This window comes from Eurosta solidaginis, chromosome 4 (assembly GCF_040869045.1).
Source record: "Eurosta solidaginis isolate ZX-2024a chromosome 4, ASM4086904v1, whole genome shotgun sequence".
Classification (NCBI taxonomy): Eukaryota; Metazoa; Arthropoda; class Insecta; order Diptera; family Tephritidae; genus Eurosta; species Eurosta solidaginis.
In genome coordinates, this window is record NC_090322.1 from 69,337,831 (window position 1) to 69,626,188 (window position 288,358).

Sequence of the window (288,358 nt, forward strand, 5' to 3'; positions counted from 1 at the left end):
TAAGGCGAACATTTCAGCGAGGTAGTCACCATTCATTTTAACTACATATACACACATACTTTCCTTTAAAGCATTCCCTGTTGTTCTAGCAGTGGCAAGACGCATGCATTTTTTCATGGCGCTGTTAGCATGCCTAGTGGCTTACCTGCAGAGCTACAGAATTATTCCTGGCTAGTACTTCACTGCATACTTTTAATATTTGCCTATGTATCCCTGCGGACTATGGGGACTTAGCATATACCCGCGGTAGGTATGCCTGTCCTGAAAGGCGACTAAAGTCCAAACCCCTTTCCTTGGCTGTGCGCTAGGCTTTAGGCCTGCAACATAAACATATTTTGCAGCATCTGAACAACATATGAACAAGATGAAAAGTGTTTTTATTTGATGACGACTACGACAAACGTTTAACGGACTATGATATTAAAGACCATGAATTGAGGGTATGTACCTGGAATTATTTCATATGCTTTAACGTGAGTGTCAATGGAAGACTCAACCTCACGATGTCAAACACGGATCTAATTGTGTGATCAACGGCACAACTATCGGCCTCATGTTGCCAACCTCAATACTTCGTAGCCGAATCTTTGGTACCAAATTTTTTTTTTTTTTTATTTATTTATTTATTGTCTAAAGAATAGTTCTAACAGAATCATTAATTAAAAAGTATAAAGAGACTAGCCTTAAAGCTACTTATCTCTAAGCTGAAATTCAAATTTTTAGCATATGTATTACATATTCGAACGCATCTTGTGAGTGGCTCATTGAAACCATAATTGGTTGCATGAAAATTACATCGAATAAACGAGTTGTCCTTAAATTAAGAATCGATGAGTGAGGGAAAGAAAAATAACGTAAATACATATTATTTTCCTTTTTTCAATGACCGGTATAACATAACCTCCATGGACAAAACTCCCTAAATTTTTGTTTGAGAACTGCGCCCAAAATCTTCATGACAAATGAGTTCTTGGAGGTTATATTCCATAATTTTTAATGTATCATTAATAAACAGGAGTATGCATTTTTTAGTATGAACTTTTATCGTGCTATGGAAGTGACAGAACATTGCCAAACACTGTAACGGATTGGTTATCGTCATCTTCGTCTCCGTTGCAGCAAAGATCAGGATACGAGAAATTAAAGATCGGAGCAATTCTTTCGAAAACGGTAGCTGGAAAAGACATATAAGCTGAGGAACATATTGGATGAATCCGGTCAGACGGCTTTAGTGCGGATCGCGTGGATCACTTTTCGTTTAATAAATAAAAATGGATCCGAAAGTTATAGTAAAAGTGTCTGAAGCAATAGCTGAGCTATTTCCAACAGGGAGTGCATCAACATACTATATACCGAGAAGCAGTAAACGAAATCCCTCCAGAAAAATATATGATCGGTATTTTAATACACTTTGCAAACGAAAAGGATTTAAAAATTCTGCCACTTCATCAAAAAAAATTAAGCCTTGAGAGAAAAATATAAGCCCTATTGCCGATGTTTCCCAAAATAATTCTGAATTTGTTACAACAATAAATGGCTAGCGCACAACATACCTAGCGGCAAAATAACACCGTGGAGGAAGACCTCAGTTTTACGAATGAAAGAAAACAAAAACTCACTTGACGAAACTCTAGAGGCTTGGCCTAGGTACAAAGACACAGATGGATATGAATTCATTGATATTGATTTTGAGGCACTTCATCTTGGAAAAACCAATTTGATGTTTGAAAAAGTCGAAGAACTGGAACAAAAATTAACTGCGGTGTTTTTCCCATCCTTTAATGTATTGTAACGAATTTAGTGCAATTCTGCTTATTTGCAACCTTCTACTAACGTTCGAATCACTAAACTGTTGAATGAATAACTCCACTATTCAATAATGCAAAATGGCCTTTATTAAAGTACTTCACATAAACACTTATACTTCGCAACTGATAGCTTGCTTAAATCAAACTGATTGCCCAGATTGCGCTATTTTATACTCTTCGATTGCCTCGTTCCATACTTTTAGGCGTTTCCAGAATTAACTTAGTTACTGCTATAAAATTATAACTAAAGATGCACGTGTATAGCTTCTCATATGCGCGTGTATATGTGAGTGACACTTCCACAGATAATTGACTACTTTTGGGAGCATCACAGATAAGATATATGCATGTGTTTGATGACATCACTGATCCTCTTCACAACTCTGTACGGGCCTTCACAACTGCACCAAAATTCGGATGGAACACTTTTCCGCCGGTGAGGGTTGTATAGCATTACCAAATCTCCCTCCCGGAAACCTTCAGAATTATTTTTCTTGTCGTACCTGTGTTTCATCTTACTACTCATTACCCTGGGCCGTTCCCTCACACTCTATAGTTTGGCCAGTGAACTGCTTTGTAGAGCTTGCTCTTCATGGATTTGCTTCACATAATCAGTATCGTTCCGACGTTTCCCAACGTTAGTGCGCCCTGGCTTCAAACCACCCTTGCATTCTTTCTGGGGAATTCTTTCCTTAGTTTTAGTGCGTCCATTGAGGGTTTTCAATGCCAGTGTATCTCTCGCAGGTACCTTCGGTTTTGATTTGTTTGGCCCATTCCTTCCATCAACCTTTGCCCGATCTACTTTCCTTGACTTTTGCGGTCTCTGTCGGATCTCATCCACCAGCACTCGCTTACTGCTGAACCCTTTCTCCAAACTGAAGTTAAGTGGCACATCCTTGTTTTTATAGCGCATAATCGTCGTTCGCATATCGATCCTGATGTCATGGTCAACTAAGAAGTCCACTCCCAATATGACTTCATCAACGATCTCCGCCACAACGAATTTGTGTAGAACCATGGCCTTCCCTATTAAAACTTCACAGATCACTTCCCCAGGACTTGGTTATAATCGCCAGTGACCGTACGCGACCTTGCTCCAGGTAATGGCTTTACTCTCCTGCAGACCAAATCAGATCGAATCAAGGAATGAGATGCGCCCGTATCTACAGTCAGTACATGTTCTTTGCCATCCACATTCCATCTGACGGTAAGACTGCTTGATTTCCTTCCAATATGCGACACATATATCACAGGACATTCAATAGCTGGGGCAAGTTTTCAATCTTTACATCTGACTCGCTCTTGTTTATCTCCTCCAGCTTTGCGTTTACGGCCACCCAAGTTGGAACTGCCAGGACCGGTGCTGCAATGATGAGCAATGTGACTTGGGTTACCCCACTTGAAACATTTGATTGCACCATTATTCTTCTGTTGCGTTCCTTTTAAAGCTTCTAAAATTGCGTCTACCCACTCTGGCCTTTCTACTTCCACACGGCGTGCTTTGAAAACTTGCTTACACAGAAGCGACGCTGTTTCGTGAATCAGAGCAGGTGATACCGTTTCTGCGAATGTTGGCTTTGGGTTTGCGTATGTAGCTCGCTTTGTTTCGACGTCCCGTATGCCATTTATAAAGCTCTGAATCTTTACCCTTTTAGTGTATTCCACGGGTGCCTCCGCATTTGCTAAATGTGCCAGGCTTTCAACATCCGACGCAAACTCTTGCAATGTTTCTCCAAGCCTCTGGAAGCGGTTCAGTAAATCCATTTTGGTATATCTGTCTCCTATGCTCAGTTCCGTATCATCTCTATGGAGCGCCCATCAATGCTTCATAACAGTTCCGTTCACCCTCTGGAATGGTTTGTAAAATTTCAGCTGCAGGCCCTTTCAATGCCATGAACAGTGCAGCAACTTTATCTTCAACATTCCAGTTGTTCACTGCTGCGGTCTTCTCTAACTGTAGCTTAAAGACCTGGAAAGGAACAGAACCGTCAAAAGATGGAACTTTTACCTTCGTATTACTCGCTGAAGCAGCCGGGCGATTAAGTTGCAATCCCTGTATACGACCTCTCAAAACATCCAGGTCGTCGGACCTTTATGTCGGGAATTGCCCGGTGAATCCAGTACTTGAAGAAAAATATCCAGAACTCGCAGAAGAGGAACGCATACTCCCCAGGGAAACGCGTGTCACTCTTGCTCAACTTCGTTCTGGATACTGTAACAGGTTAAACTCTTACCTATCCAGAATCAACCCCGACATACAAAATGTATGCCCTGCTTGCAATGTGTCCCCACATGACACCAACCATCTCTTTAATTGTAATGTGGAACCAACGCCTCTAACACCCCTTTCCTTATGGTCCACCCCTGTTGAAACGGCAAGTTTCCTTGGACTCCCGTTAGAGGATATTGATGACAATTTGTGATCGGTCGCGGCTATTAGGTGGGGCGAGCATTGCTACAACAACAACAACAACAACTTATGATGGTTCAGTATCTATACCTGGCTTCTCTAAATCCTGAAATGTTGCATCATATTTTCCTTCCATAATTCCTCCAATTTGTTTATTTGTGCTGCTGATACTTGTCGTGCACGCAACTGCTCTTGCTCGGTAGGCACCTTAACCAACCACGACAAAAACGATCAGTTATAAGTGGCTTCCATTGTTCTTGATCTCAATTCATATCTTTTCAAAGAGTTTTGCGCTGCACATGGTTGACTAAAATTTAAATTTATTCGTTTAAATAGATATAGTTTTTAATATTTACTCAATTTTCAGCTTACCGGTATAACAACACTACAACAGAATCAGCCTGTGCTGGAATGAATCCTAATACAAATAAATTACGTACGCCACACGAGTAACATTTTAGGACTGTATCTCCAAGTGGACCTTCAGAATGTAGGGTGAATTTCCTCTGTTTAGCCCTACCGAATGATTAACAATTTGGGATCCAGATGTGCTTCCACGCCCATTGCAAAACCATTTTTTGCAATTATTGCACATCACTTCGTCGTCGAAATTGTTGTTTCACAAGTTTGCTTTGTTCCATTCGCCGTTCCCACAATTTCTCTGCATAAAAAGCAGCCCTTATTTACCACCCTCTGTAGACGTGAATTTTTTTTTCGTTGTGCAGTTCTTAAGACAACTATCCCGATTTTTCGATAATAGCTGGTCAACTTTTGTAAAGGTATATTCTTTCCAATTTTCGAGAAAATTATTCCTTTTTGTATCTAATAAACTTTTTTACTCAGTCGGAAAGTAAAGCACACAGATGAGTAGTGATGGACGATATTTCACTATCGATGATTGCATCGCCGCTATCACTATAGTATTAGAATTTCATGCTGAAGGAAAATCGCCAATCGCTATAATCGCTATTGGCGATATTCTGCCAGAGGTGATTGTCATTCAAAAGAATCGAATAAAGGAAAATCGCCAATCACTGATATATTTGGATTGCAATAGCTATAGCTATTAGCGATTTGTCAATAGCGGCGATGCAATCACCAATCACCAATATCGAAATTTAAACAGAATTTTACGCTCACTGCGCTCTCTACTTTGTACTTATGTATGCTGTGTACTACATGTATGCACATGTTTACGTATGTATATGGCGGCCGCCGTGGTGTGATGGTAGCGTGCTCCGCCTACCACACCGAAGACCCTGGGTTCACACCCCGGGCAAAGCAACATAAAAATTTTAGAAATACAGTTTTTCTATTAGAAGAAAATTTTCCTAAGCGGGGTCGTCGCTCGGCACTGTTCGGCAAGCACTCCGATTGTATTTATGCCATGAAAAGGTCTCAGTGCAAACTCATCTGCCTTGCAAATGCCGCAACAAAGGTACTTTCGTACAAAGCTGTCGCAACAACTTTTTTTGTTCATTTGACTACTAAAACGGTCAATTACGAATCAACGGTTTGTGCGCAGTTGATTCAACATCTTGTTGCGATGGGTAAAAATTGACAGAAATTTCGGTTGAACTGATCCGTATTTCGGTTGATTTTACCAGTCTTTTTCTTTCAGTGTATTCACATTCAAAACGTTTAAATAAAAAGCCATTTTAATCGAAAAATAATAATTTTTTTTATTTAATTATTTAAAGTCACCTAACAAGCGTGGTCGACTAACAAAATACAAAGGAAAGTAACATAAAAAAAATATCTTAAAAATATATACAAGTATAGAATTGAAAATGGAATTAATTAAAAATTACAATTTTGTTTAAAGTTTAACAAGAACTAAAATTAAACTATCGTTACAAATTAAACAACTAAACTTTAAGATATCAGTTGAGACTGAAAAGTATAGCATTGCGTAAGGCAACAAACGAACATTCGAAACTAATGCAATTATACAAGTCGTTATAGTACGAGCACGAAACACGTATAGGATCATTTTTGCCAAAATGTATACGACACAGGGGTAAATGGAAGGGCACGTAGTGTCTGGACGCCCTAGGAGGAACTGCAAAGTTCAATCGGCTTAGCAGCTCAGAGGAGTCAACCTCACCTAGAATTAGCTTATGCAGGAACATACCCCCGAGTAATATTCTACGATTTTCGAGAGCTGGCAAATCAATGAGAAGAAGTCTACTTCTATAAGACGGAAGATGAAGATTTGAGTCCCAGTTAAGGACCCGTAGAGCAAAAATTAAAAATTGTTTCTGCACAGACTCAATACGCTGTATATTAGTAATATATAATGGACACCAAACACACGAGCAATACTCAAGTATTGGGCGGACCAGCGAAGTGTAGTGGACTTTGGTCAGATACGGATCATTGAACTCCTTAGCCCAGCGTTTAACAAAACCAAGAGTACGCATTGCTTTATTAGTAATAGCTGAAATATGTGAATTGAAGCTCAGTTTCGAGTCAAGCAGAACACCTAAATCGTTAATCGAAGATATACGCTCCCTAAGAGTGCCATAAAGTGCATAAGACGACAGGACAGGCTTCACGCGATGAAATGTCATGAACTTACATTTGGAACAGTTTAGAACTAATGCATTTATTGTACATCAACGTTGAAATGAGTCCAAATCAACCTGAAGTAAATTTGAGCGAGTTAAATGTATAGCAAATTTTTACATCATCGGCATACATTAGAGCTCGTGAATGATTCAAAATCTGTGGCAGATCATTAATGAAAAGAGTAAAAAGCAATGGGCCTAAATGACTGCCCTGAGGTACACCAGAGGTAGCATTAATTGATTTTGAAATAATATTTTTATAAAGCACCTTTTGGGTTCTATTAGAAAGATAGCTTGAGAGCCATAAAGTCAGATTCTTCGGAAAGCCCAGTAAATCAAGCTTCAGAATCAGAAGTTCGTGATTCACTGAATCAAAAGCTTTACTAAATCCGTATAAATCACATCTGTTTGCTTGCTAGCCAAAAAAACCATCCCGAACTAAAGAGGTAAACTCAAGTAGGTTTGTGGTGGTTGATCTACATCTCACAAACCCATGCTGAAAGGGTGATAATATAGAAGTACAGAACGTTGAAGCTGACAGGTAATTATTTGTTCAAAGGTTTTAGGAATAGCTGAAATCTTAGCAATTCATTCTCAATATTAGATCTACTATCTTTTATGTGCAGTGGTATGATAAATGACTGTTTCCAAATTGATGGAAATGACTCCGATTGCAAAGATAAATTGAACAATTTTACGATCGGTTCTGTTAAGTTCACAGCACAGAACTTAAGCACACAACCAGGAATACCATCGGGCCCTGGAGAAAAAATCGGTTTCAGAGCTAAAAAGCTCTGAAGTACAGTGGAACTCTCAATGACTGCATTGAGAATATAGTTAGAACTAACTATTTCGAACGGATAACTACCGGTTTGTGTACAGGTTGACGAATAGGTCGATTTGAAAAGTGTGCGAATAAGTCGGCAATATCATGGTCAAGGCTAGCATTCTTGCCATCCAAAGACAAAGATGATGGAAATCCCGAAGATTTGCGTTTTGAATTAACAAACCCGTAAAATTGTTTAGGATTGTTAAAAAACTCAATTTTGCATCTTGTTAAATACGACTTGAAGCAGTTTTGATTCAGGCGTTGGAAATTAGAACGGGCATCTAAATATTTATGAAAATCTTAAGAAGAACCAGATCTTTTAAAACGCTTATAGAGCCTCGATTTAATATTGTTCAGGTTAGCAAGTTGCCTCGAGAACCAAGGTGGTTTACTACTTTTAGCTTTAACAAAATGAACCGGAACACAACGATTAAGAAAGTCACTTAGGTAACTATAAAAAATAGACGTGGCAGCCTCAACATCGGTACAAGCATAAAGGTTAGACCAATCGTGGGAAGCTAGCAGTTGATTAAGTAAATCAAACTTAGCCTTATTAAAACATCTCGAACGAGAACGACATGACACTCCCATGAAATTAATCGTAGGGAGTAAATTGTCGAGTGTAACCTCAAGTGTGGGGTGCAAGGGATCTTCAGGCAGGGATTCCACTGAGACCAGTACCCATTGAACTATCAACAAAAACTAAATCTAACAACTTATTTTTAGAGTTTACCACATTATTGATCTGAACTACCGGCAATTCAATAAGCGAGCCAATAAAATCATGCTGAGTGACAGGAGTCAAAAAGTTTGAATCATCGTTACCAATCCAACTAACGTATGGTAAGTTAAAGTCCCCAAGAACAACTAGGCGATCGTTATCACGCAAACGAGAATGTACGCTGTGGATAACTGCTTTATGGCAATCATAAACGTACATATCTGACCGAGGCGGTATGTAGGAACAAGAAATATATATCGTATTGGCAGGGCTGGTAATCAAGTTTTTTGAAACTATACGTGCGAGAGGCTCAACCTTCGACTTTGTGGTGTACAAATGTACCACCGAATGTATAGGCCAAAAAGATTTGTCAAGAACCATATCAAAATATTCATCTGGAGCTGATATTTTAAATGAAGAAAAATCCCTCACATACTTAAAAACAAATTTACGTGCACTAATGTTAATAGAACCTGTACTATTAATCTTAGCTAAGATATAATTAACCACATCACACTCCGTCAGAGATGGATGCAATCTTGATACGAAAATTGCCCGTCGGGGCGGTCACCAACCGAGGACCAGCCGGATCTAAATTAGTATCACCCAAATTACCAGCAACATCAACAATGTTGTCGTCATTCGCTATAGTGTCTTACCATTTAAATTACGCGCAATGTAGCTATCATTTACAAAATTTTGGTTATTAACAGCATGAGAAAAGGCAGTGTTCATAGAAATGTTAGCGCCGGCATTAGCAGTGTTAGTAGCGCAAGGCACTTCGGCAGAGCTAACAGCATCATTGAAATTGCTTTGGACATTAGCAGCAGAAACGGGGCAGAACTCTTTTCAATGTTAGCGTCGGCAGATTGTGCCTTTGGCTTTGTTTCGTTTTTTTTTTTGCCAGCACTACCACGCAGTACACCAAACACCGCTTCATCATAGAGCTTACGTAAATTACTAAGCTCAGATCGTAAAATTTCTATTTCGCCTAATAACCGGTTTTTGTCCGCTTGCAGAGAGTGTATACCGGCAACCGTGCTTGCTTGCTGTGCTCGCAAACTTTTCACTTCAGCAAGAATAGACGATAACATAAAGTTTAGATTATTAGATGTGTGTTTTTTTATACACGCATATACGTTTACGTTTGCGCGTGAAAAAAAAACGCCTATCCTCGCTCAGATAATGCTTAGGAGACCCATCTAGCGGCAGTGGTTAAATAACTAGCTGCAGCCACAGGGTGTACCGAAAAGCGGAGACACAACCCTCTGATGGCCATAGGGTATAACATATAGCTAAATCAGTTGCGATGAATTGTGGACACACATAGAATACATAGAATTTGTGTAGAGGGTGAAACAAAAACACATATTTCAGTTACATGTGGGTATAATGCGTATTGAAATTTAGTAGTACACATTTAATGCGCAGCAATGTCAGAGGTGTATTTAATGTTTGACGCGTAGCAGTCCATATAAAGTTTAAGCGTATAGACGTTTACGTGTAAAAAAAAAGCACTGCTATTATCATTTACATGTTGTTGCTGTTGTTTTCGTACAGCAATAGCATTGTCATCAACAGCACAATCGCCACAAATATACATTTCGTCCGAATTTTTAAAGTGATCCAAATCGGCAGGTAAGGTACCAACAACACACTGCAGGTGATAAACTTTTTTAAATTTTTCACACTGCACACTTCTTTGAGCGCGTTCAACTCTGCGTCCACAGAAACAGGGCATATTGTTTGTGTAAAATAGTTATAAGACAAAAAGAATACACGAAGTAGACAACTGTCAATAGCTCAAATTAATATATATTTGTATTGCTTTATAATTTATATTGTTTTATATATATAATGAATTGCACGGAATTGATTTATATCTGCTTTGCACAAATTTTTAATATTTGTTTAGCACAAAATATATTTGTATTACACAAATAGAAAAATATCGTGAAACGAAAGACACAGGGCTCTAGTGAAACTCGTCCGTACACGGCAGAGACTTGATTAGATTAGATTACATTAAAATTTTTCTCACTGTAGACCAGAATATTGCGCCTTATTTCTAACAATTTTCACTTTTATCGCAACAAATTAAGTATTTGAATCAAAGATGTAACTTCTTTCCGTCAAAGGTGTTCGTTGTTGAGACCTCAAAAGCTAAGTATTTAATTCAAAAGTTTCACATTTTTGTAGCAACGAAGTCCACTGTTAGCTCAAATGAAAAGGTTTGAAACAACAGGGTATACAATTTTAATATAAATGCGAAAGTTATTGTGTGAAGAACAGATTTTGTTAAAAAATCAATAGTCTTTTCGTTCTTGCATCAAATGCGTATAGTTGTTAGGCACATTTTAACCAATAAAAGTTGTTGCAAATACGACCAAAATTGTTGGATCTACAGTAGTTTTTTCTTGGTGTAAGATTTTGATAGTAAGGGTTCCAAATTATACAGCGATAGTCCAATTGACTACGCACTAAAGATACAATGCTTTGAGAGTAAGTGGGTCAACAAAATCGACAGTGTTTCTGCGTATAAAACCAATCATAGAAAATACTTCGACACCACATAGTCTACATGGTTGGAAAAGGACAGCGTAGAGTCGAAAATAACCCCTGGATACTTAATAGTGTCTTTATGGAACAATTTTTGTCCATTTAGTACATAGTCGCAAGTCACTGCCTTAGACTTTTTAGCAAAAGTGATGACGCAACATTTATTAACATCTATATGGAGATGGTTTGATATACACGAATTAGAAAAATTATTTAGATCAGACTGAAGACTAATCAATAGACTGAAGACAAGAACAGTCAATTGTATTTGGAATTTCTAGGAATAGTTTAACATCATCCGCAAACATAAGGCAATCCGCAGTTGAAAATTGATCAGAAAGGTCATTAATAAATAGTAAAAAGAGAGGAGGCCCAAGATGTGTACCTTGGGGGATACCTGACAAAGCATGTATGTAAGTTGGAGATCTAGCAGATTCCATTTGGACGAAAAGTTTTCATCCCATAAGAAAACTTGAGAAAAAATCTAAAAGGTTTCCATTAATACCGAATGCTTTGAGTTTTATCAAGAGAATTGAGTGATCTACCTTGTCGAATGCCTTAGAAAGGTCAGTGTAAACTGCATCTAACTGTGCTTGGCTCTCAAAGGCGTCAACTATTTTGTTTGTAATTAATACAAAATTTGAGCAAGTTGATCTAGAGGGTACAAATCCGTGTTTATGTATAGAGATATATGATTGCATGTGATCGTATAGATTAACTTTGACCACGTTTGTTTGTAATCGGACGTTTCAATCATATGTAGTCCAACCAAGTTTCGACATTTTTGATAAAGGCATCCCGTTGCAAGGCAACTCCACCTTGATTCCATAACTATTCTATTCCAAGCATAAATATTTCGCTGTAACATGTTTTAATGCTAGGGCTCATCAGATACAATTCCACAAATTTAATACAAGTATTAAGGGATGTGAACAACCTGTTCTGAGCACCAGAAATACTAATAAACCTACATCACAATTGAGGGCCTATAATTACAACCTTGAAAATATATCATTATTGAAATGTCCGTTCACTGTAAATAAGTATTTCGAATAATCTGTCCAAATCCTCGGTCCCTTGACAAAGCGATAAGATACAGATACACCTTCTTTAAGTACAGCTACTGATCACATTTACTCTAAATCAGATGTCATCGGTCTGCTAGCCTAACGCAGTTTCAAACATTTCAAAAAGAAGAGTGAGCACAAACCCACTCTTTCGTTTATCAGTTGTTATCCACAAACGATAGGCATCTGCTTTATCTTCAATCTGCTTAGAAGGAAAAAACATGAGGCAGCACTACTTGATTGGGAGGAGCTTTAGATGCCGACTGACAGGAATAATGCTCGAATATTTTATCAGCAAATGCGGCAGATGATCTTAAAAAAATTTATTTTCCGAACTGCCATGACCTCAAATGCCTTTTTGAACTTTTAGATTTGAATATCTAAAAAGACGCGAAGTGTTGGCCTGTGATAAACAGGAAATAGGCGTTCCTAGCAATTTTAGCCACGAATATCTCCAAAACTGATCCAATTTTGCAAAATCTGAGCTCAGATTTAGGTTGTGTGCATAAGAAACCTATAGAAACCATTCGCAAAAATCTTGCCACATACATATTTAAAATTTTTTTTTGTTCCCCAGTGCGTGTTTTTTGGGACCAAAAGAAGACCGGATTCCTGAAATCGTCATATCTTGTATGTACATACACTAGGGCGGGTCGATTTAAAAATCGCTCATTGCTCTGTGAAAGCGTATCCTAGGGATCGAAATAAGAAACTTTGCCGAAGGAACCATACCTCCAAAACGAATTCTGGTGTCCCTCAATTTGGGTCGAACTTTTGGGTAGGGGCAAATTTTGAAAAATCCCACTTTGACCCATTTAGAGTGTTCCAATCGAGTCCAAATGTATGACCGACCCCCACTAACTTTGGAGGCCGGACCCACCGATGCCAGTGGCACATCCGCTGGAACCCCCTGAGGGTTCATCATACAAACATTTCAAAAAATCGCCGGTTTTGCACTTTACATGAAAAAATCAGCTAAATGGCTATGTTTTTTCTTTATTTTTATTTATTTATTTATAATAATATTTATTATTTATTTATAATAATATCTATTTTTTCTCTTAAGACATTTATTTAGTCAGAACATATGTAAATGAAAAAATTAATTTAAGTGAGTTATAGAAAAGAAACTAAAAAAAATAATTGTTTGAAGTCTTTTTTACTTTCAAGTCTGAGCAATTTCGCACGACTGTCTAATGTCGTCGCCATAACAGCCTCTACATTTTCCGGTATAACCCGTTTGGAAACGCTAGCTAGCAATTGAACATGTCGTTCCGTCCCTTGTATGTGTGATGGAATTTTTGGATCATTAAACGGTGGATCATCTTGATTTAAATATTCTTTCAATGTATCGTACGGAATGCTTCGCGTGAATGGTGGTTCAAATACGATATTTATATCATTCAAATTGATCATTTCCGTATAACTTGTGCAATTAAAGTTTATATCTGGTTTTTTATAAACTCTAAGTTCCATTGGCTCGTCAACATCGGTTCGATAGCGTTTTAGCACGTTCGCTTAAGTAAAAATAATATCTCAAGATATCCAGATGGGTTGGTAAATTAATATCCGTTAAATCAGTAGGCACACCAAAAACAGTAACATCATGCTTGGATATATGACTCATTGGGTTTTCGATAGTTATTGATGTAGTTGCTTCATCTTGCGGTGTAGAGGATGGTGGATTCATTGTAAACTTTTTGATTTGGAATGGTCACTTCACTTATTATTTTTTTTTGAAATATTTTTTTATCTGAAATTAGCACTTCATACTTTGAGTTCTTCACAACGACTTAATGCATTCACAAAAACTGTTGCGTTATATATGGTCTACGAGACGAGGTAATAAGAATGAAATGGTAATTTCAATTCTACATGCTGTGTCTTGTGGTGGGTTAAAAAAAACAACACAAGCAATTTTACGATCTGCAATTGTGTCACAGTTATACCTTCATTTTTTAAAACGGTTGAATAAAAAACCACCCAACACAGTGATGCCTTGGTTTTAAAAGGGTTGTAAAAACGCTAATTTCTAATAATTTTTTTTAATTTCTTTTCTATTACTAAGTTAAATTCATTTTTTCATTTACTTATGTTCTGACTAAATAAATTTCTAAAGAGAAAAATAAACTCCAAAAAGAAAAAACATAGGAATTTCGCTGATTTTTTCATGTAAAGTGCAAAACCGGCGATTTTTTGAAATGTTTGTATGGTGAACCCCCAGGGGGGCTCCAGGGGGTATGCCACTGGCATCGGTGGGTCGGGCCTCCAAAGTAAGTGGGGGTCGGTCATACATTTGGACTCGATTGGACCACTCTAAATGGGTCAAAGTGGGATTTTTCAAAATTTGCCCCTACCCAAAAGTTCGACCCAAATTGGGGGACACCAGAATTCGATTTAGAGGTATGGTTCCTTCGGCAAAGTTTCTTATTTTGATCCCTAGAATATTATTTTCACAGATCAATGGGCGATTTTTTTGCTTCCCCACAAATCGACCCGGCCTAACATACACATAGGCATATACATATGGGCGCATGTGCTCAAGACTTCTAGATTGTTATTGAATTCTCGAATGAAAGCTCTGTGGTCATCATTCAAAAGAAATTACACGAACAAGTTTAACTTTTCAGCATCCCTCCTATCTATAAACGCATGCAAGTGTATACGTATGTACATATATTTCCTAGTCCTTATCAATGTTTGTTGTAAGCTTATGTAAATTTTTGGATTTCAAATATGTATAGGGTATTGTCTTGGGGACACAACCAATACCCATTCATTTGTATATTTTATGTAGGCAGTTGCTATCTACCAGTACATTAGAATGAAAACACGAGCATATCGGAGCTCAACAATCGTACGTGTTTTTTTGGATGTTACGTTCGACAATCGCGCCTTCTCTGTTGCACATCATGCCACCAATTTTACTCAATATTCGAAACTTTGAATGCTATTCGTTTGGTCGTAGTGCTAGAGTTGAGGGAATCCTTTGCATACGTGATGTTCTCTGGACAGCATAGACCCTTTCCCCTAACTTCGTATGAGGTTTCTACAAAACATCTTTCTCCTGCTCAGGATGGACGACTGCGGTAACTGCTAAACAACGACAGCATCGTTGACAATGGCAACGGTTAACAATAACAATATTTTTGACTACATCTCCATACATTTATTACACACATGCATATTTGTACATGCATATGTATTTGCACCGATTCAATCACGAGCCTAACAACATATGCGATCACTGCGGCGGCGATACAGTAGAAGATGTTTACCATGTATTTTTCGAGTGTCCTAGGTTCTATAGCTCGAGATGCAAACTGTGCAGAATATTTGGAGAGGATTACACTCCTGAAACAATTGTTGGATGCATGCTACAAAGCAAGGTAAAATGGTCAGCGGCGTGCGATGTAATAGCGGAAATAATGAAGTGTCTACGAAGTCTTTAAAGGCTACGGCGCAGCAGCGAACATTGAACAGTCGAGTTGTGTGGGTGGATAACAAATTGCTAAGGTGGGGGGATCGAGCTGAGCACGTATTGGATGCAAGGCCTCCGTACAATTAGCGGCGTGAGAATGATAAAATAAGAATATACCGTAACGAAAATACGACAAACCTACGGATTGGAGACAAGGCCTCTCCAACCGTAGAAACAACGAGTATGAGGGTAAACGTCTCACATGTAATCAGAGTTTATACTCGGATTGGAGAGAAGACCTCTCCAACCGGTGGAAGTACGAGGAAAACCCCGTTACGTATTGTGGAAAAAAAAAAATGAAATGAAAAACGGAAAAACCGAAAAAAAATTAAAAAAAAAAAAAAAAAATTTATAATTTATTTACACATATATACATATATAAAAAACAAAACCCTACAATACAAGTAGTCGAACGCACAAGCATGCCACAAGCACTATATGCACAGTGTTTAAGGTAGGCTTGCTAATATTCGTAGAAGAGGTGTGCGTCAAGCACATTCAGGTAGTAGGCAGGGCGTGTCAGTCCCAGCGTTAACCATACCGCGGCACTATCTAAGTACAGCAACGTGACCCCGACAGACGTAGAGCTTAGTGCTCAACCTACCTCCCGACGGAATACTTGGCGGTAGTACCGGGGGGTAAATGGTACTCAGACGGTAGGAGGTTTCGTGCGGTTAAAGTCCCACACTGACTATGAGGCTTTCGATGCTTCCTTTCATGCATATGTATGTATGTACATATGTATGGCTTCAATTATATACATACGTAGATCTCTATATACTAAGAGTAGGTACAAACGTATATAAAAAGAGGATATTTACAAAAACATATTCATTCATATATATTGTATATCCCTCTATACTTTGGACAGATATATGTGTGTATATGTATGCATATATGTATAAACATTTCTACATTTGTACTATGCAGAGATGTTAATAACTAGTGACAAAAAACTCTGGTTCGGAGTTAGAACTATGTTGAGCAAGTTGGGGGAAAACTATTCGACCTCACTTACATGTCGTCGTCTGAGCGCAGCGACCGAGATTCAGCAAAGCAAGTAGTGAAATATCTCATGAGTAAATTTTATGCTCACATTTTTTCGCCATACGTCTTGTGCATACATACATGTTACTATTACATGTTACTATATTGTAACGAATTTAGGGAAATCCTGGTTATTTTGTACTTTCTGCTAACGTTCGTATCGCTGAACTATCGAATAAGTAACTCCAATATTCAGTATTGCAATATAGTCTTTATTTAGTCTACTTTGGGAGTAGTAAAATTATACTCTCGGTTTTCTCGTTCACTCATTTCTCCTAAGATCTAGTCATTTCGCGAATGTTGTATCTCATGCTATATCCATGTATATTTGTAGTTTATGCTTTTCTTATAGCTATATGCGTGTGTATGTGTGCACAGTGATGTCAGCATTCGCTACGACATAAATTTTGCGTTCGTATTCGAAGTTCTGCTAGAGTTATGCAACTATGTTCTAAATACGCTAGAAGCCAAGTAGTTCAGAACTAGATATTTTTCCTACAGGGTGTCTTTGAACTAACAAATGATCGTTCGTTCCCGTCCGTAAAAGCTGCCTATTGCATTCAACAACATTTTACAGCTGAACGAAAAAGCTTTAATTACACTACTCAACAAATTTTTATCAACTTTAGTCTCCAAGAATAAAATAGGCCTTTCCTAAAGTGAAATTTTCTCCTGATTCCGAGTATGACTTCCATTTTCCTGTGGCAGATGCAGTTTCCGAGATATCGGCGAAAATTCCCATTTTTGTAGAACACTACTTCATATAGGTACGGCAAAAATTTGTATTTTTCATTTTTCCGTTTTAAACTGTTGAACTTTGCATTATACTAATTCCCGTAAAAATTTCTTGCCATTTACCTCCCTTAAGTATCTTCAGTAGTTTGGCCACTATGGCAAAAAACGTTCAAAAAATGTTGAAAAAAATACGAAATTTTTTACAAAATTTCAGATTTAACCACTTTAAATTCGAAAAAATTCTGTTGACGAAAAAAAGTTAGCCCTCCTATGTTGTAGGTAATTTAATTACGAAAATTTTAAGTATACCAGTACAACAATCAGACGTGCCGTTGAGATTATAGCCCCGTTAACTTGCAAGCGTCTATCCTACAATTTTTTATAGAGAAAATTTTTATTCAAACTACGTTTTTATTTTTTTATAACGTTTTATTATAGACATATGTTTGCACGTTAAACTGTATTCAATTGAGTAATATGAGTATAAGTCAGCAATTCAGTAAAAGACAACAACGACAACAACATTAAAAACATACATATCTACATCTAAAGAAAAGTCAAATTGAGTGATTTTACCGTGGTGGTCAATAGTGAGGGACGTGGGTACTTTTAGCTACCCGTTTATAATTTTCTGGATTTGTCTCCCGTATTATTGTCCAGCAATAATCTCCCATCATTTCTTCATTCCAAAAACCTTGGTAACGCTTTTCAAAAATCATGAGGTCTTGGTGAAACCTTTCACCCTGTTCATCACTTTCAGGACCTTGGTTTGCGGGAAAATTATCCAAATGTGAATGCAAAAAATGCATTTTGAGGGACATGTTGGATTTCAAAGCACTGTAGTTTTTCAACAAGATTTTGTCCATCTCTCTATAGTTGGGATCTTTGTTGTTGCCAAGAAATCCACTAACGACTTGCTTAAAGCTGTCCCAAGCCGCTGCTTCTACTGATGATAAATGATTCGCAAAATTTCCGTCTTTCAGAGGCATATTCCAGTTTTGAACGCTCCAGTGAATTATATAATGTTTTTCTTGTGTATGGATCTGTAAAATCCTTGCCATAGCGCCGTATGAAGGCCAGATTGGAATATGCCTTGGGCAAGATGTAGCTGATTAGCAAAAGTAAAGCCCGAATCGAACATTACACCAAGATCAACAAATTTGCTTACGGTAGAAAAGCTGTCACCAAAAAGGGTGTACGTGGACTCAATTGTATAAAGGTTTTTCGAAAGTTTCATATGAAAGCACTTCTTTATATTCAGTCGTAGGTTGTTTTTAATGCTCCAACTTGTTAAATTATTGAGATCATTTTGTAAAATAATTACATAAGACACACTCGCAATGGTTTTGAAAACTTTCAAATCATCTGCGTAAAGCAGATACTGTGAGTTCCAGAAACAGGTACCTATATAATTAATAAAAAAAAAGAAAGAGAATCGGTCCAAGAATACTTCCTTTTGGAACGCCAGAAGTGGCTTCAAAGGAATAAGACTTGACATTCTCAATTTCTACAAAAGAAATTCTATTAGAGAGATATGATCTAATCCAGCACAAAAATTTAGAATGGAAACACATCAATTCTAGCTTATGAGAAACAGTGTCAAACGCTTTTGCGATATCAGTGTAAACAACGTCTACTTGATTACCAATCTTAAATGCACTGACGCAAAATTGGGAGAATGAGGCAAGGTTCGTAACAGTGGAGCGCCCACTGAGAAAACCATGTTGGTATTCATCAATGGTGACCTTTATTGCAAAGGCAAGTTTTTCTTTAATGACTTTCTCAAAGAGTTTCGAGAAAGTAGACAGTTTAGAGATGGGTCTATAGTTTGTCACATCATTTTTATTGCCTGACTTAAATATTGGGGAAATGGAAGCTATTTTCCATTTGTCAATAAACTCACCACTTGATAGGGAAAGATTGAAAATATAGTTTAATGGAATACAGAGAGACGAACTGCATTTCTTTAAAATAAATGAGGACAGACCATCAATGTCACTTTTTGAAGAAGATTGTAGAGCGGTGATGCCTTTAATTACATCCAATTCAGTAATGAACAAAGATCCAAAGTCCACCGTTTGGGCAATATCAGCGTAATTATAGCTACACGTGGAGCTAGTGTCAGTTAAAAAATTTGATTTGAAGTAATCAGCGAAAAGGTTAAGAGAATCCAATAAGCAATCCGAGGCTTTATCAAGAAACGACATACAAGTAGGAATATTTGAGCAACATTTTGTGGAGCGTATATAAGTCCAAAAAGCTTTTGGGTATACTTTCAACTCATCTTCATATCGAGTAATATACTGCTTATATAAAAATTTATCTAGCGTATTGAAGTTTGTCATATAATAAGTATATTTACCTTTATGAAAGCTATCTTTGGACGCCTTATACAATTATAATGTTTATTCCTAAGATTTTTTAGCCTTTTTAAATTTTTTGTATACCATGGGAGTTTATGTATACGCGCTGGAAGTAAAGAAAGGTTATGAGAAAATATGTCATGCGTGCTATACAGAAAGGCATCATAGCACCCACCAACACTTTTTGAGTTAAAAATTGACTCCCAATCCAACTTGGAAAATTGCGAGTTTAGGGAGTCAAAGTCAGCTTCGCGAAAATAAAACTCACATTGGAGCTATCACTTTCACCAGGAATAAAATCAAGGAATTCTAGGGAAAGAGAAAGCGGGACATGGTGTTTATCAGACTTTGAGATCGGGAAAGTGGATTCCGATATTTTAAATATTAAATTTTCGTCAACGAAAACAAGATCTAAAATATTATATAACAGATTAAAAAGCGAATTGATTTGAGTAAGATTAATACTAAAGAGGCTATCTATGAAGTTTATTTCATGGGAACTATTAACATTAGTTGGAGTTAGGATACCATTCTTAAGAAAATCTGACCACGTTATTTTACTCAAATTAAAGTCACCCAAGATACAAAAATGACATTCATCATTGCTTTCATATAAATTGGTAATATTATTCATATGAGCAGCGTATAAAGAATCAGGGCTGGCAGGTGGTATGTAAGAAGCACAAACAAATAATTTGCTGGAATTTCCGTATATGCACACACACAGTTGATCAAGAAGAGAATCTGGGCTCAGGAAAAAAAGTTCCACTACGCATACCTAAAAAAAATGGCGAAGGGGTAAATTTTTGGACCAAAACACTCCCCAAAACCCAAAAAATATTTTTTTTTCAACAAACTGTTGTAAAAACTTTAGCGATAACGGTTTTTTGACAAAAAAAAAAATATTTTTTAGGTTTTGGGGAGTGTTTTGGTCGAAAAATTGACCCTTTCGCCATTTTTTCTTCGCACGCTCGAAAATATTTTTTTTTTTTGGTATGCGTAGTGGAACTTTTTTTCCTGAGCCCAAATCCTATCGAAAAATCGATGGCGCGATATCGGTTAATTTTTGCCCATACAAATCGACCCAGGTTAGTATCTATACATACATACATATGTTTGTATGTCCAACTCAAAATGTGGCAACCCTAATGGGATATACACATGTGTTTAGTTTCGAACACTTATACATTTGTATGTATTTTATATGTATTTCCATTACTCTTATTTATTGGCATAATACGTTTTAGCATAATTTTATAACATTCCCTGTATGGCCATGCACAGGTGTACAGTTTCTTAGGTAAACATTGTAAATGTTGGCCGGTGTCAACATTGATATACAAACACAACTGCGCTCTTAAAAAAAGGACCAAATTAACATAAAATCAGCATCACATTTTTACATGCGAATCATCAGTGCCAGTGGCCTTTCCCTGTTCAATACGAATAAATACGATATACATATAGGTATAAATATACTTATGTATGTATAAATATTTATAGATATATATGCATATGGTCGTGTGAATACTTCGATAAGCCTTTCATATACTCAAAAACATAAGCGCACAAATTTCTATAAGTATGTTTTTACCTAACAAAAAAATGGCACTCGAGGTTGTAAGCGGTAAGATATATCTATTAACCTTATAATGACGTATTTTTTTTAGCCGTATAGATACTTATTTAATAGAAGTTTAAGTCTGTGAAAATATTGAACGGTTGATTTGGCAAGTTTTATCATAGAAATTAATATCTCGAAACGAAGTAGATTTGAGTTAAATCTTCATCAAATCTTCAATCAGAAGACATTTTTAAAATTGTCAGTCGATAATACATGTCCATATGTCCCTGATGATGACTTCAGATTGAAGTCGAAATATCGACCGAAATTAAAATATATGAATATAAAACAAACCAAAAGAAAGTTTTATTCAATAACCGCGGGCTTTCAGCTCAACAAATCTAATTAGTTGTCCATGACATTTTTAAAGCATTTTCAAATATACATAGAAGCCTTGTAGTTCTGCAGGTCTACCATTAGGTATGACTATACACTTCGGCTTTAGATCCTATATGTAACCTGCTTCCGATAGACATGCACATACTGTGTACGTCGGCAAAAACCGCACTGAGATTCGGGAAAACTGGCTGCCGGGAGGATACTCAGAAAGGGCATAGCAGTAGCATTACTTAATTCAGTTGGGAACATTTAATTCCGAAAAAGATTATTATAATTCCCGAAAATTGTAGTTCGAGGGCAGCGTTAATACTAATTCAAAGCAGGAATGATTGCAAGAGGAGTTGCGGGTCTAGCTAATAAAGGTATGAAAATCTACATCGATGGTTCCAAAATTAACTCAGGTGTGGCGGGTGAAATCTATTCGCATTCTCTATATGTATATATGTAATTCAAACTGCCGTCATACTGTATTTTGTTTCAGGCGGAAGTTCTTGCGATTTGGCAAGCCTGTAAATCACTCGAGCTCCTGAACATAACTGGAAAGAAATAAGTTATATTTTTTCTGACAGCCAAACTGTAATAAAGGCTACATCATGTGCTAGCTCAAACCAAATAGGAGCATGCAATCCACTTATAGCTGCATTGATGGACACTCTCGAAATACCCGTTAACTGGATTTTGGGTCATAAGGGAATCGAAGGAAATGAAGTGGCGGATGACTTAGCGCGTATGGGCTCAGCTGAAGATAATAAGGTAATAACCAGCGTCGAGGTAAGCATACCCCTAGGGACAGCCAAGCTAAAAATACGAACATTGTATTTGTACACATACATATGAAAGAGCACTTCGAGCTTTGCAATTTCAAGAGCTACATGGCCAGACTACTATGACAGGACAAAGGAATCTACTGAGTAGATCTAGAGCCGACATCCATAAATTTTTAGCTTTCTGCACCGGTCATTTGTCTTAAGATATGCATGCGGAAAATATTTACTGCAGAAGTTGTAAAGGCCAAAGAGACTGTTGCACACTTTCTGTTTACATGCCTGGCTCTAGCTATAAAACGTATGAAATCTTTCGGAAGCCCCTTTCTGAAAAATCTGGTTAGATTATCAGAAATATGTAGGTCTGTCAAATATTTTTGATTTATTTAACAGCCCGGCTGGCTGAAGTACATATCCGATGTAACACTTAGTAGGTTCAGACGAGCTTTATGGCATTAAAACGGCGTTTCATTTGCTACTTGGCCGACTTGGGTAATTATATCTAATTACCTACCTACGCCAATTTTTTTGGTAGGTATTTATTTATACATACATTGGATTGGTGTACGATTGGATTCCATATGTATTAGTGCGGTTGTTTATTTACATGCATCCGTATACGTGTAGATACGAGTATGTGACATAAAATTCGCATATGTACGTACAACCCTTAATATGTGAATGTGTGCAAAATGGTATTTGCATATGGATGAGTGTGAAAGCAGCACCATCCACCCACATTCGTGGTGGTAAATTGATGGTGGTGGTAGAATTGAAGGTAATGATGGCATTGCTTATAAATACCTACTTGATACAACAAATACTTATATTAAAGGGTGCAAATATGTATATAAACGCTGGCATGTATGAATGTATGTACGGTGACGTATGTATTTAGGTACGTGCAAGCATACATTAAGGCGCATATGCATGTATTTATTTACACGCTAAGTTGTAGCAGGATGAACGCAATAGAAGATATTTGAGTCGTTTATGTACTCGTACGTGGCGCAGCGAGAGTTTAGATAAATTGATGCTCTAATGGTGGCAGAGTTACACAATGGTTGTCGAAAGGATGTATGAACAGAGATACATACATACATACGTACAAACATGTCCAAATATGCGGGTGTACGAAATTTTCCGAATAATAGTATTTACGCATAGTATTTTTTTGTTGTGGATAAAGGGTGTTTTGTTAGAGGTGTTGGAAACAGATTTAATCCAAAGCGTTTGCAAAAAAATGAAGAACAAGTAAGGAAGGCTAAGTTCGGGTGTAACCGAACATTACATACTCAGTTGAGAACTGTGGAGACAAAGTAAGGGAAAATCACCATGTTGTAAAAAGAACCTAGGGTAACCCTGGAATGTGTTTGTATGACATGTGTATCAAATGGAAGGTACTAAGGAGTATTTTAAGAGGAAGTGGGCCATAGTTCTATAGATGGACGCCATTTAGGGATAGGACCGGGCTTGACTCTAGAATTTGTTTGAACTATATGGGTATCAAATGAAATGTGTTAATGATAATTTTAAAAGGAAGTGGGCCTAAGTTCTATAGGTGGACGCCTTTTCGAGATATCGCCATAAAGGCGGACAAGGGGTGATTCTGGAATTTATTTTATACGATATGGGTATCAAATGAAAAGCGTTAATGAGTATTTTAAAAGGGCGTGGGCCTTAGTTCTATAGGTGGATGCCTTTTTGAGATATCGCCATAAAGGTGGACCAGGGGTGACTCTAGAATTTGTTTGTTCGATATGGGTATCAAATGAAAGGTGTTAATGAGTATTTTAAAAGGGAGTGGGCCTTAGTTCTATAGGTGTATGCCTTTTCGAGATATCGCCATAAAGGTGGGCCAGGGGTGACTCTAGAATTTTTTTGTACGATATGGATATCAAATGAAAGGTGTTAATGAGTATTTTAAAATGGCGTGGGCCTTAGTTCTATAGGTGGACGCCTTTCGAGATATCGCCATAAAGGTGGACCAGGGGTGACTCTAGAATTTGTTTGTACGATATGGGTATCAAATGAAAGGTGTTAATGAGTATTTTAAAAGGGCGTGGGCCTTAGTTCTATAGGTGGACGCCTTTCGAGATATCGCCATAAAGGTGGACCAGGGGTGACTCTAGAATTTTTTTGTACGATATGGGTATCAGATGAAAGGTGTTAATGAGTATTTTAAAAGGGCGTGGGCCTTAGTTCTATAGGTGGATGCCTTTTTGAGATATCGCCATAAAGGTGGACCAGGGGTGACTCTAGAATTTGTTTGTACGATATGGGTATCAAATGAAAGGTGTTAATGAGTATTTTAAAAGGGAGTGGGCCTTAGTTCTATAGGTGTATGCCTTTTCGAGATATCGCCATAAAGGTGGGCCAGGGGTGACTCTAGAATTTTTTTGTACGATATGGATATCAAATGAAAGGTGTTAATGAGTATTTTAAAATGGCGTGGGCCTTAGTTCTATAGGTGGACGCCTTTTCGAGATATCGCCATAAAGGTGGAACAGGGGTGACTCTAGAATTTGTTTGTACGATATGGGTATCAAATTAAAGGTATTAATGAGGGTTTTAAAAGGGAGTGGCCCTTAGTTGTATATGTGAAGGCGTTTTCGAGATATCGACCAAAATGTGGACCAGGGGTGATCTAGAATTTGTTTGTACGATATGGGTATCAAATGAAAGGTGTTAATGAGTATTTTAAAAAGGAGGGGGCCTTAGTTCCATATGTGGACGCCTTTTCGAGATATCGCCATAAAGATGAACCACGGGTGACTCTAGAATTTGTTTGTACGATATGGGTATCAAATGAAAGGTGTTAATGAGTATTTTAAAAGGGCGTGGGCCTTAGTTCTATAGGTGGACGCCTTTTCGAGATATCGCCATAAAGGTGGACCAGGGGTGACTCTAGAATTTGTTTGTACGATATGGGTATCAAATTAAAGGTATTAATGAGGGTTTTAAAAGGGAGTGGCCCTTAGTTGTATATGTGAAGGCGTTTTCGAGATATCGACCAAAATGTGGACCAGGGGTGATCTAGAATTTGTTTGTACGATATGGGTATCAAATGAAAGGTGTTAATGAGTATTTTAAAAAGGAGGGGGCCTTAGTTCCATATGTGGACGCCTTTTCGAGATATCGCCATAAACGTGGACCAGGGGTGACTCTAGAATGTGTTTGTACGATATGGGTATCAAATTAAAGGTATTAATGAGTGTTTTAAAAGGGAGTGGCCCTTAGTTGTATATGTGAAGGCGTTTTCGAGATATCGACCAAAATGAAGACCAGGGTGATCCAGAACATCATCTGTCGGGTACCGCTAATTTATTTATATATGTAATACCACGAAGAGTATTCCTTCCAAAATTCCAAGGGCTTTTGATTTCGCCCTGCAAAACTTTTTCATTTTCTTCTACTTAATATGGTAGGTGTCACACCCATTTTACCAAGTTTTTTTCTAAAGTTATATTTTGCGTCAATAGACCAATACAATTACCATGTTTCATCCCTTTTTTCGTATTTGGTATATAATTATGGCATTTTTTTCATTTTTCGTAATATTCGATATCGAAAAAGTGGGCGTGGTCATAGTCGGATTTCGGCCATTTTTTACACCAATACAAAGTGAGTTCAGATAAGTACGGTGAACTTAGTTTAGTAAAGATATATCGATTTTTGCTCAAGTTATCGTGTTAACGGCCGAGCGGGAGGACAGACGGTCGACTGTGTATAAAAACTGGGCGTGGCTTCAACCGATTTCGCCCTTTTTCACAGAAAACAGTTACCGTCCTAGAATCTAAGCCTCTACCAAATTTCACAAGGATTGGTAAATTTTTGTTCGATTTATGGCATTAAAAGCATCCTAGACAAATTAAATGAAAAGGGGCGGAGCCACGCCCATTTTGAAATTTTCTTTTATTTTTGTATTTTGTTGCACCATATCATTACTGTAGTTGAATGTTGACATAATTTACTTATATACTCTAAAGATATTAACTTTTCTTTTAAAATTTGAATTAAAAAAAAAAAAATGTTTAAAGTGGGCGTGGTCGTTCTCCGATTTTACTAATTTTTATTAAGCATACATATAGTAATAAGAGTAGCGCTCCTGCCAAATTTCATCATGATATCTTCAACGACTGCCAAATTACAGCTTGCAAAACTTCTAAATTAAAAAAAAAAAAAAATAAATGTAAGGCGCGATAACCTCCGAAGAGATCTAAGGCCGAGCTTCTCTTCCAATTTGCGTCGTGCTCCTCTTGATTTTTCCCTACAAATTGGCCGGACGGGACCTACATGTTTTATGCCGACTCCGAACGGCATCTGCAAGGCAGATGAGTTTTCACTGAGAGCTTTTCATGGCAGAAATACAATCGGAGCGCTTGCCAGACACTGCCGAGGGGCGACCCCGCTTAGAAAAATTTTCTTCTAATTGAAAAATCTTATTTCTAAAATTTTGATGTTGCTTTGCCCGGGAGTTGAACCCAGGGCATACGGTGTGATAGGCGGAGCACGCTACCATCACACCACGGTGGCCGCCAAACTTCTAAATTACCTTCTTTTAAAAGTGGGCGGTGCCACGCCCATTGTCCAAAATTTTACTAGTTTTCTATTCTGCGTCATAAATACAACTCACCTGCCAAGTTTCATCGCTTAAACCGTATTTGGTAATGAATTATCGCACTTTTTCGATTTTTCGAAATTTTCGATATCGAAAAAGTGGGCGTGGTTATAGTCCGATATCGTTCATTTTAAATAGCGATCTGAGATGAGTGCCCAGGAACCAACATACCAAATTTCATCAAGATACCTCAAAATTTACTCAACTTATCGCGTTAACGGACAGACGGACGGACGGACGCACATGGCTCAATCGAATTTTTTTTCGATACTGATTTTGATATTGGAAGTCTATATCTATCTCGATTCCTTTATACCTGTACAACCAACCGTTATCAAATCAAAGTTAATATACTCTGTGAGCTCTGCTCAACTGAGTATAAAAACAAAGGCTTATGCGGCAATTACCCACCGACGTGTGCCGTACGTACGGCCGTTTGTCGTACGAAGCACGTTTGACCGAACTCTCAAGCCCGTAGGAATCATTGTGTGCGTCTGTGTACATGTACATAACATATTTGTGTGTGTATTGTTTACAGATAAGCACTATTGCCATTGACAATTTTGCATGCATGTTTATGGAAACATCAACTTTTTCCAATTTAATTTTTGATGTTGTAAAAGGCTGGAATTAATATTAATTATATATAAATAGATTACATATTTCTAATCTGCACTTTTACATAATTATTTCGAATTATTTTTACAATTTTTCAAACTTTAATTAGGTGTTTTTGTATAAGACTGCAAACGGTCAAAAATTAGCGCACAAAAGTTTACTGGGCAACTCTGTCTAGTGAGAAAGCGATCAGCTGACACGTTCTTACGGAAAAAATCAAAATTGTTTTGATTTCTACGTTCCGGGCTACGTACGTACGGGCGTTGCACGTCGGTGAGTTTTCGTTTACAATGCACACTCATAAGATAGGTCGTGTCAGCTGACACGTTTTTTCTACGTACGTTCGTGAGTAACGACGGCTTTATGCGGCAGGTACTCACGAACGTACGTACCAAAAACGTGTCAGCTGCCACGACCTCTCTTATGAGTGTGCAATGTAAACGAAAACTCACCGACGTGCAACGCCCGTACGTACGTAGCCAGGAACGTAGAAATCAAAACAATTTTGATTTTTTCCATAAGAACGTGTCAGCGGATCGCTCTCTCACTAGACAGAGTTGCCTAGTAAACTTTTGTGGGCTAATTTTTGACCGTTTGCAGTTTTATGCAAAACACCTAATTAAAGTTTGAAAAATTGTGAAAATAATTCGAAATAATTATGTAAAAGTGCAGATTATAAATATGTAATCTATTTATATTTATTTAATATTAATTCCAGCCTTTTACAACATCAAAAATTAAATTGGAAAACGTTGATGTTTCCATAAGCATGCATGCAAAATGGTCAATGGCAACAGTGCTTATCTGTAAACAATACACACACAAATATGATATGTACATGTACACAGACGCACACACTGATTCCTACGAGCTTGAAGGTTCGGTCAAACGTGTTTCGTACGACAAACGTCCGTACGTACGGCACACGTCGGTGGGTAATTGTCGCTTTAGAGATAAGCTTGGTTGTAAACGAACATTCCGTTGCAATCGATATAGTACATACGTTTGCGTACACACATATTTTAGAGTATTAAGAAAAACCTTTGAGTTTTCCTCGGAACCACGCTCAAATGTCCTTTGGGGCAAAATGTTTTCATAAAATAACATTTTTATTAAGCTACTAGCTTATTCCCGTGGGTTCCACCCCACGTTTCTATAAAAATATGCAAAATAAATAACACACATTTTAAAGTTATTTTAAGGATGTGTATTTGCGAATTTAGGTACTGCTGAAACCATAGGATATGCAATATTTCTTGTAAATTATTTGGAGTATAAATAAAAAGATTTTTTGATGAGCCAACTCTGGAGTAGGGTACCTATGTATAATTGGCCATGGGTGAAACATGAGTTGGTAAGGTTGACTCCTACTACAGCTAATGGCTGTCCTTGAGCTTTATTGATATAAAAAGTGCGAAAGCCAACCTAATAGCAAATTTGAGGCGTTTGAAATTTAAAGGCATATCTGTCGGTATTAATTGAATCCTTGGTATGAAAACTTTGTTGTTTTCGAAATTTCCCGATCAAATCATTGCTTCAATGCCATTGGAAGTTTTGTGATGATAAGCCTTGTGGCATTACATAAGCGCGGAGGATCCAAATTACGAAGCATAATATTATGGACCCTTTTTTAAGGATCAATCGATGAGGAGGAATTCCTGGTGGCTCCAAGGAGTTAAAAAACCCAACCGGACAATGCACAGCTTACGATTCTTCCACGACTGTGTAAATGGATTGATAAGTAGTATCGTTTGTTTGAATTTAAATAGATATAGAAGATGTAGACAGACTGAAATTAACAAACAATTTTAACGGCGGTAGATTACTAAACGTTCAAACGGAATGACAGCCAAACTCAAGTCTGTTGTTAAACTTTAGCTGTTAAAATAACCTAAGTTTGTACGGCAGCCATAGTTCTCAAAAATCCCATTTGCAGGGAAGGTGCCACGCCTGCTTTTCTCCAATTCCACATTTTACTGGAGGTGTTAGGACTTAACGTCATATAGCTCCTTACCAATTTTTATTATCCTACCATTACTACATTCAGAGATATAAGGTATGATATATTCCATTTGTATTGGAAATGTCACGCCCCCTTCTCCCTCACCCCACATTTTCTTGGTGGTGTTAGGGATTGACCTCATATAACTCCTTACTGAATTTCAATGTTCTAGCATGAATACCTTGAGTTATGCAGCATCGAAGATTCCATTTCTATGGCAGGTGCCACGCCCCTTTTATATATCGAAATTATTTTTAGCCTATGACCATCCCTGAAACGTTTCAAGTGGTTTGTGCAAATTTGGTTGTGATCGGTCGATCCGTTTAGGACGCAACCACATATATACCTACATACATACATACATACCAGTGGCGTAACGTGCCTTGGCGGGGCACCGTATAAAAACTTATGAGTGGGCCCTCAGGAAGGGTACAGATTTCCCAACAAAAAAATCATAAAATTACAAGAAATATTTATTCAACATATATAATAGGCGTGTTTCCTTACCTAAAATACTGACATAAATGCGAAAACATCTTTCATAATTTGTCAAAATCATTTATTTTTATTAAAATCGGGTGTAAAATAAAAAAGTTAGTTATAGCCTTACAAAGTTTACTTTTATTAGTTTTCTATCCCTTTCTGGAAAAAAGGATTGAGGCGTCACGATCACAAATCCTCATACAAAACATTTGAAAAATGTGCAAGATTTATATGGATTTATATGATAGTGACGTCATCACTCTCTTTCTAACAGTGATTTAAAATATCCATATCTTCGCTGTCTTTATAGATATTAAAAAAAAAAAAATACTGTCTCATTTTAGTTATGCAAAATAGCTTTACATTTTGGTAATAAAAAAAGTAGTCATCCTCTATCAGCCTATTCCCTGCAAAAATTGTTGGATCATGTGGTCCACTGGAGTACTTACCAGTATAATCCACTGTAATGCAGCAATGGACCAACTCATGTTTCTACACGAACATATTGTAAGCCGATCATTGCTCGTTTTTAACGATTGTAATCCACTACACGATGTTTATTGGACTGTGGGTACTCCATGGATTACTCTGATGTAATGTGGAGCTGGAGTATATGGTCCAGTCCTAGGACATCGCAATGTTAATTGGACCATATTTTTTGTATGAATTGTGGCTAATTTTGGAGCACTCAGTTGGTCCATAGCGAGTACTCCATACATGCATGCATGGAGTACTCGCGATTTTTGCGGGGTTATGCTATTTATCACTATTTAACAAAAACATAAGAAACAATTCAAATTAAATGTTCACTGCCCTTGTCTTTTTTCAGGAAACGGATTTATTAAATCATTTATATTTGATGATGACTTATGTATGTACCTCCACAAGGTGTCTGAAAAAATTAAGAAATTTTGGACAATTTTTTATGACCTCCTCCCTTTTCTATTTATTTTTTCTTTTCGTAGCTCCGCTGGGATAATCTCTTTTCCTTTCACTCATTTTTTTTACAAATCTCTACTAACACCATTTAATCAGGAGAACAAATTGTTTTTATAGTATTACAATGTAATGCACAATTAAATTAAACACTGCTCTCCTTAGTTCGTATGCAGATTAGACGTATTATTTTACGGGTGCATCCCCGTTTAAGTATATGACTGAAACGGGGAAATCCCGCAGCCAACGATAATAACCATGGTTCAACTATATACAGGTTGGCTCATCTGTAAAGCAACAAAATATGTCTGTTCAAATTGTCAAAATCTGTGTATTGGTGTTGGTGCGAATGGTATGGAATGGAAACATAAAACTTAGCAGTTTTTGTATGTGTAAGTAAAATGTTGCCAATGTGTTGGTTTCATTTTGAGTTTGCCATCTCCTTTTGACAATCCCTTCGACCATGCAATGACATAAATAAAATCAGCTGATGAGATGGGCCAACCTGTACATAATTGAACCATGGATAATAACCGATGTAGTGTAGGGTGTTGCCAACTTTGAACGGGAAAAGGCAATTTGTTTGTTTTCAATCTTGTCATTTCAGAAGTAAAATAAAATTGGGAAGTTTTTATTAATTTTTGCACGCACGTTGGGGCCCTCGTAGTTTGGGGGCCCCGTATAATAGATACGGCTAATACGGCGGGAGCTACGCCCCTGATACATACATAATTAGAATTTTATATATATAGATAGATAGATGTAGACTGACTGAAATTAACAAAAAATTTTAACGGCAGAAAATCACGAAACGTCCGAACGGAATAACAGCCAAACTCCAGTCTGTAGTTAAACTTTAGCTGTTAAAATAATCTAAATTTGTACGGCAGCCATAGTTCTCAAAAATCTCATTTGTAGGGAAAGTGCCACGCCTGCTTTCCCCAATTCCACATTTTACTGGAGGTTAGGGCTTAACGTCATAAAGCTCCTTACCATTTTATATTATCCTACCATTACTACATCCAGAGATATAAGGTATGATATATTCCATTTGTATGGGGGTGCCACGCCCCCTTCTCCCTCACCCCACATTTTCTTGGTGGTGTTATGGATTGATCTCATATAACTCCTTACTGAATTTCAATGTTCTAGCATTAATACCTTCAGAGTTATGCAGTATCAAAGATTCCATTATATATCGAAATTATTTTAGCCTATGACCATCCCTGGAAAGTTTCAAGTGGGTTGTGCAAATTTGGTTGTGATCGGTCGATCCGTTTAGGACGCAACCCGATCTATACCTACATACATACATACATAATTTGAATTTTATATATATAGATTTTGAAAACCGGTACATTCTGTACAAATTATATCGAAAGAATTTTGATAAAGCTCGAATAACGTCATAAGAGCCAATCATTATTGTAAAAGACGTTGAAACTCTTATTATAGAATAAGTCAGAGCTTTTTTTCCAGCTTATCACTAACCATGATGTGCAGTGATAATAAGTCATTGGAAGAATTGTACAAATTACCGTTTACAATGCTTCTCGCTTCAACCCTTCAATTTGTGTGGGAAATGAAAAATTGAGATATTATTAGCAGTGTTTTTTTACATGTACATATATACATATGCGTTTAAACTTTTTGCTAAGGACATAACTTTATCAATAGTTATGAAATTGTTGCGCAAAAAATTAGTAGTGTTAAGTTTCAGTATGCATTATACTCAGTCGCAACTGCAATGTGTCTCTCCATTTTATCTCTACACTATTCTCCACTTCCATGACCGAAAATTATGTCTATCCACGATTCATCGCAACCGATTCAGCTAGAGATTATACACTATGAGCAACAGAGGTGCGTGTCTCACTTATTAAGCACAATCCTTTTTGTACCGACTTATTTCTGCGGCAAATCTTCAATAATTCCCGCTAGATGGGTCTCCTAAACTTTATCTGAGTGATAATAATTTTTAATAAGCTTATTTTTCTCAACACCAACCTAAAAATAAAATTTACGAAATAGTCGGGAGATAATCCCAAAATAGCACTGATATAGTCCCGAAATAGTATCCGAAAACATTGTAAAAACAAACCCGGAATAGTTCCGAAATCTTTCTGAGATAATTCTCAAATTATTCCGAAAACTTGTCCAAAATGTATCTCAAAACTTTCTATAAATTGAGCCGAATTTATGCCGCAAGCAATCCCGAAATTATAAGTAAGTTGTTCGCAAATGCTCCCAAAACATGACTAGAAACAAGTTCCGTAATGATTCCAAGCAGGCAAGAAGAGATCACAAAAAGTTTCGAAAACAGTCCGCTTGAGGAGACCTGGCACTGCCCTTTTTTCACAATCCTCAGACCTCAATATATGTATATGACATAAATGGCAAACACTATTGGTCCAGCTCAAATAGACTCAAATCTGAGAATAAATTTTAAAGGGTTCGTATCTAAAAAATGTTTATTAATTAATAAAAAAATAATGTAATTTAAGTTGAAAAAAATATTGTTTCCCAACTTGGACTCAAGTATGGTTCTCTCATTGATCTTAAATGTATAATTTATTTGTAACTGATAACGCTTCATGACTGCTACCAACCATGTGTTTATTTCTCACAAAAAAACAAATGTTGGCTTTAGTGGTTCAACCTTGGATAATATTTTTTTTTTCAAATCCACCTCAACTCGATATTCAACGTAGGATATCAACTGTAGAAATATGGTAGATATTTTTGAACTATATATTTGAGAACTAAGGAGTTTCAGATTGATACCGTTTTCTAAACAGCCAATGAATTTCTGCTACTTTTACAGTTCTTAACAAGTGATACTGACAATTATTCATCCCAGAGAAGTAGAACTTTACCGCTAAATGTTGCCAAAACTAAACGTCCCATAGGGGTAGTTAACACATACAAATATTTATGCCACTGCATATGGCAGGCCGGTATGGGAATGCCCGAAGGACTTTAATAATTTTGTTTGTGGAGCAGTTTAAAAAAAAAAAAAAACAACTTTGATTTCATCTTGTCCAACATAAACTGTGGAGTAACTACTTCTAAATCTCTCTGATAAATTTCCTGAAACCTGTTGACAGTACGCCATATGCTCCCCCTCCAGTGAAACGAAGATCAACATATAAATCATTTAAAATCAGTTTTCAAAAGACTTGAAGAATATAATTTAAATATTAAACCCTCAAAATGTACTCTCGGTGTAAATAAATTAAATTTCTTCAGTTACGAAATTTCACGCGAAGGTATTAAACCATCTTTAGATAGAATTGAAATCATAACAAATTTTGAAAAGCCAATTTCTATAAATAAATTACAAAAATTTTTAGGTATGATAAATTACTATCACAGATATATTAAAATGTTAGCAGCAGAACTTAGTCCTCTGCATGATATGTTAACACATGCAATTAAAAACAAACTCAAACAATTAAATTGGACAAATGAAAGCACAACAGCTTTCGAAAATGTTAAAACCCGTTTTGCTAAAAATACTTTACTTACACATTTCGACAAAAATGGTACTTTATCATTAGCAGTAGATGCATCAAATGTTGCTATTGGAGCAGTTCTTCAACAAATTAGCAATAATATACTAGAACCCTTAGCTTATTTTTCAAGAAAATTAACTACACCTGCCTATCAAAATCATACAATCCGAACATATAATCCGTATAACTATTATGTCATTATAGATGGATACAAAGTCCGCTTGAGCGTCTTCTAAAGATTGGTACGTCTTGGTTCACTCTGAATAAGAAAAGGTAATGCTCGCCTGCATTATTTAATTTCATTTCAATAAATTGATCACCCTGTATACTTACAATAACGACTTACACAACGACCTACAATTCCACCCGCTCAATGCGGTCACAATCTCCATGGGGTGGACACATGCGAGTGCGAATATAAAGAAAATCAATGAGTGTAGTTCCAATTGCAATATTTCACTCTTTTCCCTTATATTCAGATATAAACACAATGCTCGTACGAGTAAATGTCCATACATGTGAGAGCGCATACGCTCTCGCGTATTTATAAGTGTCCACACGAGATATTACTAAACTCCTTACGTATATATCCAAATTTTATATATAGTGTAGTTAGATACATGCACTTGATAAGCTCACATGACCACACAACCACCCACCCTAAACTGTTCCCCTTCCACTATGTATTTATTATATACGGTAGCTCTTATGTAGCACAATATATATGCACGCATATGTGTGTGTATGAATGTATGTACATATCTATATACACATAATTGGGTTGTTGTGCAAATGTGTTCAATTCGTGTGCATGTAACCTAAAAGTTAGTAATCAATTGAACATAGAGTTTTTCATTCTACGAAGTACTCTTGGCAATGAGTTATTTGAAATACAACAAGTAACTGTAAATAAGTCTTCAACTTTGAATAAATCCATGTTTACGATTACTTGAAATATCGCTTGGTTAAACATGTAACGTAATTATTTTTAAGATTTTAATATTTTATGTTTTTAATCTTCATACCACACTGTTTTTGTTTGCTAGGCAGTGACTGATTGAATATGTTCAGAATTATTATTTTGTAAACGTTAATTATAATAATTTAATGCGTTAATATTAGTAGTTTTCAAAAGCTTTAAGTATTTTCTATGCGAAATTATTTTTTTTATTGTATTTTCCGCCTTTGAAAATCTATAAATGAAATCAGACCTGTTAAATTTGAATTAGCATTAGTAATCAATAAATTAGAAGCCTATTTTAATGGCCAATAATTATTTCAATTGTTTTCCGAAAAGTGCAATTACTAATTGATTACCATTACCAAAAAATTAAAAAAATCTAAAATAATCAAAAGTAATCAAAAAAGGCCTTTTTTATAGATATATATATAGATATATTGGCTGTAGAGAAAAACTAATACCGGCATCGTGTTCAGCGACCTCGAAAACATACAGTTAGCCTATTATCGGATAAATTCTTTTTCATCAATTATCCCCTCCTTCTCTGCAAGGAAGCTCTAAAATGGAGTGGCCAAATTCGTAAAAAACTGACACTTGCATCGGGTAAATTTTCGACATTCGCCTCCAAACTCTGGGATATGGCTTCTGAGACCTATTCGAAGGTTCTTAGCATTCAGCATCAAAAATATAAAGATATGATGCAAAATCGGGTCAGTCTAATGTGCATTAGATTGATATTTCTTTTTATTTCATTATGATTTCGTCTAGGATATTTCCTATAAAATTTTATGTTTTGCATATTTTTAGTATTAACAATGTAAATTACAGCAAGGTGAGGTATCGTCCCGTTTTTTATTGATTTTTTTACAATATTATATGTATTTTTGTAAACATAAAAATGCACAAGTAGAGGATCGTTATTACTTTATATAATGAGTGTAGTAAGATATGCACATTAGATATTAGATATTTTTTTTTTTCAAAAAACTGTTATCGCCAAAGTTTTTACAACAGTTTTGAAAAAAAAATATATATATTTTTTGGGTTTTGGGGAGTGTTCTGGCCGAAAAATTTACTCTTTCGCCGTTTTTTTTTTCGCAGGCTAAAAATTATTTTTTTGGGTATGCGTAGTGGAACTTTTTTTCCTGAGCCCAAATCCTATCGAAAAATCGATGGCGCGATATCGGCTAACTTTCACAAATCGACCCAGGTTAATGCACATGTATATATACTTACCTGAGAATACATATGTATGTTTGAATGATCGCTCATATACCATTCGCCCTATATGTTGCAAGTATTTATACGCCTACGCTTACGATTTACTATTGCATCCTAAAATTTACTTGTATGTAGAGATTATTCCGTACATGCAATAAAAGAGAATTTTTCTTTCAACAAAGCGAAAAAATTATAAAAAATAATCAAAAAAAAATTATTAAAAAAAAAATAAAAAATAAAAATCGAAAAAATCAAATGATCTTTTTATACTCAGCTGAGCAGAGCTCACAGAGTATATTAACTTTGTTCGCATAACGGTAATCCGTAACGGCATAAACTAATCGAGATAGATATAGACTTCTATATATCGAAATGATCCGGGCGAAAAAAGAAATTCATTTAGCCGTGTCCGTCCGTAAACACGATAACTTGAGTAAATTTTGAGGTATCTTGATGAAATTTGGTATGGAGGTTCCTGAGCGCTCATCTCAGATCGGTATTTAAAATGAGCGAAATGGGACTACTACGCCCACTTTTTCGATATGGAAAATTTCGAAAAACCGAAAAAGTGCGATAATTCATTACCAAAGACGGATAAAGCGATGAAACTTGGTAGGTGCGTTGATCTTATGACGCAAAATAGAAAATTAGTAAAACTTTGGACAATGGGCGTGGCACCGCCCAATTTTAAAAGAAGGTATTTCAAAAGTTTTGCAAGCTGTAATTTGACAGTCGTTGAAGATATCATGACGAAGTTTGGCACGCACGTTACTCCTATTACTACATCTGTGCTAAATAAAAACTAGCAAAATCGGAAGACGAACACGCCCACTTCAAAAAAAAAAAAGTTTAAGGTCAAATTTTAACAAAAAATTTAATATCTTTACAGTATATAAGTAAATTATGTCAACATTCAATTCCAGTAATGATATGGTACAACAAAAAACAAAAATAAAAGAAAATTTCAAAATGGGCGTGGCTCCGCCCTTTTTAATTTAACTCGTCTAGAATGCTTTTAATGCCATAAGTCGAACAAAAATTTACCAATCCTTGTGAAATTTGGTAGGAACATAGATTCTATGACGATAACTGCTTTCTGTGAAAATGGGCGAAATCGGTTGAAGCCACGGCCAGTTTGTATACACAGTCGACCTTCTGTACTTCCTCTCGGCCGTTAACACGGTAACTTGAGCAAAAATCGACATATCTTTACTAAACTTAGTTCACGTACTTATCTGAACTCACTTTATATAAAAAATGGCCGAAATCGGTCTATGACCACGCCCACTTTTCCGATATCGAAAATTACGAAAAATGAAAAAATTCCATAATTCTATACCAAATATGAAAAAAGAGGTGAAATATGGTAATTGGATTGGTTTATTGAACCAAAATATAACTTTAGAAAAAACTTTGTAAAATGGGTGTGACACCTGCTATATTAACTAGAAGAAAATGAAAAAGTTCTGCAGGGCGAAATCAAAAGCCCTTGGAATCTTGGCCGGAATACTGTTCGTGGTATTACATATATAAATAAATTAGCGGTACCCGACAGATGATGTTCTGGTTTACCCTGGTCCACATTTTCATCGATATCTCGAAAACGTCTTCACATATACAACTAAGGGCCACTCCCTTTTAAAACCCTCATTAATAGCTTTAATTTGATACCCATATCGTACAAACACATTCTAGAGTCACCCCTGGTCCACCTTTATAGCGATATCCCGAAATGGCGTCCACCTATAGAACTATGGCCCACTCCCTTTTAAAATGATCTGTAATACCTTCCACTTGAAACCCATGTCATACAAACACATTCCAGAGTTACCCTAGGTTCATTTTGCTAAATGGTGATTTTCCCTTATTTTGTCTCCAAAGTTCTCAGCTGAGTATGTAATGTTCGGTTACACCCGAACTTAGCCTTCCTTACTTGTTTTGATTATTTTTTTATCTAATTGGAAAGTAATCATTAAAAACAAATAATAATGGCAAATAATGATTAATTGACTTTTAAAGAAAATGGTCAATTGAACGGGTAATCATTACCATTAGTAATCATTATTTAACAGGTCTGATTTAAATTACACAAAATTCAGATAAATCAATCTACTTCTCTTTGAAGCTTCTAAATGACAAAAGTAACTATATATTTTTATTTTTTCGATCACTTTTTTAAACGGTTTTTGAATAAATTTGATGATTAAATTTGCAGATCTCATAATTTTAACAAAAAGTATAATCAAGCTTTTTACTTTTGATAATTAAAAACTGAAAATAATTTTACAATCACATTTTGGAATCATTTTTGAATCAAATATGTCATTAAATTAAATGATTAAAATAAGTTTGTCTAAGCGAGGTCGCCCCGCGGCAGTGGTTTGGCACTCTCAAGGAAAAATCATCATGATGCCCGTCACTTTGTGGGAAAAATTAAAAACCAGCGCAAAGCAAAATGCAAGTGAAGCTCGGCCCAAATCTCCTCTAGTATCGCACCAAGTTAATATTTTTATAGTTATTATTCGAAATTTTGAAAGTGTTCGAGTTAAACGGACTTCAGATTCCGATTCAGCACATTAAAGTTCATATATTTACATACATACATATTTACATACATACACAGCACGTCAATACATCGAAATGTTTAGCACCTGGAGATGTAATGCTTAGAATAAAGCAAGTTATAATTTACTCTCATTTCAAAAAATAGTTTTGTTTTGGAATTTCCGAACTGTAAGGGTGACAAACGAAAGGATTAGAATTACATCTACATGCACACACACACATGCATAATAAATGAATGCCCATACGAATAACACTGTTACAATATAAGATATTTGCGTTACTAGCAATATGTAAAATTATTGAATTCTACAAAGGGGATAAAAGAAAATAAGCAACATTCAAACATAACAAATTTCAAGTCACGGGCATGTAATTTGAATATTCAAATTACAAATTCTATTTGTGCAGCATTAGAAATCTAAAATTTGCATTGGACTCATTATATTTAGAAGTAGCACAAAAAAAATACGAATATAAGTATGTATATGTACATGTCACAGGCGTGTGAAGGGGTCATACAAAATTGCATTTGCTATATCTTCCTTATGCAGTCCGCTTGCGTTTTTTATTCAACACAACTTTTTCAAGCACAGTTACAATTCAAAAGACATATTAGAGGGGTGATGGATTTTCCATAATCCCGCAACCGAATTTAGAAATTTGCATAACAAGCAAAATAGAGCAAACACTTTTTGGGTTCGCGAATAAAGTGGCAGATGCAAATTTTTATACATAATATGCTTATATAACATACAAATGATGAAGCAAGCAAATATGTTTCAATGAAGTTCTATTTAATAACATATAAAGAAAATACATAATAAAACATTGTGCATATCCGTTCTCAAAGGGATCAACAACCTGGCTGACCCTCACACAAAAAAAAAAGGAATATTGTGAGAGGAAATAAATGACGCTGGTGAAAATCTTATCCTCAGCTTTAAAGAGGAAGGTATATACATCGAAAGGCGACATTAACCCGAGGCGCACGTTACGCGACTCTAAGCAGAGATTTTTTCTCCGCACTTGCTTGCCAAATCATGGATAAAGGCGATGAGAAGCGTATTGATACGCATAACCACTGCGAAACTGATAGGACTGTGCAAAATTAACGAGCTCTCGAAAAGAGCGATCATGGATAGTCTCAACTGGATTGAAGTTAATCCAGCTTTACCAAATTGTATCGGCTCCATTAAGCTGAAGAATGATCACATCGCAATGGGAGGAACGCCACAGGGTGGGTTTTTATCAATTTCTTAGGCGGTTCGACGGAGGAACAGCATATGCGTATGGCATATGCAGATGGCGTTTCAGTCATCATAAGTGCCAGATGCCTAACAACAATCAACTCTCAGATGGATCAGGAACTTCGGGATGTTCATGCCAGGGCATCTGGTGTCGGGTTAACTGCCAACGCGGAAAAAACCGATCTAGAATGATTTGCTAGGAAATCTAAAATTCCTAATTGGACTAAGACTAAGCTTTGAGGGGTAACCCTACAAGCAAAATATAGTAAAAAGTATCTATGAGTTGTACTAGATACTAATTTAATGTGGAAGAGATACCGAAAAAATCCTCTGCGGCACTGTATGCATGCGAAAGGATGCTTCTACACATCCCGCTTGCAGGACTAATGGTCAAAACCATAGCGTTAGCAAAGCAACTGCAACAAGGCCTCTGGGCAGCTTCCCGTATTTGAGCTTCGAAGGACTTCTGGGGGCCACAACAGATCCGGAGGGTTGGCTCTGTTTACTGCGTCGTTCCAGAATTAAGTAGATTCGAAAGGCTGCCAGATAACTGCAGCGCCTTTTAGGCGGAAATTATAGGCATGAATAAAGAAGCAGTAATTCTGGAGAAAGCGTACTTAAGGTGCAGTCGCGACAATATATATATTGCTAGTCAAACTGCGATTAAGGCAATAATCTTACACAGCACTTCATCAAGAAGTGTTCTAGATTGCATAGAAGCATGGGAATAACTCCGCTTAGGTCGGACTATGCGTCTGTACTGGCTTCCCGGTCAGGAGGGTACAACATTCGCTGAATCGACGAAAGGCGTCCCAATCTGTTTGGGAGAAATCAAAAAGAAACAGTCGTACATATGGTTCATCAGGAAAGGCATGGACAACAGAGCGGGGCTTATATCTATGAAGAGAGAAGAGTTTAGGCTTACGATGGTCATACTAACTGGACACTGCCTTCTGATGTCACATGCTTATAAGTTAGGCCTCGTCAGTTACAGCAGGTACAGCAAGAAACGGTTGAGCAGGTTCTGTGTTCGTGTCCTGCGTTCGCAAGTTCAAGGCTCCAGCTATTGCGGGTGACAGAGTTGCCAGATCTCGAGGCAGCAACTAAGCTTGGTCCTTTAAAACATCTAGTATTTGCCAAGAGGACGGAGTTGTTCTATAACATTAGTTCTGGCGCCGTTTGGTCGTCGAACAAATTTTGGTAACACTATGGACACATTCAGTCTATGTGAGGACTTTATTGACCGGCCAGTTCAACCTAACCTAATTCGAGTAGCATTAATCAAATGAATTCAAAGTATGCAGCTCAAATGTTTTTAAATGGTAAATACAACAACAAAGGCCCAATCGTAATAAGGATTCAAATTCGATTCATTGGATTATTTTTGTTATTTCAAATTATGTGATTACTTGTACTCACCTAAAAATTGTAAAAATATTTTGGCCCGAGGTTTTCTGTAGATTAAGGCCGAGGTTAAGTTTTCCTGCGAACGCCATCTGTTAAGACAGATGAATTTTTCTTAGCAGCCTTTTTTTGCAGAAATGCAATGGGCAGAATCGGCAAGCCATGAAAGTAGAGAAGTCTTCAACAAAGAAAAAGGAAAGGTTTGCGGTCGGCAGGTTCGAGTCGGAGTGCTCTGGATCAGAGTCGTGAGCTATTCCTTCTGTATAACAAACCATATGACATCTCATAATATGTATAACAAAATGTTGTAACTTACAGCACTTTTCTGACAAGAAATTTTTTATTTTAAGATTTTCAACAATAAGTTCAAACTTTATGGTTTTGTTTTAAAACTAGAGGCGTTAACACGTTTTAATTCTATTTTTTTTAATTTATTGGTTTAATCCGAATAAAATTAAAACAGGAAGTCATAAATTAAGAGCTTCCCAGTTTAGTACAATCAAATTTGAAAAATTGCTTAAGCCAATGAATGGCTTACAATTTGAACTCATTTTTTTAGCCATTTAGGCCAACACACAGCCACTAAGACACGGTTGTATAAATGATCATCTAATTTATTATATTATTAGTCTACAAAATTGAACAATTCATAGACTTAATGTGATATTATACTAAAATTATTTGAGATGTTCCAATGAGTAAATTAAACAAAATTTTGCAAAAAAACGAGCTGTTCGCTATCTCTCTTATAGATTTTACTGAAAATAAGATGCCAATTATCTCTCTATGAATCTTTAACAAATGCAGCAGTAAAAGTTTAATCAAGGATTCCTAGAAAAGATGAGAGAACCCTCGGACTGTTTGAGACCAAAGTTCTCCTGAAAATTAAGGCCCTGCAAGTGATGCCGACGTCAAGTAGCTTCAGTAGCTACGTCATGTTGTGCTAGATCAGTTATCGCTGGAGTGACATGTTAAGAATCGGCCAAAATCACCTAGGCGGTAAGGATGAGTGATGACGGGAAGACCCCTAATAAACACTTTTTTTTGCGGGGAGGGTGGGTAGGGGGTGAAAAATGCGTAATGCACCATAATTGCTGCCGTCGCAGCAAGCGTGTGTCCGTAGACTAAAACACAGCCCCGTTTTGGGCACGTCGCCCACCCGGTACCACTTTCGCATTACTTCAGGGTGGCGTACCATATTTCTCATTTTTTAAGAGCCTACTGTTGTCCCTACGTCCAGGTTCCCGTTATTTGCTCTGAGTGTCGATTTAATCGCCATTGCTTCGCATGCGCATTTCTCTGCGCTCCCTCTCAGCATCCATCACTCGTGTCATAACTATAAATGATATTTTGCTCACTGCAGTCCAGCACTCTTTGCTGTTGCACATTTGTGATACTAAATTTCTCGTGGTAGGTTCTTCCCCAAAGACTCCATGCAAGGCGAGTCTTTCCTCGTGGAAACGGGGGCAGTGGAACATGACGTGTCCTGCGTTTTCTAACTCCGTGGCACATATTGGGCAATGAGGATCTTCCTCTATCCTACGCTTCCATAAATACTTTTTGAAACCGCCATGTCCACTCATTATCTGCCTGAGATGGTAGTTCAGTTCGCCGTGCTTCCGCTCATTCCATTGAACTACGTTCCAAACTAGCGTGAAGGTCCAACGCCCTTTACTCGATCCCTCCCACCGTTCTTGCACTTAGCTATTGTTTGTGTCCTTGCCCTTTTCTTGGCTTCGTAAGATGGTCGCTCGATATTAGTGTTATACAGATCGGCCATTTCGCTTGCCAGTAAGTCCACTGGGATTTTCCGGGTTAGAACCAGGATCGCGTCGTCGGACACCGCCCGATAAGCCCTTGCTATTCTTAAAGCAGCAAGCCGGTACGCTGCTAATATATATTTTTGATGGGTCCGTTTAGATCCATATCCATACCACACTGGTGCTGGGTATAGTATTATTGAGCTGGTTACTGTGGACAATAGCTGACGTGTAGCTTCGCTCGGACCACCAATGTTAAGCCTTATTCGCATAAGTGCTCCATTAACTGTGGTAACTTTCTCCCGCGCCGTTCTGAAGTGCTCTTTGAAAGTTAACTGAGAGTCAATGTGCACTCCTAAGTATTTTAGAGAATCCTTTGAAGTGATTTGATGATCCCCGACAGTTAAGACTAACTCGTTCGCCGACCGTTTGGAGCTTACTAATACCACTTCCGTCTTTTGGCTAGCCAACTCCAGTCCCATATTGGTCAGCCATTACTTTATTCTTGCTACGGCAAGACGGCACCCCGTCATACAACTTAACAAGGGGCAGACACACTTACTTATAAAAATGTGCGTGGACGCTTTAGCTACAAAAGCTAATGAACTTAATGAGGGCATCAATGCTCTCCTCGAGCAGATTAGGCGGCTTGAGACACGGCTTGGGGGTATCGAAAGCAACGGTGTTGCTCTGAACTCTAGGCTAGGGAAAATTGAATACAATAACACGAGTTCAGAACAAAATCTTGCCAGAATCGATGAGCGATTGGGAAGAGTAGAACAGGGTGGGGTAAGAACGCAGCCACAGTGGGTACTGGCAGCGGTGCGAAAACCACAGTCGGAGCAAGACCTAAAAGATATTGGCAGACTTCCCGACTGCGTAAAGGAGCTGCAAGTTTTTGAAGGCAGCCCTTCTCAATACATCTCATGGGTTCGCAGCGTTGAAGGAATTCTGTCGGACTACGATAGCGTCAAGGAAAGGCCCCTGTATCGTGCCATCCTGCAACATATTAGGCAGAAAATCCGTGGCGGTGCCGATGCAGCACTGGTAGCGTATAATGTTTTCGATAGCGATTGGGTAGAAATAAAAAAGGTATTATCGCTGCTTTACGCAGACAAAAGGGACATTAGGACTTTAGAGCACCAACTGAATCAGCTAGCCCAGAGAGGTTCAAGACTAGATGAGTTCTACGCAACGGTCAATCATCAGTTGTGTCTAATAGTGAACAAAATCAAGTGCGATGACTATAGCCAGGAAACCGTATCGGTACTTGTGGAAACGTACCGTAACAGGGCACTCGATGGTTTCATACGGGGTCTCAGTCCAGAATTGTCGCGTATGCTTATAGTGCAGAAGCCAAAAACACTGCCAGAAGCGTACTAGGCCTGCCTTGACATTCAGAACCTAACGTTAAGGAACACAATAGTCCATGCAAACACTCCAAATAGAGTAGTTGTCCCCACCAATACCGTGTCGCAAGTTATTCAGAGACCGCCGTTACCTCCTCGTTCACGGTCTACATACAACTGGACGAATCGGAACAATAATCAAGGGAATAGCCGGCCATCCTACAACAGAGTCCAAGGCAATCAAGGGACGAACACCGCACCTCCTGGTAGACCCGCAGCCCAAAACCTGCAGAAAGAATGGATGTCGATGACAGTGTTCAAACCAGATAGGTGAACTACATGAACCGACCGACGAATAACAACGCCTTCAAAAGGGGACCTACATCATCGATTGAAAAGATGCCCATACAGCAGAGGCTCTACAACATGGAAGCCAACAGCGCAGATGTAGAAAGTGGACCTTTGGCGTATGCCGAATCGCCAGAAGACAACTCCCAGCAGGTAAATTTTATGGCGGACGGGCCAGCCTATTTCATATGAGGACCACCGCGCAATCTAGTATACCCTATATCACTTGTTTGACACCAAACAAAGTAGCCCTAAAGTTCTTAGTTGACACAGGGGCAAACAAAAATTTTATAAGACCTGAATTGGCAACTCATACAGTCCCAGTCAATCCACCTTTCTCAGTAACCACCGAAGCAGGACCTGTAGTAATAAACAAAAAAATCAGTGGGAGATTTTTCCAAAATGCTGGTAACGAAGCTATGGTGACCTTTTACGCACTTCCTGGTTTAAGGTCGTTTGATGGGATAATAGGCGATGACCACCTCAAAGAACTGGGTGCTATCATAGATAGAAAAAAACATGTCCTTACAATAGATCCCAATATAAGAATTCCGCTCAAAAACAAAGTCGTAGGAAGCCTAAATTTTTTCGAAACTGACGATATACCCGACGCAATTCTCCCAAGCCTAAAAGCCATGATAGAAAAATATTCTCATTTGTTCGGTCCACTTAACATCAAAACAACTATTAAAACCACAGTTCGAGCTGAGATAAAGACTACCACGAATGAGCCCATATACACGAAAAGTTACCCATATTCTGCAAACATGAGGGAAGAGGTAGAAAGACAAATTACTGAGTTGCTTGAAGAAGGAATTATACGACCATCCAAAAGCCCGTACAATTCTCCTATTTGTGTATTTCCGAAAAAACCCAAACCCTCTGGTGAAGAGCAGTATAGAACAGTAGTGGACTTCAAATGTCTGAATGCGGTCACCGTGCCGGACGCCTATCCCATTCCAGATATTAATGCAACGCTGGCCAGTTTAGGAACGCAAAATATTTCACAACCATAGATCTGACCTCAGGCTTTCACCAAATCACAATGCAAGAAACAGATATACCTAAAACAGCGTTTTCAACCATGAATGGAAAGTACGAATTTCTGAGATTACCTTTTGGTTTAAAAACGCTCCGGCTATATTCCAGCGAATCATTGATGACGTCCTTAAAGAGTATATAGGGAGGATATGCTACGTGTATATCGACGACATTATTGTCTTTGGAAAAAGTACCGACGAACATTTAGTAAATTTAGAGATAGTGTTTAAACGGCTTGCGGATGCTAATTTGAGAGTGAATTTGGAAAAAGCTAAGTTTATGAGAACGGAAGTAGAATTTCTGGGATATGTAATCACATCCCACGGGATGATGGCAGATCCTTCAAAGGTCCAAGCTATAGAGAACCTCTCACCCCCAGAAACGCTTAAGGAAATAAAAAGCTTTTTGGGAATGACGTTGTATTACCGAAAGTTCATTCGAGATTACGCTAAGGTTGCTAAACCCTTGACCAATCTCACACGCGGTGAGAATTCGCAGGTCAAGGCAAACCAATCTCGAAGAGTGCGTATCAAAATGAATTCCGAGGCCCTTCAAGCCTTCGATACCCTAAAAAAACTACTCATTTCCTCAGATATTCTCGCATTTCCAGATTTCGAAAAATCATTCAACCTTACCACCGACGATTCAAACTATGCCATTGGTGGGGTGATATCCCAAGGAGAAACAGGGAAAGATCGACCCATTGCCTACATCTCAAGATCTTTAAGTAGAACAGAGGAAAACTATGCCACAAACGAGAATGAAATGTTGGCTATAGTTTGGGCTCTAGACAACTTGAGATCCTACCTCTATGGGGCGAAAAAAGTTAGAATTTTCACTGACCACCAGCCTCTCACTTTTGCGTTAGGAAGTCGAAACTATAACGCCAAGTTGAAGAGGTGGAAGGCTAGAATAGAAGAGTATAACCACGAATTGATTTACACTCCTGGTAAATCGAATGTCGTGGCGGATGCTCTCTCCAGAATTCCATGCCAGGCAAACCATTTGACAGTACCGTCGGAACCCAACGATGTACCAACAGAAGCTAGAAATGACGAGGGGACAGCCCACAGTGCTGAACAGGATTCTTCGGACCTTATTCCACACGTAGAAGGACCTTTGAACGTTTTCCGAAACCAAATAATTTTTACGGAGGGGAATGCAATGACTTGTGTTGAAACCCCACATCCAGGATTCACTCGTCATTATGTGAGACTAGATATAATTGAAAAGGCCAGCTTAACCGAAGCCTTGAAGGAACGTCTAAACCCGGCATTCATAAATGGAATAAAGATTCCAGAAAGTTACTTACAACTCCTACATGAAGTATATATAGAACATTTCCTTTTATACAAAATTAGGATAACTCAGAGGGTGGTCGAGGATGTGGCCAACGAGGATAGGATTTGCGGTATAATAGAGACAGAACATAGGAGGGCCCATAGAAACTCAAAAGAAAATAGGGAACAAATCTTGGAAAACTATTATTTTCCCAAAATGGCTAGTAAGATAAAAAATTTCACTTCTAATTGTGAAACCTGCCTTGCTAACAAGTATAATAGGCATCCGGCAGTACCACCGATAAAAGAGACTCCAGTGCCGAAATATCCATGTGAAATAGTGCATGTGGACATTTTTGAAATTCAAGGGGAGAAATTTGTATCTTGCATAGACAAATTTTCAAAATTTGCCAAGCTTTTTCACATTAAAAATAAAGCATCCGTCACTCTCCGCGCTAAGCTAGCCAAAGTACTACACTATTTCACAACTCCTAAAATGATAGTCACCAACAATGAGAGGGAATTTATGACTCCCTTGGTATGTAACTACATAAGAGGTTTGGGAATCGAACTATATCAGACTCCAATTCAAAGAAGTGAAGTAAACGGCCAGATCGAAAAATTCCACTCTACCATTATTGAAATTTATCGGTGCCTCCGGAAAGAAATTAATAACGCTAGACCAAAGGAATTAGTGTATATTGCCGTCGATCGTTACAACACAACAATACACTCTGTAACGAAGTGGAAGCCTAGCCACATATTTTTCAATAGAACCGAAAGAATTAACTACCAAGGCCTAACCAACTTCAAAAGCAGGGTCCACAAGGAGATCAGGGAACAAATCAAGAGAAACCAGGAGCTAAGAAATCTCCGATTGAATAAAAAAAGGAATAGAGCTAAGGAATTTGGGCCAGGAGATGAGGTTTACGTCAGAGATAAACAGATAAAATCAAAACAAAAGGCACTTTACAAAAGGAAACGGTTGGTAAGGACAATACAGTGACATTGCTCACAGAGACTGGCAAAAGGATTCATAAAGCACAGATAAAAGATACGCCAACATAAGGTAAAAAAAAAGGTGATGATAAAAAACAAAAAAATAAGGTCACCACGGGAAGTCAACAATAAAAAGATGTCCCAATAAGGGACCACAAAGATTTGAAATTCTATAGCACAGACGACGCAAAAAAGGCGTCCGCCAAATTTAAAGATCAAAGATCTTTTCCATAACAAACCACTTAAGCGATTAAAGAGGCAACATAAAATATTGCAAAAAAAAAAAAAACACAGAGGAAACAATTTTTCGTTTAAAAAATTTTAATGAAGCAATATCTGCCAACAAGAAATTAATACATGCTTAATAAAAGAGGTAAAATAAAAAATAAATTTTTTTTTTCTTAGCAGAAATCTGCCCACAACCAAAAAACTAATTATGCGCTGACTAAAAGAAACAAATTAGACAAACCACAAAAATAGAAAAAAAAAACATAAAAAATTTTAAAGAAGGGAGTACAGAAGAAACATTTCAGTAATTCTTATAAATATTGTCTTCTTTCCTCAACTTCTTTACCACGAGTTTTTGTAAGGCGGCAGGATCCAAGGGTAGTAACCTTTAACGCTACATTTCAACCAAAAGTAAAGAGTTACAAACTACCTCCCTTTCATATCCATGCTCTCGGATCCTGTGGACCTTCCAAGTACCACGATGGGTAGCCGGGGATGGTGGTAGGATATAGGAATACATTTAAACGCAACAAAAACACATAAATAAATTGCAGTTCAATTCAAAAAAACACCCAAAAAATTTAATTTTTTTTAATATTATTTCTTCCCTAAGTGTGGAAAGATTTTTTTTTTATACAATAGAATGTGCTTTAAATAATAGTAATAAAAGAAAAAAAACAAAAGAAAGCAAGATTTACATTATGTAACCATTTATTATTAGTTCAACGTCCCTGGGATAAATAATAAAAGTGCCAAAAAACAAAAAATGGTCAATACTAATCTTACCAACACTAATGAGTTTTTTTTCTCTCCATAAAGGAACACAGTTTATTTTTAATATCTGGCGTGTACGGCCTCAACATCTACAACTATGGCTCCCCGCTGGTAATTATTGAGCACGGGCGTGGTTGGATCCTGAACGGACACTTCAGTTTAGTCAATGTGGTCGACCTAAACTACTTCAACACGACTTTGGTCAAATTGATGGAGTCAACAGAGCACGACATTACAAGCAGGGCTGTGCGGACTGTGTTACAATTCCACCTAAATCAAGCTCAGCTGCGTCTCGACGAACTACAAATAAGCAAATCACGGAGGGTACGTTCCATTGGCTGGATTGGTTCTGCATGGAAGTGGATAGCTGGGTCTCCAGATGCAGCGGATTGGGACTATATTCTTCGAAGCATGAATGACGTGCGGGTCAACCGGGTACCTGGTCAACGAAAAACTGTTCAACGGTACCCGCGAGGAAATCGAGAAAGCAAACGAAGCGATGCTCCACATTAACGCTATAAGCAAAAATATTAGTGAGGAGAATATGGAACTTCTTGACCTAAGCAAAGTCCTTATCTTGAAGGAACAGGTGTCAGAAGTCGTCCAAGCGTGCCAAATGGCGAAATCTGGCGTAATTAACACAAATCTTCTTGATCGAGACGAGATTGGGAGGCTCATAATGGAGGAAGACTCCCTACCATATCAGAACACCATTGAAGCCATAGAGTACGGGTCGGCCTCCGTGTATTCAAACGGTAGCACACTTTTGTACGTACTCTCAATGCCAAAGGTAAAACCAGATGGCTACCGACTTCTAATAACACGGGCCGCTGTTATAAAAGGACAACACGTTGACCTCAGCTATAAAAAATGCTAATAAACGAAGTTGAAACGTTCGGGCTGAACGAGGATTGCCCTTCGATCAGCAATACAACAATTTGTTCTCCCAAATCCCTGACCAAACTTCGGGAAGACGGGTGCCAAGCTAGGCTAGTTAAAGGTGGCGATGCCAAATGCCACTTTGAACCAGACAACACCAAAACCGTCGAGATGATCACAGACTCAACAATGTTTGTTACAAACTTTGAAGGCCTATTACAAGGGAGGAACTACTCCACAACCCTAAATGGAACGTACGTCATTCTTTTGAACAACGAAACAGTCACGGTGGGAAATGAAACATTCACCCGCAGATCAGTACGCACAGCGCAGGCCCTGCCACCGCCCTTGGTAAACATCACGAGCGAAGCATAAAATTGAACCTTAACTACATTCATGGCCTCAGCATGGAAAATATTAATCAGCTTAAACAACTTGGCAATAATTTTCACTTTTCGCAAATTTTTGACGCTCTTGCCTTGGCCATTCTGGCAGCCGTATGCTACATTGTCTGGAGAAAACTCACTACTACAATCAACTTTCCTAGACTAAATCAGACCACAGATCAGGACCAGCCAAGCAATGCAAAGGATCCTTCTGAAAAAGGAGCTCATCTGCGCGACGCCGATGTTTAAAGGGGGGGGGGGGGGGGGGGGTACTTACTTGTAAGAATGTGCTGACACCACACTTCAACAAACACGAGCAAAGTCAACGCAGGTAATTGATCCGATATCATATTGCGTAAGCAGACAAAATGCAATTCATGGGAACTGCAGCGTAAGCAATATGATATGCGGACAAAATGCAAGTCGTGTGATTCGCCACGCAAGCGATAAAATATTATTTTGGCCAATCATGGGAAGTGAAGTGTCAGAAATTAAGAAATCACAATCTCCAATGATTTTCTACTCTTTTGCTCCTTGATCAGTGTCAAAAAGAAGTACTTTGTCTTTAAGGTAGCTACCTATTATTCTGCGTAAGAAAGCTGGTGTGCCGAAGCTTTGCAGCGCTGCCATTATCTGCATCCAGTTCGCAGTGTTAAAAGCATTCTTGATGTCCTACGTAATCAGTGCACAGAACTTCCTTTTATTTTGGCCTCCAGGGATAGCTTCTCTAGCTATATTGACGACTAATCTAATCTATTGCATCTACGGTGGATCTTGATTTGCGAAATCCATATTGATTATTCGATAAGCCACCTGGTCTTTCTAGAGTCAGCTGTAGGCGCTGACTAATTATACGCTCGAAAATCTTTCCTAGGGAATACAGCATAAAAAGTGGCCTATATGGGGATGGTTTCTCCGGCTGTTTACCACGTTTCAGCAATAGGACAAGTCTTTGTGGTTTCCACGGGCGAAGGAACACGCCTTCTTGCATACACGCATTAAAAAGATCAGTAAATAAAGTAGCCCTAGTTGTGATCGCGGCTTTAAAGCCTATGTTTGGTACTCCATCGGGTCCTGGGGATTTGTTTTCAACAACTCTTTTTTCAGGATCCAGCACCGCTTGCTCTGTAATTTTCGGAATTTCCGTACTTTCCAGATCCTCGCTTGGATAAGTCCAGCGATCTTGTGCCGGGAAAAGTGTTTCAACAATAGTATCCATCAGTATCGGAGACGTAGGTTGCTGTGATATCGGTGCTTTAACTTTGGCCATCACAGTTCTGTAGGCTGATCCCCAAGGATCTAGGTCGACATTATCCAGCAGTTCCCTAAAGCATAACTTCTTGCTCTTTTTTATGGCACTTTTAAGTGCCTTTCTTTGTGCGACATAGGTGCTGTGTAACTCCGCATATCGTGGTGATGAGCGTACCCTCTGCGCTATCCTTCGTGCTTTGTGACATTTTCTACGCTCTTCCGCAATTTCGTCATTCCACCAATATACCGGAGTGCGCTGGGCTTTTCCGCGACTTCTGGGCATGGCATAATTACATGCCATACATGGCGACTTAGTGATTTGAACCGACTGGTCTTCCGCATGCGATCCTCGTACTATGGCGTCCTTCCAGATAATATCAAATATTTGTGGGTCGAAAAGGTGATTTTTCCATTTGCTACTTTGTCGATGTTTTGCTGCTACCATTCGTGGAGTTTCGAGCAGCTCTACGCTAATAGCTCTATGGTCGCTGTGTGTGAAGACGTTGCTTATGGACCATTTTGCTCGTCTTGCTATTTCGCTGCTAGTGAAGGTGAGATCTATAATGGATCGCCTGGTACCTGTATCGAAGGTATATATCCCTGGTTCATTTAGGAGTTCTAGCCTCTAAGAAGTAAGGCTTTCGAGAAGAACTCTCCCTCTTTCGTTGGTTCGTTTACTTCCACACAACGATGACCATGCTTTGAAGTCTCCACACACTAAAAGCGGGTGTTTACCTCGTGCTTCAATGGTGATCCCGTATATCATGGCTTCGAACTTGGCGATGGTCATGCTCGGAGGGACATAGCAACTGAAAACGCATATACCGTTGATTTTTGCCCACGTGAATCCTGCTACCGTTGGCGTCATAATTTCCTGTGGGAGAAATTTCCCTGGTGCCCAAATTGAGGCTATCCCTGCCGAATCTGAGTGCCAACCCTGCTCCTGGGGATTTTTGTATTGTTCAGAAAGTACCACTATGTCATATCCTCCTTCATAGACTGTTTGGCATAATAGCCCTTGGGCTGCCTCGCAATGGTTTAAATTGAGCTGCAATACCCTCATGAGACAGTCATTTTGCTGCCCTCTCGTTGTGGGCATTTAAAACTGCCTGCTGAATGTTGTCCCCTACATAGCGCATTTCGGTGCGTTTTCGCAACTTGCAGCCTTATGACCTTCCTGACCGCATTTCCTACATAGGCTAGACCTATCTACAGTCTCCTTACATTTCAGGGCTATATTCCCGTAGCCCAGCACCTATAACAGAGTTTTTCTTCCTTCAGCTCTCTAATTCGGCAGGAAACCCATCCTACCCGGATTATTTGCGTATTAAGAACAGCCTTGGCATCATCCGCTGTAAGGCTTATAAGTGCCGATTTCGTGCCACTGTACCCTGTGCGTATGCTTTTTATGGCAGTCACATCTGGAAGTTTGATGTTGCATTGCTGGTGGAGGGCGTTGCAAATCTCCTCGGGCGTAGTAATCTCATTGAGGTCTCTGCACTGTAGTGTGACCATTTGGGACTTTGTTATAACTTTAGCCGAGTCCTTTAGTACGCTTCAATTTCTGCTTGGCACGCGCTTGTTTTTCCATGTTGCGATTTTTTCAGCTCTATTAACAGCTCTCCTTTCGCCGTTCATTCGTTTTGACGTCATCACCCAGGGGCTTTAATTGGTTGCATCTTCTCACTTTACGCAATATGTCGGCGTACGTCGCATCCCCCACCTTGGAAATGATGATTGCATCCGGCCTAGCCTTAAGTGCTTTTTTCTTGCTCTTCTTTTTAGCTAACTGCCACTCTCCCGTATTTTGGGCTGCAGTGTCCTCTTTCCGCTCCGTCTTCTCTTGCATTTCTTGCCGTCGTTTGTGACCACCCACGTGCCCTGGCAAGACGTCTTTTGGTGTAGAAGTGGGTTTTACCACGTTGTTCTCCTTGGTCGAGTACGAATTGTTCCTCGGTCGCTTTCTTGGGGTGATGGACTTCTATCCTTGGCACTTTCGCTTGCACGCAATTTATGTTCTAAGATCTTTACCTCTAGGGCCGTCTCTATGTACAGCACTTTTATTACGGAGGCCAAGCGCTTGATTTCAGCGTGTATATTATTACGCCCTATGAAGAACAGCATGAAGTCCTCAATCACCTTGCCTAGCTTGGTCATCTTTTTTTCCCCAGGGGGTCTTGCTGTTTTAAAGCAGCTGACGCCTGATGAATTAGATCACTTAATGTTGGTGTGCCTGTTTGAGCCTTGCTGTCGGAGCTCTTTTTGCAAAGCTTCGGTGTAGCACCCGGCGACAGCGCTCCTTGCTTGCTTTCGGCCTCCGCTCCTTTGGGATTCGTTACCACTTGCGACGAATTGTTAAGCCCCCCAGCCGATGGGCCACGCCCTTCTGGAGAGCGAGGTAGCTTCCTTCCTACGAATGGATTGAACGCCATTTCTTTCTCCTGTGTTTGGTTTTTTATTTTATTATTGTTGTTGCTCATCATTTATTTAATTGGGTCCCCACTTGAGGCCGCTATCTTGGTCCGAGTGTGCAGTTACCTATATAGATCCCGTGGTTGTCTATGAGAAGGCAGGGAGGCCACGTGAAGGTTGACGCAGTCCCCCATGAAGACTGCGTTCAGAGCCAGATCAGTATTAATCGGGAGGATCTCAACCGAACCTGCACCACCAACTTAATGATGACGGATTTTGAACGTACCCCAAGGCCTGCCAAGGTTTTAACGGGACGGAGACGAATGGGACATTAACCGGAAAGTCATATCGACGGTGTGTCGAGCCGTGTACTGAGATTTCCGAATGCCACAGTCGCCAGTCCTTAACAAACATATCCAAGTCGTTGATTCCAGTATACCTTAATTAAGACCTTACTGGGCTCAGTCTTAATGTGACAATCACCTTAAATTTACAAATAATTTAGCTCTTTACCTTCCTGAGTGTGTACCCCACGTCGTATAGCTGCCTCCCTATCTTGGGTAGATATTCCCTCGAAGCAACTCCGTACTAGGCTGTGGATGCTTAATTCAGAGCGGCATCTACTCGCCCTGTCACTGGAGGTTCTCAGGGTGCTTTAGGCCTTTTAAGCCAAACCCTCCTCACCAGCCGCTCTTGGTCGAGGGCTGCTTATTTGATATTCGCAGCTAACCTAATTAATAGGCCGTTCACAGTGACCCCCCTGGCCTGAGCTCAGCCTAATAAACACTAAAACACAGTATTCAGGTGACTGCCACCTGGATCACAAGAAGTTACATTAATAAAACTATTATACTATATAACTATTTTAACCGTCACCCAAAACAAGAGAGTAACAATGGCTGGAAACTCAAGTGAGCGAGTTTGATTAATATTTGGAATGCGGTACTTTATCTAATGCCTTACTGAAATATGTGTAAATGACAGTTAGTCTTAAAATTGTTGGATACTCTAGCTAGCCAGTCACACTAGACTTATTCTTGCAAAAATCACGTTGAGATAGTAAATCTGCCCTATTCTGCATTTCGACCTGGATTGAAATTTTTTCGATTTGGCAATTTTGGTATTCTGTGTTCCAATCTCTTTCGATCCAACTTCGAATCGTTCGATTTTGTGTATTCTACATTTCGATCGTAGTTCCGTTTTTCTAAGTTGCAAATTTGTTGGTGGAAAAATATATTCTTTTTATTTTTTTATTAATTTATAACAGAATTTTAACAAAAATGTAAGTACAATTTGTTAAGAAACGTAAAAGGCTTGATGATGACTGTTTTTTATATGTTTCCAGGTCAAAAATAACATGTCGATGTCGAAGTTTGCCCCGCAAACGTATCTAACACATATTTGAAAGCATCCTTATTAAGTCGAAAGTTTTTTTTGAACCTAAATAAGAAAATAAATCATTAAACTTTACCACTTTTCAGTTCAATTTCTTACAATTCGTCACTCATCTCAAATGGATTACACAAATCTCGCAATAATTGCCTTTCCATTCTCGTCTGGCCATTTTCGTATACGTTGCTTTCCAACTCCACAAATAATGCCGCGGCTATTGATTCCATTATAATAGACAGCTATAATTTGTGCCTGTTCGTTGGGTCCATTTATATACCAAAGCAAGCTGCCGGAGTAGAGGAAGGTGAAGCGAAAACGTAAACAATCCTTGCGGAAAGAATAAATAAATCTTTATAAAGTATTTTAGGCCAGTAGTGAAATTAGCATCCATAAAATTCAGAAAATGTCAACTATATTCGTGCAGGAATCCGTTTTAACAAAACTTGGTGGCCACGGCAGGGAATTGGCCAAAAGAACGACAAAAACACACATACAATTATGAAAGCACTTCACTCAAAAAAATATAACACTGCGGCAATATATTCTATTGTTTTTTTTTTTTTTTGTACAAAATGGCGTGGATAATAAATTATAAACGTTTTTCAGTGTTTTTACAAATTTTCTTTAATATATTTTGTTCCAATGTTCACACATTCCGTACAAACAGCTGATTTCGAAAAATCATTTGCTCTTCCTCTTCTCGTTACAATTCCGTCGTAATGCAGAATACCCAAACTCCATTAAAACGGAGCGTAGAACGGGAACGTAATCGAAGTGATTGTTTCGAAAAGCTTTAGTCATTATATAATTTGACAGATCAAAATCGCTTGATCTCTTTTGCATCTTCTAATAAACTTAATAATTTGATTATTTGTAATCCTCTGATTATTTTTATTATCTGGGGAATTTAAGTCGATTCATAATTTTAAGTCATGCCATAATTTCCATTGTTCAGCTAATGTCCAATCATCTGATAATTGTAAGTGCTTTGATAATCTTCAATTCTGTTTTAAGCTCTCTAGAGGGTTAACTTCAGAATATCGATTTAAATGCCTTTCATCGCCAATAGTTGTTTGTCGGTATATCTGGCGGCCGTCGTAGTGTGATGTTTGCGTCCTCCGCTTACCACACCGAAGATCCCTGGTTCATGCCCCGGGCAAGGCAACATCAAAATTTTAGAAACAAGTTATTAATATCAATTAGGGTCGCCCCTCGGCGAGCACTCCGAGTGTATTTCTACCATGAAAAGTTCTCAGTGAAAACTCATCTGCCTTACAGATGCCGTTCGGAATCGGCATAAATCAAGTAGGTCCCGTCCCTCAAATGTGTAGGAAAATCTAAAAGGAGCACGACGCAGATTGTAAGAGAAGCTTGGCCTAAAATCGGTTAGAGGTTATTCGCGCTTTAAAAATTTAAAATAAATGTAAGGCGCCTTCCATTTATTTTTATTTTTTAAAGCGCGATAACCTCCGCTTTAAATTTATTTATTAATTTACTTATTTGTGCTCTTCTATGCAGTGTTTACCTCGGTCTATTTTATTACATTACGGCTCAATAATTTATATTATTATAATTATTAATATGGCGCGGGTGTTCAGGCCGCTGATGTTAATGTCGTCAGCATAACTTTTAATCATCTGATAATTTTGGGTCATTTGATAAGCTTGAATAATTTGATAATTTGAATCAAGTGACTACCTTATCATAACTTTAGGAACCCTATAATTTTATTTCTAACATATTTTATAATTTTAGTCAGCGCATATTTTTTTAATAATTTAACGATTTTTAATAACCTAGTTATTTTGAATCATCCGAAACTTTTTAATAATTTCGGTAAATTTTGTATCACTTGAGAATTTTTAGTCATCTGATCATTTTTGATCACTCAATCTCAAAAATTAAGTTCATTTAAAATTTTAACCATTTCATATTTTTAAATTACTTGATAGTTTTCATTTGCTCAAAAATATTAATTTTTTTTTTCACCAATAGCAATACCAAAATTATCAAAATGACGAGCTGAGTTGATGTCGTGTCTGTCAATCAGTCCGTCTGTCTGTCTGTTTGAACGAAAACTTGTCACTCAACTTTTGAGATATCTTGACGAAACTTGGTGAACTGGTATACTTGGGTATCCGATTCATTATTTGTCAGAACCTACCGTATCCGACCACCTTAGCATATGTATATTCCCCATACAACGGATTTTTTGAAAAATATGGTTTTTGTTATTTATTCCACATTTTAACAGATAGAAAATTGATCTATCACGGGACGATTACATATAACGCATACATTCTCGTCTGAAAAAATTGTCAAGATCAGTCGCATGTATAATATATATCCCATACAATCGACTACTCAGATAAGAGGTTTAATGTAATTTCTTCCCAATTTTAACCGCTAGACGCTTCAAATTTTTCCAGATGCTCTCAAATACGGCATTTACTATTGTCTGAAAAAGTCGTTAAGATCAGTCACATATATCTTATATATGCGATACAACCCATATATTATTGATTTATAATCGAACGTTATCGATTATTCATGGAAAGGTTTTAAATTTGTTACAAAAAAGCTATCGGTTTATTATCGTAGTGCTAGCAATTTTTTATCGGCGTGTTGTCGATTTGTTCAGGAAATTTGTCGATTCGAAAAAGTTATCGATTTTCATACTGTTATATAAAATCGATAACATATCTGTATCTCGGCTACAACAAGCCGATAAGAAGCTAAAAACAAGCCGATGGCTCGACGATATCAAGCCTCTAACTCGATGATAGAAATTCACTTCGATAATAAGCAGATAATAATATAATAACTTATCGGTACAGGATGTTACAGATAAAAAACCAACAAAGCTGTCGTTAAAAAGCCCGAAACTATTTTACTATAATTTATGTTAAAGTTGCTTCTGTTGTGGTTGAATCAATGAGTATTTAACCTCATCCCCAGGCGAGCTATAGTTAAATTAAAAACATTAGTTTGGTAGACGCACACCTGTGTGTATACACATCGAACTTCAGGAGTACTTTCAAAATCAGGGACGGAAACTATTATTCTTTTATAATATAATTCCTTGCAAAACTATTAATTTTAGACTTTTAATTTATTTGGATCAAGATAAAAATTATTTTCCGATTTTTATTACCTGAGTCCGATAGAACTAGTTAAACTCGGACTTTTAAAAATAAAAGTCCGGAAATAAAAGTTAAAACCGGACTTTTATTCTTTAAGGCCAAAATAAAAGTCCGGCTTCATAACAAAGAAACGGCTTATCCGAATTAAAAAAATTTAACTTTTATTTCCGGACTTTTATTTTTAAAAGTCCGATTTAACTAGTTCTATCGGACTCAAAAAAAAAGAAACAGATTTTACTTTTATATGTGGACTTTTATGGAAAAAGTCCAAAAAATAAAAAGGATACATGATTCGACATGATATTGCTATAGGGATATCTGAGAACTCAAAGATTTTCACCTAGGACAATTTTTTGACCCGGAATTTTTCGACTCCGAAAAAGAAAATTATTATTTTCCGTCCCTGATTAAAATCAAACGTTAACCTTTAATACCTTTTGTTGTTGTTGGTTGCCAAAGAACACCTTTTTAAAAGGAACTTACAACTTCTAAATTTGATCGGAATGGATTAAATTTCGAATATATGACAAATTTTAACATCACTAAGCTTTTAGTAAATAATCACGCAACAACAAAAACACGAAGCAAGCCACAATTGTGTACATGATCATTGACACACATTACAGTCATCATTAACGCACATACATACAAGGCAATGAAGAGATATTTCACACACACACACACATATGTGGTCATCAGCCGAAGTAGTTACTCACACATACAAATGCATATGGCTATGCGAGAGGCATGGACTACAGATATACATGCATATAACTAATTACTAAGCAGGAGATACAAGAGTTCTAGAAGGTGAAATATCTAGACCTTGCAGAAATATGCGAACGAAACAACGGAGAGTGCAAACTGAACAATCAGTAATCAGTTTTGAGTTAAACACGCTATTGGTTGCGAAGTATAATTGTGAAGTACTCCCAAAGTAATCTAAATAAAGACCAGTTTGCAATACTGAATATTGGAGTGATTTATTCAACCGTTTAGCGATTCGAACGTTAGCAGAAGATTTCAAATAAGCGGAATTTCTCTTAATTCGTTACAATTGGTGTCAGAAGAGGAATTGTTGAATAAATTTCGAAGATTTCGAATACAACTTGGACATGGCAAAGTTAAGTGAATTAAAGATGCAGCAACTGAAAAAGGAGTTAGAGAACCGTGGATTGAATACAACCGGCAATAAAATGAACTTCAAGCACAGCTACGAGAGATAATGGAGTCGCAAGGAATTAATGTGGACGAGTATGTCTCTCATCCTGATGGGGATAAGACAACAACAAAAATGGAAGGGAAAACGAAACATCACAGACTGTTACGAGCACAGGATTGAACATGATATTTGTTCCAATATCTGCTCAAACATCGACAGTGGCATCTCAGCTGGGATCCCAGAAGACATATATGACATCCCAACTGGAATCACAGGAGACACGCATAACATCCAACATGGAAGCACAGGAGGCACGCGTTTCAGAAATGTCGTCCCAAATGTCATCCCAACTGGAATCGCAGGAGACACATATAACATCACAATTGGAAGAACAGAAGACATATATGGCACCTCAACTGGAAGCGCAAGAGGCACGTATATCTTAAATGTCGGCACAAATTTCGGAACAGGTATCATCGCGGCTCTTTGCGAAACTGCAAGAGCAGGATACAAAAATTTTACAACTCGAAGACAAAATCGATGGAGATTGAAACATTTAGAAGTCGTATACAGGAGTTGCAACGAAATCGCCCAGCAATTTCAGGGAGTAACCCAAGGTAAAAACGCCATCCTTTACGGTTCTGTTTCTTTCCAGATGTTGAAGATTCAGTTTGAGAAGACCGCAACAGTGAACAACTGGAATGCTGAAGATAAAGTTCCTGTACTATTCGTTGCATTGAAAGGACCAGCTGCCGAAATCTTACAGACTATTCCAGAGTACGAACGGAACAGCTATGAAGCATTGATGGCCGCTGTCGAGAGACGTTATGGAAGCGAACATAGGAAACAGATGTATCAAATTGAGTTGCAATACCGCTACCAAAAAGCGAATAAGACTTTGCAGGAGTTTGCATCAGATGTTGAAAGGCTGGCCCATCTAGAAATGCGGACGCACCCGTGGAATACACCGATAGGGTAAAAATCCAGAGCTTCACAGATGGCATACGAGACGTGGAAACGAAACGAGCTACATATGCGAATCCAAAACTAACATTTGCTGAAACGGTATCACATGCACTGACTCAGGAAACAGCCTCACTTTTGAGTAAGCCAGCGTACAAAGCCCAGAAGGAGATGAGAAAATCTCCAAATCAACTCAGTCGTTAAACTAAAGCGAGACAGCCGCAAGGGGCGACAGCTGGCTCCCTCAATTCAATGCCCCATAATCTCTATCTCGCAAATTGGAAGAAGGTCAAGCAATCTTACTGTCGGAGGACATGTGGATGGAAAAGAACGTTTACTGACTGTATGGCTACGAGAAAGGCTACAGCAGTAAACGAGTGCTGGTGGAAGAGAATCAGCAAATACCACCAAAGTCGGAGGCGATCATCTGGGCAAAGATTGATGGAGATTGTGGGTCAAACAAATTGTGGGTTGTCGAGGCAGCAAATAAATCAAACCCAAATGTAGTTGTAGGAAAATTCCTGGCTATGACAAAACAAGATGGACGTATTCCGGTAAGAGTACTCAATGAGTTCAAGTCACCCCTCAAATTGACCAGAGGAACTATATTGGGAAGACGCCAAGAGGCTGAAGTAGTAAACAATTGTGAACAGCTCCAGGAAAACGTTTTAACTAGCAAGATTGATCTTTCATATGGCATCATGGCATGGACGGAGGGACTAGAGGGAGACTATCACAGTAAGGCGGACCAACTGCTCTTAATAACGCAAACATATTTGATCAGGATGGTTCCAAACCAGGCCGCACCAATGTATTGAAACATCAAATTCACACTGGAGATGCTAGGCCGATCCGTCAAGCTCCTCGTAGTGTTCCACTGGTGAAGCGGGAAGTTGTGAGTCAAATCATACAAGAAATGAGCGACAGCGGCGTCATCGAACCATCAGCACATACACACGCATATGGCTATGCGAGAGGCATGGACTACAGATGTACATGCATATAACTAATTACCAAGCAGGAGATACAAGAGTTCTAAGGTGAAACTTATAGACCTTTGGAGAAGTATGCGAACGAAGCAACGGAGAGTATAAAAGCAGCGCAAGCTGAACAATCTGTAAACAGTTTTGATTTAAAGACGCTATTGGTGGCGAAATATAATTGTGAAGTACTCCCAAAGTAATTTAAATAAAGACCAGTTTTCAATACTGAATATTGGAGTGATTTATTCAACAGTTTAGCGATTCGAACGTTAGCAGAAGGTTTCAAATAAGCGGAATTTCCCTAAATTCGTTACAAGATATTATCTACATTATTCTCTTTATGTTACAAAAATATTTTCCCTGCTGGAGTTTTCCCCGGTCTTGGGAGATTCTGATATCTGACAAATTATCCGGTAACTCTCAATTAGGAGCTCAAGTTTATAAAACCCGGCAGAAGCATAAAAGCAAGTTTACAGTTTAACGATCTCAAGCCTAGTTTCGATTTTGCATTTGCTTAGTGCTAGGCACGTATAAATGTACTAACATATGTATGAATGTATGTATGTGTATGCAAAGTGTTAAAGTTCTGAATCGGAACAACTTGACAGGATCTGAAAGGAACAGAAAATTGAAGAAGCAACTTCCTGCCAAAAGGTTAGCTACTGATGCACATACATACATATTTACATACTTATGTATATACATAAATAATTTAATTACTCAAATTTGGTTTCATCCCAATTACAAAAAAACTGTAGGTATGCAGATTTGTACCCTTTCTTGGCAGAGCAGAATTTCCTTTCATGAGCGAGTGTCTTACTGCGTTACCCTTTCTTACCTTTCTCCCTTACTAATGCAGCTTATTCTAATTTGTTGCTATATGTTTTCGTGAAATGTCCGTTATACATCATCTTCATTGTGAGTGTAGAGTGAGCCGGGCGCTGAGAATGGTATAATTTTCCATAGTGTGGGAAAGGAAAATACATGCATTGATGTGCATTCGATTATTGATTGCGAAACCTTAATTCATAGTCACAGCGCACATATACATATACATACAAACATTCAGATGTGCATCACAACTTCGATATAGGACATATGCGCATGCATAATTTGAAATCTGCAACAAACCTTTAATTAACAACAGACATTCGTGCATATGCATATCCTTCGATTTCGGATTGACAGCTTGCTAAAAATTATTACCCATGCAAATCATTTGCAGCTAACATCAGTTTTTGCAATTAAAAATTTGTTTGAAACATTTACCCTTCCGTAGCATTGATGATATGCATACGCCTCAAGAAGCCGAAGGTTCAAAGGGTGGTATTCCGTACTATGTGTAATTTGAGACGTTCAAAGTGAAATTATTTTTACCTACGATACTTTTTATCGCGCTCGTGTGAAATATTGTTTCAATTACCACTTTTGTTATTGACGAAGAGTTTCGGAAAGAATGGAAGCCAAGACAGGTGGCCGAAGGCACATCTACAACATTGTCGTAACCGTTACATCATCATTTAAATGCAGATTTAAGAAATGTTTACAAACAGTTGCAACAATAATGTTTTATGAAAAAACAGCTCAGTTGACACTGATTACCATTTATTAAGTGAAACTCGTCGTGAACATAGCATTCCTGAGCTCTACTCCACCTCCCACTACAGCCACTTAATACTAAATAGCGCAATGGGCAAATGTCGGCAATATTTGACATCCACATCGATGTCATTATGCTACAGACTGTCCAACATCCGAAAATAATGGGTGTGATGTTCAACTAGGACCTACATTTTGGCCAGCATTCAGCCACAATTGTATCTGAAATTGGTGGCACCTGGGCTAAGACAACGAAACGCTCATAACCACCTATAAAGCAATTGGCCAGCCGCTTATATGCTGCGCATTTCCGGTGAAATAAACACTGGAGGAAACTGATCACCCGGCTCAGAAATGCCACGGGATGTCTTCCTACGTCACCAGAACATCATCGACACAATCAGGCGAGAATACTACCCATCAAGGATAGAAACTAAATGCTGAACAAACGGTTTCTCTTGAATACCAGAAGCTTGTGCATTCCAACAGACATCTGACTGAAGAGGCCTCACCTCCCGGAACTTAAGGGGTCATCTCCGTAAGAACTATTAAGAAATTCAGCACTTAGCAAATCAGTCGTAATAAGAGAAGAAGCAAAAAAGGCCTTCAGACACATAACGAGGAGTCGGGAAATTACTATGCCAACAAAATCTCGATGAACGCTGTTTTCAAGGACCAAAACCCTAGACTCGCTGTTGAGGAAAGCGATCTCCCCAGGGATACGCGCGCCACTCTAGCCCAACTTCGATCTAGATAGTGTAATAGGTTAAAATCTTACTTATCCACAATCAACCCCGACATACCCCATGTATGTCAAATACCCCAAAAATCTTTTCAATTGCAATATGGAACTAACGCCTTTAACACCCATATCTCTTTGGTCCAACCCTCTTGAAACTGCAAGTTTGGATGAGGCGAAGCACTACTACAACAACAACAACAACAAAATAGCGCTTTACATGTTCTTTTGGGTTGCTGGCTCCATGATTAAAAATTATTACGCGGATATGTATAATGAGCTTCAATTTGCTGTATGTTATCAGTCCGTAAATGTCCGCAATATGTTCGATGTCGTCAAAACATCTGTCGGCCTAAGTCCGTAACAATATAAAGAGTTCTGTAGGAATAGGACAAATGAGGTTTTTGATTTCTTTAAATAATGTCTGATTCGCGTTCTCAATATTGAACCATTAAATGCCATCGGCGACAGAGAAGGAATTGGCCTTCTTCATAGCTTTCTTAACTTCCGTTTTGGAAAATGTTTGATGTATCGATTACCAAAGGGATTAAAGTTGAAATTATGGGATCCCAGAAAGCGTGCTATCGAGATCGGTAACGACACTGCTTATTTTCAGTTAAATATAAGATTAATTGAAGCTCGTTTTTTGTCAAGAACACAAACTTGTTTATTTATTTCAACAGAGGAAAAACTGTTGGTCTCAATTTTACAATATTCTGTAAAAATTACATGTTCTTAATCAATCTAATGAATTTTCTGTTAAAGGAAGTGATTTCATTAGTCATTTTAACAATCAACAACTGTCAACATTGTAACGAGTTTAGGGAATTCCGCTTATTTGCAATCTTCTGCTAACCTTCGAATCACTAAACTGTTGAATAAATAACTCCAATATTCAATAATGCAAAATGGTCTTTATTAGACTACAATAACACTTCTACTTCTCAACAGATAGCGTGCTGATTGCCATGCCTCAGCTGGTGTTGCTTTTATACTCTTCGGTTTCCTCGTTTGCATATTTCTAGGCGTTTCTAGATTTTACTATTTGTTTACCAGCTATAAACTCACCAGCTATAACTACAGATGCACTATTATAGCAATATTCTCGCATAGCCATATGCGCGTGTATATGTGAGTGATACTTTCACCGATGATTGCCTACTTTTGGGAGTATCTCAGTTATATGCATGTGTTTGTGCATTTCTCTCCGCTGCTTGTATGGACATATGTGTAGACGTAATGATTAATTTGTTTATGTGCATACAAGTATGGCAGCTTGCTTTATTGTTGTTGTGGCTTTATTTACTTAGTTTCAGATTAGTGATTTGAGTATCACTTAGTGTCACTAATATTCATCACACTGCCCTCCACCTAAGTCTGATCGTCCCGATCAGACAAATCTCTCGATCTAACCGCTGCTAGCCTCTCCAAATGAACCACCCTTCTATTTCGTGGTTTCCCAATTGTTTGTATATGGTAGATGACATCACTGATCCTCTTCCCAACTCTGCAGGGCCTTCCCAACTGCACCAAAATTTGGATGGAACACCTTTCCGCCAGTGAGGGTTGTATAACAGTACCAAACCTCCCTCAAAGAAACCTTCCGATTTGTTTCATCTTACTACTCATTACCCTGGTTCGTTCCCTCACACTCTGTTTTTTGGCCAAGCTTGCGCTTGACGGATTGGCTTTGCATAATCAGTATCGTTCCGACGCTTCACAAGAGTAGTGTGCCCTGGCTTGAAACCATCCTTGCATTCTTTGTGCGAAATTCTTTCCTTTATTTTTGTGCGTCCATTTGGGTTTGTCAATGCCAGTGTTTCTGTCGCAGGTGTCTTTGATTTTGCTTTGTTTGGCCCATTCGTTCCATCAACCTTTACCTTTGACTTTCGTCGTCTTTGTCGACTCTCCTCCACCAGTACTCGATTATTGCTGAACGCTGTTTCCAAACTGAAATTAAGTGGAACGTCCTGGTTCTCATAGCGCATAATTCTTCTCATCCTGATGTCACGGTCAACTAAGAAGTCCACTCCAAATATGACTTCATCAACGATCTCCGCCACAACGAATTTGTGTAGAACCATGACCTTCCCAATTAAGACTTCACAGATCACTTCTCCCCGGACTTGGGTATACTCGCCAGTGACCGTACACAACCTTGCTCAAGGTTCTCCTGTTGACCAAATCAGATCGAATCAAGGAATGAGATGCGCCCGTATCTACAGTCAGTACACGTTCTTTGCCATCCACATTACCTCTGACGTTAAGACTGCTTGATTTCCTTCCAATTTACTTACTTACTTAATTGGCGCTTAAATGTCTAAACGGTTATGAACGTCCAACAAGGTGTGCCAGTCGCTCCTTCATTCCGCCAACCGGCGCTAATTGGTCACACCAAGGGAGTTTGAATCGTTTTCCACCTGGTCCTTCCAACGAAGTGGGGGCCGCCTTCTACCTCTGCTTCCATAGGCAGGTTCCGATAGAAACACTTTCTTGGCCGGAGCATCATCTTTCATTCGCATAACATGGCCTAGCCAGCGCAGCGGTTGCGTTTTAATTCGCTGGACTATGTTGATGTCTGTGTATAGCTCGTACAGCTCATCATTAAATCTTCTTCGGTACTCGCCATCGCCAACGCGTAGAGGTCCATAAATCTTTCGAAGAACTTTTCTCTCGAACACTCCCAAAGACGCTTCATCTGCTGTTGTCATGGTCCATACTTCTGCCCCATATAGAAGGACGGGTACGATAAGTGACTTGTAGAGTATAATTTTCGTTCGCCGAGAGAGGACTTTACTTTTCAATTGCCTACCTAGTCCAAAGTAGCATTTATTGGCAAGATTGCTTCTTCGCTGGATTTCAGTGCAAATGTTGTTGCTAGTGTTGATGCTGGTTCCCAAATAAACGAAGTATTTTACTGTTTCGGAATTATGGCTGACAACAGTAGCGTGGTTGCCAAGACGCGTATGCGCTGAATCTTTGCTCGATGACAGCAGGTACTTCGTTTTGTCCTCATTCACCATCAAACCCATATTTACCGCTTCTTTTTCCAATTTGCGACACAGATAACACAGGAAATTCAATAGCTGGAGCTAGCTCTCGATCTCTACAGTTTACTCGCTCTTGCTCATCCCCTCCAGCTTTGTTATTAAGACCACCCATGCTGTTGAAACCACTAGGATAAAGAACGCATTGACGTGCAATGTGACCGGGCTTCCAGCATTTGAAGCATTTGATAACTCTTTCACTCCGCTTTTGCGATCCTTTAAGCGCCTCCAATATTGTGTTCACCCAGTCTGGCCTTTCTACCTCCACACGGCGTGCTTTGAACGCTGGCTTACACAGAAGCGATGCTGTTTCCTGAATCAGAGCATGTGATACCGTTTCTGTGAATGTAGGTTTTGGGGTTGTGTATGTCGCTCGCTTCGTTTTCACGTCCCGTATGCTATTTATAAAGCTAAATGCTAAATGTGCCAGCCTTTCAACATCCGACGCAAACTCTTGCAATGTTTCACCAGGCCTCTGGAAGCGGTTCAATAACTCCATTTAGTATATCTGTATCCTATGCCCGGTTCCGTATCGTCTCTCTGGAGCGCCGATTAATGCTTCATAACAGTTCCGTTCGCCCCCTGGAATGGTTTGTAAGGTCTCAGCTGCAGGCCCTTTCAATGCCATGAAAAGTGCAGCTACTTTATCATCCGCATTTCAGTTGTTCACTGATGACATCTTCTCAAGTTGTAGCTTAAAGACGTGGAAAGGAACAGAACCGTCAAAGGATGGTGTTTTTACCTTTGGATTATTCGCTGAAACTGCTGGGCGATTTAGTTGCAACTCCTGTATACGACCTCTCAATGTTTCAATCTCGGCATCAATTTTGTCTTCGAGTTGTAAAATTTTTGTATCTTGCGCTTCCAACTTCGAGGAAATACGTCCTTCTTGCTCTCCTAGTTGAGCAGAGATATGCGATGATATCTGTGCTGAAATTTGCGCCGACATATCGGATATTCGTGCCCCTTCTGCTTCAATCTTAGATGTAATCTGTGTCGACATTTCTGAAATACGCGTTTCTTGTGCTTCAATATTTGATGTTATAGGTGTCTCCTGCGATTCCAGTTGAGATGACATTTGTCTTTCCTGGGCTTCAATCTTGGATGTTATACGTGTCTCCTGTGATTTCAGTTGGGATGCTATACTTGCCTTCTGTTCTTCCAATTGATATGACACTGCCGATGTTTGAGCAGATATTGCAGTCAAAATCGTGTTCAAGTCTGTGTTTGCCATTGTCTGCGGTGTTTCGTTTTTCTCCTCGAATTTTGTTGTCTCATCGCCATCAAGATGAAAGACATACTCTTCTACGTTATTAGTTTCTGATTCTATTGCCTCTCGTAGTCGTGCTTGAAGTTCGAGTTTATTGCCGGTTGTATTCAATACACGGCTCTCCAACCCGATTTTCAGTTGCTGGTTCTACAATTCACTCCACTTTGCCATGTCCTTGTTGTACCCAAAATCTTCGGAATTTATTCAACAATTCCTCTTCTGACACCAATTTTAACGAATTTAGGGAATTCTGCTTTATTGTAACCTTCTACTAACGTTCGAATCACTAAACTGTTGAATAAAAAACTCCAATATTCAATAATGCAAAATGGTCTTTATTAGACTACAATAACACTTCTACTTCTCAACAGATAGCGTGCTAAATCAAACTGATTGCCATGCCATGTTACTTTTATACTCTTCGGTTTCCTCGTTTGCATATTTCTAGGCGTTTCTAGAATTTACTATTTGTTTACCAGCTATAAACTCACCAGCTATAACTACAGATGCACTATTATTGCAATATTCTCGCATAGCCATATGCCCGTGTATATGTGAGTGATACTTCAACGCCTACTTTTGGGAGTACCTCAGAGATATGCATGTGTTTGTGCGTTTCTCTCCGCTGCTTGTATAGACATATGTGTAGACATAATGGTTAATTTGTTTACGTACATACAAGTGTGGCAGCTTGCTTTATTGTTGTTGTGGCTTTATTTACTTAGTTTCAGATTAGTTATGTGAGTATCACTTAGCGTCACTAATATTCGTCACAATATTATGCAAATATTAATAAATAAATGTTAGGCGCGATAACCTCTCTTCCAATTTACATCGTTCTCCTTTTTTAGTTTTTCCTACAAATTGGCGGAACAGGACCTACATGTTTTATGCCCACTCCGAATGGCATCTGCATGGCAGATTAATTTTTAGTGAGAAGCTTTTCATGGCAAAAATACAATAGGAGTGCTTGCCAAATCACTTCCGAGGGGCGACCCCGCTTAGAAAAACTTTATTCTAATTGAAAAAACTTTGTTTCTAAAAATTTGATGTTGCTTTGTCCGGGGCGTGAACCCAGGATCTTCGGTGTGGTAGGCGGAGCACGCTACCACCACACCACGGTGGCCTTTTTATGCAAAGGCAATAGCATATTGTGACGAATATTACCATCCCTAGTAATAAACTCCAACACAAAAACATTGAAGCGAGCCACACTGTGTACATAAACTCGTCATTTACACTCATATATATAAGGCAGCGAAGTATTACTCACATAAACACACGCATATGTATGCAAACTACAAATTTACGTGTATATGATAGCTAATTACAAGTAGTAGATATGTACAGCAGTTCCAGCAGGTGAAACGTCTAGACTGTAGTAGAAATATGCGAATGAAGCGGCAGGGAGTATAAAAGCAGCACAAGCTGAGGCATCACTAATCAGTTTGATTTAAGCACGCTATCAGTTGCGAATAAGTGTTATTGTGAAGTTTCTTCAAAGCAGTCTAATAAAGACCATTTTGCTTTATTGAATATTGGAGTTATTTATTCAACAGTTTAGTGATACGAACGTTAGTAGAAGGTTGCAAATAAGCGGAATTTCCCTAAAGTCGTTACAATATATTTAAATAGAAACTTACGCTCACCATGCTCACTACTTTGTTCTTAAGACTTCCGCTCCATAAAAATCTGTCAATTAACAGCCACTGGTATTCTAAAGTTGAAGGACATTTTTTATTTTAACACGTTTTAATTGGTATTCTTATGCCCGATTTTCAGTGCGAGTTTAAACTCCAAATAAAGTTTACAAGAGTTTATCCTTGCCACTTTGTTCGATAACATAAAATTTTTCTGCTCATCTCTGCTTAAGCGGCCGAAGTGGCAGAGTTAAACTCTAGTCAACTTTATCTGGAGTTTAAACTTACACTCCAAAAACCGAGCATTAGGTTGACATTAATAATTGTTAGTTAACACTTCAGAGCTGGGCGGCCACCTTGTTTAATGGTAACGTGCTACGCCTACTTCCCCGAAAATCCAGGCCTAAAAAAAGTGACATCAAAATCTTAAGAAAAGTTTTTTAACAAGAAAAAAGTTTTCTAGTAACTCCTGTTTTTGGTGATTTCGAAAATTTTAAATTCGAAAAAGTAATCGCAAGAGATAAGCGTCAAAGCACCCGCATTAACTTGGGTCGATTTGTATGGACGAAAGTTAACCGATATCGCGACATCGATTTTTCGGTAGGATTTGGGCTCAGGAAAAAAAGTTCCACTACGCCTACCCAAAAAAATAATTTTAGAGCCTGCAAAAAAAAATGACGAAAGGGTAAATTTTTCGACCAAAACACTCCCCAAAACCCAAAAAATATTTTTTTCTTCAAAAAACTGTTGTAAAAACGTTGGCGATTACAGCTTTTTGAAAATAATATTTTTTTGGGTTTTGGGGAGTGTTTTGGTCGAAAAATTTAATCTTTCGTCATTTTTTTTTTTGCAGGCTCTAAAATTATTTTTTTGGGTATGCGTAGTGGAACTTTTTTTCCTGAGCCCAAATCCTACCGAAAAATCGATGGCGCGATATCGGTTAATAAATTGACCCAGTCTAACCCGCAAAACAAATTTCTAGTAGTGGTAGGAAAGTAGCAAAATATTGCCAACAATTTTCCCTCATTATGTTTAAATAAGGATATCGTGACCTGAAATATCAAACTGATGTATATTTAATGAAATATTTTATAAGATATCTAATTGCCCCAATCGTTATTTCTGTGATCGAATCAGCAAGTTTGGTATTGCGACATTGTATATGGGGTATTCCATCCCATTTCGACCAATTTTGAACCCAACCCCTTTAGAATTGGCTGAAAGTTGTTCTTCTTTTTCTAGCTTACGAAAGATGTTTTTCAGAAGTTTTTCAAATTTTTTCATCCAACTCAAAAAAAGTTATGAATTTTAAAAAAAACACTGTTTTTGTTTACAAAATGCTATAACTTTTTCAAAAATTGACCGTTTGGGATCATTTTTTTTTTAAATATGTTTTTAATGTACTTTTCGGAAAAACTTCAAAAAAATTTTAAAGTTTTTTCTCAATTAAATTTCCGGGATTAGTGGGGATGATTGCAGAATTGGTTGAAGTTTTTTATCAGAAAAAAAGGGCGAAATTCGAAAAATCTCGAAAAACTGAAAAATTACAAAAAAAAAAACTTTAAACATTTTTTGAAGTTTTTCCGAAAAGTACATTTAAAAACATATTTAAAAAAAAAAAGATCTCAAACGGTCAATTTTTGTAAAAGTTATAGCATTTTGAAAACAAAAACGGTGTTTTTTTAAAAATTCATAACTTTTTTGAGTTTGTGAAAAAATTTGAAAAACTTCTGAAAAACGTCTTTCGTAAGCTAGAAAAAGAAGAAAAACTTTCAGCCAATTCTAAAGGGGTCGGGTTCAAAATTGGTCGAAATGGGATGGAATACCCCATATACATACGTTCACTATCGTATCGTAATTTTTGACATATTGTAATAGATTCAGAGAGCAAATATAATAGATTTATTTAAAACAAATATCTTTTACTTGTTTCCAAACCTCATCCTATACTAGTATCGGTTAGTGATGCTAATATTCGTCAAATTATATATTTTTTATATTTAGGGCTTCAAACTTTTTCTACTCGCTTAAAGACCGAACCCATAAGATTTTCGATCGTGCGCCAACAGATATGCAGGTAGATTGCGTGTGATTGTATGAGGAGCGACAATAGGCAATTTGCCGCTCCCCATGCAAGCGCATGCAATCTACTCAGCTGTCAACGTACGATGCTGCATCTAAAATTGTATGTGTTTGTGACTTTAGGCGCTGTTTACACACGATCAAGGCGAATTCAGTACCAGGTGGTGTTATCCCATCAGCTGATTGCTTCTTCTTGATAATTTTCCATACAAAGCCTTGTACAACAAAATGTCAGTTAATCGAAATCTATGAAAATTTTATTTTGTTTTGACATTCTTCTGCACGGCCTCCAATTTTTGTACCGACCAAGGCGAATTCAGTACCAGGTGTTGTTATCCCAATTCTTGATTATTTTCCATACAACGCCTTGTACAACAATATGTCAGTTAATCGAAATCAAGGCGAATTTAGTAATGGTGGTGTTATCCAAGGCGAATTCAGTATAGGTGGTGTTATCCCATCAGCTGATTGCTTCTTCTTGATAATTTTCCATACAAAGCCTTGTACAACAAAATGTCAGTTAATCGAAATCTATGAAAATTTTCTTTTGACTTGAAATTCATCTGCACGGCGAATTGATTGAATTCGCTTTGCCACCACCTGGTATAGATTCGCCTTGGGTGTTATCCAATCAACTGATTGCTTCTTCTTGATAATTTTCCATACAAAGCCTTGTACAACAAAATGTCAGTTAATCGAAATCTATGAAAATTTTCTTTTGACTTAACATTCAACTGCACGGCCAATTGATTGAATTCGCTTTGCCACCACCTGGTGTAGATTCGCCTTGATCGAAATCAATGAAAACTTTCTTTTGACTTGACGTTCTTTTTCACGGCGAATTGGTTGAATTCGCTTTACCACCACCCATGGTGGAATAACCAGGTGAAGTAAGCCGTCAATTGTCTAGCTCTAAACTCTTCTTTGTTCTGTCATTCGGCTATCTGAAAATTTTTCACCAATGTTGTCTCCGAAAAAGTGTTGCTTTTTGCATTTTTCAGGAGCAAAATATGCCACTTTTAGTACTTTTTGAACATAAACTATGAGGTGAATATCGATGGACCTTTACTGGATTTAATTACAGAAATTCATCAGTTAGGGTATCTTTGGTGTTCTCTTCCATAAGTAGGGCCGTGCTAAACTAATACTTCCATATTTTTGATATTATCATTATATGTGACCCGGTCTATGAAAACGTGGCTTATGACTCAAAAAAAAAAACAGCTGTTAACAACTGTTTCTCGCAATTTCTTTTTTGAGTCATAAGCCACCTTTTCATAGACCGGGTCACATACACATATGTTTAACTTGTTCCCAAAAAATTGAAAAAGGACAAACTGTTTGAATTCACGTCATATTCAACCAAGAATTTTCCCCTGTACAGTATTAGTGAAGACTTTCGAAGAATGTTTTTCTTATTCGTACAAGAACCCCAAAATTGTCGTATTATACCTTATTTTGAAAAAACTTCGGCTAAACAGTGGTATGTTAAATATACAAAAAATTGTAACTCACTGTTGCTGTTTGGCCCTAAAAATCAGAATAGTAAGATGAGAGGAATTTTACACTTAAGGATTATAATCTATATAAATAAAAATGAGTTTTGACATGTTTGTAAGCGAATCACTTTCGAACGGCTCTACGCATAAACTTCGTTCTACTGCTGTTTTCTTATCCTCTACTTGAGCTCGGTTTAAAAAAAATAAATAAATAAATTGGTGTTGCCATATGTTTGATTTTTTTTCGTTTTTTTTTTTAATTATTGGCAACGGCTGAATTTCTTAAAAAAAAACATGAATAAATTCTAAATGAATAGCCGAAACAATGGGTTTGCTATCTATCTTAGCGTACATTTTGAAGTATTAGCCGTGATTGCTACAAGTACTTTGCCTTATCTATATAAATAAAAATGAGTTTTGACATGTTTGTATCGAATCACTTTCGAACGGCTCTACGCACAAACTTCGTTCTACTGCTGTTTTATTATTGTTCTACTTGAACTTATTATTCTACTTGAACTCGGTTTTAGAAAAAAAAAATGGTGTTGCCAGATATCTGAATTTTTTTTTTAATGATTGGCTACGGCTGAATATCTTAAAAAAAACATAAATAAATTCTAAATGAATAGCCGAAACAATGGGGTTGCTATCTATCTTAGCGTACATTTTGAAGTATTAGCCGTGATTGCTACAAATACTTTGCCTTATCTATATAAATAAAAATGAGTTTTGACATGTTTGTATCGAATCACTTTCGAACGGCTCTACGCACAAACTTCGTTCTACTGCTGTTTTCTTATTGTTCTACTTGAACTTATTATTCTACTTGAACTCGGTTTTAGAAAAAAAAAATGGTGTTGCCAGATATCTGAATTTTTTTTTAATGATTGGCTACGGCTGAATATCTTAAAAAAAACATAAATAAATTCTAAATGAATAGCCGAAACAATGGGTTTGCTATCTATCTTAGCGTACATTTTGAAGTATTAGCCGTGATTGCTACAAATACTTTGCCTTATCTATATAAATAAAAATGAGTTTTGACATGTTTGTATCGAATCACTTTCGAACGGCTCTACGCACAAACTTCGTTCTACTGCTGTTTTCTTATGCTCTACTTGAACTCGGTGTTAGAAAAAAAAAAATGGTGTTGCCAGATATTTGAATTTTTTTTTTTAATGATTGGCTACGGCTGAATTTCTTAAAAAAAAACATAAATAAATTCTAAATGAATAGCCGAAACAATGGGGTTGCTATCTATCTTAGCGTACATTTTGTAGTATTAGCCGTGATTGCTACAAGTACTTTGCCTTATCTATATAAATAAAAATGAGTTTTGACATGTTTGTAAGCGAATAACTTTCGAACGGCTCTACGCATAAACTTCGTTCTACTGCTGTTTTCTTACGCTCTCTTTGAACTCAGGGTTAGAATAAAAAAAAAAAAAAAATTGGTGTAGCCAGAAGTCTGATTTTTTTTTTTAATGATTAGCTACGGCTGAATTTCTTAAAAAAAACATAAATAAATTCTAAATGAGCAGCCGAAACAATGGGGTTGCTATCTATCTTAGCGTACATTTTGTAGTATTAGCCGTGATTGCTACAAGTACTTTGCCTTATCTATATAAATAAAAATGAGTTCTGACATGTTTGTATCGAATCACTTTCGAACGGCTCTACGCACAAACTTCGTTCTACTGCTGTTTTCTTATTGTTCTACTTGAACTTATTATTCTACTTGAACTCGGTTTTAGAAAAAAAAAAATGGTGTTGCCAGATATCTGAATTTTTTTTTAATGATTGGCTACGGCTGAATATCTTAAAAAAACATAAATAAATTCTAAATGAATAGCCGAAACAATGGGGTTGCTATCTATCTTAGCGTACATTTTGAAGTATTAGCCGTGATTGCTACAAATACTTTGCCTTATCTATATAAATAAAAATGAGTTTTGACATGTTTGTATCGAATCACTTTCGAACGGCTCTACGCACAAACTTCGTTCTACTGCTGTTTTCTTATGCTCTACTTGAACTCGGTTTTAGAAAAAAAAAAATTGGTGTTGCCAGATATCTGAATTTTTTTTTTTAATTATTGGCTACGGCTGAATTTCTTAAAAAAACATAAATAAATTCTAAATGAATGTGCGAAACAATGGGGTTGCTATCTATCTTCGCGTACATTTTGTAGTATTAGCCGTGATTGCTCGATTTCGCTCATTTTAGTAGAAAACAGTTATCGTCATAAAATCTATGCCCCTACCAAATTTCAGAAGGATTGGTAAATTTTTGTTCGACTTATGGCATTAAAAGTATTCTAGAGAAATGAAATGAAAAAGGGCGGAGCCACGCCCATTTTGAAATTTTCTTTTATATTTATATTTTGTTGAACCATATCATTACTGGAGTTGAATGTTGACATAATTTACTTATATACTGTAAAGATATTAAATTTTTTGTTAAAATTTGACTTTAAAAAATTTTTTTTTTAAATTGGGCGTGTTCGTACACCGATTTTGCTAATTTTTATTTAGTACATATACGGTACTAGGAGTAACGTTCCTGCCAAATTTCTTCATGATATCTTCAACGACTGCCAAATTACAGCTTGCAAAACCTTGAAATTACCTTCTTTTAAAAGTGGGCCGTGCCACGCCCATTGTCCAACATTTTACTAATTTTCTATTCTGCGTCATAAATTCAACGCACCTTCCAAGTTTCGTCGCTTTATCCGTCTTTGGTAATGAATTATCGCACTTTTTCGGGTTTTCGAAATTTTCGATATCGAAAAAGTGGGCGTGGTTATGGTCCGATTTCGTTCATTTTAAATAGCCATCTGAGATGAGTGCCCAGGAACCTGCATACCAAATTTTATTAAGATACCTCAAAATTTACTCAAGTTATCGTGTTACAGATCGTGGACAGACGGACGGACGGACGGACGGACATGGCTCAATCAAATTTTTTTTCGATACTGATGATTTTTATATATGGAAGTCTATATCTATCTCGATTCCTTTATACCTGTACAAGCAACCGTTATCCAATCAAAGTTAATATACTCTGTGAGCTCTGTTCAACTGAGTATAAAAATGAGTTTTGACAAGTTTGTTAGCGAATCACTTTCGAACGGCTCTAGGCAAAAACTTCGTTCGACTGCTGCTTTCTTATGCTCTACATGAACTCGGTTTTAGAAAAAAAAAAAAAAATGGTGTTGCCAGATGTCTAAATTTTTTTTTTTTGTTTTAATACTTGGCAACGGCTGAATTTCTTAAAAAAAACATAAATAAATTCTAAATGAATAGCCGAAACATTGGGGTTGCTGTCTATCTATCTTAGCGTACATATTTTTGTAATAGCCGTGGTTGCTACAAGTACTTTGCCTTATATTTAATAAAATAAAATTCTTCGAGGACAAAACTCAAATTTTAGGGTCAGTTCAATACCATCGTATGTTTTTCTATCTGTATGGTTATTTTCAGCTTCTCTTTGAAAAGGTCTAGGGCAATTCAAGTCCCATTGTTCACGTAAAAGAACGAATTTTCGCAGTAATAGGCAGATGAATTATTGGTAAGAAGCTTTTTCATGGCAGATCATATATGTATATAACTACTTCAAAATCGGAATTAGAAAATGTCCATTTATAAAAATAATAACTAATAGTCAGATAATTGCTAACACTGAATACATGGAAAGTATATGTTTGTCTGTATGTATGTCGATCTGCTGCCATCTTACATATACTTTCGGCATGTTCTACATTTATGCGCCTTCAAAAAATAGCTATCTTGCAGCATACATTAAAAGCAGTATATTATTTTATCAAAATTGTAATTTACCAATTTAATTGTATAAAAAATTTCACATTTGCGTCATATATTGAGTGAAACCATGTGCCACAATTAATTATTCCTGAAGAAAAGCAGTGTTTTTGCTAAACTTTCACAAAAATGTTAATGTGCAAGTGATAAAATAGTTAAGTTGTGAATACTGCATTAAAATAAAAGAGTTTTAGTGTTAAATTTCGCGAATTTCAAGTTACATTTTCCCTATGGTGAATTACCTACCGTTGATTTGATGTATTAGTGTTTCGCACTATCGGTCAAATCGAAAAACGTCCTTGGTTTTCTGAAAGAGTGGTTAATAAAATATTTTTGATACTATTTAGCTTTTTACTGTTCTGTGAGTTCGCACTTCCTTATAATTTTTTATACTCCAATCATATTTTCTCCAAAAATTACGCTGTAAATGTATGACAACTTAGATGCAAAATATTACTTTTGCTCACCTTGAATGGTCATTCGTCCCACTGTATGATTTTTCATTCGTTTCACGAGAATTTGAATTTACCAAAAACTCAAAAGATCAAAGCAGCCATGTTTGATACCGTTATTAATTCTTGAAATGAAATTTTTAGTATACCAAAAATTTAAATGAACTTAGCAAGCCGTTGCGATAAGTACGTGTTTTTATTTTCGCATTTTAAGTCATTTGGTCGAAAGTGTCTACTTTAATAAATTGGTGCAATTTCAGAGGAAAACTATTATAAGCATTATAAGTGAATATTAGTTATTGGTGTTTGTCTTTAGTGTTAAAGTGTTTGTTAAAAAGTACACCCATACTTAATTGATTAATGCCTAGAGTACGACGTGTTGGAATCGCGCGGCGCAGTCGTAATGCCACTAATCAGGCTTATGGTAACCTCACAGGCAGAGTTAACGCATGAATTTTCTGTATACATCTATTTTATTGTTGTTTTGAAAATGGTTTTCTATGAAACGATGCAGTACTATTTCCACTTGGCTGTGAATTCCCTTTTAGGAAAAAATTTTGTTACTGGGGAACAGGGACCGGATCATGAATTGGGATAGGTGAAATATAAACAAATGAGGGAGAGTAAAATTCCAGGCAGGACAACGTCTGCCGGGTCTGCTAGATTAGAATATATGAATCCAGCTCGCTTCGGATCAACATCTTATCGTTCTAGGCCGAATGCCACTGGGCTAGTCTATTCCCTGATATATTTTGGTAAATAATAACTTGGTAATATTAGTAATATATTATGAACTCAACTGTCAAGAATTTTTGGGGGATCTTCTGATTAAGTTTGTTGTCATATATTAGAAGGGCATATTTTTTAATCCCGACTCTCAACGAGAAATCAATAAAGCAGATGAACATGTCAATGAATTTTAAGGAAGGAGACACATTTAAGACTATCACGATCACTTCCAAGTGTGACTGTAAAACTTTTCGTCGAACCCGAAACCTTTTTAAGTTCCGCCAAAGGCAGAAAAAATTAAATAACTGACGTACATATGTATACTTTATATGAATAACATATGTTTCTTTTATGTCCGGTTTTTCAATGAAAGTTTCAACTACAGTTGAAATTGAGGTCAGTTAAAGTGGCCAAATTGATGTTTTTTATTTTTATTCGATCCTAAAAGTAATGTTAACTCGCACTGGTCCTTTGTATTCAATTTTGCATTGGCGTTAGGTGGCACTGATATGCTGAAAACAGCAATTTCTGTAATGGCTTTCGTAGCAAGGTATTTATTTTTCTACTCCTATTTCTTCAAAGCGGGTAAAGATTTTACCCTCTTCTGACCGTCGAAAATACATCACTACCGTTTCAGATAGCGTACATCTTCCGCCTTTTTTTATTTACTTCACCTGGTGATTCCACCATGACCACCACCTGGTATGGATTCGCCTTGGTAACATATTTGCACACGGCGACTCTTTCTAAGCAATAATTTGACATTTAATTTAAATTCTTTCTAATAATGTTTTTTATTTATTGAAAATTTGAAAAATAATTGTGATTGTAATTGTAGAAATATCAAAAAATTATAAAAACTTGTGTTCAAAATCAGCAAAAAAATTTAAAAAAATTTAGAAAGCCAAAATTTCACAATAGAAGAAAGACAGCACAAATGAATTCGCCGAACACAAGAAGCTCGGTGCCCGTCCACATTCCTCATCAATCCCTCTTCCATTGCAAAGGTTTACAAGTAGGATATGTTTCAGCACACACACACAGCTACACTCCCTTGAACAAAATGCTTGTTCTGGTTGGTTTTTTTGTGGATTCTATTTGTACTTCTTAGGGTACGAACAGAGTGGGCGCTAAAAGCCGGGCCGAGATTGTCAGTGCGATAAAACTGATTACATACAAGTCAATACAAACAAGTAAGGAAGGCTAAGTTCGGGTGTAACCGAACATTACATACTCAGCTGAGAGGTTTGGAGACAAAATAAGGGAAAATCACCATTTAGCAAAATGAACCTAGGCTAACCCTGGAATGTGTTTGTATGACATGTGTATCAAATGAAAGGTGTTAATGATTATTTAAAACCTAGCGGCCTTAGTTATATAGGTGGACGCCTTTTCGAGATATCGCAATAAGGGTGGACCAGGGGTGACTCTAGAATTTGTTTATACGATATGGGTATCAAATTAAAAGTATTAATGAGGGTTTTAAAAGGGAGTAGCCTTAGTTGTATATGTGAAGGCGTTTTACAGATATCGACCAAAATGTGGACCAGGGTGACCCAGAACATCTTCTGTCGGGTACCGCTAATTTATTTATATATGTCATACCACGAACAGTATTCCTGCCAAGATTCCAAGGGCTTTTGATTTCGCCCTGCAGAACTTTTTCATTTTCTTCTGCTTAATATGGTAGGTGTCACACCCATTTTACAAAGCTTTTTCTAAAGTTATATTTTGCGTCAATAAACCAATCCAATTACCATGTTTCATCTCTTTTTTCATATTTGGAACAGAATTATGGCATTTCTTTCATTTTTCGTAATTTTCGATATCGGAAAAGTGGGCGTGGTCATAGTCGGATTTCGGCCATATTTTATACCAAGATAAAGTGACTTCAAATAAGTACGTGAACTAAGTTTAGTTAAGATATATCGTTTCTTGCGCAAGTTATCGTGTTAACGGCCGAGCGGAAGGACAGACGGTCGACTGTGTATAAAAACTGGGCGTGGCTTCAACCGATTTCGCGAATTTTCACATAAAACAGTTATCGTCATAGACTCCTATGTCCCTACCAAATTTCAAAAGGATTGGTAAATTTTTGTTCGACTTATGGCATTAAAAGTATTCTAGACGAATTAAATGAAAAAGGGCGGAGTGACGCTCATTTTGAAATTTTCTTTTATCTTTGTATTTTGTTGCACCATATCATTACTGGAGCCGAATGTTGATATAATTTACTTTTATACTGTAAAGATATTAAACTTTTTGTTAAAATTTGACTTGAAAAAAAATTTTTTTTTAAAAGTGGGCGTGTTCGTCATCCGATTTCGCAAATTTTTTTTTTTGCACATATATAGTAATAGGAGTAACGTGCCTACTAAATTTCATCATGATACCTTCAACGACTGCCAAATTACAGCTCGCAAAACTTTTAAATTACATAAATTATAAAAGTGGGCGGTGCCACGCCCATTGTCCAAAATTTTTCTAATTTTCTATTTTGCGTCATAAGGTCAACGTACCTACCAAGTTTCACCGCTTTATCCGTCTTTGGTAATGAATTATCGCACTTTTTCTGTTTTTAGAAATTTTCGATATCGAAAAAGTGGGAGTGGTTGTAGTCCGATTTCCTTCATTTTAAATAGCGATCTGAGATGAGCGCCCAGGAACCTACATACCAAATTTCATCAAGTAACCTCAAAATTTACTCAAGTTATCGTGTTAACGGACGGACGGACGGACATGGCTAAATTAATTTCTTTTTTCACCCAGATCATTTTGATATATAGAAGTCTATATATATCTCGATTAGTTTATGCCGTTACGGATTACCGTTATGCAAACAAAGTTAATATACTCTGTGAGCTCTGCTCGGCTGAGTGTAATAAGCTTGTGCATAACACAGTGAACGCCGACAAGAGCAGAGCGCAAAGCCGATGAGTGCTAGAAAACAGTTTCAAAGCATTTTGCGCGGTTGTTTGTATTGTTGCTGTTTGCTTATTAGCGTACAGTCGTGTTTTTTAATGGTTTAAAAATAAAAAAAAAAATGGATATCGATCAAATAATAAGTGACATTTTTCCCGGCCTGCTTTTTGGATGTTTTCCAAATTCTTTTGTGTTAATAATTGCATTAATCACACTAGGAGAAGCAAAGCACTCTTCATCGGATGAATCCATTACCGTGTACAGCAATTTTATAAACACAAATGAACAACAAGACTAAATGACATAAAAGCAAAACACATGGAATAAACAGAATTTCAGCGCTGATTCTCGCATTCACTGTGTTATATAGAAATTTTCTTCTCGCATGAAAATAAGCTCGGCTCGGCTCCGCTCGGCATCAGCGCTCACTCTGTTGGTACCCTTAGGTCCAATAAAAGTATATTAGCCGCTAACGAAAACTGAGTAAAAATTTAATTGTAAAATGAAAAAGGAAATGCCCTAATTTATTTTCAAACGAACACTTAATTACATCTCTCATTAAAATCCATATGTTTTGGACAATTTTAGTTAACAAATCATTACCGGAGCGATTGCTAAAACACGACAAAAACCGTCGGGGGAGGAATAATAGACGCGTTTTTGCCTCGCTTCCAATAATTCGTATACTTTTTCGCCTTGGGATTATTGATACCAGGACAAAACGCGTCTCTTCACACCTCTTTCCACATTTTTGGAAATTTTTTGGCAGTTGATCACGGTTTTAAACTGTTTTTTGCGGATAGCTGTTGAAGGGTAGAAAAATTTAGCACCCGTGCTTTTATTCTTAATGTTAGCATAACTACGCTTCTTCAGATACCCCAATCGAAGACTTTTGTATATATGTAATTTTCTGTAGGACCCAAAAAAAAAAGTTACCATAACAGCAACCCATATCTGGTATTCCGGACCTTTTTTGTTTCCCTGCGTCGCTTTCGAGGACAGCAACCACGGTAATTTTGACACTTCGTTCAGAGTTAGAAAGAGAAGAAAACAAACATATGTAAACCTGTACTATGCCCTCTTTTTCAAGTAACAAGTTTCATCAACAAAAATATTTGTGTGTAAACAGCGACTTTAAGCAACTCGCTTACTTGTTTTTGTTTTCCAATTTAAATTTCTTCTAAGTGAGCGTAACAAATTTTGAAGCTGAAGAAAAAACCCCTTTTTTCGCTTTGAATGTGGTAGACGCTCAAATAAATAAACAAGAGCAAGGCGCTATAACCTCCGAAGAGATTTTAGCCCGACCTTCTATTCCAATTTATATGGAAGGTAGATGAGTTTCCCTGAGAAGCTTTTCATGGCAGAAATACAATCGGAGTGTTTGACAAATTACTGCCGAGGGGCGAACCCGCTGGCGTTGCTTTGTCCGGGGCGTGAACCCAGGATCGTCGGTGCGGTAGGCGGGACACGCTACCATCACACCACGGCGGCCAATATATGTATATACATTTTTTCATCGCCAAATAAATGGGAAAAATAGGTATATGAAATATGATCTACAAGGATTAAAGAGGGGGTTTTACTTGAGTAAGACGAAAACGCACAACACAAGCAGACAACTGTTTGATGCAGCCCCATCCCGATACAGAGAATAGAGTATCTTCATAAAAACTATGGCGAGTTTCAACACCTTCGAACAGAATAGTTTAATTTAGAAAAACACGAAAAAGCCCTGTTGTTGTTGTTGTAGCAGTTCTTCGCCCCATCCAATAGGTGTGATCGATCACAAATTGTCATCAATATCCTCTAACGGGAGTCCAAAGAAACTTGCTGTTTCGACAGGGGTGGACTATAATAAGAGGGGTTTTAGAGACGTTGGTTCCACAATACAGTTGAAGAGATGGTTGGTGTCATTTTGGGACACGTTACAAGCAGGATATATGTTTTGTATGTCGGGGTTGATTCTGGATAGGTAAGAGTTTAACCTGTTACAGTATCCAGATCTAAGTTGAGCTAGAGTGACTCACGTTTCCCTAGGGAGTGCGCGTTCCTCTTCTATGGTATTGTTCTTTGAGTACAGGATTCATCGGGCAAATTCCGGGCATAGAGGTCCGACGCCTGTTTGTCGAAAAGACCCTCTGACTTATCAACACAAAGTACCTGATCTCCTATGCTGTTATTAAAATCATAAGATGGGCGTTACGTTGGCTTAACTTCTAGATTGAACTCTTACATATTCCCATATCACCCAAGGCACACACTGAAATGAATGAATATTCTAGGTATACAAAAGTTATCTCTTACATATAAGTTCGTATAAATTTAATTTTCGATAAGTTTTAGATAACTGATTTGGATTATTGCTACATTAAAAAATTGTCAATAAAAGGCTGAAATTTCTAATAGGTTTTTTTTTTTATTGTGAATGACGTTTAAACCCAAACTTCACCTTTTTCTTCTTGTAGCGATAAAGACACTCCCCGGAGGGTTTGACAGTGTTATCGATGTTGATGATACTTTGACGAATATTGACCAGCTTGGGAACGATTGATTGCTAAACTTCCTAGGTAATTCTAGCTCCTCGTTTTGTGAGAAACTTGGGGTCGCCAGAGCATCGCCTGCCAAATAGACAGGATTCGCCGCATATATGTGAGGTTGACAGATGGTTTGGGGAAGCCATAAATTACGCTAAAACACTTCATTCATCCCATTGAGTTATCACCACCAATGTCATTAAAATTTATTATTCACTGCAGTAAGAAAACAGAACAGTTTTTGGTGGTGATCAAGCTGGCAGTCCTTTTCAACACACTACTCAGTGTTGAAGAGGCAACATTTTTATTATACTCACTAAAGTAATATTTTGACTGCTTGGAAGTAAAAGCGTGTGATATTTTAATTAACCAAATGTAATGAGTAAACATACAGGTGTACGTCTGGAAACTTTACCATAGGAAACTTTACCAGAAACAAATAGTTTTGGGCGTTTTGAGAAGATAATTTTTCGATAATAAATCCACAACTTTTCGATAAGAAACGGATAGATTTTTAAATAACTGGTCTATTTATTTCAATTTATCTTAGCTTAATTTAATTTAATTTTCTTTTGATTTATTTAATTTTAACATAGTTTCATTTTATTTTATTTTATTTTATTTCATTTTACCTTAGGTTTTTTATTTTACTGTTATTTATATATGTATATAATATAATGTTAGTGACATTAATTCTAAACCCGAAGAAGAACTAATGTCAGAAGAATGTTGGATTTAACGTCATTGACACTTATACTGTTTTCACACAGACGGCTTATTAAATAATAAAGGCAGTTTTCTACATTAAGACGCTTATTGAGCTCAATCTTCCCTACAAAATTCGAATCTATAATTATTTCATTAGTAGCTAATCGAATGCCTAATGAAGTCAAAAGCACAATGCAACTCTGTTGGAAGAATTCAGTTTCTTTGTTTTTGGTGTGTTCAGTGCTTAAAAATGTAATTTGTCAAAGTAAATGTCCCTGTCTGCATGGCAGAACGATACAAGGTGGCCGCATCGAACAGCTGATTATAACCTTTTTTTATTTGATTTGATACATCAACTTCCGGCGCAGTACGATTTTGACATTTGTCCATCGAATTTACAAAAACAAAGTACATGGAATTCTTATTTATGTATGTAGGTATGTCACCATGCTGCCACCTTGTATCGTTCCGCCATGATTGTCTATCATATAGCATTGTCATTTTATTCACTTGACATTTCATCCTTCATACTAATCGAGTAGTTACTTCTGTGTGAAAGCACAAAATTTACGATTTCATTAGAAGGTGAAATGAGATCATTAAGTTTCTGTGTGAAAACAGTATTATTCTCTTTGCAAAAGCTTATGGAGTGCACCGAACTTTGGAAAAAAAAAGTCGCAGAAATTTGAATGCCAAATATGAATCGTGTATTACGATGCAATACGAATGCGCGCTCCGCTTACCATACCGAAGACCCTGTGTTCAAAGGGCAAAGGAACATCAATTTAGAGACAAGTTTTTGAATGCCGTTCGGAGGCGGCGTAAAAGATGTAGATAGATATTGTAACGAATTTACTGCAAATCCTCTTATTTGCAACCTTTTGCTAAGTTCGAATCACTAAACTGTTGAATAAATAACTCCAATATTTAATAATGCACAATGGCCTTTAATCAAGTACTTCACGATAAATAACTCGACTATTGCCCGACAGATAGCGTGCTTAATCGAAACTGATTCCAGCGCCTCTATCTTTCGCTGCCTTTTATACTCTTTGATTTCCTCGTTCGCATCTTATAGGCGCTTCCATTTCCAATCTACTAGTTGGCCATCAGCTATCGAATTTCTCAGCTGTAACTACAATTGCACGATTTTATAGCTTCTCTCATTGCATACTTTCGGGAGTATCTCAGATATATGCATGTGGTTGTGCGTTGCTTCTCAGCTGCGTATACATACATATGTGTAGACATAATGATTTATTCGTTTATGTAGATAAAAATGACTGTCTGCTTTATTGTTGTTGTGACTTTATTTACTTAGCATCAGACTAGGGATGTGAGTAGCACTTAGTGTCACTCATATTCGTCACAATATTGTAACGAATTCTGGGGATTTCTGATATTTGTGCACCTTCTGCTACCGTTCGAATCGCTAAACTGTTGAATAAATCACTCCAATATTTATTTCAATTACTTATTTCACAAGTATACTTCACAACAAATAGCGTGCTTAAATCAAAGCCTATTAGTTATTACTCAGCTTGCGCTCACCTTCTAGAACTGTTGTATCTCCTGCTTAGTAATTTAGTTATATGCGTGTGTATGTGTGAGTAAGAACTTCGGCTGATGACTACTTGTGTGTGTGTGATATATCTCTTCACTTCGAGCTGATGGTTATGTGTGTGCATGTGCTTTTCCTATCCATTTATGTGTGTAAATGATGATTGATGTGTTCATGTACACAAGTGTGGGTTGGTTTAATTTTTTTGTGTTGTGATTATTTACTAACAGCATAATGATGCTAATATTCGCCACAATATTTACGATACGATTTTAAAAGTTTTAAACAGCATTAATTAATAAAATTAAAAAAAGCGCCACGTGGAAAAATTTGGAATTAAAACTCACGCGATTTTTAGTTCCAAATTTTTTTCATATTATAACGCGATAGGTATTAAGATATTTTTTTAAAGTTGAAAAACAGCTCCGCAAGGGAAAATTTGGAGTAAAAAGTCGGGGGAATTATCTCAAAATCGTATCATAATATACATACGTACATCCGTCACAGTAATTGTTGTACGGTCCAACAACCGCAATCAGTCTTATTACTTCCTCCTCTTTACGTAGGTGGCGTAAGGTAGTCCCAAGACGTACTTAAGTCAATTGGCGTTACTTCTCTTTCGGGTTTAGAGTTAATGTCAACGAAATTAATACTCTTTCCAAAGACAAATAAGGTACATTGATGTTAGTTCCATTTACACTATTTCACCATTGTCCACCTACAATGTTCAATGGATATATATGACATCCACATCCCACATCTTTCCATCTAGTCCAACCCTATTGAAACTTCCAGTTTCCTTGGCTCTTCTTAGAGAATTTCGATGGAAATTCGTGATTTGCTGGATCGGGAGTTTGCTGGGTTTGGTATATAACAGCATACATATATATTTACATGTAACAAAACCGAGTTAACGATCGTTCTATTCCTGATTTTAAATATAAGTATAGGTACGTAACTACATACTTTAACGAATTTTTGGGAAATCCTGGTTATTGAACACCTTCTGCAAACGTTCGAATCGCTAAATTGTCGAATAAATCACTCCAATATTTAGTATTACAAATTGGTATTTATTAAGATTACTTTGAGAGTAGTACTTCACAATTATACTTCACAAACAATAGCGCGTTTAAATCAAAACTGATTAGTCATGCCTCAGCTTTTTATACTATCGGTTTCCTCGTTCACCTATTTATCCTAAGGTCTAGTAATTTCGATAACTTCATGCTTGGTTACCAGCTATCTACATGTATATTTGTAGTTTGTAGCCATATGCGTCTGTATATGTGAGTACTACTTCGGCTGATGGTATCTCCCTGTTGCCTTGTACGTACATGTGTAAATGATGATTGATTTGTTTACGTACATACGAGTGGCTGCTTATGCGGCAGTTACCCACCGACGTGTGCCGTACGTACGGACGTTTGTCGTACGAAGCACGTTTGACCGAACTCTCAAGCCCGTAGGAATCAATGTGTGCGTCTGTGTACATGTACATAACATATTTGTGTGTGTATTGTTTAGAGCAAAGCACTGTTGCCATTGACCAGTTTGCATGTATGCTTATGGAAACATCAACTTTTTCCAATTTAATTTTTGATATTGTAAAAGGCCGGAATACATATTAAATAAGTATAAATAGATTACATATTTATAATCAGCACTTTTACATAATTATTTCGAATTATTTTCACAATTTTTCAAACTTTAATTAGGTGTTTTTGCATAAAATTGCAAACGGTCAAAAATTAGCGCACAAAAGTTTACTAGGCAACTCTGTCTAGTGAGAGAGCGATCAGCTGACACGTTCTTACGGAAAAAATCAAAATTGTTTTGATTTCTACGTTCCGGGCTACGTACGTACGGGCGTTGCACGTCGGTGAGTTTTCGTTTATATTGCACACTCATAAGATAGGTCGTGCCAGCTGAAACGTTTTTTCTACGTACGTTCGTGAGTAACCACGGCTTTAGTATCGGATTAGGGTTGCTAGTACCACTTAGTGATGTGAATATTCGTCAAAATACATATCAAGCCCTGTGCGCAAAAAAGACGTAAGAGCCAAAATCAAAATTTTACTGCAGAAGGTTTTTTTTTTAATTTTCTTTGCGGCTAGTTTAAATACTGGCATATAATTTGGTACACAGCATTTATTTAACTCACTCTATAAGATGCAATAAATTCTATAATTATGTTATAACATATCGCTAGTTTTTGGCCCATACGTCTTTTCTGCCCTCAAAATATCAAGCTCCTGTTTAATAATTTGGCTGATACGTTAAAATTTTTCTTTTGGAAAAGTTTGATTTCCGATCTTATTTTTATTGTTTCGAATTATGTTTCAATTTTTATTATGTAAACAAACTGAAAAAAATAAAAAAATACTTATTTTCCATATTTTTCGATGAAATAACATAATTATATAACATAAATAAAGCAAAGTTAATATAAGAAACTAATTTTAAAATGCTATTTTTCTCAAAAAAGAAACAATCTTCTTGGTCTGTCTAAGCAAGGCAATTCTTTATGCGCTCATCGTGCTGCTAAGATAAATATTCGCTGTGAAATTTTTTAGGTATTGTATTATTTTCGCAAAGTTTTTTTTAAATCCATGTACTTCTTTATTGAAATTTTCAACTTATTTTTGTACAGAACAAGTGGTCCATTTCTTATCATATCCGTGTTCTGCCTAGATCGTGCAACCGAGTCTACATCATAATTTTGAATTTCAGAATCATCAAAGTATCCGTATTTTAGTTTCAGAATTGGGTTGTTTTTCTCAAATGATACCGAGCGCAAATTTTTAAAACGTATTTTTTATGAACTACGAAAAAGGGCTTGTGAATAGCGTTTCCAATCTTTGAAGTCTGAACGATTTATTACAATAAGTTCGTAGTGTACTGGTTTAGTTCTTGCGCCATGTATCATAGTGTACCTATCATTCACTTGGAGCCCAAACCGTCCTATCTCGAACAAATGATTCGATAGTACTATGAATTGTGTCAACGGGCATCATTCTATGTCCCGGTAATAAAAATGATATTCGTACATTATTTATAAAATTTGCGTTTTCAAGAAAAATAATATCGTAGCAAGCAAAGCTCGGTTGGGGTTTGGCCTGCACAACTACCGCAGTAAAGACTTATAGAAGAATGTGTCCTTTTTTCATCCACAAGTTTGAGGTAGTGATGTATAATGGTTGAAATTTCGTTACATCCACGTTTTCCATCAGCTTCTCCCCACAAAAAGCAGTAACCATTTCGGGATCCATTCTGATAAATACTTTCATTATAATAAGCATATTTTAGCGAATAAAATGAAGTTACACTTTTCCCATGTGGCGTGTTTAAATCCCTATGCAGGTCGAAGCTTGCACATAGAACGCTCGAACTCGCATTACTTCGTTTCTGGTCCTCCAAAATAACTTCTTTACTTTTATTTTTGTCTCTAATGTGGGACCGATATGTTTCTGTTTGCTCTAAAACATATCGCGCTTCACTATCCAAGTTGTTATAGTTTTCACAAGTAACGCATTTGTCTTTTTTAGGCAAATGAAAACCGATATGAAAACGCGTTTTGAAAATGTTTCGAAAAACATATTATTCGAACTACAAATATTGAATGAACATTTTTTATAAATGGATATCAAAAATATAACGCAAAAGGAATAAACACATGATAATAAAATATTGTTACGAATATTAGCAAAATTAAGAGGTGCTGCCATCTCTAAGCCGATGCTAAGCAGCGCCTTGCATGCACATCCATAAATCAATCATTATGTATCTACATAAACGAATCAATCATTATGTCTACACATATGTAGGTACACGCAGCTGAGAGCAACGCACAACCACATGCAGATATCTTATCTGAAATGCTCCTAAAGGTATGCAATTGTGATTGGGGAAGTGTCGCTCACACATACAAGCGCTTGGGGTATGAGAGAAGCTATAAAAATTATACATCTGTAGTTGTACCTGAGGAATTTATAACCAACTAGTAAGTTCTGGAATTAGAAAAGCCTAGAAATATGCAACGAGGAGGTCGGAGAGTATAAAAGGGCGACAACAGTGGAGGCGAGAAATCAGTTTCATTTAAGCAAGCTAGTTGCAAAGTATAAGTTTATTGTGAAGTACTTTAATAAAGGTCATTATTCAATATTGGAGTTATTTATTCAACAGTTTAGCGATACGAACGTTAGCAGAAGATTGCAAATAAGGGGAATTGCAGAAAATTCGTTACAATATTTTAGCACTAAAGTAACACTTTGGTACAGTATATCTAATATATATATATTATATTATAAATGGGAAAGTTTGGATGTTTGTCCAGACGTTTGTTTTTGTGACTCAATAACGCAAGAACGGATGGACCGATTTGGATGAAATTTTGCACACATATAGCCAATAGTCTAGAAGGATCTACTAGCTATATATTTTTCAAAAGGGGCGTGGTACCCGCCCCCTAGGAACAGTTATAATTTAATTATTATATTTTTTCGTCTTTGCGACTGAATCACGCCAGAATGGCTACACGGATTTTGATGAAATTTGGGACACAGACAGTAGTCTACTAGCGAAATTTTTTTCGAGCATGGAAAGAGGGGTGGGGGTCCCACGACCTCTTCGAGAAATTATTTTTCCTAATTTTTACACATTATAACTTTACTACAAAGTAAGCAGTGACACCCTCCGCCCGCCCCCCTTTATCTACCCCTCTGGTGTAAAATCCATAAATTGTTATAACTCAATCTAAATTTTCTCCTAAATCAATAGTTTTTGGTATCTGGTACATACAGAACGAGATCTAGACAATTTTGGAGGAACGATCAGTGGTCCTCTCCTCTACTCCCGCCATCCGCCCTCCATCAATTGTTTTTATTAGCACGCTTTTATTAGCTTTACCTGTATGTTTCTATCTAACTTTTTATTCGATCCAATGCGCCTGCTGCCTTATTAACATGGTTTTATAATTAGCTTCACGTTATTTGTAATCCCGTAAGGGTCATATCGAGACCCTTCCGGGATCATTTCTGGATGGTTTTCGGGATCGGTCCGGGATTACGCCGGGGTAATTTCGGGACTATTTCGGGATCATTTTTGGACCCTTCCGGGATCATTTCTGTATAGTTTACGGGATCCGTCCGGGATCCCGTCGGGGTTATTTTGGAACATTTTCGGGACTATTCCGGAATCATTTCGGGACTATTTCGCGATCATTTGGGGACCCTTCCGGCATCATTTCTGGATGGTTTTCGGGATCCGTGCGGGATCTCGTCGGGGTCATATGGGGACTTTTTCGGGATCATTTGGGGGCTCTTCCGGCATCATTTCTGGATGGTTTTCGGGATCCGTCCGGGATATCGTCGGGGTCATTTGGGGACTTTTTCGGGATCATTTGGGGGCTCTTCCGGCATCATTTCTGGATGGTTTTCGGGATCCGTCCGGGATCTCGTCGGGGTCATTTGGGGACTTTTTCGGGATAATTTTGGGGCTCATCCGGCATCATTTCTGGATGGTTTTCGGGATCCGTCCGGGAAACCGTCGGGGTCATTTCGGGACTTTTTCGCGACTAATACGGGATCATTTGGGAACCCTTTCGGCATCATTTCTGGATGGTTTTCGGGATCCGTTCGGGATCCCGTCGGGGTCATTTCGGGACTTTTTCGCGACTAATACGGTATCATTTGGGAACCCTTTCGGCATCATTTCTGGAGTGTTTTCGGGATCCGTCCGGGATCCCATTAGGGTAATTTCGGGACTATTAGGGGATCATTTGGGAACCTTTCCGGCATCATTTCTGGATAATTTTCGGGATCCGTCCGGGATGCCGACGAGGTCATTTCGGGACTATTTCGGGATCATTTGGGATACCTACCGGCATCATTTGTGGATGGTTTTTGGGATTCGTCCGGGATCCCGTCGTGGTCCTTTCGGGACTTTTTTTCGACTAATACGGGATCATTTGCGGACCCTTTCGGCATCATTTCTGGATAGTTGTCGGGATCCCGTCACGGTCATTTCGGGACTAGTAGGGGATCATTTGAGGACCTTTCCGGCATCATTTCTGTATTGTTTTCGGAATCCTTTCGGGATCCCGTCAGGGTCATTTTGGGACTTTTTCGGGGCTAATACGGGATCATTTGGGGATCCTCTAGGGGTCGTTTCGTGACTTTTTCTGTTTTATTTCGGGATCATTTGGGGACCCTTCCGGCATAATTTCTTGATGGTTTGCCGGATCCATCAGGGTCATTTCGGGACCATTTTGGGATCATTTGGGGACCCTTCCGAGATCATTTCTGGATCCGTCCGGGATGCCGTAGGAGCCATTTCGGGATTTTTTGTTACTTTTCCGGGATAGTTTTTGGACCCTTCCGGGATCATTTCTGGATCTGTGCGGGATCCCATCTGGGTCATTTCCGGACTATTTCGGGATCATTTTGGGATCCTTCCGGAATCATTTCTGTATGGTTTTCGCGATCCGTCGTTGATTCCCTCGGAGCCATTTCGAAACCTTTTCTGGAGTATGTCGGGGTCATTTGGGGACTTTTTCGGGATCATTTGGGCTCTTCCGGCATCATTTCTGGATGGTTTTCGGGATCCGTGCGGGATCTCGTCGGGGTCATTTGGAGACTTTTTCGGGATCATTTGGGGGCTCTTCCGGCATCATTTCTGGATGGTTTTCGGGATCCGTCCGGGATATCGTCGGGGTCATTTGGGGACTTTTTCGGGATCATTTGGGGGCTCTTCCGGCATCATTTCTGGATGGTTTTCGGGATCCGTCCGGGATCCCATCAGGGTAATTTCGGGACTATTAGGGGATCATTTGTGGACCTTTCTGGCATCATTTCTGGATAATTTTCGGTATCCGTCCGGGATGCCGACGAGGTCATTTCGGGATCATTTGGGATACCTACCGGCATCATTTCTGGATGGTTTTTGGGATTCGTCCGGGATCCCGTCGGGGTCATTTCGGGACTTTTTCTCGACTAATACGGGATCATTTGCGGACCCTTTCGGCATAATTTCTGGATAGTTGTCGGGATCCGTTCGGGATCCCGTCACGGTCATTTCGGAACTATTAGGGGATCATTTGAGGACCTTTCCGGCATCATTTCTGGATAGTTTTTGGAATCCTTTCGGGATCCCGTCAGGGTCATTTCTGTTTTTTTTTCGGGATCATTTAAGGATGGCTTTCAGGATTCGTCCAGGAGCCCGTCAGGGTAATTTCTGGACTTTCCGAGACTATTTCGGGATCATTTTGGGACCTTCCCAAGATCATTTCTGGATGGATTTCGGGATTTGTCCGGGATGCCCTCAGGGTCATTTTGGGACTATTAGGTGAGCATTTGAGGACCGTTCCGGCATCACTTCTGGATGGTTTTCGGTATCCGTTCAGATTCCCGTCGGAATAATTGCGGGACTTTTTCGGGATCATTGGGGTCCCTTCCGGTATCATTTCTGGATGGTTTTTGGGATTCGTCCGGCATCCCGTCGGGGTCATTTCGGGACTTTTTCTCGACTAATACGGGATCATTTGCGGGCCCTTTCGGTATCATTTCTGGATAGTTGTCGGGATCCGTTCGGGATCCCGTCAGGGTCTTTTCGGAACTATTGGGAGATCATTTGAGGACCTTTCCGGCATCATTTCTGGTTAGTTTTCGGGATCCTTTCCGGGTTCCATCAGGGTCATTTCGGGACTTTTTCGGCATGATTTAAGATTGGTTTTCAGGATTCGTCCGGGATCCGTCAGGGTAATTTCTGGACTTTTCCCAGACTATTTCGAGATAATTTTGGGACCCTCCCAATATCATTTCTGGATGGATTTCGGGATCTGTCCGGGATGCCGTCAGGGTCATTTTGGGACTATTAGGTGATCATTTGAGGACCTTTTCGGCATCACTTCTGGATGGTTTTCGGTATCCGCTTAGGATCCCCTCGGAATTATTGCGTGACTTTTTCGGGATCATTTGGTGTCCCTTCCGGCATCATTTCTGGATGGTTTTTGGGATTCGTCCGGCATCCCGTCGGGTTCATTTCGGGACTTTTTCTCGACTAATACGGGATCATTTGCGGGCCCTTTCGGCATCATTTCTAGATAGTTGTCGGGATCCGTTCGGGATCCCGTCAGGGTCTTTTCGGAACTATTAGGTGATCATTTGAGGACATTTCCGGCATCATTTCTGGATAGTTTTCGGGATCCTTTCGGGGTCCAGTCAGGGTCATTTCGGGACTTTTTCGGGATCGTTTAGAGATGGCTTTCAAGATTCGTCCGGGACCCGTCAGGGTAATTTCTGAACTTTTCCGAGACTATTTCGGGATAATTTTGGGACCTTCCCAAGATCATTTCTGGATGGATTTTGGGATCAGTCCGGGATGCCGTCAGGGTCATTTTGGTATTAGGTGATCATTTGAGGACCTTTCCGGCATCACTTCTGGATGGTTTTCGGTATCCGATCAGGATCCCCTCGGAATCATTGCGGGACTTTTTCGGGATCATTTGGGGTCCCTCCCAAGATCATTTCTGGATGGATTTCGGGATCTGTCCGGGATCCCGTCAGAGTCATTTAGGGGTGCGTTCGAGATCCCGTCAGGGTCATTTCGGGACTTCTTCGGGACTATATCGGGATCATTTCTGGATGGTTTATGGGATCCGTCCATGACCCCTTAAGGGTCATTTCGGAACTATTAGGTGATCATTTGAGGCCTTTCCGGCATCACTTCTGGATGATTTTCGGTATCCGTTCGGGATCCCGTCGGAATCAATGCGGGACTTTTACGGAATCATTTGGGATTCCTTCCGGCATCATTTCTGGATGGTTTTCGGGATTTGTCCGGGATCCCGTCGGGGTTATTTCGGGACCTTTTCGGGGCTAATACGGGATCATTTGGGGATCCTCTAGGGGTCGTTTCGTGACTTTTTCTGTATTATTTCGGGATCATTTTGGGACCCTTTCGGCATAATTTCTTAATGGTTTGCCGGATCCATCAGGGTCATTTCGGGACCATTTTGGGATCATTTGGGGACCCTTCCGAGATCATTTCTGGATCCGTCCGGGATGCCGTAGGAGCCATTTCGGGATTTTTTGTTACTTTTCCGGGATAGTTTTTGCACCCTTCCGGGATCATTTCTGGATCTGTGCGGGATCCCATCTGGGTCAATTCCGGACTATTTCGGGATCATTTTGGAATCCTTCCGGAATCATTTCTGTATGGTTTTCGCGATCCATCGTGGATCCCCTCGGAGCCATTTCGGAACTTTTTCTGGAGTTAGTCGGGATAATTTAGGGATCCTTCCTGGATATTTTCTGGATGGTTTTTGAGATCCGCCCGGGAGCCCGTCAGGGTCATTTCGGAACCTTTTCGGGATCATTTTGGAACACCTTCAGGGATCATTTCTGTGTGGTTCTCTGGATACGTCTAGAATCGTGTCGCTCTCATTTCGGGTTTTTTTGGGACTATTCGGGGAACTTTTGGAGACCCTTTCGGGGCATTTATGGATGGTTTTCGGGATCCGTCCGCGATAGCGTTGGGGTCATATCGTAGCTTTTTCTGGATAATTTCGGGATCATTTGGGATCCTATCAGGTTATCAGCTCATTTAGTTCTTTTTTTTACTCAATTACAAAAATAAAATGCATTAGACAGAAAACAAAATTTTAAACAGATAATAAGCAGGCTAACGCGAATAGCCCATATATTTAAAATTTTCCTTGCGGACGGGGCCGCGGGTAAAGGCTAGTTTGTATATAAAGTAACGTTACATGCACTAAGAGCAAATGTATTGGAGTTTAATCGCTTGAACTCATTTATTTCAAAAAGGAAAAAAGACGTATCAGCCACTTCGTGCTCAAGAAAAATGTAAACAAACAAAGCACATGCACTTACGCAAAAATTGCTTTTGCTCTAAATTTATAACGGTACATGTCACAGCTATGAAGCTTTGAGAAATTATACATTTGATGATAACGTATCGATTTCCATAAAAACCTAAAAATCGAAAAACATGGCTCTTACGTCCTTTTTGCGCACAGGGCTCGATATGTATGTGTGAATAAGAAATTGTAATTCTTGAAGATGCCGCGCTTAAACCGTAACAAGTAATAATTTCTAGTTATACAAAAATCTCAGGCATGAGCGAAAGCATTTTTATTAGAATTTCACGTTTCCGAATCACCACCTTTTCAATGGATTACAGTTAACAGCTGTATATGGTAAAGTCCGTTTTATTTACACACCCCAATTTTAACCCTAATAAAGTGTAATGAAATGCCCAAAATGTAAATTTTTTCAAGTACCATATTCGCATATCGCTTTGCGCCATCGCAGATTCAATAAAATTAGTATGGATGTATGAAAGTTTGTATAAATTTTGGCTTTAATCGCTTTACAAAAATTTATCTACCACCCATCGAGCGTCAAGAGTACACTTAAAGGTAAGTATGTAACACTTATCAATTCACATATGTATGTATGTATAATCATGTACAAAAGCTATATAAGAATATATGTACATATACTTTGATTAAAAAATTTATAATAAATGTTACTGACACTAACTTCTAATGCAAGTGCAATAACTTTGTCCATTGCTAAATTTTCTCTAGTGGGGAAGTTACAGAGCGATAACAAGGCTACAGGCAATTTTGGAATGTATCATTTAAGTTCGCACATAAAACCCGATTTAATGTAAACAAAAATATCCTCTACGAAAATGGGTTCTTCTTATACTCATGATTGGAATGTGCTGCTCTCGAGTATTGCCCAGTCACATCTAAATCCTAGGTGGGTCAGTAAGGTTGGTTCAATAATCAGAAAATTCGACATTCACTGTCGCAAATCTCTCCAAGTATTAACTCTTTAGCAGCCAATGACTTTGGTAAACACTGACTAATATCAAAATGATTAGCTTATCTTTCTCATAAAGCAAATTGGCCATCCACCATCATCATTATTAATTGGCGCTAGCCACTTAGTCGATTTTGGCGTTATGTTACAAGTCGCACCAGCTATCGCTGTCTCTCCAAAGGGAGATCAAGTTTTCCACCTACTTCTCCCAATTCAGTGGAGGTTTTTCCCTTCCTCTGCTTCCAAATGCAGATAACATGACCTAGGCAGCGAAGCCTTAGGGCATTTATTCGTTGCAATCATCTTCATATCTGCGTAAAACTCGTACAGCTCATCATAAGGAAGGAGGTATCTTCGATACCTGCCATTGGCATCACGGACAGGAACATACATTTTCCATCGTCCATGATTCCAAGCCTTACATCGGCACAAAGTCTTACGACGTGTGGTTTTTGTTCGACGAGAGAGGGTTTTAGTTTTCAATTGCCTACTCAGTCTAAAGTAGCACTGGTTGGCAATACTCATTCTCTGTTTGATGGTCAAGCTAACAATGCTTTCGCTGTGGATGCTGGTTTCCAGATAGACGAAGTCCTTAACAGTCTCAAATTTATATATGCCAACAGTGACGTAAGTGCCAAGGCGATTGTGGGTATCGGAATGCACCGATTCTTTCTTGAATGACGGCAAGTATTTCGTCTTCTCCTCATTCACTGTAAGGTCCACCAATTTTGTTTCTTTACCCAATCCAGAGAAGGCACAACTAACGGCGTCTTTGTAAAGGCAATTGTACGTGCTTATAATAGATTGTACCATCGTGGTTTAGATCTGCTGCTGGAATCACCTTCTCTTAAGACCAATCTATACATCTGTTACAAGGTCGTAATTTCCATTCCTGTAGAAAGCTGCCCGGAATTTATGTCATTCGCCGTAATTTCTGATGGAATTTCGGGTATTATTCCTATTAGTTAGCATCTAAAGCTCTTCGCGCTTACGCCGTTCGGCCTAATCCAGAATGTGTTTCGCAATGTTGGCTGCGTGCTCACCTTCGTCTAGTAGTAAGTAAATTATTTAAGTAAATTATGTAGGTACACGTTTTAAATAAAGTGGTGAAGCTTGTAGCCATAATTTTATTTTTCAAGGTTCGAATCGAGCTCAAGGCCAGAACAATAATTTTTTTCTAATGATAATTATTGTTATTTTTTAATTTTCCTAAATTTGAAAAATTGAATTTTGTTTTTGGAATAGTAAGTAGAAAATTTTTCAGACAACCTGCCATAGCTGCGCAGATAGATCCATTTCGAAGGGTGCTAAGCCTTCATCATCAGTACGCTTTAGGCATGCTGCGCTAACCATTTAGCTATACAGCGGTTGTTTGTTTGACTGGCAAATTTGCTACTTCTATTCCTTTTTACCAACTATATTTATTCAGTGTTGCGCCATCTGGTGCAAAGCACTGATAATGCTGGATTTTTGTTTATTGTCAATTACTTTGTTTGACATTCCCAAGTGCTCATGGTTTATTAACAATTGTTTTTGTTTTTATCGGCCTATTGATAAATCATTCAAGGTTCGAATCGAGCTCAAGGCCAGAACAATAATTTTTTTCTAATGATAATTATTGTTATTTTTTAATTTTCCTAAATTTGAAAAATTGAATTTTGTTTTTGGAATAGTAAGTAGAAAATTTTTCAGACAACCTGCCATAGCTGCGCAGATAGATCCATTTCGAAGGGTGCTAAGCCTTCATCATCAGTACGCTTTAGGCATGCTGCGCTAACCATTTAGCTATACAGCGGTTGTTTGTTTGACTGGCAAATAAAGCGTACTGATGATGAAGGCTTAGCACCCTTCGAAATGGATCTATCTGCGCAGCTATGGCAGGTTGTCTGAAAAATTTTCTACTTACTATTCCAAAAACAAAATTCAATTTTTCAAATTTAGGAAAATTAAAAAATAACAATAATTATCATTAGAAAAAAATTATTGTTCTGGCCTTGAGCTCGATTCGAACCTTGAATGATTTATCAATAGGCCGATAAAAACAAAAACAATTGTTAATAAACCATGAGCACTTGGGAATGTCAAACAAAGTAATTGACAATAAACAAAAATCCAGCATTATCAGTGCTTTGCACCAGATGGCGCAACACTGAATAAATATAGTTGGTAAAAAGGAATAGAAGTAGCAAATTTGCCAGTCAAACAAACAACCGCTGTATAGCTAAATGGTTAGCGCAGCATGCCTAAAGCGTACTGATGATGAAGGCTTAGCACCCTTCGAAATGGATCTATCTGCGCAGCTATGGCAGGTTGTCTGAAAAATTTTCTACTTACTATTCCAAAAACAAAATTCAATTTTTCAAATTTAGGAAAATTAAAAAATAACAATAATTATCATTAGAAAAAAATTATTGTTCTGGCCTTGAGCTCGATTCGAACCTTGAATGATTTATCAATAGGCCGATAAAAACAAAAATAATTTTATTTTATGAACATAACAACTATCAAAAGTGATTAAGTGCTGTTTACAATTGCGGACCTACATACAATAATGTAACGAATTTAGAGAAATTCCTCTTATTTGCAACCTTCTGCTAACGTTCATCTCGCTAAACTGTTGAATAAAATAATTCCAATGAAAAATGGTCTTTATTAGTCTATTTTGAAAATACTTCACAATAACACTTATACTTCGCAACCAATAGCGTGCTTAAATCAAACTGATTACTGACTACCCAGCTTCTGCTGCTTTTATACTCTCTGCCCAAAAGTCTAGACGTTTCTTCTTCTAGAATCCTCTACCTGGTCACTAGCCATACGCGCGTGTATTTGTAGGTTGTAACCATATGCGTGTGTATATGTGAACGAAGTAGTAGCTGATGAAGACATGCGTTTATGAGTATCTCTCTGCTGCTTGTATGTATGTGTGTACATGATGATTAATTTGTTTACGTCAGACATCGGCGTTTCAATTGATCAGACAAACAGGTTGCGCTCTTCCCACAGACTCTTGCGCTCTTTGCTTACCAAATGATTTAGTCGTCGCTGAACAAGTGGCGTAGCAACATCGTATGTGGCTATCGCATGTTTGCGCAGCGAATGTTAAAAATATGCATGAATGTACGTATAATTTTTTTGGTTAGCATAGAAAATTGTTCGCTTTGCATAATGCACATCATGTTAGTTGCTGTCTAACAAGTGACTGACATGAAAACCAATTGGTTCGCGCGATCAATGCGCTCTCACTTACCTATACACTTGCATTTACAAATCTGCCTACGCTTGGTTTACGTATATACAAGTGTGGCAACTTGCTTTATTGTTGTTGTGGCTTTATTTACTTAGTATCAGATTAGTGATGTGAGTATCACTTAGTGTTACTAATATTCGACACAATAAAAAAAAAAAAAAAAATAAATGTAAGGCGCGATAACCTCCGAAGAGATCTAAGGCCGAGCTTCTCTTCCAATTTGCGTCGTGCTCCTCTTGATTTTCCCTACAAATTGGCCGGACGGGACCTACATGTTTTATGCCGACTCCGAACGGCATCTGCAAAGCAGATGAGTTTTCACTGAGAGCTTTTCATGGCAGAAATACACCCGGAGTGCTTGCCAAACACTGCCGAGGGGCGACCCCGCTTAGAAAAATTTTCTTCTAATTGAAAAATCTTATTTCTAAAATATTGATGTTGCTTTGCCCGGCAGTTGAACCCAGGGCATACGGTGTGATAGGCGGAGCACGCTACCCATCACACCACGGTGGCCGCCGCAACATATATATATATATATACTAGCAGACCCAGCAGACGGTGTTCTGCACTAAATTTGGTCTATCTGCATACATTTTAATAAGCTTTTTCCGTCTAACTCTGCCCTCGCCCCTCTACACTTTTTTCTAATCTATGTATGCACTCCTCCCTCCGTATTTTTCGCTTCATCTATCACCATCTTCGTCTCATTCTATCTCTTTCTCAGTCTCCTTCTCTATTTTCTCTTCTCTCAAGTTTTTCTCATTCTTCTTCGTATTTTATTGCCAGTCCCAGAGGGTGGTATGTATTTTGTTCCAGTCCCATTCAGAGTCTCAGTCCTAGTCCTAATCCCAGTCCCAGTCCGTCTCTGGTCTACTTCCCGGAAAAAAGCATCGTAAATACTAATATAGGCAAATTTATATACCAAATTTCAGGCAAATCGAATAGGACGTATGTAAATAGGTATGTGGGTATTATTAATTCATAACTTTATTTCGGCTTCGCATGCATATTTATCAGTTTTGCCAGGTTGATGCGACTAAATCGAATATCACAATGAGCTTTAGAGCTCTCAGCAACAGCTTTCATTTGATATCCATAATACACAAACATTCTAGGTGTATCCGGGTCCACGTTTTGGCCTATATCTCGTGACCCTAGTCACCCAGCGGCATAAAACTTACCCTGTACTAAAGCACTCATCAACAGCTCCAATTTGATACCCATAATGTAAAAACACTATCTAGGCGTTCACGGGCCCACGTTTTGGCCTATATCTCGAGACCCTAGTCACCCAGGGGTATGAAAATTACCCTGTACTAAAGCACTCATCAACAGCTTTCATTTGTTATCCATATTCTATAAACACATTCTGAGGATACCCGGGTCCACGTTTTGGTCTATATCTCGAGACCCTGTGCGTCGATCCTGAATAACCATCATCTCTCCTTCCTGTATCTTTCCTAAAAATTTCATTGCAATCTTTCTATCCGTTCTCGAGTTATGGAGTGACAATCAAAATGTACACTTCTTTTTATATATATAGATTAGAACACCCACAGAATGTATGGGATTTGCAAAAGTATCAAATTATTTCGCTCCCCACGCATTTTCTGAAAGAATGGGATAAAAAATAAGATCTGTAAAAAAATCAGGCCATCTGTAGTGAAAAAATTCCATGGAAATTTGACCTAAAGGCTAAAAATGCACTAAAAAATTGTATATGTTTTTATTGGCTAATATCTCGTAAACCAGTAATTTTAGGATAAATAATGACATAAGGTTTTTTATTTAGATTGGAGTCAGGAGTAAATTGTCCATATAAATGTTGAACCTAACTGCGTGTGCCCTTTCAAGGACTTTTAATAAGTCGAAATTAATTTTATATTTTTTTGTAATGGTCAAATAAAATACATGCAAAATAATGGATTAGATAAAAGGTACACCGTTTGGTAGGATATTAACCACAGTTTCTTTTTTATATTGCATTTTAATTTTGTTAACATTTTTGCAATGGTGGGATGGCGTAAAACTAAGTAAAAACGGTTTTTAAATTTCGAAAAACATACATAATGAGATAATTCATGGGCACAGTTCTAATTTTATATGCTATGTTAAAGTAAAATGGTAAATAATAAGTAAAGAGTCAAATTAAATAATAATATGAAACGTTTTGAAGTCTATAAAACAATATTAAACATTTTCTTTTGAACAGTTTTTGTTTAAATAATCTATACATTTTTTCTTTGACATACAATTGCTGCAGCTGCAACATTGCTGATTTGGCACCGATCTAGTGTTAATGCGCCATCCACTACGGTTTTTACGTGGTTAGCCAATTTAATTTCATTGCATACATTTTTAAAACTTATAGCATTTTCTTTTCTGAAATAAATTGTCGCCTAAGTAAATGGTAAAGCCTTAATAGTGTTACTCCTACCCCAGAAAATTGTCAACATTTATAGTGCATGCAAAGAACATTTCATCTCACCATATTCACTCATATCACAATTCACACATGAAGATTGCGCATTGCGCATGTAAACTCTTTTTTATGGGCAATTCTTACGTCATCTTCCTTAAGCTCTTGTTTTTTCTCTTTCTTTCATTCGCTCAAACAGTCAACTGTGACGTAGCTGCGAGCGAAATATCGAACAGTTCTTCCAAAGAGTTGTTAAACTTTTTTATAGTCGCTAAACTACTATTTTTTTATTTTCTTATAGCTATTATAATTTAGTAGGATAATTCTTTCAATTCCGTCACGCCTTTTCACTGGAATTTCGAATTTTTCGTATAAATTGATTAGTTTTTCTGCCAAAAATAAAGCACTGTCTTTTTCACATTTTCTTTTGTTTTGCATTAAATAACAAAATACACTTAACACCTCTCTTCTGCTGGGAAGCGCATCTGCATTCAAGCATTTCTTTTTCTCTCCTATGTAGAACAATTTGTTTATTTATTTTCTTATATTTACTTAGTTTCGAAGACATACCAATTAAGAGCACGCTTCTAGATTTGTTTTCCATTGTGCTGCCTTGTCAGAATTATTTTTATTATAAATTTCTTGGCCTAGAGCTCACAATTACAATACTCGTTTATTATAAACATATTTCCAAGCGCTTTGCGACAATTTAGTACCGGTTTACTGGCAAAAATAGCTTATTTAATAAATTATTTTTTAAGAGTTCGTACAAAAAAATCTTTGACTTATGAAAAGTCCTTAAAAGGACACCCGTTGGTAAAAAATTTATATGAGCAATTTACTCCTGACTCCAATCTAAATAAAAGTCCTTATGTCATTAGTTCTCCTAAAATTGCTGGTTTGCGAGATATTAGCCAATAAACCGTATACAATTTTTTAGTGCATTTTCAGCCTTTAGGTCAAATTTCCATGGAATTTTTCACTATAGATGGCCAGATATTTTTACAGATCTTATTTTTTATCCCCATTCTTTCAGAAAATACGTGGGGAGCGAAGAAAATTAGCAATTTACTTCTGTGGGTGTTCTAATATAAATACATACATTCGTACAAATGTATTAATGAAGATAATTAAATTTCGTCGGCAAGAAGATAAATATGTGCTCCGCGCTTACACCCGTGCCCACCCTGTTTGAAATAAAAGAAAACAGTTTTTCCCATTTTATCACATTAAGTTGAGGAAAACCCATAACAGCATAAAACGTCAACGACTTTCTTTTTACTTTCTAAGATTTTTCCTACATTTTTTTGTTCTTATAATAAGTGGAAGAAAAAATTAAGTCTGGCCGCCGTCTACACTAAGAAGGTAATGAGTCTCTAATTGACGACAGTCGACGGTGTGGCACTACTATATTTAAGAACACATATACTTTATATATAGGTATATGTAGATATACAAACCATAAATATGTAACGTTTTACGTTGACTGCAGCTGCCTCAGTAGTAGCAACAAACGTACTAAGCGGCATCGCTGCGCTATGGTGGAGGATGTCAGTGGCACTTACTTGCGCAGGCGAATAAATTACTTCCTCATAATATTCCGCGTTCTCAGCAACTTGAATATAAATACTTATTCGCAAATGTTGTTTTTGTTGCCAAGATTGCCGCCAACGTTGAACATTTTTTTTCAAGGTCGTTGACGTTTTTTTCTTGCTCTTTGAATGGGAAAATAAAAAGTTTTTGTTTGGTAAGAAAAAATAAAGGAATGTCGGTTCTCCCTTTTGCCCTACATAACGCTGGGCTATGAATATAAAGCACGCGCGAATTTTTTAAATGAGATAATAAAACCAAGAAGCAACAAGTTATGGAAATTTTCAAACATTTCACTGCATAAACTTACATACATATATACAACCAAGTATATAATAATATTTCTCTCCACACAATTGTTATATAGCATTTATTATTTACATACAAATGTACATATCTACATAGTGAACAAAGTCTTACTCGAGTACTTGGCACAAAGTTTTTAAAAATGCGCTTACAAATAGATTTACTTAGTACATAACTGCGTCTATGTTTCTTTAAGAAGGCAATTAAGTTCTTTGCTCTCAAAGTGAATTAATATGTTTCACATTTTGTACATACATATATTAATTCTACGTCTAAGTAAGAAGGTGCATATCCAACAACAGTCGATTTGTAGGAATATAAACAAAGCCAATACAAGGTCAGTGTCCTGGAAAATATTTGTTCCTATTAAAAAAGGTAATTTTAGATACTTATTACCAAAATTTGCAGATTACCTAGCTGATGACAAAGTGGAACGGATTTTCCAATAGTAGGCGCTCTTAGCAGGCACAACTTTTTCCGAACCCACCCCTTGAGTTTGTGATTTTAAGCATGTGCGGATCCAGAGAGCTGTTTTGGAGGGGGCAACGTTACCAAAAAAAAACCGATTTTTTCGGTAGCTTCTATCGACTTGATCGGTGGTAGGGCCCAGCGTTTTTGTTTTGATATCCTACTTAAGTTATTTAAAAACAAGTAAGGAAGGTTAAGTTCGGGTGTAACCGAACATTACATACTCAGTTGAGAGCTATGGTGACAACATAAGGGAAAATAACCATGTAGGAAAATGAACCGAGGGAAACCCTGGAATGTGTTTGTATGACATGTGTATCAAATGAAAGGCATTAAAGAGTATTTTATGAGGGAGTGGGCCATAGTTCTATAGGTGGACGCCATTTAGGGATATAGCCATAAAGGTGGATCAGGGTTGACTCTAGAATGCGTTTGTACGATATGGGTATCAAATGAAAGGTATTAATGAGTATTTTAAAAGGGCGTGGACCTAAGTACTATAGATGGACGCCTTTTCGAGATATCGCCGTAAAGATGGACCAGGGGTGACTCTAGAATGCGTTTGTACGATATGGGTATCAAATGAAATGTGTTAATGAGCATTTTAAAAGGGAGTAATCCTTAGTTCCATAGGTGGACGCCGTTTCGAGATATCGCCATAAAGGTGGACCAGGGGTGACCCTAGAATTTGTTTGCACAATATGGGCATCAAACGAAAGGTGTTAATGAGTATTTTAAAAGGGAGTGGGCCTTAGTTCTATAGGTGGACGCCGTTTCGAGATATCGCCATAAAAGTGGGCCAGGGGTGACTCTAGAATTCGTTTGTGCAATATGGGTATCAAACGAAAGGAGTTAATGAGTATTTTAAGAGGGAGTGGGCCTTAGTTCTATAGGTGGACGCATTTTCGAGGTATCGCAATAAAGGTGGACCAGGGGTGACTCTAGACTTTGTTTGTACGATATGGGTATCAAATGAAAGGTGTTAATGAGTATTTTTAAAAGGGAGTGGGCCTTCGTTTTATAGGTGTTCGCCTTTTCGAGATATCGCCATAAAGGTGGACCAGGGGTGACTTTAGAATTTGTTTGTATGATATGGGTATCAAATGAAAGGTGTTAATGATTATTTTAAAAGGGCGTGGGGCTTAGTTCTATAGGTGGGCCCCTTTTCGAGATATCGCCATAAAGGTGGACCAGGGGTGACTCTAGAATTCGTTTGTGCAATATGGGTATCAAACGAAAGGAGTTAATGAGTATTTTAAGAGGGAGTGGGCCTTAGTGCTATAGGTGGACGCCTTTTCGAGATATCGCCATAAAGATGGACCAGGTGTGACTCTAGAATGCGTTTGTACGATATGGGTATCAAATGAAAGGTGTTAATGAGTATTTTAAAAGGGAGTAAACCTTAGTTCCATAGGTGGACGCCGTTTCGAGATATCGCCATAAAGGTCGACCAGGGGTGACCCTAGAATTCGTTTGTGCAATATGGGTATCAAACGAAAGGAGTTAATGAGTATTTTAAGAGGGAGTGGGCCTTTCTGGACCAGGGGTGACTCTAGACTTTGTTTGTACGATATGGGTATCAAATGAAAGGTGTTAATGAGTATTTTTAAAAGGGAGTAGGCCTTCGTTCTATAGGTGTTCGCCTTTTCGAAATATCGCCATAAAGGTGGACCAGAGGTGACTCTAGAATGAGTTTGTACGATATGGGTTTCAAATTAAAGGTATTAATGAGAGTTTTAAAAGGGAGTGGTGGTAGTTGTATATGTGAAGGCGTTTTCCAGATATCGACCAAAATGTGGACCAGGGTGACCCAGAACATCATCTGTTGGATACCGCTAATTTATTTATATATGTAATACCTGCCAAGATTTTAAGGGTTTTTTATTTCGCCCTGCAGAACTTTTTCATTTTCTTCTACTTAATATGGTAGGTGTCACAACCATTTTATAAAGTTTTTTCTAAAGTTATATTTCGCGTCAATAAAACAATCCAATTACCTTACCATATTTCATCCCTTTTTTCGTATTTGGTATAGAATTATGGCATTTTTTTCATTTTTCGTAATTTTCGATATGGAAAAAGTGGGCGTGGTCATAGTCGGATTTCGTTCATTTTTCATACCAAGATAAAGTGAGTTCAGATAAGTACGTGAACTGAGGTTAGTAAAGATATATCGATTTTTGCTCAAGTTATCGTGTTAACGGCCATGCGGAAGGACAGACGGACGACTGTGTATAAAAACTGGGCGTGGCATCAACCGATTTCGCCCATTTTCACAGAAAACAGTTAACGCCACAAAATCTATGTCCCTACTAAATTTCAAAAGGATTGGTTAATTTTTGTTCGACTTATGGCGTTAAAAGTATCCTAGACAAATTAAATGAAAAAGGGCGGAGCCACGCCCATTTTTAAATTTTCTTTTATTTTTGTATTTTGTTGCACCATATCATTACTGGAGTTGAATCTCTGACATAATTTACTTATATACTGTAAAGATATTAAATTTTTTGTTAAAATTTTACTTTTAAAAAAAATTTTTTTAAAAGTGGGCGTGGTCCTTCTCTGATTTTCCTAATTTTTATTAAGCGTACATATAGTAATAAGGGTAACGTTCCTGCCAAATTTCATCATGATATCTTCAACGACTGCCAAATTACAGCTTGCAAAATTTTAAATTACCTTCTTTTAAAAGTGGGCGGTGCCACGCCCATTGTCCAAAATTTTACTAATTTTCTATTTTCCGTCATAAGTTCAACTCATCTACCAAGTTTCGTCGCTTTATCGGTCTTTTGTAATGAATTATCGCACTTTCTCGGTTTTTCGAAATTTTCGATATCGAAAAAGTGGGCGTGGTTATAGTCCGATATCGTTCATTTTAAATAGCGATCTGAGATGAGTGCTCAGGAACCTACATACCAAATTTCATCAAGATACCTCAAAATTTACTCAAGTTATCGTGTTAACGGACGGACGGACGGACATGGCTCAATCAAATTTTTTTTCGATCCTGATTATTTTGATATATGGAAGTCTATATCTATCTCGATTCCTTTATATGTGTACAACCAACCGTTATCCAATCAAACTTAATATACTCTGTGAGCTCTGCTCAACTGAGTATAAAAATCGGTAGTCTCAACCGGTAGTCAAAAAGTTTATATTAGCATTGCTCATCTATTCATCGGCCTATCCGTTAGCCCATTTGTCCAAGGGGTCATCATCACATGCGTTTGTTTTTTTTTTTTTTGCAATAATTTTCATTTAAAGAAGTGTATCGTAATGCAATTCAATACACTATTTCTTCTGACCGCGTATAATACTCCTGTAAAAAATAAATATTATTTCAAAATGAAATATAATTTTGTGATAATTCAATACTTAACGGAATGTTTCCGTCATTTAAAAAGATATAATGCTAAAATTGTATATGATCAATTTCGTAAGGTTCACTTAAAAACTGTATTTGACTTTCTTAAAAAAACGCGTGGTGACGCCTACTATGGCCGCTAAAATCTTTGCATCGACTTCAAAAACGGCTGAAGATGTTGTGATATTATTTATAACCATCTTTTCTTTGCAGAATTGGACTCAAAGTTAAGCACGATAACAGTCGCCAATTGGGAGCACCAAGCGAGTTCAAATCTTCCTCCAACTGTCTCTCCCAACTTAGTGAAGGTCTTCTCTTTCCTCCGTTTACAAACTACCGAAGCGTATTCGTTCATCCGCATAACATGACCTAGCTAGCGAAGCTTTCTATTTTTATTCGATGCACTATCGTCATATCTGCGAAAAGCTCACCTCCTTCGATACTCGCCGTCGACATCGGAGAATTTTTCTCTCGAATACTCCAAGCTACCTCATCTTCTCGCGACACCTTTTATGATTCCGAGCCATACATTAGGACAGGTATGATGAGTGACTTGTACACTTAGACAAAAGATCGTTCTAAAACGAACGAAGCAAGTTCGTAATTAAGAACATTCGTTGACAAAAGTCTGTTAAATACGTTCTTTCTTAACTCGTAACCGATGGGCTTGTTTTAAAAACAGTTTTTCCAAGCACACCGTTCGTATTTTATGACCAGTTTGGTGTTGTGCTTGATTTTTCGTTCTCACGCTTCGAGAATGATTTGTGGTCGATTTAACAGTTTTCGTTCACAATTCAAGAACGGCTTGTGCTTGATCATTGGTGGGAGTGAAAAAGTAATTTTTTTAATAGGTGCCCATTTATTTATTTTTTTTTTATTAATAATAACTCCTGTAATTAATAAAAAATATTAATAACAAAAATTTATTATTAAGATCCAAAATTTTAAGAAAAAATGCATTTTTGTGCATTTGTCACTTACTGAGAAATTCTTATTTGATGATGTAATCTGCATATGTACTCAAAAAATTTCATAACAAGTTTGTGAATTTCCTGTGCTTAGGTGAATGGAAAATCGAATTGAACGAAAAATAAGAGTTAAAAAAAGAAGATACAGAATTTATTTTAAAAAATGTCAGAGCTTGACGGTGATCGAACTCGCGCCACGCGATCGCAACCCCAACCACTGGAGACCTGATACGAAACATTCATTCTCTCTCAATTCGTTTCCAGGAATGAGTTGAATATCAGATGGCTATAGAGTTGCCTAAAATTCGCCAAAAAAAAACTCCAACAAATCCATTCGGTTTCATTATTTTCAAATAAATCAGCAAGTAAGCTGATAAAAACTTGTTAAAGTTTATAAAATAGGCAAAGTTTTGTAGAAATATTTTGTGGTAAATATGTAAGTGAAAAAATATGAAATATATATACATCTGCTCAAAATAATAGTTACACAGCAATCCTTCAACTTAAAAGCAAGAAAAATCCATTTTATTAATCAATATTATGAAAATTAATGACAATTTTATCCTAGTCCTATTTATTAATGAAAATAAGCAAACTTCACATAAAGTAACGAAAAACATATTAGTTATTATTTAAAAACATTATTTGGGCGAAACTAACCTGCTCATAAAAATAGGTACAATTTTGATCAGATAGAAGGTATGAAAAAATATATGAAACAAAAGTTTTCTTTAACACATTTAACATTGCTTAGTTAACAACCAATATATCCACTTCCATTCTGAACTAATTTACCCATTATTTTGGGCATGCTATTAATTAAAGTCTGGCAAGTTTCTACGGATATCTCAAAGCAAGTTTTTTGAACACATAATAACCCATAATTGGTCTTTGTTGGAAAAAGTTTGACCTGCCAATTTCTTTTTTAAATCTCCCCACAGGTTTTCAAATGGATTTGAGTCCGGGGATTGACTAGGTCACTTCAAAACATTAAGATCATGGTCCTCAAAGGATTTATTTTAAGACATCAAAGATGATAGCAGCAGACATAGGCAACGCAGTTAGTGCACAAACGGTTAGCAGGCGCTTACCTAAGGCTAATCTACCCGGAAGAATAGCCAGAAAAGTTCCACTAATGCGAGCGAAAAATTAAAAAAAACAAGGTTAACTTTTGCAAACGAGCATTTGGATTGGTCAGGACCTGAGGGATCGAAAAATTTGAGAAATATGCTCTGGAGCAACGAAACAAAAATAAATTTGTTTGGAAATGATGCGAAAATAAATGTACGTCACCCAAAAGGAAAGCAGTTCCACTTTCGTTTCACAAGACAAACTGTGAAGCATGGAGGTGGAAATGTTATAGTATGGGGCGTTTTTCTTGGTATGGCGTAGGTTCTATATGCAGAACAATCAATAAAATGACAGCTGTGGAGTACAAGGCCATACTAGAAAATGTCATGCTACCCTATGCCGAGGAAAACATGCCATTACGTTGGGTGTATAAGCAAGACAGCGACCCAAAACATACATCTAAGCGGGTGAAGAAATCCTTTCAGGATCATGATGTTAATGTTTTGAAGTGGTCTAGTCAATCCCCGGACTCAAATCCGATTGAAAACTTGTGGGGGGATTTGAAAAAGAAATTGGCAGGTCAAACTTTCTCCAACTTGCTTTGAGATATCCGTAGAAATCTGCCAGACTTTAATTAATAGCATGCCCAAAATAATGGGTAAATTAGTTCAGAATGGAGGTGGATATATTGGTTGTTAACTAAGAAATATTAAATGTGTAAAAGAAAAGTTTTGTTTCATATATTTATTTCATATTACTATCTCATCAAAATTGTACCCATTTTTATGAGCAGGTTAGTTTCGCCCAAATAATGTTTTTAAATAATAACTAATATGTTTTTCGTTACTTTAATGTGAAGTTTGCTTATTTTCATTCTAAATAGGACAAGGATAAAAGTGCGTTTTATTTTCATAATATTGATTAATAAAACGGATTTTTCTTGTTTTCGAAATTGAAGGACTGCTGTGTAACTATTATTTTGAGCAGGTGTTATATATATTTCGATTGCGTTGCTTTGCTTTGTTGCTCTGGCACCGCCATAAGATAACAATGAACGGCTAGCCCCTTTTTTCTCTTTAATACCTCCAAAACAATTATGTACATTTATCCACATACAATAACAAACGTAAAAAATGTATAAGAAATTACGAAATTAGATCACTTGGTGAAGTGTCTGCGTTGTCATCCGCAAAAGGTTGTTAATTAAACATGTTGCGTTAACCTATACCTACAATTTATCTCAGCTGTCAAAAATGGAATATCGCAACACTCCACAAAAACACGACCTTTATGCACCCATTTACATCAATGCGAAGACTAAGAAGCTGACTTTTTCACCAATCGAAAGCTGCTACCAAAACCCGTTTCATGTGCAGCCCTTCGATGAAAGGTGTTGTCACTGATAAATTCGAGTTTTTTGATATCCCATTTGACAATTTTGAGTAAATTTTCGGTGAAAATCATAAATTAAACCTTTAACATGTAAAATAACCCAAAGTTATTCTGAAATGCCCAAATTTGATTTTGAGCATGATGGCATATCTGGCCAATATAAAAAAATGCACTTTTTCACGCGCTCTCAGAGAGCGAGAAGTTTCATATCAGGTCATCAGTGACCCCAACATCGTAGCCACTGGGCCACTACGACTGCTTGATAACTTGTGCCATATGTTGTACTTAACATTGTAGTGCACACGATATATACCGTTTCTTTGTTCTTTAACTTACTTTATGAACATTGTACTTAATTTAAGAGCATTGTTCTAATTAATAGAACCATTGTTCATATTTTAAGACAAGCCATTCTCTTTTCAAGAAAATGGTGTCAGTTCAAGCACAAGTTTGGTGTTTTAAGAACTGGTTGTTCGATTTTCAAGAACAAAAAGATAAGAATATGAAAAGCTTGAATGGAGTCCTGTGTTGCTGGATTTTAGAACGGCGTTTTTCTCTGAGTGTAGAGCGCGGATTTTTTTCGTCGAGAGAGGACTTAATTTTCAATTTCCTAAAGAAGCACTTGTTGGCAAGAGTTATTCTACGTTTGATTTCTAGGCGACCTTGTTTTTTCTTTTAATGCTGCTTCCCAAATAGACGAAATCCTTCACAGTCTCGAATTTATATCCGTCAACAGTGACGTGGCTACAAAGGCCACGATGACAGGAAGTACTTCGCCTTGTCCACATTTACTTCAAGACCCACTTTTTTTTGATTCTTTATCTTATACCAACTCTTTGCCTCCTTGTTTCAACAGCCCGCGGGTATCCCGCTATTACTTGGCACCTTGTGATTTTTAGCCGTGATAGTGCCATTCTCACTTCGCCATAGTTGGATGCCAGGGAGTGTTTTTCATCATCGGCGATCGGGGTGTCGGTTTCGTCTTCTCCCACACTCTGTACATCAGTTATCAGGTCACCATTATCGTTCCTACAGGAATCTTCCCCGGTCTTGAAACCTTCTGTCATTAAAAGAGCATATATATGGTAAACCGGAAATTATAATAATATTTAATATCCGGGGAGATAAAGCCCACTTTTCTTCCAGAATGTGGTGTGCTAATGGGAGTATTAATTGGTCATCCTACACGTTTTTGGCCGACTCCAAGTGCATCTGATAAGCCAGATAATTTTTTTGCTGAGAAACATGGCAAAAACATAATCGAAGGGTTTGCCAAGCCACCAAATTATTTTGATGTTAGATTTAGTTAGCCCGCTTTCAAAAAGGAAGAAAAATATACTCCGATTATTTAAATTTTACTCTGGCGTAGTCGTTTACACAGGTAACAGTTTTAACTACTCCGAACACTGGTAGCGAAATATGAGAGAAATGTAATAAAACGAAAAATTTCAAAAGCGCTAAGTCATCAAACTTTTTTTTCAAATTCGATTACAAATACAACAACTCCGAAATCCGTGATCTTGGCTCATTTGTTTATGGTTTTTGCGTAAACGTGTGAAATTCAGTTTTCAAATTCCGATTTTCCATTATATTATATAGCGTAGCGTGCACCGCCTACCACACCAAAAATCCTGGGTTCACGTGCCGGGGAAAGCAACATCAAAAAATTTAGAAACAAATTATCTCAATTAGTGTGTGCTGGGAGACATATGTACGTAATGTAAGTCCTTCATGCGATATGTCCCCACATCACAACAACCATCTTTTAATTTATTTAATAATTTGGGAAAAATTTAAACAACGTGACATCAGGACGGACAAGGCGACAGCTGTTTCGATTATACCTTGTAAATCTCTTCAAAGCCTTTTCTCCCGGGAGTGGGAGTCGAACTCGCACTCCTACGATAGTTGAAATGGTTATAAACGCATTCAGCTACGTCATGCCTGTTGTAAAGTTTTTCCCAATTGCCTTCTTTTTGCAGTATGCAATTATGTGTTAACTATGCCTGGTACGGCGGTTTTCAAAGAAACTTTGGTTTTGTTGCTGTTTTCGTTCTATTTATAAAACTACAACGAATTAACCAATTTTGTCTGTTTGTATGATTTTAATAATCGGGGATTGCCCATATTGCTTTTTTAAATGTATGAAAACATTTATTTGAAGGAATTTTTTTTAATTTTATAATTTATTTAATAATTTGGGAAAAATTTAAACAACGTGACATCAGGACGGACAAGGCGACAGCTGTTTCGATTATACCTTGTAAATCTCTTCAAAGCCTTTTCTCCCGGGAGTGGGAGTCGAACTCGCACTCCTACGATAGTTGAAATGGTTATAAACGCATGCTTCAAATAAATGTTTTCATACATTTAAAAAAGCAATATGGGCAATCCCCGATTATTAAAATCATACAAACAGACCATCTTTTCAATTGTAATCGTGGAACCTGCGCCTCTAACACCAACTTCCCTATGGGCCCCTTGTTGAAAATGCTACTTTCCTTATACTCCCGTTAGAGGACTTTGATGACTATTTGTGAGTGGTCGCATTCATTAACACAACAACAATGAAAAATACTCTGTACTTGAGCAACGTAGTCGAGTATGTAGTCATAGTTAGTCGTATGGGAGCAACACTAGTTCAGCGAAGCGAGTATCAAGTAGTCACGGTTAACACATCATGTTTTCATTTGGGACCAAAATTCATCGAAAAAAGGACCAAATCTCAAAGAAATGGATAAAATTTGTGTATTCTTTAATTGGCTTTACAAGCAATGTGGCAATTCACAAATGTTCGAATTCGTTGTAAAATCTTTAATTTCAGGCTGTGGTAAAGTACAAAGTCGCACACACTTTCATCAAGAACCTTAGAGGAAAACCCGTGCCACAAGCCAAAGTAGTTCAGTTTTATTTACATACAAGTGATTTATTTTGTTTTGCTGATTTTCCGATAGGGTGGATAAATGATCTATGTATATTGGAAAGATTTTCCGTCATCTCTTGGTTTCGAGACAAACCGTTTTCAGCGTTGTGCCATAATCAGTGTCGATTTTCGTTCTCTGCGTTTTGATTCAGTAAGTGCGAGCTTTGACATGTACACTTTTTCCATATAATTTGTTTTAGAGGAAAATGTAACATTTCAAAACTCATATTTATTGAATACAGCCACAGTCCTTATATTAACCATTGAAAAGTCTTAAAAGTACACAGTTCAAGGAAGTTTGATCACATTTAACTAGGTATTGCTCTAAAACGGGAATAATTTGGCACAAAGCGTTTATATCAGTTCTACATTGAGCATTTGTATACTTATCGCTTTCAAAAAATTTGTCTGCCTTACTTCCAATAAAATAATTCCTTGGGTTAAGATACTTATAGCGTTTTCTTTTCTGAAATAAATTGTTGCCTAATAGCGTTTTCTTTTCTGGCTAAAGTGTAACGCTTTTTGTATGCCGCGCAAAGGTTGTTGTTCTATTCTAAAAAACAGCAACGCCTTTACGGGGTATTTCGTTCTTTTGTGAAAATTGTTGCCTGCTCGTATAAAATGGCTGTGCGGCAGTGCAACTCTGTTAAACTCTCAATTCGCTCGTAAGTTCCACATATATTCTGTTAATATGAGTGAATATGGTGAGTTGAAATGTTCTTTGTATGCACTATAAATGTTGAAAATTTTATAGGAGTAACTCTATTAGGGCTTTACCATTTACTTAGGCAACAATTTACTTCAGAAAAGAAAACGCTATAAGTAAATGGTAAAGCCTTAATAGAGATACTCCTACCCCAGAAAGTGTTCAACATTTATAGTGCATACAACGAACATTTCAACTCACCATATTCACTCATATTAACAGAGTATATGTGGAACTTAAGAGCGAATTGAGAGTTTCACAGAGTTGCATTGCCACACCGCCATTTTATACAGGGTAAAAGTGTAACGCTTTTGCGTTGCGAGCAGGCAACAATTTTCCCAAAAGAATGAAATACCCCGTAAAGGCGTTGCCTGTTTTTTAGAATAGAACAACAACCCTTGCGCGGCGTACAAAAAGAGTAATACTTTAGCCAGAAAAGAAAACGCTATTATTATGCTAAATTATGTACCTAGCTGAATTTTTTTAAATATCAAATATTTTGATATAATACCTAAAATTACTCAAAATGTGCTTCTATTGATGGTATAATATCGGCAAACAAACTTTTTCTGATTGAAGCCTTTAGTGCAGGCCGGAAATATAAATACACTTTTAGTTCTGTAACTGATATTGAATTTTAAAGCTGTATAGCAGTTACGCCATTAACTTCCAGACACAAATATAGAAAATATAGCCGCATCGTAGTGTGAGGCGTACGCAAGAAGACGCTTTTCAGAGTGAACCAACGAGTTAAACAAATGCTTCGTGGCTTAACACCAAAGTAGTCTTGGAGTCCCTTAAATTAATTTGCTTTTGGCTGTGTGAGAAAAATTTAAATATCAAAGTTTCAAACGAAAAGTAACACTTTCAAAATGTTTATACCTATATGACATCTTTGTAAAATTTTTTTAAGGGTCACTTTTTGTTTGGCATGTCGATATATTGCTTCACAAACTCTTAATACCTATCGGTATGCTTGTGCGCTTACCTGGAACATAAATTAGGTAGTGGCAAGTGCACTTGATATAAAACAAGTCAGTCTCAAGCTTTAATTTAGTTTTAAATTCAGAATGGCTTCATCAGTGGCAAACTCTGTCAACGTCGACTTTCTTTGAGGAGCACGTGCATTTGCAACAACTTTTTTTAAGCGCAAATGGTGACAAAAACCTATCTCGAATAGTGTTTGATAACCGATCGAAATATCTAGCCACCAAAACCAGATATTGATTTCTGATTGGCCGCTTGGTTTGCTTCAAGATCCAACCGTTTTCTAAACTATCTTGTTTTGCTACATTTTATCATTGTTCTGCTACATTTTAATGACAGCAGTATTTTTTCATAAGAAATCCATTGAGGTAAATTAAAAATTATAAAAGGGTTAATGAAGGTGTGGAACATTTTTTTGGGCAGTGCTGTACATTTTTACCTCAGTGCAAAAAAAAGAAAAGCACCAAATTCTTGGTTACAGCATAAAAAGGATCAAAATTGAAAAAAAGGACCAGCGGATCAAATGGGATGGATGGCAACCATGAGTACCCTGTATACTCATTTTTGAGCACAAAATTCACCGCCCTGTTATGCAAACATTTGAGAATGCACAACCTTTGTGATCTTTGTTTTAGTTGTGGTGGCAATTTCAACGTTAGTGAAAATACATAAATGACCCTTGACCCTGTGCGGCTACGCATGAATTAGAACAAAAATATTGGAAAGTCATAAATTACAGTGCCACTAAAACCTCGCTATATGCTTTGCTCGATGTAATAAATTCGTGCAGCCTAAAAGTATGCAACTCCTTCAAACAAGCTTTTTTTATACTGAATAGCAAACACCAAAGTAGTGATCTCGTATACTTATGTACAGAGCGGGCCGAAATCTTGGTACACCGAGTACTACATTACCGGTTGATCATTTTACCAGCCGAATCACATACCGATTAACATAGAACCGAACGAAATTTTTCTATGTTTAAAATATGCAGATTCTATATAACATAACAGCTTTTTTCTTTGGTACACACAGCAGTTTTGCCATAGTAAATTTGCAGTAAATTAACGCAAGTTCCAGTTACTTATGTCATATCATAATAATATATTAGCCGTGTTTTTTAACACGCGTATATCCGTTTACGCTTAAACTTTATATTGACTGCTAAGAGACAAACTATAAATACACCTCTGAAATTGCTGCGCATAAATTTTGTCCTACTAAATTTCAATACGCATTATACTCAGATGTAACTGAAATATGTGTCTTTGTTTCACCCTGTACACTAATTCTATGTATTATATGTGTGTCCACAATTCATCGCAACTGATTCAGCTATATGTTATACCCTATGGCCATCAGAGCGTTGCGTCTCCGCTTTTCGGTACACCCTGTTGCTGTAGCTAGTTGTTTTACCACAGCCGCTAGATGGGTCTCCTAAGCATTATCTAAGCGAAGATAGGCGTTTTTTAACACGCGCAAACGAAACGTATACGCGCGTGTTAAAAAACACGGCTATTATAAGATAAAGAATATATGCCTTCTCTGGTACAACTTCGCTTAATTTAGCAAGTTCGTTGTATTCTAGAAAAATACGTAATCTCAGCCTGCATTGTAGATAAATCAAATACGTATGAATTTTGTTCCTACACTAACACTAATTTAAGAGCATTGTTCTAATTAATAGAACCATTGTTCATATTTTAAGACAAGCCATTCTCTTTTCAAGAAAATGGTGTCAGTTCAAGCACAAGGTTGGTGTTTTAAGAACTGGTTGTTCGATTTTCAAGAACAAAAAGATAAGAATATGAAAAGCTTGAATGGAGTCCTGTGTTGCTGGATTTTAGAACGGCGTTTTTCTCTGAGTGTAGAGCGCGGATTTTTTTCGTCGAGAGAGGACTTAATTTTCAATTTCCTAAAGAAGCACTTGTTGGCAAGAGTTATTCTACGTTTGATTTCTAGGCGACCTTGTTTTTTCTTTTAATGCTGCTTCCCAAATAGACGAAATCCTTCACAGTCTCGAATTTATATCCGTCAACAGTGACGTGGCTACAAAGGCCACGATGACAGGAAGTACTTCGCCTTGTCCACATTTACTTCAAGACCCACTTTTTTTTGATTCTTTATCTTATACCAACTCTTTGCCTCCTTGTTTCAACAGCCCGCGGGTATCCCGCTATTACTTGGCACCTTGTGATTTTTAGCCGTGATAGTGCCATTCTCACTTCGCCATAGTTGGATGCCAGGGAGTGTTTTTCATCATCGGCGATCGGGGTGTCGGTTTCGTCTTCTCCCACACTCTGTACATCAGTTATCAGGTCACCATTATCGTTCCTACAGGAATCTTCCCCGGTCTTGAAACCTTCTGTCATTAAAAGAGCATATATATGGTAAACCGGAAATTATAATAATATTTAATATCCGGGGAGATAAAGCCCACTTTTCTTCCAGAATGTGGTGTGCTAATGGGAGTATTAATTGGTCATCCTACACGTTTTTGGCCGACTCCAAGTGCATCTGATAAGCCAGATAATTTTTTTGCTGAGAAACATGGCAAAAACATAATCGAAGGGTTTGCCAAGCCACCAAATCATTTTGATGTTAGATTTAGTTAGCCCGCTTTCAAAAAGGAAGAAAAATATACTCCGATTATTTAAATTTTACTCTGGCGTAGTCGTTTACACAGGTAACAGTTTTAACTACTCCGAACACTGGTAGCGAAATATGAGAGAAATGTAATAAAACGAAAAATTTCAAAAGCGCTAAGTCATCAAACTTTTTTTTCAAATTCGATTACAAATACAACAACTCCGAAATCCGTGATCTTGGCTCATTTGTTTATGGTTTTTGCGTAAACGTGTGAAATTCAGTTTTCAAATTCCGATTTTCCATTATATTATATAGCGTAGCGTGCACCGCCTACCACACCAAAAATCCTGGGTTCACGTGCCGGGGAAAGCAACATCAAAAAATTTAGAAACAAATTATCTCAATTAGTGTGTGCTGGGAGACATATGTACGTAATGTAAGTCCTTCATGCGATATGTCCCCACATCACAACAACCATCTTTTAATTTATTTAATAATTTGGGAAAAATTTAAACAACGTGACATCAGGACGGACAAGGCGACAGCTGTTTCGATTATACCTTGTAAATCTCTTCAAAGCCTTTTCTCCCGGGAGTGGGAGTCGAACTCGCACTCCTACGATAGTTGAAATGGTTATAAACGCATTCAGCTACGTCATGCCTGTTGTAAAGTTTTTCCCAATTGCCTTCTTTTTGCAGTATGCAATTATGTGTTAACTATGCCTGGTACGGCGGTTTTCAAAGAAACTTTGGTTTTGTTGCTGTTTTCGTTCTATTTATAGAACTACAACGAATTAACCAATTTTGTCTGTTTGTATGATTTTAATAATCGGGGATTGCCCATATTGCTTTTTTAAATGTATGAAAACATTTATTTGAAGGATTTTTTTTAAATTTTATAATTTATTTAATAATTTGGGAAAAATTTAAACAACGTGACATCAGGACGGACAAGGCGACAGCTGTTTCGATTATACCTTGTAAATCTCTTCAAAGCCTTTTCTCCCGGGAGTGGGAGTCGAACTCGCACTCCTACGATAGTTGAAATGGTTATAAACGCATGCTTCAAATAAATGTTTTCATACATTTAAAAAAGCAATATGGGCAATCCCCGATTATTAAAATCATACAAACAGACCATCTTTTCAATTGTAATCGTGGAACCTGCGCCTCTAACACCAACTTCCCTATGGGCCCCTTGTTGAAAATGCTACTTTCCTTATACTCCCGTTAGAGGACTTTGATGACTATTTGTGAGTGGTCGCATTCATTAACACAACAACAATGAAAAATACTCTGTACTTGAGCAACGTAGTCGAGTATGTAGTCATAGTTAGTCGTATGGGAGCAACACTAGTTCAGCGAAGCGAGTATCAAGTAGTCACGGTTAACACATCATGTTTTCATTTGGGACCAAAATTCATCGAAAAAAGGACCAAATCTCAAAGAAATGGATAAAATTTGTGTATTCTTTAATTGGCTTTACAAGCAATGTGGCAATTCACAAATGTTCGAATTCGTTGTAAAATCTTTAATTTCAGGCTGTGGTAAAGTACAAAGTCGCACACACTTTCATCAAGAACCTTAGAGGAAAACCCGTGCCACAAGCCAAAGTAGTTCAGTTTTATTTACATACAAGTGATTTATTTTGTTTTGCTGATTTTCCGATAGGGTGGATAAATGATCTATGTATATTGGAAAGATTTTCCGTCATCTCTTGGTTTCGAGACAAACCGTTTTCAGCGTTGTGCCATAATCAGTGTCGATTTTCGTTCTCTGCGTCTTGATTCAGTAAGTGCGAGCTTTGACATGTACACTTTTTCGATATAATTTGTTTTAGAGGAAAATGTAACATTTCAAAACTCATATTTATTGAATACAGCCACAGTCCTTATATTAACCATTGAAAAGTCTTAAAAGTACACAGTTCAAGGAAGTTTGATCACATTTAACTAGGTATTGCTCTAAAACGGGAATAATTTGGCACAAAGCGTTTATATCAGTTCTACATTGAGCATTTGTATACTTATCGCTTTCAAAAAATTTGTCTGCCTTACTTCCAATAAAATAATTCCTTGGGTTAAGATACTTATAGCGTTTTCTTTTCTGAAATAAATTGTTGCCTAATAGCGTTTTCTTTTCTGGCTAAAGTGTAACGCTTTTTGTATGCCGCGCAAAGGTTGTTGTTCTATTCTAAAAAACAGCAACGCCTTTACGGGGTATTTCGTTCTTTTGTGAAAATTGTTGCCTGCTCGTATAAAATGGCGGTGTGGCAGTGCAACTCTGTTAAACTCTCAATTCGCTCGTAAGTTCCACATATATTCTGTTAATATGAGTGAATATGGTGAGTTGAAATGTTCTTTGTATGCACTATAAATGTTGAAAATTTTATAGGAGTAACTCTATTAGGGCTTTACCATTTACTTAGGCAACAATTTACTTCAGAAAAGAAAACGCTATAAGTAAATGGTAAAGCCTTAATAGAGATACTCCTACCCCAGAAAGTGTTCAACATTTATAGTGCATACAACGAACATTTCAACTCACCATATTCACTCATATTAACAGAGTATATGTGGAACTTAAGAGCGAATTGAGAGTTTCACAGAGTTGCATTGCCACACCGCCATTTTATACAGGGTAAAAGTGTAACGCTTTTGCGTTGCGAGCAGGCAACAATTTTCCCAAAAGAATGAAATACCCCGTAAAGGCGTTGCCTGTTTTTTAGAATAGAACAACAACCCTTGCGCGGCGTACAAAAAGAGTAATACTTTAGCCAGAAAAGAAAACGCTATTATTATGCTAAATTATGTACCTAGCTGAATTTTTTTAAATATCAAATATTTTGATATAATACCTAAAATTACTCAAAATGTGCTTCTATTGATGGTATAATATCGGCAAACAAACTTTTTCTGATTGAAGCCTTTAGTGCAGGCCGGAAATATAAATACACTTTTAGTTCTGTAACGCCATTAACTTCCAGACACAAATATAGAAAATATAGCCGCATCGTAGTGTGAGGCGTACGCAAGAAGACGCTTTTCAGTGTGAACCAACGAGTTAAACAAATGCTTCGTGGCTTAACACCAAAGTAGTCTTGGAGTCCCTTAAATTAATTTGCTTTTGGCTGTGTGAGAAAAATTTAAATATCAAAGTTTCAAACGAAAAGTAACACTTTCAAAATGTTTATACCTATATGACATCTTTGTAAAATTTTTTTAAGGGTCACTTTTTGTTTGGCATGTCGATATATTGCTTCACAAACTCTTAATACCTATTGGTATGCTTGTGCGCTTACCTGGAACATAAATTAGGTAGTGGCAAGTGCACTTGATATAAAACAAGTCAGTCTCAAGCTTTAATTTAGTTTTAAATTCAGAATGGCTTCATCAGTGGCAAACTCTGTCAACGTCGACTTTCTTTGAGGAGCACGTGCATTTGCAACAACTTTTTTTAAGCGCAAATGGTGACAAAAACCTATCTCGAATAGTGTTTGATAACCGATCGAAATATCTAGCCACCAAAACCAGATATTGATTTCTGATTGGCCGCTTGGTTTGCTTCAAGATCCAACCGTTTTCTAAACTATCTTGTTTTGCTACATTTTATCATTGTTCTGCTACATTTTAATGACAGCAGTATTTTTTCATAAGAAATCCATTGAGGTAAATTAAAAATTATAAAAGGGTTAATGAAGGTGTGGAACATTTTTTTGGGCAGTGCTGTACATTTTTACCTCAGTGCAAAAAAAAGAAAAGCACCAAATTCTTGGTTACAGCATAAAAAGGATCAAAATTGAAAAAAAGGACCAGCGGATCAAATGGGATGGATGGCAACCATGAGTACCCTGTATACTCATTTTTGAGCACAAAATTCACCGCCCTGTTATGCAAACTTTTGAGAATGCACAACCTTTGTGATCTTTGTTTTAGTTGTGGTGGCAATTTCAACGTTAGTGAAAATACATAAATGACCCTTGACCCTGTGCGGCTACGCATGAATTAGAACAAAAATATTGGAAAGTCATAAATTACAGTGCCACTAAAACCTCGCTATATGCTTTGCTCGATGTAATAAATTCGTGCAGCCTAAAAGTATGCAACTCCTTCAAACAAGCTTTTTTTATACTGAATAGCAAACACCAAAGTAGTGATCTCGTATACTTATGTACAGAGCGGGCCGAAATCTTGGTACACCGAGTACTACATTACCGGTTGATCATTTTACCAGCCGAATCACATACCGATTAACATAGAACCGAACGAAATTTTTCTATGTTTAAAATATGCAGATTCTATATAACATAACAGCTTTTTTCTTTGGTACACACAGCAGTTTTGCCATAGTAAATTTGCAGTAAATTAACGCAAGTTCCAGTTACTTATGTCATATCATAATAATATATTATAAGATAAAGAATATATGCCTTCTCTGGTACAACTTCGCTTAATTTAGCAAGTTCGTTGTATTCTAGAAAAATACGTAATCTCATCCTGCATTGTAGATAAATCAAATACGTATGAATTTTGTTCCTACACTAACACTAGTTCGCATTTCTGTGCCATCTAGTGTTTAATTCTTACATATATTAGCACTATTCACCGTTAGATGGCGCGCTTAGGCGAATAACAGTTACAATTCGTTCAATTCAACCCCTAAAGTATGTGATGCATTGTGTTTGTACTAAGGCACAGCCAAAGATTACAAAACTGCTTTTGGTCGAAATACGTACATGTGTATGTATGTATTTTGTATCATTTTGCTTTTTATACTCAGCGAGCTTTGCACACAGAGTATATTAACTTTGATTGGATATCGGTTGGTTGTAGAGGTATAAAGGAATCGAAATAGATATAGACTTCCATATATCAAATTCATCAGTATCGAAAAAAAATTTGATTGAGCCATGTCCGTCCGTCCGTACGTCTGTCCGTTAACACGATAACTTGAGTAAATTTTGAGGTATCTTGATGAAATTTGGTATGTAGGTTCCTGTGCACTCATCTCAGATCGGATTTTAAATGAACGATATGGAACTATAACCACGCCCACTTTTTCGATATCGAAAATTCGAAAAAGTGCGATAATTCATTACCAAAGACGGATAAAGCGATGAAACCTGGTAGGTGGGTTGGCCTAATGACGCGGAATAGAAAATTGGTAAAATTTTGGATATTTTTCAAAGAAGGTAATTTAAAATTTTTGCAAGCTGTAAATTGGCAGTCGTTGAATATATCATAATGAAATTTGGCAGGAACGTTACCACTATTACTGTATATGTGCTAAACAAAAATTAGCAAAATCGGATGAACAACACGCCCACTAAAAAAAAATTTTTTAAAAGACAAATTTTAACAAAAAATTGAATATCTTTACAGTATATAAGTAAATTATGTCAACATTCAACTCCAGTAATGCCATGGTGCAACAAAATTCAAAAATAAAAGAAATTTTCAAAATGGGTGTGCCTCCGCCCTTTTTCATTTAATTCGTTTAGAATACTTTTAATGCCATAAGTCGAACAAAACTTTACCAATCCGTGTGAAATTTGGTAGAGTCATAGATTCTATGACGATAACTGTTTTCTGTGAAAATGAGCCATTGCAGCCACGCCCAGTTTTTATACACAGTCGACCGTCTGTCCTTCCGCTCGGCCGTTAACACGATAACCTGAGCAAAAATCGATATATCTTTTCTAAACTTAGTCCACGTAGGTACTTATCTCAACTCACTTTATCTTGGTGTAAAAAATGGCCGAAATCCGACTATGACCACGCCCACTTTTTCGATATCGAAAATTACGAAAAATGAAAAAATTCCACAATTCTATACCAAATACGAAAGAAAGGATGAAACATGGTAATTGGATTGGTTTTTTGACGTAAAATATAACTTTAGAAAAAATTTTGTAAAATGGATGTGACACCTACCATATTAAGTAGAAGAAAATGAAAAAGTTCTGCCGGGCGAAATCAAAAGCCCTTGGAATCTGAGCAGGAATTCCATTCATGGTATTACAAATATAAATAAAAAAGCGGTACCCGACAAATGAAGTTCTGGGTCACCCTGGTTCACATTTTGGTCGATATCTCGAAAATGCCTTTTTATATACAACTAAATGCCATTTTAAAACCCTCATTAATACCTTTAATTTGATACCCATATCGTACAAACGCATTATAGAGTCACCCCTCGTCCACCCTTATGGCGATATCTCGAAATGGCGTCCACCTATAGAACTATGGCGCACTCCCTTTTAAAATACTCGTTAACACTATTCATTTCATACCGATATCGTACAAACACATTCCAGAGTCACTCCTGGTCCACCTTTATGGCGATATCTCGAAATGGCGTCCACCTATAGAGCTATGGCGCACTCCCTTTTAAAATACTCATTAACACCATTCATTTCATACCCATATGGTACAAACACATTCTAGGGCCACCCCTGGTACACCTTTATGGCAATATCTGGAAAAGCCGTCCACCTATAGAACTAAGACCCACTCCCTTTTAAAATACTCATTAACACCTTTCATTTGATACCCATATCGTAAAAACGCATTCTAGAGTCACCCCTTGTCCAGCTTTATGGCGATATCACAAAAAGGCGCCCACCTATAGAACTAAGGCCCACTCCCTTTTAAAATACTCATTAATACTATTCATTTCATACCCATATCGTACAAACACATTCTAGAGTCATCCCTGGTCCACCTTTAGGGCAATATCTGGAAAAGCTGTCCACCTATAAAACTAAGGCCCACTCCCTTTTAAAATACTCATTAACACCATTAATTTCATACCCATATCGTACAAACACATTCTAGAGTCACCCCTGGTCCACCTTTATGGCGATATCTCGAAATGGTGTCCACCTATAGAACTATGGCCCACTCCTTTAAAATACACTTTAATACCTTCCATTTGATACCCATGTGATACAAACACATTCCAGGGTTACCCTAGGTTCATTTTCCTGCATGGTGATTTTCCCTTATTTTGTCTCCAAAGCTCTCAGCTGAGTATGTAATGTTCGGTTACACCCGAACTTAACCTTCCTTACTTTTTTCGATATTTTGAACTGTTTTTCATTAACCTAATGGCCGATCAATTGGAGCCGGTTGGCAGAGAGAAGAAGCGACTAGCACGCCTTGTTGGACGGCGATAACCGTTTAAACGGTTAAGCGCTAATTGAGTAAGTAAGTAATGGCCGAGACACAATGCAATTTTCATATAGATGCGTTCAACGCAATCTTATACATGCCAGTAACATCGCCACAATCAAGCAAGATGTTGCGTTTGTGAATATAAAGGAACTTCAGACTTGGCAATTGAAGCTTATTTCGCCTTGCCCATTCACATACAAAATTTCGCGAAACACTATACAGGTTAATACTTGCTAACATATTTTGTGTTCTATTCATTTTTTGAATTTCCGTTTTTAACTGTGAAAAATGTTAGAAAAGTTACCAATGAGCTGGAAAAGTAATTTTACCTGCAAAGTGTGAAAGCCCTCTTAGCAAAAGCAAATGTTAAATTCTTCTTCATACGCTTTGCTTGCAACAAAAATTAGAAGTTGGCTACTTTTTCATGTCAGATGGCACTACTGTCGCTCAATCTGCCGTTCTCCATAAAAATACGTGCAATTTACTCATAATGGATAAGATTGAGTTAAAAGCATCTATGCAAGTATATGAAAAACTGACGGGACTTTAAGTTCTAATGGCGATTTCATTTCAACAACAAAGGCGCCCTGACACGGTGTAAATTCTTGCACTCATCCGTATAAAATTGTATCTAGATTTAGTAAAAAATTGTTTCTTACAAAGTAACAAATATATGTACCAACATATTGTAACGAATTTACTTGCAAATCCTCTTATTTGCCCTTCTGCTAAGTTCGAATCACTAAACTGTTGAATAAATAACTCCAATATTGAATAATGGAAAAATGGCCTTTATTAAAGTACTTCACAATAACACTTATACTTTGCAACTAGCTGGCTTAACAAAGCTCAAATCAAACTGAATTCCAGCGCCTCTACATTTGCTGCCTTTTATATTCTCTGATTTCAACGTTCGCATCTTCTAGGCGCTTCCATTTCCAGAATCTACTAGTTGCCATCAGCTCTCAAATTTCTCAGCTGTAACTACAATTGCACGATTTTATAGCTTCTTTCATTGCATACTTTCAGGAGTATCTCAGATATATGCATGCGTTTGTGTATTGCTTCTCCGCTGCTTGTATACGTACATATGTGTAGACCCAATTATTTATCCGTTTATGTAGATACATAATGCTTGAATTATTATATGTGAATTCACGTCACTGCTTAGCATCGGCCTAGAGATGGCAGTACCCATTAATGTTGCTAATATTCGTAACAATATGTATGTACTATGTATTAGAGATGTACGCCTCCGATAAACGCCATCGCCGCCGCCGATTTTCGTCGTTTTTCGCACGTCGCCGCCGAATGTCAAAAATATAGACACGACAGCGGCGTCCGGCGCTTTACTATATAATCTACTCTTTTAACACTGTTTAGGGTATTTATTGTTCATGTCGAAAATTGGTCCGATATATTTGAAATGGGTATCAACGGATGCGCATCACTGCCAGTTATAAGAAACTAATAGCGAAATTTGGCGGTAACACTACGGACTCAATCAGTCTATGTGAGGTCCTCATGGACCGGCCAGTTCAACCTAACCTAATAGCGAAATTTAACTCTTTCTAACAGTTCAAAAGTTATTTAAAAAACAGGCTCTTTCCATGCCGGCTTAACACGGATTTTGCATCACCCAATTCACCCAATTATTAAAATAAAGCCCTAAAAGAAAAGTTATATAAAAATGTATATGCTCACTTTGCATAATTTTTTCAAAAAATCAATAAAGAACAATGAATTCAAATAAAATGACCAAAGTCGATAAAATTGTCCTTTGTTAAATAAGCAAGTTACTCGAAAAAAGTGCCGATTTTTTCAAAAATTCTGTATTTCAATTGGCTAAAAGAATAAGCGAAGTCAGTGATGTATAATCCTTTATTAGGTTCCAGGATTTATTTCCTAAAGTTTCCAGTTTGATATTTTCTAAAGTTGGCGGCCCTATCCCAACTAGTCTCTTGGAGTGAATCAAATTGATTATAGCCTATCAACCAAGTTTAAATATTGTGACGAATATTAGCAACACTAAGGGATACTATCATATCTAAGTCGATGCTAAGCAGTGACTTGCATGCACATCAATAATTCAATCATTATGTCTGCACATATGTACATACACGCAGCGGAGAAGCAACGCACAACCACATGCATAAATCTGAGATACTCCCGAAAGTATGCAATGGTTGTGCAAGTGTCGCTCACACATACAAACACATGCAGATTTCTTATCTGAGATGCTCCCAAAAGTATGCAATTATAATTGTGTTCAAACATACACGCGCATATGAGAAGCTAAAAACGTGGTAATTTTATAGCTGATGGCCAACTAGTAGATTCTGGAAATGGAAGCGCCTAGAAGAAGCGAACGAGAAATCACAGAGTATAAAAGGCAGCAACAGTGGAGGCGCGACAATCAGTTTGATTTAAGCAAGCTATTGGTTGTGAAGTATCAGTGTTATTGTGAAGTACTTTTATAAAGGCCATTTTGCATTATTAAATTTTAGAGTTATTTATTCAACAGTTTAGTGATTCGAACTTAGCAGAAGGTTGCAAATAAGAGGATTTGCAGTAAATTCGTTACAATTGGTGTCAGAAGAGGAATTGTTGAATAAATTCCGAAGATTTTGAATACAACTTGGACATGGCAAAGTTGAGTGAATTAAAGATCAAACAACTGAAAAAGGAGTTGGAGAACCGTGGGTTGAACAGATAGTTACCAGCACAGACTTGAACATGATATTGGCTGCAATATCTGCACAAACATCAACAGTAACATCAAAGTCGTCGCAAATAGCATCCCAACTGGAATCACAGGAGACACGTATAACATCGAGGATTGAAGCACAAGAAACGCGTATTTCAGATGGAAACTCAACTGGAAGAACAGAAGACATATATGGCATCCCAACTGGAATCGCAGGAGACACGCATAACATCCAAAATGGAAAAACAAGAGGAGCGCTTATCATTGCAGGTGGCATAAATGTCTTCGCAGTTAGAAGCATAGGAAGCAAGGGTAACATGAAAGCTGGAAGCGCAGGATGCAAAAATCGTTCAATTTCAGGCAGAATTCGATGATTTGAAGGGTCGTATGCAGCAGTTACAACTAAATCGCCCAGCTGTTTCAGCGAGTAATCCAAAGGTAAAAACACCATCCTTTGACGGTTCTGTTCCCTTTCAGGTCTGTAAGCTACAGTTTGAGAAGACCGCAGCAGTGAACAACTGGAATGCTGAAGATAAAGTTGCAGCTCTATGCGTAGCATTGAAGGGGCCAGCAGCCGAAATCCTACTGACGATTCCTGAAGGAGAGCGGAACAACTATGAAGCATTGATGGCCGTTGTCGAGAGACGTTATGGAAGCGAGCATAGAAAACAGGTATACCAAATTGAGTTGCAAAACCGTCACCAAAGAGCGAATGAGACTTTGCAGGAGTTTGCGTCGGATGTTGAAAGATTAGCTCATCTCGCAAATGCAGACGCACCCGTGGAATACACTGAAAGGGTAAAAATCCCGAGCGACATACGCAAACCCGAAACCTACATTCGCAGAAACGGTATCGCATGCTCTGATTCAGGAAACAGCATCGCTTCTGTGTAAGCCAGAGTTCAAAGCACGCCGTGTGGAGGAAGAAAGGCCAGAGTGGGTAGACGCAATTTTAGAAGCTTTAAAAGGAACACAACAGAAGAATAATGGTGCAATCAAATGTTTGAAGTGCGGAAATCCAGGTCACATTGCTCGTCATTGCAGCACCGGTCCTGGTAGTTCCAACTTGAGTGGTCGTAAACGCAAAGCTGGAGGAGATAAGCAAGAGCGGGTCAGATGTAAAGATCGAAAACTTGCCCCAGCTATTGAATGTCCTGTGATATCTTTGTCACAAATTGGAAGGAAATCAAGCAGTCTTACCATCAGAGGGAATGTGGATGGCAAGGATGGTGTACTGACTGTAGATACGGGCGCATCTCATTCCTTGATTCGATCTGATTTAGTCAACAGGAGAGTAAAACCGTTACCTGGAGCAAGGTTGTGTACGGTCACAGGCGAGTATAACCAAGTCCAGGGAGAAGTGTTATGTGAAGTCTTAACCCTCTAACCGGCCAATTTTTGTTTTCAATGAAAAAACGCATACCTATTAATTCTAGTGCGATAAACTCGAATTTGAAGTCAGATTGCCAAAAAAGTTAACAGTTTTCCCCCAGGGCTGAAAAACCCCTACCCGCCTTTGTATGTATTTTTATTAACAAAAAACGTTAAAAGAGTACTGAATTATTGTTTATTTATGGAATAGTTGGAAACATTTATTTTTAGCTGATAAGCATAAGTAATATTACATTTTTTGCAAAATATTTGAGTTTCTGATTTACAACCAGGCATTTTGCAGACCCTTTATTGCTCCGATCTAAAGAATCAGGTATATGATCAATGCCATCGTAACGAATATCAATCGGTGGTGCGTTAGTTTTTTTATTCGGCTTCCATTCGTCACTTGGAGAAGCACTAGCTGGTCGCCCCACTGGTCTCCTTAAAAGTTTTTGAGAGCTACAAAGCATCTCAGCTACTTCAACTCGAAAATCCGGGAGTTTCACATTTGTAAGCTGATGATTTGCGGTAATTCGACGATAGAGCAGGTATGCCCTTACCATTGCCATATCTATAACATGATAAAATATATGCAGCGTCCACTTCCTCGTTTTCATCCGAATATAATAGCGTCCTAGTAAGACGTCCATGAGATCAACTCCCCCCATATGTTAGTTGTGTAATAATATTAGGGCAGACGATTTCAATATGTTGCTTATCCTTCCTGTCGTATCTAATTGTCCTTCTTGGTGGCGCTTCATCAGATGCAACTCTAAACTGCTTTACACCTGCGTATGTTGAAGCCAAGACAACGGCTTTTGTGTCCTTCCATACAACAGTAGTTATTTCAATACCATAAGAAGTACCCAGAAACCTGAATAACCTCGACCTTTTTTGCAAACATCTTATCCTTAGACCTTGCAGGTTGGAATTCGATTGGCACCTTGGGATAGAATTCCTCGACTTCGCAAGTAAACCAAAAATGGAAGCGATGTGTAAAAGTTATCAAAATACAATATGTAGTTCTTAAAATCAGGGATCGTTTGTGACAAACGAGCAACGACATTTGAGGTTGCCTCCAAATCAGGGACGCTCTGAAATACATCATTGTCGCCTGCACATTTATAAACTTCAAATCTGTACGAGAACCCGTATGAGTCGCCTGGGGAAATAACTTTTTTCCATATTTGTGTGGTTTAGCTGGCATGTATTGTCGCAAAGCACACATCATCTTCGTACGACATGCATTCTGTTAGTAGTTGTTGCGAGAAATTCGCTAGTAGAAGCACTTCCTAGTTCCTGAATGTAATTATCAATTTGCTCAAAATCCCTATCTGAAATAACTAACCTGAACTGTTGTTGTTGTTGTTGTTGTAGTGATAAGGTTGCTCCCCGAAGGCTTTTGGGAGTGTTATCGAAGTGATGGTCCTTTGCCAGATACAGATCTGGTGCGCAACACAATAACACAGCGCCATTAAGGTGCTAGCCCGACCATCTCGGGAACGATTTATATGGCCACATTAAACCTTCAGGCCATCATCCCTCCCTCCCACCCCCAAGTTCCATGATGAGCTTGGGTCGCCAGAGCCTCGTCTGTTAGTGAAACAGAATTCGCGGCGGATAGGTGAGGTTGACAATTGGGTTTGGAGAAGCTGTATATTGCGCTGGCAACCTGAAGGGTTGCGCTACACCGCCCGTTTCACTCCCGTCTTCGCTTATCTCATCTTCAGAACGGCCATCGTCGTCACCTAAAGCTTCCATGAATTCTGCAATTTCTTCATCAGACAACTGTGACAACTTGAGCCTTTTGGAGTAATCCCTTTCAGAAATATAAGTTCGTCTACTGAAGAACAAACGTATGGTTAGTATGACTTTCGCTATAAAAAAAAAAAAAGCGGAACAGGCGACTCCGCCTTTAGGCAGAGTGTACGTTTTGGCCAATAATACTAGAATCTTTTTTTATAATTCTACATCATATTCACATATTTCAATCTTTAACAATTAGTCTACTTACCAATAATTTTTTTTGACGATCGAAACATGTTTTATGATGTCATGGACGAAATAGCGAAAGAAACGATAAAAAATTTGACACTTACGCCCCGATTCTCAGCGTTACCGGTAAAATAGTACCCAGAACTTTATGTAACCGAATATCGTTACCAGTTCTTTTATCCGCGATTCTGGCCAAAGTGGTAACACTGTCATCACCGAAAAACTCACCAGTATCTGTGGAGAAATTTGAAAGGTAGTTTTCTTCGCTTTCACGGTTGCCACTTTGGACCATTTGGACCAAAAATGGTCCCTTTCAACCCCTGGTCCATTTTCTTTAATTTTGGTCCTTTTAGGCAGTAGCCACGATTGGTACTTTTCTTTCTTTTCACTCAGGTAAAAATTCACAATATCGCCCAAAAATTCGCCAAACTTTCGTTAGCCCCCATATAATTTTGAATATACTTCAATGGAACTCTCACCATAAAAAATTGCTCAGCCAATTAAATGTACCAGAACAATAACATTTCACCTAATATATAATTTATGCCAGGCATTAAAAAGAAAAGTGTTGGCAAACACATTGTCGTTAATTGTTGACGAAATAACCGACTAATCAAAAAAAAACTCTTTTTTTATAATAATAATAACGGCTAGATATTTTGATCGGTTATACAACACTATGTAAAATATATGAAAATAAAAATTGCTTCTCGCCTAGCATAGCTTATAGCGAGGACTCTGCCGTGAGCCTAACACTTTCAAAACTTATACAAAGAAATTCTATGCATTACTTCTCGTTTGGCACGTTGATATTTAAATCTTTCTCACCCAGCACCCCAGCGGGTTATTGGGTCAGAATATACCCGCGGTAGGTATGCCTGTCGTAATAGGGGACTAAAATACCAGATTCAAGGGGCTGTGTAGCGCAACCCTTCAGGTTGCCAGCGCAATATACAGCTTCTCCAAACCCAATTGTCAACCTCACCTATGCGCGGCGAATCCTGTTTCACTAACAGACGAGGCTCTGGCGACCCAAGCTCCTCATGGAACTTGGGGGTGGGGAGGGAGGGATGATGGCCTGAATTTTTAATGTGGCCATATAAATCGTTCCCGAGATGGTCGGGCTAGCACCTTAATGGCGCTGCGTTACCGGAGCGCACCAGATCTGTATCTGGCAAAGGACCATCACTTCGATAACACTCCCAAAAGCCTTCGGGGAGCAACCTTATCACTACAACAACAACAACAGTTCAAGGAATTCCATGACTATTGTGGTGTTAAGCCACGCAAGGTAATTGAAAACTAAGTATCTTGGCACAAGAAATATTTTAACTCGAAGACAGAAGGAAGAGATTTGATCTCGGAAGAAATTTTTTGTATAAAATTATTCCCGTAGGTGCTAGCAGAACCCCTGAGGCCTGGGATCAACACTCACACTTACTGAATCTAGGCTCTGATATGAAGTTTAAACGTTAAGGGAAAAAGTATGCATCTATAAAAATATCACAAACAAAATTGCCTAGCTTCATTTACGATTTACTGAGTTTTCCACATACATAGTTCGGCAACACCAGAACTCAAATTTTGAACCGTTTCTTACTAAAACCTAACTGCACTATACATTTTATTTCATTGCAATCAACAACATAATGCTAGAACCAAGAGCTTTGTGACCAAAACTAGGTTCACAATGATTTGTTGGTGAAAGACATAGACTTATCCTATGTCAAAATATAGTACCATTTTTGGTTGCATGCACATATATTTGTTTGTTCAGCTTGAATTAAAGGAAAGTCTTCACTATGTTTAGTAAAATTTCATATGGAAACAACCTAAAATTTTGTATTTTATACTAATAATTTCGGTCCCAAATGAAAACATTGTGTGGCAACCGTGTTCGCTTTACAGAAAATGTCTCGCTTGTAGATACGAGGTTAACGAATAAACGGGACGATGTGTATATGCATGTTATGCATGATAAGTTTCTACATAGGTATATTGTAATTTATCCTGTGAAAGTACATATTGTAAACAAATATGTATAGCAATAGGCAACACTTTTTTACTATTATCTTTACTTATTTTCGCTTACAATTCTTTATTTTTCAGTTTTGCCTTTTTCTATACAACAGCAGTTTTTCTAAGCTGGTCGCCCTGGCAGTTATTTGGCAAATACTCCGAGTGTATTTCTGCCATGAAAAGCTTCGCAGTGAAAGTTTATCTGCCTTGCAGATGCTGTTCGGAGTCGGCATAAAACATATATGTAGGTCCTGTATTGATAATTTGCAAGAAAAATTGAAAGGAGCACGACGCAAGTTGGAGGAGAAGCTCGGCCAAAAATCTCTTCGAATGTTAATCACAACTTTTTTTTTAATTTCTCATAACACTGAAATTTCATTTTTTTGAGTTCAGCCATGTTATAAAAGTGGTGCTAGGCCAAGAGGGACAAAGTGGGTCTTTTTGGTCGGAAAGTTCAGCCTCCACACCGAAACCTGTTATGGGATGGGGCAGACACAGACGGCATGCTTCGTCGGTGGTAAATTGCGCCAAGTATTAATTAATTAATTCATTAATATTTTAATAGGCCCAACCGAAGATATACAAACTTTATTTTGATGAACGGCAATGAAAAGGTTACGATAGCCGTGTTTTTTTTACATCTATAGACGTTTACGCTTAAACTTTATATGGACTGCTAAGCGTTAAACTTTAAATACACCTCTGAAATTGCTCCGCTTAAAATTAGTACTACTAAATTTCAATACGCATTATACCCATATGTAACCGAAATATGTGTCTATGTTTCATGTGATATGTGTCATGTGTATCCAGGCCCGGCAGATAATGAGGGTATGGAGGGTAGTACTACCCACTCGGAATATACTCGGTTAATATACCCACCCGGGATTTGACAAAATTTTTCAAATTTTTCCACGTGAAAGAGCGCCCTGTGTATGCGCTCCGCATGTGCAAACTTCGAAGTTTGTTTATATTCTCTGCTACGCACACATGTATTCTACTACATGTAACCAGTGTTCAAAAAACTGCAATTTCTGCCACTTTATTTGATTTTGCTAGTGCTTGCGCTTCTAGTCCCCTACATCTTAATTGCGCTGATGCATTAAGAAATGTTGCAAAAGTTACGGTGGACGGAGAACCGGACAGCATTATTAAAAGTATTCAGCACGTTAAAATCACTAGCGAAACAGGGCTTGCCTATGAGAGGAGACAATAATGACGAAAACTCCAATTTCATGACGTTTTTGAAGTCTCGCGCAGAAGTCGTGGTTGAATCGAAATCCTGGCTGCAGAGGGATGGTCACAAATGGCTTCATCATGAAAGTCAAAATGAAAATCTCCAACTTATAGCCACTATTGTATTATCGGAAATCATGGGCGAAACGAAACACACCGAATATTTTTCGATTTCTTTAGATGAAACTTTCGACGTATCTCGAATTAAACAAGTGTCCGTTTGCCTTAGAGCCGTTTCAGAAAATTTAACAGCAAGTGAAAATTTTATTGGATTTTTTTCAACTCCTGACACTAAGGCAACAACTTTATTCAACCTCGTCAGTGAAAATTTCGACAAATGCCAACTATCGCTTTCCAAACTTAGGGGTCAGTGTTACGATGGGGCATCGAATGTTTTAGGCAGGATTTCAGGGTTGCAAAAACAGACGAAATCGAGAAAATTCTACTCGCAAGATAATTTATTGTGACAATAAAAGAACTGATAAATTTTGTCAGAGAATCTCCAAAACGCGTTGCACAGTTCAAGGAGTTGCAGAGTTGCGCGCAGGAAAGGAGCCACAAAGATTTATCCGCGCCTGCAGCCTATTGTCCGACTAGGTATAGAAAAGAAATTAAAAATTGTATCTTATCATGATTGAGATATTTATATATATATATATATTTTTTTTTTAATTCTACAGATGGGTAGTAAGAATAAAGTCTCTGAAGGTCGTAAAGGCAAACTATGCAGAGTTGCTGCAATTTTTCTATGACCGATCTGTAGATAAGGAAATCGACAGCGCCATATCAGCGAAAGCGTCAGGGTTTTATGACTACATGGATTAATTTGAGCGTGCATTTTATTTTATTATGATGATTGAAATCTTCGATCGCGTGGAAATTTTGAACAAGGAATTGCAAAAGTCGAATCTCTGCGTCATTGAATCATACGAAAAGATTGAAGCAGTATCAGATGTTCTTGATGCTTCTCGTGATTCTAAATTTGAAGATATTTGGAAAAAAAAGCGTTCAAATAGTTGCTGACCTCGAACTGAACGAACCTCAAATTCCACGTCAACGAAAAATTCCAAAGCGTGTTGAGCAAGGTACTGCTGAAGTCCTGCAATTCAAAACACCAGACGATTTTTTTAGAAAATCATACTTTGAAGTTTTCGATCAATTGATTGCGTCGCTCAAAAGTAGATTCGAAAATGATTCAGCGCGATTTTTCAAATTGCTGGAACAATTTGCAGTGGGGCAGTCTGCAGATATTTATAAAAAAAAAAAAAAAAAAAAAATGTAAGGCGCGATAACCTCCGAAGAGATCTAAGGCCGAGCTTTCTTCCAATTTGCGTCGTGCTCCTCTTTATTTTCCCTACAAATTGGCCGGATGGGACCTACATGATTTTATGCCGACTCCGAACGGCATCTGCAAGGCAGATGAGTTTTCACTGAGAGCTTTTCATGGCAGAAATACACCCGGAGCGTTTGCCAAACACTGCCGAGGGGCGACCCAGTTTAGAAAAATTTTATTCTAATTGAAAAACCTTATTTCTAAAAATTTTGATGTTGCTTTGCCCGGTGTTTGAACCCAGGGAATCCGGTGTAGTAGGCGGAGCACGCTATCATCACACCACGGTGGCCGCCGCAGATATTGATAGTATTTTAAAATTTTATAAAGACGATTTTGACAAAGAAAGTTTACTTAGCGACAGACACACGTTTTTACAACTTCTGAAAAGGCGAATAATTTGAGAGAAGTTGTAAATTTCTTGCAAAAACTCGAATGGACTAGAGGGGTTTTTCCGGAGTATGTGCGTTCCGTTCGTTTGCTCCTGACAACACCTGGGTCATCTTGCTCAAATGAACGGAGCTTTTCTGTTCTTCGTCAACCCAAAAGATATTTGCGATCAACAATATTGAAGAATAGACTTAATCATATTGCTATCTACATGTTTACCACGACAGGACTGATAAACTTGATTTGGAAACATTAGCCGTGTTTTTTAACACGCGTATATCCGTTTACGCTTAAACTTTATATGGACTGCTAAGCGACAAACTTGAAATACACCTCTGAAATTGCTGCGCATAAATTTTGTCCTACTAAACTTCAATACGCATTATACTCAGATGTAACTGAAATATGTGTCTTTGTTTCACCCTCTATACTAATTCTATATATCACCTCTAAAAATGGTGTGTATCCACTATTCATCGCAACTGATTCAGCTATATATTATACCCTATGGCCATCAGAGCGTTGTGTCTTCGCTTTTCGGTACACCCTGTTGCTGTAGCTAGTTGTTTAACCACAGCCGCTAGATGGGTCTCCCAAGCATTAGCTAAGCGAGGATAAGCGTTTTTTTACGCGCAAACATATACGCGTGTAAAAAAAAACACGGCTAATATCACCTAAAAATTTGGTCTTGATTGAAAACGGCTACGGTTTTATTTGTTTTATGAGGAACGCACTAATGGATATGTACATACATACATATTTAAATGCATAAATAAATATTATGTAAACACGCATGCGCAACATTTTAGTAAAATATAAATCAATTGTCGATTCAAGTGCCTTTCAGTAGCAATTTAATACATCTTGCATATTATTTTATAAATATGTATACCCACATGTGTAGGTGCATATGTATCAACTTCAAAACGCAGTATAAGTACATTTAGACTAACATACAAATGTACAGCCATTAATATATATATAGCTAGACACATACATACATATATGTGTACATCAATGCATATGCATGGGCTACTTGAAAGACAAAATGCCACTTCATCTATTGTCAGCGCCAGCAATTTTTAGGATATTATTTTTGGTTATGAGGTATGTACGTCTGCGCTTCCAATCTCTGTTTATTGATGTAGGTCAGCGGATACTTTACATTAGGTGATCTTAATATTTATGCGCCTACTCTATGAGAAAAAACGATTTAGATTTTTCATTTATTCCGTCCTGCGCTACGTTGACAAGTTTTCGTATGCAACAAAATTATCTGACAATTTATTTATTTCCGATAAGAAAGGGCGTTCCTCAAAATATTTCTGAGACCTTGTGTTTGGGGAGACGTGGCGGTAATTTTGCTGCTTTTCGACTTCCCTCCCCCCCTGCGTGACGAATCGTGACGATTGCTTGCTTGGGTCCCTGATAGAGCTTGACGCTGACCTCAACCTCCTCCCCCTAGGCGCGTCATGTAATATATGGATCGCCCCGTTTTGGAACGATAGCCGAAGTAAGATCTTCCACTCCGTCATCGATAAACAATAGACAATATCCACAGTCCTTAAATCCCCCAGCGGGTTAGGGGATCAGAATTTACCCGCGATAGGTATGCCTGTCGTAAAAGGCGACTAAAATACCAGATTCGAGGGTTTGTGTAGCGCAAACTTTTGAGGTTGCCAGCGCAATATATAGCTTCTCCAAACCCTATTGTCAACCTCACCCATCCGTGGCGAATCCTGTTTCTTTAACAGCCGAGGCTCTGGTCACCCCGAACTTCTCATGAATCTAGGGATCGTTTCCGAGATGGTCGGCCTTGGTACCGGAACGTACCTGATCTGCATCCGGCAAAGGACCTTCAACGTGATAATACTCCCCAAGGCTTTCGGGGAGTGCCCTTATCGCTACAACAACAACAAAAACAACAGCCCTTAAACTTAATGCGGAAAAAAATTTTGTAAAAACCGTTTATACCGGATTCAACAACAACTTGAAGTGTTGCATACAACCGGGTTTCCTATTCAAATCAGTATTTCACCACTTCAAAAACGAGCTTGGTGGAGGTTCTTTAGAAAATACCGTGGAAAATCTCATAGAATTTTTTGAAACTTGAAATTATATAAAAATGCAATTACACACATAATTATTTAATTGTAGGAATAGCCATTTATCACTAGTTTGTAGTAGAAACTTTCTACAAATTTTTGATTTAGTAAATTTAAATTTAAATTGCGGTAACACGTGCATAGGTGATTTTTTTTTACAAAACGATATAAACCTTATACTACAAAAATTTGTTTGTAGGTGCATATATTACAGTGTTTCAAGATAAAAAAAGATTCCGTTTATATAGTGAAGAAAATACGATTGGCCCAAGAACGACTCAAAAAACTTAAATTTTGAGGTCGCAACCTTACTTACTAACTTAATTGCCGCTTAACCTTTTAAACGGTTCGTAACGCCAAGGGAATTTAAATCTTGTTCCACCTGGTCCTTTCAGCAGGGTGGGGGTCGTCCCCAGCTTCCCTAGACGGCTTTCTATAAGAGTACCTTCTTGGCCGGAGCATCAACTTTCATTTGAATGACATTGTGTAACCGCTGTGGCCATGCTTTGTTGACGTATGTATGAAGCTCATACAGCTCATCATTAAATCTTTTTCGATACTCGCCGTCGCCGTCGCGTAGGGGGCCGTACATTTTTAAAAATCTTTCTCTCTCGAACATTCGTATTAACGTTTGTTAATGCTGGTTTCCAAATAAATGAAATCCCTTACTATTTCGCACTTCATTTTGTCCTCATTCACCACCAAACCTACTTTTCCACTTCTTTTTCCAGTTTGGGGCAAGCAGAACCTACGGCGCGGTTGTTCAGGCGGATGATATCATTGTCATAAGCATACGCCAGTTGTAGCAGTGCTTCATCCCATCCAATAGGTGCGACCACTCACACATGGTCATCAATTGCCTCTAACGGGAGTTCAAGGAAACATTGGTGGACCAGAGAGAAATGGGTGTTACAGGCGTTGGTTCAACATCGCAGTTGAAAAGATGGTTGGTGTCATGTGGGGACACGTTGCAAGCAGAACTTACATTGTATATGTCGCAGTTGATTCTGTATAGGTAAGAGTTTAACGTGTTACAGTATCCAGATCGATGTTTTGTTAAAATGACACGCGTCTGCCTAGGTAGATTGCTTTCCTCTTCTGCGAGTTAAGGGTATTTCATTTTAAGATAGGGGTTCGCCGGGGAATTCTCGGTATTGAGACGCCTTTTTGTGGATATCACTGACGACCACAAGTGCACGCCAGTAATTGCACGCTCTTATAGAGTATTGTTCCAGAGCGGTTAAGTCCTACAGCATGTAAAATTTTTCTAGCATCGATGGTTGATTCACCAGGTCAGAAGCCGTACTGATAACGTCAAACCAGCCGATTCGCGGTGGGATTCAATCTTTCGCACAATACGCACAGGACTTTATATATGATACCAAGATACCATTCTGCGATAGTTGCCACAGTTTGCAGGATCCCCCTTCTATTGGACTGGGCAAAGATACTTCCCGAATGTTTTATCGCGCTCTCCATTTAGGAACACATAGAAGTGTTCCCTCCATTATCTAAGCACCCCCTGGACATCGGTTACCAGGTCGTCGTTTTGTTTTTTACGGGAGTATGCCAATATGCTTGCCAAGTGGCAAATGTACTGTCGAAACACTGCTTGGTTTCGATCTTAAGGAAAAGAAATTATTATTACTTTTAAAGCATAACAGTAGAGTCAGCATATTCGTGTTAAAAAATTAATTTGGAAAACGGAAGTAGGGATATTCTACATAGATTTTCTTAAATGCGTTCGTCGATTAGTTCAGTTATAAAAAGTATTTTCTGCGATCTACGCACATAATCACAACGAAGCATCCTGTTTTGAACCTTTTTGTGGTTAAACGTCTTTAGCAAGTGCTTAAGGTCTAGTAACACCAAACTGAATCGGATAGCGTGCATTTTCTTTCTGGTATTTGTTAAAAATTCTTCACGCATATGTGGCGTCATATACGGAGGAAGATAATCCAACAAAATGATCAAAATGACTAATTGTAAATGTCGGTGTGTGTGTTTTAGCCCGCAACTGCAAAGGTGTAGATCGACAGCAATTGTCCAGATGATAGCAGAGATTTTAGGTTTGGCTACTAAACGTGACCAGATGGCAGCATATTGCCTTTATTTAGGAGTTTTGTTACACAGCAAATTATTTTGAAAACATCACACAATGCAAAGTCATTCAAGAACAAGTAAGCATTTACACTTGAATTTACAGGGTGTTACAAAAGTACTGTATGTAGGTGGGAAATTTTAATTCAGTAATTTTTTCACCTGCGTCCTTCCAGGCAATTATTGATGTCTAATTTTTATGGCGAAAGAAGATGAAAGCAGCCGCGCAAAATTTAAAACATTAAAATAGTCTTTAGTTTTCAAAATTAATTTTTATTTAGTATTATTGAGCTGTGTTTCAAGAGTCACTGTATGTAGCTTCCAAATAGACTTTAGTGCCCAGCTGCTTACAAACCAAAAGAAACTTCCGCAAAAACTGCATGCAGATGCATTGCAAATCTTTTGTAGATTTTTACGTTCATGCGCACAGATAAATATTGCAAAATATTACCTTCTAGATTTTGCCCAGTGGTTGAAATTCAACGACTGCTCACGGCACTACCTCTTTGCTTTCTTTTCCCCATCTTTGCCTTCATCTCATCTCATTTCGTTTTCTTTCCTTTTTTCCTTCCTTTACTTTCCTAGGTGTTTTTGCATAAAAGTGCAAACGGTCAAAAAGTTTACTAGGCAACTCTGTCTAGTGAGAGAGCGATCAGCTGACACGTTCTTACGGAAAAAATCAAAATTGTTTTGATTTCTACGTTCCGGGCTACGTACGTACGGGCGTTGCACGTCGGTGAGTTTTCGTTTACATTGCACACTCTTAAGATAGGTCGTGTCAGCTGACACGTTTTTGGTACGTACGTTCGTGAGTAACTGCCGCATAAGCCATTTAACCCACTGGGAACACTGCATATATATTTTTGCAAAAAAGTATAACAATAGTTGGTGACACAATCTGAAAGAGAAGCTGAAACTGCTGGAAGTTGTATCACACTAAAATGATTATTGTTATACATTTTGATTATGTGAGTAAGTTTGAGCAATTAACATAAATGTTTAACACCCTGTATTTTAGGATATTCTGTATTATTAAATGCATCTTGAAGTACGCAGCGGGGTAACACAATGATCATTAGCAGAATTATGCCAAAGTAGTGTTTCAGTACCACTTGCACTTGTTTTCTTCACCTTTTTTTTCTATTCTCAGCACACGCAAACAAGAATAATTTCCAGGCTCAATTTTTGAGACACTAGTATGTGTGTGTTTGTGTATGTGTGATAGTTTAATGAAATGGTGTGAAGACTGGTCAGTAAAACTAACGTGCAACATAAGGCGTGACTTGAAATGTCTAAATCCACCGGAAGCAAATTTATTATCAATGAATCCTGTTTCAGTATGTTTGTTCTGTGAAGGAATCTTCAAAATCATTTTGTACATTCGCTTGAAATACACAAACAAAAAGACAAAAATCAGCTTAAATATCTGTGAGAAACACTTTTATTTTTATTAGAAGGACTGAACAGTCCAAACACTCAGCAACATGATCATATAGTTACAGCCAAGATACTTAATAGGATGCCGTCTCCCATCGTAACTGATTTTATGTACGGGCAAAGAACTCGGTATTTTTCAGGACCTGTACTCCCACAAATTGTACCCCTTGCATCTGGATTACTCTATACTCTTATTCTCATGCTCCTATCACGGTGTCACGTGCGAAGGATGGCTGCATTGATCGAGATGCTCTCAGCATCAACGCTGCTCAGCAGACGGCTGCTCCAACCCATCACTACTATACCGGTGAGGGGCGCGAGGTGTGCATTTACTCAGATAGCCAAGCAGCGATCATGGAGCTTAACTCCCTCACCACTTCGTTTCAAGCCGCAGCTTACTTCGCCAACATAACCTTTATATGGGTACCTGGTCGCAAGGGGATCGAAGGCAACGATAAGGCAGCCGATCTAGTAAGGGCAGGGGTACTGCTGGAGGCTGCGAAGGCGGTCGAGATGGATCGTCCCTTTACATGAATTAAAGGAAGCACACATAGCAGGTTCAAGGAGTAACCAAGAAAATCTGACCGAATCACGACAGTAAGAAAAAAGAGGACCAACTAAATAGGTCAAGGAAAGAAGGCTTTATGATGCCTGCGAGGAGGGCAGTAAAGAGATGGTCGCGTACCTGTGTGAGTGCCCAGCTCCAGCACACACTCGGTTTTTAACTATGGGCAGTTATATACTGCCTTAACTTTAGGAAGTAGCTTAATACTCTCTAAAAGATATAAGCACTGTCCCCTTAAAATGACTCGAACGGAGTACCGACTAGTCATACGAAATCAGCAGCAATTGGTTCCAGGAAAAATGTGCATCGAAATGACGTGCCGTGCGCTACTCTGTCTCGGATCTTTGGTATCCGGGCTTCACAGCAACCAAATAAGGAATTATATCTGTAGCTTGAATATAAACAATGCTGAGCGACAGCCCCTGCCCCGTCTCCATCAAAGTTTTCGGTACAAGTACTCGATTAAGACGGAGCCATCCTGGTTCATCACTCCAGGTGCTCCGTTGCCGTCTTAAAATAGAAATGATTAGAACATCAGTCCAATGCATTTCATGTTTTCATCGTTGCCATTTTCATAAGTTCTGGGCTTGGCAAATCAAACCCTATGACCAGTGCATTTATTGCACCGTGCTCCCAAACCTCAAACTAAACAACAGCGGGCATATCGTCAGTAGCTGGGCGGCATGGGCATCTAAGCCTTAATCCATCCAGGTATTCCCACCCGTCCTTGACCCTCAGAGTGGCGGCTTCCTCGCCGTCGCACGTCAGAACTCCACAATTGAGCTTAAACGAACAAACCATAAAGATCGTGAAGATAAGAGATTATATGAACAAGCATATCATCCGCGTTGCCTGAATTCACGAGACGAAGTTACCATAAGATCGAAATTCCGCACTTGCGATGCCTACAACATCCACAGAGGAGATTGGGGGGTTATTGATTTTACCCAATTTTCTCGCCCGAATCTGCAGTTTTGGCGAGAGAACGTGCCCAGGCGTGACAGATCGTTCCTGGACATTGTATAATGGTCGTTATTTTATCCTGGCGAATGGATGGAACGTTAGCTGGCTGAAAACCTTGGTGATCCTGTCGTATTTGGTTATTATCCGGGTACAATGTTGTATTCGGAGTATTGGACTGAATATTTAGGCTGGCTCTCAATCGTTCAATAGCTGCGTCGACGATTTGAGATATTTGGCTACTATCAACTAAGTTTGAATTAACGTTTTGCCTGGTATTATCGTTTACTCGAAAACGATTATTTCGATTTTCAAAATTAATTTTTATCAATGGTAAAGAGCGATTTTGGTCATCGTTATTAGTTGGTTGGGATACGTTATTAGTATTACTCTCGTTATATAGTCGGCGCTTAGAATTGTATCGAAAATTGTATCTGGGTACCGCCCCTCCTCGTCCTTGTAAAGTTTGAGTCGGATTGGAAAATGTCGGATTATTACTTTTACCGATTGTAATCTTTTGCAATTCGCGAAAATTAAAAGCCCTTCTACAATATGGACATTCTTGTGAAGTGGATAACCACCTTCCGATACACTCTGTGTGATATATATGGTTACATAAAGTTTTACGCACTTCCTGATCTGATATAAGGTCTTGTTTACAGATGGTACAAATATTGCCTTCGGCCTCTGAGCCTTCTGGTACCAGTGAAAGATTTTCATTACTATGTACTACTGCCATAGTGCTTTGTTTTTAAAAATTTCAAAAAAATATAAATTTTAGGGTGGTAACTTCGTGAACATCGAACGAGATGGCGTTTACTTGGGCTATTGCTGACAGATATTTTTCAGTGGTCCATTGTTTTAAGTAGGGGTTGATTTTGGACTAAATAATGAACTAAAGTCGATAGCTTAGTATTTCCAAAAATCACTTCTACTTGGTACAATGTTCCTTTATAGATTTTTAGGAATTGTATTCTAAAGGTGATTAAACAAGAAAAGAAAACAGTTAAGAAGAGCCAGGCGGTCGATTCTACTGGGTCTTAAACACACCCCATAGTCGATAATCCTGCGAGGATTCAAAACTTATTTCTAATATAAACAAAAAAATTGTTTTGATCTAAATAGGGTACTTGTACAAAGATACATATGATGTAGGAATGATGAAAAAAAACGAAAAACGTATTACTAAAATGAAACCGGTGCACTTTGGAGTAAAATGATGGTTGCAGATGTTAAAGTTGCAAATTATTATGTATGTGTATACATATACAATCTATACATATATATTTTTCTTAGCTCTACCTAGCTTTTCTTGCCCCACGTTGGACGCCATTTTGTAATTTTTATTGGGAATTGGAATTGGAAATTATCCAAAAAGGACTTAAGGTCTTCTTACCTGCTCATGCCGTGAGGAGTAGGTCCATCGGGACCCGTCTATTGGCTAGAAAAACAGTGGTGGGGGGTTCGCGACCTTTCCTCATAGCACTAGACCCCATTAAATTTTATTTCAGATTCCCTGTTTATTTATCACAAAAAAATTTATTTGGTGCACTGGTCTCTCTAACTAACAAAAAAAAAAACGCTGCTAAGGGAAAAAAGGGGCATAACTAAGGTCAGAACTCCTCTTTAACCAAGTTATGAGCTGCCCAGGTGGCAAGGCGCTCGTGCTTCTTATCCCTCCCTGCCTTGACATCTAATTTAGCACTAATAGTTGTAGATGTCCCTATGTAAACACCACTTACCACCTCACTTCGTTACCACCATTAATCAATTTACTTACTCATAATTTTTATTTATTTTTTTTCAATTCATTCACATTATAAATTTTTTATTTAATTAGAAATTACGCTTAAATTGTAAATAACAACTAAGCTCTAGATTTAACTTATCGTATACAAACACAAGTACGTATCTAATTATCCACAAAAAAAAAAAAAATAGAAATTTTAAAGCCAATTCGCCTATGTATACTATCAATGTTTTATTATTTAAGTGGTACGAAAGTTCCCTATTTCAAATTGTATGTATAAGATAAAATATATAAAAAGTTTTAACTTGCAACGTTGTCAGACGTGCACAATTTAATATATGTATGGAAGTGTTTATGTTATTCAAAATCAACACAACACCACTGTTATAAATATTTTTACAAAGTCAGTTTACATACGCTATTGATGTAAACCTTCTTTAACATCAGTGTTTGACGTGATTTAAATGTAATATGTTTGATATGTGCAAATTCCCAGAGAGCAATTATGAACAAAGAGGATAAATCAACAAGAGACATCACTTAACATGTTTGCTTCGAACCCAAACTACTCGCTGATTAAGATTGGGTTTACTGACATTTCTTTTTAAAGCTGTCCGCAAAAACACGGTGAAACCCACAGTTGCCACTTCGGACTCTGTTTGGTGCGCTGGTACCTTTTTGTCAATTTTGGTGCTTTTTAAGCAAGTAGCCACGATTTTGATATTTTTATCTTTTTCACTACTGCACAGATTCAAAAATCGTTCAATCATTTAACTGTAGCAGAACAAAGGCTATTCCGGCACATAAAGGAGTAATGTCGGATTTTCCAAAAAACAAATTTTGTATATACATATGTACATATGTAGCTGCTGAAACAACGGACTTATCAGAACGAGAGGTCTAGTTTTGGTGGTTAGATGTTTCGATCGATTAACAAACAAATTTCGTTATAGATTTTAGTCACAAGTTGAGCCTAATAAAAGTGATACAACACTGAATTAAAAATTTATTTCAAAATCACGCTTGCTTCTTGGTAATTTTATAAAGCTTGCATTGATGGAGCCAATAAGATGGCCAGCGAAAAAATTAATTGAAAACAAAATTTTACATTTAGTACATTCAGGCGAATCGACTTGAACTGGGTAACCTGTCACTCTGCAAAATGGCTGAGTTTGTCCCCCTTTTCTTATTCTGTAAGAAATATTGCCACGATTTTGTTATGCCATAATTTGTATGCTGCCACGACTTTGTGATGAGAAATTATCTCATTAATTCTCATACATCATATGATGAATAGCACTGTGGTATTGAAATATTTTGGGTCTTATTTAAGTATATGGGCAAGTAGCCTTTAACTTTTAACTTTTATTCTTAGTGGCAGCCACCGTGGTGTGATGGTAGCATTCTCCGCCTATTACACCGAAGATCCTGGGCTCACGCCCCGGACAAATCAACATTAAAATTTTAGAAATAAGGTCTTTCAATTAGAAGACAATTTTTCTAAGCGGAGTCGCCCCTCGGCAGTGTTTGGCAAGCACTCCGAGTGTATTTCGGCCATGAAAAGCTCTCAGTGAAAACTCATCTGCCTTGCAGATGCCGTTCGGAGTCGGCATAACAATAGTAAGTCAAGTCTCGCCAATTTGTAGAAAAAATTAAAAAGGAGCACGAAGAAAATTGGAAGAGAAGCTCGGCCTAAAATCTCTTCGGAGGTTATCGCGCCCTACATTTATTTATATTTATTCTTAGCATTGAAAAATTTTATTTCGCTTCTTTTAGCCATTAATTTTTGTCCATATAGCTTTTTTTCCGCAAAAAAGTTCTGGCAACACTGCTCTAGTGTTTTGACATACGGCGAAAATTAAAATGAAAAGTGGGAAGCAACTGTCAGTAACCCCAATGTTTTGTAGCGAGTGTTTTATATCAAACATACGAACTGACGTCTCTTGTTATGTATGCTCTTTGATTTTATACTCAATCAAACATAATCAGTCCAATCCAACAAAATGTTCGCATCGAACTTTATCATACGAAAGAGTTTGCATGAAACCCTTTAATAAAATTTGTTTAGCATCATACAACAGATATCGGCGTTTCATACATCTTAAGATGGTGAGCAACTCACACAGATAGCCTGCGCTCTTTGTTTAGTGAATGGTTCAGTCTGCAATGAGCAATTGGCGTGTCAACATGGAGTGTTGGTATCGCTAGTTGCGCAGCGAAAAATATATGCACGTATTTACGTAAATACATTTTATTAATATGAATTAATTTAACTAATTTAATATGAAAAAATGCAACAGGATCTAATAGAGACTGTAAATTTTATTTGAAAATAATACTAAAAATTCTCGAAATTTGGCGAATTTTCATCAAAATTCTTAATTTTTTAGTGTATATATAGTTTTGTTGCCCATTTATTTCTAGAACAATCAGGTGTCAGTCTTATATTCGTAAATATTAATAGTAATAGTAAAAAACGTATGTATTTATTAGGAAAATAATAGCGATCTATTTGTATATGCAAGTGGAATTTAAAGTAGTAAGTAAAAGGTAATAAAAACATTTTAAGGACTACCTTTATAAAAATTGATCAAAAAGCAGGTCTTTATGAAATTCCTATCAAGCAGCATAAAATATTCGCTTGCCATTGTGCGCATCAACAATATATTATTTATTGTGTGCTTAGCCGTTGCAGTCTAACAAGCGAATGATCAGTGAATCAATTGGTTCGTGCGATCAAAACGCTCTCACTAATACATCCACACAACATTTTTGCCGACACTTGTCATACAATGTGACTGAATATGAGGTGCTCTCTGAGTAGTGGTACAAATTATATGAGTTGAAGCAATGTATGTTAACTTACATGAATGGAGATACAGCCCACGATGAAAGCGCTTCCATGTATGCGTGTTGATCAGCTTGTAAAAGAAGTAATGTACGTGTATATGTGTTATGAACGCGAGAAACAATTAGGGTGACTAGAACATTTTTTTTTTATTTTTTGCATATATATATATATATATATATATATATATTTTTTTTTTTTATTTTCAATTATGCAAGTTGTTTAAGCTTTATAAACTCAACTCCGCACTTTTACAAATTTTGACCTAACCAAAGGCTTATTATTTCACTTTCATGAACAATTTTGTGTATATTGTATAACTAGCTCTTAGAATTGCTTATGCATATATTTTATGTTTTCTATATACGCCACTAAATGAAAAACTTTCTTTTGTTTTTTTTTGTTTGAACGTAACTTTTCGAGCAATTTTTATGTAGCCATGTCCATATACATTTACTTTTTGTGTAGTGCTTCTACGTAAGACGGTTTCGTAAGCTTAAACACTTTTGTTTTTATGCTGTATTAACGTATTTACTTTTTTTGGAAATTTAGCTAATAACGTTGTTTTACTTAATTTCAGTTGCATTTATTTCATTTCACATCGTTTTGATTTCAACTCAAAGGGAACCAAAGTATATGCTTTCTTTTTTCACATTCACTAAAATTTATTATTTCTAATGATTTTATAGCAATTAAAAATAGTTCGTATCCTCTTGTTTTTGAACGACTTTGATTTCACTTTTTCTTAATCACTTTATTCTCTGTGCTTTCTTTTCTTTGGCCTACACAGGTCTTTATCTTTGCCCTCTTTTTGTTCTTTTACATGTTTTCACTTTACAATTTTCCGTAAATTTTTTTTTGCTTTTCTTTATAGCTTTGTTGTATCTATATGTAAATATGTTCACTTTTTTTACATATCACTTCTTCTAAATTTTTCCTTAATTTTTACTTTGCCTTATGGCTTTCTTATTATGTAAATATTCTCACTTTTTTCCCATTTTATTTATATCTACTTCTTACTAAACAATTTTATATACATATGTATAGGTTTTTTTTTTTGAAATATTAAATTTTTTTAAATTTTTATTTTTTTTATTAGACAACTGCACTAAATTTTTATGGAATTCGCAATTCTCGTGGTAAGGTGTGTATTCTTCCGTTCTTATGGTTTCAAACTAGTTGGTTTGGCGATCTCCTCCCTTCTTTCGCCTTCTCCTTCGTATTTTTTTGTAGACATTTATTTAGCTTGTGGTGGGAGAGTGGAAACTGCACCCAAGAGGTTTCTCTCCCACCAAACGTATGCCTCACACATGAATAATCTACGATTTCAGAAAATTCTTTATTATAGGTTGATAGAAATATTTTTTTGGAGTTACTAAAAAGTAAAATGAAACCTATACTAAGGTATAACTTTCTAAAAAGGGGTTGAAAGGATTTTTTTGAATCTTTAGATTCGAAATCTAATACAATTTTTGAAATAATGGTTTTCTTTAATGAAGTTTTGGATAAAAATGCTTTTGGCACTATAGTTATCCAGTTAAGTAAGATAGGTGTTGGTTTTATTTAATATATTTTATTATAAAAAACTAGAACTTATGATTTCCATAATGAAAAATTGAATAATTCTCGAACCAGAAAATTTTTGGAAAACAGAAAAATCAAAACTGAAAATTAAATATTTTTTTACATTTACAATAACAAAATTTTTAAGTAATAAATATTACTTACTTACTTACTTAATTGGCGCTTAACCGTCTAAACGGTTATGGCCGTCCAACAAGGCGCGCCAGTCGCTCCTTCGCTCCGCCAACCGGCGCCAATTGGTCACACCAAGGGAGTTTAAATCGTTTTCCACCTGGTCCTTCCAACGGAGTGGGGGCCGCCCTCTACCTCTGCTTCCATAGGCGGGTTCCGATAGAAACACTTTCTTGGCCGGAGCATCATCTTTCATTCGCATAACATGGCCTAGCCAGCGCAGCCGCTGCGTTTTAATTCGCTGGACTATGTAGATGTCTGCGTATAGCTCGTACAGCTCATCATTAAATCTTCTTCGGTACTCGCCATCGCCAACGCGTAGAGGTCCATAAACCTTTCGAAGAACTTTTCTCTCGAACACTCCCAAAGCCGCTTCATCTGCTGTTGTCATGGTCCATGCTTCTGCCCCATATAGCAGGACGGGTACGATAAGTGACTTGTAGAGTATGATTTTCGTTCGCCGAGAGAGGACTTTACTTTTCAATTGCCTACCTAGTCCAAAGTAGCATTTATTGGCAAGATTGATTCTTCGCTGGATTAATATTAAAGTAGAATAAATATTAAAGTAGAATAAATATAACTTAGTATAAACAATAAACAAATTGACAGTACTCCCCCTTCACGAAAAATTAATATCAAACAAATTAAATGTTACTCTCTTTTTATGTGTATTATTAGTGGTATTGTTTGTGTACGTTGTTTCAATAATCGCTGGTTTTAACCTATCTATAGGAATAGTTTTAATTTTTTCATTAATTTCAAGTTTAAAATATTTCTTATCCTTTTGAACAACTCTAAAAGGTCCTTCATATGTTTGTTGCAACGAATGTTTATTTAAAACGCGAACAAAAACAAATTTACAAGTTTGTAGATCTTTAGGAACGTAAATTCCGGTATCAACATTTTTATGATGATTTAAATTAGATTTAATATTCCGAAAATGTTCACGTAAACTACTCAAAATTTCAGTTGATGAACTATTCTCAGCTGATGGAACAACAAGTTCCCCGGATAAACGTAAATTCTGGCCAAAAACCATTTCCGCCGGTGTAGCCGAAATATCTTCTTTGTAAATAGATCGCAAACCAACTAATATGACAGGTAACTCGTCATACCAATTATTTGTGTCTTCTCTAGCCGTTATAGAAGCTTTTAATTGCCTATGGAACCTTTCAACCATACCATTTCCTTGGGGGTGATATGCGGATGTTGTTATTTGGTGACTACCAAGTAATTTAGTTAACTCTGAAAATAATTTCGATGTAAATTGGCTACCCTGATCAGTTGTTATCTTTAACGGAACTCCAAACCGAGAAATATATTCTCTAAAAAACTTATTTGCAATTGTAGATGCTGAAATATCTTTTAATGCATATGCCTCAGGCCAACGAGAAAATCTTTCAATAATCTTTAAAATATAGCGATGTCCTTTTGAAATAGGTAATGGTCCAACTATATCTAAATGGATGTGCTCAAATCTATTTTTGGGAATTTGAATTTTGACAACAGGGGATTTTGTATGACGATAAACTTTAGACTTCTGACAATTAAGACACTCTTTTGACCAAACATTAATATCCTTATTCATATTAGACCAATAATATTTTTTAACTATGAGCCGTCGTGTAGCTCTTGTATCCGGATGTGCTATTCCATGTAAAATATCAAATACTTTCTCGGTACAAATGGCCTAGGAGTTTCTCCTGAAATTTCACACCAAATATTAAAATTTAAAATGGGAATACTAACTAGCTTTAAATTTAGATATTGAGAATCAGACAAAAGTTGATTTAAGTCATCATCTTTTTGTTGTTCAGTTTGGAAAATTTTAAAATTCAGTTCTGTATTATATATTGCGTTAACCTCAAAAGCTCTAAATAGCGTATCTGCTACAACATTGGATTCTCCTTTAATGTATTGTATGTCATCAGTAAATTGTGCTATAAATTCCAAGTGTCTCGTTTATCTAGGACTTCGTTCTGTTTTTGAATTTAAAGCAGTAGTCAAAGGTTTATGGTCCGTATAAACAGTAAATTGTCGTCCTTCCAAAAGATATCTAAAATGTTTTATATTTAAATAAATCGCCAATAATTCCCTATCAAAATTACTATACTTAGTTTCAGTTGGAGAAAGTTTCTTAGAAAAGAATGCAATGGGCTCAATTTTATTATTGTAATTTTGTTGTATAACGCCCCCAATCGCTGTGTTAGATGCATCTACTGTTAAAGATAATTTAGCATCTTTGTTAAAATGATTTAATAATATCGTAGATGCAAATTTATCTTTAATACATTCAAAAGCTTCATTCGAATTCTCGTCCCATACCAAAGTTTTGTCACGTTTCTTATTTACTTTGTTAATTAGATCATAAATTTTGTTTGTAAATTCTGCTAGTTTTGGAATGTATCTATGATAAGAGTTTACCATACCAATAAATTTCTGTGCCTGCTTAACTGATTTTGGACGTTCGAAATTGCGAATAGTTGATACCTTTTCATCGGAAGGTCGAATACCTGTTCCAGAAATATTATGTCCTAAAAAATCTGTTGTTATACCAAAAGTACATTTACTTGGTTTAATGTTTAAACCGTACTCTGTAAGGCGTTGAAAAAGGATACGTAAATCTTATAAATGTTGTTCTTCGTCTTTACTTGCAATGAGTAAGTCGTCGATGTAAGCATATACAAAATCTAAGTCACCTACTAACTCATTTAGGAATCTTTGAAAGGTTTGTGCAGAATTTCTAAGTCCGAAAGGCATTCGCATAAACTCAAACATACCGAAAGGAGTTGTAATGGCTGTTTTATAAATGTCTTCCTCAGCCATAGGAATTTGGTGATATGCCCTTACTAAGTCTAATTTTGAAAATATATTTTTATTACGAAGATTCATATTAAAATCCTGAATGTGGGGTAAAAGATAACGATCAGGTACAGTTACAATATTTAATCTTCTGAAGTCGCCACAAGGACGCCAATCCTTTATTTCTTTTTTAGGTACAAGATGAAGTGGAGAAGCCACTGAAGAATTTGAAGGCCGGCAAATCCCTGTCTTAACCAAAAAATCAAATTCTGTTTTAGCAACTTTGTATTTAACCGAATCTAAGCGCCTAGGCTTAGAAAAAGGAAGGTTTCCTTCCGTTACAAGTCGATATACCGTTGTATGTTTAACAGGTTTTGTATAGTCTGGCTCCGCAATAAGTGACGGAAACTCTTTTAATAATTTTTTAAATTTTTTGGCAACCGCAAATAGTTTAGGTAATTGGATATCGCAAAAACAAGATATGGTATTAACCGAAAGATTTGTTAAAGGATCTACTAATCGTTTATGCTTAATGTCGATCAATAGACCATATTTGCAAAGAAAATCGGCCCCAATTATCGGTTTAGCTATATCAGCTATCAAAAACGTAAAAGGAAATTCACGTCTTAAACCTAAATTTACATTTAAAAAAGCCTTTTCCCGTAAGTGGCAATTGTTGAGTCATTAGCTGCAGTGAGAATTATGTCTGAACGTTTCGTATGAGGAAATTTAGACGCGGGTAATACCGTTATTTCTGCTCCACTATCAATTAAAAAATTTTATTTGTTTTCTCTATCAAAAATAAATAAGCGACGCGTCGAAACTTCTAAATTTCCGTTGTTCGTCGCTGCAACAACGGAAGAATTTAGTTTGTTGAATTTTTATTTTTATTGTAAGAACAAGGTTGTTCACAGCTACGAGCGTTATTTCCAAATTTGTAGTGGAATCTACACAACCAATTTGGATTATTACGCGAGTTATAACGACGCCTAAAAGAATTTCTAAAATTGTTCCTAGAATTAGATAGCGACCTAGACTGATTTCGATACATTTCTGTTTTAATTTCAGCTAACTCCAAAGAAAGTTTCTGAAAATTTTCACACATTAAAGAAGTGGTTTTAACTAAATTTTCAAAAACCGCATTTTGAACTTTTGTATCTGATATTGCATTATTTTGTTGAAAAGTGTCATTTGGTATATTTATTAATGAATCATTTAAATTATTAGAAAGTGTAGGTGCTTGTGTATTCTGTTGTGGTAAACGAAACATGTTATAAAAAAAATAAATGTAAGGCGCGATAACCTCCGAAGAGATCTAAGGCCGAGCTTCTCTTCCAATTTGCGTCGTGCTCCTCTTGATTTTCCCTACAAATTGGCCGGACGGGACCTACATGTTTTATGCCGACTCCGAACGGCATCTGCAAGGCAGATGAGTTTTCACTGAGAGCTTTTCATGGCAGAAATACACTGCCGAGGGGCGACCCCGCTTAGAAAAATTTTCTTCTAATTGAAAAACCTTATTTCTAAAATTTTGATGTTGCTTTGCCCGGGAGTTGAACCCAGGGCATACGGTGTGATAGGCGGAGCACGCTACCATCTTACCACGGTGCCCGCCGAAACATGTTATATATATGATATATATATATATATATTCAATTAGTCAAAGAGGGAGTTTACAATTTTAAATGTTTAGCCCTAGAAATTTACTTGGTTAAAAGTAAGAACAAAACAAAATAAATAAAATTGTACCAAAAATTTAAATGATGTGCAAATTGAACTCCCTTTTACGCAAGACTAAGTATCCAAGGTACAATTTCAAATAATTTATTTAAATATAGATTGACAATTATCTCCGAAAATTCCCATAGCTTTCAGACGACTGAATTTAAACCATATTTAAATATAAATACGAATAGAACCCTGTCTTCTATTGGATTATCAAACCACCAAACTAACGCAAATGAACAAAATACATTATTTATGTGTGACGTCAACGGAAATATAAACGAAAGAGGACGTATGTTATGTTGCTTTAAACTTTTTCAAAATTGGATCTAATTCACTAAATATAGGTAACTAATTCGATACAAATTCCTTAGAAGGAGAAAGCAAAATAGTTCACTGCATTATAGACAAAGTTATGTTAATTTGCACATCACTGTATATGCAATATTTAAAAAAAAAATAAAATGTCTTTCTGACATATATATATATATATAAACAAGTTATAAAATCAACAATATATATACCAATGCATTTGGTTTACTATAAATGAATTCTTCACGTACAATAAAATTATTAATATTAATCACTCACTTTTTTTTTATCACCAGTATTTGTATTTTACCCAAGAAATGTATTTGTATTTTCACCCAATATATTTCCGATTATTCTTTTGTAATCTGGCTATACATTGGTAATTCTTCAAAAGCTGTCGCAGTTCGTATGAGGCATTCAAATAAGTGTTGTTGTATTTACTGGTAGGCACTTATTCATAAACTTTAGTATTAACGCTATCACCTAAATTGTGAGGTAAATTAATTAAATTAAACAAAATTCATTGTTGAGATAGATCAGATCTTCCTGGGATAGATAGTTGGTTTTAGTTCTGCTATTGGTGTAGTTATTGTCCTGCCTGTTTTAATATATATTTAAAGCAACCCTTAGCAATAAGTGATGTTGATGGTGATGGCGTAAGTTGTAAAACACAATTTGTTTGAAACTGCAAACAGAGCTGCACACTTTTTCTGTTTTTTTTTTTTTTTTTTTTTTAAATTCGATTCTGATGATAGTTTATTCTTATTTTTCCATCTAGTTTATTTACGAGACTTCTATGTTGTCCATTAGTAACCTTCTCTTCATTTAGCTTGATTATGTGCAATTTTGGTGGTCTTACTGCTCGTCAATCTTGTATATGTTGGCAGAGAACGCCAATTATAGTTATCCAGTTAAGTAATATAGGTGTTGGTTTTATTTAATATATTTTATTATAAAAAATTAGAACTTATGATTTCCATCATGAAAAATTGAATAATTTTCAAACCAGAAAATTTTTGGAAAACAGAAAAATCAAAACTGAAAATTAAATATTTTTTTACATTTACAATAAACAAATTTTTAAGTAATAAATATTAAAGTCGAATAAATATAACTTAGTATAAATAATAAACAAATTGAATACAAGAACCCTACAGGCACAAGCTTTGCCTTGCCTTGTAAAACAGCTTTTCCTTTAGATAAGGTTTCATGTACATACAAAAATGTTCGCACACTTCTCGTAAGTATACCAAACCCTGTTTAAAGGAAGCTTTAACATTTTCACATTTTTATCTTTACTTATTATTTAAATTAGCATTTACTAAACACTTTTTATTTATAAAAATTAACACATCAAAAAAATTTCCTACTTACCAAAAAGGGTGATGAGTTTTTGACGTCCGTCTCGGGTGAAGATCAAATCCAAAAGAAGGAATGTCGATCACCGGAACGAAAGCCAAACCTCATTCTTGTCTTTTTTCTTTCATTTCCTCTGATCATCATATGACTTCCGTCATATGGAAATCAGATTGAAGTTTAACGAAACTCTACTCTATTACAATTTGGAACTAGGATGATTTTGCGTTAATACGCTGGAAATGAATTGCTTAAAAAATGAAAAATTCTGAAATCGCACATTACAACCTTCTCATATTAAGAATCTCAACGTGGACTCCCTGCGACTGGCAAAAGAGCACAAACGTAGCAAATGAGCACCTCAGGAATTGTGTCCTCTCCGCTGGTGTCGCTAAATTAAAAATAAATAAAAAAATAAATTAAAAATAAAATCCTTATCAAATTCGACAAAACACCACGATAAAATATCAATCGCATTTGTGGATTAAATTCTGTCGGGTCCGAAGAAATGTGCGAGCGGTTTCTGCCGGCAATTCGTAGTTGGTTCATCCTTCAGTTGACGAGATTAGGCTTCGTGGAAATATATGGGCGCATAAACACAAGAACGACATGTTGCCCATTAGGTACCACCACCTCCACCGAGATAAAAAAAAGCTATCAAAAAGGTCAATCCTTCCAAAACAATAGGTCCAGGCGAAATAACCATGCCTATGCTAAAACACCTCGGCGATCACTACTTTCGCAAGTAGGGAAGACAAACCTTGGGTTAGCCAGCCACCAGCATAGTTTTCGCAAAACGCATAGCACCACCATCACGCTAAGTGTCATTAACGCTCAGATAAATTACGTATGAAACCTGCAAAATCCCATCATAGGGCGGTGCTCGTGGCACTTGACATGTGCATTTGACACAGTAAACGACGGGTGTAAACTATTGATTATATATTTGCACCTTTTAGCTACTCACTAAGCACTGTGGATGCACGATTTTTTCCGTTGTCCATAAAAAAATTTATTTTTTAAGTAAAAATTAAAGCAAGTATCGGTTAGTAACGTTTCCATATATTATTATTATTTTAGGGACTTTCATTTTATTTCCGAATAGGATTAGAACTAAAAAAACACGCACCTGAGGCTACAGGCCTGCCAAACAACACTGCCACGGAATATTGCCTTATGGTCTATGAACACCATCTACCGAGGCACAAGAGGTCAATATAAAGAAGCATTAAGAACGGCCGCTGTGGTTTGTTGGTTTAGAAGGTCCTGGGTTCACTTCACGGGCCAAGCCAATGCCTATTTTTAAGTGAAAACACGAGTACCCCATATTGCAGTTTTTTAGGCAACACATCTGCATATTTGGACTCTCATTTTGGTTCCTTCGAAACCAAGAGGCCTGCGCTCCTGGGGAGAGAAAACGAGGAATTGTTAGTCGTTGCAATTTCAATAGGGTTGGACCAAGAGGCATATGTGTTAGAGGCGTTAGTTCCAAGCATGCAATTGAAAAGATGGTTGGTGTCATGTGAAGATACATTACAAGCAGGCCATGTGTATGTCGGAGTTTATTCTGGATAAGTAAGAGCTTCAGTTATCGCAGTATCCAGGACGAGGTTGTGCCAGAGCGACGCGTTTCCCCATGGGGAGTCTGCTTTTCTTCAAAAACAAGTTTCGGGTATTGAACTCTGAAAATGGGGTTCATTGGGAATTTATCGGTATATGCTATTGATCTTCACGCATGTTCTTTTACTTTACCTGACATGCCTTCTAGTAAATATCGGAGATACCATTTAACCCCTGCAATGCTTAGGGTTTATTCCTCTTTTCCGATCGGGGCACCCGTCCTGCCAAGTGTGTTTTATATGCCTACCCCTGTGTTCGCTGGCCGATAGCTCCTGTTAGAGGTCTTGTCCGTGTACTCAACCTCTCGTTTTGACATTTTTTTTAATCAGGCAATCCTGTTCGGCGCCGTTAACATCCCCACTTGTAGGTTTCGGTGGTTGGTCTGGCTGCTGCTTGTTGTCACGGGTACCCCTGTGATCCTTACTGTTGATGGTACCTCCCTGGAGATTTTGATCGAGGTTGGGTTGCTGTTGGGCTTCAAACTCTTTTTGGCGGTGATGGGCGCACCAGGGCTCGCACGTTTTCTTCCTCTGCGTTATTGTGGTTATGCGCTAAAATGTATGGTTTGCTTCCTCCCGTCACACAGTGGGTTGAGCTATAATGACTAGCGGAAAAACTTAATATACACGCTAAGCTTTAAACTTTTTACAAAGCTTTAAACCAAGAGTTTTAAAAGTCTGTGATTATGAATTCGAAATATGTTTCCAAAAATTTTAAATGAAGGATGCAAACTGGCAGTTATGTGCATCTTATTTTTGCCATTTATTTGGCTTGGATCAATGTGGTGTTTTTTCTTGTAGGGCGTTTAAAACTCAATCCCACGCAATTTCCCGCTTTAGTTCGCTTTATCCTATGCAATCTGGGACCATGATAAAAAGAAAAATATTTTGTGTTGTCTTGAAGGTCACATGTATCCCAAAGACTACAGGCCCATTAGCTTAGCATCACTTCTGTTCAAAGCCTTTCGGAAGCTGGTAGATGTGTTTATAAAGTCCAACATGGATCGACAACTGTTATCCACAACACAGCATGCGTACCCAAGGCAATTTGGTAGACACGGCACTGTAAATATGGTTATAAACAAAAAAGCCCTGGAATATAATAAGTGTGCGTAAGGAGTCTTCTTGGGGGTTATGTATGGCGACGAGAACAATGGACAGGGGCTCGTCACAGGGCGGAGTGTTATCATCTCTGCTGTGGACGCTGGTTATCAACCAACTGGGACCCGCCAAACTTACGGCGTATGCAGATGACGTTGCAGTTGTCATAAGTGGAAAGTGTCTTCTAACAATTGGCTCTTTGATGGATCGGGCGATTCGGGATATACATACCAGGGCATCTAATGTCGGGTTGACCGCTAAAGCGGACGGGCGGATATGGTCTTGTTTACTAGGAGGTACAGGTCCCAATTGGACTAGATGTTAGAAGTGCGTGTACCCTGCTGGTGCCCTACGATGGCCAAGCTAAGACTCCAGTTTTTAGGAGGGATACAGATAGAATGCTTCTAGTATTTGCCAAGAGGACGGAGTTACTTCATAACAGAGGTCTTGGTTTTTGATAGGGTTTTTCATTTTGGTTTGGTTTATATGACCTATCCATACTTTTTTCCTCAGAAGTCAGTTTAATGACTCTCGGAGTTCCTGGCTTTTATTCCAGCTCCCCGGTGTAAATTGTTGTTAGTCCCCCTTAGGTGCTCATCAAAAAGCATAGCCTCATCTGCCGTATCTGCAGTTTACAGAAAATATTTGGAGTAGGTGCGGGACCGTTTTTTCGTATGACAACTGCCGATTTTTGAATTTCGTCTCGTTGTGTTGGATTTGTGTGTTTTTCTGTTATACATATATTGTTGATTGTTCTGGCCGCCATGATAGGCAGGTTATATAGTTTGCTCATCTTGTTGTTACCCAGGAGAATAAAGGAGAACAGTTTTGGTCCATAGCGGCAGAGCCTCCCGGCGCGACAAAGCCACCGTTCGTCCGCAAGCCGGCCTGGTGTTGAGTTGGCACCGTTCTAATACAGCCGGTATTTGGAACATCCTGGCTGAAAAATTGTCACATAACCTACCAAATTAGGAGGTGGCAGTTCCTAGTTGCTGCTTGCATACGGCACAGACCAATGCGACAGATGCGATTAGCATTGAACGTTTTCGACCTAAGTCCCTGCACCAACTACACGGTGAAATTCTCCCGCTTTCTAGAGACACTAGAAGTGTTTCCTAACATAAGCCTACTCTATTTGTCGGTTACCAGTTCGGGATTAGCTTCTTGCTTCTTTCAACTGCCGGATTTTCTGGTAGAATTTTTTGGTGTTGTTCCTACTAGGCAGCAGCTCTCGCTTGTTTATCTTTGCTTCTTATTCCTAAAAATCTTTAAGATTCTAGACTTCATGTTTGAATACCACTCTAATGTACTAAATATGTAAGTATGTATGTACGTACCAACATTTCATTTCAACAATCGCGTTTAAGTAAAATAAGATCATCAACAAAATAATGGACTTTCTTTAGTTTATTTTTAGATTATTTATATTGAGGAAGTTTTTTGTGAAACGTAAGATCCTTCACATAGCGGGATCAACATCCTACATCGACAATAACAAAGAAGCGATGTTCTTTATATTCCTAAGAGCGGCAATGCGGTAATAAATGTAATGAAATAAGCCGAAAAGAATAAGGAAAATACACAATGAACATAGCGGTTGTTTCTTCCTTCAACACAAACACTTAGATGAAACGATAGATGAGAAAGGTCCTTGATCTAATATTACATACGCTTTTATCAAATTCATCATTCATACACAAAAGCATGCATTTGTCTACATATTTACGGGTGTATGCGTTAGTTTGATGTTGTGTGGACATGTGAATGAATTTCATTGTCCATCTGATCAACAGGTAATTATATTGGACACGCAATTCTCATATAATTGAACCCCGACACTGTACATTTGTGCCTACTCAAAACTCGAGTGTTTGTAGGTATGTTTGCTTAATAGAATACCTCACAAATGTTGTGCACAGGAAAGAGATTTTGAAGGATAACAAGATTCCAGAAAACAGTTAAAAACATAGTCAGATTTGGATATAATACAGAAGTATGAACATTCCACCAAAATCTCTTGTTTTTTGGTAAAAAGGGAGGAATTGGACTTAACATGACCTAACCAAATAAACTTGAAAAAGTTTTGGAAAATTCTTGGAAATCTGTCTGCCTGCTTTTCCGCAATGGAAAACTTTGAAACAAAAATAATTTCTTTGGCTTATATAATACGGAATTAACACACAACTGTAGGCGACGTTATTAATAGGAATACGCTCAAAAAAATACCTAGAAGTTTCCACATCGTCATAGCAACAACTTCCGCTAAAAACGGGCTGGTACTGAGCGTCCTATGACTAATACAACAAAAACGAAATTAAAATGCGGGACTATATACCCGCCAGATTTAGTGTTTTTCAAAGAAAGAATATGTAATTTATATATTTTCTTCGGTTATGGTATGTAGAATAATAAATAATTCAAAAATTGTTTAGGTTAACCTTCTTTGCTTGCTAAATTTTATGTAAAAACAAGTAAGGGTGTCTAAGCTCGGGTGTAACCGAACATTATATACTCAGCGTGAGCTTCAATTGTACAGTTCATTTCTACATAACACGTGGCATCGCCCATTTAAAAAAAAAATGTCTACCAAATTCCTCTTACAATAAAACTTGGTAAGTGAAATATCATTGATACAATAATATTTCTCGCTAAGATATAGCTTATTATTTTGGTCTAGGACCCTTTTAAAAAAATCCTTATATATAATAGTGTGCGTGGTTTTTAACCGTCCATTTTTACTAGAAATATTTTCTGCTTTAGGAAAAATATGTGCACCCAATTTTATTACGATATGTTAATTTTTCTTCGAGTCATGGCTCCCGAAACATAGAAAGGGGCAGTGCCACGCCCAAAAATTTTAATATTTTCGAACTTTCTGTTATAATTTTATTTATAAAGTAAAATATCATCAATAGTCAGCTCTTTTTCGAAAAGGTACAGCTTATTATATTTGTCTACGACCCTTATAAAATTCTTTTATATAAATGTGGGTGGTCCTTACGAGTCTCATCCATTTATACTAGAAATATTAACTGCTATAAGGAAAATATGTGTATCGAATCTTATTACTATCCGGTAATTTTTCTTCGAGTTATTTGAATTTTTATACTTAGCCGAGCAGAGCTCACAGAGTATATTAACTTTGTTCGTATAACGGTACCCCGTAACGGCATAAACTAATCGAGATAGATATAGACTTCTATATATCAAAATGATCCGGGCGAAAAAAGAAATTCATTTAGCCATGTCCGTCCGTCCGTCTGTCCGTGAACACGATAACTTGAGTAAATTGTGATGTATATTAATGAAATTTGGTATAAGTTCCTGGGCACTCATCTCAGATCGCCTTTTAAAATGAACGAAATCGGACTATAACCACGCTCACTTTTTCGATATCGAAAATTTCGAAAAACCGACAAAGTGCGATAATTCATTACCAAAGACGGATAAAGCGATGAAACTTGGTAGGTGGGTTAACCTTATGACGCAGAATAGAAAATTAGTAAAATTTTGGACAATGGGCGTGGCGCCGCCCACTTTTAAAAGAAGGTAATAATAAAAGATTTGCAATCTGTAATTTGGCAGCTGAGTAGTAATGGTCGGTTGCACCCGAACTTAGCCTTCCTTACTTGTTTTCTATTTATTGTTATAATTCCACTAGGGAAAACAAAAATATTTGATATAAAGCTATTTCTCGCAAAGATATAGCTTATTTTATTCGTTCACAATTCCTTTAAAAATCTTTTATATAAAAGTGGGCTTGGTCCCTAACTGATTTCGTGAATTTGTCTTCGAAGCATTCTTTATAGTAAAGGAAGGCTCTCTCCCGAATTTGGTTATGATAGGTTTAAGGGTTTTTGATTCATGATTATATTTGTAGAAGTGATTTTACCACAAGTAGGCGGTTCCACGCCCATTTTCAAAAAGTTTTAAATTTTTTATCAATTGCCTTAATATCAGTCCACACATACAATTTCAACATTCTAGGTGTATTATTTACTAAATAGTCCGGTTTTTTGTGTTACATATATAAAAAGTGGGCGTGGTTATCATCCGATTTCACTCATTTTCAATGGCAATCTACTATGAGTCCAGATAAGCCCGGGTATCGAATTTGGTGAAGATTGTAACGAAGCTTTTCCTTGCCCCGGTGCTTCTTCAGTAATTGCTGGGGTACACTCGCCGTGTCCAAGGCTCGTTTACAATAAATTTGTATTTCGGGGCACCTTGCAAATCGTATTCATATAGAAATTCACTTTATTACTTAAATCCTTAAACTATAATATAACATGTATAAAAAAGATGTGTATGTATTCTTAACTTAATTTGATGCTTGCTATATGATTAGTGGTGGGCTAACGGTCCCTCGTGTCCCGTTAGGAGCGTTCCGTTAAGTCGCCTTACTGGTCGCCGCCTGGTATGTGTAAATGTATCTCAGTGACGCCTTGGACGGCGTGTTTCTACTACGGTTAGCGACTGTGCTGTCTCTCCCCAGCGGGTTAGGGGGTCAGAATATACCCGCGGTAGGTATGCCTGTCGTAAGAGGCGAGGGAGGGATGGCCTGAAGGTTTAACGTGGTCATATAAATCGTTCCCAAGATGGTCGGGCTAGCACCTTAATGGTGCTGTGTTACCGGAGCGTACCGGATCTGTATCCGGCAAAGGACCATCACATCGATAACACTCCCCAAAGCCTTCGGGGAGCAACCTTATCGCTACAACAACAACAACAACAACACTGTGCTGTCTCTGCTGCGGCTTATGTCGGTGCGTCTGCGTAAAGGTATGGTTTGACGTCGGATGTTTGCGTAATTCTGCTGCGGCCAACGTCGTCATTTTGCGTTACTCTGCTGTGGCCAACGTCGTATGATTTCGAAACTCTGCTGTGGCCAACGTGGGATGTTTGCGTAACTCTGCTGTGGCCAACATCGCGACGGTTATATATATATATATTGTAACGAATTTACTGCAAATCCTCTTATTTGCAACCTTCTGCTAAGTTCGAATCACTAAACTGTTGAAAAAATAACTCCAATATCTAATAATGCAAAATGGCCTTTATTCAAGTACTTTCAAAATAACACATCTATTGCTCGACAGATAGCGTGCTTAATCGAAACTGATTCTCGCGCCTCTACTGTTGCTGCCTTTTATACTCTCTGCTTTCCTCGTTCGCATCTTCTAGGCGCTTCCATTTCCAGAATTTACTAGTTGGCCATCAGCTATCATATTTCTCAGCTGTAACTACAGATGCACGATTTTATAGCTTCTCTCATTGCATACTTTCGGGAGTATCTGAGATATATGCATGTGGTTGTGCGTTGCTTTTCCGCTGCGTGTACGTACATATGTGTAGACATAATGATTGATTCATTTCTGTAGATACAAGTGACTGTCTGCTTTATTGTTGTTGTGACTTCATTTACTGAGCATCAGACTAGGGATGAGAGTATCACTTAATGTCACCAATATTCGCCACACTGCCCTCCACCTAAGTCTGATCGTCCCCATCAGACAAATATCTCGATCTAACCGCTGCTAGCCTCTCCAAATGAACCACCCTTCTATTTCGTGGTTTCCCAATTGTTTGTATGCGGTAGATGACATCACTGATCCTCTTCAGAACTCTGTACGGGCTTTCCCATGACCATGACCTTTCAAATTAATACCTCACATACCACTTCTCCTTGGACTTGGTTATACTCGCCAGTGACCGTACGCAACCTTGCTCCAGGTAACGGTTTTACTCTGCTGTTGACCAAGTCAGATCGAATTAAGGAATGAGATGCGCCCGTATCTACAGTCAGTACACGTTCTTTGCCATCCACATTCCCTCTGACGGTAAGACTGCTCGATTTTCTACCAATTTGCGACACAGATATCACAGGACATTCAACAGCTGGATCTAGCTCTAGATCTCTACATCTTACTCGCTCTTGCTCGTCCCTTCCATCTTTGTTATTAAGACCACCCATGCTGTTGAAACCACTAGGATCAAGATCGCAATGGTGTGCAATGTGACCTGGCTTCCCGCATTTGATAACTCTTTCACACCACTTTTTCGATCCTTTCAGCGCCTCCAAGATTGCGTCTACCCACTCTGGCCTTTCTACTTCCACACGGCGTGCTTTGAAAACTGGCTTACACAGAAGCGACACTGTTTCCTGAATCAGAGCATGTGATACCGTTTCTGCGAATGTTGGCTTTGGGTTTGCGTATGTAGCTCGCTTTGTTTCGACGTCCCGTATGCCATTTATGAAGCTCTGAATCTTTACCCTTTCAGTGTACTCCACGGGTGCGTCCGCATTCGCTTTCCTTTCAACATCCGAGGCAAACTCTTGCAATGTCTCACCAGGCTTCTGGAAGCGGTTCAATAACTCCATTTGGTATATCTGTCTCCTATGCTCAGTTCGGTATCGTCTCTCTAGAGCATCCATCAATGCTTCATAACAGTTCCGTTCGCCCTCTGGAATGTTTTGTAAAATCTCAGCTGCAGGCCCTTTTAAAGCCACGAACAGTGCAGCAAATTTATCTTCAGCATTCCAGTTGTTCACTGCTGACGTTTTCTCAAATTGAAGTTTGAATACCTCGAAAGTAACAGAGCCGTCAAAAGATGGAGTTCTTACCTTCGGATTACTCGTTGAAACTGCTGGGCGATTTAGTTGCAACTGCTCCATACGACCCTTTAAATCATCGACTTCTGCCTGAAATTGAGCGATTTTTGCATCCTGCGCTTCCAGCTTTGATGTTACCCTTGCTTCCTGTGCTTCTAACTGCGAAGATATTTGTGCCACCTGCAATGATAAGCGCTCCTCTTGTTCTTCTATCTTGGATGTTATACGTGTCTCTTGCGATTCCAGTTGGGATGCTATACTTGTCTTCTGTTCTGCAAGTTGAGATGACATTTGTGACGACATTTCTGAAATACGTGTTTCTTGTGCTTCAATCTTCGATGTTATTTCTGACAAAATTTCTGCAATACGTGTCTTCTGTTCTTCCATCTTGGATGATATACGGTTCTCCTGCGATTCCATATATACCTTCTGTTCTGCCAGTCGAGATGACACTGTCGATGTTTGAGCAGATATTGCAGCTAAAATCATGTTCAAGTCTGTGCTCGTAACTGTCTGCGATATTTCATTTTTCTCTTCAATTTTTGTTGTCTCCTCGCCATCAAGAGGAAAGACATACTCTTCCACGTTAATCCCCTCTAATTCCATTGCCTTTCGTAGTCGTGCCTGAAGACCGAGTATATTGCCGGTTGTATTCAATCCACGGCTCCCCAACTCTAACTTCAGTTGCTGGATCTTCAATTCACTCCACTTTGCCATGTCCAAGTTGTATTTGAAGTCTTCGGAATTTAACCACACAATTCCTCTTCCGACACCAATTGTAGCGAATTTACTGCAAATCCTCTTATTTGCAACTTTCTGCTAAGTTCGAATCACTAAACTGTTGAATAAATAACTCCAATATTTAATAATGCAAAATGGCCTTTATTCAAGCCTTTTATACTCTCTGCTTTCCTTGTTCGCATCTTCTAGGCGCTTCCATTTCCAGAATCTACTAGTTGACCATGAGCTATCAAATTTTTAAGCTGTAACTACAGATGCACGATTTTATAGCTTCTCTCATTGCATACTTTCGGGAGTATCTGAGATATATGCATGTGGTTGTGCGTTGCTTTTCCGCTGCGTGTACGTACATATGTGTAGACATAATGATTGATTCATTTATGTAGATACAAGTGACTGTCTGCTTTATTGTTGTTGTGACTTCATTTACTGAGCATCAGACTAGGGATGAGAGTATCACTTAGTGTCACCAATATTCGCCACACTGCCCTCCACCTAAGTCTGATCGTCCCCATCAGACAAATATCTCGATCTAACCGCTGCTAGCCTCTCCAAATGAACCACCCTTCTATTTCGTGGTTTCACAATTGTTTGTATGCGGTAGATGACATCACTGATCCTCTTCAGAACTCTGTACGGGCCTTCCCATGACCATGACCTTTCAAATTAATACCTCACATACCACTTCTCCTTGAGCTATCAAATTTCTCAGCTGTAACTACAGATGCACGATTTTATAGTTTCTCTCATTGGATACTTTCGGGAGTATCTCAGATATATGCATGTGGTTGTGTATTGCTTCTCCGCTGCATGTACGTACATATGTGTAGACATAATGATCGATTCGTTTATGTAGATACAAGTGACTGTCTGCTTGGGATGTGAGTATCACTAATATTCGTCACAATATATATGGTTATAATTACTAAATGAAATAACTGTATTATTTATAATAAATAATAAAATTATATTTATTGATTTCTTTTTTTTTCAATAAAATAACAAAACTAAGTACTAAATAATCGACTTCTGAGCTGTAGGAGTATGTAAGATATTTTTGTGATCTTACATGCCTCATAGACGATATGACTGGATCAGAAGAGATGGCCAACATGTTAAAAGGTCCTCGTTTTGTCTAACTCGTGAGATATTGCAAGCGTTAGTACTCCTATATATTTTGTAGTCATTGTTTTTAGATTCTTGAGCTTCTGCAGACAATTCTCCTAATGGTAAACACTGGTATTCTATTAAATCTTTTCCATGGGCCAAAATTTTATGTACCGTTGGTGTGAGCTTTTTCTCAGGATACTTTTGAAGCAGCAGCTCTGCAGTTTTCGATGCATATTCTCCAAATTTAGGTCCATTAACTTTTTCATGGCAATTTTAAATATTTAAAATTACTCCCAATCGTTTGACAATATCTCTATCGACTCCAGTAATGCGAGCAGTCATTTCATCGTGTTCAAAAACTCTTCTTGAGGAGTTTCCATCGTTTGTGTTGCCGTATCCATACTTTGGGCAGTCAACTCTCAGGCCAAGCCCTTTATAGAATGCATCTTGAATTATCTTTTTTCTAATGTTTTGTTTTTTCTTAGATGTTGCATTGTCGTCGAAGACTTCTCCTTGTTGTGGTAGTGTATAAGCCAGTTTCAAAACAAATTCCATGCAACTTATCCTCGAACGCAAAGGAGATATTCCATACTCATAATTTAGTTCGTCATTTAGTCATAAACATATTACCATCTGTAATTGTTCCATCATCTACATTTATTCTTTGCTTATATGCGCTCTATCCTGATGATCCATCACCGCTCATTTAATTATCAATGTTAGGGTTTTTTGGCAGTGAATTCAACTTTTCTTCTCACAAACTTTTCAAGAGTCTCATAGACGTATGATCCATTAAGTTTTGGAGCTCAACTTCATCTGATACGTCGGTTATTTTTGCTCTTGGAGGAACTGCTTCTTTCTTGGCTTGAGTGGTTTGTTTGTATCCAGGGAAAAGATCGGCATTATGCTGCAATAATGACTCACGCAATATATTATATTTATCCTTCGATAACCCGAGATCTATAAACAGAGGCAAAGCCTCTTCAGGAGTGTATCTCCTATGTAGCACATTTGGGGGTGTGGGAATGCTGTTTTTGATCCTTCTCAGTCGCACTGGACTTGCTAACGCAACTGCTCCTATCATATGAGATTTGGTGTTTTCTTCGTCCTTTTTATATTTAATAGCCAATGCTTCTGAAAGATGAGTCGTGGCGATAGTTCTAGTATAATCTGACAGATTCCTTTTACTTGTGTAGGTCGAACATTCTTCTATGGGTTTTGTTGGTCTACCTCCAGTTCGATTGGTTGATGTGCTAGGCATTTCTTAGTCCAAAAAACTTTTACCAGCTAGCCAGCTTTCATGCTTACTTATAAACCTTGAAGTAGAACAACTGGCTGCTTGCCATTTTCTTTGTATAGGAATGTTGAGGAAGCTAATTTTTTCCTTAAAGTCTTCGTCTTCTTTGTTGCATGCTTTATGTGGTAATTCTGTCATTATAGCCTCAACGAACTCCGCTTTTGTCTTTGAAGCTTTGAACACCTCAAATTGTTTGTAGTTTTCTAGAGACATATTAAAATTTGCCATCGAGTATATCTTACTAAAAAATATGTGAGCTATGTTTATTTAAATAAACAGAATACTTTATTCTATAGACTCCAAAAAACGACTGATTTTGGGCGTTGTATTAAACATTGCTTTATATACTCCAATTATGGAAATGAGTTCCAGGTATATTATGCAGCTTGTAACCGAAAAATTTGGTTTTATTAACAAATTCCAACAACAAAAGTGACCGTACCAAATTCGCCTCCTTACCTATACCTGCTCAGGCGCGTATTTATACCCAAGGTTGCTTCACTTAATTTGATGTAAAGAGTGAAATCGCAGCTGAACGCAGGTAGACCTTATGAATTCAGGTAACTGAATACATAGCAAATACCTACTGTAAATTTCACGGATACCTTTTTTGTCTTTTTTTTTATTTTCCATCAAAGTTCGAAAAAGGTCCTGAAAATAGGCTTTTCGAAAAACAGGTAGATCGGACAACTTTTATAAAAAAAAAAAATGTTATGTTTTTCTTCAACCTAGAATTAAATATCCTTACATTGTGGTACAAGAAAGCAGTAGCAGGCCGTTTTATTTAGAGACAAAACAATTTTTAATACAAAAAAAAAGAATAAAAATCAAAAATTTTTCTAAGTGTTAAAAATTAATCAATTTTGAGCGGCGCTACCTCCTAAAATATTATTTTCTGTTTAATAAGACTTATATATCGTAGTCTCTGGAAAATTCTCTATTAAATGCATGTATTAGGTTTATCGAACGCCTTCATGAAATTTTTGATTTTTGCCAGGCTTTTCGGGCAGAGGCGCCATAGTGCGTCGTATGCTCGTGTAGTTTCTACTGCTGCCAACGTCGTGTGTTTGCGTGATTCTGCTGTGGCCAACGTCGTATGTTTGCGTAGACTATTTCTGCCGAGACTTTCGGCGGTGATGCACGGATTCGTGACGCTGTGGGCATTCGCTTAGCAGGGAGCGAGCGTGGTCTAAAGCGTTGTAGAGCGGTTAAAACCAGCTTACCCACAATCCTCAGTCACGGCCCTCTCATATGAAACGCACTGTCTGGCGATGGTTAAAACCGATACGCCTTTCAGATGCTCTTTAATTGCTACTCAGGTGACGATCGCACTTCGCGTCCCGTTAGCCTCGGTACAGACACGTTGGACGTTTCACTTCTACTGCAGATGCCGACGTACTTCTGCCGCGGTTGGCATTAAGTTGAACCAGCTTACCCACAATTCTCAGCCCACGACTTTCTCCTATGAAACGCACTGGCTTGCAATGGTTAAAACCGATTTACCTTCCAGAACGCTTCAGTAGTAGCTCCGGTCGCAACCACAACCGTGTGCTGACTCCCTACTGTCTTGTTGTGTTACCCTTTTCATAGCCAATGCTCTTGATGTTGCTAGCTTAGTTCGTTGCGTTGCCATGGTTACGGTGTTGCTGTGGAGTGTTGCGGCAACTTGTTGCGCTAGTGATGTTTCAGAGACTTGTTTTTGTTTCGTGTTGTGCTGGCTATGTTGCTGATCGTGTTCTTATGTAGAGTTTTATTTGTGTTGCGTTGTCTGTGTTAGTGATCCTGTGTTGTGGGGCGGTGGTTTTGTGTGGGCCAAATTAATGGTTTATATTTGGTCTTCATAAGATATCTCAATATTTGCTCAAGTTATCGTGTTAACGGGCGGACAGCCGGACGTACAGATGGAGGCACGGACGGACATGGCTAAATTAAATTTTTTTGGATACTGATAATTTTGATTTATGGAAGTCTATATCTATCTCGATTTCTTTGTACCTGTACAACCAACCGTTATGTTACCAAAGTTAATATACTCTGTGTGCAAAGCATATTCGGCAAAACTTCTAACGTTAAAACGTTAACGTTTAAACGATTTTGGCTGGCCAACAAGTCGCTTCTTCGTCAAGCTTACTGGCGCCAATTGGTAGCAACAAAGGAATTGAAATCGTTTTCCACCTGGTCCTTCTAGCGGAGTGGGGACCGCCCTCGTCATCTGCTTCCGAGGGCGGGTGCCGATAAGAGTACCTTCTTGAGGGAAGGATCATCTTTCACGCGCAGCCAGCGTACCTGCTCTGTTTTAATTAGCTGGACTATGCTGATATCTGTGTAAAGCTCGTACAGCTCATCAATAAATGGTATTCGGTACTCGCCGTCGCCAATGCTTAGAGGTCCGTTAGTTTGTTGTCAGTGTCCAGTGTCTTCTGCGCTATATATTAGGACGGGTACGATAAGTGACTTGGAGAGCATGAGTTTCGTGTGTGCCTTGGGAGGACGTTACTTTTCAATTGCCTGCTTAGTCCAAAGTAGAATTTTTTGGCAAGAAATATTCCTCGCTCAATTTCAAGGCTGACGTTGTTGTTTGTATTAATGCTTGTTCCTACACAAAGGAAGTCTTACTATTTTAAAAGTATGTCTGCCAACTGTGACACAAGTGCGCGGATATTTTGCTTGATGACAGCATGTACTTCGTTTTGCGCTCATTCACTTCTTCTTTTTCCAGTTTTGAGTAAGCAAAACTTATGCCGCGGATTTCAGACCGATGATATCAATGCCAGTGAATGCACGCTCTTATGGAACATTGAAAATAATACAGAAAATAAGTTGTAGCTATTGCTACTTGTATACCGATGGCTCCAAATTAACGGAAGCGATCGGGTCTGCTGTTTATTGTGTTGCTCCAGAAATAAGTAGATCCTACAAGCTGAACCATGATAAAAGCAGCAGAAATTCTAGAGGAAGGGTACTTATAATACTTTGTAGTCAGGAAAGTGCCGGGTGATCACGTGAACCTGGCAATTTTTTGTCAAGTTCGGTTGAGTACTTTGGACGGTCATGAGTCACACCCATATTCATGTTTATTTATAAAAGGGAAAATACTTGCTATTTCATTTCTTTGCCAAACATAAGCCGTGTTATCGTGCGATCACCTGCGAGGCTCAAAACAGATATACATAAATGACACACCGCCCTCTTTTCCAAAATTGTATATGGCCAAGAAAATAACGGGTGACCAAGTGATCCTATCCTGAAAATTTTGCGAATATCGGTGAGCAGGGCCGTAGAGAGAAAATCCGGGCCCGGGACTAAACAACTTACGGGCCCCCTATAAAAAACCCACTAATACATTTGATTAATTTGAATTAATGACGTCTCATTCATGAATCATTATTGATGGATTACATCAAAAAAAATGTTTGCCACATCAACTAAATGATTTTTGTACTAAGAGTTGAAAATGAAATTAACACAGAATATTTACTATTTATACTATTTTATTGTAACGTAGAAATAAAATTCTACAATTCTGATAAATTTAATGATGATTATAAATTTTAGTTATTCAATATAGAAAGTTTGGATATCAAAGAGTGGCTTCTCTTGCTTTTTTCGCTGCAAAATTTTTTATAATAATATCAATATTTAACTGTCCTGCCAAAACGGATTCAACACCAAACGTGGCAAGTCCTGAAACTCGCTCTTGAGATGAAGACGATCTATGAAAGTTTTGCTGAAGGAACATTCTGCACTAGCTACAGTGACAGGTGTAGTGCAAGAGATACGTAAAGCAATACAAATATTGGGGAAAATTGTATACAGATTTTGAACATATGTAGATGGCATTTAGCAATGCCAATGGTGGCAGACCTTTTTCAAAATTTGCTTCGTAAATGTGCTTCAAGTGAATTATTTCGCATTCTGAGCTTTGGGAAATGTCCGACCTGTATTTTTCGACAAATTTTGCTGCGCTCGCCCGAACCGTAGTTTCATCCATGCCTTCAAATTCTCACAAAAAGGAAAACGTCTCGCTCAATTTTCTCATAGCTGTAAATCGTTCAGTAATGCCAGTGATTACCGAATCAACGATCAACAGGAATGTATTGTTTTTAAAATCAGACTCTGAGTCATCCGTAATCATCTCATTTAAATTATCTTCAGAGCGGCTTTTGGGTTTTCTCTTTCGAATGTCCGGAAACTTTGTCGAGATGTTGAATTGAATAGCAACTGTTTTGCATTCGTTTAAAATTGTTTCCCATTGGTTCCTGATCAACTTCAAATCAGCTAAAAGGCTTCTAGATGTCGGACCTCAACATCTATGGTGGCGTCTCTAGCTTGGAGGACCATCTTTCTTTCATTAATGGTAGTCAATATTTTGAACCAAATTGGGGACAGCAAGATACACTCGAATTTGTTGATGTACTTGAGAAAGCCGGTAACATCTCCGTATGCTTGCGCAGTCAAATTTGGCTTTTGGCTGAAAGACTATGAAGAGAGCACGGTAAATTTTTTTTGAGGATGTCCCATCGTTGTGGAGTGCTGCTGAAAATAGTAAAACTTTTTTGTACAACTCCGAAGAAAGTAATTGCAGCTGTACAACATTCCGCAGCATCAACACTACATAAATTGAGACTGTGGGTTGCACAAGGCGAGTAATCAGCATTCGAGTTTTTGTCGAGAATGTGACGTAGTGCTCTGTTATAAGCTCCTTTCATATTGGCGCCGTTATCGTATCCTTGTGCACGACAATCTTTTAATGGGATTTCATGTTTACCTAGAGTATTGCATATTTGATCAGCGATTTTCTGACCAGGTTTTTGGTTACAATTCACGAAAGCCAAAAACCGTTCTTGAATTGTAAAATTTGTTGCTTTCGAATTGAAATCGAGTTAGCGCAAAATGAACGCAGTGACTAACATCAGGCATATCATCAACGATAATAGCAAAATACTTGGCTTTCTTGCCTTGATCTAATATAGTTTCCCTCACGTGCTTTACACAAATTTCTATAAACTCGTTCTGAATGTCTAGGGAAAGATAGTGAACTTGTAGACGTTTGTGCTGCTGTTGTGAAATCTTAACTTTCTCCAAATGGTCTCCAAGTATCGGATCATATTGGTTTATGAGATCTTAGATGCCCCAAAAATGTCCATCGTTTCGTTTACCAAGATATATACTTTCGCCTTTGAAAGCTAGACCTTTTTCACCCAAAAAGAAAATAGTGTCCAAAATTCTATATAAAATTTCTTTCCACTTTTGAGTTTCATTGATTAGCTGGTCATTGATAAGTGTATCAATTGTAGCCTCCTTTTGAATTAGATTTTGTAAAGATCGCCATTTAATATAAAATTTATTGTGATCTTGAGTATTTTGGAGTGATGGCAGTTTATCGTATAGCTTCTTCCATACCTGGAATTTGGAGTATCCGCAGACGAAATTTTAGGTCGATTTAAAGTAATTGTGCTTAATAGACGACATGGTAGGCAATAAAAAGCATTGCTACTGGAACTCCACACTAACCAGTCACGCTCCACTTTCTCTCCATTTGGCAATATTCTGTTTAACAACGAGGTAGGAAATGCCTCGTCATGACAATCACGTGGAAAAATAACAGGACACTTTTGATGACCTCGACGAATTATTTCGTTGACTTCGTCAGATCGCAAAAACTCATTATTCACGGTACCGATATCGAAGTCGTTTAAATAATCTGGACTTTGATACAGAGTTTGTGGTATTGTTGGAAGGCCTTTTGAAGGTGAACCTTTATCAGTGCCACCACGAAAACTTTACGTTTCGGATTCATGTGAACATACATTTTTGTTTGATGTTTTTATTGTCTCCTCACTGTTCGAAAGCCCAGGCAAAGTATCATTATCAATATTCGTTGCTTTTGAAATTCGGCTTAAAATTTGCACATGGAACAACTAGAGACTCTCCTGAATAAAAAAAAAAAATGTCTTAGTACCTCTAAATCGCGGGCCCCCTGAGAAACCCCGGGCCCGGCGGAATCTATTAACAACCAAAAAGTGAGGTGGTATTTCGTTTCTCTGCGAAGTTAGAAAAGCGGACTTAACAAGTTTGCTTACAAGGCCAAAGATTTATGCTGCGCAATATGAATTTAATATAAAAAAATAAATACAAGCCGCGATATGTACCTTATGGTGGCCCTTATTTTCCAAAGTGTTCCGATTCTAGATCTCACCCCCTAGAAATATGCAAATAGTCTAAAAACTAGAATATACAAAGTTTTAGGTCAGTCGAAAAAGGGTTAGAGGTGGCGCAAAGAGCTTGAAGTCCTGAAAAATGACGAATTTTTATAATTTATTAAATTTGGTCAACCCTACTTCATTTGTTATGGGCGAAACGTAATTTATCTTGTTATTAGGCAGTTGTAGAGATATTTGACTTTCAAATAAATCTAAAACAACAAAAATTGGTCAAACAATAACAAAGTTATAAAATAAATTATGCCTTAAACAAGGTGTCATTACTTCAAGAATGTGTTTATAATGAGTATACGTAAATGAGTTTGTTTAAAATTTTTTTATTATAAATTTTTTTGAAAATACATTTTTAAAACATATACATATATCTTGTGAAACTTTAGCTGACACGTATATAATGTGATATTATTTCCTAGGATCTAATTAAGGATAATTTTGTATGTGATTCAAGTTGTTTTTGTAATCAGTTACAACTTGTAATAATATTGTTTTTCTTGTTCGTCATTTGTATGTATTCTATTATATTCTTCCATAAGCTTTACTCCCCCTTCTGCTGTGTCGTTAGCTAATTCTATATTTATAACGGTATCCTTAGCTTTTTTATAGGTTCCTGTATCCCCCCAGTATAGTGGATCTACCTCCAGAATTTGCGATAATATCCCAAACCGACCAAAAAATCAATTGTATTTCCTGTTACAAAATCGTATAGTTCTTTTTCTATGAATTTATTGATTGCACTGGGCCTTAAGTGTAGCCTCTTTAAATTTTCTGTTTCCGTGCCGCAGCTGTGTGCATTTGGTTTTTTCCACAATCTTTTTGTTTATGGTACAAGAGACGTCATCATCGAACAATGCCAATGCAATACATTCTTCAGACAGGTACCATAGGTGACTACAAAACTTTTTTATTGCAATTTCAGATATTTTTTTATCAACATTTCAGTATTTATAAATTTCTTTAATAAAAGATAAATCTTGAGGAGGTGCTCTATGAGGATTGGTACAGTAAACCCAAAGCTTAACATAGAATTGTATAATAAACGTGCATATACATCCTACCGAATTCTCTTCATACTCCGTTAGTTTAAACTGTTCACGAAATAAATAGATTTTTAAGCAATACAATGCTTAGACATCCACCGAGCATGATGAGTGGGCTTTGGTACACGAAACTTTATGCCATCAGTTGCTCCTAGACATATAGGCGTTAATTCCAATAATTCCCTATAGTCATCTCTTACTATTTTCTTTTTCAGCTATTCCTTAGAGGGTTTTTTAAAATAGTATATTTGCTATCGCTTAAAAGTAATTTCAATTCGTTATTTTGTAGCAAATCTCTAAAACTATTTTTGCCGATGTTTTTGCAATTTTCTTGAAATCGCCGAAATAACTGAACGTCCTTACTAGTATTTTCTGGAAAATAACTCTAAGCAGAACTTCATAAATATGATGACGACAAGGTAGATACAAAGTTTTCGCTCAAGTTTTTTTTTCTAATAACGTTGCAGCTCATTTTATAACGCCTGTGTTAACCGATGTCGGATCAAAACAACAGGCCACAATATCATCCTTCAGATCCGATTCAAATAACAGTTCATACAACGTATCAGCTATTTCCGAGCCTGTTACAGCATGTAGTTTTGGAGCTCCTATTAACTGTTCGCCATTCCTGTAAGTAACAACAACTGGAAGTCGTTCCACCTTTTCACGACCTGTTATTTCTGGAAGTGGTTTTCCATCCCAATGCAAAGTGCCGCAATTTATCTATTTAAAAAAAACGTACTATTCAAAATTTGTTCATTCAAGATCAGTATAGTTTCAATAAGAAAACGAAATTTTTTGTAGTTGTTTGCAATTTTAAAATATATATTTTCATTTCTTTATACTTTTTTTTTTAATTTCTTTCGACATGCTTGATGCAAGAACAAATTGCAGTGCAGGCCTAAATTTGTTGTGGCATCACGCATTTCGAAAGAAAATTTATAAAAAAATATATATGTATACTTTTTCAAATAAATAAACTTCAAATTTGGCTTCAAGGGATATATGTATTTGTGTATAAAAAGTTTATTTGAGTTTACCCAAGTATCACGATTCACTGATAAACACATTTGCACAGACTTAATTTACTTTTCATATTTGTTTGACCGATTTTGAAGTTTGTGGCCATTTTAGAAAAGTAAGAAAATACAGATCTTATTACGGTATGGAAAGGCAGTAAATTTTTGTAGGGTTTAGAAATATGGAAGCCTGAAACACGAAATTGTAAAAATTCGTAATTTTTCAGGATTTCAAGCCCTTTGCGCCACCTCTAAATCTTTTTTGATTGGCCTAAAACTTTGTATATATTCGTTTTTGAGTTATTCGCATATTTTTAGGTGGTGAGATCAAGAATCCAAATACTTTTTTCCCCTCCCTACAACGAAGGGACGCCCTAATGTACATACCTCCGAATTGAATTTTAACCCAGCTTCTCTTCCAATTTGCGTTGTGCTACCTTTTAATTTTTCCTACAAATTGGTGGGACGGCTCCTACGTGCTTTACGCCGGCTGCGAACGGAGAATTTTAAAATCATAATAAAATCAATCGCGCATTTTGTTTAATATAGCCCCGTTTTTGTTCTATTCAATTTTGATGGTTAAGCTTAAAGGGCGAATTAATGGTGACTTATAACCATAAAGCCATAAACAGATAAAACAGCTGATCGAACCTACCTTACAGAAATCAATGTAATCGAGTTAGCGTTATGGTATGGCACCATTAATCGATTACATTGATTTCCATAAGGTAGGTTCGATCAGCTGTTTTATCTGTTTATGGCTTTATGGTTATAAGTCACCATTTATTCGCCCTTAAGCTACTTGCAGAGTCCGTCCATTCATGGTTTTATCGGCTGAACTCAAACCTGGGGATTTATATCATAAACAGACATAGATGAGGACGATGAACGTAATAAATACAACATACATACATATGTACATATGTACGTATATTTAAACCTGTAAAAAGTGATGAAACAAACTTGGACCGCATAAAATCTTATGTTCTACGTGCATACATCCATACATACATATGCTCAATATTGTATGTATACAAACCATGAACTAAGATATCTCATGCAGAGAATTCAGTCGGTCTTTGGCATTTTTGTGGATTTTTATGATACAAAGAGGATACACATGCATAATAAAACATACCGGACACTAAAAATAGCCACCCTCCGCATAGACTTTACGAATATGTCGAGTGGACAGACGGATATAGGGATGGTTGAATATACATATGAACAAGCTGTGATGGCAAACATGCAAAACGGAGAATAAACAGAAAGAAAAAGATGCATCCGTGTCAATGTCAACTTCACTCGCGCTTACCCCAACATACATACACTTATACAATTGCATTTAAAAATATATACATATGTATGTATATACCTGCATTTATTTATAAACATTTAATACGACCAGTAAATACATATGTATATGAACTTATGGAATATGCAGCATGTGTTCCCCAGTTTTTCAACAGCAACCAAAGATATATTTTTCGTAAAAGAAACGGACAATATTTTGAAAAAAGCTGCGTACACGTAATATCTACTGTATGTTGCTCCCTTAACGCAGAAAAATTACTGTAAATCTGACAATTTCAAGTGATTGACCCGTTGTTGATGACATTGGAGAAACAGCAACGAACATTCTCGTTGTAGATGTTAAAACGGGCAATGTTAAGACTCTTTGGTGTCTTCCCAAATATTCATGCCTTGGGTAGAACATAGAGTAAATGTGTATGTATGTCACGTACATACATACATATACACATTAAGCTGCCCATTCAAAACAAACATTTTACTTTGCCCGGAGGAATATGATACATTAGCTGTGTTTTTTTGTATCAATAGACGTTTACGCTGAACCTTTATATGGACTGCTAAGCGTCAAACTTTAAATACACCTCTAAAATTACTGCGCATAAAATTTGTACTACCAAATTTCAATACGCATTATACTCAGATGTAACTGAAATCTATGTCTATGTTTCACCTCTACACTAATTCTATATATCACCTCTAAAAATGGTGTGTATCCACTATTCATCGCAACCGATTCAGGTATATGTTGTACATTATGTCCACCGGAGGTTTGTGTCTCCGATTTTAGGTACACCCTGTTATGTAGCTAGTTATTTAACAACTGCCGCTAGATGTGTCTCCTAAGCATTAGCTAAGCGAGGATAGGCGTTTTTTTACAGTCAAAACATAAACGTATACGCGCGTAAAAAAAAAAAACACGGCTATTTGGGTCTAAAAATAAGTGCTGCAAAATCGCTCGAATAGAACAACTCTTCGAACTGTATTTGAAAATTTTCAAAACCATATGCATTTAGGGGGCAGCAGTTTATATAAAATAATTGATAACCGTTAATTTGGTTATTATTTATAACGTGAAAATACTCACAAAATTAGATAATGAAGGCGAAAATAAAAATAGATACAGAGAGCCTGAGGTTTCGCAAAGTTATCAACTTCTATAGTGCATGAAAATAACATAAATAGCTACCCCGTCTATCAGCTAATTCTCACAAGCGCGTTGTCAATAATAATAAAAATTCATTAGCAATTATTTCGCTAAAATTATATTTTCTTCGCTAAAAATTTGTGAAGTTACGAAAATAAATTGTCACGATCAGCTGGTTTGGCATGGTAACACTGACACAGACACTGCAACACCGTCATTTTATCCAGGGTAAAAGCGTTACACGAAATACCCCGTAAAGACGTTGCCTGTTTTTAGAACAAATTATATTTACACCCCTTGCGCAGCTCACAAAAAGTGAAAACGCTACCAGTCAACATATTCATACATAAGTGAACACATCGGTGTCTGTATGGAGATTGGTTTCAAGTGGATATTACTAACCCACCAGCATAAATGGCTTCTTAAATCATTCGCCTCGCTACAAAGTTACATGTAAGGCACTCCATGTAGGTTTCGGGTTTGAAAGCATGTAGTCTAATAATTTCTGTATGCAAGTACTCCTATTACTATATGTATGTTTAATAAAAATTAGCAAAATCGGAGAAGGACCGCGCCCACTTTTAAAAAAAAATTTTTTAAAGTAAAATTTTAACAAAAAATTTAATATCTTTACAGTATATAAGTAAATTATGTCAACATTCAACTCCAGTTATGATATGGTGCAACAAAATACAAAAATAACAGAAATTTTCAAAATGGGCGTGGCTCCGCCCTTTTTCATTTAATTTGTCTAGGATACTTTTAACGCCATAAGTCGAACAAAAATTAACCAATCCTTTTGAAATTTGGTAGGGGCATAGATTTTATGAAGTTAACTATTTTCTGTGAAAAAGGGCGAAATCGATTGATGCCACGCCCAGTTTTTATACACAGTCGTCCGTCTGTCCTTCCGCATGGCTTTTAACACGATAACTTGAGCAAAAATCGACATATCTTTAATGAACTTATTTCACGTGCTTACTTGAACTCACTTTATCTTGGTATGAAAAATGAACGAAATCCGACTATGACCACGCCTACTTTTTCGATATCGAAAATTACGAAAAATGAAAAAATGCCATAATTCTATACCAAATATGAAAAAAGGGATGAAACATGGTAAGGTAATTGGATTGTTTTATTGACGCGAAATATAACTTTAGAAAAAACTTTATAAAATGGTTGTGACACCTACCATATTAGGTAGAAGAAAATGAAAAAGTTCTGCAGGGCGAAATAAAAAACCCTTAAAATCTTGGCAGGTATTACATATATAAATAAATTAGCGGTATCCAACAGATGATGTTCTGGGTCACCCTGGTCCACATTTTGGTCGATATCTGGAAAACGCCTTCACACCACTCCCTTTTAAAACTCTCATTAATACCTTTAATTTGATACCCATATCGTACAAACTCATTCGAGAGTCACCCCTGGTCCACCTTTATGGCGATATCTCGAAAAGGCGTCCACGTATAGAACTAAGCCCCACGCCCTTTTAAAATACTCATTAACACTTTTCATTTGATACCCATATCGAACAAACATATTCTAAAGTCACCCCTACTCCACCTTTATGGCGATATCTCGAAACGGCGTCCACCTATGGAACTAAGGATTACTCCCTTTTAAAATACTTATTAACACCTTCCTTTTGATACCCATATTGTACAAACAAATTCTAGGGTCACCCCTGGTCCACCTTTATGGCGATATCTCGAAACGGCGTCCACCTATGGAACTAAGGATTACTATCTTTTAAATACTTATTAACACCTTTCATTTGATACCCATATCGTACAAACGCATTCTAGAGTCACCCCTGGTCCACCTTTGTGGCGATATTTCGAAACGGCATCCACCTATAGAACTAAGGTCCACTCCCTTTTAAAATACTCATTAACACCATTCGTTTGATGCCCATATTGTACAAACAAATTCTATAGTCACCCCTGGTCCACCTTTGTGGCGATATCTCGAAACGGCGTCCACCTATGGAACTAAGGATTACTCCCTTTTAAAATACTCATTAACACCTTTAATTTGATACCCATATCGTACAAACGCATTCTAGAGTCAACCCTGATCCACCTTTATGGCTATATCCCTAAATGGCGTCCACCTATAGAACTATGGCCCACTCCCTCATAAAATACTCTTTAATGGCTTTCATTTGATACACATTCCAGGGTTTCTCTCGGTTCATTTTCCTACATGGTTATTTTCCCTTATGTTGTCACCATAGCTCTCAACTGAGTATGTAATGTTCGGTTACACCCGAACTTAACCTTCCTTACTTGTTTTTCTTAGCCCATGTAGGGATGGCTATTGGTTTGAAGTGGCTTTGTACTTCGTTTGTCGCGTTGTTATGTGAGTCGTATAGCTTCGCGTGTTACCGAAAGTGTCAACCGGGAAACTCAGAACGTATTCGCTCCCGCTTGCATAATTAAAATATTTGAGGGAGTTAAGAGAAATCCGTAAATATTAATAAAAAAATTGTGGTTTGTAAATGCATCAAATTCCGCCCAACAAGCTTAATATTCGCAAAACAAGTTTTTCTAACGAGCGGCTTAATATATGTATGTATGCACATACATCGGATATTATAATAAATGCCATTTATCATGTTGACATTATTTTCGATTCGGCCTCCAAAATTTATTTTACCTTTTTAAGAGATAAAAAACACTCCACAAAGGTTTTCAGGAGTGTTATCGATGTTAATGGTGCTTTGCCGGATATAGATCCGGTACGTTCCGGTAACAAGCACCATTAAGATACATGCGCGACCATCTCGGGAATGATTAATATGACCACATTAAACCTTCTAGGCCATAACCCCATCCCCCTAGTCCCATGAGAAACGTGGGTGCGCCAGAGGCTCGCCTGCTTAATATGTGTATGATACATTCATATTTGTAACAGGGTGCCCTTCGCGTAGGTAAGGTTGAAAATTGGGTTGCAGAAGCTATAAAGCATTGTATTGCACTTATCAAACCCTTGAATCCCGACCGTGGTCCATGTAATGTTATATTTGCTTGGGATATTTTAAACAGTTTGCCATAACTCAATATTATTTTCTCTGAAGCAATATTTTTTGCTGAAACTGTTCCATTATTATTATTTATTTGCTTCGTTTGCGTGTTCTCCAACATACGGCGGCCGCCGTGGTGTGGTGGAACCGTGCTCCGCCTAGGAGGAGAATTCTGTATTCAATTCCCAGGAAAAGCAACATTGACAATTTAGGAACAAATTTGTTTCAATTAGAAAAGAGTTTTTCTAAGCGAGGTCGCCGCTCGGCAATATTTTTGCCATAAAAAGCTTCTCAGTGAAAACTCATCTGCCTTGCAGATGCCTTTTGGAGTCGGCATAAAACATGTAGGTCCCTTTCGCTAATTTGTGGAAAAAATTAAAAGGAGCGCGATGCAATTTGGAAGAGAAGCGCGGCCTGGAATATCTTCGATATCGCGCTTTGAATTTTATGTTTTTTGTTGTTGTTGTGGTGATAGAGACACTCCCAAAAGGTTTTGGGAAATGTTATCGGTGTTGGTGGTCCTTTGCCGCATATAGATCCGGTACGTTCCGATAACAAGCACCATTGAGGTGCAAGCCCGACCATCTCTGGAACGTTTTCATATGACAACATTGAACCTTGTATGTCCCTCTCGCATAATACGGTTTCAGTACAGGTATCTAGACTTTATTGGAAAAAACTAACGAAATATAAGAAAAGAAAAACCAAACGAGCCAGTTTGTATTTCCTCAGGTTTTTATGGCACCCGTCTGTTTTTGCTTTGGGTTTTTTTTTTACTAATAAAAGTTTTGGGTAGGATCGAATTCGGTTATCAATCTGTTTTAGTATATATGTTATGTTAACGCTAGTTTTAAGCTAGTAAAATTTTCTGCAGGACAAAAACATATATAGTTTCACCTATAGTTCAAATGTAATTTAATTTCATTCGATAGAAGCTTTCAATTCAGAGGGCGCTGATGTAGGCAAACAAACTTCGGAAACAGTACACACCCTAATGCATTCATATGCATACATACATACATATATATCTGACGTTTCGCACAACCCAATAGATATCCAACCATTCAGTGATCCAGATGTGGCTACATTCAAATAGCGACCAAATGCATCGATGCGCCGTTGAGTACGCCGTTCGGTATCCAACGAATACACATGTTTATTTATTTTCGGACTTCATTGCGTATGACTTTATATGCCAGTCACACTTGCGCACATTTTCAAAGCATTCGTTTTCGTAAGTATTAAATGCGTATACTATTTGTTTGCTTCCACGCAATAAGCATAAAAATAAAAACTTGTTAACAGTTGGATACAAATTTCTTGCCCATGTTTGAGAATATCAAACTTCTCAATTTCAGAAGTAGCTAAAAGTTTGTTTTTTGAAAATGTGCCTTTCATGCTGAAAGCTATGTATTTACATACATATATTAACAGTTATCTAGATTCATTTGAGGACTGCCTTTTTAAATTTTATTAATTTCAGTGTCAGTGATGCATTGTTTAAATTTTTCTCAATTTTTCACAATAATTAAATTTTCAATTCCTTAAAGAAAATTAGAATAGAAAAATATATTGATTTTTCCATATTAATGGAAGGGGTCGGGTCTGCTGCTTACTGTGTCGTTGCAGAAGTAGATGACACAAGCTATCAGATCACTGCAATGTCTTTCAGGCGGAAAGAAAGTCGCAGAAATTCTCGAGGACGCGTGCTTAAGCTGCAGTCGCGTCAATATATATATAGGTAGACAGGCGGTGATCAAGGTAATAATCTCACACATTACTTTAGCAAGGAGTGTCTTGGAGTGTTAATAAGAATTAGAGAGACTTCGCTCCTGCCAGAACCTACATCTATACTGGGTTCCCGGCCATAAAGGGATAAAAAGTAATGAAAATGCCGATGCATTGGCAAATGAGGGTGCAGCACTCGATGAATTGACGGTAGATGTCCCAATCCGTTTGGGAGAAATCAAAAGAAGACAGCAGTTGCCTATGCTCCATTAATCAGGAAAGGGCAGAAGCGCGGCGCTGCAAAATTTCTAGGATCTCTTAAGATCGTATGCAAATCCTTCGAAATAAGAATCACAAAGTTCCTCATTCCTCTAAAAAGATGGGCATATTAACTGGACACTGCCTTCTGGCGTCACATGCTTATAAGTTGAGCTTCGTCAGTAACAGCAGATGTAGGAAGCGTGGGCGCAGGAAGAAATTGTTGAGCACGTCCTGTGTTCTATCCTGCGCTCGCCAGGTCAAGGCTCCAACTACTAAGAGCGGCAAATTTCGAGTCAGTTATTAAGCTAGTTCCTAGAAATATTTTAGTATTCGCCAAGCGGGCAGGGTTACAGTATAACACAAGTCCTGGTACCTAGTCGGGGGTTATCAGTGGCAGATCCACTGGGGGAGATAGATGCTCAAGAAATACCTCCAGGCTCAAATTTATCGTTGCAGCACCCATCTTGGAAGCAACTTTATAAGGGAATGAATAATAAAATAGGAAAATACAGATTTAAGAAAAAAAATTGTTTTTTGTCCAACATTTCTTAAGTTGAAAATTAACGTTTTCCGAAAAGTGAGGTGGAAAATGAGGAACAATGTTGCAAATCAAATTGAGAATTAACATTATCTCCAACCTTTGGGAATTTTTGTTCTATAGTTTATTGGGGATATGGAAGTACCTATACTCTGAGAATATCCAACAAAAATACATAAATGTTTATGCTTTTACTGATGAGATGTAAAATATATGTACATATGTGTGTATGCATAGATATTTTAATGCCCTAGGATCTATGAACGTGCAGCTAAATTTATCAAATATGTATGTCTATAATGTTTATGTGTATTTGAGTTTATGTTGTTAATGTGGGGTAAGTCCATTCAATTTCTTAAATTGAAAAGGAAAGTCAAAGTCAAGTTCAGTCATCTTACGCATATGTTTTTATGTTTACATGTTTTTTTAGTTCTATTTATATCCGTCTTGTGGCGGCCGATGTAATGAGCAGATTTGATGCTTCTGCTAACATGGAAGAGAATTGGGTAGGTGGCTGATAGAAGTGGGGTTTCTAACTGTACATATAAATTCACACATGCATGCATACAAGTACACCAAAATTCTTGGCGCTCGTTATGGAAAATATCGGTTCGTTTTAGATCGGAGTTTTGAAATACGGCAATAAGTTTACGATCAATCTCCAAATTGGGATTAGTTAGTACCTAGCTAATATCCTTCGGATAGAATTGGGGGTAATTTGATTCAATCTACTTGATATTTTTGCATCCTCAATCAAAAAATAACATTGGCGCAGGTTGGCAGAGAGAAAGAGCGACTGACGCGCCCTGTTGGACGGCCATAACCATTTAAATGGTTAAGCGCCAATTAAGTAAGTAAGTAACTTAGTGTTATTACTTATGTTTAATATTGACTAATAGGATGAAACCGGGATAGATGTCCCACTTTTTGGAAAAGCCGCCTAATTTTAAAAATATTAATTTCATAACAATAATTTTTATTAATGTAGCTAGTTCAATCTTTTAACTTGAATTATTATTATTATTTTTTATCCTATCATAAACAGTTTTTGAAAAAATTTGTATTTCGTGAAACCTTTTTATTGGGAATAGATGCCTACCTGTATGGATAGTTGCCCCACCTTGAAAATATTGAGAGGGATAGATGCCTACAATGCAGGATAAATGCCCTTTATACCATGTAAGCGAAAAAACAAAACCAAATGCAATGTAGTTCTACTCCTACTGCAAAACCATAAGAAATAAAACATTTTGTGCTTTATTAATCTTTTAATTGTTATCATGTATTAACTTTAATGCAAAAGATACTTACCAAGGTTTTTTTCTAAGCTAAATCCTAAGTCTCCTAAGCTAGATTTTTTCCCTTATATCAACCTTAAGCTTTAGTAAGCGATATATTTTAAACTCACTTATAATACTATAGTTGTAAGGTTTATTTAAGAAGCCATATCATCTAAAACCATGTATTTAAAAAGTTTACATAAATTGAATTGAATAATTGTTATCATTTGAAGATAATTCTAATATCAAACTAATGGTCATAGTTAAATTAAAGCTTTTGCTTAACTAAACAATAAAATTTTAAGGGTTAAAATGAATAGTTATATTTTTTTATTAAATAAAATTTTACAAGCGTTTATTCAACAAAAAAAATATTATAAAAATAAATTTTAAATGTCAACATGCACATTGCACATACGTTTTTATATCAAACTAAAAATAAAAAATAAATTAAATCATTATTTCATCCAATTTAATTAAAGTTCAGTCTGATAGTGCTTTTAATTTTCCACATCTTGTGCAATAGTTTTTATTGATTTTATCCATTTCATTGAACGCTGCCTGAAGGCTTTCCGTAGTCCAATGAAATGCTCGAGGTCGCACTCCTTTTCCTTTGTATTTTCTCGGCATCATTTTGCTGAAATCTGTAAAAATTTCGATTTATGTATACGTAAATATATAAAAAATATGTCAGACTCTAAAATACCAACCTTTAATATGTTTACGTGTTTTTTAACTTCGCCGCGAAAATAATACCACACAACAACTAAACGCATCCTCACTGCACGAATGCCCTTCTGTAACTAAAATGCGGGTGGACTGCGGCTCCTACCTATTTAATTAATTCTTAATCACGAGCTCATTAAATTAGGTTTTTTGAATATGGGGCATCTATCCCGGTTTTACCCTACATGTACTTGTTTTAGTTAAGTCTTCTTTTATGATAGTTCCTTTTTATATTTTCAAAATTTAATAAATCGCTTTACTTAAAAATAAAGAAGCTTTAAAAAAATGTATGTAAAATACTCTCGGGTACACTGAATTTAAATAAAGCAACAAAGGAATACCCATTTTTTCCGAATTAATCGCATTATTGGCATATGACACAGACCGACAAGATTTAGGCCCAGAAAAGCGCTCATACTTTTCTAATGGTCTTCGGCAGGCTGAATTTAACTTCGAAACAGTTTTTTTTTAAAAAGGTTCACGGCTTTCGGCAATATTTACTACGTTTTTTCATCACACAAACCTCATTTTATTAAAATACAACATATAAAATTTAAAAGCGTAACCATTTTCCTTGTGATTTTAGTTTTTTAAAGGCTTCCTTTGCGATTTGAGATAATGTTCATTAAACTGTATTAGGTTTGCCATATTTTCTCCAAACTAATTTTTTTCACAAATTTAAAGTTTAGTTTTGGTAAGCTAGTCACTTAACTCAATTAGGCAATCAGCAAGCCATATTCGAAATAAAAATATTTAAAGGAATTAAATAAAACATTTAAGATAGGAGAAACTATTTAAACTTCTCCGTATGCTACACAACTCCAAACCCAATGTAAGAAAGAAAGAAGAAAAGAAAAAAAATACATACATATATGACCAAACCAAATTTGGTTTCAAATTTAAATTATACCGGTCTTTGTAAAAATGTGTGCACGAACAGGGTTTCAAAACCAGAAAAGTCTTCACTTGGATCAAAAATTTTAAAAATCTAGTGGACGGTGGCAAGGTTTCGAACCGACGTGCCCGGATTACAGTAGTATGCTCTACCAACGGAGCTGTCTCATTTCTATAAGAAATCCTATAATAACACTTCTTTTGTGCAACAAAATGGTGTGATAAAGAATATACTTATGACTTGCAGCACTTTTCTCAAATGAAGCTTTTTATTTTTAAATTTTCAACAAGTTTGAACTTTTGGGGTTTATTTTAAAAACAGACGTGTATAAAAGTTTCTATTTTTAGACTTTTTGGTTTTTTTTTACACAGTAGTAAATTGATAGAAGAAACACGTCATTGACCAAAGACTTTACAAAAGAGTCAGGACTTTTTTCAAATTTTGTCGAATCACGCCCCATTGTTACTTTTATCTTTTTATAGTACATACATTTTAATTATTTTTTTTGATTTTTTCGTCCTTTAGCCTCGAAACTTCGGCTGCAGCCTCATGTCTTCTTTGCAGCCTTGTTTGCTACGAAAAACAGTTATTCGCAATAGAGGTTTACGCCGATCACTTTGTCGGCAACGTCGGCGTACATACAATAAATAGCTTGATTTTCTTATTTAAAACAATAATAATTAGGTAAGGTTTTCTTTTGGCTATTTTGGACCTCCCGTGGCAAGCAGTTCTATATACTGGAGTTATCCATAGGTCTTGCCAAGAGCAATGCTGATATTTCAAAGTACCGCGACTCAGTTTCTTGCAGATCGTTCAAAAATTTTCATGCACTTACTCCAGGGAGGCCTCGAACCTAACTCCGGTCCTTGAGACAAACAAATACAAATACTTTAAATGGTCACACTTTTGTCTGTACATACTATGTTTCGTGAAAAGCGTAGTTTCACAGAGCTTCACCATATGCCGGCACAGATTCTATGGGACTGCGATTTCGAATCCACACCTTTGTCGACGACACTTTCATAGAAGCTCTTGGTGTAGCTCGGAAGACTTTCTGGCGGGTTTACATAGCCCATAAGAGACTATGCGAATCACTAGAGAAACACCTTGAAACGTCAAAAAATGCTGCCCATGAAATCATAAGTGGATATCATTGCGTAACTCATGGGTGAAAGTCATATAGTTCTCGGCGCATCTACATAATTTCATTTTTACAAGGACGTTGGATAAAATTTAAAAAATGTAGGCCAAAATTTGCACACGTTTGTGTGCAAAGCATTGATTTCAAAAGTTTTCGTTAAATCAAAAGGATATTTTAAAATGAATGTCGACCAATTTTAGGTTGAGGCATGTTAATGTTTAAATGCTCTGTCCAAACTGTTTTTTCCCGGCCTTATGCTATAAAAAGTTTATTATGGATGACCGCGTAGATTCGGTTTTTCAGACTAGTTCGACTGTCCACCACGTTAGGGTAGTAGCACACCCGGTAATTTGTTCGACTGAATTGGTACCACGGTCCACAGGAGTCACCATGACACAATTTCCTTCTGGATACTGTAACAGGTTAAACACTTACTTGTCCCAAATCAACTCCGGCAAATGTAATGCATGTCCTGCCATGCGATGTACCACACATGGCACTAACCATCTTTTCAATGCAATGTGGAACCTACGCCTCTAACACCAACTTCACTACGGCCACCCCATGTTGAAGCACAACAACAACGCTGTGTTGGGACCGCTTTTGATTTACCACTTCGAGTCTTCTTGGGAAGGTTAGGGACTCACCTGGTAAATATATGTGCCTTCATATTCATATTTTTAATATGAGCTGTTACTTGTAGGTGATATTTAAACTTGTTGAAAAGCTTTAATCAGTGTGATTCACTCCAAGGCACCAGACACTTGGGTTTTGGTAATGATCAAGTGTGAAAATCGAAGTTAACACTTCAAACGCTATTTAATAGTTTCGCAAATAAACAACAGATGTTTGAATATAAGGCCAAGTGATTTTTCAAACCCTTCTCATAGGTATGTCTTCAACTTAAGTACGATGTGAGACCCATTTAAAAGGGGTATTCAAACCACGGTTTGGAGTAACTGTAAAAGATGCAAAATGCTTTAGTAGGTTCAGTTGACATAGAAAGATTCATACAAAAGATACGAAATACGCATTTGGAAGCATTTTGCAGTTTGGTATCTTGAGCTGGCATTGAAAGTTGTTTTCTTTAATAATTTTTAACGGTCAGAAAGAGTTGAATTTCGCAATTGGATTCTTATAACTGGCAGTGATGTGCACTTGATACCCCACGCACAAAAAAATAACGCCTGCGGTCTGTATTGTGTTTTTGATTTTTGGTTGCAACTATGATCAAGATAAGACTAAAAAGTGCTACCAGATTTGATCATATACAGGGTACTTAAACATTTTTTTTCTATATGCCTACACCTAAGTTGAATTGTAATTAGATAACTGGCTATAGAGCTATGGAAAGCAGGAGAAACAACTTGTATATATCGCCCGTTCCAAAGTAAACAGATGTAACTCGAAAGTTTAATTTTTTTAGATATTCTGATACATTTTGATAACTGGCAGAGGCCATTATATTCAATCTTATGTAATAGTCATTGAGACAAAAATGGCGGAAATAGATTCCTTTGTATCTTTGTATTATAAATTTTCGCAGCTAACCTGTTAATTGTAACTGATCGAATTCAGCGTTACTCCGGCATTGCTCTTTGAATATGCTTTGATTTTTTAATTTAAAGTGAATCAAGTCGAAATAAATCTTTAGTTTTCGATAATTTATGGTTTGATAAAGTAAACTTTGTATTATACTTCAAAATTTTTCAACATTCATAGCTAAATACTAAGGAACTCAAACTTAACAAACATCAAGAATTATTTAAATCCGTATCCAGCTGTTCTACATTGGGAAGAGGTAAATACAGACAAATCCGTAACTTTTAAATAATTATGGTGCTTTATTTCAATTAATTAATTTTATTTATTATAATTTAAAACTTAAAATATAGAAGATGAAGTAATGGACGCTCAGTATATTAAAAGCTTGGTTCCTCAATATGACGTTGATAGTAGCTTATCAGAAAACGATGAAGATCTCACAGAAGTTTTTAATATATCTTCTTTATCTAGTACCGCATCTTCTGAAGTTATTACTCCGCAGCAAATTAATTATAGAAATGATAACGTAAGTACTTTTATACGATTTACATAATGCTATTTCTATTGTACAACAGCGTACTGTAAGAACTCAAATACTCGAACTACACGTCAAAAAAGGTCGATTTTAAAATTCCAAACGTCTCCTGTACACACAGATGAAAGTAATGCCGATCTCAGCGATGCAGATCCAACTTTCCAAGGCATTTGCTTCAATTCAAAAAAAAAAAAACCAAACGTATATCTCAGCCCTTAAATTGGAAACAGAATAAAATGAAAAGCTATCGTAACAGAGGTTATTCTTATGTATCCAGAGCTCAAAAAATCGTCCCGTCACGTTGCCTTAAAACACCATGTAATCAAAAATGTAGATTTAAATGTTCTGAAAAAATTAGCATCGAAGATAGGTACGAAATCTTCTGGAAATTTTGGGATTTGGGTGACTTATTGAAGCAAAGGACTTATTTGCTTTCGTGCATGATCGACGTTAGCCCAAAATATAAGTATTCAAATTCAAAGCAGTAAAGACAAAACAATAAAGCATTTTATTTCCTAGTAGATAATAAGAACATAAGAGTATGCAAAACATTCCTTAAAGCAACTTTAGATATTTCCGAACATATGATTTATAGCGTTCAAGCAAAGTCGAAGGAGCACGTATTGGATCTTCCAAGAACCCTCAACTGACTGAGAATGTAAAAGCGCATATAAATTCAATTCCTCGGATTGAAGCGCATTACGTCAGAGCCTCCTCGTCTAAAGAGTACATAGATGGTAGTAAAACTATACGAGATTTATTTAATGATTTTAGAAGCCAGCAATACGACAATTTAAAAGATTTGGATCATATCAAAAATACTATGATATATTTAAAACCGAATTCAATATTGGTCTTCATCACCCCCGTGTGGCCTTTGCGTGTCTCGAAATAATAGGAATCTTGATTTAAATGACGAGCTAGAGGAAAAATATAACACTCATTTAGAGGAAAAATATTTAAGCAGGGATGAAAAGCTAAATGATCGTAATAAAGTAAACAATAACTTTAAAGTAGCTGTGAATGATTTAGAGGCAGTATTGCAATGTCCGAGAGGACAAACTTCTTCATTTTACTACAAATCAAAATTAAATTGTTACAACTTGACTGTGACAGAACTAACAAGAAATGAATCCAAAGCATCATATGAAAACAAACGTCGTTATTTTAGGTCAGAAAAAGATGCAAAGCGAGGAGCTGTTGAGATAGGCTCATGTGTATGGCATTACGTGAAAGATTTAAGTGATCAAAGCGAAGACCAAATTGATGTGGTATTTTACTCGGATAATTTTTGCGGTCAAAATAAAAACAAATTTATAGCTTCTTTGTATTTCTTTGCTGTACAAAACTTAAAAATTAATAGTATTACACATAAGTTCTTAATCTGAGAGAGAGGTAAAAAAGAACTTAATTCTGGCCCTCTGTATACCCCTGATCAGTATTTAGCTTTAATTAAAAATGCAAAAAAACCAACCCACCTTTAAAAGTACACGAGCTAAACTTTGAATCATTCTATGACTTAAAAGCTTTGCAAACTGAATGGGGATACAATTTTAATACCAATATGGATGAAAAAGATTTAAATTGGAGTGAAATAAAGGTTTTAAAAATGACTAAAGAGCAAGAAAAATGAAGCCTATTACAGCAATAGAACTTAAGCCGACATGTTTTCAAAAACAGGAGTTGAGTGACAACAAGAAAAGAGATTTAATAGATCTTCTGCAAAAAGGATTAATACCTTCCTTCTATGAAAGCTTTTATAATTCTATATTATAAATATTTAAATTTGTATTAAAAATAGTTAGTAGAGTTGAATGCTATGAATAAATACCACGAAAATCTTTAATAAAAGAGTTTCTTTTAGCTTTTAATTAGACCGTTGATAAAAAAGTACATACTAATTTTGGTTAAACTCGTTTTTTAGGCCTCTACGGATAATTAAATTAATGCCTTTGTGATATGATACTACAAAAATAAGATTAGCATTTCATAAAATCGATTTATTTTTTTAAATGAAACTGTAGTATTCCAAATTACTCCATATGAAACTATTTCTGGCTGTATAATTTTTCTATTGTAAAGTGAATTAGCTCAGAATGAAAAAAAGTAAAGCTTAAATTCAGCATCTCTTTTAAAGTAAGATGAAGACATTTTTTTGTAATCTGCTAGTTTAATAATTGTTGTTTCCTGTTATACCTTCCAAATTGACGTGGATCTCCAGGTGCTATTTTAATTTGAGTTAAAATCTAACTGTTTAAAATTCCAAAACTTTTTTTTTTCCTAAAAAATGAAAATTTTGAATTACATCTCTTTACTTTGGAACGAGCGATATGTATATATTTCAGTCATTTAAAAAAAAATAATGCATAATTTTTTCACAATTCCAAATTCTTATTAATGTTTTTTTCTGTGTGATAAAGTAAAACTCTGCGAAGCGCATATGGCGAAGCTTATTACATCAGCAACGTTTGAGCTAATCTACATATTTGTTATTTATTTTAACCAAATGCTTTGTGTCCAGTTTCTCCCCTCAGTTACTAATATTATTTTTACACTTCAATTGGGGTACACGCATATTTACGTATTCATTAGGAATTCTAATCTTTTTGATTTTGCGATACCGATATTTTCGGGATTCCATACAGGGGATTGGTTCTGGGTTTTAGATATTTGTTATTTTTCAACGAATCTACCATTGCGAAACTTTTTAGATTAGGTAAATTAAGCAAAGGCTGGTGTGGAGGTAGCGTGCTTATATAGAAAAAAATGTCCAAGCGGGGTCGCCCCTCGACCAGGGAACAGCAACATCAAAATCTTTATAAATTTTTTTTTTTTAATTAGAAAGAAATCTCTAAAAATCCTCAATCTCCTCTGAGGTATATCGTTCCTTGTATGTTTTTGTTTTTTTGGTATCCAGGAAACTTTTAGTAACAGAGGTATCAATTTGGACGTACTAAAAATTACTACAAACTTTCACTAGGTGTATTAAAATAAATATCAAAGATTGTTTATCTTGCAGTTCTGGGATTGTCGGGACTTAAAAAAGCTTAAAATCTCGGAATCCCGTGATTGGAATTCGAAGAACCTATACAGCTTTACGTTTTCAAATTAAAGTATGTTTCGATATCTGCCTTCGTACGCCAAATATTCACAGCAACCACTGCATGTATCCCTACAGCGAATTCACATATTCTAATCCATACCACATCAACAGCAAATGGGCATTTACTATTATCCCAGATGCAAATATTGTGTAGACGAAATTTTTATTATGCAAAAATATGAAATATTTCAACCAAAACCGAATGTATGGATATACTTATGAATAACCGAGTGCGTAAGTACTCTTATGCAAATAGTACGCATTGTAATGAGAGTCAAACAATTAATTGTTCGAATGGTGCAATAGAAAATTTTGGATGCGGTCTGTCACTTTATGTTCGAACGATTTGATCGTTTGTAAAATTTGCCAACTATCAATTGAGCAGCAACAATGCGAAGGGAATTTTGTACGCGTGTCTGCTTTTACTGATTCCACATAAAATACATAATTGATTCTGAACGAAGGCGAATGTCCATTTTTATGAACATTTGTGGTTGTTTTGCAATTTTTTTTTTCGTAAGTCAAATGTGCGGTGAATGAATACTGCCGCTGCTTCTGCTTAACTGAATTGAACAAAGGGGATTGTTAAGATCACGCCGACCCGTGAAGGTCAGCAGCGTGTAAATTAGGTGCAGGTACATGTTGATGTGACTGTTGTAACCGTTTTTGTTTTGTTTTGTTTGTTGCTGTGTATAGAGGCGGTTTATTTGAATATCCAGCGCATTATGATTATTACAATCCCGGGACCCCGAAATAACTCCCGCCATTTGGGTATTATGAGCTTGCAAAATGAATGAATATCCTTTGGAAAATTGATCTATTATATGTAGCCTTATCTTGTTATTTTATTCACAATTGAACATACCTATATTTAAATTTCTTATCATGAAGCAAACTTTCCAAGAAAATTAACTTTGGTGTAATCCATCGCATACAAAGTTTGATACAAAAATTCGAACTTTACTGCATGAATATCCTTTGGAAAATTGATCTATTATATGTAGTCTTATCTTGTTCGTTTGTTTACGCTTGAACATACCTATATTTAAATTTCTTATCATGAAGCAAATTTTCCAAGAAAATTAACTTTGGTGTAATTCACTTGAATCCATCTCATACAAAGTTTGATAAAAAAATTCGAACTTTACTGCATTCAGCATACAATCCCTCATCTCTATTTAATCCCTCCCTAAAACAGTACACACGTGTTCTAAAATGGCTTTATCCTTTTGCTTTTGGCCACGTTCTGCAACCCAAACCTCATACAACTCCCTCTTTGTGATCGTCATTATATCAAAAGGGGGACATACGGGGATGAAGAATCATTTGAGTTATATGTAATAATATTGAACTATTGCAGAAATACAAAAAATATTGTGGTACAGCGTGGTTGAAACTTTTGGCAGGCTTTTATTTTCACGGTTTTATATATTTTCAACACAAAAATAATATCCATTTAAAAACTCATAATTTCGTAAAAAATGCTCAACCAAAAAACTTTTGAACACTTGAAAAATAATATAATTACGTGTAGATTTTAAATAACCAAAAAATATTTTTGCTTTTGTTTCACCACAAAGTTTTATGTAATTTTAAACCACGCGTTATTTCACTCCTGTAAATTGTACTATTTAGCGCGTCGCCAACAACTCACAGTTTGACAGCAGATTATGCAATGTAGAACAATAATTATAAGAAATGATAATTACCGTTATATACTGTGGACATTTTAAAAACAAACTGCATTCAAATTTAAAAAAAAAAAGACTTGAAAATTTTTACTTTTTCGCGTCTAAACCAAGCAAAAAAGCACTGTGCACCGCCTCTATAAGGCGAAATCGGGTAGATGCCAATCCTAAACCGTTCAGCCTCATAGTCGGGTGCTTTGGAGTTCGGTTAAGGCCGTACACCAACGACAAAGTGCCTACAATGAATATTTTTGATCCTCTCAACGGGATTGTAGGTAAACAGCGTCCAATTTTTTTCGCCATATTGCCTCATCGTGTTTATTCGGCTGTTTGGCAGTTCCTTGACATTTTGAAGTGTGCAAAATTATTTAAGAAGGCTTTTTCCTAAACTTTTAGAATAATTATTGCCATGTCTCAACTCTATAGTTGAGCAGCATTATCGGACGAAGTTGACGTTAAGATTGCTTTGCCCCAAGGCTCTGTGCTAGCTCTAATTTTATTTAACATTTATATTAATGATATTAAGTTTATATTGAAATTCAGTACCATAAAACTATTTGCGGATGATGCCCATAAATGGTAGGAATGAACATGAAATAAGAGAAAAACTGCAAAGTGATTTAGATACTCTCTATATTTGGATGTGTGATAACAGACTAAAACTCAATATTGAAAAAACTAAATATATGGTAATAACAAGGAAGAATATTGCTCATTTAGAAACTATTAAAATAAATAATACTAAAATTGAAAAGGTGCAGATGATTAAATATCTCGGCATAGATTGCAAACTAAAATTTGACAGGTAAAATAGCTAAAAAATATATTTCATTCAAAGAACCTGTAAAAACTTGAGTATATATTATAAAGCAAAAGTATATAGGTCCATAATTGAGCCATACTTCATATATTGTTCTACTATTTTCTTTATCTTGAAGGATTCGCAAATCGATAAACTATAAAAAATGCAGAATAAGGCTATGCGCTTTATATTAGGTAAAAGTTTTGATACCCTCATTAAAGATATGCTACGAAGTTTGAATTGGATGAGCGTAAAACAGCAAATATTTGTCCACAGTATGAAGCTTATATACAACATAAAAACCGGAAATTTGATTGATTATCTAAAAACAAGTATTAAATTTTACTACGAGGTTCATGACAGAAATACGAGGCAGAGGAGTGATTTTAAATTACCTAGTTAAGAAACGGAGTCTGAAAAAATAGTCTTTTTTACAAAGGGTTAAAATGCTTCAAAGAATTACCTGCAAATATTAAGAATTGTGATAATAACTTATTTAAGAAAAGATTATATGCTCACGAGAAATCAATGAATATAAAATAAATATTAGGATTTGAATGAATTTGTGTTACATGTTTCAAATTCAAATTCATGTTTCAAATTCAATTACTAATTTAAGTTCAATTTCGTACATAGTACATTTTGTTAATTAATGCAATAATGCTTTTAGGTGTTGATCTATGCTCTAAGAGTCGTAATAAATAAATAAATAAATAAATAAAATATAGTTGGCTCATCCTATCAGCTGATTTTTTTTTTTCGTTTCACAGGTATAAATAAAAAATAAATGTAAGGCAAGATAACTTCCGAAGAGATTTTAGGCTGAGCTTCTTTTCTAATTTGCGTCGTGCTCCTTATAATTTTTCCTACAAATTGGCCGGATGGGAGCTACAAATTTTATGCTGACTCCGAACGGCATCTGCAAGGCAGATAAGTTTTCACTGCGGGGTTCTCATGGCAGAAATACACGCAGAAAAATTTTCATGTTGAATCAACACTTTTTTAACACTTTTTCAGGCTATTATTTTTCAACACTATCGCTCAGGTTGTTTTAACATGAATCTACTTTTTCACTGTTCCTACATGTCAGATCAACACGAAGGAACAGTGTGAATTTAACATGATCACAAACGTTTGAATCAACATGACTTCCTGTTAATACAACATTATTTTTCTCGTTAAATTAACACTATTTCATGTTACTCTAACACGATCTGACATGTTAAACTAACACTATACTATGTTGAAATAACACGATATGTCATGTTAAACTAACACGATCTGTCATGTTAACTTAACAGGGTTCTATTGTTAAATGAACACGATCTATCATGTTATTTTAACAGTTTTTTATTGTTAAATTAATACGATCTAGCATATTATTTTAACATTTTTATTGTTAAATTAACATGCTAAAAATAAAACACCTCGTTTTAGGTTTTTTAAATAAATTTTATTTATTTATGACAACTAAGGATGGTTTTTTTATACAAATATGGACATACAAACTTACGTATAAAAAAATACTTTTATAATTCATTTACAAGTTTTTTTATAAAAATATATATAAAAAAAAAATATATATATATACTTATTTTAATAATAACTCTTTGAATACTAATTGCTTTTTAATCGTATCCATTTTTTTTTTAATTCGAATAGTATGTGTATGCAAAGGAGGTGAATATATTTTGTCCGCATTTATGAAATTATTACCGCATAACTTTTCTCCTACAATATATGACTGCGTATTTGAATAAAATTTTATAATTTGATGCTGAGAGCATATAAAAAATAGTTGTTTTAGTGGGCATACTGCAATATCTCCAACCTCAAACAAGTAAACAACAACATCTTTTATAATAAAAAAAAAAAAAGTAATCCTTTAAAAGTTACTTCTGAATAAAACTTTTATTTTGAAATGATATATATATTTTGATAATTAGAACTGTATTTTAATCCTGTACTGTCAGGCAACAAGAACTTCATATGAATGCTTAAATCAGGCTTGAAAAAAGTTTCGTTTGTGATATTATACGAGAATTTTAGTGCAGCTTTCATTGAAAGACTCCATGGAATATTTACTTGAGATGTAATTGAATTTGAGTATGTTTTGAAAATTTTGTGAAAGGCTTCAAATCTCGTGCACCATATTTTTTTTAATGGTCCACATCTTTTTTATTGAAGAAACATAGTGTACTAGGAAATGGAACTTTGGTTTTAATGGTTTTTTGAACAGTGACTTATATAAATAATGGTGCTTTTCAATATGTGAATTTAATGTGTTTAAGGTGCTCTCGCCTATCTCCAACAGCAGCCAAATATCAATAATTTGCAAAATTACTAAAAAAAATTCCATACTTCATCTCCTTCCGGTGCTAGGTCACTTATTAGCAATGGCAAATGATGGACAAAGCACATCATTTCCCTTGCTGACATTTTAAATTTCGAATTTTTTAAGTTATTCAAACTTATAGGCGGAGAGCTATTGCCGATTTCAGTTGGTCAATAGGAAAACATTTGCTTTCTACATTTGAACGTTTCGAGACTAAAATATTATTTGAATGTAGTCCGGGATTATAATTTACTATTATTTCGGAAATTTCTTCATTTATTATATATGCAGTGGGAGGCTCAAAAATCTTTTCACGTTCAAGTAATTTGAAAAATTATTTTCAAAATGAGAGAAAATGTTTTTGAAATTATTTTCTGTATTTATTCTATTGTTATGATCTCCAATATAGGGCGCCATAAATTTCAAAACATGTTCTTGGATTAGCTTTAAAATGATCTCATGCATATCCTGTACAATAGAAAAAACATCTTTTCTTGTAAAATTGTTTTTGTTATGCAAAGATAATACAAACTGATTGAAATTCATATTTGGCACTCCATTGCTTTGCAAAGAATTTAATTTATTAGTTTGATCATTTACTATAACTGAACTTACTATATGCTGTAGTGTATTGTTTTGTAAACTTGAAATGATGTGGTTATTTTGATAACTTTTGCAGCTACTGTTATTAGTAATGCAGTCTTGAGCTGATTTGGTATGTACAGTTCGGTAAACTCTGTTTAAATGATTTTGAAATGAATACATGTTTGAAAATGATTGACCACATTCAGGTATAGTACAAATACAATTTTTTATCTTACTACACACATGGAATGATTTTAAATGGTGGACTAACAGTTTTATGATTATATCCACGAAAATTACGGGCAAAGCACCTAAAAATTTGCGGATTTAGTTAGAATTTTTTTTTGCAATTTCCAAATAATTAATTAACAACAGTATATTAGAGTTAACTGACAGTCGAATTTAAAAAAATTATTTTGCCATGAAGTCGTACAAAAATTCAGCTTCTATTGGGTATTTAAGGTTTAATACATGAAATAATTTAAATAAAATCTCAAGCGCTCTAACAAATGTTGGTACTTTATACAGTACACCATCAAAAAGAATTTAATAACTTTCTAAACTTTTCAATTCTTCGCCTATAACCAATATAAGTGGGTGCAATGTAGTACATTTTTCCATAACTTTACATTTTAATTCATCATACCATCTTTGGTAGTCATTTATACATTCACAGTGCAGCACTGTGACGTTTTGGGCGTCACATATAAATGTTTTTCATTTAAATCTCTTACTATTGGGAGTATTACCAGTTGAAATTAGTGGTGGTTTTAGTATAGAATGACTAAGTAAAGTTATTATACAGTCGGTTGAATCTAAATAAAAAATAAATTTAAAATCCCGTCAACATTAGCATAGCATACAATTTACTCGAATCAACATTTTCATCAATCATGAGTAGCATATTGTTTGATGCATTATCCTTAATTTTATCTCTCATATAGAGAAAAATAAGTCGTCTAAAATTCGGCCATTCATTGATCAAACTATTTGCACTGTCTTTGTACTTTGCTATAAAATCTATCTAATATATAAAATTCCCCTGTCACGGTTTTAGAGGCTGAACTCCTCCGAAACGCCTGAACCGATTCTCATGAAATTTTGTCAGCATATTGGATAGGTCTGAGAATCGGCCAACGTCTACCTTTTTTTCGCTACGTGTCTAGGGTCTTGAGATCAAAACGTGGACCCGGGTACCCCTAGAATGTGTTTATACAATATGGATATCAAATGAAAGCAGTTGATGAGTGCTATAGTACAGGATAATTTTCATACCCCTGGGTGACTAGGGTCTCGAGATATAGGCCAAAACGTGCACCCGGATACACCTAGAATGTGCTTATACAATATGGATGTCAACTGAAAGCTGTTGATGAGTGCTATAGTACAGGATAATTTTCATACAACTGGGAGGCTAGGGTCTCGAGACATAGCCCAAAACGTGGACCCGGGCACCCCTATAATGTGCTTATACAATATGGATATCAAATGAAAGCTGTTGATGAGTGCTATAGTACAGGATAATTTTCATACCCCTGGGTGACTAGGGTCTCGAGATGTAGGCCAAAACGTGGACCCGGATACTCCTAGAATGAGTTTATACAATATGGATGTCAAATGAAAGCTGTTGATGAGTGCTATAGTACAGGATAATTTTCATACAACTGGGAGGCTAGGGTCTCGAGATATAGGCCAAAACGTGGACCCGGATACCCCTAGAATGTGTTTATACAATATGGATGTCAAATGAAAGCTGTTGATGAGTGCTATAGTAAAGGATAATTTTCATACAACTGGGAGGCTAAAGTCTCGAGACATAGCCCAAAACGTGGACCCGGGTACCCCTAGAATGTGCTTATACAATATGGATGTCAAATGAAAGCTGTTGATGAGTGCTATAGTACAGGATAATTTTCATACAACTGGGAGGCTAGGGTCTAGAGATATAGCTCAAAACGTGGACCCGGGTACCCCTAGTATGTGCTTATACAATATGGATATCAAATGAAAGCTGTTGATGAATGCCATAGTACAGGATAATTTTCATACAACTGGGAGGCTAGGGTCTCGAGATATAGGCCAAAACGTGGACCCGGATACCCCTAGAATGTGTTTATACAATATGGATGTCAAATGAAAGCTGTTGATGAGTGCTATAGTACAGGATAATTTTCATACAACTGGGAGGATAGGGTCTCGAGACATAGCCCAAAACGTGGACCCGGGTACACCTAGAATGTGCTTATACAATATGGATGTCAAATGAAAGCTGTTGATGAGTGCTATAGTACAGGATAATTTTCATACAACTGGGAGGCTAGGGTCTCGAGATATAGCTCAAAACGTGGACCCGGGTACCCCTAGAATATGCTTATACAATATGGATATCAAATGAAAGCTGTGATGAGTGCTATAGTGCAGGATAATTTTCATACAACTGGGAGGATAGGGTCTCGAGATATAGCCCAAAACGTGGACCCGGATACACCTAGAATGTGTTTTTATATTATGGGTATCAAATTGATGTTGTTGATGTGTGCTATAATACAGAGTAAGTTTTACACCGCTGAGTGACTAGGGTCTCGAAATATAGGCCGAAACATGGACCCGGATACCGCTAAAATGTGTGTGTGTTATGGATATCAAATGAAAGCTGTTGCTGAGAGCTCTGAAGTTCATTGTGATATTCGATTTAGTCGCATCAACCTGGCAAAACTGATAAATATGCATGCGAAGCCGACTTAAAGACATTAATTAATAATACCCACATACTTATTTGCATAAGTCCTATTCGATTTGCCTGAAATTTCGTATATAAATTTGCCTATATTAGTATTTACGATGCTGCTTTCCGGGAAGTAGACCAGAGACGGACTGGGACTGGGATTAGGACTAGGACTGGGACTGAGACTGAGACTCGGAGTGTGACTGGGACTGAGACTCGGAATGGGACTGGAACAAGATACATACCACCCTCTGGGACTGGCAATAAGAGATGAAGAAGAAGGAGAAAACTTGAGAGAAGAGAAAAGAGAGAAGGAGACTGAGAAAGAGATAGAATGAGACGAAGATGGAGATGAAGCGAAAAAGGCGGGGGAAAAGTGAATACAGAGATTAGGAAAAAGTGTAGAGGGGTAGGACAGAGTTAGACGGAAAAAGCATATTAAAATGTATGCAGATAGGCCTAATTTAGGGCAGAGCAACGTCTGCCGGGTCTGCTAGTTTCAATCTCAAATTTGAAATAATAATAAAACTATAAAAATTAAATAAACATGGTTAGAAGTGTATGTAGTTTAACTAACCAATGTATATCCAAGTGAGTTTTTAAGCGGCGGCCAATCAGTCAAAATATTTATTTTATTTAGAAGACACATGCTTTCAGCATCTAAGCCACAATCTGAAAATTAAACAAAAATGTTTCATTAAAAACTTTCTAAATTGCCCAAGCAATTGTAAAACTGCTTAAATACGTCCGAAAAATTCGGAATAAGTATCAAATGACGCCATGCCCAGTATTTCTGCGCAGAACACTTTTTCGCCTAATGTGATTACAACAACCACATGAAAACTTGCAACTTTGATTGCAAATATCTCTTCACAAAAGGAAACAAATACCAAATTTTGTTCTGCACATAAATACCATGGAAGCGCCTTCGGATTATTGATACCGAGGTAACACGAAAAATTGCACAAATTACTTACCCAAAACTCTTTGTAAAACTCGTTCATCAAATTGCATCCTACCGCAAATAATTTCGCGTAAACCTTCCACTCCTTTATTCGGAGAATAATCAACTAATATTTCCTCAGGAGACTCAGCAAATAACACATCCGACTCTTGGTCGAAATAAGGCATAAGGAAATCTATTTGTTCGCACATTTGGTTGGCACAGTTTCACAAAATAAAGTTTTAGATAATTAAAAATTTCCACAATTTTTTGCCACGTGGCCGCGGCTCGACATACATACAAACGTTCAATGTGTTTTGTTTTTGTAATTTTCTGGTGTAATGTCAAAATCGTACTACGCTAGAGAATGTTATGTCAAATCTTATAAAAAAAAACTAGCAATCAGCTCCTTACCGACGCCACCTAATTTTGTTCTGTCATGCAGCGCAGCATAGAAAAATGAACGAACAGTGTTGCCACAGAGAGATTTTTTATCCAAAATGTAAACTAAATAATAAAATGGCGTGTTTAACTACTAAATTAGTTTTTCTGTGGTTTGCACGGTTTTTCGCGCATTACTTTTGATCGAATTGAGATATTAAATTTCTGTTTCCAGATTCCTAATCTAGACGCATACACGCGCGTTTGGGTCCCCCATTTGATATATTTTATCAGATTTTCGGTAGGTACCCATATATACATATATATGTATATACACACTAAAATATTAATTACCTTTAGGTTCTATTTTCACAGTTGTGATCTGTACGACCCCCTCTACCATTCCCATAAAGTAGTTTTTCCCAAAGTGTGATGTTCTCTCGTAAAGTTTCTCCAATATGCCACACACAATAATGTTTCTCTTTTTCGATAAGAGAACTTTGGAACTTTTGGCCATTTTACCTTACCAATACTGGCAACACTGACCACGACTTAACTTCTGTTCTTTTGAGAACAAAATTCTGTTCAAAACCTTCGATGGGGGACAGATGGCGATCGAAAACAACACTTGTTCATGTTAAATCAACCCGAATTTATGGTGAGGAATACAGACTAATGTAATTCTAATGCAGAAATAGTTCATGTTATTTTAACCGTACGATTCATGTTAAAATATTAGTGTTGATTTTTCGAAATTGTTTTTGCTTTAGGTACTAGAGCTGTTCATGTTGATTCAACATGATTCAAGTTAACTAAAAATGTAAGAAATTTTTCTGTGTGTACACTCGAAGTGCATGCCAAACACTGTTGAGGGGCGAGCCCGCTTAGAAAAATTTTCTTCTAATTGAAAAAACCTGTTTCTAAAATTTTGATGTTACTTTGCCCGGGGCGTGAACCCAGGATCTTCGGTGTGGTAGGCGAAGCATGCTACCATCACACCGCTGCGGCTGCTAGTATGAGGATTGTCAAAAGAAGATGGAAAACTCAAATTGCAACCAACACACTGACAATATTTTCTTACAACACAAAAATTGCTAAGATTTATGTTTTCATTCCATTCCATTCGCCCAACACCAACACTTTTTACCGAAGCCAATCTGTGAATATATAAAAAACAATTTTTAATCTCCTAGCAAAATCTCAATGTTTTTTCAGACTTTGATACAGCTGCGAATACAATCGGTAAGCATAAAAAACCAAAAATATCTTAAATGGAAAATTAAAAGAAAACGAATATTAACCAGAGAACAGTGCAAACGTGGGCACCACACTGTACAATACTGGACAAACATAAAAGCTATATAAATTCAACTGTAAAACCTAATCCTATGATATGGATTTATATTCCTTAACCTATCTAGCCATGATCCAAAGGCATCTGTGAAAAGTCAGCTCTACGCAATGTCCTTTAAGCACGTAATGCAGCATAAATGGGCAAACATACATACGTACATGCATCAGAAGGATTATGTAAACATATATGTACGTATGTACATATGTACGTAGATAAGTATGAGTGCAATCAATGGAAATTCCTTGCATCTGCCAATTTTTAAACGTACGAGCACTTGAATAACCGGAAGACGGACATGAGCTCCTTATATTTACATCAAGAAATTGACCGTACATGCATTATTGCTCATAAGTTTGTAACGATTATTCCCGCCATACTAAACGTATATGTGTCGTCTGAACTGCTTTGTTTCCCAATTACTTATGGTTCCCCTAGTGTGTAAATTTGTGGGGGCTCTGTACCCAAGAATGCTGCTAAATCATTCAGCATGGCTAGGTAGTCTACATGCTCCATACCTTCATGTACCTGATGCCCGGGAACCCATCCTAACAAAACCTTGTTTATGGCTCCCAGATCATTTAGGTGTCCAATGCATTCATCCACTAGCTTACAATTAATTGTGTAAGATTGCAAGGAACGTAAGGATGCCTGGCTCTCTGATATAATGAGGATACTCCTGGAGGAAGCCTCTTCCCATACATTCTCTCTCGCACACTTCTACTGCATGGATTTCTGCCTGAAAAATAGTGGGGTATAATCCCCTTGGTATAGATTTTTTTAAGGTCGACCCATAGATGCCAGCTCACGTTTTTCCATCATCAAGCTCCATACGTGAAACAGACTTCTTGAGTCAGGGTCAGTATAGGGACTGTCTGTTTCCCAAAGAGTTCTGTCCACAATGGACACTTTTAAATTTCATGAGATTTTGAGCGTAGAGGCCATTGCATAATGGAGTTGGAACACGGGACTTTCTATGCATTTTTTGATTTCTGCCGTGATGTGATGGTCCGCCTACCACACCGAAGATCCTGGGTTCACGCCCCGGGCAAAGAAGGATCTTAGAAACACGTTTTTCACTTAGAATAAAGTTTTTCTAAGCTGGGTCGCCCCTCGGTAGTGTTTGGCAAGCACTCGGAGTGTATTCCTGCCAAGGAAAGTTTCTCAGTGAAAACTCCTCGGCCTTCGGTAGTGTTTGGCAAGCACTCCGAGTGCATTCCTGCCATGGAAAGCTTCTCAGGAAAAACTCATCCGCCTTGAAGATGCCGTTCGGAGTCGACATTATACAAGTAGGTTCCGTCCAACCAATTTGTAGGAAAAACTAAAAATTGCGATATTTTGTAGTCTTCGTGCAGCAATTGTTGGATCTTTCTCTATTAGAAGGATGTAAGGTATTCCGTCTAAGGCACTAAGTGTCTCAGCTGGGGATGCAATTCGCATAGTTTTGTTATTGCTGTTCTTAATGTGGTCTTCGGCCACCAACTTATTAAATGTCCAGTATATCCCTTTTGGAAAATGCGCCCATGTTTTGCCATAGAGTCGGGGGCAGGCGAAGAAATCTCTCCCTACTTTGTTTACGGTAACATCTATATGAGCATTTCACGTTAGGGTTCTGTCGAGTGCAACCCCTAGGTATTTTGCTTGCATTGAGAACCGGATTTTAGTACCACACAGGCGATTGGATTATTTTCTCGTGCATGCCTGTGATGCAGTCATCTACATACCTTTGTAGGTCGAATTTATTGAATTTGGGTTTACCACGTTATCCCCAAAATCAAAATCCCCAAAACAAAATCCCCAAATCAAAATCCCCATAATCAAAATCCCCAAAATCAAAATCCCCATAATCACAATCCCCAACACAAAATCCCCATTTTATGTGTGAAATAAATTCAAATTAGGTTTAAAATCGCCGCGACCAAAAAAGGCTAATAATCCATACCAACTTACTGCATAGGCGGCCTTCGGCCGCGCTTATAAAAAATAACCCTTGGCTACGCCATGTCAAGTCCGGGTGTGTGGTATAACCGTGGCGGTGGCCATCTGTTATGGATACGCATTTTCAGTGGAAGCAGTAAGGAAGGCGGTCGGCATGATTTTGTGGTGCACAGTGGCTAGTCATTGTCGGCTGGGGCGGGTCCTTGCCAACCTTACTGTTCCTGCGCCATAAACAGAAAAAATGGTCATATCATGCCTGTTCAAAAGCAACAGCTGTCAGATTCAAAAAAAACCTGACAGAAGCGCAGAGACCGACTCAAAACGCTTGAAATTCAAAATAAAACAACATCCGGCTGAACCGGATGTCACGGACAGACCGTTGACATTCAAAATTTAAAAATTCAAAAAAAAATTACCGCAAAAAATTTTACCGAACCGGACATGGACGGTTACCAACGCTGAAAATCGAAAATAAAAAAAAGCTGAAAATTGAAATACATCAAAAGGGGGAAAAACAAAAAGGGCCGAATATATCTTGGGGGCGCCGCGGGTGTTGTTGCGACGCCCGGTGCTTTGTCCCACCCTCAAAATCCATGGCCACCGACGCACCTAAAATTTCGGTGGCCCCTTACCTGTGTGCCCTAAGTGCCTTCTAAAAGAATAGGGTAGTCAACATTCCCTGATGTCCTTCTGCGTAGTACACGCTAGCTTGTTCGAATTAGAGCGACTAGCAGTCCTATATATGGATAAGTAAAAATATGTATTGCCAAAACGTGAATATATATTTATACATACATAAATATGAATGAAAGAGGAAAGAGATATGCTATTTTTTACACGGTCATGATGTTTATCATAGCACTGGGATTTTGTGTTTGGGGATTTTGATATTGGGGATTTTGATTTAGGGGATTACTTATTTGGGGATTTTTTTTCCTTGCCGGATCTCATCATAGTGCTTATGTAGATTTTCCCTTAACGCCGTGGAGGTGGGGCTAGATTAAGCAGTTGTTTGGTTTGTGACAGTTTAGCAAAAACTGTCTGTTCAGCATTTCGTTGTGCACTTTAATTTGAGCTCTTTGGCCTCATAACGATACATCCCGTGGCAGTTCTGATTGCAGCTTTTGACAAGCCGGCAGTTTTTTTCCAGTATGTATTTTTAAGACCAGGCGACCAGACTGGTGACGCGTAACACTTGAGCGGCCAGGCAAATGGTTTGTACTTGTCGGCAATCAATTTGAGGATTTTGTTGCGGATTTGTACTTTAGATTATATTGTAACGAATTTAGTGAAATTCTGCTTATTTTACACCTTCTACTAACATTCGTATCGCTAAATTGTTGAATAAATAACTCCAATATTCAATAATGCAAAATGGTCTTTATTAGACTACCTTGAAAATACTTCACAATAACACTTATACTTCGCAACCAATAGCTTGCTAAAATCAAACTGATTACATATTACCCAGCTTTCGCTGCTTTTATACTCTGTGCCCAAATGTCTAGGCGTTTATTCTGCTAGAATTTTCTACATGTATGTAGTTTTATTTAATTATAAAATATAAATTTGTAGTTTTATTTAATTATAAAAAGCTTATTATATTTTTTAAAACATTTAAATAGTTTTTAACAAAACTAACGATTTGCATATATGTAATACTCCTATATTGCTAATAGAAAATGCACGCAATGTGTTTTGAATTCGAAATCAAAACAAGACAGCCTATAAAATTTTTGTGACAAGAAAAAATTTAAATTGAGGTACATTCGATTATTGAATACAAAAACAAAAATGTTTAAACAGCAATATATCGGCATTCTGATGTTTGGGAATGTACCTAGCCTTTTGTAGCAATATAGGAGTATTACATATATGACGATTTGAAATTATATGTTTGTTCAACAATTTTTCTAATAAAACTAAACTGAAAAATATTTCATTCCTTATTTTAAGTTAAATTTTTTCACAACTGACTTTTCAATATACAATTCCTGAACGGGTGACTTTATTAATATATAATCCTACATTCGGCCGTCTTGATGAGTCATTCGGCTCGAATAAATCTTTCCACATTTTCATATGTTCCGGCACCGTAATGGTTTCTACTGGGCCTTCATGATCCCCAACATTCTTAACCTTACACCTGCCATGTTGAAGCATTACAATCACCTTATAAGGTCCTAAAAACTTGGGTTTCAACTTCAATCCCACCCCAAATTGAGTTCCTTTTACAGCTACAAGATCATTAACTTTGTATTTTCTTTCTGGCTTTCGTTTTCTATTAAAATTTCTGCAATTTTCTTCTTGCATCTTTTGAATATTTCTCTTAACTTCATTTCGCAAATCATTTCTTTCCTTGTGAATCTCATCTATTATAATTTCATCTATCGTGTCATTTAACCCTAAATCGTCTGCAAGCCTCATATCCAATCCTGTCAGTATTTTGAATGGTGAGCACTTGGTACTTCTACGTGCAGTATTATTGATAATTTGCTGCACATGACCTACGTATTTATACCAATGGGATGGATTATCCATACACAATTTCGCTAATATTGGAACTACAATTCTATGGACACGCTCCACCTGCCCATTACATCTTGGAACACCAGTCGCAGTTACTAAGTGCTGAATAAAGTGTACCCTGCAATATTCCTCAAAAAACCTAGCCGTAAATACTGCTCCCTTATCTGATATTATTCTTTTTGGATTACCAAAAACCAATGACAACTCTTCCAAGCTATCAATAACTGATGCAGCGTCTGTTGGCCTTACTAGGTACAATCAGACGAACTTAGAAAACCCATCAACAACTCCCAGAATATATATGTATCTTTTAGAAGTCAAATCCAAAGCACCTAAATGATCTATGTGAAAAGTTGTTAAAGGTGCATCCTCTTTATCAATTGGAGAGAGAAATCCTTCCTTCCTTCCTGTTTTGCCCTCAATAATAATACGCTCAACACAATTCCGAACTACCATGTCTACTTTTGAACGTAATTGTGTAATATAAAATTCCTTCTCCAAGCATTCCTGCGTTTTCTTTACGCCAAAATGTCCTTTACTATGAACAATTTTAATTACCTCTTCCTCCATAACAGATGGTACTACCAACAGTTCCGTAGTTGGACCTTTATATAATTAATCATATTTCACAAAAAAGTCTAAATGCTCCTCTCTCTCAAGTAATTTCCGCATTGTCTTAATCCATTCATAGCTCATCTGAGCTTCTTTTAACACGCGACACGACTTAATGCACCTACATGTTTCAGCTTTGTTCCAGAATGGTGTTCAATTGTAAAATCAAAATCCTGAAGGAAACAGACACCTTGAAACTCTAAGTGGAACTTCAACTTTCTTCATAGTTTGAGTGAAAGCATTACAATCTGTTATAAGTTTGAACTTAAGCCCCATTAGATATATACGGCATTTTTTAAGTGCCTCAATTATAGCAAGAACCTCCAGTTCATACGAATGGTATTTTTCTTCTTGTTGACTTGGGTGACGACTCATATACTGAACGGGATGATATTGCTGATCGGTAGTAACTTTCTGCAATAAAACTGCTCCGTACCCATACATGCAAGCATCCGTATGTACTTCCGTCGTTGCTCGTGGGTCATATATCTTAAGTACTGGGGCACTTACTAAGGCTGCCTTTAATTGTTCAATAGCTAAACATTCTTCTTCACTCATTTTAAATTTTACAGTTTTCCTTAATAAATCAGTAAGAGGCCTAGCTTTAGTTGCGTAGTCAGGTATGAATCTTCTAAAGTAAGATGTTAGTCCCAAAAAACGTTGTGTTTGCTTTGTATTACTTGGCATAGGAAAATTAGTAATAACGCGAGTTTTCTCGACAGATGGTTTTATTGTGTCATTCTCTATCAAATAACCCAGAAATGATACTTTTCTTTTCAAAAACTGACATTTGTCCCATCTTATTTTAAGACTGTATTCTGAAGCACGCTTTAACACAATTATCAAGCTTTCAATATTCGTTTTTTCATCCTTTGTTGGAATCATAACATCGTCCATATAAACAACAATGGTACGATTTTGAATAAGATCTCTAAAAACTGAATTAATAAATCTACAAAATACTGCTTGAGAGTTCGATATACCAAAGGGTACGTATAAAAATTCAAACTTTCCACTATGAGTTACAAAATAAGTATATTTTCGAGAATCTTTATCTACAGATACATGAAAAAATCCATTTGCTAAGTCTAAAGTTGTAAAAACATTTGAACCATGTAATCGCTCAATTACATCATCGATCAATGCCATTGGAAAATTATTTTTAATTATTTTTTCATTCAATTTGCGATAGTCACAGCACATTCTTTTGGTACCATCTTTTTAAGACACCAAAACTATTGGTGAATCATACTCAGATGTACTTGGCTGAATTATCCCATTTTCCAACCATTCCTTTATTTGCTTTTCAATATACAGGTGATCAGCATGAGACGTTCTTCTAGGAGTAGTTTACACTGGTATATCATCATTAAGTACAATTTTCATAGCAACTGGGCTTTCTCTTTCCTTTTCTGACTTATATGTAATCACTATTGATGACACCAAACTTGCATTTTCCCTAGTTAGGTATTCTAAATCAAGTGCTATTTCGTTTTTCTTGAACTCTTCTACAGACATGGAGATATGTTCAAACTCATTTAACAAATCGCAACGCTAATTTAATTTTTTATCAAATCTTTTAATGAAAATTGCCTCACCTTCTCTAACAAACATGTCCACGTTCTTCAGAACACAATTTCACATTATAGCGGCATAACGCAAATCTACTTCGTTTACAAAATGAAATGTAATGGCACTTTCCTTCAAACCCATTAGTCGACGTCTGTTGCTATTTAATTTAATTTCATTATCCATCATATCTAAGATATCGTTACGGATAATACAAAAATCTCATCCTGTATCTACTAAAGCAGAAAATGCATACCCACATAATTGAATATCTTTAAATATTAATCCACACTCATCACGCAAAACATTAACACTCTGGCCTGTCTTAATAGCATTGTTTTTTGTTACTACCTCGTTACATTCGAAGGATCTATGTCCGATTTTATAATACTTAAAACAAAGGTACTGCTTTACTGTGCAGTTTCTTGCAAAGTGAGACCCATGACCACACTTAAAACATTTCCTATCACATCCGTTTGTAGTCGATTTTGAACCAACACGCCTACTTTCAAGCTGCGATGTAGTAGCTTTAGTAAAATTTTTATAAACTGGCCTGATCTTATCATACACTTTAATCTGAGTTTTAAGCTCACTAATATTTCTAGCCTGATACAAAACTGCTTTATTTAATTTAGAATCTGATATACCGTTTGCAAAATAATGAATTATACTTGTATCATCAATATTTATTGGTTTACCAATTTCAATTAAAGAGTAAAAATATTCAAGAAGTGACTCAGATACTTTCTTACGACGATTCATCAAAATATTGTGTATTTCTGATGAAGAAAGTTTCGAACTAAATTCTTCAATGAGAGCCTGTTTTAAAGATTGCCAATCTCTAATACCACTATCACCCCTTATATATAGTTTAGCTGCACCTTTTAACATTTGTTTAGCATATATAAACAACTGTAACCTATTCCACCCAATAGTAGCCGCGTTGTCCTCAAATTCAACTGCCCACTGATTAACGTCAACGAGTCTGTACCACAAAACGATGACACACTATCTTCAATATCTCTTAACGTAAAATGTGAAGGATTAGTATTGAAAGAAGAAGCCACCACTCCCACATCTCCATAGTGACTAATATTCGATTCGATTCATCATCAGCACAACCGAAATGTTGAATCAATCGCTTTTGTAATTTTTGAAAAACATTTTCGAGATATGGAAGCCGAAATAGAGTCATAGTCATAGATAATTTAACGATCAGAATGGGAAATATCGAATATTTCGTTGTCTGATCATTACTTGCGGCAGATAAACCATTATTGGTGGTCACAGATGAGTATTCAATGTTCAGCTACACCCGAACTTATACGCCCTTACTTGTTCAACACAAAAAAGTAGCGCTGCAGCCTAGCAAACATTTCTTATTACTTCCTTCGAAATTCCATACCCCTATCTGCGGATAATGTAGCTACTAGGTTTTTAAAATTCTCACCAACTGTAGCCCTATTGTATAAAGGATTGGTACTTGTTTTTTTATTATTTGAAAGTTCAATCCTACATTGAATACAAAAAACAAAAAAAAAAGCAAATATAACCTTACAGGAGGAAAAGTTTAATCCCACCAAGCTGGCCTCTATATGAAGCACCCTAATATATACTCGCAATATGGTTTCTGAAATAATGAAAGGATGTAAGTTTAACTCTTCGACCTTCCGCCTACATTTGCAATTTCAATGCTTAGTATTTGTTGTGAATCGTAAATGCAGATATGTCAATACATTCAACTGGACATGCTTCGCGACATTGCGACCTTCTCATCTCTAGTTTCCCATCGTTTATTTGCTTCGCACAATAAGCGTTAGTAACAGTGTTAGCGCCAGCGTCAACGTCAGCGCCAGCGCCACCCGCGCGTCGCTAAGGCCTGTTAAAAGTCGTCCACAACTGGCTAATGCCTGGCATATGTAGATAGGCTTGTAAATTAGACCGTCTTAGTAAAATAATTCAAATTTTTTCCAAGCAAATATGAGTCCATCCTATCTCCTGTTTGTAGCTTTTTCAGTAGTGGTTATATAAATTTTTTTATGAGCAATACAATCAGAGCAGCTCATTCCATATACATTTTTAGCGCTTTTGTTTTGATTTGAGGTACAAGAACAAATACAAATTCATACACCATTAATTGACCACCTAGACGATTCCGGCGTTTGTTAGCAGAGCATGAATTCATTCCTTTTTAGTGATAACTGGCGCCATTCGGAAGCACCAAGAGAGTTTAAGTCATCCTCCTCATGTTTCTCCTAACCCAGCAGAGGATCTCTGGTGATGATCTTTATCATTTCGCACAGGCATGCTTAACCAACGAACCGATATCATTTCGTTACGATAATTAACGTTAATAAACAAAACAAAGTCATTTCGTTTCGTTTATTAACGTTAAGAACGTCAAATTAACGAAATGATTTCGTTTCGTTTTCTGCCATATCAAGACGAAATCAAATCGTTTATTTTGATTATTTTTCAAACTATGCTGGCAAAGCTGATTGATAGCGGAGTTATTAAAGGTGAAAGCATTAGCCAAGCTGATTGCAACTTTTCTCATGAATTTTGACAGTACGAACATTTCTCAGAGTATATTTGACATTACCACCAACGAGTTACACAAACAAACTACATGGAGTTTGTGTGTGTATGTCCGCTCGCTGTTACCACCTTACGGCTTCACCATGGCTATAGCATTGCCAGCACAATTCAAACATAAAGTATCACGTTTTTGTTAACGTTTTTAACGTTAACGAAAGCTTTTCGTTTCGGTTAAAAACGAGATACAATTTATCTTGATAATTTCTTTATCGATAACATTTCGAAGTATTTCAACGGAAACGGTGGAAATTTATTGATAAACGATTAGCTTAACGTTAAGGTGCATCCCTGATTTCGCATAACATTACCTCGCCGGCGAAACCTTAGCAATTTTATTTGCTTCGTTGAAATTTCTTGATCATCCCACACGCTCCTTCTGTGAATAACTAAGCCACGCCTGTTAAATTTGTGTATTTTCATGTGATTGGCTTAAGGGAAAGCGAATGAGTTATTTAGGAAAAATTAAATTCACAACATTTTCATTGATTGAGTGAATGTCTTGCAAACATTAATATATTGACCTTTGAAAATGAGATTAGCGGATATGTTTGTAGATATGCATGTTTAAAAAAATTTTAAAAGTAGAAATACAAGTGAGAGCATTGTTGGAGGAATATAAAAAAATGTTGTGTCTGAAACCGTTTAATATATCGACACACTTAAGTCTTCATGTTCATACTATATACATATGTATTTATGTATGTATGTACAAAGTTGTGAATTTGTATGACCAAAGCCCCGATGCCGTTCGTTCTCGCCTTGCCACTTGTAATGCAAGTGCATCACATTGAAATGCCGTGCAGCGTGCAGCGTGCAACAAACTCGTGAGTAAACATTTTGACGATTTGCAAGATTCGAGCTGATTCAATAGCCTTTTCTTCGTTCACCTCAGAGTCAGTTCACTTTTGGTAACAGAAAGAGCCATTACAACTGCAACTGGGTCTAAAAATTAGAAAAGAAAAACATCAATATATTTATACAGTTATGCGCATTTAATAGGAAGTGATGGAGTGGGAGGGTTAATTTCGGTTTCTGCATGAAACGTTACTTGAATTACACCTTCATCATAGACATATCTTTGCCTAATATAGTTATTTAATAGGGTATCTTGAGCAACGCGAATTGAGATAGCTCTTTCTTTCAATGAGCATAACCATTCCGAACAATAAAACTATAATAAAAAATATATGTTTGATTTTGGGGCATGACGATATAAATTATCCAATCGAGCCCACACGCCTTTCGCTGGGGCTAATTGAAGTCTCAAGTTTATGCCAATAACACAGGCCTTAAGAAAATTCTAAATAGCTGCTAACAGTTACTTCTGGAAGATGCGAAAAAACGGGGACAGATACTTGACTGATATAATATTGTAACGAATTTTCTGCAAATCCTCTTATTTGCAATCCTCCGCTAAGTTCGAATCACTAAACTGTTGAATAAATAACTCCAATCTTGAACAATGGAAGAATGGCCTTTATTAAAGTACTTCACAATAACACTTATACTTTGCTACTCGCTGGCTTAATAACCAAACTGATTGATAACTGAAATGAAACTCTACTATTGGCCGCCAGATCGCGTGCTTAATCAAACTGATTGATAGCTCAACTCAAACTGAATTACAGCGCCTCTACATCTGTCGCCTTTTATACTCTTTGGTTTCCTCGTTCGCATTTTTTTAGAATCTACTAGCATTGTCCATGAGCTCTCAAACTTCTCAGCTGTAACTAAAATTGCACAATTTTATACATCTTTTAGGCGCTTCCAGAATCTACTAGTCCAGTAGCTCTCAAACTTCTCAGATATATGCATGTGTTAGTGCATTGACTCTCCGCTGCTCGTATTCGTACATGGTACATATGTGTAGACGCAATTATTTATTCGTTTATGTAGATACAAAAAGATTGAATTATTGATGTGAATGTTTGTAGTTTACAGTCTCTCGTGCACATATAGGCGTATAAAAAAATGCATCTGTGTGTGACATCTCTCGGCTGCCTTATATATGTGTATACATGATTTGATTATTGACGTAAATATCGCTTAGCATCGCCTTAGTGATGGTATAGCTTAGTGATGCTAATATCCGTGACAATATTTTCCGAGGGGTGACATCCAATGATCATAACGTCAATTGATCTTATGACCGCTTCAAATGGCCACAAAATTAATAGAATTTATGACCGTATGCAATCGTCGCAACGCTATTTTTTCAAATGGTTGCAATATTCTGCTTTATGAAATGGCCATAAAGTCAAAGTATTTCAAATTCGACGATACAACGCTCCTTTATTTAAAATAAGAATAATTGATTTAAAACAAAATTAATGAAAGTGTTCCTTTTCGGCGCTACTTTTCCTCATTCTGTTCTCATTTAAGTGCAAACCGGATTAACAGCTAGGCCAGTGAATATTCCTTTGAATTGGCAGGAACGTGTTCATCTAAACATTTAACCAATTCTGCAGGTGTTTTTTGCTGTTGTACTGATCTTAAATTGCTGGGTCTTTCCCGATATGGCCATAAGATCAAACAAAAATTTACCAAATGGCTATAAAGTCAAATTGAAAAAAGTCAAAAAGTAATTGATGTTATGACCCCACTAATCTCTTCACCTAATAAAAAAGTGTGAGCGCCTAAGCACTGAATATTTCTTATCAAAAATTTTGTCAAAAAAAAAAAAAAATGGGATTATTAATTTTGCCCCATCTGGTTTGTCGTCGGTGCTATGGGAGACTAACACATTCTGTTCTTCGCGTGGAAAACTAGCACAGTTCATTATTCGCGTTGAAGACTAGCTTGAACAACTGAACGTGCTAGTTTTCCACGCGATCATGAACCGTTTCAGTCTTCAATAGGAATTTGAAACGTGCTAGATATTGGGTATAAATTAATGGGTGAGTCTTTTCAATTGGCTAAGTTTCTAATATGAACAACTCCTGACAAATTTCATGTAAATCGGTCTAAGGTTGAATAAACTCAAATTGAGTAGTCGGGGCTTTCAACTTTATTTGCAGAGTTTATGTTTCCCGATTGATCCGCCTGTGCATCAAATATTTGTTCATACATATCTACGTAAGGTATGCAGTGGCACCAACAACAGTGGCTCAGCTATTAACATAAGCATTAGCGGCAATAATTGTGAAACTGTCTTTTTTTTAGCAATATTTTGTATAGCTTTTGAAAATTTATTTACATATATACATATGTAAAAACACATGCAACATCAGTCGTGTGATGATGATCCTATGTAGTGCCTACTAAAATACGGTTTTTGTTTCAATTCTCTACTTTGACATCGCGCAAACATATCTCTACGTCATGAAAGAGAGTGGATTTGCCCAAATGTAGCAGTGACTGGCATTAATCCTATACTTTACGTCTCGACCGCCTTTTACTTGTAGTTACCTTGGCCTGTTGTGTACAATCTTCGCCACCTTCTTAACCAATAACAATATTAAATAGTAACTACACCACAGGTACAAGTGGGTACATACAGTTTTAGTGCAGTTATTAGCGCTCAATCTATATGAGTGAACGAACCACTTTGAAATGGAATCACATATATGCGCAGGCATTGGGTAGTAGTCATCGACTAAGTCCACAGCCAGCTTTCCTATAAAGGCCAATTTCCAACCTTGATGATAAATACCTTCGTGGTCCAGCCGCCAGTCCCCCAATCAGCAGTCTGATTCTGACTTATGCATCGCTAATTTTATGACCGGCATTAAAAACTCTGTTTCTGATGATGCAGTCCTATAGAATAACGCAGTCAGAATTGGAAATGTTCAAAGGTCAAGAGCATAGCGATGTGCTTAAATAGAGGTTGCTAAAGGGGACTCAAATACCTTGATCTGCTCCAAGGCGCATGTTACTATTGTTGCTGTTGCAACAAAGACACACCCCGAAGGTTTTGAGGAGTGTTACCGATATTCATTGCCCTTTGCCGGATATAGATCCCGTATGTTCCGGTTACAATCACGACCATCTTGGTAACTATTAAATACGACCACATTTAACCTTCTAGCCAGAGCTTTGGATGCTACAGATCCAGGATCGCCACGGGTGGGTGACGTTGACATTTGGGTTGAAAAAGCTGTAAATTGCGTTGGCATTACCGTGAGGGTTGCACTGCACAACCCCTTTGAATCATTTGGGTATCTTAGTTGCCTCTTATGACAGGCATGCCTGCCGCGGGTATATTCTAAGCCTCCTAATCCACTGCGGGTCTCCACGGCGTATAATGTAGGACACAGTTGTTTAATAAAAGACATAATTAAGAAACCCATTTTTATTTATTTCAATGTGTCTATTATTTTGTCTGTAACTCTAAACTATTTTTATACCTTTCATGAAAATGAAATGGTATATTAACTTTGGCACGAATCTCAAAATTGTAAGTCCTTAAAGGAAAATAGATAGACCCACCATTAAGTATTCCGAAATAATCAGGATGAAGAGCTGAGTTGATGTAGCCATGTCCGTCTGTCTGTTTGTATGCAAACTAGTCACTCAATTTTTGAGATATCTCGATAAAATTTGGTGAGCGGGTGTATTTGGGTGTCCGATTAGACATTTGTTGGAACCGGCCGGATCGGACCACTATAGCATATATCCTCCATGCAACCGATTTTTCAGAAAAAGAGAATTTTTGTCATATCTTCCTCAAATTATCAGATTGAAGCTTCAAACTTTCGTATATTGGACATATTTTTGTCTGAAAAAATGGATGAGATCGGTCGTATATATAGGGGAATATCCACAACCGATTGTTCAGATAAGAAACTTTTGGTTATTACTACCCTATTTTAAGAGCTAGAGGCTTCAAATTTCAACGAATGCTTACATATATAGCATATATTGAGATCGGTGGTATATATATTATATACCCCATATAAACTTTAATTTTTGCCCCTTTTTTACGGCTAGAAGCTTCAAATTAATTTCATCAAATACTTACGTTTACGTCATATATTGTTGAAATAAGTGATTCGTAGTCATAGTTTTTACATGCAGACCACAAAAAACGTGAAACTTTGCGTCCTCAAACAAAGTACCTTCCCATTTTTGTATTTTATATTTATCTTAAAAATCGTTTAGGTATGTACATCTCTCACTATATATTTTTTTTTGCTAATACCTTGGCAACTATTTTGATTATGTGGGTGTTTCCAACGCTTTGAGTATAAAAATTATAGCAAAAATTGGATCAAAAAATTTTAATTTTTAAGAACGTTATTCATAGTCGCCTGTCCACCTCAATTACAAATATTTTTTATAAGTGGTACTCAGCTACTTTGTCGAGACCTAAAGTTGCTGTTCAGGCGATGATTCCGAAAACGTACCTTATATTTTAGCGGTGGTCCTTATCATGACCATTTTTCGATCTTCGCTATCGTAACTACAAAGCTCGTAATATTTGGTTTCTGATATCTTCTGCTTTCGAATTGATGTGGATTCAATTTTCAAATAAAATTTTCCATTGCTTTCAACATCTTTGACAGTACCACAGACGCGTTGTGCAAGTCCGATTGCATTCTTGTTCTGAATGCTAAGTTAATAGTATCCCTGAGCACAAAATCTGAGAACTTTTGAGTCTTAAAAGGATTCAATAAATCTATAAACACAATTTATAATTGTAATTCATTTAACTAGTTATGAAAGCTACATTATGCTGTGAAACTGTAATGACACTCCCCGAAGGCCCCGGGGCCAGAGCATCGGGTTGGAGAAGCTACATATATATTGCGCTACACAACCCTTGAAACAATTTAGTATTTTAGTCGCCTCTTACGACAGGCGTATCTGCCGTGTGTATATTCTAAGCCCCTAACCCAGTCGTCATAGTCATTATATTTACTTTTTTGTAAATATTTAATTTCGTTTTTGTTTATATATGAAATGTCGAATCTATCAAAATTCACAATGACTATTGTTTTCATCGAATGAACGTCATAATACCGAATGAAAAATCGTTCAATCAGCTCTTTCGACCACAGTCAAAGATCGAATCTTTCTTATAAAAGATTTTGTTTGGTGCGACCATGAAGATACCTTAGAATTCCTTTTTTTGGTGTCTATCGATTGAGTTCTATAAAATTGTCCTGGGCAAAACTTGACTTACTTGCTCTGGGTTGACGTATTTTCGGAATCACCCATATGTACAGGCACACACGATCTGGGCATGCAAAACGCATACACATATGTTTATATATGAGTAAAAGGGCGAGCCGATTTGATAAAAAACCACATATGCGAAAAATTCTTACTGACCTCTCTGAGCAACTTTTCTTAAGGCACTCAAAAATCGATATCAACCCATAGATGTTTAAGGGAAGTATACTTCCTAGAGCGCTAAATGCCAAGGACTTGAACTTTCACATTATTTCAACGTTCTATGATCTATAAAACTGCATAGCTACTTAAAATTAAAAAAAAATCCTAAAAAAAGGTTCATAAAACACGAAAAATTTATTTCCCTTAAAAATCGCGGTATCGGAATCTGTTTTAGACCTACAGTGTCCTAAGCAAAGTTTCTTCGAATGATTTGTAAAGCATTTTACGCATATGCGATTTTTCCGTGCTTTCGCTCAAAAGTGTAAGTGGGTAAAATAAACTCAATGCACAAGTCAGAATAACAATAGAGAGGTAACTTATGAATGAAAAGCTCTACACACTGACCACCCTAATATGAAGACATATTGTACAACTCCCATCTTTTATTCTGTATAGGCATAGATAGATATTTGAATGACCGGCCCTCTTAGCTCGTTCACTAAATGCCGTTACGTGTAATCATGACTATGCCGTTAAGTAGTGCAGCCTCCGTTGAATTCATCACTTTATTTCGGGCATACAACGGTGCTGCACTGGTAGTGGCGCTGGTGTCCCATATGGCCGAAAGTGGAGAAAAAATAAAAGCTAAGGTATAAGTGTACATACATATACATACGTAGCTGCTTGGTTTAAATTAAACTCAAACCTAGTCCGACTTGACCTCAAGCTGGTCCAAATCAGCGCCTGTAATATCACAAATAATAATAGTAACATTAATTGTTTATATAACAATCGCTGATGACGCAATATATGTACCGCCACTGTAACGAAGTGAGAATAGAAAAATCCAGCCTAAAAAATAACAAGGCGCCAGGCAATAACTCACTACCCGCCGAGAGTGCATCTATCTACTCATATACAAAGTACGGTCGGAAGAGCGCATGATTTTGGATTGGAATTTAAGTTTGATCTGTGCCATCAATAAGAAAGGCGATCCCACAAACTGGGCAAACTAACGCGGTATGATCCTACATAATATCGGTATCAGGTTCTAGCTAGCGTATTGTGCCAAAGACAGCGAATTGATTGGATCTTATCAGTGCGTGTTCAGACCTGGTAAATTTACTATGCACCAGATCTTCATGATATGTCAAAGCCTGGAAGACTGACGACAAGAGAATAGATCCGTCCCATAAATAACGACAAGACGAAATACTGTGAAGGTCTGCTTCTATATGGAAACCAGAACTAGCAGCGAAAACAGTGTCCGTTTTGAAATCAAACTTAGAATCATACATGCCAAGAAGCGCTACTTTGGACTGAGTAAGCTGTTGAAAAGTAAAGTCTTCCCGGAATCGTGGAAGGAGTCGAAAGAAGATGGGATAACCCGAGAAAAAAGTTCTCCTGATGATTTATGGTCCTTCTCGTGATGCCGACGATGAGTATCGAAGCAATTACAATGATGAGCTGTATAAGTTTGACGTAGGTATGAAGATAGTGCAGCGCATAAAGGGGAGGCAGATTGAGGAATACTTGGTCACCCTTGGTGCTCCCAATTAGCGCCAACTATCGCAAAATAGAGATAGCTGATAAAATTATGAGTTATGATATATATGCAACAACTTGTATGCAAAATAAAGTCGAACGAGAATGGGGAACCTGCAAACTGCACCAACTATCGCTCAATCGGCCTTCTTAGTATCACATATAAGGACCTGTCAAGCGTGTTGTGCGTAATATTAAAGCCCACCGTAAATCAGCTGATTGGACCTTAACAGTGCTGCTTCAGACCTGGCAAATCTATTATCGACCAAATCTTAACTATACTCTAAATCTTGGAAAAAACCCCGCCAAAAAAATTCACACACATCACCTCTTCGTCGATTTTAAAGCGCCTTCGACAGCGCGAAAAAGAGCTGCCCATATGCCGCTATGTCTGAATTTGATTTCCCTGTAAAACTTATATGGCTGTGCAAAATGAAGTTGAGCAACACGATCAGTTTAGTTAGTATTGGGAGGAACCTCTGCGAGCCGTTCGAAACTAAACGAGGTTTACGACAGGATGACCCCCTACCGTGCGATTTCATTGATTAAATGCTAGAGAAAATTATACTACACTGGAACAATATTGATATCATCGGCCTAAGCACTCTCACCGTAAGTTCTGCTTACTTCAAACTGTATTCAGGAGCGGCAAAGATAGTTTTGGTGGTGAATGGTGTTATCAAGCAAAGAGTCAGCGCATTTGCGCCTTCCACGTAAATTTTTGCAACGAAATAGTAAAAACTTTATTTATATGACACAAACAACAACGACAGTCTAGAAATCTATTATAAGAAGTCACTGTTGCCAAGAAATGATACTTTGGACAGAATAAGCAATTGAAAAGTAAATTTCTCTCTCAGCAAATGAAAATCATGCTCTTCAAGTCACTTATCGTACCAGTCCTGCTAAACGGTGCAGATGCATGGACCATGACATCAGATGAAGCGACTCTGGGAGTATTCGAAAGAAAAGTTCTTCGACAGATTAATGGCCTCTTAGCTTCTTCGAAGTAGTACCGAAGACGATTTAATGATGAGCTGTACGAGCTTTTTGCAGACACAAACATAGTCCAACGAGTTAAAACACAGTTACGCTAGGTCATATTATGAGAATGAAAGATGACGCTCCGGCCAAGAAAATGTTTCTCTCGGAACCCGCCTATTTAAGCAGACGAACAGGACGGCCTCCACTCCGCTGGAAGGACCAGGTGAAAAACGATTTAAATTCCCTTGGAAGAAGCGACTGGCTAGCATTTTTGCACGGTAATAACCTCTTAGACGGTTAAGCGCCAGCTAAATAGGTAAGAAGGCAAAACCTGTCACTGAAAGAGTACCAAGCATGAAACTAGTCATTTTATATAACTATTATAGCATTTACCGCAAAACCATATTAGGCTAAGTTTATGATCGAGCGTAATCGCATCACGCGATGCGACGAGACACGCTGTTAGCGATAAATTATATTACTGCATATGGAGATGTTTATGACAAAGCTATTTAGCGTAAAGCGAATTGAGCGATTACAAGCGACAAAAGCGACGAAAATTTGCAACCAAAATATTTTGATTCAGTTGAGCGAAATTAGCGAAACAATATGGATGTTTTTATTGAAAAGGTACGTGACAAGCAGTGCTTGTGGAATTTGCGTCATGCAGATTACCACAATCGCAATATAATTAAAAAAGCGTACATGTAAATTATGGAATTCACCACAATATTTTCTTTCCTTGGCGGTTGGATGCACTTGATATTTTTTTCTTATGCTATTTTCTAATAATAAAATTTTACGAGTTAATGTACGCAAGTTGCTTCCTCTATACTGCCGCAACGTGAATAAAAAGATGTTGAGTTATATTGTTGAGCATTCCATTGCTTGCGATTTCGCTCTACTATAAACACTCAATCGCCAGCGATAACGCTAGCGAAAATGTAATAAGCGATGGAGCGTTCCTCGTCGCATCGCCCGATGCGATTACGCTCGATCATAAACTTAGCCTTACTGTCACATTACATCGACATTGAGCAGGGACAGGAGTGTATGTTTAGTGAAGGTTTACTGACTGACAGCGGTTTGTTGGTCGATATGCAATGATAGCGATTTCATTACTTTAGTTTGGAAGCAAATTCACATTCGAAGAAGATGCCGACATAACAACATATCTAACATAAATACGTGTACTTAGTATGTACAATACTCGAGCTCGTTGCAACAACTCACTACCATTCACAACGCGGTCATTGCAGCATGAACACAATCTTTAATGATCGTGAGTAATTTACAAGCATGTGGTCGTCACCCGCTGCCACCAGTGATGCCACCGCCGCTGCCCCCGGGACTGTCTGACAAATACATTTTCGACGATCGCGTACGTTTTTTGCGCCAATTTTTCCACATACCTAAATGCATAAATACATATATGCATAGGTATGAAGATACATGGGTATGTTTGTGCATATGAACTCTATTTATTACCAAAGTTACCAATAATGGTCCCAATAAGCAAAAGAAAATATGTTCCCGATTTTAATTAAATCGGTAATTCCCAGATTGAGTTTAAGCATTATTTACCATTTGAGATTAGCGTTAAAATATGTATAAGATATAAACAAACACGCAGGGTGGGCCAAATTAATTTTATTATTTTATTATTATAAATTTTCTTATTTTGGTCATAGTGAAAATATTGGACAGAATATCGAGTTAGTCTGAAAAAGTTTTTTATTTTAATGCTAAGAGGTGCCTCATCGTGATTTTCGTTTCCCATAAAATTTTTGCAGCGAATTTCGGATATCTTATTAGAAGTCAGGACGAATCCACACTAGGTGATGGCAAATCGAATTCAATCAATTCGCCGTGCAGAATAATGTCAAGCCAAAAGAAAATTTTCATTGATTCTGATTAACTGGCATGTAGTACAAGGCGTTGTATGGAAATTAATCAAGAAGGAGCAATCAGTTGTTCGGATAACAAGAACTGGTACTGAATTCGCCTTCACTAGAACTGCACACCAATAACAGTTATTATTCTTAAATAATATCGAACAATCTACAAAAAAGGCCTGAAATGTTTTTTTGCTTAATCAACTCGTTTAAAAGTAGTTCGATCATAAAATGTCTTCAACAGTTTTTTTCCACTTTATCACAAACTAAGGTACCCGGCAGACCTTGCCCATCTGAAATTAAGTTTGCCCCATTCCCAATTCCGATCACTCTCTTACCCCACTCTTACTCCCACTACCTCTCCACTTCCTTTCTCACTCGCGCCCCACTTCTGTTCCCGCTCCTAATTCTTTCCCACTCCCGATTCTACTTCCATTCCCAATTGAACTTCCACTCCCCATCACACTCCCGTTTTCTCTCCCGCCCCAATCCCAATCCATTCCAACTCTCGATCCCACTCCCATTCTTGCAGCCAATACCTCCCAGCACTCACTCCCACTCCAGGTAAAGCGGCTAGTGCATTAGTGCACAAGCGTTCACTCACAGTTGAGTGGTGAGAGCAAAAATAGCAGCCTAACTCAACTATGTTGCGAATAAAACGAAACTACCCTGTGGGAAAAAAATAAGCAATGCACTTTTCTTTAAAGAAATGGTTATACATGAATGAAATCTTTAACCGCCTTTTTCATTTAACTCCTTAATGGGTACAATTCTTCAAAGTAAGGTTCCAAATTTTTTTATATCAGCTTTGCACTAGTTCTAGTGCTGATATCTCCACTACCACTCAGCTTTTTTTTTACCTTCGCAATGTTGGCAATAAATTTGTTTGGTTGTAGTGTTCTGTGCAAAAAAACTGGATCGGGCCCCAAATTTCGAAACCTCTCGGGGTAATTTTATGGTTTTTTGTAAATATCTTTCGACAGAAATAAAATCACGAAACTCAAGAACTAAAATAGTACACGGTTAAAAGTTTGAGCCTAAATTTAAAAATTGTTTGTATTATTTTTTGGTTTAAACTTAAAGTTTTTGAAATTTAAACTTAACAACTTCATTTATTTGAAACGTAACAATTATATAAGTTAAGCCTGGCTGCAGTTAATTTTAGTCCCCATTTGCTTAACATGTGCATAGCTTTTCTTTGATCAATCCTGATAAAAAAAAACTTTTTTTTTTTCAAATTTAAAAACACCTATTGTGTTTATTTATATAAACATACTAGATTACAATAGACGCGCAACTAATGATTATGTACACATTTTAACGAATTCTGTTGATTTCGGATAATTATACACCTTTTGCTAACGTTCGTATCGCTGTTCTGTCGAATAAAAAAAAATAAATGTAAGGCGCGATAGCCTCCGAAGAGATCTAAGGCCGAGCTTCTCTTCCAATTTGCGTCGTGCCCCTCTTGATTTTCCCTACAAATTGGCCGGACGGGACCTACATGTTTTATGCCGACTCCGAACGGCATCTGCAAGGCAGATGAGTTTTCACTGAGAGCTTTTCATGGCAGAAATACACTGGGAGCGCTTGCCAAACACTGCCGATGGGCGACCCCGGTTAGACAAATTTTCTTCTAATTGAAAAACCTTATTTCTAAAATTTTTGGTATTGCTTTGCCCGGGGTGCGAACCCAGGGCATACGGTGTGGTAAGCGGAGCACGCTACCATCACACCACTGGCTGCCAACTGTCGAATAAATAAGTCCAATATTCATTCTTGAAAAATGGTGTTTATTACGCTACTTTGGGAGTAGTACAATTATACTTCAATATCACGTATTTCACAAAAGCGTGCTTTAATCAAACTGATTAGTCATTCCTTAGCTTGCGCTGCTTTTATACCCTCTGTTGGCTCGTCCGCATATTTCTCCTAAGGCCTAGACGTTTCACCTTCTAGAACTGTTGTATCGCCTGCTTGGTAATTTAGCTATATGCATGTGTATATGTGAGTGACAACTTCTGCACTTAGCTGATGACTATATATGTGTATGTGAGACATTCTTCGTAGCCTTGTATGTGTACCTACATATACATAAGTTTGGCTTTGGTTTTGCTTAGGTTAACTTGACAGGCTGGTTGGGCGGCACGAATTTTGTAATTGAAATTTAAGTAACTTCCCGATAAGTTACAAACTTGAAACTTGGAATATAGTTCAGAACCCGATGACAATGCAATAATAAGAAAAAAACTCCGATAGGTGGCGCATGCATCTAAATATTTAAAAAAATCATATTTGTGGTCCGATTTGGTTCATATTTGGAACACATAATACATACATGAATAGAAAGCGACCAATGAAAGAAATCGCCGCTAGGCTGCGCGAGGATCGAGATATTAAAAAAAATCGTATTTGTGGTCCGATCGGGCTCATATTTGGAACACATAATACATACAAGAATAGAAAGCGACCTATGAAAAGAAATGGGCGCTAGGTGGGTACTAGTCATCACACTCCTCATCAATCTAGGGCGTGCATCAGACAATTAAATAAAAGCGTTGGGCGCGTGAAATTTCTAAAAATGTGAGCTATAACATATATATTTGACGCGTCCAACGCTTTTATTTAATTATCTGATCCACGCCCTAGATTGATGCCTAGTGCCTAGGACCTACCTAATTATTTTCTAGCTTTTAGTATTATTATTACTTCATGTGAGTATTGTTTTCAATAAAACCGTTTAACTTAAACAATTTTTTTTTTATGATTTTATTGTTGTTGTGATTATTTACTAACAGCATAGTGATGCTAATATTCGCCACAATATGTACATATACTTGTAATTGAAGATGTTGTATAAAACGCTTCAAATCTCCAATATAATGGTCTAATAATAATTATCATTCAAGATCAAATGTAGACAATTATAAATCTTGAAAATTCAAGAAAATGTATACGGCGATCCGCATATCTATTTTTAAGCCATTACGACCTGTGACCACAGATATATGTAAGTACGGATGAATAAAATGTATGGGCTTGGATTTTCAATCTATAGATTGTGAGAAAAAAATTCAATCTCATCCTTTCGTTTTATTCATAAATACCCTCCGGAAGCGATAAAACCAACTAAAAGAAATGAATATTTTAAAATGTTTACTAAAATAATAAAGTTAGACCATTGCATGTCTACTTTTTTTAAAATGAATTGGTGATATATCCTTATTTGTTGTTTGATTTTTTTAATTAAAAACAATTTTAGTTTGGATATCTCTTATAGCTTCCCGTTTTTTAAAAACAATTTTTTTTTCCAAAATTTCCAATCTGATAGATTGAAACTTTCAAGTTGTGAATTAAACCTTTCTTGGGTCTCATCGTCAGTATTTCCGTTTGGTTTACGCTATAAACCAGATTTTATTCAAAATCATTTTAGAAATTTGGTAGGTTTCAAACTGGTTTACAAGTTGCTTTAACTGGTGCAAGGTTTTAGGTTTATCATCATATTTCTAACCGTGCACGCATTAAAATTGTTCCAATATGTATAATGTTATGGTAACGAAAATATAATGCACTATCCCCAACTATGACAGCCGGTACATGAAAAGTTAAGCATCCGCTTGATGCGTAATAAAATTTTCTATATTATTCGCCCAGATCATTTTTTAAATAGTAAAAGGGGGTGACGAGGAAAGCGGATGGGCACCGAGTGTCTTGTGCTTGGCGACTTGCTTTGTGCTTTCTTTCTTCTATTGTCAAATTCTGGTTTTTGTCAATTTCTTTTATTTAAGACCTTTTTTTGATTTTAAACCAAGGCGAATCTATACCAGGTGGTGGCAAAGCGAATACAACCAATTCGCCGTGCATAAGAATGTCAAGTCAAAAGAAAATTTTAAGGGATTTCGGTTAACTGACATATTAAAGTATAAGGCACTGTGTGGAATATAATCAAGAAGAAGCGATCGGCTGTTGGATAACAATTTGAATTCGCGTTGTTTTAAACACAAATTTTTATAATTTTGATTGATTTTGCTAATAGTTCACAAAAATTGTTCAAAATTAAAAAAAATAAAACGAAGTTTTAGTAAGATTTTAAATAAAATGTCATAACGTTGCTTAGAAAGAGTTGCGGTAATTATGATACGCAACTTCAAAAGAGAAGTTGCCGATAATCAGAAACAAAACTTTTGTGTCTAAACTTCGACATAAAAAAAACTTCAATTGAAAAACAAAAACAATTTGAGATACATTGTAAACCTTAACAAGTAGCGCGACTAACAGGTGATCGAAGTTAGCATACATACACAAACATTACCAAGGTCCATAATACGAAACCCTTTAAGAAAATTCAAGCTAAGTTTTCAAACAGACGGTGTGGTAATTTTGGAATATATAGCATTTAGGACATTTTATTTATTATTTAGTTAATTTTCTACATTTGTTATTAATATTGATACAAAGATTGAAGGTATATTGATGCAATGCAACTCTGCTCCTCTTGCTGTTCTTCATTTCACTCCTTCTTATACTGCTTCCTTCTATTCGCAACATAACCTCAATTTAAGGTGCCAAACTATATATTAAACAATGAAATTTTTTATATAGATGGGTTTAATACAAGGTTTTGCATTCCAGTAACATCGCCACAACAAAGATGTTGCGTTTATAAATATGAAGCAACTTCAGACTTGGCATTTGAATTTTATTTAGCGTTGCCCATTCACATACAAAATTTCGTGAAGCACTGTTATAAACATTCTCCATATACAACAAAAAATACTTGCTGACAAATTTTTGTGTCGTATTCATTTGTTATATTGCAGTTTTTAATTGCGAAAATGCTAGAAAAGTTACCAAAAATAATTTCAATTGCAAAGTGTGCCAGCACCTTTACCTAAAGCAAAGGTCAAATTCTTCTTCTTATGCTTTGCTTGCAACAAAATATGCAAGTTTGCTACTTTTTCGTGTCAGATGGCGCCAGTGTAGCTCAATCTACCGTTCTCCATAAATATACTTGCAATCTACTCATAATGCATAAGATTGAGTTAAACGCATCTATATGAATAAATAATAGTTTAAAAAACTAAAGAAAACACGCTTTTATAGCTAACCGAACTAAAAAATAGAAAATAATTTTCAATTAAAAAGAGTTTATATAACAGTAGTAGAGGTCAAACAATCATTTATAGTTAATCACCTCAAAATAAAATTATAATACAATTTAAGTTATTAACATAATAATTTAAGCCAATAGAATGATTGTAACATTCAATATCAAGCACCCCACGCTTTTTACTGTGAATTAAATTATTCTGTTAATAACTTAAATTTTATTATAATTTTATTTTGAGGTGATTAACTATAAATGATTGTTTGACCTTCTACTACTGTTATATACACTTTTTTTAATTGAAAATTATTTTCTATTTTTTAGTTCGGTTAGCTATAAAAGCGTGTTTTTTTTTAGTTTTTTTAAACTATTATTTATTTTTAATATTTTAGTTCAAGTAATTTTAAAAGTTTTAGTCGAGAGTGATGAAACCTCGAAACGCCGGCGGTCCATGGATGAATCCAACCCCACGGCGCCGAAAAGGGTCAAGACGCAGCGAGGCTGGACGCGGTCCTTCGCCGAAATTGCCAAGGGTCGGCAGATCATTGGCATTACAGACGAGAGCAGCGAAGATGGCAGGATCCCGAAACAACAGTGGCAGTGGATCGAGGCCGCGCTCGCTACGGTGCCCATTAAGGTTAAGAAAGACAACCCTGGTCCACCGCCATCTTACACCGATGCAGGGTGGTTCCAGGGCAATATCAAGCTAATAGCCTGTGACGACGCCAGGTCGGTTAACCTCTATAGGACCGCCGTCACGCTGATAGGGGGAGGGGGGTTTATCCGGGCGCGTGATATCCCCTCACGACCAAGGGCTAGAGCCTGGGTTCCAGTGACGCCAACGAACCCAGCTGACATCATGGAGCTGCTCCAGAAGTACAACCCGCCAGAGGTTTGGAAGTCAACCCGGATAAAACCGAGCTTGTCCTCTTCACGAGGAGGTACAAAGTACCAAATCTTACACCGCCAAGAATTGGGGTACGTTCTTAGCGTTTAGCGATCAAGTCAAGTATTTAGGAGTCATTCTGGATAGGAAGGTATTATGGAGTGACCATATAGTGGAGCGATCCAAGAAGGCAGCAGCACAGCTGTTCACCTGCAAGAGGACAATTGGCACCTCCTGGGGATTCTTCCCTAAGGTGACCTACTGGATTTACACAGCCATTGTGCGCCCGATTCTTCTTTATGGTGCCTTGGTCTGGTGGCCTGCACTAGCTAAAAGTACCTATCTTAAAATGCTTCAAAAGGTGCAACGGAGCTCGGAGCTCTGCATTACCGGGGCTCTCGGCTCCACTCCAGATTCCGTTACATACATACATGGATACATAGATAGATACAGGAAAAGCTAATAAAAGCGTGTTAAAAAGGGCTCCAGTATGCTCTTTCCTAGATGTGCTATGCATCCATTTCTATCATTAATAAAGGAATGTGTTTTTCGCATTATGTGCAAGGTTTCAAATCTATGGCCATTTGGGGTGGTCATAAGTTCAATTGACCTTATGTCCGTTAACCTTATGTCACCCCACCATCGCATTATTGCATTGCCATCGAGCCTTGATACGTGTGCAAAGTTTCAATCAAACTTATGGCCATTCAAAGTGGTAATGACCTTATGTCACCACACCACCACATTAATGTCCTTGATACGTACGCAAAGTTTCAAATTAATCAGACTTCTAGAAACCGGTGAAAATTAAGCTCAAAGATTCCGTTACATAGATACAGGCCAAGCTAATAAAAGCGTGTTAAAAACTGCTTACGTGACGGGGCTCTAAGCGATCAGAACTATGTCGCTTAATGTGTTTTTGGTTTTTAATTTGAATTCTTTTGAGCAGAAAAAATTTTGAGATAAAATGTTGTAGAGAATAGAGTTTGGAAATGTGCTAAACCTATTTGATATCAAATGCGCGTTTGTTGATATCTAAAACAAATTGTTTGCTGGGGTATTATTTTCGACTTAAAACAAAAACTCATAAGATCACAAGATGAATTGGATTTGTTTGAGTTCATTTAAATTGCAGCATTTTTAGTGCCCAAATATTTTAACTGATTGCCTTAAAGTTGCAAATTATTGAATTTGAAAGCAAACGCAACCTCTATATACTTAGAGGACATGCACTTTTTATTATTTCCATTTGCCTGCGATGAGAATTTATGTTTTAAAACAATAAGACCTTAAAGTAAATAAAACGTACATATGCAATATAACCTTTTTTAAAATTAAATAACCAAAATTTGACAATAGGAGCGCTCTTATCATAACTTATTTGTTCTTTATGTCTAATTTTCTAGAAATGAGCGTGACTTGTTAAAGCGATCGTTATGGCGATTAACTCATCATAATTGGTCAATGAGTTTCATAAATTTGTTAATTAAATCTTACAGTTGTCAAGGTCACTCTATTTAAGATTTTTGATGACCAGCCATCTCAGCGCATGGTCACACTTAAGGGCCCATTACTGATACTTAGCATAACTTGACTTGACTTGTCGTAAACTTGGCAACTTAGCCACGATTATACTCCACTTAGCGCATACAATCTGGCAACATAATCAGCTGTCTTTTTATTGTGAAATATTTGCTACAAAAAGTGGTGGTTTTTAAACAACGTTAATTTTGAGTACTACAATTAATTTATGAGTGCACAAATTAATAAATAAAACAAAAATAAATGACAATTTGTATGACAAAATGTCAAAATGAAATGGAAACAAACAAATGGCATCTCAAAATATAAACGTCACTTAGAAATTACATAGAAAATCAAAATTCAACAGACGTCTGAGTCAAGTTAAAGTGTTGCTAAGTTTTGAGTAATCAGTAACATGCAAAGTTAATTTAACAGAACTGTAAGTAAAGCCCCCATTACTGATACTTAGCAAAGACTTGACTTGACTTGGCGTAAACTTGGCAACTTAGCCACGATTATACTCCACTTGGCGCATAAAATCTGGCATCATAATCAGCGTTGAAATTTATTTTTAAATAAATGTCAATTTGTATGACAAAATGTCAAAATGAAATGGAAACAAACAAATGGCATCTCAAAATGTAAACGTCACTTAGAACTTACATAGAAAATCAAAATTCAACAGACTTCTAAGTCAAGTTAAGTTTTGAGTAATCAGTAACATGCAATGTTCATTTAACAGAACTGTAAGTGACAGTTCGCAAGCCAAGTCAAGTCTATGCTAAAGTATCAGTAATGGAGCCTAAACAGTTCTAAAGTCAAGTCAAGTCTATGCTAAGTATCAGTAATGGTCCCTTTATAGTTTATCAGTTTAAGCACAGTTTTTACTTAGTTCGTCAATAATTGGTTGAAAGCAAGGCGAATCCATACCAGGTGGTGGCAAGAATCTCAAATCAAAAGAAAATTTTAATTGATTTGGATTAACTGACATATTAAAGTGCAAGGCGCTGTATGGAAAATAATCAAGAAGAAGAAATCAGCTGTTGGGTTAATAACACCTGGTACTGTATTCGCTGTTGGTAAAGTTGCGCTACTTGGTAAAGTTTACAATGGTTTTAGTTCATGATACAACAGAACATGTGGCTGCAATTGATCCAACTTCAACTAAAGCATCAACATCTACAATCTACAATTAGTGATGTTTGTGTGAGTGTGCTAATTTTGAGCGATCAGCTGTTAATTGCGCTACTTGGTAAAGTTTACAATGGTTTTAGTTCATGACACAACAGAACATGAGGCTGCAATTGATCCAACTTCAACTAAAGCTGGAGACATTGGTGCTTTATCGGTAACCGTATCGGTAACCTTTTAACAGCTGATTCGACCAACCTTATGAGAATCAATGCAATCGATTATTGGTGCCGCTAAGGTCGTAACGGTATCGTAGCCAACCAATTGGGTTTTGGTGTACCGTCGTAACGATAAACAGCTGATTACGTTAGGGATACGACTACAGCGATACGACAAACGGCACCAATGACTCCAGCTTAAAGCATCAACATCTACAATCTTCGTAGCGGCTAATAGTTTGTTAATGCAGTGCTTACATAATTTCACCTTTCTCCATACGTAAAGGATTGACGGACTTCTAATTAAATTTTGAAAGGGATGGAACGGGGACGTACATATGTATATTCTTAACCCATTTTGGAATTACTTCGGCAGCGTTGTATTAACATTTCGGAATGACATCAGAGTCTTTTCTAGGCTATATCGCAATCAATTCGGAACATATTCAGGATCGCTTCTTAAATATTTTTGGAATCTTTTTGGGACAACTTCAGGATAATTTCAAGACTATTACAAAACCGTTTCGGGACAGTTAGAGGATCATCATCGATATTTTTAGGTGGGACTTTGATAGTTTATTAGTGCATTGCTGTACCGGAAGCGTTTTAAAAGCCATTTACATTGATAGATTTTTCAATCAATTTCTGAAAATTTGGTGTGAATTTTTTGATTTGTGCAACGCTGCGTTCATGGTAAAAATATTACCAGGTAAAACCAGTGAGAGGAAAATGACGTCTGAACAAATTTTTAAATTTCCTCTGTTCTCACATTTTTTTTTTTGCCATTTAATGGACTAAAGCAGCTCTTGGTCGCTATATGGTCGCCACTCCTAAACATAACACATTAGACGAAGTTTGCGGCCTGGATGCACGTACATATCATTATGACGAGAGAGCACCATTTTCATAATGAGACAGAAGTTCTAATTATTGAAACACGAAATGAAACGCTTAACACGCAGTGTCTGCTACAAAGTCAACTTAAAGAGCACCTTAACAGACATCTGCACACATGGGGAAAATACATCAATATATGTACGTTTTATTCGAAGGTGATGAAAGCCTACAGACTAGGGCGGGTCGATTTAAAAATCGCCCATTGCTCTGTGAAAATCGTATTCTAGGGATCAAAATAAGAACTTTGCCGAAGGAACCATACCTCTAAAACGAATTCTGATGCCTCCTCTTTGGATCGAACTTTTGGGTAGGGGCGATTTCAATTCTACCTGGTGTGTCTTGTGGTGGCTTAAAAAAAACAACACAAGCAATTTTACGATCTGCAAATGCATCACAGTGATTCCTTGGCTTTAAAAGGGGGTTGTAAAAACGCTAATTTCTAATAATTTTTTTTAATTTCTTTTCTGTTACTAAGTTAAATTCATTTTTTCATTTACATATGTTCTGACTAAATAAATTTCTAAAGAGAAAAATAAACTCCAAAAAGAAAAAAACATAGGCATTTCAAAGTGGGATTTTTCAAAATTTGCCCCTACGACCCAAAGCGGGGGGGGGGGGGGGGGGGACATCAGAATTCGTTTTAAGGTTATGGTTCCTTCGGCAAAGGTTCTTATTTTGATCCCTAGAATATGATTTTCACAGAGCAATGGGCGATTTTTTTGCCTCCCCACAAATCGACCCGGCCTACTACATACACATCGACCATAGCCACAAGGTCATTGTTTCCGGCAACTCACCCCCGCCGAATGGCGAAATTGTTTTCTGGCAACAAACTATCGCAGAAGCAAAAACTCAATCTGCTCAAGCTTCATAATTTTAGCCTTAATCTTACTTATCGTCAGTAAGCCCTGACACATCCAAAGTATGATTCTCATTGGAAGAGTGCTCGCACATCATAAACCACCTCTTTACATGTTCTACGCAATAAAACCACTTAACTCCGATGTCACTATGACTCTATTGATGATTAACTTCCTAGGACGACCATTAGAGGATCAGTGATCATGAAAACAATTCTGGGTTGATATCGATTTCTAATAGCAAACAGCAGAGGAATTATATTATAATTTGACCCATAAATGTTTTTGGCCTAAAAGGTTCAATTTGGTCATAATAAATCGTGCCCAAAATGGGCGGGCTAGTACCTTAATGGTGCTTGTTACCGGAACGTACCGGATCTATATCCAGCAAAGGACCATCAGCATCGATTATACACGCCAAAAACAACAACTTTCGCAAATTTAGCTTTTAAAGTAAGACGGGAATGCAATAGTTTGTGTAAAATTTTAGATTTCAAATTTTTTAGAAATTACAAACTTAACTTAAAATATTTGTGCAGCATACGAGGATATATGACTAAATATGCTTTTTAGAAAATCGAGCCCGCCAGTATTGTTTATGTTTGTTAACTGATACCGAATTAAGTCTATCATATTTAAGCCCACTATAAGAAATGTGAGGTATTGCAATACCTTTGATCAACTTCATTTTAATAGGCAGTTCTGTAGAAATTACGAAGGGTATTATATATATTTACCGTTGCTCTCCTGAAGATAGTTTGCAAATATACTTCAGTACAATCATACATACAAGCATAGTTTGGACATACAAAATGAGCACCAGAAGGAGGTTGCAAGGCTTGTTTGAATGTGCTCGTTTCATTGCTGTCATGTACTTTTTGTTTCTAAGTACTGACGTATTACTTTGTATTCAATGTAAGCTAAAAAATTTTAAGAGCGATTGTCTCCACTGTATTTGTATTGTGGTTATGGGGACAATGCAAACCAATGATCAAGAAATGCGGTGACGATTAAGGATCATAACGGCACAAAGTTCATATCATTTGAACCTTTACTTCGACGACTACAAGAAAATTCACTTACATTCAACCAATATGCAGATATGTATGTATGCATTCATGCAACACTAAACAACTCAGTCATTCAGTCAACCAGTCGCCTAATCCAGCGCATCAGTCAAATGGTCAACCATTGATGCTCGCACAAAGCTATGCTTTAAATTCCACCAAGTTGTTTTAGGGCAGTTGTGCATTGTATTAGATAATGCAGAAGCTAAAAGCCAAGACTCTGATAGAGGAAGATGAAGAATAGAATGATCACAGCATGAAAAGGTATGCAATGAAACAGAAATCACTGTTAATATTCCCAAAGCATGAGAGCGTCCACCTCATGTCCACGAGTTTCTCTGCCCTAAGTTGTATTGCGCAAGCATGCCTTTTTGTTGTTAGCATCTTTGCCTAGCCTAGTCGTCGCGCGGTTGCTTGGAGCGAGCGAAATTTTTATTTCGTGCCTTATAGCGTCGGCGGTTACTGCTGCCACTGTTGATTTGCATTTGCAACTTTGCAATGTGCGCATATTTACAGACAACACTCTGGCACGACATTCCGTCGCAATGTGGTGTAAGGAAGTTACTGCACACCGCAGATTAAAGTAATACACTCCTTAAAACCGCTACCAACTATTCTTTCGCAGGTACAAATCTACATACATATAAAGCTCCATACATACTTACATACAAGCGTACATTGAAAGCGCTCATAGCAGTTTTTCTTGGTACAAAATCTTTGGTATTACAGTGGCCAGCCTTGTTTTGATGGTTTTTCTGTTTTTTGTTTTGTCAAAAATAAAATTGTGTCCCTCAAAACCTCTTACTGTTTAGTGAAGATTCGTGCGATCCATAGTTTACAGGGTGTAATAGTTGATTCGTATGTCATACCGTTGACCTCTGCAAAGTTTGATCTTTTTACCACTCTTGTTTTGGTCGAATCGTTGTCCAAACCCATTTCAGTCAAACCCACGGCAGCACAAAGAACAAGGCCGCCTCTAAGCTATTCCACTTGTTTGTACAAAACGCTTCCCAACAAAAAATTATACAAGCGGTTGTGAGCAATATGGGTATGGCGGCAGTGCAGCTTGTTTCGATCGCAGAGAATAAGGTAGAATTTGTAGCTAGTTTGTTTTTTAGAGCCGTTTGCTCCATCCACACGCTAGCAGAGGCATCGAATGTAAATTGTAAATTCCTACAAGTGAAGAATCTTTTCATTCTTACATTGCCACTTCTACCTGTCAAATAAGTGACAGGAAGAATGGCTGTCGCGAATGGAAGAAAGATTTGTTTGTTTGCCCACAGTAAATTAATTGACTTCCCACAAATTGCCCATTTGTGACTCAAACCAACTTTTCTTTTTAAGGAATCTATAGAAAATCAGTCTAAATATTAATATATCTAAATTTTGATTATCTAGTCATCAGAGAAAATATGAGCTGTCAGTTAAGCAAACATATTGAAATATGTAAATAATGCAATATAGCAGTTACATATTTATAAATATGTTTGAATTAAACTGTTTGGAAAATAATTTAAAGTACTCGTACTGTGATTTAACAGGAGAGCCTGGATCTTTGCTATTGTGAACGTTTTTTAAAACACTCGCCACTTGTATGAATTCGCAACGGTTAGGTACAGGACAAAATTGTAAGCATTATGAATTCTTACAAGTAAAAAAAAATCTTTACAATAGTGTGGCGAATATTAGCATTTAGATACAAAGCAAGCTACCACAAATAAATGTAAACATCAAAGTAAACAGCCACATACATGTACATGTAAACAATGAAGCGAAGAGCAAAGAGAATATTTCACATTCATACATATGTACATGTAGTCATCACTTAAGAGCAGCAGCCATCACATAAAGAAGAAAGAAAGAAGCAGCTGTTCGAGAAGGCTGCTCGCTAAAAAGCGGAAGTAGCAAATAAAGCATTCTTTAAAAACGAACGTCGAAGACGTACTGACTCCTTTAGGTACTCTTTTCTAAAAGGATATCTCGCGAGAGTGAAAATCAAAGCTCGCTTTTCAGGTATAAATGCAACGCAATTTTAATTTACAAGTGCTCCACTTATGTTATTTTATGCGTCATTACTATTTCTGAGTGGGAATTTTTCCACTCTGACTTCATAGTATGGGGGTGGAACGTAATTTTCATTCCTGGCTTAGGATGTCTGGTTAATCTTCTCACTCGTAATATAGCAATTGATTTGATTTGATTAAAATACACAATTGTAAATTCAAAATTCCTTTTATTTTTTACTAAAAAGAATATTCAGAGTAATCCCACTGATATTATGCCACTAAAAAAATACTAGTCAGATTTTACCAAATGATATTGTCCTTTTTTTAAAAGAATAAAAAAAAACAAAGGATACATGAATCTTCATGAGAAAGCTATGCGGATCCCTGAGACTTCAACCATTTTTACCCAAGACAATGTTTTGACCCTGACTTTTTTGACTAAAGAAAAAAACTGTTAAAAAGGGTCCCGTGTGGACCTCACAGAGACTAAATGGGTACATAGTGTTATCAGAAGTTCGTTTTGGCGACCAAACTGAAGAATCAAATTTTTTTTATTAATTTACTGCTCTCCAAAAATACAAGAAGTTTTCTAGAACATATGCCACTTGAGCAGAGCTCACAGAGTATATTAACTTTGATTGGATAACGGTTGGTTGTACAGGTATAAAGGAATCGAGATAGATATAGACTTCCATATATCAAAATCATCAGTATCGAAAACAAATTTGATTGAGCCATGTCCGTCCGTCCGTCCGTTAACACGATAACTTGAGTAGATTTTGAGGTATCTTGATGAAATTTCGTATGTAGGTTTCTGGGCACTCATCTCAGATCGCTATTTAAAATGAACGATATCGGACTATAACCACGCCCACTTTTTCGATATCGAAAATCTCGAAAATAGAAAAAGTGCGATAATTCATTACCAAAGATGGATAAAGCGATGAAAGTTCGTAGGTGAGTTAACCTTATGACGCAGAATAGAAAATTAGTAAAATTTTGGACAATGGGTGTGGCACCGCCCACTTTTAAAAGAAGGTAATTTAGCAGTTTTACAAGCTGTAATTTGGCAGTCGTTGAAGATATCATGATGCAACTTGGCCGCAACGTTACTCCTATTACTATATGTATGCTTAATAAAAATTAGCAAAATCGGGGCCGACCAGGCCAATTAAAAAAAATTTTTTTTAAGTCAAATAAAAAAAAAAGTTAATATCTTTACAGCATATAAGTAAATTATGTCAACATTCAACTCCAATAATGATATGGTGCAACAAAATACAAAAATAAAAGAAAATTTCAAAACGGGCGTGGCAACGCCCTTTTTCATTTAATTTGTCTAGGATACTTTTAATGCCATAAGTCGAACAAAAATTTACCAATCCTTGTGAAATTTGGTAGGAGCTTAGATTCTAGGACGATAACTGTTTTCTGTGAAAAAGGGAGAAATTGGTTTGAAGCCAGGCCCAGTTTTTATACACAGTCGACCGTCTGTCCTTCCGCTCGGCCGTTAACACGATAACTTGAACAAAAATCGATATATCTTTACTAAGCTCAGTTCACGTAATTATCTGAATTAACTTTGTATTGGTACAAAAAATGGCCGAAATCCGACTATGACCACGCCCACTTTTTCGATATCGAAAATCGAAAAAGTGCGATAATTCATTACCAAAGATGGATAAAGCGATGAAAGTTCGTAGGTGAGTTAACTTTATGACGCAGAATAGAAAATTAGTAAAATTTTGGACAATGAGTGTGGCACCGCCCACTTTTAAAAGAAGGTAATTTAGAAGTTTTGCAAGCTGTAATTTGGCAGTCGTTGAAGATATCATGATGAAATTTGGCAGGAACGTTACTCCTATTACTATATGTATGCTTAATAAAAATTAGCAAAATCGGGGCCGACCACGCCCACTTAAAAAAAAAAAATTTAAGTCAAATTAAAAAAAAAAGTTAATATCTTTACAGTATATAAGTAAATTATGTCAACATTCAACTCCAGTAATGATATGGTGCAACAAAATACAAAAATAAAAGAAAATTTCAAAACAGGCGTGGCACCGCCCCTTTTCATTTAATTTGTCTAGGATACTTTTAATGCCATAAGTCGAACAAAAATTTACCAATCCTTGTGAAATTTGGTAGGAGCTTAGATTCTTGGACTATAACTGTTTTCTGTGAAAAAGGGCGAAATCGGTTGAAGCCACGTCCAGTTTTTATACACAGTCTGCCGTCTGTCCTTCCGCTCGGCCGTTAACACGATAACTTGAACAAAAATCGATATATCTTTACTAAACTCAGTTCAAGTAATTATCTGAACTCACTTTGTATTTATACAAAAAATAGCCGAAATCCGACTATGACCACGCCCACTTTTTCGATATCGAAAATTACGAAAAATGAAAACAATGCCATAATTCTATACCAAATACGAAAAAAGGGATGAAACATGGTAATTGGATTGGTTTATTGCCCCAAAATATAACTAAAAAAAAACTTTGTAAAATGGGTGTGACACCTACCATACTAAGTAGAAGAAAATGAAAAAGTTCTGCAGGGCGGAATCAAAAGCCCTTGGAATCTTGGCAGGAATACTGTTCGTGGTATTATATATATAAATAAATTAGCGGTACCCGACAGATGATAGTCTGGGTCACCCTGGTCCACCTTTTGGTAGATATCTCGAAAATGCCTTCACATATACAACTACCACCACTCCCTTTTAAAACCCTCATTAATGCCTTTAATTTGATACCCATATTGTACAAACACATTATAGAGTCACCCCTGGTCCACCTTTATGGCGATATCTCGAAAAGGCGTCCACCTATAGAACTAAGGCCCATTCCCTTTTAAAATACTCATTATCACCTATTGTACAAACGCAATCTAGAGTCAACCCTGGTCCACCTTTATAACGATATCCCGAAAAGGCGTCCACCTATATAACTAAGGCCCACTCCCTTTTAAAATACTCATTAACACCTTCCATTTGATACCCATATCGTACAAACAAATTCTAGAGTCACCCCTGGTCCACCTTTATGGCGATATCTCGAAAAGGCGTCCACCTATAGAACTAAGGCCCACTTAAAATACTCAAATAACACCTTTCATTTGATACCCATATCGTACAAACGCATTCTAGAGTCACCGCTGGTTCACCTTTATGGCGATTTATCGAAAAGGCCTCCACCTATAAAACTAAAGCCCACGCCCTTTTAAAATACTCATTAACACCTTTCATTTGATACCCATATCATACAAACAAATTCTAGAGTAACCACTGGTCCATCTTTATGGCGATATCTCGAAAAGCGTGCACCTATAGAACTAAGGCTCACTCCCTTTTAAAATACTCATTAACACCTTTCATTTGATACCCATATCGTACAAACGCATTCTAGAGTCACCGCTGGTCCACCTTTATGGCGATATCCCTAAATGGCGCCCACCAATACAACTATGGCCCACTCCCTCTTAAAATTCTCTTTAATACCTTCCATTTGATACACATGTCATACAAACACATTCCAGGGTTTCCCTAGGTTCATTTTCCTACATGGTGATTTTCCCTTATTTTGTCTCCATAGCTCTCAACTGAGTATGTAATGTTCGGTTACACCCGAACTTAGCCTTCCTTACTTGTTTTTCTTATATCTTCTGATTTAGTCCTCGTCCTGATTGACGGCAAAGGTTAGGGTACATTTTGATGAGTACATCTTTGGTTGTGGATATCGAAATATGTTAAAAAAAGATTGAAAAACAAAAAAACATATTTTTGTTTGTTTTATCGTCCTATTGATTTGTAAGATCGCGGGTTTGAATAATGCTCAAGGCCTAACAATAATTTTCTTCGACAGATGTCGCAGCGCTGTGAAAATTATTAGGCAAGAAACAGAATAGAAGTACAAATTATGAAGACAAACAAACAACCGCTGTGATAGCTGAATGGTTATAACAGCGGCGTCTAAACGTTGCCGATGAAGGAATTTAGCAGTTCCCGAAATGGATCTATGCAAAGAGCTTTGCTAGTTGTCTAAAATTTTTTCTTTCTTTCTTTCTTTCTTCTATTAGGTTAGGTTAGGTTGAACTGGCCGGTCCATGAGGACTCACATAGACTGATTGAGTCCGTAGTGTTACCAGAAGTTTATTTTAACGAGCAAACTGAACAGAACGTGCTCGATCGTTTCCTCCTCCAACCCGCACTTCCTACATCTGCTTTCACTGACCAAGCCTAATTTAAAGGCATGTGACGCCAGAAGGCAGTGTCCAGTCAGAATAACCGTCATGAGTCTTCAGTCCTCTCTTTTTAATGATAGAAGCATCTTTGTTAGTCTAAGGTTGAAAGGCCTACACATAATCTTCGACACTTTACAGCCCCGCGCTTGAACCCACGCCTTTCCCGCTTGGTCGATCATGTGCACCTCTCTCCTTCGCTTAATCTCGCTCAGTCTAATTGGGACGTCTACGGAGCAAACTTCAAGGGATGCGCCCTTTTTAGCTAGTTCGTCCGCTTTTTCATTCCCATCTATTCCCATATGCCCTGGGACCCAATATAGATAGATGTATGCTTCTCCCTATTCCGAATCTCTCCAGAGACTGCTTACGCCCTAACACGCATTTAGATGCTGTGCTATATGAGATTATTGCCTTAATTTCTGTTTGACTGTCAGTATAAAAGTTAACACGGTTGCAGCTTATGCTATTCTCTTCCAGGGTTTCTATTGCTTTTGTTATGGCTAATATTTCCGCTAGGAAAACGCTACAGTAATCCGGCAGCCTGTAGGATCTGCTTATTTCCGGATCAGCACGGTATACCGCAGACCCTAATCCTTCCACTACTTTGGAACAATCTGTGTACACATGTATCGCCTCGTCCGCCATTTGCGCACCCTTGCGCCAACCGTCCACCTCTATTGTGGACTTAAGATCTCCTACGAAGCGCAGATAGGGAATCAGGTAATCTGTGGTCGGCGCTCAAGCTGGCCCGAGGCACCGAGTCTGTTTGCAGTTGTTAACGCTATGTTCTTTGCTACCAGGTCTACGGGTGGAATGTGCAGAATGGTATACAGTGCAGCCATCGGGGTTGTTTTCAGAGCTCCCGTAATGCTAAGCATCGATAGTCTGCATACCCCCTCTAATTTTTTGGGGTATGTTGTTTTTTGTGTGGCTTTCCACCAAACAAGAACTCAATAATATAGAACAGGGCTTACAATCGCTGTAAAAACCCAATGAGAAAGAGATGGCGATAATCCCCACGTACACCCAAGCAGTCTTTTACATGCATAGAGTGCCGTTAAGGCCTTCTTGGCCCTCCCCTACACGTTGAGCTTCCATAACAGCTTACTGTCTAGGATGTTTTCTAGATATTTTGTGCAAGGTTTCTCCTGTAAGGTCACCCCTCCTAACTTAGGCCTGGTCCAATTGGGAACCTTGTACCTCTTTGTAAACAAGACCATATCCGTCTTCTCCGCATTGACTTTTAACCCGACATTAGATGCCCAGGTATGAATATCCCGAAGCGCCCGATCCATCAAAGAACTAATCGTTGGAAGGCACTTTCCACTTATGACAATTGCAACGTCATCTGCGTAGGCCGTAAGTTTTACGGGTCCCTCATTGAATCGCCTGAGCAGTTGGTTGATGACCAGCGTCCACAGCAGAGGTGATAGCACCCCTCCCTGCGGCGTGCCCCTGTCCACTGCTTTCGTGGCGTCGTACAATCCCCATTGTGATGTAATCTTGCTGCAATATAACATGCAGCCGATCCATCTGATTAAGGCAGGATGTACTTTAATGTATTTAAGACCATCCATAATCGCCCATTTAGAAACATTATTGAAAGCCCCGGCAATGTCCAAGAAGACTCCTAGAGCATACTCCTTATATTCCAGGGATTTCTCTATGCTTATTACCACCCCATACAATGCGGTGTCTACCGACTGGTCTTTGGTGTACGCATGCTGTGTTGTGGAGAGCAGCTTTTCATCCACGTTGGACTTTATATACACATCTATCAGCCTCTCAAACGTTTTGAGCAGAAATGATGTTAAGCTAATGGGTCTATAGTCTTTGGAATACATGTGACCGATCTTCCCCACCTTTGCTAGGAAAGCTACACGAGCAGTTACCAAAGAGTGCGGTACATGATTCAGCGTTATGCACCCATATAGCCACTAGCCTTTTGCACTCCATGGGTGGAACCTCTGCAGCATGGGCCATGTAGCAGGACGCCAGGATAAATGCCTGCTTATTCTTTTGATCAACGGCATATATGAATGCAGCTGTTTCCTTACCATTACTACAGCTCGCACCCGTCCTTCCGCTTACGCGTAGTAAACGCCAAACCCGCGCGCGGAAATCTTTCCATCCGATGAGAGCCACGGCTCCTGAATCAACGCCACGTCAAACGAACCCTCCTCAAGGGTTAGCAGGAGTGTGCTCGACGCCACTTTACTGTGTTGGAGGTTTATCTGTAGGACTCGCAGCACCATTGGGCTACTTGTCCCCCTCCAACACCTTCGTCATGACGTCGTCGTCCTACCCTTGCCCTTTTGGTTTAGAGTATTCGAGGCCCCCTTCAGCCTCTCGTAACTGTGGTGCCGGGTGTTCCTCTGTGCGAGTCACAGCATCATTTGGCGGTTGTTCCTCTTCTAACACCTTCGGGGTGACGTCGGGGACCTCCACCTGTCTTTTTTCCCTTAGGCTTTTGAGGTCCTTTTCGACTTCGCCCATCTCTAGCGGGTTAGGATTTTTATCCTCGGGACTTCTCTTCCTGAGTCGCATGTAAATCTTGCCAGTGCCAAAGTATATTTTGCCAAGCTGCGTGTACAAAATATCCTCCGCCTGCTTGTTTATTTGGAAGATGTAGAACTGACCTTCCTCGCCAGGTCGAGATACAGTAAGTGCCTTCCAATCCTGTGTCGATATGTTCGGATTCTGATTCTGCAGAAGTCGCAGTGTATCCTTCGACTTCATCACGCATGGTATCCATAACTTAACTTTTGGTACCGTGGGCATTTGCGCTTTATCCACCACCTCAAACCGAGCATTCGTGCCTTGCCTTTGGAGGTTTGGAACCACTTCCTCCAGCCATCGCAAGCTCGAGATGTTGTCGCACGCTATCATCTTCACGGCATTATACCATCCCCCCGAATCAAAGGTTGGAAGGGGCTTACTTGGTTGTTCCCCCATCATCTGAAGCATTAAGCTAATAAGCTCCTTTTCCACAGATCTCCACCTTCAAGTAGTCATTTGTCCGAAAAGACTGCTACGATCAACCAGCGCCACAGTCAGTGACTGCTTTGCCACATCACTCTTCTTCTCGGGAAAAGCTGGAGTCTTAGTGTTATCTCCCTTTGGCACCTCCGAGAAAGCCGGAGTCTTAGCGTTAACTCCCTTTAGCACCTCCGAGAAAGCCAGAGCCCTGGCTCGCGGCTCTAGGACTGGGTCTTTTCTGCCTCTTGAAAGCAGGCTTGTCGCCTTCCACTGAACGTTGCCTCGTCATTCTGCCATTCGACGCTTCTTCCTCCTCGTACCGGTTGCAGAACCGAGGGTTTCTCGCAGCAAACCTTTTGAACTGCCTTCGACCTACTTCTACCGCCTCATGGGCCCATTCCAAGCGCTCGATCTCCACTTCTATTGGGTCGACCACTGCTCCCAAACGTTGTACAATTCTTAGTGCTGCACGGTACAGCAAGAGAGATCTTTTACTTCCCCTGCTCCGTACCCTTCTCCACTCTTCTACTCCGTTTTCATTTGTGTGCTTCTCCAACACAGAGTTCATTAAATCTACTCTCGCTCCGCGAGTCCGACGCATCGCTTAATTCGTATTTGTCGTCCTTGGCTTGCGACTCAGTCCTCCTCTTATCATCGTCCTTTTTACAATCAGGTAATGAGTCGTTCATCTTGGTCGTACGACCACCTTCCCGACAAAGCGGGCTCAGCTGTCCAGTATTATATACGGGGAAAGAACCGTCCGCCACAGCAGCGCCCCTTACTGTGGTAAGGCCATCAATACTTCCCAATGTGGGCCGGTATCGGGAAGGCTCCGTTCGAATACAGCCGAATTTATTCCCTGGCTGCAAATCGTCCAATAGGCACGCTCCGCAAAACACCCTGGACTAGGTCACCGACATCCCGCCGCCCTCCTATGAGGCGAAATGGCGTAGATGTCAGTTCTAAACAGCTCCGCCTCATAGTCGGGCACTGTGGAGTTCGGCTAAGCCCTCACACCAACGAAAAGGTGCCTATCCTAGTGAGGGCTTTCTTCTATTCAATAATAATAAAAATTATACAAAAATTGTTGTTAGGCCTGGGCTCGATTCAAACCTGCGACCTATTGAAAAAAATATTTATTTTTATTTTATTTGTGTTATGCCCATGGTTGAAATTTTGAGCATAAATCTGAAAATTTGGTTTAAAATATATATTATATCGGTCTTCCTGAAAATGAGTGCGCAGAACTGGGTTTCAATTTGAAACTAGAGAGGTCTATACTTGCTGTTATAAAAAAAGAAAAATCTACTGGGCGGTGGCATGGTTTCGAACCTTCGCGCCACGGATTCCAGCAGCTTCATCTACGTTGTGAGCTTTCACATTTTTGTAAGAAAACTTTTAATAACACCTTATATGTATAAAAAAATGTTTCGAAAAGCAGTCTATGATTTGCAGCAATTAACACAACTGCATTTTTTTATTCAAATTTTCAGCACCAAGTTTTGACTCTTCGGATTTGTTTTAAAATTGTATACATTTTTGAAACTTTTTGGTTTTGTTTCCATTTTTAGATTTTTGAATCTTTTTGGGTTTGTTTCAAAGCCCCTAAGCCACTAAGATCAAATTAGTTTTGTTGATCAAATAAGTTTTAAATTCAAACTGAATGAAATTCAAAACCAAAGTATTGGAGGTTTCCAACTTAGTACAAATAAGTTTAAAACAGAAAATTGTCTAAACCGATGAATCGTTTAAAATTCAGGCTCAAATTACTAACCACGTTGTTACTAACTTTGACTTGTGTCATCAGTCCATTTTCAAGTCTAAGCAACTGCATCCAATTTTAATCAAAAAATGTGTCTGCAGTTTTAAAAGATATTGTTTGTGAATATATATTTCTGACCCATTCAATCAATTTTAGTATTTAGTATTTATTTATTTATTAAGCCAATTAGAATACAAAATCTTACAGGCTAAGTAGAAATATGTGGTAGCAGTAGGCAAATTACTAGTATAAATAAATGGCTTACTTATAAAAAGGGTTTATTGTACTTAAAAAGCGCTCTTTTGAGCAAGAAAAATCTATTTCCAAATAATTTAAAATTCTATTAAACTCAATCAAGGTTCTAGTAATTGGAGCATTGATTGCATAAAGAGCTTTGAAAAGACGAACATTGAAGAATTCAGAGTTCCTAAGCGCTCTGGCAGGAATGTTTATGAAAATGCTCTCAAGGAGCATTGGGCAGTCAGTCGTACCGCGAAAAACGTCAAAAATAAACGACAGCGACAAAATTAGTTTCCTGTTCTGCAGTGACTTTAAATTAATCAATATGCATCTAGCTTCGTAAGTCGGAATGGGTTCAGAGAAGCGTAAGCTGCGCAAAGCAAAATATACGAATACTTTCTGGATCCGCTCAATTCTTGCAATGTGGCACTGATAATAAGGCGACCAAATGAAACAGGCATACTCAAGTTTAGAGCGCCCAACCGCTGTATACAAAAGCTTTAGCGTGTAGGGGCCAGTGAACTCCGAGTTATGACGTCTAAGAAATGCAAGCATGGCATACGATTTCGAGATGCAACGGGTTATATGGTTTGCGAAAGTAAATTTGGAGTCAAAAGTTACTCCCAGATCTTTTATTTCACTAACCCTTAGCGAGTTAGATAAATGGTGTGAGGTATCAATGACATTAACGCGTTTTGAAAAAGTTATATGAAAACATTTTTTTAAGTTAAGAGTTAACCGATTGCTATTACACTATGTACTTAAATTATCCAAATATAATTGCATCAATTCAGAGTCATGCTGACTGTAAATAAGTGAATCGATTTTTAAATCATCCGCATATAGTAGAAACCTAACTGCAGAGAAGCAAGAGCGAACGTCATTAATGAACAATATGAAGAAAAGTGGTCCTAGGATGCTTCCTTGTGGGACACCAGAACAGGCAACGAAAGGCGAAGATCTCACATTGTCCACAACAACCATACAACTGCGGTTTTGTAGGTATGATTCAACCCATTTTAGAAACACTGAGTTGAGACCCATACAGGCCAGCTTCTTAACCAGAACTACATGAGAAACCCGATCAAAAGCTTTAGAAAAGTCCGCATATACTGCGTCAACCTGACACCCAGACTGAAAAGCTGCGATGCAGTCATCAGAAAAAATAGCTAAGTTAGTCAAAGTTGAGCGTCCGGGAAGAAAGCCATGCTGTTCTGGACATACAATATTCTTAACGAAAAAAAGTAATTTTTCTTGGATTATGCATTCAAAAAGCTTTGACGTGGCGGAAAGTTTTGAAATGGGTCTATAGTTGCTAATATCATTTTTATTGCCACTCTTAAAAATAGGTTAAAAACAGTTTCCACGCGTCAATGAAAGTACCCGAGGAAAGGGAACTATTAAATATTAATAAAAGGGGATAAAAAGGAGCTTCGCACTGCTTAAATAAAATTGCTGACAGACCATCAACATCGGTATTTGATCAAAAGACAGTGCAAGATTTCCAAAATTTATTGATGGTTGTATGTTGAAACTAATGTCATCACTATTATCAGGGTCCGACGCGAAGTTGGCCATGAAAAACTCAGCGAACAGATTTGCCGCATCAGCTGGAGTATCAACAGCTTTATCGCCAAGGAAGAGAGAGGAGGGAATATTCGACACAGATTTTTTCGAGTTAACAAAATTCCAAAACGATTTTGGATTTGTTTTTAAGTTTTCTTCAAAACTTAAAATGTAATTTCTGTGCAAAAATTTATCCAGGCACGTGAACTTCCTTTCAAACTCTTTATACTTAGTGAAGAACACCACATGTTTACTATTTTTGAATTTGCGAAAAAATGTATTCCTCAAATTTTGAATTTTCATCAAGGCTGCGTTATGCCAAGGAACTTTATACTTCCTTTTGGAAACCAAAGGAATAGACCGTTTACAGATGTCCACAACAGTAGTTTTAAATGTCTCGAAAGAACTTTTAGTGTCTAAGTTGTGAAACAGGCTATCCCAAATAATTTCCAGAAATAGATTGTTCAGGTCAAAAAAGTTGCATCGCCTAAAATTAAAAGAAAAATTTGATTTATCATTACTGACTTTGTCAAATCTATAAAATTCAAAAGTTATGACTAACGGTACATGATGGATGTCAGACTTTGTAATAGGTGAGTCGCATTTAAGCAATGTGAAATTTAAATTATTACTCAAAAATACTAAATCTAAGGTGCGACCAAGTAGATTTGGGTAACAATTAATTTGCCTTAAATCAATACTATCAATCACATATATTTCATTCAGGCTGGTAATATCACCCGCTATTAATGAAGAACTGGAAGTATCTTGAGACAAATTTATGTTAGGAAGGTTGAAATCCCCAAGCACGCAGAGATGATCGTCATCAATTTTATTCAGAGCTAAGGAAACAATATTGTGAACATGCGCTGTGTATATGTTATGGCTACTGTTGGGCGGAATATATGATGCACACAGAAATATTGAGTCTGGGGTGCCTCGGATTTGAACACAGACTTGATCAAGCAGCTCATTGTTATTATTAAGTGCAACCTCAAAAGCGCGATGTTTGCAATGCACTGCGATGAGAGCTCCACCATCTCTAGCACATCCTGCGATGTTAGCATTTCTGTCCTTGTGAAAGACGTTATATAACATGGGGTTAAAGTACTCCACGCTATGAAAGTTATGAAAGAGATTTGGTTCTAATGCCAGCCATGTTTTGCAAATAAATTTTTAATCGGTTTGTTGTTCCGTCTGACCCAACCGATTGCCATTGGACATCGGTTGGACTTCGTCGTGTTTTGAATGAAAATTAAATGGACGCACAGCTATATTTGAAGGCCATAACTATGGCACCAATAGCTTTGGAAGTGAGCTGGCCTCAACACCCAGCTTAAAATTAATATACCGCAGAGATTTTGGATCCACGCAAGCCTTTACCAACGGAACACAAACGATGGAGTTTTCATCTATACCGGTATGTTCAGAAATGTGCGATTTCAATTTTTCGGATGTAACCGAGGCAGAGAAGGGCGAGAGATGCAACCACTTCCTTTTCGCAACAGCACTTAAATCCCCATTAATGGCCGACCCAACAACTAAAGGTTACGCTAATAAACGCAAATTATTTCGTTTACCGTTATTGGGGGTGGATCCAATGTGGTTATTTGCCATGGCAGCATTATTGTTGTCTTGTACCTGCTTCAGCATTCGCATTGCTAGAACCACTTTCTTTGTTGTTTTGAGGTTTATTTTTATTTGTTCGTTTGTATTTTTCTTTATTTTGCACTGTTCTCCATTCGTTTTGGTTACCAACAACTGCAGGAGAAAGCGATCCATTAGCTTTCTAATTTGAAAAAATAGGTAATGTTAGGCCGTTATACTCCATTTAAGGCAAATTCATCAATTGTGCGTCAAATAAATGGCAGATGAGCATTAAGGGCATAGAGGCATAGAGGGCAAGCTAAAGAATCCCACAAACTACTTATGTATGCTTCTCGCATAATTTGTGGCCTAATCGTATATGCTTTTTGGCCAAATAAAATAAGGCTAATATAATGACCATATGTTTGGCGGGTTGTTCGCTACTCCTCAACTTATATTTACACCAACACTGTTTGCAAATATTACATAGTATATATGTACACATGTATGCAATATAAATGTTTGTTGTTGTGCAATTTAACACATGGAGATACACATGCATATATAAAGTGATAAGTAGAATTACAAAATTTATTGTAAAGTAAACAATAAATTCGATGTGCCGGAGGATTTTATTCGCGTGTACTGGTTCATCATATTATTATTTTCCAAAAGATTTTTTGAATCATACCTCAGTTCATAACGAAACCCACACCATACAGCGGCGACTTTTGATTCAAACATGCATTGAAGGTTAGAGTTTCGGTGTAATAAATTTTAATTATTTTTGTAGTAAAGTTAAACATATAATTGTTTACTCAAAAGATAATAAATTGTTTCTTAAAAGCATCAAAAATATTAAATTTAGTAAATATAATAAATGTTTATTCTTTTTAACACTCTATGTCACGTAAGAAAAAAGTACCACGTTGTTCCCAAAAATTAATGTTCTAAGTATATAATAATTTTTAAATATTTTTATACTCAGCGTGCTTTACACACAGAGTATATTAATTTTAGTAACATAACTTCTGGTTGTACAGGTACAAAGGAAACGATATAGATATAGATTTCTATATATCAAAATGATCAGTATCTAAAAAAAATTTGATTTAGCAATGTCCGTCCGTTAACACGATAACTTGAGCAAATATTGAAATATATTTTTTTTCTTTATTGATATATATATATAATAATAATTAAAACTTAATTAAAACTAAAATTTAGCTTAATAATTTAATATTATATGAGTATAATTAAAAATATGGTGTAGAACGTACTTTGCATCTAGATATTAAAATCAAAATTTGTAAGAAGTAGCCGTTTGACCTCGAATTTAAAGCACTGCACATTTCTTGAATTTTTAACTTCAACTGGAAGTTTGTTGAAAAGTTTAACACTATAATGTCTTAGTGCACATCTTTCCTTTCGAAAGATACGTGGTTTCATATTTATTCTAAATTTAAGTGTATATTCTGGGGTTGATTCTTCTGGAATATCTAAATTATGCTTTATTGAGTTATTTTTAATTTTATAAAGTAATATTAAAGTTTGAAGGATGGAGTTCTTGCGTACATCAAGCCTGTCTTGGTATAGCAGTTCAGTTGCTGTCGTTAGCGGCAGATTTAAAATGTGTTTTATTATTTTATTTTTAATTCTTTGTATTTCATTTGTTAGCTGTTCGGAACAAGTGTTCCAAATTGGATTTAAATAATTATAATGTGACATGACCAAGGCGTTGTACAGAAGCCACTTGTGTTTTTGTGGAATAAGTTTTCGATTTCTATAAATAGCAAAATTTAGTGGTATTAATTTCATTTTCAATTTGTTTATATGTTCTCGCCAGTTTAAATTGGCATCAAACCAAGTTCCGAGGTACTTTAAATTGTCGACTCTCGAAATAAAGCTGCCCTCCAGATAACTTCCCTTCAAATCATTCAAACTGGGTACATTTCTATAATTGTTGAATATTATAAAGTTAGTTTTAGATAGATTAATTTTTAATAAATTATGCTGAAACCATTGTGAAATTAACTTAAGATCTCTTTGCATATTAGCCAAGAGGTCATCGAGGCTATCAGTAGCATACAAAAATTTCCCGTCATCGGCATAGAATTGCGGAATTCCATTCAAGTCAAGTTTAAATATGTTGTTTATATATAATAACAAGTAAGGACGGGACTGGGTTGTGCCGCAGACTTCATACCTTTCATGAATGGGGCTGAACAATAATCGTATCCCGTTCGTAATCTCCAAATAATAGGATGTATAAGATAGGAAATATATAGTGAACAGATGTACATGCCTAAACGATTTTTAAGATAAATATAAAATAAAAAATGGCGAAAACCCACTTATCTGAACGATCGGTTGTATGGGATATATATTATGTATAGCTCCGATCGAAATGATTTTTACAGGAAATCTTCTATGATATATTAGAATATATATCACCAAGGTTCACGTTTTTATATTGGAAACTAAGGGAGAAATGGCCTAAAATTTTCTATCTGAACGATCGGTTGTATAGGAAATCTTCTATGATATATTAAAATAAATATCAGCAAGTTTAACGTTTTTATATTGGAAATTAAGGGAGAAATGGCAAAAATTTTTCTATGTGAACGATCGGTTGTATGGGATATATATTATATATAGCTCCGATCCAAATGATTTTTTCATGAAATCTTCTATTATATAATAGAATAAATATCACCAAGTTTAACGTTTTTATATTGGAAATTAAGGGAGAAATGGCTAAAAATCTTCCTATCTGAACGATCGGTTGTATGGGCTATATATTATATATAGCTCCGATCGAAATAATTTTTTTGTGAAACCGTCTATAATATATTAGAATAAATATCACCAAGTTTAACATTTTTATATTGGAAATTAAGGGAGAAATTGCCAAAAATCTTTCTATCTGAACGATCGGTTGTATGGGATATATACTATATATAGCTCCGATCAAAGTGATTTTTTCAGGATATCTTCTATGATATATTAGAATATATATCACCGATTTTCACGTTTATACTTTCTAAATTGCGGCAGAAATGACCAAAATCGTCTTATATGAACGATCGGTTGTATGGGAGATATATGTTATAGTGGTCCGATCCTACCGGATTAGACAAATGTCTGATATAATACAAAAATGTAACCTTGTGCCAAATTTCATTGAGATATCTCAAAATTTGAGGGACTAGTTTGCGTTCAAACAGACAGACAGACGGACAGACGGACATGGCTATATCAACTCAGTTCGTCGCCCTGATCAATACGGTATACTTAATGGTGAGTCTATCTTCTATATTTCTCAACGTTACAAACATCGGACCAAAGTTAATATACCATTTCATGTTCATGAAAGGTATACAAATAATGTGGCAGCTAACTTCGATCCTTGTGGAACACCAGATTTAACATTTTTAATTGAGCTTTTTGTATCTTTGATTTGGACAAATTGTTTTCTATTAGTTAAAAAGCTTTCGAAGAGGTTAATAGCACTGCCATTAACTCCCATTTCCTTAAGCTTTTGGATCATAATATAGATATTTACTGAGTCAAACGCTTTGCTGAGATCTATTGAGAGCATTGCAACATATTTTTTCTTATCTAAATTTTCGTATAAAAATTCTGTGCAATTGATACTGGCAGATAATCTGCTCAAGTTTTCGGTAAATATTATATTGTTAATTTTAATAAAATGTTTGAGTCGGTTCAGCAAAATGCATTCGAAAACCTTATCGATTGCACTCAATTTTGTTACTGGCCTGTAGTTTGAGCAAACCTCCTTGCTTCCAGATTTGTGAATGGGAACTACAGACCCGATTTTTAATTCATCTGGATACTGACCACTCTCGAAGCACTTATTTATAAAATTCGACAAGGGACCAGATAACACGTCTTTATATTTCTGTAAAAAAGGCTGCAAATTGCACGGCTTACTTCCTCGATATTGCAGTGACTCATATCAAAAGGATGGGGTATTTCAGCCTCGGGCTCTGGGGAGTACTCAAAGTTTTCCGGAGTGTTTGTAATGTTTATAAAATAGTTATTAAAAGTATCGGCTATTTCAGAATGTTTTGTTAAAACTTTATCATTTTATTCTATTTGTGAGATTTCCAGAGAAGATGCATTCTTTTGCCCATATATAATCTGATTAAAAACTCTCCATGTTTTAGCACTATATTCGATATTTTGTTCTATCTGGCTTCCATAAAACTTTTTTCTTGCTATGTTTAATTTATTCCGCGTCAAAGTTTTCAAAGTACTAAATTGAGTTTCGAAATACAAGTTATTCTGATACTTCTTCTTCAATTTATAAAATTTATTTCGCTCTTTGATTAAAGATAAAATTTCGTTATTCATCCTTTTTTAATGTTTTTATTTGATTTTTTGACACATTTAGTGCAATTTTCAATACTTATACATAGCTGCCTATGAAAGTCTGAAAAGTTTGTCTGATTTAAAATGGTATTTAAATGGTTATTAATTTCAAACCGGGTGTAATCAAAGACTTTTATTTCATTTTTTTGCTGTTCAAAGTTTTGTATATTATTATTCACAGTTAGTGATAAAAGTCTATGATCAGATAAAACATTGTCATCAAACGATAAACTACGCGCACTCTACTAAATCTGTTAGAACATGATCAATTATAGTTTTTGAACCATTTCCTTCTCTAGTATACATCTAGTGATTCAAATTATTTAAGATAAGAAACCCTTTACTAAATACGGCGTTCACATAATTAATGATGTCGTTATTTGATTTTAGTAGGTTTAGGTTAAAATCACCAACTATGATGGATTTCTTATATTTCAAAACATCATTCTCAAACTTTTCAATGAAAGAACCAATATCGGAAGCGCAGAATCTATAGATACATGATAAATGCTTATTTGCTTTGATTAATTTTACGGTCAAAAAGCTCCTTCCTTCATATTCAATTGCATATACTAATGAGGATGGAATGGTTTAATGTATGAAAATGGCGCATCCACCTGCTCTATTGGATGTTCGATTTGCAAAATAAGCATTATAATCTCTCAGATTAAAATACTTGTTTTCATTTTCATATATCTATATTTCACTTAGCGCTATTATATGAATTGTTTTACCCTCGATTAATATTTGGTGAATCAACATATCTAACTCGTTTACCTTATTTCTAATGCTTTGTATATTTAAGTATAGTATATTAATATTGTTATTATTATTGTTGAATACCAATTTGTTAACGTCATACTTTACATTGACGTTTAAAGTTGCATTATTTGTTATATGTATAATGTCCATTTTTGAAATAAAGAATATACAAAATATAAAAAAAAACTTAATTCTTATATCCTATAGTAATTAGCTCAATTTTTTTATATCTTCCAATTCTTTTATTTGTATAGGATATGTTTTAAATCTTCTGTTTTCATTTTGATAGACATCGATAATGTTATCATTGCTAATATTTGCATTGACTTGCGCAGCAATTTTTATTACTACATTTGTAAGTCCATGTCTACTAGCTTTGGTAGATTTGTTATTATAAGATTGCTTTTATACTCAGTTGAGCAGAGCTCACAGAGTATATTAACTTTGATTGGATAACGGTTGGTTGTACAGGTATAAAGGAATCGAGATAGATATAGACTTCCATATATCAAAATCATCAGTATCGAAAAAAAATTCGATTGAGCCATGTCCGTCCGTCCGTCCGTCCGTCCGTCTGTCTGTCCGTTAAAACGATAACTTGAGTAAATTTTGAGGTATCTTGATGAAATTTGGTATGTAGGTTCCTGGGCACTCATCTCAGATCGCTATTTAAAATGAACGATATCGGACAATAACCACGCCCACTTTTTCGATATCGAAAATTTCGAAAAATCGAAAAAGTGCGATAATTCATTACCAAATACGGATTAAGCGATGAAACTTGGTAGGTGAGTTTAACTTATGATGCAGAATAGAAAACTAGTAAAATTTTGGACAATGGGCGTGGCACCGCCCACTTTTAAAAGAAGGTAATTTAGAAGTTTTGCAAGCTGTAATTTGGCATTCGTTGAAGATATCATGATGAAATTTGGCAGGAACGTTACTCTTATTACTATATGTCTGCTTAATAAAAATTAGCAAAATCGGAGACCGACGACGCCCACTTTAAAAAAAAAAAATTTTTAAATTCAAATTTTAAAAGTTAATATCTTTACAGTATATAAGTAAATTATGTCAACATTCAACTCCAGTAATATGTTGCAACAAAATACAAAAATAAAAGAAAATTTCAAAATGGGCGTGGCTCCGCCCTTTTTCATTTAATTTGTCTAGGATACTTTTAATGTCATAAGTCGAACAAAAATTTACCAATCCTTGTGAAATTTGGTAGAGGCTTAGATTCTAGGACGATAACTGTTTTCTGCGATAAAGGGCGAAATCGGTTGAAGCCACGCCCAGTTTTTATACACAGTCGACCGTCTGTCCTTCCGCTCGGCCGTTAACACGATAACTAGAGCAAAAATCGATATATCTTTACTAAACTCAGTTCACGTACTTATCTGAACTCACTTTGTATTGGTGTAAAAAATGGCCGAAATCCGACTATGACCACGCCCACTTTTTCGATATCGAAAATTACGAAAAACGAAAAAATGCCACAATTATATACCAAATACGAAAACAGGGATGAAACATGGTAATTGTATTGGTCTATTGACGCAAAATATAACTTTAGAAAAAAACTTGGTAAAATGGGTGTGACACCTACCATATTAAGTAGAAGAAAATGAAAAAGTTTTGCAGGGCGAAATCAAAAGCCCTTGGAATCTGGGAAGGAATACTGTTTGTAGTATTACATATATAAATAAATTAGCGGTACCCGACAGATGATGTTCTGGATCATCCTGGTCCACATTTTGGTCGATATCTCGAAAACGCCTTCACATATACCACTCCCTTTTAAAACCCTCATTAATACCTTTAATTTGATACCCATATCGTACAAACACATTCTAGAGTCACCCTTGGTCCACGTTTATGGCGATATCTCGAAAAGGCGTCCACATATAGAACTAAGGCCCACTCCTTTTTAAAATACTCATTAACACCTTTCATTTGATACCCATATCGTACAAAAAACTTCTAGAGTCACCCCTGGCCCACCTCTTTGGCGATATCTCGAAAAGGCATCCACCTATAGAACTAAGGCCCACTCTCTTTTAAAATACTCATTAACACCTTTCATTTGATACCCATATCGTACAAACAAATTCTAGAGTCACGCCTGGTCCACATTTATGGCGATATCTTCAAAAGGCGTCCACCTATAGAACTAAGGCCAACGCCCTTTTAAAATACTCATAAACACCTTTCATTTGATACCCATATCGTACAAACAAATTCTAGAGTCACCCCTGGTCCACCATTATGGCGATATCTGGAAAAGGCGTCCACCTATAGAACTAAGGCCACGCCCTTTTAAAATACTCATTAACACCTTTCATTTGATACCCATATTGTACAAACGCATTCTAGAGTCACCCCTGGTCCACGATTATGGCGATATCCTATACAACTAAGGCCCACTCCCTTTTAAAATACTTATTAACACCTTTCGTTTGATGCCCATATTGTACAAACGCATTCTAGAGTCAACCCTGGTCCACTTTTATAACGATATTCCGAAAAGGCGTCCACCTATAGAACTAAGGCCCACTCCCTTTTAAAATACTCATTAACACCTTTCATTTGATACCCATATAGTACAAACAAATTCTAGAGTCACCCCTGGTCCACCTTTATGGCGATATATTGAAAAGGCGTCCACCTATAGAACTTAGGCCCACTCCCTTTTAAAATTATCATTAACACATTTCATTTGATACCCATATCGTACAAACAAATTCTAGAGTCAGGCCTGGTCCACCTTTATGGCGATATCCCTAAATGGCATCCATCTATAGAACTATGTCCCACTTCCTCTTAAAATACTCTTTAATACCTTCCATTTGATACACATGTCATACAAACACATTCCAGGGTTACCCTAGGTTCTTTTTACAACATGGTGATTTTCCCTTACTTTGTCTCCACAGCTCTCACCTGAGTATGTAATGTTCGGTTACACCCGAACTTAGCCTTCCTTACCTGTTGTTTTTATCTTGTTTCAATTCCACTACGTTTCGTTCTAAGTTTTTCATTTTCATTTTGACATTTTCACCATTTGTTTTAAGCTATTTCAGTTCTTTCTTTATTTGTTTGTTTTCTTCTGTTAGCCGGTCAATTTCTCAAAGCTGTCACTGATGTGCTCTTGTGACTCTTTTATTTTTTTCATCGCTCTTTCTTGTATTTTAAATTCTTTGTTTAAATAAAATAAATGTAAGGCGCGATAACCTCCGAAGAGATCTAAGGCCGAGCTTCTCTTCCAATTTGCGTCGTGCTCCTCTTGATTTTCCCTACAAATTGGCCGGACGGGACCTACATGTTTTATGCCGACTCCGAACGGCATCTGCAAAGCAGATGAGTTTTCACTGGGAGCTTTTCATGGCAGAAATACACCCGGAGTGCTTGCCAAATACTGCCGAGGGGCGACCCCGCTTAGAAAACTTTTCTTCTAATTGAAAAATCTTATTTCTAAAAATTTTGATGTTGCTCTGCCCGGGGGTTGAACCCAGGGCATACGGTGTGATAGGCGGAGCACGCTACCATCACACCACGGTGGCCGTTGTTTAGTTTTCCTATTATCGAAGATATGTCAATAGAAGTAGTTTCATTATCACTCGAATCACTTGAAACTGAAATGTTTTGTTTATTGTTGTGTTTTTTATTTGTTCGTGTTTTTCGCGCCATTTCTTTAACTTCTTTTGCCGTCTTTAATTTTTCAACACAAAAGTTTAAAGTTTTATTTTTATGTTTGTGAATATAATATTTCACATACAATTCACTCTTTCGGAAAAGGCACCCAAAAAGTATGTTTTTCACAGATTGGTAAATTTTAAGGCCTTCAAAAACTTAATTTATGATTTATTATTTACTGAGCTAAATTTTGCATCCTCTCACCTGATTGACATTCGTATTATTATGATTGACATATTATAATTTTATTTTTATATTTATTATATATTATATTCACCAAGTTCGGTGTGAAATCGGAGAATAACCACGCCCACTTTTTATATATATAACACAAAAAACCTGATTATTTAGCAAATAATACACCTAGAATGTTAATATTTTATGTGTGGACTGATATTAAGACTCTTGATAAAAATGTGAAGAACTTTTTTACAAATATTAATAAAAGTAAATTTTACAAATATTATTAATCATAAATTAAAATCCGTTAAACCTAACATAACAAAATTCGGCAGGGAGCTTGCCTTTACTATAGGATTCAGTACACATATTTTCCTTATAGCAGGAAATATTTTTTGCAAAAATGGGCGGGATCGGTTAAAGACCACTCCCACTTTTATATAAAATATTCCTAAAAAGGTCGTAGGCTAGAATAATAAGCTATATCGTAGCGAGAAATAGTATTGTAGCAATGATATTTCACTTGCCAAATTGTATTGTAAGAGGAAATTGGGGAACATTATTTTAATGGACGGTGCCACGTGTTATGTAGAAATGAACTGTACAATTGAAGCTCACGCTGAGTATATAATGTTCGGTTGCACCCGAACTTAGGCCCCCTTACTTGTTTTTTCTTAATTTAGTCGATTATTAAATTTAAACTAGCCGAACCCGTGCGAATCTTGCGCAACAAATATAAAAGTCTCATATAGAATATCAACAGGAAACAGCTGTTCTATTAACCAATCATCTATCAATAAAAACTGCGCTGCCACCTGGCGAATGTTAGCAACTGCCGGTAATACAGTGTTAATTCTAATCAAATATTCACAATAGTGCCATAGTACAAATATATTTCTTTGTGTGCTCATAATCGTTTATTTTTAAACGGTTTATTTAGCTTGACTTGACAGGCCGGCCGTTGTAAACGAATTTCGTAATTAAAATTTAAGTAACTTTTCGATAAGCTACAAGCTTGAAACTTGGAATATAGTTCAGAACCCGATGACAATGCAATAATAAGAAAAAAAACTCCAATAGGTGGCGCATGGATCGCAATATTTCAAAAAATCGTATATGTGGTCCGATTTGGCTCATATTTGGAACACATATTACATACTGAAATAGAAATCGCTTTATGAAAAAAAATCCGCTATGTGCGGCAAGGATCGAGATATTAAAAGTAATCGTATTCGTGGTCCGATTTGGCTCATATTTGGAACAAATATTACATACAGTCCGGTAGAAGTGACACCAAAATATTTTGGAGTTCGAGGAGAGACAAGCATACGTGGCGCCAAGTCGAATAAAGCCTTTGGAAGGATTATGTATTGAGGACTTAGATGGTAACAAATTTTTAGGAAAGATTCCTTGTAACAATGAGTCGCTAAATGACCTAATAGAATGAGAAATAATAGGCAATTAAATAAAGGCAAAAAACTTGAAAATAAAATAATTTAAAAGAAATTTTTAAGTTAAACGGTTTTATAGAAAACAATACTTACACTAAGTAATAATAATACTAAAAGTTAGAAAATAATTAGGTAGGTCCTAGGTACTAGTCATCACACTCCTCATCAATCTAGGGCGTTGATCAAAGAATTCAATAAAAGCGTTGGACGCGTCAAATTTCTATTGATAGTCATAAGTAAGACCAACTGAACCTTAATCAGGTTATGCCACGCCTCACATCTTTAGAAATTTCACGCGCCCATCGTTTTTATTTAATTGTGTGATCAACGCCCTAGATTGATGACGAGTGTGATGACTAGTACCTAGGACATACCTAAATATTTTTTAGCTTTTAGTATTATTATTGCTTAATGTAAGTATTGTTTTCAATAAAACCGTTTAACTTAAATTTTTTTTTTTTTAATTATTTTATTTAATATCCAGGTTTTTAGCTTCTTAAACATCACTTCCATCTGAGAAAATCGATCGTCAAAAAAAAGGTCGAAAAGAATTAAAGGTGTCGTTTAGTAATTTAAACGGAGTTCTTTTTTGCACGCCCGAGTCAAGGCGCGAATCGACTTTCAACAGGTTCGTTCTCAAATCGGGCAACACACATACATGTACAATGAAAAAATTAAGTCTTGTTATAAGCTTTCTGTTCACTAGAGTCCGTAAAAACAGTTATATCAAATGTATGATAACGAAACTCATTTAATCGGGATAATTTGTATAACTATGGCTTTCTTCAACGATTTACACAACTCGGGTTTTTCTTTTTTTATATAAATTGCGTGTAATTAGTTTATAAATGTCAAGATGCATTGTCTTCATGTACTGATTTGGCCATGCTAACAGAATATGTTCAAGTGCAGCAGTACAATATGCTTTTTGTAATTAAAAATAGATAAAACTTTAGATTTTGGGCGATAATAAGCATACGGAGCTAGAAAGAAACCTTCACTCTAAAATGATAGTAATTTTCCTACCTAACGGCTGTGTAGCGGACCTAATAGCACGAGCAACTAATTTTGTACACTTATGTTGTTATGTACATATGTATGTATGTAGTATGTAGGTAGATTGCATACACAAAAGTACATACATTCATGTGTGTATATGAATTATAGAAAGCGGTAGTTTACGGAGGAAGAAATAATTTGGTCTTGAACATTTATTCTCACTTGGACTTTAATTTGCCACTTAAATATCGTTTGAGCATGCACGCGCAAGTATACCAAGCATAACGAAAAGTTTTCATTCCTCAACCTCACCTCGCTGAATGCGTCCGTAACGCCTTCGATGCTACAAAGAAGGTGACAGTAATAACGCACAGTGTTTCGTTTTACAAGCAAAAATTGGAGCTCGAAAATCTCCATTAGTCATAAATACAGACCTCCATTTAATTTTTTTTCATAAACTTCACAGACGCCTGCTTATAAGCGGTCCACCTTTAAGACAAGTGGGGAATATGATCGCTCTACGTCTCGAATTGAGGTGCCGTGGTGATTTTGTCACAAAATCTCAAAGAGGAAATCCCCCAATCAACGATGTAACCGATCATATAAAAAATATCGCATTAAGAAACAACGGTTGGTTTAACAAATTATCGATTTTTCTAACGATTTCGGAAACTTAAATAATAAGTAGAGTACCCGGCAGACTTTGTTTGCGCCAAAATTGATTTGCCTACATATAAAAACAGAAACTCGCTTCCTCTCTTCACTCTCTATCCCTTACTCTTCCTGTTTATCTTCCATTTTTATACTCAGTTGAGCAGAGCTCACAGAGTATATTAAGTTTGATTGGATAACGGTTGGTTGTACAGGTATAAAGGAATCGAGATAGATATAGACTTCCATATATCAAAATCATCAGGATCGAAAAAAAATTTGATTGAGTCATGTCCGCCCGTTAACACGATAACTTGAGTAAATTGTGAGATATCTTGATGAAATTTGGTATTTAAGTTCCTGAGCACTCATCTCATATCGCTATTAAAAATGAACGATATCGGACTATAACCACGCCCACTTTTTCGATATCGAAAATTTCGAAAAACGGAAAAAGTGCTATAATTCATTACCAAAGACAGATAAAGCGATGAAACTTCGTAGGTGGATTGAACTTATGACGCAGAATAGAAAATTAGTAAAATTTTGGACAATGGGCGTGGCACCGCCCACTTTTAAAAGAAGGTAATTTAAAACTTTTGCAAGCTGTAATTTGGCAGTTGTTGAAGATATCATGATGAAATTTGGAAGGAGCGTTACTCCTATCACTATATGTACGCCTAATAAAAATTAGCAAAATCGGAGAAGGACCACGCGCACTTTTAAAAAAAAATTTTTTAAGTAAAATTTTAACAAAAAATTTAACATCTTTACAGTATATAAGTAAATTATTTCAACATTCAACTCCAGTAATGATATGGTGCAACAAAATGCAAAAATAAAAGAAAATTTCAAAATGGGCATGACTCCGCCCTTTTTCATTTAATTGGCCTAGGATACTTTTAATGTCATAAGTCGAACAAAAATTTACCAATCCTTTTGAAATTTGGTAGTGGCATAGATTTTATGACGCTAACTCTTTTCTGTGAAAATGGGCGAAATCGGTTGAAGCCACGCCCAGTTTTTATACACAGTGGTCCGCCTGTCCTTACGCATGGCCCTTAACACAATAACTTGAGCAAAAATCGACATATCTTTACTGAACTTAGTTCACGTACTTATCTGAACTCACTTTATCTTGGTACAAAAAATTAAAGAAATCCGACTATGACCACGCCTACTTTTTCGATATCGAAAATTACGAAAAATGCCATAATTCTATACCAAATACGAAAAAAGGGATGAAACATGCCAATTGGATTGGTTTATTGACGCGAAATATAACTTTAGAAAAAACTTTGTAAAATGGTTTTGATACCTACCATATTAAGTACAAGAAAATGAAAAAGTTCTGCAGTGCGAAATAAAAAACCCTTGAAATCTTGGCAGGTATTACATATATAAATAAATTAGCGGTATCCAACAGATCATGTTCTGGGTCACCCTGGTCCACATTTTGGTCGATATCTGGAAAACGCCTTCACATATACAACTGCCACCACTCCCTTTTAAAACTCTCATTAATACCTTTAATTTGATACCCATATCGTACAAACACATTCTAGAGTCACCCCTGGTCCACCTTTATGGCGATATCTCTGAAAAGGCGACCACCTATACAACTACCACCACTACCTTTTGAACCCTCATTAATACCTTTAATTTGATACCCATATCGTACAAACAAATTCTAGGGTCACCCCTGGTTCACCTTTATGGCGATATCTCGAAACGGCGTCCACCTATGGAACTAAGGGTCACTCCCTTTATAATACTCATTAACACCTTTCTTTTGATACCCATGTTGTACAAACAAATTCTAGGGTCACCCCTGGTCCACCTTTATGGCTATATCTCGAAACGGCGTCCACCTATGGAACTAAGGATTACTTCCTTTTAAAATACTCATTAACACCTTTCATTTGATACCCATATCGTGCAAACAAATTCTAGAGTCAACCCTGATCCACCTTTATGGCGATATCCCTAAATGGCGTCCACCTATATAACTATGGCCCGCTCCCTCATAAAATACTCTTTAGTGCCTTCATTCCAGGGTTTCCCTCGGTTCATTTTCCTACATGGTTATTTTCCCTTATGTTGTCACCATAGCTCTCAACTGAGTATGTAATGTTCTGTTACACCCGAACTTAACCTTCTTACTTGTTCTTTTTGTTCTTGCCCATCCCTTATTCCATTTATCTTCCTCCTATTCCCGAACCTATTCCAACTACCTCTACCACCACCACTCCCACTCATACTTCTACTCCTACTGTCACTTCCACACTCATTTCTACGACGACGCACACTCCCACTCACACTACCACTCTTAATTCCACTTCCACACTCATTCCTACTGCCACAGCCACTCCTATTCCAACTTCTGATCCCACTACCACTCCCATTTCCAGTGCCGTTCTCTCTCACATTCCTACACCCCCTTCCACTCTCACCTCAATTTTCCATATATGGAATCTCTATACCTGCTATACCTGGCAAGCCAATTTCAATATCTTTGATTTAATAAAACACTAGCAGACCCGGCAGACGTTGTTCTGCCCTAAATTTGGTCTCTGCCCTGCCCCCCTCTTCACTTTTTCTTAATCCTCCCTCCATCTTTTTCGCTTCATCTATCTCTATCTTCGTCTCACTCTATCTATTTCTCAGTCTCCTCCTTTTCTCTTCTCTCAAGTTCTTCTCATTCTTCTTTATCCCTAATTGCCAGTCCCTGAGGGCGGTATGTATTTTTTTCCAGTCCCATTCCGAGTCCCAGTCCCACTCCGAGTCTCAGTCCCAGTCCCAGTCCTAATCCTAGTCCCAGTCCGTCTCTGATCTACTTCCCGGAAAAAAGGATCGTAAATACTAATATAGGCAAATTTGATTGTAACATGATGTAGGCGAGGTGCATTTATTTTGATTTTTACCGATGGCCAAAAAGGCAAAACGTTATCCAGAAAACAATTTCGATGTTGCAGCAAATAAGGAAGTCTAAGTTCAGGTTAAACCGAACATTACATACCCAACTGCACACTTGAAATGCTCTCGTTGTTTGTTTTGTGTGCTTAATAGTGTTACAAGGCGGCGCAATAATACATATACATATGGTTCTATTCGGAACTAATTTTTCTTCGAGTTATGGCCCCCGGAACATAGAAAATTGCTTAGTCATAGAAGGGGGCTGTTAGGCCTATTTTTTAAATTTGAAGTTTTTTCTATTTATTGTTATAAATCCCCATGGGCTTTGAAATACCATTGATATATAGCTTATTTTATTCGTCCACGACCCTTTTAAACATCTTTTAAATAAAAGTGGGCGTGGTCCTTAACCTATTTCGTTAATTTTTCTTCAAAGTCTTCCTTATAGTAAAGGCAACCTCTCTGCCGAACTTTTTTAACGAAAGGTTTAACGATTTTTGGTTTATGATTAATAATATTTTTAGAATTGATTTTATCAAAAGTGGGCGGTTCCACGACCATTTTATTTATTTATATATTTTTTTCAAATTTGTATCAAAAGTCTCAATATCAGCCCACACGTCAAATTTCAACATTCTAGGTGTATTATTTACTAAATAGTCAGGTTTTTTGTGTTTTCCAAAATGTTATATATATAAAAAGTGGGCGTGGTTATCATCCGATTTCGCTCATTTTTAATACCAATCTATTCTGGGTCCAGATAAGCTCGTGTACCCAATTTGGTGAAGATATCTCAATATTTACTCAAGTTATCGTGTAAACGGGCAGACGGACGGACGGACGGACATGACTCAATCAAATTTTTTTCGATACTGATGATTTTGATATATGTAAGTCTATATCTACCTCGATTCCTTTATACCTGTACAACCACCCGTTATCCAATCAAAGTTATAATACCCTGTGTACAAATATAGCTGGGTATAAAAAGAAAGTCGAACACAAAAATTGCAAAGCGTCTGCCCAACAAGATGGGCCAATGTCATGAAGCGGTATCCACTTACATTGAACTTCAGCCAGCAATATTCGAAGCCTTTGAAGAGATAGCGGAAGGGAAAAACGACAAAACTTCAGCACAAGCTTCTTAGTTTCAAGCTGATATTTCTAGCGTGCAATTCCAAACGTTGCTGTTGTTGTTGTAGCGATAAGGCACTCCCCGAAGGCTTTGGAGAGTGTTATCGATGTTGATGGTCTTTTGCCGGATGCTGATCTGGTACGTTCCGGTAAGAAGCACAATAAAGACACCAGCCCGACCATATCGGGAAACGATTTGTTATGACCACGTGAAACCTTCTAGGGCATACCGCCCTCCCACCCCTTGATCCATCAGGAGTTCGGGGTCGCCAGAGCCTCGGCTGTTAATGAAACAATATTCGCCACGGGTAGGTGAGGTTGACAATTGGGTTGGATAAGCTATAATGTGCTGACAACCCCTTGAGAGAGTTGCGCTACACAAGAAAGCACGCATCAGTAAACATCAATTAAATAGATGCAACGTTGATACTGAGAGCGTCGAAGATTACTATAGAATCGCATTCTATATTCCATTCCTTGATGGATTCATAACTCATATCAAGACCGTTACATGAAACATCAACTAATTTTCGAAAATTTCGGTGTTGTGTTACCCAGAATTAATACAACGCTGAAAAATGTAATAAACTGCATGAATTTTATGAAAGTGGTGTGAACTGTTCCAAAAACCGAGTTTGCAATTGAAGCGAAAATGTGGAGAAGGCGAGTCGATGGTCAGAACTTTAAAAACGTGTTTGATGCACTTGAGATGGGTACAATTTTGATGATTACTTACAAAATTTGTATGCTATATTTCTTATTTATCTTATTTTTTGCGATGGTGAATCCAAATGCTTTCGAACATGTAAATAAGATATTGCGCATGTTAGCCGTTCTACCAGTTTCGACAGCAACTCCATAACACATATTTTCTGCCCTCAAAAGGTTAAAATCATACTTGCGGAGTACAATCAGTCAAAAACGTTTGAATGGACTCGCTTCATTGAATATCCATATTGATATACCACTTTCTGTAGACGAAGTACTAGAAGAATTTTTCAAAAAACCAGGCGATTATTGGGAAACAGTTATGGGAAAAATTAGTTTCTTTATGCTGTATGTGTTTAAAGCTTGAATATACAGCCATATTTTTCTGACCGATTTTGGCTACGAACCATTTTTCATGTCATAAAAAAGATACGAAAAATACCTCAAATCTACACCATCTTCTTCAATTTTGTAATTATCAAGCTTGGGACGCCCATTTTACAAGCTGAGGCTTGAACCCGAAATCCGCCACTGGGTATCCGGGTCCACGTTTTGGCCATATCTCGATACCCTAGTCACCCAGCGGTATAAAAAATACTTTGTACTATAGCACACATCAACAGCTCCAATTTGATACCCATAATGTAAAACCACATCCTAGTGTTACCCTGATCAAAGCTTTGGTCTATATCTCGAGGCTCTAGGCTCAAATAGGTATGAAAATTACCCTCTACTAAAGCACTCATCAACAGCTTTCATTTGTTATCCATATTGTATAAACACATTCTAGGGGTACCCGGGTCACCATTTTGGCCTATATCTCGAGACCCTAGTCACCCAGGGGTACGAAAAATACCCTGTATCAAAGTATTCGTAAACAGCTTCATTTTGATACCCATATTGTACAAACATATCACAGGATTACCCAGGACCACGTTTTGATCTAAAGACCCTAGCCAGAATGGGATAAAAAGTATCCTATGTCCGTCTCCTGGTTCTAAGCTACCTCTCCACCTTCTGATGTTACCCCGGTCCATATTTTCGATATCTCCCAAATCAACTAAGGTAACAAAATTAAAACTACCTTGCATTAATATCTGCGTCCATGGCTATCGTTTGATACCCATATCGCATGACCACATTTTAGGGTTACCCTGGTTCACATTTTGGTCGATATCTCAAAAACCTTTCTAAATCTTTGCAGTTTTTTTAGTCTATAACCATGTCGAGCCACAATCAAATCGATGCTCAAAATTTCATCTCAATCGTTTCGGCCCTTCTCTAGCTTTACGGTCCAGAAAAAAACGGCTTTCAAAATATATATTAGTACTAGAAACCCGACAGACGTTGTTCTGCCCTAAATTTGGCCTATCTGCATACATTTTAGTAAGCTTTTTCCGTCTGAATCTCCTCTCTTTCTCTTCACTTTTTACTAATCCTTTTATTCACTCTTCCCTCCGTCTTTTTCGCTTCATCTGTCTCCATCTTCGTCTCATTCTACCTCTTATCTCCTTCTCCTTCTCTCTTTTCTCATCTCTCAATTTCTTCTCATTCTTCTGCATCCCTTATTGCCTGTCCCAGAGGGTGGTATGTATTTTATTCCAGTGCCAGTCCCAGTCCCACTCCGAGTCTCAGTCCCAGTCCTAGTCCTAATCCCAGTGCCAGTCCGTCTCTGGATAATATATTACTCTGTACTAAAGCGTTCATCAAGAGCTTTCATTTGATATCCATATTGTATAGACACTGTCTAGGCAATAACTGGTCCACGTTTTGGCCTATATATCGAGACCCTAGTCACCCAGGGGTATGAAAATTACCCTCTAATAAAGCACTCATGAACGGCTTTCATTGTTATCCATATTGTATAAACACATTCTAGGGGTACCCGCGTCCACGTTTCGGCCTATATCTCGAGACCCGGTACGTCGATCGCAACCAAACCTATGTAGTAACCACCGCGTAAGGTTTACGCTCACTTGTGTGAAAGTTTGAACAAAATCGACCGACGCATCTCTTCAAACACCTGCGACCAACTAACACACATTTTAGCCTTTCTTTTTATATATATAGGTTTTTATTTTTTACACTTCACTATACCCTCACTAGGGTAGGCACCTTGTCGTTGGTGTGAGGGCTTAGCCGAACTCCATAGCGCCCGACTATGAGGCGTAGCTGTTTAGGACTGACATCTACGCCGTTTCGCCTCATAGGAGGGCGGCGTGATGTCGGTGACCAAGAACTGCCAACCCCCTAATCCAGGGTGTTATGCGGACCGTGCGTATTGGACGATTTGCAGCCAGGGGATAAATTCGGCTGTATTCAAACGGAGCCTTCCCGATACCGGGCCATCTCGGGAAGTAGTTATGGCCTTACCGCAGTAAGGGGCGCTGCTGTGGCGGACGGTTCTTTCCCCGTATATAATACTGGACCGCTGAGCCCGCCTTGTCGGGCAGGTGGTCGTACGACCAAGATGAACAACTCATTACCTGAATGTAATAAGGAGGATGTAAAGAGGAGGACTGAGTCGCAATCCAAGGACGACAAACACGAATTAAGCGATGCGTCGGACTCGGGGAGCGAGAGTAGTGCTGATTCAATGAACTCCGTGTTGGAGAAGCACACAAATGAAAACGGAGTAGAAGAGTGGAGAAGGGTACGGAGCAGAGGAAGTAAAAGAGCTCTCTCGCAGTACCGTGCAGCACTAAGAATTGTACAACGCTTGGGAGCAGTGGTCGACCCAACAGAAGTGGAGATCGAGCGCTTGGAATGGGCCCATGAAGCGGTAGAAGTAGGTCGAAGGCAGTTCAAAAGGTTTGCTGCGAGAAACCCTCGGTTCTGCAACCGGTACGAGGAGGAAGAAGCGTCGAATGGCAGAATGAAGAGGCAACGTTCGGCAGAAGGCGACAAGCCTGCTTTCAAGAGGCAGAAAGGACCCAGTCCTAGAGCCGCGAGGCAGGGCAGTCGCATAGACAAGACAAGTAGGCCCAAAGCTGTAAGACAGATGGGTTCCAATAGCGAGGTAGCAACTACCTCGAAAGCTGCCAGTCAGAGGGAAGTTCCAACTACGGAAGTAGGAGATAAGCCAAAGGGAGATAACGCTAAGACTCCGGCTTTCTCGGAGGCGCTAAAGGGAGTTAACGCGAAGACTCCGGTGTTCTCGGAGGTTCCAAAGGGAGATAACACTAAGACTCCTGCTTTTCCCGAGAAGATGAGTGATGTGGCAAAGCAGTCACTGACTGTGGCGCTGGTTAATAGTAGCAGTCCGTTCGGACAAATGACTACTGAAAGGTGGAGATCTGTGGAAAGGGAGCTTATTAGCTTAATGCTTAAGATGATGCGGGAGCAACCAAGTAAGCCCCTTCCAACCTTTGATTCTGGGGGATGGTATAATGGTGTGAAGATGATAGCGTGCGACAACATCGCGAGCTTGCGGTGGCTGGAGGAAGTCGTTCCAAACCTCCAAAGGCAAGGCACGAATGCGCGGTTTGAGGTGGTGGATAAAGCGCAAATCCCCACGGTACCAAAAGTTAAGGTATGGATACCATGCGTGATGAAGTCGGAGGATACACTGCGACTTCTGCAGAATCAGAATCCGAACATACCGACACAGGATTGGAAGGTACTTACTGTATCTCGGCCTACCGAGGATGGTCAGTTCTACATCTTCCAAATAAACAAGCAGGCGGAGGATATTTTGTACACACAGCTTGGCAAAATGTCCTTTGGCACTGGCAAAATTTACATGCGACTCAGTAAAAGAAGTCCCGAGGATAAAAATCCTAACACGCTGGAAGTGGGCGAAGTCGAAAAGGACCTCAGAAGCCTAAGGGAAAAAAGACAGGTGGAGGTCCCCGACGTCACCACGAACGTGCTAGAAGAGGACCAACCGCTAAATGGTGCTGTGACTCGCACAGAGGAACACACGGCACAACATTCACGAGGGGCTGAAGGGGGCCTCGAATACTCTAAACCAAAAGGGCAAGAGGAGGACGACGACGTCAAGACGAAGGTGCTGGAGGGGGACAACCAGCCCAATGGTGCTGCGAGTCCTACAGATAAACCTCCAACACAGTAAAGTGGCGTCGAGCGAACTCCTCCTAACCCTTGAGGAGGGTTCGTTTGACGTGGCGCTGATCCAGGAGCCGTGGCTCTCATCGGGAGGAAAGGTTTCTGGACTTAGCGCGCGCGGGTTTGGCGTTTACTACGCACAAACGGAAGGACGGGTGCGAGCTGTAGTAATGGTAAGGAAACAGCTGCATTCATATATGCTGCCTAATTACACCACCGAGGATCTCGTAGCGGTGGCCGTTGAGCAAAAGAATAAGCAGGCATTTATCCTGGCGTCCTGCTACATGGCCCATGCTGCGGAGGTTCCACCGATGGAGTGCAAAAGGCTAGTACAGGAGGAAGGGCGCAAAGGGCGGTTGGTCATAGGCGCAGATGCAAATGCGCACCACAATGCGTGGGGAGGAGCAGATATGAACGAGAGAGGCGAATCTCTATTTTGTTACATCCTGCAAACCAATTTGCAGATAGCCAACAGGGGAAATGTTCCTACATACATTGGTTCAACATCCAGCAATGTTCTGGATATTACATTGAGCTCCGAGCGTGATATATCAAGGTATGATTGGATGGTTCTCGATAGACCATCCTTCTCCGACCATGCGTATATAAGCTTCAGCATCCCACTAAAGAGGGTACAGAAGGGAGGAACCTTTAGAAAACCTAGGGCAACGAATTGGACTAAATTCCAGAAACATGTAGAAACGAAACTGGGACAACCCAAAGAGGTTGCTAATGTAGAGGAACTGGAGGAGTCGAATGAATTCCTAACAAGGACGCTTATGACTGCGTATAACAAAGCTTGCCCTCTAAGAAGATTCAGAGGAAAAGCAAAGCCGCCATGGTGGAGCAATGAGCTGAGTCTTCTAAGAAGACAGGTAAAAGAAATGTTTAAACTCGCAAAGACCGCGGAAAGCGAAGCGTGGCGGGACGATTACAGGGATCTACTGAGGATCTACAAGCGTGAAATTACCAGGGCGAAGAGAAACTCATGGAAAAGTTTCTGTACGGACATAGAGTGCTCCAGTGAAACAGCACGGTTGAAAAAAGTCCTAGCAAAGGGAAACATAGTCCAGGGACTAATAAAGAAAGAGAACGGGGAATGGTCACGTGATAGTGAGGAATCCCTTGAGGTGCTTCTTGATACACATTTCCCATCGGGAGACGGTTTAGAAGAACCAGCAGACATCACTCACACTTCGATCACGGAGCTAGTGGTGCCGGGCTTGGTGACCGATACCAAGATCGAGTGGGCAGTGAAGACGTTTTCTAAGTTTAAATCGGCGGGCCCAGATGGTATATTCCCGGCCATGCTACAAGTCTCAAGTAGGGCGGTCGTGGAATGGCTTAAAATAATATTCGATGGGTGCATAAGACTGAATCATGTACCGCACTCTTGGAGAACTGCTCGTGTAGCTTTTCTACCAAAGGCGGGGAAGATCGGTCACGTGTATCCCAAAGACTATAGACCCATTAGCTTAACATCATTTCTGCTCAAAACCTTTGAGAGGCTGATAGATGTGTACATAAAGTCCAACGTGGATGAAAAGCTGCTCTCCACAACACAGCATGCGTACACCAAAGGCAAGTCGGTAGACACCGCATTGCATAGGGTGGTAATAAGCATAGAGAAATCCCTGGAATATAAAGAGTATGCTCTAGGAGTCTTCTTGGACATTGCCGGGGCTTTCAATAATGTTGCAAAATGGGCGATTATGGATGGTCTTAATTACATTAAAGTACATCCTGCCTTAATCAGATGGATGGGCTGCATGTTAAATTGCAGAAAGATTACATCACAATGGGGATTGTACGAGGCCACGAAATCAGTGGACAGGGGCACGCCGCAGGGAGGGGTGCTATCACCTCTGCTGTGGACACTGGTCATAAACCAACTGCTCAGGCAATTCGATGAGGGACCCGTAAAACTTACGGCTTACGCAGATGACGTTGCAATTGTCATAAGTGGAAAATGCCTTCCAACGATTAGTTCTTTGATGGATCGGGCGCTTCGGGATATTCATACCTGGGCATCTAATGTCGGGCTGAAAGTCAATGCGGAGAAGACGGATATGGTCTTGTTTATAAAGAGGTACAAGGTCCCAAATTAGACCAGGCTTAAGTTAGGAGCGGTGACCTTACAGGAGAAACCTTGCACAAAATATCTAGGAATCATCCTAGACAGTAAGCTGTCATGGAAGCTCAACTTGGAGGAGAGGGTCAAGAAGGCCTCAACGGCACTCTATCCATGTAAAAGAATGCTGGGGTGTACGGCGGGCCTATCGCCCTCTCTTTCTCATTGGGTTTTTACAGCGATTGTAAGCCCTATTCTATACTATGGAGTTCTTGTTTGGTGGAAAGCCACACAAAAAACAACATACCTCAAAAAATTAGAGGGGTATGCAGACAATCGATGCTTTGCATTACGGGAGCCCTGAAAACAACCCCGACGGCTGCACTGTATGCCATTCTGCACATTCCACCTGTAGACCTGGTAGCAAAGAACAAAGCGTTAACGACCGCAACCAGGCTCGATACTTCGGGGCAGCTTGAGCGCCGACCATATGGCCATAGTAGTATAGCGTCCTCAGTCACAAGACGAACAGACTACATGATTCCCTACCTGCACTTTGAGGGAGATCTTAAGGCCACAATAGAGGTGGACGGTTGGCGCAAGGGTGCGCAAATGGCGGACGAGGCGATACATGTGTACACCGATGGTTCCAAAATAGTGGAAGGAGTAGGGTCTGCGGAATACTGCGCTGATCCGGAATTAAGCAGATCCTACAGGCTGCCGGATTACTGTAGCGTTTTCCAAGCGGAAATATTAGCCGTAACCAAAGCAGTAGAAACCCTGGAAGAGAATAGCTTAAGCTGCAACCGTGTTAACTTTTATATTGACAGTCAAGCAGCAATTAAGGCAATAATCTCGCATAGCACAGCATCTAAATGCGTGTTAGAGTGTAAGCAGTCTCTGGAGAGAATCGGGACAGGGAGAAGCATACATCTATATTGGGTCCCAGGGCATATGGGAATAGATGGGAATGAAAAAGCGGACGAATTAGCTAAAAAGGGCGCATCCCTTGAAGCTTGCTCCGTAGACGTCCCAATTAGATTGGGCGAGATTAAGCGAATGCGAGAGGTGCACATGATCGACCAAGCAGAAAAGGCGTGGGTTCAAGCGCGGGCTGTAAAGTGTCGAAGATTATGTGTAGGTCTTACAACCTTAGACTAACACAGTTGCTTCTATCATTAAAAAGAGAGGACTGTAGACTCATGACGGGTATTCTTACTGGACACTGCCTTCTGGCGTCGCATGCCTTTAAATTGGGCTTGGTCCGTGATAGCAGGTGTAGGAAGTGCGGGTTGGAGGAGGAAACGATCGAGCACGTTCTGTGCTCGTGCCCTGCACTTGCCAGGCTAAGACTCCAGCTATTAGGAGTGATACGGCTGTCAGATCTAGAAGCAGCAAGTGGCTTAAGTCCTAGGAAGCTTCTGGTATTTGCCAAGAGGACGGAGTTATTTTATAACATAAGTCCTGGTTTTTGATAGGGTTTTTCAGTTTGGTCGTTAAAACAAACTTCTGGTAACACTACGGACTCAATCAGTCTATGTGAGGTCCTCATGGACCGGCCAGTTCAACCTACCTACCTACACTTCACTATAATATTAAAACGAAATGCAGATTTTCGTTGCTTTTGAAATTCGGCTTAAAAATTGAACATGGAACAACTAAAGACTCTCCTGAATTAAAAAAAATGTCATAGTACCTCTAATCCGCGGGCCCCCTCAGAAAACCCGGGCCCGGGGCTAATCCCTCCACCTTCTCGACAGGCCTGATGATGTGCCATACTTGATATCATTCGCTATAATATTTTTTATTGATAAGCACGTTGTTTAATTAAACACCAACCAATCACACGGAAGTATATCCGCACCACCTGAAAATCTGAGTGCCGGTGCGTATACGTAACATTTTATTATTACGTATAAACAAATAAAAAATGTATAATAAAATAATACCTAAAAAACTGAGATATAACCTATGCTATATTTCAAGCTAGATCGAACTACACACGGGGTCTAAAACAAATTCAAAATCGGTTCAGTAGTTTAGGAGTGCATCGGGAACAAACATAGTGACACGTGATTTTTATATATTAAGGCAGAGTATAGACTACGAAATTATTTGAAACTAACGCTATATAGAGAGATAATTGAGACGTTCTCCTTCCCTTCGCTAAGTTCCTTTCTTTCTTATCTTCCTATGACACTTTCTCAATTCTTTTCTCTATTTCTCACTCCCACTTTATTTCCTCTCCCTCATCCTCCTTTTCTTCCTCCCACTATTCTCTCTCTCTTTCTCTCCGTCTCCGATTGCCACTACTACCTCTCATTTTCCTTTTTCTCTTTTTCAGCTTATGGACTTTTGAACAACTCCCCTTTCTTGTCTTTGTCCATTTTCGTCATCCCCGAAAGATTAATAGAGTCTTCCTTCTTCCTAGTCTCAAACGGCGGACCGAAAATTATCTGTATGGTCCTCAAGCATCGATGCATTTCAGGGACGTAACATCTTAACCCAGAAGAATTAAACAAGGATACGATTCATTTATTATTGTCTCACAATTTTTCGAGATTCGTCGGTAACACATCAAAATCTGACAGAATATGTAATGACAACATTAAAATTTAAACACTGTCCATCTTCAAATGCGAATGTGACCGAAGCAATCTTTCAGATAATAATCGGCGCAGTATTTGTTGTCATTTTGTGGGCAGCAAGCGTGGAAACAGTTGGAAAATCTCATGCCACATTTACTATAACTGCATATGTTTATTTATGTATATGAATATGTGCATATGTATATATGTTGCCAATGCACACCTGCACACACACGTTAATAATTTTATATCTTTACTTTGGAAGGGAGCATATCGTGCAAACGAGAAGCATACCTTCACACATGCATTCTCATACAAGCTTTTAGCCATACATATATACATATGTATCAACATACATACAGGCATATGTGTGGGAAGCGAAGAGCGTTAAAATTTAGCCGTTGGTGACAAAAGTCAATAAACGCGGCATAGAGCACGTTGGTTGGGTTGTATGTATGTATGTACATTTACTAGCGTTTGGCACAAAAATAAATCACTGGAATAATAATGCAGTAACAATGCATTCTGCTAATGAGACAAATAAGTGACTTTGTAAGAGATTGGCAAAAGTTCTTTGTTTTTTTTTTTTTTTTTTTGTTTGTTATAAAGATACTCAAATGCAGATCTCCAAAAGTATTTACGTACATATAAAAGTTGGTATGTCGAGGCAATCATAACTGCTTTCGTGTTTCCGTAAAAGAGAGATCGAGACCAGACTAGGCGACAATTTGACGCCTGTCGGACTTGTTGAAAGAAAGATGCAGTCAATCAAATACTTCCTAAATTTGCCGAACTCACGAAACGTGTAGAGTTTTGGCACGATTGTTATACAGAAGCTATGATATTTTGGTAACACAGGTACGCAAGTTAAGATGCCCTACAAAAAATTGTGCGACCAATTTCTAAATAATCTCTTACTTAGGTTATAATTGGAGATCACTATTTTTTAATTAAACATTTTTGAAGTCGCGATCCAAAACCGACTGCCGAAATTTCGACGATTATGCAATCAGGCCTGATTACATTAAACACAACGGCCACAGACCGCAATAAAGAAAAAGTTGACAAAAACCGTAGCCAAGCATTGGCCCTTGATCACTTTGAACTCGAAAGCCACAAATGGTAATCATGGCAAACAGGGGTAATTTAGAAATATTAATTATGTATGTTAAAAAAACGTTCAAAAGAACAATTTTAATTAATAAGTACTAACGTATCTGGCAGACTTTGTTCTACCAGAAAACCGGTTTACTTACTTCCATTTTTCTTCTTATTTTTCTCCATTTATATCTCTCCCACTTCCATTCCCACTTCCAATCCAACTCCAACTCCTACTCCCAATTCCACTTTCACTCCAACTCCCACTCCTTCTCCAGTCTTCCTTCTACATCCTATTCTTTTCCATTTTTCTTCTAATTTTTCTGCATAACTTATTACATTTATCTCCCTCCCACTCCCATGCCTTTCCACTCCCACTACCACTCCCCTTCCACCTCCTACTGCTAAACCGCTTTCCCCTTCCCATTCCACTACCATAACCACTCCCCCTATTCGCTCCCATTCACACTCCTATTGCGGGGATTAAGCAAATTTCAGTTTTTATTGATAGGGGGCGTGGCACCGCCCAATTTCCAAAGTTGGTTTTTCCTAAACCATCCGCGAGCCATTACAAACGAACCAAAAGTATTCTTATCAGAACCCGCCTATGAAATCGGAGAAGGAGGGCGTCCCCCACTTCGCTGAATGACTACGTGGGAAATGATTTAAATTTCAATGGTGATACCAATTTGGCGCAAGGAAACTGGTTGAACGGCCATGGTTAAGCGCTAATTAAGTAAGTAATATGGAGACAGTGGAATCCTATGGATATGTTCGAAGCTACTTATGATGGAAATATTTCGTTTAGCTGGGACCTTTATAAACTATACGATCTCACTTAAACAAGGTTTGTTCACTTTGGTTAAAAGTTGCGAAGTACTGATCAGTATCGAGTATACTCTTCACCTTTTACTGAGTATTAGCATGGATAACTTCATTGAGTATTTTTACTTTCAGCTTAACAAGATCGTTTCTTACAAGTCATAAAATACCGTGTATTAACCTCCAATTTCTCTTTTGGTCGTATTAACTCATAACATGAAAGTTACTGGGACTGCGTTTGAGGTGAAAGTGAACTCAATTATTTTTTTTAGCTTTTTGCAACGTTAGTGATTATAAATAAAATTGGTTTAACCTCTTCTACATTATGGGGATTCAGAGCATGTCGCTTTAAGTGTCAAAGTTGCAACCCTAAAACAATACGAACAATTTCTAACATCTAAAAAACGTTTATATGAGTATGTTGGCATGATAACATACACTAACTACATAGTATAGATTTCCCAACAAAAAATCATGCGACTAGTCTGTAATAAATATTATAAATATAGTTTCAAACAACTAAAAAACACGCAAATATAGTGTCGTTTTAGTATCTACAATCAACTTAGATATTCGATGTTGATAGCACCGTCCGTGGCAAAGAGGTTCGTTTCTCCGCTTAAGAACAACTCGTTTTGTAGCGAGTTAAGCCTCGTTTTCATTATGGCATATATGTCGTCAAATGTTGCCAAAATAATGAAAACGGGCTGCCAAATAGTGTCAGTTGCGTTTGCAGTCAGGTTTGACAGCTCACTGTCAGACAAAATGGCATCCAAGTGAAAACGACCAAATTTCAGTTTGCCAGCGCAGTTGGAAACGTTTGACACACAAAAAAGATTTGCCAACATGCTGGCAAATCGCTCATTAAACGAGCAATTCTTGTTTGTTTGTATAGCCGAACGATCTCGGGAACGGCTCAACCGATTTAAATGAAATTTGGCACAGAGATAACGTATCACCTTCTAAGACTTTCTACTTAGGTGTTGCCACTCAGAATGTCTCACAAGGTTGCCACCTATTCGAAATTAAAAAAAAATTGCATGAGATATGCCGATATGGGTATCAAACGAAAGGTATTTCACTCCGCATTACAATAGGGACATTTTTGACTAGGGTTGCCATTTAGGGTTGCCACCTATTCGAAATTATAAAAAATTGCATGAGATATACCGATATGGGTATCAAAGGAAAGGTATTTCACTCCGCATTACAATAGGAACATTTTTGAGTAGGGTTGCCATTTAGGGTTGCCACCTATTCGAAATTAAAAAAAATTGCATGAGATATGCCGACATGGGTATCAAACGAAAGGTATTTCACTCCGCATTATAATAGGGACATTTTTGAGTAGGGTTGCCGTTTGGGGTTGGAGTAGTTGGAGGACGTAATGGACAAGTCAGGGAGGGGACCTTGAATTTTCTTTCGTCTCAATATAGGGGCCGGAATTTGAGGGAGGCTCAATGACAAGATGTGGCGGATATTTTAAAGATGTCGTGATTTGAGGTATCTGCCAAGTGGAACAACCTGCGCTGCTCTTTCCGCGTGAGTTCCTTTTTTCTTTATAAATACACTAGCATTTACCCGCGGCCCCGTCCGCAAGGAGAAAATGAAATGTATGGGCTATTCAAAAAAAACCCAAAATGACAACGACACGATTCTAGACTTATCCAGAGAACCACACAGAAATGATGCCGGAAGGGTCCCCAAACGATCCCGTGCAGATCCCGAAAACCATCCAGAAATGCCCCGGAAGGGTCTACAAAAGTTCCCGGAATAGTCCAAAAAAACCCGAAATGACAACGACACGATTCTAGACTTATCCAGAGAACCACACAGAAATGATGCCGGAAGGGTCCCCGAACGATCCCGTACAGATCCCGAAAACCATCCAGAAATGCCCCGGAAGGGTCTCCAAAATAGTCCCAAAAAACCCGAAATGACAACGACACGATTCTAGACTTATCCAGAGAACCACACAGAAATGATCGCTGAAGGGTACCAAAATGATTCCGAAATAGTTCCGAAATGACCCCATCGCTGTCAAAAATATTTACTTAAGGTTTGACGTCAGTGGTGAAAACTGGATGTCAATCGACTGACACTAAAATTTCATGACAGTCTTTGGCACACACTGCTATATCGACTTCATGCCAGTTTTTAATATGTAATGAAAACACATTTGACACCAAATCGCCATGGTGACAGTTATGTTAGTATTTGATGTCAGTAATTTTGACATAGTGAAAACAAAGCATTATTTAACTTCAATAATTGCCGCTAATTTGAACGCCTAGCCTAGAGAGTTACAAACAGCATACATACAGTGTTGCCAATCAGTGATGCCATTTTAGTTTTTTTCCCCGTTTAGCTTGAACAGTTGTGATTTAGGTGTAAGCGTTTTGTTTAGAATTTGTTTAGCTCTTTTAAGCCTTTTTCAAAATTTTAGAAAATCTAGATAAACAATTATATGTGGATTCATTAATGGATTAGGGGGTTGGCAGTTCTTGGTCACCGATATCCCGCCGCCCTCCTATTAGGCGAAACGGCGTAGATGTCAGTCCTAAACAGCTCCGCCTCATAGTCGGGCGCTATGGAGTTCTGCTAAGCCCTCATACAAACGACAAGGTGCCTATCCTAGTGAGGGAAACATTGAATGAATTAGATTTAAAAAAGGGCTAAGGAACAGATAATGTTGGTATTATGGTAGGCAGAAACCGAGGCGTAGTATGTAACTTTATTAAGGTAACATCAACTTATGTCAACAATATCATGGATTCCTTAATAGTACAAAAAGTAGGTTTCCTTATTGAAAATATTTTATTTTGCAAATAAAAACCATTTACTTACCTCAATCATATGTATAACGAAATCTTAAATACTATAGCGGAGTTTTATTTATGATGTATCCCTTTTTAAATAAAACACAGATAGCATCTGCTAACTAATTGTTTTATTTTTAATGAAATAAGAGTAAAAATTAACTAATATTTTTTCACTCTGTGCTTACGATTTCTCGAACTCGTTCGAGATAAGATTTCTCGCAAGACTCGCCTTGTCGCGAGATTCTCGAATTTTGAAATACTCGTAAAGCTCGCGAGCTTCTCGAAATTCTGTTTAATCGATGCATTCGTTGGTTTATATAGAACTTACGATTTATTATAGAGCACAAACGAAAATTTCCACAAAACCACAATTTAACAAGTAAGGAAGGCTAAGTTCGGGTGTAACCGAACATTACATACTCAGTTGAGAGCTATGGAGACAAAATAAGGAAAATCACCATGTAGGAAAATGAAGCTAGGGTAACCCTGGAATGTGTTTGTATGACATGTGTATCAAATGGAAGGTATTAAAGAGTATTTTAAGAGAGAGTAGGCCATAGTTCTATGGATGGACGCCATTTAGGGATATCGCCATAAAGGTGGACCAGGGCTGACTCTAGAATTTGTTTGTACGATATGGGTGTCAAATGAAAGGTGTTACTGAGCATTTTAAGAGGAAGCGGCCTTAGGTCTATCGATGGACTCCTTCTCGAGATATCGCCATTAAGGTGGGCCAGGGGTGACTCTAGAATGTGTTTGTACGATATGGGTATCAAATGAAAGGTGGTAATGAGTATTTTAAAAGGGAATGGGCTTTAGTTCTATAGGTGAACGCCTTTTCGAGAAATCGCCATAAAGGTGGACCAGGGGTGACTCTAGAATATATTTGTACGATATGGGTATCAAATGAAAGGTGTTAATGAGTATTTTCAAAGGGAGTGATCCTTAGTTCCATAGGTGGACGCCGTTTCGAGATATCGCCATAAAGGTGGACCAGGGGTGACTCTAGAATGTGTTTGTACGATATGGGAATCAAATGAAAGGTGCTACTGAGCATTTTAAGAGGGAGTGGGCATTATGTCTAAAGGTGGACGCCTTTTCGAGATGTCGCCATTAGGGTGGGCCAGGGGTGACTCTAGAATGTTTGTACGATATGGGTATCAAACGAAAGGTGTTACTGAGCATTTTAAAAGGGAGTGGGCATTAGGTCTATAGGTGGACGCCTTTTCGAAATATCGCCATTAGGGTGGGCCAGGGGTGACTCTAGAATGTGTTTGTACGATATGGGTATCAAATGAAAGGTGGTAATGAGCATTTTAAGAGGGAGTGGGTATTAGTTCTATAGGTGGACGCCTTTTCGAGATATCGCCATTAGGGTGGGCCAGGGTGACTCTAGAATGTGTTTGTACGATATGGTTATCAAATGAAAGGTGGTAATGAGTATTTTAAAAGGGAGTAATCCTTAGTTCTATAGGTGGAAGCCTTTTCGCGATATCGCCATAAAGGTGGACCAAGGGTGACTCTAGAATGTTTGTACGATATGGGTGTCAAACGAAAGGTGTTACTGAGCATTTTAAGAGGGAGTGGGCATTAGGTCTATAGGTGGACGCCTTTTTGGGATATCGCCATTAGGGTGGGCCAGGGGTGACTCTAGAATGTGTGTACGATATGGGTATCAAACGAAAGGTGTTGCTGAGCATTTTAAAAGGGAGTGGGCATTAGGTCTATAGGTGGACGCCTTTTCGAGATATCGACATTAGGGTGGACCAGGGGTGACTCTAGAATGTGTTTGTACAATATGGGTATCAAACGAAAGGTTTTACTGAGCATTTTAAGAGGGAGTGGGCATTAGTTCTATAGGTGGACGCCTTTTCGTGATGTCGCCATTAGGGTGGGCCAGGGGTGACTCTAGAATGTTTGTACGATATGGGTATCAAACGAAAGGTGTTACTGAACATTTTAAAAGGGAGTGGGCATTAGGTCTATAGGTGGACGCCTTTTCGAAATATCGCCATTAGGGTGGGCCAGGAGTGACTCTAGAATGTGTTTGTACAATATGAGTATCAAACGAAAGGTGTTACTGAGCATTTTAAGAGGGAGTGGGCATTAGTTCTATAGGTGGACGCCTTTTCGAGATATCGCCATTAGGGTGGGCCAGGGTGACTCTAGAATGTGTTTGTACGATATGGTTATCAAATGAAAGGTGGTAATGAGTATTTTAAAAGGGAGTAATCCTTAGTTCTATAGGTGGAAGCCTTTTCGCGATATCGCCATAAAGGTGGACCAAGGGTGACTCTAGAAAGTTTGTACGATATGGGTGGCAAACGAAAGGTGTTACTGAGCTTTTTAAGAGGGAGTGGGCATTAGGTCTATAGGTGGACGCCTTTTTGAGATATCGCCATTAGGGTGGGCCAGGGGTGACTCTAGAATGTTTGTACGATATGGTTATCAAATGAAAGGTGGTAATGAGTATTTTAAAAGGGAGTAATCCTTAGTTCTATAGGTGGAAGCCTTTTCGCGATATCGCCATAAAGGTGGACCAAGGGTGACTCTAGAATGTTTGTACGATATAGGTATCAAACGAAAGGTGTTACTGAGCATTTTAGGAGGGAGTGGGCATTAGCTCTATAGGTGGACGCCTTTTCGAGATATCGCCATTAGGGTGGGCCAGGGGTGACTCTAGAATGTTTGTACGATATGGGTATCAAACGAAAGGTGTTGCTGAGCATTTTAAGAGGGAGTGGGCATTAGGTCTATAGATGGATGGCTTTTCGAGATATCGCCATTAGGGTGGGCCAGGTGTGACTCTAGAATGTGTTTGTACGATATGGATATCAAATTAAAGGTATTAATGAGGGTTTTAAAAGCGAGTGGCCCTTAGATGTATATGTGAAGGCGTTTTCGCGATATCGACCAAAATGTGGACCAGGTGATCCAGAAAATCATCTGTCGGGTACTGCTAATTTATTTATATATGCAATACCACTAAAAGTATTCCTGCCAAGATTCCAAACGCTGTTGATTTCGCCTTGTAGTACTTTTTCATTTTCTTCTACTTAATATGGTAGGTGTCACACCCATTTTACAAAGTTTTTTCCAAAGTTATATTTTGCGTCAATAAACCAATCCAATTATCATGTTTCATCCCTTTTTTCGTATTTGGTATAGAATTATGGCATTTTTTTCATTTTTCGTAATTTTCGATATCGATAAAGTGGGCGTGGTTATGGTCGGATTTCGGCCATTTTTTATACCAAGATAAAGTCAGTTCAGATAAGTACGTGGACTAAGTTTAGTAAAGATATATCAGTTTTTGCTCAAGTTTTTGTGTTAACGGCCGAGCGGAAGGCCAGACGGTGGACTGTGTATAAAAACTGGGCGTGGCTTCCACCGATTTCGCCCATTTTCACAGAACCGTCATAGAATCTATGCTCCTACCAAATTTAAGAAGGATTGGTAAATTTTTGTTCGACTTATGGCATTAAAAGTATTCTAGACAAACTAAATGAAAATGGGCGGAGCCACGCCCATTTTGAAATTTTCCTTTATTTTTGTATTTTGTTGCATTATATCATTACTGGAGTTGAATTTTGACTTAATTTACTTATATACAGTAAAGATATTAAATTTTTTGTTAAAATTTGAATTTAACAAAATTTTTTTTTAAAAAGTGGGCGTGTTCTTCATCCAATTTTGCTAATTTTTATTTAGCACATATATAGTAATAGTAGTAACGTTCCTGCCAAATTTCATCATGATATCTTCAAGGACTGCCAAATTACAGCTTGCAAAAGTTTTAAATTACCTTCTTGTAAAAGTGGGCGGTGCCACGCCCGTTGTCCAAAATCTTACTAATTTTCTATTCTGCGTCATAACGTCAACCCATCTACCAAGTTTCATCCCTTTATCCGCCTTTGGCAATGAATTATCGCATTTTTTCTGTTTTTCGAAATTTTCGATATCGAAAAAATGGGCGTGGTTATAGTCCGATATCGTTCATTTTAAATAGCGATCTGAGATGAGCGCCCAGGAATCTACATACCAAATTTCATTAAGATACCTCAAAATTTACTCAAGTTATCGTGTTAACGGACAGACGGACGGACGGACGGACGGACATGGCTCAATCAAATTTTTTTTCGATACTGATAATTTTGATATATGGAAGTCTATATCTATCTCGATTCCTTTATACCTGTACAACCAACCGTTATCCAATCAAAGTTAATATACTCTGTGAGCTCTGCTCAACTGAGTATAAAAACACCGAAATGCGAAGAGTACTGACATTGAAGCAACTTAATTGAATGTCGAGAAACTTGCGAGCGGTACGAGTAGGTACTTCGAGTTTCGAGAATCTCGCGAGAAGCCGAGTTCTCGTTTTCTTGATAAAAAATTTGAATATTTGAACAAAATTATATTGTAACGAATTTTGGGAAATCCCGCTTATTTGAAATCTTCTGCTAACGTTTGAATCGCTGAACTGTCGAATAAATAACTCCTTACGTAGCAACATCAGGTGTGCCCCAAGGTAGTATCCTTGGCCCGCTTTTCTTTATTCTCTTTATCAATGATGTAAGTGCTTGTTTCAAGCAATGCAATTATCTCCTTTACGCTGATGATTTGAAAATTTTTTTCAGAATCAAGAACGAGTCTGATACTCTCATACTACAATCTGAGTTAAATAATTTTAATGAGTGGTGCTGTAAAAATAAGCTTGCGCTGAATGCCAACAAATGTTATTACATAACTTATTCCAAATTATGTAATAAATTGATTTCGTCTTACTATGTCTCTAATAAGCCGTTGCTTAGGGTGAATAAAATTCGGGATTTAGGTGTTGTATTTGATTCGTCTTTTACATTCACCGAGCACTTAAATTTTATTATCCCCAAAGCATATTCTTTACTGGCCCTTACTAAAAGAAATGGATCCGAGTTTAAGGACCCTTGATGGTCAAGGCTTGAGTATGGTTCCATAATATGGAGTCCTTATTATGAGGTACAAAATAAGAGAGTCGAACGTGTGCAAAAAATATTCATGAAGTACTGTTTATACGATATAAACTTCGATCTGCCTCTTCCTCCATGTATCTCTAGGTGTAAGATAATTAATCTTCACACATTAGAAAGTAGAAGAGTAATTACATCTATAATGTTTATTCATGATATTTCCAATGGCAATATTGATTGCCCGATACTGTTAGAGTCTTTGAACTTTTATGTTCCATCACGGACTTTGCGCCAATATACTATGTTTGTAATTGACCAGTTTAGATCTAATTATGCACTTAATGGCCCGATCACTCGCGCTCTAATTGCTTTGGCGGCCACCGTGGTGTGATGGTAGCGTGCTCCGCCTACCACACCGGATGCCCTGGGTTCAAACCCCGGGCAAAGCAACATCAAAAATTTTAGAAATAAGGTTTTTCAATTAGAAGACAATTTTTATAAGCGGGGTCGCCCCTCGGCAGTGTTTGGGTGTATTACTGAA